At 35.0% G+C, this 288,358-nt stretch overlaps 2 protein-coding genes across 4 annotated transcripts; both read left to right on the plus strand.

Moving 5' to 3' along the window:
* Nucleotides 1–1,437: 1,437 nt before the first annotated feature.
* On the plus strand, nt 1,438–168,177 carry LOC148942759 (cuticlin-1-like). Its single transcript, XM_089102592.1, has 9 exons — nt 1,438–1,555; nt 56,959–57,000; nt 85,886–86,039; nt 100,637–100,851; nt 103,916–104,058; nt 145,094–145,324; nt 154,457–154,616; nt 164,344–164,559; nt 165,826–168,177. The coding sequence occupies exons 2-9, from the start codon at nt 56,980–56,982 to the stop codon at nt 166,033–166,035; spliced, it is 1,350 nt and encodes a 449-aa protein (XP_088958718.1). The 5' UTR covers nt 1,438–1,555; nt 56,959–56,979; the 3' UTR covers nt 166,036–168,177.
* A 31,581-nt stretch (nt 168,178–199,758) lies between these two features.
* Art4 (arginine methyltransferase 4) lies at nt 199,759–282,120 on the plus strand. 3 transcript variants are annotated; one of them, XM_089102594.1, is made up of 11 exons: nt 199,759–199,946; nt 233,798–233,923; nt 247,690–247,793; nt 249,681–249,896; nt 252,504–252,772; nt 254,395–254,567; nt 259,485–259,707; nt 261,632–261,819; nt 268,560–268,670; nt 275,133–275,227; nt 281,576–282,120. In XM_089102594.1, exons 1-11 carry the CDS (start codon nt 199,820–199,822, stop codon nt 281,690–281,692), a joined length of 1,749 nt encoding a protein of 582 aa, XP_088958720.1. In that variant the 5' UTR covers nt 199,759–199,819; the 3' UTR covers nt 281,693–282,120. The 3 variants fall into 3 exon arrangements, with proteins under 3 accessions (XP_088958720.1, XP_088958721.1, XP_088958722.1); XM_089102595.1 differs by having other exon boundaries at nt 261,632–261,807; XM_089102596.1 differs by having other exon boundaries at nt 261,632–261,807; nt 268,563–268,670.
* The last annotated feature ends 6,238 nt before the right edge of the window (nt 282,121–288,358 follow it).

Raw genomic sequence — 288,358 nt, forward strand, 5'->3', positions numbered from 1 at the left:
TATATATATATATATATATATATATATATATATATATATATATATATATATATATATATATATATATATATATATATATATATATATATATATATATATATATATATATATATATATATATGTATATATATAATATATATAGAGAGAGAGAGAGAGGAGGGGACCACTGCTCTAGAATCACGTGACTGACATGTATAGTTACGGATCCTGGGTCATTATTTTATTATAATGGAAGTCGGTCACCGTGGCTGTAACAAAAAGACAATAAAAATGTTTCACGATATATGAAATAGTAAAAAAAACTAAATATTGTTGGAAATGAAGCTCACAATAGATTGTTGTGAAGCACGGCTCTGTTAGAAACGTATTTGTTTTAATTGAGAACACTTTTTTACACAATTGTTTTTTTTCACATTTCGAATCAAATCAAAAGAAATTGCGACTACTGATTTGGAGCCCCTGATAAACTCAGGGGGGCTGAAGCCCCATCCAGCCCCCCCCCCCCCCAAAATGACGCCAGTAAACTCAGTTCAAATCACCCAGAACACCCTGTTGAAAATGAAGTTACGTTAGAAATTACAACGTGTATAATTGAAGGGCTCAATGTGGAGCTCTTGGGTCTCCACACCTTCCTGACCACCCCTCCCCGCTCTTAACTTCACTTATACAGTGGAGCTTTGGTGGCCAAGCAACTGTGAAGCCAGAATGCAGCAGCAGTCATCTTAGGAGCAGTCGTGCTAAGAATAGTCGAAGTCAAAGCAATGGTGGTCGGAATATCCTTCATAAGAAAAGTTATCATACGACAGGAGTAATGCTGGTTGAAGATGTAGTATTTTTGATAGCAGTTGGGTTGGACGCAATCTTGACACAAACTATTATATTAGGACAAATATGTCGTGGGACTGGTTGTGCTAGAAGTGGCCGTACGAAGGGGAGTAGTAGCACTAGTGATGCATGCTTTCTTCAAAGCTTTTTTTATTGGTATGATGCTTTCTGTAAAGCTATATTTTCAAGATTTCAAATGATTGTTCAATTGATCAGTGTTCTATCAATCAACTTTTCAGTGGCTAAAATTTAGTCATTTAGTACCCTCTTCTAAATGATGGCTGAATAATTATGAAGTCTCGATACAGATGAAAGTATCCCTTGTGATCCTATAATTATGCTGCTAAAAATGTATGCATGCTTCTGATTTCAAAAAGGTATGGAAAAGCGCCGTTAAAGGGCTACCTTTTATATGTACTATTTTAGAAAATTAGTACTTAAAAATAATGCAGATGCATTGGAGGTGGTAAATATAACCCGGAATAAACTTTTTTTTTTTAGATAAAGAGCCATCTGTTAAAGATTTTTCTTTCTAGTATAACTATACCCACAGGATAGTATCAGCATCCGCACAGCTGATTGTAACCCGCCAATCAACAACTAACTTCGCGAGGTAGGATGTAAATGTTTTTTTCAAGCATTTTTGTTTGGAAGTTACTTGCACTGCTTTTATTAGGATATATTTTTGAGTCTTAGAATGACCGGAACCTAATTTGGCCTGCAAGGAGAGGTAAGAGCAGGGCCTTATCTGGGATTTTGTTGGGGGGATACAAAAAAAAACCATCAAAAATGTGTTTTGTTTTTGCATTTTTATTATGTTTTTACGAGTCAGATAAACATTTTGGGGAGGGGGCTCAAACCTCTCCCTTAAATACGGCCTTTTGTGAGACTTTTGTCTAGACTTTTTTGTTGGTACTTGTGAGATTGCGCTTTTTTTGGGACTTATCGACCGTACAAAATCAAAACGCCTTAGCAAGTCTATTACCAAAAAAAGAAACAGAAAAAGGGAATTTTAAATATCGACGCGTTAAAGATCCTGTCCCAAAGAAGGCTATTAAAACTTTAATGTGTTTATGCAATATTAAGCATTTATGCAGAATTTTGCTTCGAGAGGAGGGTAAAACGGTAAATTTTTCAGTGTTCATATTATTGACTTATGAATAAAGAAAACATGCCACTGATTGTCTTTTTTTATGCTCTTTCCAAATATCTTAGTCATTTTTGTCAGAAATGAATTTTACCACCACCCCTATATATACCAATTCACGGTATATATTTCCACATTAGGGGGGGGGGGTGGTAAATTTTATTTCTGATGTAAATGAGAAGTAAGTTTAAACTTTTCCCCCACTCCCTAATGTGCAAATATATACCCTGAATCGATATATATTGGGATGGGGGTAAAATTTATTTTCGACAAAAATGATTATTATATTTAGAAAGAGCATAAAAAAGGGATGGAGTGGTATGTTTACTTTATTCATAATTCAATAGGTAAAGTTCTACCAAATCATATTATTGAGTTAGGAATAAAGTGAATACACCATTCGATGCCTTTTTTTTATGCTGATTACGAATATAATAATCATTTATATTGGAAATGAATTTCAGCCCCCCCCCCCTATATATGCCAATTCAGGGTATATATTTCTACAACCTAACCTAACCCTGAATTGGCATATATAGGGGGAGGGGCTGAAATTCATTTCCGATAGAAATGATTATTATATTCGTAATCAGCATAAAAAAAGGCATCGAATGGTGTATTCACATTATTCCTAACTCAATAATATGATTTGGTAGAACTTTACCTATTGAATTATGAATAAAGTAAACATACCACTCCATGCCTTTTTTATGCTCTTTCTAAATATAATAATCATTTTTGTCGAATATAAATTTTACCCCCACCCCAATATATATCGATTCAGGGTATATATTTGCACATTAGGGGGCGGGGGAAAAGTTTAAACTTACTTCTCATTAAACTTACTTCATTTCTGATAGAAATGATTATTATATTTGTAATCAGCATAAAAAAGGCATCGAATAGTGTATTCACTTTATTCCTAACTCAATAATATGATTTGGTAGAACTTTACCATTCAATAATATGAACAGTGAAAAATTTACCATTAAAACTTAGGAAAAGTAAAAACCTAGGAAATTTTCTGGAAATATGATGTGTACTGTACAAATATTGTATTTTGAGGTAAGGGGGTCATTGGGACCAAAATAAAGATGCTTTCTATTTATTTTAGTTAGAAAATCATAAGCATATGCCACTTATAATTATCTGAGCAAAAGTAGAGAAGAGGGTTATTTGTTCATCCAAAGAATTGTTGTCTTAGGTCAATAAAACCTTCATGAATAGATCTAAAGTTCAAATTAGGGCCAGAGAAGATACTTTTAAGTTCATATGTTCTGTATTAGCAGGGCTTTTAAGACATTTGCAGTAACTATCTTAGAACAATTGAACTTGAAGAATTGAAGTCCAGTTTGAATGCTTTTCTTGGATTACAGATTTTGGCTAGGTAATTCTCAGAGCAACACTCTTAGAGTACACCTAACGGTTTTTTTTTTCAGGGTTAAGACATGTTCACTGTAAAATTCTATGTGAATGGGACAATCGCTATCTTGAAATATGGTTTTGAACTATTTGAATAAACTTTCAGGAATGGACATAGGATCAAATTTATGCTTTGACGAGATGTTTTCAAGCTTCTATTTGCTTCTTCCTCTCTCATAAGGCTTAAAAGATTGCATAGAACAAAGAAGACAAGTCAACTAATCCTGTCTTTATTTTAGCAACAACAAGAACAAATATCCTTAATTGTGGTTGCGTCTATTTTTGTTTCACTCTAAATTATGGAGACATATTTCCAATGATCTGAGTAAATTTGTAAGCCATATTATAATTATCTCTAAATTCAAGATTCATTTTTACCTTGTGAATCCTTTAAAACCTTTCAACCATTCTCAGCTCAACCATTCTACATTGACCAAAGAAATCAAGGAGTTACTATTCCAAACATATTTTTGAATTTCTTTGCAACTTAAAAAAACTTCCTTAGGTGGGATTGATGACAAGAAAGAAACTTAAAGTCACCTGAACTTTTCTACTCTGTAGTTTAGGCTGTATCTTGACAAAGGCAGATCTAGAGCCAAATCTTGGGGGGGGGGGTGAATGTGACAGGGTGCTAATAATTGACCAAATTCACAAGTTTATTTTAAAAAAGGGTGCAAAAAATGAAAAAAACAAATGAGGGCACCAGAAAAATCTTGGGGGTGGTCCCCCTGCCGCCTCCCTGGATCTGCCCCTGACTTGAAACTAAAGTTAACTTACGGTAACTGTGGTATATTTATTTTATATCAAAACACGATAGAGGTCAATTGTCTTGAAATGAAACTGACTGTGTCGTATTTTTCTATCTTCAAATTTGATAGTTTTGAGAACCTGATTTTCAACAGGCTCTTTAAGGCCATGCTAACCCTTTGAAGTCCGGCGTGACTGATAAGTCATGAGCACTTCAAGAATCTTGCCATATCTTTACTGAAGTTTCGAAACTTCAGTAAACTAACAACTTAAATGCAGAAAATAATTGTTATATAAAAACGCTTGGGGAACAGAGGATTGAGAGACAAGTTGGCACTTGTTAAGAATCCAGTAAACACGCGGGAAAGACCGCATCGAAATCTCAAAGATACTTAATGAAAAACAGGTTTTCGCTTCATAGTGAGGCAATGCTCACTCTGTGACAAAGATTTAAACTTCAGTTTTTTGGGGTTGAAGGGGCAAAAAAAGGTACCTAGGTTAGGTTAGGTTACGTATATAATATATGCTATGTTTACCAACACCCCCCCCCCTAATCTGAAAATATGTAGCCCAAATTTGTTTCAGAACTATTATATTTGCATCCTATTTCGTTTTATTTTATTAGCATTAATGATAATTCACTTATCGCGCGTTTATTGGATTCTTAACAAGTACCGACAAGTTTTGACTAAGTGGAAAATCAAGAAGTAAATCGTAGTCCCATCCTAAAGCACCAAATGGAGGTTTTCGATGAGATGTCTAGTTTTAGGTATATTTTGATTTAGTATTTAGGTTTTTTATCTTGTTGAAATACCATTGGAATCACTGTTCATCTTTGAAGCTTGTCGAAAGAAAATTATCTAAACGTTTAAAACAACATAATTAAGCCATAATCAGCTTATGCTTATAAACTTACTGCCTAATCGACCAATTAAAACGCATTTTCGATACAATTTTCTGGTAAATTTAGTAAAATAGTTTTGCACATCTGTTGGCACGAACATATCGCACCAGTATTTTTACCGCATTAATAAAGATAGCCTCGCATTCTTTTTTTTTTTTTTTTTAATTGAGCTGTTTTCATCAATATTGGATAGAAATATTCCTAGAAAGGATATTCTGCTCCCCAGCATCTGTAACATACACATCATTTTATTTAAAACCGTTTACCATGATTCTCTGGTTTCTTTAATCTTAGGTCTGAGGGATAAAAGTTCTTTAGGTCAGAGAGAAAAATTAATATTCTATTTTTAAATGGATCTTCATTGATCGTTAGTGTCAGGAATTATAAATGACATCACTTGTTATCTTGGATTTAGGTGGGAGTCTACAGAGATAAAAATTCTATTTTTAAATACGGCTTCACTGAGCTTTAAGTCGGAGAGATAAATTGATATTCTAACGAAACCTTAATGGTTTAGCTAGGAAAATTAATGAGATGAAGAGATTAACGTAGGAAAGGGTTTCCTAGAAATTTGAAATGTGAAAGCACAGAGATGCCAAACAAAAGGAACACGCTGAAATTACTTTTAGGGGATTATTTGGGCGAAGCGGTTTTAGACAGCTTATGGAATTATTTCGGTGAAACCGTTAGAGACATTTTAAAAGATGATTTAAAAGATGATTTTAGAAGAGGTTTTGAGTGTGGTCGTTATAATACACAAGTTCCATTTGAACAGTGTTGTGAGGTCTCCTACCACAACCCTAAAGGGCTCCAATCCCCCCACCCCGATCCAAAGGGTTACAATCCCCATACCCCAATCCAGAAAGAACCCCCCGTGCCCCCCAACGTTACCAGGGCGCCCCCCCCGCCCCCCACACCCACAAAGGCCAACCCCGGGCCCCCCAAAGGACCATCGAGCTCCCAAAAGACCAACGGGGTCCCAAAGGCCCTCCACCGGTCCCCAAATGTCCCCCAGGCTCCCAACTGGCCCCCGGACCCCCAAAAGCCCTCCCCCGGTCCCCAAAGGTCCACCAGGCTCCTAAAGGACCAATCGGTCCTCAAGTGCCCCCCAGACCCCCAAAGGCCCTCCCTGTGCCCCCAAAGGCCCTCCCCCGGTCCCCAAAGGTCCCCCGGGCCAGAGAAGCGCCGCCGGGATGCGCCGGGGGCCAGGAAAACGCCGCAGGATGTGCCGCAGGGATGCGCCGCAGGTCAGGAAAGCGCCGCAGGGGGATGCGCCGCAGGGATGTTTCGCAGGAAAGGGCCGCAGGGATGCGCCGCAGGGATGCGCCGCAGGGATGCGCCGCAGGGATGCGCCGCTTTTTTGTTAGAGTTCTAGTTTACTTTAATTTTAGTTAAGAGTTTGATGTTTTACCTTTGAGTTTCAGTTAGAGTTCTTGTTTAGTTTTAGTTAAGAGTTTAGAGTTTTAGCTTAGAGTCTTAGCTTAGAGTTTTTGTTAGAGTTCTAGTTTAGTTTAATTTTAGTTAAGAGTTTGATGTTTTACCTTTGAGTTTCAGTTAGAGTTCTAGTTTAGTTTAGTTTTAGTTAAGAATTTAGAGTTTTTAGCTTAGAGTCTTAGCTTAGAGTTTTTGTTGAAGTTCTAGTTTAGTTTAGTTGTCTTTTTATATAATTTTTGAACGTTTTTGAATTAATACAGGTTTTGATTTTGGCTCACCGTACATGAATATATAAAACAAAATTTGCATATTAGCTTTACTTTTATTTGGTTAAATGGCTTTCTCAAAAGCTGGTTAATAGTTTAGAGTTTTAGCTTAGAGTCTTAGCTTAGAGTTTTTGTTAGAGTTCTAGTTTAGTTTAATTTTATTTTAGAGTTTAGAGTTTTAGCTTAGTCTTAGCTTAGAGTTTTTTTTGTTAGAGTTCTAGTTTAGTTTAATTTTAGTTAAGAGTTTGATTTTTTTAAATTTGAGTTTTAGTTAGAGTTTTAGTTTAGTTTTATTTAAGAGTTTGATGTTTTACCGTAGAGTTTCAGTTAGAGTTCTAGTTTAGTTTATTTTTAGTTAAGAATTTAGAGTTTTTAGCTTAGAGTCTTAGCTTAGAGTTTTTGTTGAAGTTCTAGTATAGTTTAGTTTTAGTTAGTAGTTTAGAGTTTTAGCTTAGAGTCTTAGCTTAGAGTTTTTGTTAGAGTTCTAGTTTATTTTAATTTTATTTTAGAGTTTAGAGTTTTAGCTTAGTCTTAGCTTAGAGTTTTTTTGTTAGAGTTCTAGTTTAGTTTAATTTTAGTTAAGAGTTTGATTTTTTTACCTTTGAGTTTCAGTTAGAGTTTTAGTTTAGTTGTAGTTAAGAGTTTGATGTTTTACCTTAGAGTCTTAGCTTAGAGTTTTAATTTGAGTTCTAGTTTAGTTTAGTTTTAGTTAAGGTTTTAGAATTTTAGCTTAGAGTTTTTTTGTTAGAGTTCTAGTTTAGTTTAATTTTAGCTAAGAGTTTGATTTTTTTACCTATGAGTTTCAGTTAGAGTTCTAGTTTAGTTTTAGTTTAGAGTTTAGATTTTTTAGCTTAGAGTTTTTATTGAAGTTCTAGTTTAGTTTAGTTTTAGTTAATAGTTTAGAGTTTTAGCTTAGAGTCTTAGCTTAGAGTTTTTGTTAGAGTTCTAGTTTAGTTTAATTTTAGTTAAGAGTTTGATGTTTTACCTTTGAGTTTCAGTTAGAGTTCTAGTTTAGTTTAGTTCTAGTTAAGAATTTAGAGTTTTTAGCTTAGAGTCTTAGCTTAGACTTTTTGTTGAAGTTCAAGTTTAGTTTATTTTTAGTTAATAGTTTAGAGTTTTAGCTTAGAGTCTTAGCTTAGAGTTTTTGTTAGAGTTTTTGTTTATTTTAATTTTATTTTAGAGTTTAGAGTTTTAGCTTAGTCTTAGCTTAGAGTTTTTTTGTTAGAGTTCTAGTTTAGTTTAATTTTAGTTAAGAGTTTGATTTTTTTACCTTTGAGTTTCAGTTAGAGTTTTAGTTTAGTTTTAGTTAAGAGTTTGGTGTTTTACCTTAGAGTCTTAGCTTAGAGTTTTAATTTGAGTTCTAGTTTAGTTTAGTTTTAGTTAAGATTTTAGAATTTTAGCTTAGAGTTTTTTTGTTAGAGTTCTAGTTTAGTTTAATTTTAGCTAAGAGTTTGATTTTTTTACCTATTAGTTTCAGTTAGAGTTCTAGTTTAGTTTTATTTAAGAGTTTGGTGTTTTACCTTAATGTCATAGCTTAGAGTTTTTAGTTAGAGTTCTAGTTTAGTTTAGTTTTGGTTAAGAATTTAGAATTTTAGCTTAGAGTCTTAGCTTAGAGTTTTTTTCTAGAGTTCTAGTTTATTTTAGTTTTAGTTAATAGTTTAGAGTTTTTGTTGAAGTTTTATTTTATTTTACTTTTAGTTAATAGATTAGAGTTTTATCTTAGAGTCTTAGATTAGACTTTTTGTTAGATCGTAAGTTATTTTTATTAATAGTTAATAGTTAAGAGTTTTAGCTTAGAGTATTAGATTATAGTTTTAGTTTGAGTCATAGGGTATTTTAAATTTAGTTAATAGTTTATACTTTTATCTTAGATAACTATCTGGGAGTCTTAGTTTAGTTTAGTTTAAGTTAAGATTTTAGTATTTTAGCTTAGAGTTTTTTTGTTAGAGTTCTAGCTTAGTTTTAATTTTAGCTAAGAGTTTGATTTTTTACCTCTGAGTTTCAGTTAGAGTTCTAGTTTAGTTTTAGTTAAGAGTTTAGAATTTTAGCTTAATGTCTTAGCTTAGATTTTTATGTTAGAGTTCGAGTTTATTTTGGTTTTGTTTAATATTTTAGAATTATAGCTTAGAGTTTTTTTTGTGAGAGTTCTAGTTTAGTTTAATTTTAGATATGAGTTTGATTTATTAACTCTGAGTTTCAGTTATAGTTCTGGTTTAGTTTTATTTAAGAGTTTGGTGTTTTAACTTAATGTCTTAGCTTAGAGTTTTTAGTTAGAGTTCTAGTTTATTTTAGTTTAAGTTAAGAGTTTGGAGTTTTACCTTAGAGACCTAGCTTATAATTTTAGTGGAAGATAGAAAAAGTAATACCATACTTGTGAATATTTTCCCGGGAGATAAAAAGTTCTAGTTCAATTTAAAATTTTCTCAACGAAGTGAAAAAGAATTCAAGTTCTCTTCTGAATTTTACCAAAGAACACAATTCATTCTAATTTCACCAGAGAAAATAAAAATCTTCCACTTCAGTTCTTTATTTCACAAAGACATAAAGAAATTTAAAGTTCAATTCTAAATTTTTCGGTGGAAGATAGAAAAAGTAATACCATACTTGTGAATATTTACACGAAACATAAAAAGTTCTAGTTCAATTTAAAATTTTCTCAACGAAGTGAAGAAAAGTTCAAGTTCTCTACTGAATTTTACCAAAGAATACAATTCAATTCTAATTTCTACAGAGAAAACAAAAATCTTCCACTTAATTTCTATATTTTACAAAAGTATAAAGAAATTTAAAGTTCAATTCTAAATTTTGTCGTTGGAAGATAGAAGGAGTAATACCATACTTGTGAATATTTTCCCGGAAGATAAAAAGTTCTAGTTCAATTCAAAACTTTCTCAACGAAGTGAAGAAGAATTCAAGATCTCTTCTGAATTTTACCAAAGAACACAATTCAATTCTAATTTCACCAGAGAAAAAAAAAATCTTCCACTTAAGTTCTTTATTTCACAAAGACATAAAGAAATTTAAAGTTCAATTCTAAATTTTTCGGTGGAAGATAGAAAAAGTAATACCATAATTATGAATATTTTCTCGAAGAGATGAAAAATTTAAAATACTGTTACAAATTTTTCACAGAAGATAAAAAAGTTCAAGTTCTCTTCGGAATTTTACCAAAGAACATAATTCAATTCTAATTTCTCCAGAGAAAACAAAAATCTTACACTTCAGTTCTTTATTTCACAAAGACATAAAGAAATTTAGAGTTCAATTCTAAATTTTTCAGTGGAAGATAGAAAAAGTAATACCATACATGTGAATATTTTCCAGGAAGATAAAAAGTTCTAGTTCAATTTAAAATTTTCTCAACGAAGTGAAGAAAAATTAAAGTTCTCTTCTGAATTTTACCAAAGAACACAATTCAATTCTAATTTCACCAGAGAAAATAAAAATCTTCCACTTAAGTTCTTTATTTCACAAAGATATAAAGAAATTTAAAGTTCAATTCTAAATTTTTCGGTGGAAACAATAAAAAGTAATACCATACTTGTGAATATTTTCCCGGAAGATGAAAAGTTCTAGTTCAATTTAAAAATTTCTCAACGAAGTGAAGAAAAATTCAAGTTCTCTTCTGAATTTTAGCAGAGAACACAATTCAATTCTAATTTCACCAGAGAAAATAAAAATCTTCCACTTCAGTTCTATGTTTCACAAAGACATAAAGAAATTTAAAGTTCAATTCTAAATTTTTCGGTGGAAGATAGAAAAAGTAATTTTCTCGGAAGATAAAAAGTTCTAGTTCAATTTAAAATTATCTCAACGAAGTGAAGAAAAATTTAAGTTCTCTTCTGAATTTTATCAAAGAACACAATTAAATTCTAATTTCACCAGAGAAAATCAAAATCTTCCGCTTAAGTTCTTTATTTCACAAAGACATAAAGAAATTTGAAGTTCAATTCTAAATTTTTCGGTGGAAACAAGAAAAATTAATACCATACTTGTGAATGTTTTCCCGGAAGATAAAAAGTTCTAGTTCAATTTAAAATTTTCGCAAAGAAGTGAAGAAAAATTCAAGTTTTCTTCTGAATTTTAGCAGAGAACACAATTAAATTCTAATTTCACCAGAGAAAATAAAAATCTTCCACTTCAGTTCTATATTTCACAAAGACATAAAGAAATTTAAAGTTCAATTCTAAATTTTTCGGTGGAAGATAGAAAAAGTAATACCATACCTGTGAATATTTTCTCGAAATGATGAAAAATTTAAAATACTGTTCCAAATTTTTCACATAAGATAGAACAGTTCAAGTTCTCTTCGGAATATTACTAAAGAACACAATTCAATTCTAATTTCACCAGAGAAAATAAAAATCTTCCACTCCAGTTCTTTATTTCACAAAGACATATAGAAATTTAAAGTTCAATTTTAAATTTTTCGGTGGAATATAGAAAAAGTAATACCATACTTGTGAATATATTCACGGAAGATAAAAAGTTCTAGTTCAATTTAAAATTTTCTCAACGAAGTGAAGAAAAGTTCAAGTTCTCTTCTCAATTTTACTAAAGAACACAATTCAATTCTAAGTTCTACGGATAAAATAAAAATCTTCCACTTCAGTTCTTTATTTTAGAAGGACAAAGAAATTTAGAGTTCAATTATAAATTTTTTTGTGGAAGATAGAAAAAGTAATACATTACTGGTGAATATTTTCACGTAAGATAAAATGTTCTAGTTAAATGTAAAATTTTCTCAATGAATTTAAGAAAAGTTCAAGCTCTCTTCTGAATTTTACTAAAGAACACACTTCAGATCTAATTTCTCCATAGAAAATAAAAATCTTCCACTTCAGTTTTAAGTTCCCTATAGAAATAAAGAAATTTAAAGTTCTATTCTAAATTTTTAGATGTAAGATGGAAAAAGTAACGCTATGACTGCGATTGTTTTCAATGAAGATCAAAAGTTTCACTTTAATTCTAATTTTCTTAAGTTCACTACCGATTTTTTGCAAAGAGATGAAAAATTTAAAGTTCTGTTCAAAATTTTTCATAGAAGATAGAAAAAGTTATACATTGATTTGAATATTCGACATGAAGATAAGGAGCATCACTTCAATTCTGAGTTTTCTCGAAGAAGTGCAAAATGTTCAAGTTCTCTTCTGAATTTTCTTAAAGAAGTGAAAAAAGTTAGCTCAATTCTGAATTTTACCAATGAATATGAAAAAAGCTTCCTCTTCAGTTCTTAATTCCTCAAAGACATAAAAAATTCAAAGTTCTCTTCTAATTTTTCCAAGAAAATAAAAAGGCTCCACTTCACTTCTGGTTTTTTCTCAAAGAGTTGAAAAATTTAAAGTTATTTTCTAATTTTAAATTAAATTTTAACTCCCTTTGTCATATGGATTTACCCATCAAATTTTTAAATTAGAAAATGAGTGACTCGTTCTATTATTAAAGACAATCTTTCAAACTCGTTCATCTAACCTTCAAAACAATAGGTTAGGTTAGGTATAAATAAATATTAATAAATAAATAGAAACATTTCTACATGTTTAAGTTAGGTTAGGTTAGGTTAACTTATCATGAGTGCTCATGATAAGTTAACCTAACCTTTTCCGGCGAGTATGGTTAGGTTAGACTAGATTAAGTTAGGTTAGATTAGGATAGGTTAGGTTAGCCTACGTACGCTTCACTTAGGTTAGCTTAGGTTAGGTGAGAGACATGCAAAAAGTTAGGTGTATGATTAGGTTAGATTAGGTTAGATTAAGTTAGGTTAGGTTAAGTTAGGTTAGGCTTGGTTTGCCTTAGGGCGCGCGCGGTCGTAGGCTAACCTAGCCTAACCTAACTTAACCTAACCTAACTTAATCTAACCTAATCTAACCTAATCATACACCTAACTTTTTGCATGTCTCTCACCTAACCTAAGCTAACCTAAGTGAAGCGTACGTAGGCTAACCTAACCTAACCTAGCCTAATCTAACCTAACTTAATCTAGTCTAACCTAACCTAACCATGTGATTATTTTCAATGAAGATCAAAAGTTTCACTTTAATTCTAATTTTCTTAAGTTCACTACCGATTTTTTGCAAAGAGATGAAAAATTTAAAGTTATGTTCCAAATTTTTCATAGAAGATAGAAAAAGTTATACAATTATTATAATATTTGACATGAAGATAAGGAGTATCATTATAATTCTGAGTTTTCTTGAAGAATTGCAAAAAGTGCAAGTTCACTTATAAATTTTCTTAAAGAAGTGAAAAAAATTAGCTCAACTCTGAATTTTAACAATGAAAATGAAAAAACCTTCCACTTCAGTTCTTAATTCCTCAAAGACATAAAAAATTCAAAGTTCTCTTCTAATTTTTCCAAGAAAATAAAAACATTTCTACATGTTTAAGTTAGGTTAGGTTAACTTATCATGAGTGCTCATGATAAGTTAACCTAACCTTTTCCGGTGAGTATGGTTAGGTTAGACTAGATTAAGTTAGGTTAGATTAGGATAGGTTAGGTTAGCCTACGTACGCTTCACTTAGGTTAGCTTAGGTTAGGTGAGAGACATGCAAAAAGTTAGGTGTATGATTAGGTTAGATTAGGTTAGATTAAGTTAGGTTGGGTTAAGTTAGGTTAGGCTAGGGTAGCCTAGGTACGCGCGCGTACGTAGGCTAACCTAGCCTAACCTAACTTAACCTAACCTAACTTAATCTAACCTAATCTAACCTAATCATACACCTAACTTTTTGCATGTCTCTCACCTAACCTAAGCTAACCTAAGTGAAGCGTACGTAGGCTAACCTAACCTATCCTAATCTAACCTAACTTAATCTAGTCTAACCTAACCATACTCGCCGGAAAAGGTTAGGTTAACCTATCATGAGCGCTCATGATAAGTTAACCTAACCTAACTTAAACATGTAGAAATGTTTCTATTTATTTATTAATATTTATTTATACCTAACCTATTGTTTTGGAGGTTAGATGAACGAGTTTGAAAGATTGTCTTTAATAATAGAACGAGTCACTCATTTTCTAATTTAAAAATTTGATGGGTAAATCCATATGACAAAGGGAGCTAAAATTTAATTTAAAATTAGAAAAGAACTTTAAATTTTTCAACTCTTTGAGAAAAAACCAGAACTGAAGTGGAGCCTTTTTATTTTCTTGGAAAAATTAGAAGAGAACTTTGAATTTTTTATGTCTTTGAGGAATTAAGAACTGAAGTGGAAGCTTTTTTCATTTTCATTGGTAAAATTCAGAATTGAGCTAACTTTTTCCACTTCTTTAAGAAAATTCAGAAGCGAACTTGAACATTTTGCACTTCTTCGAGAAAACTCAGAATTAAAGTGATGCTCCTTATCTTCATGTCGAATATTCAAATCAATGTATAACTTTTTCTATCTTCTATGAAAAATTTGGAACAGAACTTTAAATTTTTCATCTCTTTGCACAAAATCGGTAGTGAACTTAAGAAAATTAGAATTAAAGTGAAACTTTTGATCTTCATTGAAAATAATCACAATCATAGTATTACTTTTTCTATCTTTCATCTAAAAATTTAGAATAGAACTTTAAATTTCTTTATTTCATTGTGGAACTTAAAACTGAAGTGGAAGATTTTTATTTTCTATGGAGAAATTAGAACTGAAGTGTGTTCTTTGGTAAAATTCAGAAGAGAACTTGAACTTTTGTTCACTTCGTTGAGAAAATTTTAAATTGAACTAGAACTGTTTATCTTCCGGGAAAATATTCACAAGTATGGTCTTACTTTTTCTATCTTCCAACGAAAAATTTAGAATTGAACTTTAAATTTCTTTATGTCCATGTGAAATGAAGAACTGAAGTGGAAAATTTTTATTTTCTCTGGTGAAATTAGAATTGAATTGTGTTCTTTAGTAATATTCAGAAGAGAACTTGAACTTTTCTTCACTTCGTTGAGAAAATTTTAAATTGAACTAGAACTTTTTATCTTCCGGGAAAATATTCACAAGTATGGTATTACTTTTTCTATATTCCACCGAAAAATTTAGAATTGAACTATAAATTTCTTTATTTCTTTGTGAAATAAAGAACTTAAGTGTAAGATTTTTATTTTCTCTGGAAAAATTAGAATTGAATTGTGTTCTTTGGTAAAATTCTGAAGAGAACTTGAACTTTTTTATCTTCTGGGAAAAATTTGGAACAGTATTTTAAATCTTTCATCTTTTCAAGAAACTATTCACAGGTATGGTATTACTTTTTCTATCTTCCATCGAAAAACTTATAATTGAACTCTAAATTTCTTTATGTCTTTGAGAAATAAAGAACTGAAGTGGAAGCTTTGTATTTTCTCTGGTGAAATTAGAATTTAATTGTGTTCTCTGCTAAGATTCAGAAGAGAACTTGAATTTTTCTTCACGTTGTTGCCAAAATTTTCAATTGAACTAGAACTTTTTATCGTCCGGGAAAATATTCACAAGTATGGTATTACTTTTTATTGTTTCCACCGAAAAATTTAGAATTGAACTTTAAATTTCTTTATGTCTTTTGTGAAATAAAGAACTTAAGTGGAAGATTTTGATTTTCTCTGGGGAAATTAGAATTGAATTGTGTTCTTTGGTAAAATTCAGAAGAGAACTTGAATTTTTCTTCACTTCGTTGAGAAAATTTTAAATTGAACTAAAACTTTTTATCTTCCGGGAAAATTACTTTTTCTATCTTCCACCGAAAAATTTAGAATTGAACTTTAAATTTCTTTATGTCTTTGTGAAATATAGAACTGAAGTGGAAGATTTTTATTTTCTCTGGTGAAATTAGAATTGAATTGTGTTCTCTGCTAAAATTCAGAAGAGAATTTGAATTTTTTTTCACTTCGTTGATAAAATTGCCAATTGAACTAGAAACTTTCATCCTGCGTGAAAATATTCACAAGTATGGTATTACTTTTTCTTTTTTCCACCAAAAAATTTTGAATTAAACTGCAAATTTACTTATTTGCTTTTTCCATAATGAACTGAAGTGGTCGATTTTTATTGCATATGGTGAAGTTAGAATTTTATTGTGTTATTTGCTAAATTTCAGAAGAGAACTTAAATTTTTCTTTACTTCGTTGAGAAAATTTAAAATTGAACTAGAAATTTTTATCGTCCGAGACAATAATCACAAGTATGGTATTACTTTTTCTATCTTCCACCGAAAAATTTAGAATTAAACTCTAAATTTCTTTATGTATTTGTGAAATAAAGAACTGAAGTGTAAGATTTTTGTTTTCTCTGGAGAAATTAGAATTGAATTATGTTCTTTGGTAAAATTCCGAAGAGAACTTGAACTTTTTTATCTTCTGTGAAAAATTTGGAACAGTATTTTAAACTTTTCATCTCTTCGAGAAAATATTCACAAGTATGGTATTACTTTTTCTATCTTCCACCGAAAAATTTAGAATTGAACTATAAATTTCTTTATGTCTTTGTGAAATAAAGAACTGAAGTGGAAGATTTTTTTTTTCTCTGGTGAAATTAGAATTGAATTGTGTTCTTTGGTAAAATTCAGAAGAGATCTTGAATTCTTCTTCACTTCGTTGAGAAAATTTTGAATTGAACTAGAACTTTTTATCTTCCGGGAAAATATTCACAAGTATGGTATTACTTTTTCTATCTTCCAACGAAAAAATTTAGAATTAAACTCAAAATTTCTTTATGTCTTTGTAAAATATAGAACTTAAGTGGAAGATTTTTGTTTTCTCTGGAGAAATTAGAATTGAATTGTGTTCTTTGGTAAAATTCAGTAGAGAAGTTGACTTTTTCTTCACTTTTTTGAGAAAATTTTAAATTGAACTAGTACTTTTTACGTTCAGTGAAAATATTCACAAGTATGATATTACTTTTTATGTCTTCCACCGAAAAATTTTAGAATTGAACTCTAAATTTCTTTATGCCTTTGTGAAATAAATAACTTGAATTGTGTTCTTTGGTAAAATTCAGAAGAGAACTTGAATTCTTTTTCACTTCGTTGAGAAAATTTTAAATTGAACTAGAACTTTTTATCTCCCGGGAAAATATTCACAAGTATGGTATTACTTTTTCTATCTTCCACTAAAATTATAAGCTATGTCTCTAAGGTAAAACTCCAAACTCTTAACTTAAACTAAAATAAACTAGAACTCTAACTAAAAACTCTAAGCTAAGACATTAAGCTAAAACACCAAACTCTTAACTAAAACTAAACTAGAACTCTAACTGAAACTCATAGGTAAAAATCAAACTCTTAGCTAAAATTAAACTAAACTAGAACTCTAACAAAAAAAATCCAAGCTAAAATTCTAAAATCTTAACCAAAACTAAAATAAACTCGAACCATAACATAAAACTCTAAGCTAAGACATTAAGCTAAAATTCTAAACTCTTAACTAAAACTAAACTAGAACTCTAACTGAAACTCAGAGGTAAAAAATCAAACTCTTAGCTAAAATTAAAACTAAGCTAGAACTCTAACAAAAAAAACTCTAAGCTAAAATTCTAAAATCTTAACTAAAAATAAACTATACTAAAACTCTAAGCTAGGTCTCTAAGATAAAACTCTAAACTCTTAACTACATGTAAACTAAACTAGAACTCCAACAGAAACTATAAGCTAAGACTATGCTAAAACTCTAAACTCTTAACTATTAATAAACTAAACTTCAACTCTAACATAAACTCTAAGCTAAGACTCTAAGCTAAAACTCTAAACTATTAACTAAAAGTAAAATAAACTAAAACTTCAACAAAAACTCTAAACTCTTAACTAAAACTAAAATAAACTAGAACTCTAGAAAAAAACTAAGCTAAGACTCTAAGCTAAAATTCTAAACTCTTAACCAAAACTAAACTAAACTAGAACTCTAACTAAAAACTCTAAGCTATGACATTATGGTAAAACACCAAACTCTTAACTAAAACTAAACTAGAACTCTAACTGAAACTCATAGGTAAAAAAATCAAACTCTTAGCTAAAATTAAACTAAACTAGAACTCTAACAAAAAAACTCTAAGCTAAAATTCTAAAATCTTAACTAAAACTAAACTAAACTAGAACTCAAATTAAAACTCTAAGCTAAGACTCTAAGGTAAAACACCAAAACTCTTAACTAAAACTAAACTAAAACTCTAACTGAAACTCAAAGGTAAAAAAATCAAACTCTTAACTAAAATTAAACTAAAATATAACTCTAACAAAAAAACTTTAAGCTAAGACTACGCTAAAACTCTAAACTCTAAAATAAAATTAAAATAAACTAGAACTCTAACAAAAACTCTAAGCTACGACTCTAAGCTAAAACTCTCAACTATTAACTAAAACTAAACTAAACTTGAACTTCAACAAAAACTCTAAGCTAAGACTCTAAGCTAAAAACTCTAAATTCTTAACTAAATCTAAACTAAACTAGAACTCTAACTGAAACTCAAAGGTAAAACATCAAACTATTAACTAAAATTAAACTAAACTAGAACTCTAACAAAAACTCTAAGGTAAGACTCTAAGCTAAAACTATAAACTATTAACTAAAACTAAACTAAACTCGAACTTAAATAAAAACTCTAAGCTAAAAAATCTAAACTCTTAACTAAAACTAAACTAGAACTCTAACTGAAACTCATTGGTAAAAAAAATCAAACTCTTAGCTAAAATTAAACTAAACTAGAACTCTAACAAAAAAACTCTAAGCTAAAATTCTAAAATCTTAACTAAAACTAAACTAAACTAGAACTCAAATTAAAACTCTAAGCTAAGACTCTATGGTAAAACATCAAACTCTTAAATAAAACTAAACTAAAACTCTAACTGAAACTCAAAGGTAAAAAAATCAAACTCTTAACTAAAATTAAACTAAACTAGAACTCTAACAAAAAAACTCTAAGCTAAGACTAAGCTAAAACTCTAAACCCTAAAATAAAATTAAAATAAACTAGAACTCTAACAAAAACTCTAAGCTAAGACTCTAAGCTAAAACTCTGAACTACTAACTAAAACTAAACTATACTAGAACTTCAACAAAAACTCTAAGCTAAGACTCTAAGCTAAAACTCTAAATTCTTAACTAAAACTAAACTAAACTAGAACTCTAACTGAAACTCAAAGGTAAAACACCAAACTCTTAACTAAAACTAAACTAGAACTCTAACTGAAACTCATAGGTAAAACATCAAACTCTTAGCTAAAATTAAACTAAACTCGAACTCTAACAAAAAAAACTCTAAGCTAAGACTAAACTAAAACTCTAAACTCTAAAATAAAATTAAAATAAACTAGAACTCTAACAAAAACTCTAAGCTAAGACTCTAAGCTAAAATTCTAAACTCTTAACTATAAATAAAATATAACTTCAACAAAAACTCTAAGCTACGGCTCTAAGCTAAAAACTCTAAATTCTTAACTAAAACTAAACTAAACTAGAACTCTAACTGAAACTCAAAGGTAAAACATCAAACTCTTAACTAAAATTAAACTAAACTAGAACTCTAACAAAAACTCTAAGCTAAGACTCTAAGCTAAAACTCTGCTAAAAACTCTAAACTCTTAACTAAAACTAAACAAGAACTCTAACTGAAACTCAAAGGTAAAACATCAAACTCTTAACTAAAATTAAAGTAAACTAGAAATCTAACAAAAAGCGGCGCATCCCTGTGGCGCATTCCTGCGGCGCTTTCCTGCGGCGCATCCCTGCGGCGCATCCCCTGCGGCACTTTCCTGACCTGCGGCGCATCCCTGCGGCACATCCTGCGGCGTTTTCCTGGCCCAAGGCGCATCCCGGCGGCGCTTCTCTGGCCCGGGGGACCTTGGGGGACCGGGGGTGGGCCTTTGGGGGCACAGGGAGGGCCTTTGGGGGTCTGGGGGGCACTTGAGGACCGATTGGTCCTTTAGGAGCCTGGTGGACCTTTGGGGACCGGGGGAGGGCCTTTGGAGGTCCGGGGGGCCAGTTGGGAGCCTGGGGGACATTTGGGGACCGGTGGAGGGCCTTTGGGACCCCGTTGGTCTTTTGGGAGCTCGATGGTCCTTTGGGGGGCCCGGGGATGGCCTTTGAGGGTCTGGGGGACGAGGTGGGCTCCCGGGGACCCTTTGGGGGCACGGGGGGTTCCTTCTGGATGGGGGTATGGGGATGGTAACCCTTTGGATCGAGGTAGGGGGATTGAGACCCTTTGGGGTTGGGGTAGGGGACCTCACAACACTGTTCAAATGGAACTTGTGTATTATAACGACCACACTCAAAACCTCTTCTAAAATCATCTTTTAAATCATCTTTTAAAATGTCTCTAACGGTTTCGCCGAAATAACTCCATAAGCTGTCTAAAACCGCTTCGCCCAAATAATCCCCTAAAAGTAATTTCAGCGTGTTCCTTTTGTTTGGCATCTCTGTGCTTTCACATTTCAAATTTCTAGGAAACCGTTTCCTACGTTAATCTCTTCATCTCATAAATTTTCCTAGCTAAACTATTAAGATTTCGTTAGAATATCAATTTATCTCTCTGACTTAAAGCTCAGTGAAGCCCTATTTAAAAATAGAATATCTATCTCTTTAGACTCCCACATAATTCCAAGATAACAAGTGATGTCATTTATAATTCCTGACACTAACGATCAATGAAGCCCTATTTAAAAATAGAATATTAATTTTTCTCTCTGACCTAAAGAACGTTTATCCCTCAGACCTAAGATTAAAGAAACCAGAGAAGGAAACACGTGATCTAACTGTTTCCGGGAAACTCATAACATTTGCCTTGAGCAACAACAACAAATACTATTTCTGGATCATAACATTCGCTGAGAGCAACAACAAGAAGGAAGTGTCATTGACCTGCCCCCATTAGACTCAATAATCCATGAACGGGACAAAGTTTCTGTTTTTCAAATTCTCACTGAAAAAATCCATAAAAACATCAAATAAATCGATCAACACATATAACCATCCATGAAAACAGACATAAATGTGAGAAAATTCCTGTTTTTCCAAGTGAGAAAATTCCTGTTTTTTCATTCTCAGTGAGAAAACCATAAACCACGTGGTAATCGTCGGAGATATTATGGCACCTCTACTACCATGTAAAGTCTTTTGAAGTATTTACTTCCACCCCCTTCCCCAAGGCTGGTGCTAGAAATTTCAAGGGTGAATACAATTTCTATGTTTGCACCTCTTTGGGAAATTCAATGAACGTTTTTAAAAGTGGGTAATTTGAGATATAACATAGACTGTCTTTTCAGTTTTCAGAATTTCACTCTATTATGCCGTACTTGTTTATGGTTCTAGGTATTTGCCCCCCCCCCCAGAAAATACAACCCGCCGCGGAAAATCGCCCCCCCCCTACGGAAAATTTGGTTTTGCAAATTTGAGTTGTGTTTGTTGGTTTTTTTTTTCGTTGAGAAGTGCTAAGGAAACAGAAAAAGAGGAATATACACACCATAAGTATCTTAAAACTTCCCTTTTTGCTGAAAAGACCATATGAACTTCCGAAATTTTTGGCAGTAGCGGGCGCCAAATAAAAAAACAAGAAGAAAAAATGTGGGCGAAAAATCATCAATATTAACCTAAAAAGATATGGCACCAAAATGTTTAAAAAGGTTTATCTTTCGTTTGAAGCCATAGTTGGCTTTGGGAATCAACAAATTCTTATTGTTTAAGTTTTTACGATCTTACCTTCCAAGTGTAAAACTACCACAAATCACAATAATAAATAAATGAAACCCAAAACGAACAGAAATTACACTAGATAACCTAGTCAAACTCAAAACGAGCAAAAATTAAAAGGGGTAGGGCTGACAACCCCCGTGTCTTCTCAAGACCAGAACATAATTTGCACTTCACTAAAAAAAATAATAGCCGTGGATTGTCAGTTCAATATAAATATTCTGATATATATTCCTTAAAGTCTTAATACTTCTTTATTTATTAAAGTCAAAAAAGTGAAAACATTTAAAAATGTATTTTGTTTTCAGTAAAGTGCAAATTGTGTTCTGGTCTTGAGAAGGCGTCGGTGTTGTCAGCCCTACTCATGTTAATTTTTGTGGGTTTGAGTTTTACTCGGTTATTTATTGCAATTTCCGTTTGTTTTGGGTTTAATTCATTTATTGATGGTGATGTGTGGTAGTTTTAAGCTTGGAAAACTATTTGAATTTATTTCTACTCATTTTTGGCTTAATGGATCTCTTTTCTCTTCTTTGACAAACTTGACTTGTGGAATTTTTTTAATCAATTTTTGTTCGTTGTTTATTAGGCCTAGCATCATCTTTTTCATGGAAATTTTTTTTTACATCTTTTTGGTATTTTTCTATTAGGCTCCATCATTTTCTATTTTTCTGTATACTCCCCGGGGGGTATTTTTTTCTTTGGGGGGGGGGGGGGTAAACGCCAGCCACCCTTCTATATGTCCTTTATGAACACTACCAAATAATTATTTGTAATTGCTGTTTTTTACGCTTCCAATGCTGTGGAAAGCAGTCTCGACTCTTCTGTATCCAGAGTTCTAAGCAATTGTACTTTCAGTTGAAATCACTAAGCTATTGAATACGCCTTCAATCATTCTTGATCTAAATTTAAATCCTAGGTAATTTGGGTCTCAAGAAACTTATTTTGGCTGATGTCACTGGGACTTGCAATGTGAGCGAAATTCTAAATCTTGTTGGTGTATTTACATAAATTTCATTCTAATTATGTTTTGTAATGAAGCTTTAATATTCTTCTGTATCTGCACATTTGTTTAGTCGTGACGTCAGAGGTTATACTTCTAAGTAGAATTTTTCACCCGACGTATCGTCTTAATTTCAGTTTCTGATCAAACTATTTCTTTTGATTCGTGTCTTCCACTTTCAAACCTTCTTCTAATAAAAAGGAAATCTATTTAATATTGAATGAAAACTTAAAAGGGTCAATAAAGGTTTGGTATGCTTTAAATCGATTGTCCATGCCACTTTTAGCACAACTGAATATTTCATCAAAAACCTCTATTTGGTGCTTTAGGATTGGACCTCGGTCAAGGCCGTATCAATGGGGGAGGGGTTAAGGGGCATGAACCCCCCACCGAAATATTTGTCCGACTCGTAAAAACGTAAGAATTTTTATGCGTTTTTTAAAGTTTTTTTTTGTACCCCCCCTCCCCCGAAAAAAATCTTGGATACGGCCCTGACCACAATCTACTTCTTGATTCTCTACTTAATTAATCTCCTTCTATTTTGATTTCCACTTATTCCTGGATTCCTCATTGGTACAACAAAGTAGGCTATACAAAAGGGAATTTCAAATAAATGGAATTCTGACCCTATTAACAGAGATTAGAGACAGAAATCACAGCCAGTTGGGTAGTGTATTGAACCTTTACTCCAAAACCATAAACCAAAGGCCATTGAATTCAAGGGGCATACATTGATAGGATTAAACCTAATATATTTGGGTCAAATATACGGTTTAGGTACGTCAGTTATTAAGGACCTCTGCAACCAATGGGGCCAAACTTTGTTTTTGTACCTTTCTGTTTGGCTTTTGGCGGGATATGTAGATATATAGCTACTTTGTAGAAAATAAATAAGTGTTCTGGGGTACTCAGGAAAAACGCCTTGTCTTCAACGAATAATTGAAGTGGACATTCTAAATCTGAACCAAATCTGTTAAAGCGATCATTAAAATAGTCATTCCTCAAAAATTCTATACCAATTATGGTTGATCCATAGCTTCCTTTAGTTATAGGCCTGCTTTTAAAGTAGCCTACATCCTGAACCGTATATTTGTCCCAAATCTATTAGGTTTAATCCTATCGATTTATGCCCCAAGAATTCAATGGCTTTCGGCTTATGGTTCTAAAGGTTCAATAGAATGGCCAACTAGCTACGGTTTCTGTCTCTAATCTCTGATAATTGGGTCAGAATTCCATTTATTTGAAAATCCCCACGGTGATCTGTTGTATCAATGAGGACTCCAGGAATAAGTGGAAATTCAAAACACAAGATTTGAGGTATATAACGTAGCCTCTTGCTATTGAAAATAGCCTACACCGCAAATATTAATTTAGCCAGACTTTCAGGGAACTATTCTTTCCTTTTTTCTCGCCACTATAGCTCCCTGCATAAGTAAAGTCTCTGTAGCCAACAATTCTTTTCTGCAGCCGTACACCAATTATTGCTACGTCGTTTAAATGGGCTAGTTTCGTGATTAAATTAAAAAACAAGTTTTTTTTAACTGAAAGTAAGGAACGACGTTAAAACTTAAAACGAACAGAAATTATTCCGTATATAAAGGGGGCTGTCCCCTCCTCAACGCCTCGCTGTTTACGCTAAAGTTTTTTTATTGTTTAAAAAAAAACTAGAGTTGTGAGAAAGTCAAACTTTAGCGCAAAGAGCGAGGCGTTGAGGAGGGGACAGCCCCCTTCATATACGGAATAATTTCTGTTCGTTTTAAGTTTGAACGTCGTTCCTTACTTTCAGTTAAAAAAATTTGTTTTTTTTATTTAATTTTGAACGTTTTTGAATTAATGCAGGTTTTGATTTTGGCTCATCGTACATGAAGAATTAAAACAAAATTTGCATTTTAATTTTACTTTTATTTGGTTAATAGGGGGTTCGCCCCTTAGTCAATGCCTTGCTCTTTAAGCTAAAGTTCGATTTTTTTCCAATTCTTTAAAAAATGACTCCTTAATCACAATCAGTTGAAATCAGTTGAAAAACTTGTTGTTTGCTTTTATTTAATTTCTGATCTTTTTCTTTAATAATGCTGGGAAATCCGGTGCCCCCTTCATAGCAATGTCCCTTCCCCCATCAAAACTTCCTTCATGGAAAGATCCTCCCATAAAACCCCCGACCCCCCCCCCCCACCTAGCAGAAAAAATTCCCCCTGAAAACGTCTGTATACTTCCCAATAACCAATACTGTATGTTAACTTTGGTATAGTTCATAGCTTTCAGCCCTCCCCCCGGAGACTTCGGGGGATTAAGTCGTCCTGAAAGACATTTTTATCATTTTTTCAACCATGCTGAATAAAATGGCTATCTCAAAATTTTGATCGGGTGACTTTGGGAAAAAAATTCTAGGTTCTAGGTTCACTTGGTCGATACGATCACCCCTGGGAAAAAAATAAAAAAAAAAAACAAAAAACAAATACACACATCCGTGATCTTTCTTCTGGCAAAAAATGCAAAATTCCACATTTTTGTAGATAGGTGCTTGAAACCTCTACAGTAGGGTTCTCTGTTACGCTGAATATGATGGTGTAATTTTCATTAAGGTTCTATAATTTTTAGGGGGTCTTTCCCCCTTTTTTGAAAATCAGCCAAATTTTCTCAGGCTCGTAACTTCTGATGGGTAGGACTAAACTTGATGAAACTTATATATTTAAAATCAGCATTAAACTCTGATTCATTTGATGCATCTATTGGTATCAATATTCCGTTTTCTAGAGTTTCGGTTACCATTGAGCCGGGTCGCTCCTTACTTACAAGTTCGTTACCACGAACTGTTTGATCGATACTTCTCACTCGTTTTCATTCAAAGGATTTTAAAATCATGTTAGAAACCAATAATTGCTAGAAACCAGTTTAAAACCAAACACTGTTTCATAGCGTTTGTCTGCTAGTTTTTTTTAAAAATTCATTTGAAGCTCATTATTCCTCTGTTCTTTTTTCAAATTAATTCAAAAAACACGTTTCCAATAAAAAAAAAGTCCTTCTATGTTAGAAACCAATAATTGCTAGAAACCAGTTTAGAACCAAACACTGTTTCATAACGTTTGTCTGCTAGTTTTTTAAAATTCATTTGAAGCTCATTATTTTCTTCTGTTCTTTTTTCAAATTAATTCAAAAAAAACGTTTCCAATAAAAAAGTCCTTCAATAAAAAATAAATAGTTTTTTTTGAAAATTTGTATAGTATTTAAAATTCTTATAAATACGAATTTTAACTTAAAACAAATTTAATTTGACTTAAAACAAACGCAACTTACAATAAATTTACGATTGAAACCTAGAACAAAAATAACTGAAGTAAATAATTAAGTCAAGCTTGTAACGAACAAAAATCGCTATGGATGAATAACTTTTACCCAAAAAGAACAGAAGTTAAAATGAGCAGTCGATTCAAATTCAAAACGAACAGAAATTACCACAAATAAGAGTGGGGATGCCCCCTCCTCAAACCTTCTATAAGCAACATGGCCATTTTCAGTTTTTTTTTTTTCACCATAGTATTAAAAAAGCTAAATACTGCCAAAACTTTCATTTATGAATTTTTTTTAATGCATTAGCATATTTGAAATTAACACTTATTTCACTTTTCTGCGTAGCTTTTTTTTTTTCCTTTGGTTGATCATTTTGTTTTTGTATAGCTTATGTATTTTTTTCAACTATTTATCACCCTTTTTTATATATATGTTGCTTAAGCCAAGTATTTCTTAATAAAGGCTTCCTTACGTGAAGCCAAAATATTCGGACTTATATTATTATAGTGCAAAAAAAATATCACTGTCTTATTAAATTATTTTACTAGGGTTTTCGTATTTTTGTTTCATTTCATTTCATTTAGTTCACATCTATAGGGTTGCATAACTGCACAATAGGTATTAAAAAGCAGGGCCAGTTGGGCTTTGTGTAGGTAGGGTGAGTGTGCCTGAAGCCTCAAAAAGTGCATTTTTTATGTCACGATCTTTCATCCCTCCGCGAGCCTTTAGATAAATACAGAAGTAGGTTTGGGGATGGGGGATAGAAAATAATATTTCTTCATTCCTGGCAATATTTTTGGATTAAGCCTGTAATATAGTTAATGTGGGGTGACAGCTCCCCTCTTATTTCAGTAAAATGTTCTTTTCTTCAACATAAAATGCTACATTCATATGCTTACCAACACAAAACGAAACGAAGTGAGAGGGGGCACCATCAAGGACGCCAGCAAATTTCCGGGGGGAGTGCAAGTGCTACCAGAATCTCTGTTCTCACTCAGATTTAAATGTAACATTTTGCCTTTTATTTTATTTCTTTAATGTCTACTTCGACCCCGGAGGCATTGCCTCTGGTCCCCTGTAGGTGTCTGTGGGGCTATCCCTATGAAAATGATTTGTACGAATTACTCACGTAGAAACCGTAGAAATGGTGATCTTATATTTATTCTTTGATATTTCAGACCATCTCCCTAATACATATTTGGAAAATTTCACTTTTTCAGGGATGATTTTTCATTCTTGTAACATTACTAAACGAATGTTAAACTAATGTAAAAACATGGGTTGAAGGCAAATAGTTCTCAGAACTATTGGCCATTATAGATGAAATTATGTCAAAATTTTATTCCCGTTTTGAGGGGGGGGGGGGGTTAAAGGGGTGTCAAAAGGAAAAGATATTACAAAGGTAGGGTTTTTGTCAATCACTTTTGACTCTTAGTAAAAGTACTTTGAATTTAAATAACTTTTGGTACTGTTGCATTAGCTAGTACCCACGCAAGATAGATGATAAAAGAAACTAGTCAAACGAGTATCTTTCAATAGAGAAATGGATCGCAAACCATGGTTTGTCATTGCGTTTACAATATTTAAACTATTGTCCTAGGTTAGGTTAGGCTACGTATCTAATATATGCTATGCTTTACCCCTCACCCCCCTGATGTGCAAATATATAGCCCAAATTTGTTTCCAAAATAGTATATTTTCATCCTATTTTGTTTTATTTCATTAGCATTAACCAAACTTGACTTCTCGCATGGGTACCAGCTAATGCAACAGTACCTAAGTTCTGAATGAGCCCCGTCCGAAGTTTTTGTGACTACAAAGTAACTCAATAAAAAAAATACATAGGAGACATTTTACTAAGGTAACGCTACTGTGTCTGACTCTGATTAAATAAAAAAAAATAAGTTTTTTTAACTGAAAGTAAGGAGCAACATTAAAACTTAAAATGAACAGAAATTATTCCGTATATGAAAGGGGCTGTCCCCTCCTCAACGCCTCGCTCTTTACGCTAAAGTGTTTTATTGTTTTAAATAACAGAGTTGTGAGAAAGAGTCAAACTTTAGCGTACAGAGCGAGGCGTTGAGGAGGGGACAGCCCCTTTATAAGGAATATATTCTGTTCGTTTTATGTTTTAATGTCGGTCCTTACTTTCATTTAAAAACACTTGTTTTTTTATTTAATTTCTGAACGTTTTTGAATTAATTCAGGTTTTGATTTTGGCTCACCGTACATCAATAATTAAAACGAAATTTGTATATTAATTTAATTTTTTTTTTGGCTAAATGGCTGTCTCGAAAGTTGTTTAATTTTATTTACGAACGCTTTTACTAGTAATGAATATACGTAACTTACGAATTAACTTACGTAACGAACTTCTAGATTTGTGTTTTTTTTATTACGTATATTAGGGGGTTCGCCCTTTTCATATACGGAATAATTTCTGTTCGTTTTAAGTTTTAATGTCGGTCCTTACTTTCAGTTAAAAAAACTTGTTTTTTTATTTAATTTCTGAACGTTTTTGAATTAATACAGGTTTTTATTTTGGCTCACCGTAAATGAATAATTAAAACGAAATTTGCATATTAATTTTACTTTTTCTTGGCTAAATGGCTTTCTCGACATTTGTTTAATTTTATTTACGAACGCTTTTATTTGTAATGAATATGCGTAACTTACGAATTAACTTACGTAACGAACTTCTATATTCGTATTTTTTAATTAAGTATATTAGGGGGTTCGCCCCCTAGTCAAATACCTCGTTCTTTACGCTTAAGTTCGATTTTTTTTTCAAATTCTTTAAGAGTGACCTCTTAATCACAAAGGCCGTTAATCAGAATAGATAGCCCTTATGAAAGTACTAAAAAAAACTTTAGCGTAAAGAGCGAGGTATTGACTAGGGGGCGAACCAGATCGTATACATAATACTTTCTGTTTGTTTTAAGTTTTAATGTTAAAAAGGTTTCAGTTGAAAAATTTTTCAGTTTTTTTTTATTTAATTTCTGATCGTTTTTTTTAATATTATTGGGATATCTGGCGCCCCCTTCATAGCAATGTCCCTTCCCCCATGAAAACTTCCTCCATGGAAAGATCCTCCCACCTAACCTCCGACCCAAGCCCCCCCCCCTATCAGAAAAAATTCGCCCTGAAAATGTCTGTATACTTCCCAATAACCAATACTATATGTAAACGTTGGGCAAAGTTCATAACTTGCAGCCATTCCCCCGGGGACTGTGGTGGATTAAGTAACCCTCAAAGACATAGTTATTATATTTTTAGACCATGCTGAACAAAACGGCTATCTCAAAATTTTGATCGGGTGACTTTTGGAAAAATGAGCGTGGGAGGGGGCCTAGTGGCCCTCCATTTTTTTGGTCACTTAAAAAGGACGCTATAACATTTAATTTCCGTTCGAATGAACCTTCCCGCGATATTCTAGGACCACTGGGTAGATTCGATCATCCCTGGGGAAAAAAAACAAACAAATAAACACGATAGATCACATATCTGTGATCTATCTTCTGGTAAAAAATACAACATTCCGCATTTTTTCAGATAAGAGCTTGAAACCTCTACAGTAGGGTTCTCTGATACGCTGAATCTGACGGTGTGATTTTCATTCAGGTTCAATGATTTTAGGGGGTGTTTCGCCCTTTTTGAAAAGAAGGACAATTTTCTCAGTCTCGTAACTTTTGATTGGTAAGTCTAAATTTGATGAAACTTATAGATTTGAAATCAGCATAAAAATCTGATATTTTTGATGTAACTATTGGTATCAAGATTCCATTTTTTAGAGTTTCGGTTACTATTGAGCCGGGTCGCTCCTTACTTACAGTTTGTTACCACGAACTGTTTAATCTCTGACCACCTTCTGGTGAGATCTTAATCCTTTTCGTTTATGTATTAGAATCTGGAGTACTCTGCCAAGTAATATCACAGACATCGTCACTTCATTGGGATCTTGAAACGATTATCGAATATGCGTATAGCAACGGTTTAGTCTCTTATTTTCCTAATGTAAGAAAAATAATGAAATAGAAAAGATTAATATTCAAATTTAAGTATGAACAAAAATAATGAAAAACACGCACTAGTTAAAATATACAAACGTTTTGGAACAAGCATTTCTAGATGGATTTTTTAAAATGCGGGCCAAAATAGTTTTGTTTGTATCGAGAAGCAGATAAAACTTAAATGTTTAATAAATAATTCAAATAACTTATGTCAAGCAAATTCTTTTTGTTGTTTTCCATGGAGTCCGTTTAATCAACTTTGCAGAAAACGTGAATGGAAATATGGATTTGTCATTATTCTAAATAAGGAATTCAAGGTCTAGGTAAACGCCCAGCGTTATGCACATTTCAAAACTTGTTTTCAAGTTCACATTAAGTTTCGGCACCGATGCGGAAAAAATAACATATAAGAACAAATATTGGATTTGGAATTTTCAATTAGTTTTTTTTGCAAATATATACTATGTTAAGACACATCAAATAATGGTGAAATATTCATGAAGTTGACTGCATAATCAGAGTCAACGCACTAGGATTAAAAGTGATGTGTCTCCCATGCATTTTTATTTTGTACTGTTTTTTTCCCCTTCCTCGGGTAAAATATTTGATGTTATATTACCCTTTATATGTAGGCCCACTAAAAGTAATTGAATACCGATCCCCCTCCTGTGCAACCATATACCCTTTTAATCCATGGTATCAGTCAAATTTTTTCGAGACATTCATTCGCTAAAATTAATCGAAAGGTCTGAAAATTTGCCATTGGGAGAGGTGACGTAAGTGGTGTAGCCCTGAGTGGGAGAAACCCAAATTGTATAGTCTCCATGACCCGTTCTCCACGTGTTGATTTTATTAGAAAAGCATATTGCACCTTGTCAGAGTAAGGACTCTCAATCTCAGTGCGAAACCGAGCCAAGTTCAAGCTGTAGACTGATCTGGTGCAAAAATGATCTAATTCGTGGCTCAATGTCATAACGACCGAAGTTCTAAGTCAATGAAGAAACGGGCAATTTCTTGATATGATGCGAAGCCAAGCTAAATCCTTATTCGAGTCAGAATGAGATAAGCCCTGATTTGGTGCTCAGGAGCTAGGCTGAGTCCAACATACAAAATTCTAATGCCGTAATACAAAAACAACCTACGTCATGACTCAATACAAAAACGCGCAAAATGACACTTCCTTTTAGGGAGTTACTGGGGCGGTAAACCCTGTCTACATTTGTGTTGATTTCTACGCGTGTTAGGTTTTAACATTGCTCTTTACTTTCCTTTGACAACACTTTTTGAAATAATTAGTACAGCCTACATGTTTCAACAAAATTTCTGAGCTTTAAGAAAATCGTTGATTCTATTTTGTTAGGGTTGTACGATGCATACGAAACGGTTGTAAGTTCTTCTGTAATGGCTTTTTATTGTCGAAACAGGACAGGACCACTTTTCTGGATTTTATAGGAATTTAGAATAACATTTTTAAGCATTTTGCCGAAATATCTTTTTCAGAACTTATAAAATAAGAAGTTTGTAAAAGTGAAAGCAAGTAATAAACACCTACTTCAACCGTAGGTGATAGAAAATATCTCTTAAGATAGCTCTTTTTGAATGAAAATTGTTGCTTTCTTTATTCTGTTCTCTTGTAAAATTCAAAGTAAAAGGTAGGTTACATCGTCTCGATTGATATCAAGTTATCAACTAAATAATTGTTCTTATGATGGAAGACAGAGTTCGAACCACATGTGGATCTTAATTTTATCTCAAGGGTGTCACTGTATATCATATATAAACGCAATATGCATCATATAGCGATGCAATATTAAATGTGTAATTAATTTGACTATGGACAATGTCTTGTCTTCTCTTACCGTCAACATAGTTTTCAACTTTAAGGCCCCCTAGGAGTTAGCAGGGTGGTAAAAAAAAATCTGAAACTAGTACCAAAAGTGCAACTTTTGCTACGAGATGGCAGCCTGAGACGCTTAATATTGCATCTCTGACGCAAGTACTTCATTTTTAACAATAATGTTGATTATCAAGGTCACCCGGCCTTACCACCAGCTTGGACCATCAGCCTTAATACCGTCAGATTTGCACTAAAACTCGTTAATTGGTATCAAATGTATCGAAAACGATAAAAAAAAAAACTCAGTTATATCAAAAATCGTTGAAAAAAAAACTACAAAACAGCCTTCAAAACTAGCCAAATCACGTTGCTTATGTAAAAGAATAACCCTAGGGGATCATAAAGCCGGACAGATCCACCCCAAAAACCAACTGACTAGAGGTTGTCGAGGTGACGCCAACCGTAGAAAGCTTTTGCAACACCATTTCTACCTGGCTTGTGTAGACACAGCTTGTTTCTTCTGTTAGCACGAACTTGTAGCTCGAAGAAGCCACGCGCTTTGTCAATGTAGTTTCCAATTTGGTGTCGATTCCAGCGTTTCTATTTTGATCCTCGCTCCGATCCAAGTATCTGTCAACTCTGGCTACGTATTGTGATATGGACTTCTTTCCAGCCAAATCGATCACAACATAGTCCCCCTCCGTAGCGTGACCCTGTCTGTCACGGTCTTATGCAGGTCCCAAGCTGATATCAGAGTCCGAACCGTCTTCGAACTGAGGGTCCTCTGGTAAACTTTCAGAACTAACATCATCTTGAACAAACTATGGGAATTTTCTCTTCAAAGTCTTCGACTTCTTACTTCTGGCACTTTACTTTCGTCAGGTACAGTATCATCTAAATCAGAGCCGCCATTGTCTCTGGCTCTAGTAGTCTGCTTCCATTTCCTCCTCTTTCATTCCTCTTTTTCACTCCTCTTGGCTGTGGCATTTATAACGTCTTCAGGCGAGATCCAATTTCCAATCTTCGACGCCGACGTTGTGGAGCGATATCATCTTTCCCATAGCGCATACGCGCAAGCAGCTCTGTAACTGCCTGTCCTACAGTTTCGGCAGCGTCGCTTGTGGTTGAGTCTTCCCTGGGTATTTTTGCAATGATGGCATCTTTGTTTATGGAAAATACTGAACAAGCCTTGAATCTGTTTTTTATAGGCTCTGAAGATATTTCCCCCATCTCATCCCATAATCAAACGATTAGGGTATTAAAGTGCTCTTTGTAAATTGTGGACTTGTTTGGATAGCGCGTCTTACATTCTCTTAGGACATTCCACCATACGCGTTTCGTTTTGATAACTATCAAAGTCACCCCCGAAATACCCTTTCTCCAAGGAATGACTTTGACAATTCACCCTGATCATATTTACAAGCCTACTAATGACCCACAACAAAAAACAGTCACCTGTTCTTTTGTGGTAAGACAAATCTTCAGTGTCCCTAAACATGACGAAAAGTACTTACTTTACACAACCAGTTCACGAACAGACACTCTTTACGCGATGGAAGCCATTTCCACACTGACTGACGAAGATAATCTAAAGAGCCATCTATAATTTTCTCAAGTTTTTTCGTCACACCACCTGTCGTCAAAAGAAACATTTTTCTATGATTGTGTCAATGTCACCCATGATTATCAATCTCATCCCAGTTGACGGTACATGTTCTCTTAATTGACGCAAATCTTCATGGGTTGAATGCCTTACCTACGGCACGCACACAACAATCCTTCGGTTTAATAAAAAAAAGGTTCTACGTGAATGTTTTAAAGGCCAAGTCTATTCGCACTATCAATGTTTTTAGTTTGAAGTTGCTGTTAAATTAGACTATTATTTTTCTGATGCAAAAAGCAACGTTGCTAAAATGGCATTTTGCAGAAGCCTCTTGGCCAGCGTTGCCGAGGGTGACACTTTTGGCACTTATAAATTGGTACTTTTCGGGAAACGTGAAACTATTGTGACACTTTTTAGCAAAAGTGGTACTTTTTTTCAAAGTAGCACTTTTTTTATTATAAAGAACTGACAGGAGTATTTTTTTCAAAAACAAAAATGTGAAGACAAACTGTCAATGTTGAAAAGCATCGATATCCTTTTTTCTTTCATTTTCCATCCCTTTGTTTTCAGATTCAGAAACGCGCATTTCCGAATCGAGTTCTGAAAGAGTTCGTGTCTGATCGACTATTAGTTGTATTTATCATAGGGTTCACAATAGCTAAGACCTATGTTTGTGGCATTCTGTTCAGTATTTTCAGAGAAAAGAAAAGTTCCAAGTATCCGGACGCATTGTAATAATCCAGATAGCCCATTTTCTAGAAAACTGGATAAAAAAATCTCAATGTAGACAGTATTGCTGTTTCTTTTTTCGTTTTCTGAAAAGAAAAAAAAGTTCGGACGGCTTTTTCTTTTTTCTTTTTTCGTTTCTTTTTCGCGCTATGAGCAAAGACTACTCAGAAAAAAATGAGCAGAAAGTACTCTTTAGGACGAATTCCCATTTTATATAGTAAGCCCCATTTGCGTTTTAGCAGGTTTTAAAAGGGAGCTGAATGGGGGGGGGGGGCTGAAAAGTTGACAAGAGTGGAAGGGCTAGTCGAACGGGGGGTGCTACTCCCACCCCTCACCCCTGCTGCCACCTACAACTTTTTTTAACACCAAATATGTGCATAGAGTCATTAGGGAGAATACGTGGTTAATGGGGTCAATGACCTAAATTTCCAAGGTCGATGTTGTTGTTGTTGTTGTTTTGGCCATGTGCATAGAGTCATTAGGGAGAACACGTGGTTAATTAAAGCGATTGGGAATTTGGAACACCTGTGCTGTCAGTCATTAATCAAATTGTTTCCGGGTAAAGTTTAATAATATCTGACAGGTACTGTCAATCATTCATCAAATTGTTTCCAGGCGAAGTTTAATAATGTGTGACAGGTGATGTCAATATTGATTGATATGTCACGAAATGGGAATTAATTTGTTGTTTCTAAGGGGAATTATTGATTCAAGAAAGGGGAATTAATTTGTTGTTTCTAAGGGGAATTATTGATTCACGAAAGGGGAATTAATTTGATGTTTCTAAGGGGAAGGTGGGGAAGAGATATATTGATTGCGTAATCGAAGAGAGAGAATTCCCGAGAAATTGATTACATAATCGGTAGAACCCTATCAGGAGCTCGTGACGGGAATCCATTTATGTGCATAGAATGACGTAATCAACTAGGACAAATGGATTTCGGAGAAATTGATTACATAATCGTTAGAACACTATCAGAAGGTCATGACGGGAATCCATTTATGGGCATGGAATGACGTAATCAACTAGGACAAATGGATTTCTGAGAAATTGATTACATAATCGGTAGAACCCTATCAGAAGGTCATGACGGGAATTCATTTATGGGCATAGAATGATGTAATCGACTAAGACAATTAGATTTCTGAGAAATTGATTACATAATCGGTAGAACCACATCAGGAGGTCCTGACGGGAATCCATTTATGGGCATAGAATGACGTAATCAACTAGGACAAATTGATTTCTGAGAAACTCATTACAAAATCGGTAGAACCCTATCAGTAGCTCATGACGGGAATTCATTTATGGGCATAGAATGACGTAATCGACTAAGACGAGAAATTTCCTTTCATATTGTACCTTCTAACCATATTTTCCAACTTGTAGTACTTATCTATTTTACTCACAAGTATACTTCCTAGCATTTCGTTTAACTCAACAACACGAAATACTTTTCAAATACCATTTAAGAGCACGTAACTTTCTAAATTTCCCTTCTAAACCCATTTTCCAACTTGAAGTACTTATCTTTTTCACCCACAACTATACTTTACAGCTTTTTGGGTGTCCCAACACCAAGAAATACTTTTCAAAGACCATTTCAGAGCAAGTTGCTTTCTTAATGTTCCTCCTAAACCCATTTTTGCAACTTGAAGTACTTATCTTTTTCACCCACAACTATACTTTACAGCTTTTTGAGTGTCCCAACACCAAGAAATACTTTTCAAAGACCATTTCAGAGAAAGTTACTTTCTTAATGTCCCTTCTAAACCCTTTTTGCAACTTCAAGTACTTATCTTTTTCACCCACAACTATACTTTACAGCTTTTTGGATACCTCAACACCAAGAAATACTTTTCAAAGACCATTTCAGACCAAGTTACTTTCTTAATGTCCATCCTAAACCCATTTTGCAACTTGAAGTACTTATCTTTTTCACCCACAACTGTACTTTACAGCTTTTGGATACCTCAACATCAAGAAATACTTTTCAAAGACCATTTCAGAGCAAGTTACTTTCTTAATGTCCCTCCTAAACCCATTTTCCAACTTGAAGTACTTATCTTTTTCACCCACAACTATACTTTACAGCTTATTGGATACCTCAACACCAAGAAATACCTTTCAAAGACCATTTCAGAGCAAGTTACTTTCTTAATGTCCCTCCTAAACCCATTTTCCAACTTGAAGTACTTATCTTTATCACCCACAACTATACAATACAGCTATATGGATACATCAACACCAATATATACCTTTCAAAGACATTTCAGAGCAAGTTACTTTCTTAATGTCCCTCCTAACCCATTTTGCAGCTTGAAGTAATTTTCTTTTTCACTCACAACTATACTTTACAGCTTTTTGGATACCTCAACACCAAGAAATACTTTTCAAAACGCATTTCAGAGCAAGTTACTTTCTTAATGACCCTCCTAAACCTATTTTCCAACTTGAAGTACTTATCTTTTTCACACACAACTATACTTTACAGCTTTTTGGATACTTCAACACCAAGAACTACTTTTCAAAAGACATTTCAGAGCAAGTTACTTTCTTAATTTCCCTCTTAAACCCATTTTCGAAGTTGAAGTACTTATCTTTTTCATCCACAACTATACTTTACAGCTTTTTGGACACCTCAACACCAAGAAATACCTTTCAAAGACCATTTCAGAGCAATTTACTTTCTTAATGTCCCTCCTAAACCCATTTTGCAACTTGAAGTACTTATCTTTTTCACCCACAACTATACTTTACAGCTTTTTGAGTGTCCCAACACTAAGAAATACTTTTCAAAGATCATTTCAGAGCAAGTTACTTCCTTAATGTTCCTCCTAAACCCATTTTCCAACTTGAAGTACTTATCATTTTCACCCACAACTTTACTTTACAGCTTTTTGGATACCTCAACACCAAGAAATACCTTTCAAAGACCATTTCAGAGCAAGTTACTTTCTTACTGTATCTCCTAAACCCATTTTCCAACGGGGAGGACGTATATTTTTCACCCACAACTATACTGTACAGCTTTTTGGATACCTCAACACCAAGAAATACCTTTCAAAGACCATTTCAGAGCAAGTTACTTTCTTAATGTCCCTCCTAAACCCATTTTCCAACTTGAAGTACTTATCTTTTTCAGCCACAACTGTACTTTACAGCTTTTTGGATGCCTCAACACCTAGAAATACTTTTCAAAGACCATTTCACAATAAGTTCTTTTTTTATAATGTACCCCCTAAACCTATTATACAAATTGAAGAACCCATCCATTTCACCACAACTTTACATTACAGCTTTTTAGATACCTCAACACCAAGCAATACTTTTCAAAAGGCATTTCAGAGCAAGTTCTTTTCATAATGTTCATCCTAAACCAATTTTACAAGTTGAAGTACCCATCCTTTTCACCCACAACTTTACTATACTGCTTCTTGAGTGCACCAACACCCAGCAGTACTTTTCAATGCATTTCACAATAAGGTCCTTTCTTAATGTTCCTCCTAAACTAATTTTACAAATTGAAGTACCCATCCTTTTTACACACAACTTTACTTTACAGCTTTTTGAACGCTCCAACACCAAGCAATACTTTTCAAAAGGCATTTCAGGACAATTTCTTTTCTTAATGTCATTCCTAAACTAATTTTACAAGTTGAAGTACCCATCCTTTTCATCTACAACTTTACTATACTGCCTTTTTGATTGCTCCAACACCAACCAATACTTTTCAAAGGGCATTTCAGAACAAGTTATTTTCTTAATGTCATTCCTAAACCCATTTTAAAAGTTGAAGTACCCATCCTTTTCAACCACAACTTTACTTTACAGCTTTTTGAATGCTCCAACACCAAGCAGTACTTTTCAAAGACTTTATTATATCTTTTCAAAACAAGTTCTTTACGTAATGTCCTTCCTAAACCAATTTTACAAGTTGAAGTACTCATCTTTTCACCCACAACTTTACTATAAGGCTTTTCGAATACCTCAACATCAAGTAATACTTTTCAAAAGACATTTTTATATCTTTTCAGAAAAATTTCTTTACGTAATTTTCTTCCTAATCCCTTTTTACAAGTTTAAGTACTTATCTTTTTCCCCACAACTTTACTTTACGACTTTTTTGCACATCCAAACATCAAGCAATACTTTCCAAAAGACTTTATTATATCTTTCAGATTAAGTTTTTTTCTTAATGTCCTTCACAAACCAATTTTACAAGTTGAAGTAGTTATCTTTTTCACCACAACTTTACTTTACGACTTTTTGCACACCCAAAGATCAAGCAATACTTTTCAAAAGGTTTTATTATATCTTTTCAGAACAAGTTCTTTTCTTAATATGCTTCTTAAACCAATTTTAGAAATTCTAAATTTTTCCATAGTAGATAGAAATAGCTATATCATAGCTGTGAATATTTTCTCGAAAGATAAGCAGTTCTATTTCAATTTTAAATTTTCTCAATGAAGTGAAAAAATTTCAAGTTCTCTTCTGAATTTTCTCAATGAAAAAGAAATTAGTTTTTAATCAATTCTATTTTCCCAAATAATATAAAAATTTTCCACTTCGGTTCAGATTTTTCTCAAAGGGATGAAAAAATTTAAAATACTGTTCCAAATTTTTCATAGAAGATAGAAAAGTTCAAGTTATCATCTGAAATTTTACCAAAGAACACAATTCAATTCTAATTTCTCCAGAGAAAACAAAAATCTTCCACTTCAGTTCTTTATTTCAAAAAGACAAAAAGAAATTTAAAGTACAATTCTAAATTTTTCGGTGTAAGATAGAAAAAGTAATACCATACATTTGAATATTTTCACGGAAGATAAAAAGTTCTAGTTCAATTTAATATTTTCTCAACGAAGTGAAGAAAAGTTCAAGTTCTCTCCTGAATTTTACCAAAGAACACAATTCAATTCTAATTTCTCCAGAGAAAATAAAAATCTTCCACTTAAGTTCTTTATTTCACAAAGACAAAGAAATTTAAAGTTCAATTCTAAATTTTTCGGTGGAAGAAAGAAAAAGTAATACCATACTTGTGAATATTTTCCATGAAGATAAAAAGTTCTAGTTCAATTTAAAATTTTCTCAACGAAGTGCAGAAAAGTTCAAGTTCTCTTCTGAACTTTACCAAAGAACACAATTCAATTCTAATTTATCCAGATAAAATAAAAATCTTCCACTTAAGTTATTTATTTCACAATGACATAAAGAAATTTAAAGTACAATTCTAAATTTTTCGTTGGAAGATAGAAAAAGTAATACCATACTTGTGAATATTTTCCCGGAAGATAAAAAGTTCTAGTTCAATTTAATATTTTCTCAACGAAGCGAAGATAAGTTCAAGTTCTCTACTGAATTTTACCAAAGAACACAATTAAATTCTAATTTCTCCAGAGAAAATAAAAATCTTCCACTTAAGTTCTTTATTTCACAAAGACATAAAGAAATTTAAAGTTCAATTCTAAATTTTTCGGTGGAAGATAGAAAAAGTAATACCATACTTGTGAATATTTTCACGGAAGATGAAAAGGTCTACATCAATTTAAAATTTCCTAAACGAATTGAAGAAAAGTTTAAGTTCTCTTCTGAATTTTACCAAAGAACACACTTCAATTCTAATTTCTCCAGAGACAAACAAAACTCTTCCCCTTCACTTATTTATTTCACACACACATACAGAAATTTAAAGTTCAATTCTAAATGTTTCGGAGGAAGATAGAAAAAATACTACCATACTTGTGAATATTTTCCCGCAAGATGAAAAGTTCTAGTTCAATTTAAAATTTTCTCAACGAAGTGAAGAAAAGTTCAAGTTCTCTTCTAAACTTTACCAAAGAACACAATTCAATTCTAATTTCTCCAGAGAAAACAAAAATCTTCCCCTTCAGTTCTTTATTTCACAAACACATAAAGAAACTTAAAGTTCAATTTTAAATTTTTCGGTGAAAGATAGATAAAGTAATACCATACTTGTGAATATTTTCCCGCAAGATGAAAAGTTCTAGTTCAATTTAAAAAATTTTCAACGAAGTGAAGAAAAGTTCAAGTTCTCTTCTGAACCTTACCAAAGAACACACTTCAATTCTAATTCCTCCAGAGAATACAAAAATCTTCCACTTCAGTTCTTTATTTCACAAAGACGTAAAGAAATTTAAAGTTCAATTCTAAATTTTTCGGTGGTAGATAGAAAAAGTAATACCATACTTGTGAATATTTTCACGGAAGATAAAAACTTCTAGTTCAATTTAAAATTTTCTCAACGAAGTGAAGAAAAGTTAATGTTCTCTACTGAATTTTACCAAAGAATACAATTCAATTCTAATTTTTCCAGATAAAATAAAAATATTCCACTTAAGTTCTTTATTTCACAATGACATAAAATGAAAATGACAATGAAAATTAAAAAAGCTCCCACTTCAGTTCTTAATTTCTCAAAGACATAAAACATTCAAAGTTTTCTTCTAATTTTTCCAAGAAAATAAAAAAGGTTCCACATCAGTTCTGTTTTTTTCTCAAAGAGATGAAAAATTTAAAGCTCTATTCTAATTTTAAATTAAATTTTAGCTCCTTTGTCTTATGGATTTACCCCTCAAAATTTTAAATTAAAAAATGAGTGAATCGTTCTATTATTAAAGACAATCGTTCAAACTCGTTCATCTAACCTCCAAAACAATAGTTTAGGTTAGGTATAAATAAATATTAATAAATAAATAGAAAAATTTATACATTTTTAATTTAGGTTAAGTTAGTTTAACTTATCATGAGCGCTCATGATAAGTTAACCTAACCTTTTCCGGTGAGTATGGTTAGGTTAGGCTAGATTAAGTTAGCTTAGATTAGGTTAGGTTAAGTTAGGTTAGGTTAGCCTACGTACGCTTCACTTAGGTTAGCTTAGGTTAGGTGAGAGACAGGCAAAAAGTTAGGTGTATGATTAGGTTAGGTTAGGTTAGATTAAGTTAGGTTAGGTTAAGTTAGGCTAGGTTAGGCTAAGTTAGGTTAGACTAGGTTAGCCTACCTACGCGCGCGTACGTAGGCTAACCTAGTCTAACCTAACTTAGCCTAACCTAACCTAACTTAATCTAACCTAACCTAATCATACACCTAAATTTTCCCCGGACCCTCACCTAACCTAAGCTAACCTAAGTGAAGCGTACGTAGGCTAACCTAACCTAACTTAACCTAACCTAATCTAACCTAACTTAATCTAGCCTAACCTAACCTAACCTAACCATACTCGCCAGAAAAGGTTAGGTTAACGTATCATGAGCGCTCATGATAAGTTAACCTAACCTAACTTAAACATGTAGAAATGTTTCTATTTATTTATTAATATTTATTTATACCTAACCAAACCTATTGTTTTGGAGGTTAGATGAACGAGTTTGAACGATTGTCTTTAATAATAGAACGAGTCACACATTTTCTAATTTAAAAATTTATGGGGTAAATCCATAAGACAAAGGAGCTAAAATTTAATTTAAAATTTGAATAGAACTTTAAATTTTTCATCTCTTTGAGAAAAAACCAGAACTGAAGTGGAACCTTTTTATTTTCTTGGAAAAATTAGAAGAGAACTTTAAATTTTTTATGTCTTTGATAAATTAAGAACTGAAGTGGAAGGTTTTTTCATTTTCACTGGTAAAATTCAGAATTAAGCTATCTTTTTTTACTTCTTTAAGAAAATTCAGAAGAGAACTTGAACATTTTGCACTTCGTCGAGAAAACTCAGAATTATAGTGATACACCTTATCTTCATGTCGAATATTCACAATCAATGTATAACTGTTTCTATCTTCTATGAAAAATTTGGAACAGAACTTTAAATTTTTCATCTCTTTGCAAAAAATTGGAACTGAATTTAAGAAAATTAGAATTAAAGTGAAACTTTTTATCTTCAGTGGAAAATAATCACAATCATAGTATAACTTTTCCTATCTTCTACAGAAAAATTTAGAACTGAACTTTAAATTTTTCATGTCTTTGAGAAATTAAGAACTGAAGTGGAAGGTTTTTTCATTTTCATTGGTAAAATTCAGAATTGAGCTAACTTTTTTCTCTTCTTTAAGAAAATTCAGAAGAGAACTTGAAAATTTTGCACTTCTTCGAGAAAACTCAGAATTAAAGTGGAGTTCCTTATCTTCATGTTGAATATTCACAATCAATGTATAACTTTTTCAATCTTCTATGAAAAATTTGGAACAGAACTTTAAATTTTTCATCTCTTTGAGAAAAATCAGAACTGAATTAAAGAAAAATTATAAATAAAGTGAAACTTTTGATCTTCATGGAAAATAATAACAATCATAGTATTACTTTTTCTATCTTCCATCTAAAAATTTAGAATAGAACTTTAAATTTTTTTATTTCTTTGGGGAACTTAAAACTGAAGTGGAAGATTTTTATTTTCTCTGGAGAAATTAGAATTGAATTGTGTTCTTTGGTAAAATTCAGAAGAGTACTTGAATTTTTCTTCACTTCGTTGAGAAAATTTAAAATTGAACTAGAACTTTTTATCTTCTGGGAAAATATTCACAAGTTTGGTATTAATTTTTCTATCTTCCACCAAAAAATTTAGAATTGAACTTTAAATTTCTTTATGTCTTTGTGAAATAAAGAACTTAAGTGGAAGATGTTTATTTTCTCTGGTGAAATTAGAATTGAATTGTGTTCTTTAGTAAAATTCAGAATAGAACTTGAACTTTTCTTCACTTCGTTGAGGAAATTTTAAATTAAACTAGAACTTTTTATCTTCCGGGAAAATATTCACAAGTATGGTATTACTTTTTCTATCTTCCACCGAAAAATTTAGAATTGAACTTTAAATTTCTTTATGTCATTGTGAAATAAAGAACTTAAGTGGAAGATTTTTATTTTCTCTGGAGAAATTAGAATTGAATTGTATTCTTTGGTAAAATTCTGTAGAGAACATGAGCTTTTCTTCACTACGTTGAGAAAATTTTAAATTGAACTAGAAGTTTTTATCTTCCGTGAAAATAATCACAAGTATGGTATTAATTTTTCTATCTCCCAACTAAAAATTTAGAATTGAACTTTAAATTTCTGTATGTCTTTGTGAAATAAAGAACTGAAGTGGAACAGTTTTTTTTTCTCTGGATAAATTAGAATTGATGTTCGTTATCTGGTAAATTTCAGAAGAGAGCTTGAGCTTTTCTTCACTTCGTTGAGAAAATTTAAAATTTGAACTTAAACTTTTTATCTTCAGAGAAAATATTCAAAAGTATAGTTACTTTTTCTTTCTTCAACCGAAAAATTTAGAATTGAACTTTAAATTTCTTTATGTCTTTGTGAAATAAAGAACTGAAGTGGAAGATTTTTATTTTCTCTGGTGAAATTAGAATTGAATTGTGTTCTTTGGTAAAATTCAGAAGAGAACTCGAACTTTTCTTCACTTCGTTGAGAAAATTTGAAATTAAACTAGAACTTTTTATCTTCAGGGAAAATATTTACCAGTATGGTATTACTTTTTCTATCTTCCACCGAAAAATTTAGAATTGAACTTTAAATTTCTTTATGTCTTTGTGAAATAAAGAACTTAAGTGGAAGATTTTCATTTTCTCTGGAGAAATTAGAATTTAATTGTGTTCTTTGGTAAAATTCAGTAGAGAACTTGAAGTTTTCTTCACTTCGTTGAGAAAATTTTAAATTGAACTAGAACTTTTTATCTTCCGGGAAAATATTCACAAGTATGGTATTACTTTTTCTATCTTCCACCGACAAATTTAGAATTGAACTTTAAATTTCTTTATGTCATTGTGAAATAAAGAACTGATGTGGAAGATTCTTATTTTCTCTGGTGAAATTAGAATTTATTTGTGTTCTTTGGTAAAAATTCAGTAGAGAACTTGAACTATTCTTCACTTCGTTGAGAAAATTTTAAATTGAACTAGAACTTTTTATCTTCCGGGAAAATATTCACAAGTATGGTATTACTTTTTCCATCTTCCACCGAAAAATTTAGAATTGAACTTTATATTTCTTTATGTCTTTGTGAAATAAAGAACTGAAGTGGAAGATATTTATTTTCTCTGAAGAAATTAGAATTGAATTGTGTTCTTTGGTAAAATTCAGTAGAGAACTTGAACTTTTCTTCACTTCGCTGAGAAAATTTTAAATTGAACTAGAACTTTTTATCTTCCGTGAAAATATTCACAAGTATGGTATTACTTTTTCTATCTTCCACCGAAAAATTTAGAATTGAACTTTAAATTTCTTTATGTCTTTGTGAAATAAAGAACTGAAGTGGAAGATTTTTGTTTTCTCTGGAGAAATTAGAATTTAATTGTGTTATTTGGTAAAATTCAGATGAGAACTTGAACTTTTCTATCTTCTATGAAAAATTTGTAATAGTATTTTAATTTTTTTCATAACTTTGAGAAAAATTTGAACCGAAGTGGAAAATTTTTATATTATTTGGAAAAATAGAATTGATTAAAAACTAATTCCTTTTTCATTGAGAAAATTCAGAAGAGAACTTGAAATTTTCTTCACTTCATTGAGAAAATTAAAAATTGAAATAGAACTGCTTATCTTTCGAGAAAATATTCACAGCTATGATATAGCTATTTCTATCTACTATGGAAAAATTTAGAATTTGTAAAATAGGTTTAGGAAGCATATTAAGAAAAGAACTTGTTCTGAAAAGATATAATAAAACCTTTTGAAAAGTATTGCCTGATCTTTGGGTGTGCAAAAAGTCGTAAAGTAAAGTTGTGGTGAAAAAGATAACTACTTCAACTTGTAAAATTGGTTTATGATGGACATTAAGAAAAAAACTTATTCTGAAAAGATATAATAAAGTCTTTTGGAAAGTATTGCTTGATGTTTGGATGTGCAAAAAAGTCGTAAAGTAAAGTTGTGGGGGAAAAGATAAGTACTTAAACTTGTAAAATAGGATTAGGAAGAAAATTACGCAAAGAGATTTTGTTGGAAAAATATAATAATGTCTTTTGAAAAGTATTTATTCATGTTAGGTTACTTTAAAAGACGTAGAGTAAAGCTGGTGGGGGAAGTATGTGTCCTTCAACTTTTAAAATTGGCTTAGGAAGGACATTACGTAAAGAACTTGTTCTGAAAAGATATAATAAAGTCTTTGAAAAGTACTGCTTGGTGTTGGAGCATTCAAAAAGCTGTAAAGTAAAGTTGTGGTTGAAAAGGATGGGTACTTCAACTTTTAAAATGGGTTTAGGAATGACATTAAGAAAATAACTTGTTCTGAAATGCCCTTTGAAAAGTATTGGCTGGTGTTGGAGCATTCAAAATGGCAGTATAGTAAAGTTGTGGATGAAAAGGATGGGTACTTCAACTTGTAAAATGTGTTTAGGAAGGACATTAAGAAAAGAAATTGTCCTGAAATGCCTTTGGAAAAGTATTGCTTGGTGTTGGAGCATTCATAAAGCTGTAAAGTAAAGTTGTGTGTAAAAAGGATGGGTACTTCAATTTGTAAAATGGGTTTAGGATGGACATTATGAAAGGAACTTATTGTGAAATGCATTGAAAAGCATTGCTGGGTGTTGTTGCACTCAAGAAGCAGTATAGTAAAATTGTGTGTAAAAAGGATGGGTACTTCAACTTGTAAAATGGGTTTAGGATGGACATTAAGAAAATAAATTGTTCTGAAATGCCTTTCGAAAAGTATTGCTTGGTGTTGAGGTATCTAAAAAGCTGTAATGTAAAGTTGTGGTGAAATGGATGGGTTCTTCAATTTGTATAATAGGTCTAGGGGGTACATTATAAAAAAAGAACTTACTGTGAAATGCCATTTGAAAAGTATTGCTTGGTGTTGAGGTGTCCAAAAAGCTGTAAAGTACAGTTGTGGGTGGAAAAGATAAGTACTTCAAGTTGGAAAATGGGTTTAGGAGGGACATTAAGAAAGTAACTTGATCTGAAATAGTCTTTGAAAATTATTTCTTGGTGTTGAGCTATCCAAAAAACTGTAAAGTATGGCTGTGGGTAAAAAAATAAGTACTTCAAGTTGGAAAATGGGTTTGGGAGGGACATTAAGAAAGGAGCTTGCTCTGAAATCGTCTTTGAAAGGAATTTCTTGGTGTTGAGGTATCCAAAAAGCTGTAAAGTAAAGTTGTGGGTGAAAAAGATAAGTACTTCAAGTTGCAAATGGGTTTAGGAGGAACATTAAGAAAGTAACTTGCTCTGAAATGATCTTTGAAAAGTATTTCTTAGTGTTGGGACACTCAAAAAGCTGTAAAGTATAGTTGTGGGTGAAAAAGATAAGTACTTCAAGTTGCAAAATGGGTTTAAGAGGGATATTAAGAAAGTAACTTGCTCTGAAATGGTCTTTAAAAGGTATTTCTTGGTGTTGAGGTATCCAAAAAGCTGTAAAGTATAGTTGTGGTTGAAAAAGATAAGTACTTCAAGTTGGAAAATGGGTTTAAGAGGGACATTCAGAAAGTAACTTGCTCTGAAATGCCTTTTGAAATGTATTTCTTTGTGTTGTGGCATCCAAAAAGCTGTAAAGTATAGTTGTGGGTGAAAGAGATAAGTACTTCAAGTTGCAAAATGGGTGTAGGAGGGACATTAAGAAAGTAATTTGCTCTGAAATGACTTTTGAAAAGTATTTCTTGGTGTTGAGGTATCCAAAAAGCTGTAAAGTATAGTTGTGAGTGAAAAAGATAATTACTTCAAGTTGGAAAATGGGTTTAAGAGTTACATTAAGAAAGTAACTTGCTCTGAAATGGTCTTTTAAATGTATTTCTTGGTGTTGTGGTATCCAAAAAGCTGTAAAGTATAGTTTTTTATAAAAGAGATAAGTACTTCAAGTTGCAAAATGAGTTTAGAAGGGACATTAAGAAAGTAACTTGCTCTGAAAGGGTCTTTGAAACGTATTTCTTGGTGTTGAGGTAACCAAGAAGCTGTAAAGTATAGTTGTGGGTGAAAAAGATAAGTGCTTCAAGCTGGAAAATGGGTTTAGGAGGGACATTAAATAGTAACTTGCTCTGAAATGGTCTTTGAAAAGTATTTATTGGTGTTGAGGTATCCAAAAGCTGTAAAGTACAGTTTTGGGTGAAAAAGATAAGTACTTCAAGTTGCAAAATGGGTTTAGAATGAACATTAAGAAAGGAAGTTGCTCTGAAATGGTCTTTGAAAAGTATTTCTTTGTTTTGAGGTAACCTAAAAGCTGTAAAGTATAGTTTTGAGTGAAAAAGATAAGTATTTCAAGTTGGAAAATGGGTTTAGAAGGAGCATTAAGAAAGTAACTTGCTCTGAAATGGTCTTTGAAAGTTATTTCTTGGTGTTGGGACAATCAAAATGCTATATAGTATAGGTGTTGGTGAAAAAGATAAGTACTTCAAGTTGTAAAATGGGTTTAGGAGGAACATTAAGAACGTAACTTGCTCTGAAATGGTCTTTGAAAGGTATTTCTTGGTGTTGGGATACCCAAAAAGCTGTAAAGTATAGTTGTGGGTGAAAAAGATAAGTACTTCAAGTTGCAAAATGGGTTTAGGAGGGACATTAAGAAAGTAACTTGCTCTGAAATTGTCTTTGAAAAGTTTTTCTTGGTGTTGAGATAACCAAAAAGCTGTAAAGTATAGTTGTGGGTGAAAAAGATAAGTACTTCATGTTGGAAAATGGGTTTAGGAGGGACATTAAGAAAGTAACTTGCTTGTCTTAGTCGATTACGTCATTCTATGCCCATAAATGAATTCCCGTCATGACCTTCTGATAGGGTTCTACCGATTATGTAATCAATTTCTCAGAAATCCATTTGTCCTAGTTGATGACGTCATTCTATGCCCATAAATGGATTCCCGTCAGGACCTCCTGATAGGGTTCTACCGATTATGTAATCAATTTCTCAGAAATCCAATTGTCTTAGTCGATTACGCCATTGTATGCTCATAAATGGATTCCCGTCCTGAACTGTTGATAGGGTTATACCGATTATTTATTTAATTTCTCAGAAATCCATTTTTCTTAGTTGATTACGTCATTCTAGGTCCATAAATGGATTCCCGTCATGACTTTTTGATATGGTTCTACCGAGTATGTAATCAATTTCTCAGAAATCCATTTGTCCTAGTTGATTGCGTCAATCTATGCCCATAAATGGATTCCCGTCACGAGCTCCTTATAGGGTTCTACCGATTATGTAATCAATTTCTTGGGAATTCTCTCCCTTCGATTACGCAATCAATATATCTCTTCCCCACCTTCCCCTTAGAAACCACAAATTAATTCTCCTTTCGTGAATCAATAATTCCCCTTAGAAACAACAAATTAATTCCCATTTCGTGACATATCAATCAATCTTGACATCACCTGTCAGACATTATTAAACTTCGCCTGGAAACAATTTGATTAATGATTGACAGTAACTGTCAGACATTATTAAACTTTGCCCGGAAACAATTTGATTAATGACTGACAGCACAGGTGTTCCAAATTCCCAATCGCTTTAATTAACCACGTGTTCTCCCTAATGACTCTATGCACATGGCCAAAACAATAACAACAACAACAACATCGACACCTTTGGAAATTTAGGTCATTGACCCCATTAACCACGTGTTCTCCCTAATGACTCTATGCACATATTTGGTGTTAAAAAAGTTGTAGGTGGCAGCAGGGGTGAGGGGTGGGAGTAGCACCCCCCTTTCTACTAGGGCTGCACAGAGCGGAGAATCAGCACCACCTAAGTAAAATCAGTATTACTTTTATAGTTGATAGATTGGACTAGAGCCAACTTCTCATGTTGGAAAATTTGAAGATGTGGAAAACCGCGCGGAGGTAATCATAAACGGATTGGACAATATTTTCATGGTTCATTTACACATTGCGGAAATTCGTCCGTATATTTTCGAACAATAGCCCGAAAAACGCTACGTTTTAATGCAAAGTTTTCAAATAAACGCATCAGCGTGACCTAAGTTTTCAAGATGAGGACAAGTTCTAAAAGAAGAATATTGAAGATTGTTCTAAAAGAAGTTCTAAAAGTTCTAAAAGAAGAATAAAGAAGATTGGCTAAAAATTGATTAGAATTATTTGCAGTGCCTTTAGTTATCATCAAACCATCAAGAAGGATATGATTTTCTCACCCTCCTCTGAAAGCTGTTGAGCAATAGAGAGCCAAATGACACCATTTGTCTTGGTTTTCTTACAGCCTGTGTGAGCAGCATCATATATCTTCGGGTAGCCTTGAACCAATGTTATAAGATCGCAAAGTTTTTAAAGATGCATAGTCATGGTTTTATTCATTGACAAACCTTGCCAAGAATCCGTCCTAATTTGACCAAATCGTTGCAGAAAGCTAGAGAATTATTAAAGCACCAAAACTGCCAGAATATCCGTACGAATTGCTTTTCTGAACTGATTTCCGCAATGTGTAAATGCACTATCAATTTGAATAGCTTGTTTGGTACCAATGCGCGCGACGCAAAGTGTCGTGAGCGGCAAGATTTTGGAAAATGACACTTTCTATGTGAAAGTGACACTATTTTGCCACCCAAAGTGGTACCAAAAAACCTTCAGAGTGGCAACGCTGCTCTTGGCTTTTGTAGTGCTATTTGAATACCATGGGAGTACATCGAGCTAATTAAACCCGAAATATCCGGATTTTACAATTTTTATTTTATTTTTTATCGCCGGATTCTTGGTCAACCTTGATGAAGCTTTCATCACCGAATAAAGAGTAAACCTACTCAACAACTATAGCTATGGTTTTGTGTATGCATGTTCGATCCTTTTTTTTGCGAGAGTCAGATCAACCAAACTCTTGGTCTGGTTGTTGTTTCAAATTTGAAAGGCATTCCCCCTAATTTCAGATGGAGACTCGCACTGTATTCAGAAGCCATCTAATTTTGAAAATTTTTCTCAAATCCGCCGAGATTATTTAAGACTCCTAAGTATACATTGCCGTCATAGCAGATTTTTAAAGCATATAGCTAGTTACATTTCTATTGTGATAATATTGTAGATAATAAAATTATTAAAAATCATTTAACTTTTATTCATTAAAAATCAAATGATTTTTCATTTAATCATTTAATTTAATTTTTAGATACGTAAAAAAAATTGGGGTACCGTATAATTATAGATCATTCTTGTAAGCTCAAAGATGTTTTTTAAACGTCAGACCTTTATTTCATCGTTATAAATGTTCCGTTAAAATAGAATGTTCCGTTAAAATAGAAATGTAGTTTTAGACAGAGCTTAAGTTAAGTAATTCTAAAGTGTTCAGTGAATTTAAGGAACTAGTGCAACAAAAATATTTATGTCTAAGAAAATAACCTTGATTTTCTTTCTTAGAATATCTTACGAAAAAATACACTATCATTTACGTTAAATGAAGTAGCCGGAATTCAGACTAAAAAAAAGCTTAGTTTTCCGGATAGATTTTGAATCAGAATCCTTCTTTAACTTTGCTGAAGAGAAAAAAACAGATTAGTTATTGAAAACCTATGTCCAGGAGAGGAAAATCCTCATTCTATCAGAGGCAACGCAGTAGTGTTGTCTATAGTAAAGGCCATACGGCTCCAATGTTTTATTGTTTATTTATTATTATTTTTTCCCCAGAGGCACTTCATATGGAAGGGGTCGTCGTAGAAACTTCAAAAAAGGCTCATTCGATTGGAAATTCAAAGGGATAGTACCCTTTTTAATAGTCGAAAGTAATTGGAGTGCAACTAGCCCCCTCCCACGCCCATCATTTCCCCAAACACATCCAATCAAAATTTTGAGATAGCCATTTTGTTCAGCGTAGTTGATTTCCAGAAAGAAAATATGTTTTTGAGGAGGACAATCCCCCAAAACCCTCAGGGTAAGGGTTTTAAGTTATGCCCTGGGGGCATATAAGGTATTTATAGAAGGCGTTGTCGTAGGAACTTCAAAAAAGGCCCATTCGATTGGAAATTCAAAGGGCTAGTGCCCTTTTTAATAGTCAAAAGTGATTGGAGGGCAACTAGCCCTCCCCCACGCCCATCATTCCCCCAGACACATCCAATCAAAATTTTGAGATAGCCATATTATTCAACGTTGTTTTAGGTTCTGGAAATTAGGTCTTTGAGGATGACAACTCCCCCACAGCCCTCAGGCCGAGGGTTGTAAGTTATGCCCAGGGGGCATATAAGGTTTTGTATAGACAACGTTGTCGTAGAAACTTCAGAAAGGGCTCATTCAATTGGAAATTTAAATGGATAGTTCCCTTTGTAATAGTCTAAAGTGATTCGAAGGTAACTGACACCCCTTCCACGCCCACCATTTACCCAAACATATCCAATCAAAATTTTGATATAGCCATTTTGATCAAAATAGCTGAAAATTCTTGAAATTAAATGTTTGAGCAGAACACTCCCCCCACAGTCTTTAGGGTTAAGGGTTATAGGTTATAAGATATGCCTGGGGGCATATATGGTTCTTGTGGAAGGAATGCTCGTATAAACTTCAGAGAGGGCTCATTTGATTGGAAATTGAAAGTTCTAGTTCACTTTTTAAGCGTCAGGAGATATTGGAGGGTAAGCAGCGGCCCCCCCCCCAACCCTATTTTCCCAAATGCATGCAGTAAAAATTTTAAGATAGCTATTTTATTAAAATTAGTTCAAAGATCATAAAGCGAAAATTACGGTGTCGACACGACCCACCAGGGCCCAGGGACTGGCGCTGTAAGTTATGCCCTGGGGGCATATAGGGGTCTCATGAAAGGGATGCTCGTATTAACTTCAAAGAAGGCTCATTTGATTGGAAATTCAAAGTTCTAGTTCACTTTTTAAGAGTGAAAAGAGATTGGAGAGCACCTAGCCCCCCCCCCCCCCTCCACGCCCTTTTTCCTCAAACCCATCCGATAAGACCTTTGAGATAGCTGTTTTTTTAAATAGTTCAAAGACCATATAAAGAAAACTCAGGGGTCAACAAAGCCCCCCAGGGCCCGAGGGCAGGTGTTGTAAGTTATGCTTTGGGGGACTATATGGTTCTTATTGAAGGGATGCTCGTAAGAAATTCAGAGATGGCTCATTTGATTGGAAATTTAAAGTTCTAGTTCAGTTTTTTAGAGTCAAAAGAGATTGGTGGGCAACTAGGCCCCCCCCCCCCCCCCACACCTCTTTTTTCCCAAATGTATCCAATAAAAATTTTGAGATAACCATTGAGGTAAAAATTGCTCAAAAGTCAGATAACAAAAACTCAGGTGTCGTCACAATCTCCAAGGGCCCGGGGGCAGGCGTTGTAAGTTGTGCCCCGGGGCATATATTATTCGTATGAAAGGGATGCTCGTATAAACTTCTAAGAAGGCTCATTTGATTGGATATTGAAAGTTCGAGCTCACTTTTTAATTATCAAAAGAGATCCGAGGGCAGCTAGCCCCCCCCCCCCCCCGCCCCACGCCTTCTTTTTTAAAACACATCTTATGAAAATTTTGAGATAGACATTTTGTTAAAAATAGTTCAAAGGTCGGATAAGAAAAAATCTAGTGTCAATAGAACCCCCCAGGGCATAGGGGAAGGCGTTAAAGTTATGCCCTAAGGGCATGTGTGGTTCTTATGAAAGGGCTGCTCGTATAAACTTCATAGAGGGCTCATTTGATTGGAAATTGAAAGTTCTAGTTCACTTTTTAAGAGTCAAGAGAGTTAAACTATCCCTCCCCCCACGCTCTTTTTTGCCCAAACTTGTCCGCTACAAATTTTGAGATAGCCAGTGTTTTGGAAATTGTTCAAAAATTAGATAACAAAAATGCCCCCCAGAGCCCGGGGGATAGGCGTTGTAAGTGTTGTCCTGGGGGCTTATATGGTTCTTATGAAAGGGATGCTCGTATAAACTTCAGAGGGGGATCATTTGATTGGAAATTGAAAGTTCTAGTTCAATTTTTAAGAGTCAAAAGATATGCGACGGCAACTAGCCCCCCCCCCATGCACCCTTTTTTCCCCGGCCCCATCCGATAAAATTTGTATAATACCCATTTCATTAAAAATAGTTCAAAGGTAAGATAAGAAAAATTCCTGTGTCGCCGGAACCCGCCAGGACCCGGAGGCAGGCATTATGAGTAACGCTCTAGGGGAATATATGGTTGTTATGGAAGGCATGCTCGTATAATCTTCGGGGAGGGCTCATTTGATTGGAAATTGAAAGTTCTAGTTCACTTTTTAAGAGTCAAAAGCGATCGGAGGATACCTAGCCCCCCCTCCTCCACGCCCTAAATGCATCATATAAAAATTTTGAGATATAAATTTTGTTAAAAATAGTTCGAAGTTCTGATAATAAAAAATTCAGGTGTCAACACAGCCCCCCAGGGCCCGGAGGTAAGCGTTGTAAATTATGCCCCGGGGGCATATATAGTTGTTGTGGACGGGATGCTCGTATAAACTTCATAGAGGGCTCATTTGATTGGAAATTGAAAGTTGTAATTCACTTTTTAAGAGTCAAAACTGACCGAAGGTCAGCTAGTCTCAACCCACACTCCAATTATTTTTTCCCAGAGGCACTTCATATAGAAGGGGTCGTCGTATAAACTTCAAAGGGGGCTCATTCGATTGGAAATAGAGAGTTCTAGTGCCCTTTATAAGTGCCAAATGTGATCGGAGGGAAACTGCCCCCCCCCCCAATTTGAGGTAGCCATTTTGTTAAAAATAGTTCAAAGATCGTATAACGAAAACTCCTTTACGTGTGGTCATTTCGTTAAAAATAGTTCAAAGGTAAGATAAGAAAAACTCCTGTGTCGACACAGCCCCCCCCCCCCAGGGCCGGGGAAGGCGTTTTAGGTATTGCTCTGGGGGCATATATGATTCTTATGGAAGGTATGCTCGTATAAACTTCAGAGAGGGTTCATTTGAATGGAAATTAAACGTTGTAGTTCACTTTCTCAGAGTGAAAAAAGATCGGAGGGCAACTAACCCTTCCCACCCTCCACAACTTTGGGTGTATCGGATGGACAAACCCATCTGATAAAAATTTCATTTTGTTATAAAAAGTTCAACCATCAGATATTAAAACTCACTCAGGGGATATATATGGTTCTTATAGAAGGGATACTCATATAAACTTCAGAGAGGGCTCATTTGATTGAAAATAGAAAGTTCTAGTTCACTTTTAAAGAGTCAAAACAGACCGAAGCTTAATCTAGTCCCCCCACGCCCCTCTTCCCCAAACCCATCCGATAAAAATTTTGAGTTTTCTAATTTTGTGAAAAAATAGTTCAAACATCAGATAATAAAAAGTCCGAGGTTGACACAAACCCATTTTTTTCCTTTGATATTGTTACTTTGATATCAGTTTTGACACTTTGATGAATATTTGATTTTTTTTTAAAGTTTGATTTTGAAATAAAGAACTTTTTAAAAACGTGAAATTTTTTGCAATCAAAAACGAACAAAGATTAATTTTAAAAAAAAATTTCGAAAAATAAGTTTTTCAAAGAAAAGTAAAGGCCATTTTAAAATTAAGCTCAGCATATATAAATACATTTAAAATTCAAACTCAAAAGGACCAGAAATTACTATTAAAGAATAAATGAAACCCAAAACGATCAGAAATTAAATGAACAATCATAGCAAAAACATACAACAAGTAATAATATAATGAATAAATAAATCTTAAAGCGAGTAATGCTTAGATTGAATATGAAAATCAAGCTTAAAACGAAAAAAAATATTTTTCTATTGAAGTATAAATTAAACTTAAAACAAACAGAAATTAAATAAACAATCAATGCAAACAAACATAAGTTAGATATTAATGTAAATGAATAAATAAATCTTAAAACGAGTGAAACTTAAATTGAATGTGCAAATCAAGCTTGAAACGAACAAAAATCACTACAAACAAGAGTTTAGGTATTGCCTCCTTCTCTCACTGTAAAAGTCTAAAACCTACTGCGTCATTGGTGCTTTACTGAAAACCACATGTGTCTTGAACAGTCTTGGAAAGTATAAACACCATCAAATTGAACATTTGATATATAATGATATTAATTGTTGAATGATCCATCCGTTCAAGATTTTATTTCAGTCTAATTTATTTTTATTTTCAATTTCCACTAACCGTCAGAACGTCGACAGTCATAACATCGACGCGCCATAACACCTAAAATTTTTTCATAACATCTAAAATTTTAGAACTTTAGTTTTTCGGGGTTTAGGGGGAAAGGTACCTAGGTTAGGCTAGGTTACGTATTTAATATATGCTATGCTTTACCCCCACCCCCCTGATGTGCAAATATATAGCCCAAATTGTTCAACCATCAGATATTACCATCCATCCATCCATCCGAAATTAAACAAATCCAACAGAATTTAATCCAACAGAAATTAAATAAACAATCAATGCAAACAAACATACAATAGATATTAATGTAAATTAATAAATAAATCATAAAACGAATGAAACTTAAAATTTAATATGCAAATCAAGCTTGAAACGAACAAAAGTCACCACAAACAAGAGTTTGGGTATGACCTCCTTCTCTCACTGTAAAAGTCTAAAACCTACTGCGCCATTGGCGCTTTACTGAAAACCAACTATACGACAAATATTTTCTTTTGTGCTTAATATTGAAAACCAAAATTACAATTATAGTAAAATTTTAAACTGCTGAGCTTTCAGAAGTTAATATTATTATACATCAACTATTCAGTTTAATTCATAAGCTCTTTTTAAAGTTGTTAAAAACTAATATAGTTTCCCTACAAACAAGTGATTGGATAATGCCTCCTTTCCTAACTGTAAATAAAAACCAAAAGCCTACTGCGTCATTTGCGCTTAACTAAAAACGGTTTATATCACGAATATTTTCTTTTCCAGTTCTTACAGCATTGAAAATAAAAATACAATTACAGTGAAATAAATTCTTGAACTGATGGATCTTTCAAAAATTAATTTAATTATTCATCAAATATTCAATTTGATTTTGTTTATACTTTCCAAGATTGTTCAAGACGCATATAGTTTTCAGTAAAGCGCCAATGACGCAGTAGGTTTTAGACTTTTACAGTGAGAGAAGGAGGTCATGCCCAAACTCTTTGTGGTGATTTTTGTTCGTTTCAAGCTTGATTTGCGTATTCAATTTAAGTTTCACTCGTTTTAAGATTTATTTATTAATTTACACTAATATGTATTGTAAGTGTTTTTGCATGGATTGTTTATTTAATTTCTGTTCGTTTCAAGTTTCATTTATATTTAAATAGGAAAATATTTTTTTTCGTTTTAAGCTTGATTTTCATATTCAATCTAAGCACTACTCGCTTTAAAAGCTATTTACTCATTTATATTATTGCTTGTTGTATGGTTTTTGCTACGATTGCTTGATTAATTTCTGTTCGTTTTGGGTTTCATTTATTCTTTAATAGTAATTTCTGGTCCTTTTGAGTTTGAATTTTAAAAGGTATTTGCATCTGCTAAGCTTAAGTTTAAAATGACCTTTACTTTTCTTTGAAAAACTTATTTTTCGGAATTTTTTTTTAAAATTAATTTCTATAAAAGAAACTATGGTCGTGAACAGGTGATTGGAGGAATAAAAGCTAGGCTCTGGAGCCCTAGCCTTTTTCAGCATCCTACCCCAAAGTTTGCATGTATAGATACGGTGTATCACATTTGACTCATGTTCAATCAGGGACTATATATGGGGGTCCGAAAAAACATGTATCGAAAAACTTCCCCCGTGGGCAATTCCCCACGAAAAATTCTTCCCCTCGAAAAATCCCCCACCTGTGGACAATTCCCCTTGAAATCTACTCCAGCGGAAAGTCGCTCCTCGAAAAATTCTCCCTACGTGGAAAATTGCCTCGCACAGAAAACTCCCTCCAGAATTTTTTAATCAACATCTATTTTTCTCCCCCTGGAAAATTTCCCCCTACGGAAATTAAAAAAATAAAACTCAAATAAAATTTTCAAATTTGGAAAGCCTTATTTTCCACGTGGGGGTATTTTCCGGGGGGTATTTTCCCCCCGCTGAAAATATACAGGTACACTTTAAGCAATTGGTTACTTCATAGACTGAAGGAAGGAAGTTTGTACTTTGAGATAATCTACCATGGCGTCACTAAATACCTATATCACTCTGATTTCATTGAGTTGATTTAGATTTTGCGGTGATAGACATCCCTTAAGAATGTTAATTTGTGTCGTTAAACTCTGGAGTTTAAATTCTCTTCTCTTTTGCAGGTGCTTGACAGCTCATCGAGTATGATGCCGCTAAAACTGATTGTGAGTCATTTTTATTTATTTTTTTTAATTTTAACTTAATACCTTTATGGTAATATATGATGTTTCCGTGTACGGTGCGTTGAACTTTGTCAAGCTCTCCCGTTACGGTAATGTGTTAATGATCAAATAATACCTTGACGAATGCAGTGCCTTCATTCATTGTACTCTGATTTTGCTTTAAAAACTTAAAACCTTTCATAGGTAAGTCACCATGCGCAGATCCAAAAGCAGAATAATACCTTCTCGGTACAATAACAATTATTTTACATGCCTTAGTTGTCGTTAATGATCAAATAATACCTTGACGAATACAGTGCCTTCATTCATTGTACTCTGATTTTGTTTTTAAAACAAACCTTTCATAGGTAAGCCACCATGCACAGATCCGAAAGCAGAATAATACCTTCTCTGTACAATCAAAACTATTTTGCATGCCTTAGTTGTCGTTAATGATCAAATAATACCTTGACGAATGCAGTGCCTTTATTCATTGTACTCTGATTTTGTTTTAAAAACTTAAACCTTTCATAGGTAAGTCACTATGCGCAGATCCAAAAGCAGAATAATACCTTCTCGGTGCAATAAAAACTATTTTATATGCCTTCGTTGTCGTAAATGATCAAATAATACTTTGACGAATGCAGTGCCTTCATTCATTGTATTCTGATTTTGTTTTTAAAACAAACCTTTCATAGGTAAGCCACCACGCACAGATCCAAAAGCAGAAAAATACCTTCTCGGTACAATCAAAACTATTTTACATGCCTTAGTTGTCGTTAATGATCAAATAATACCTTGACGAATGCAGTGCCTTCATTCATTGTACTCTGATTTTGTTTTAAAAACTTAAACCTTTCATAGGTAAGTCACTATGCGCAGATCCAAAAGCAGAATAATACCTTCTCGGTGCAATAAAAACTATTTTATATGCCTTCGTTGTCGTAAATGATCAAATAATACTTTGACGAATGCAGTGCCTTCATTCATTGTAGTCTGATTTTGTTTTAAAAACTTAAACCTTTTTTAGGTAAGTCACCATGCGCAGATCCAAAAGCAGAATAATACCTTCTTGGTACAATAACAACTATTTTACATGCCTTAGTTGTCGTTAGTGATCAAATAATACTTTGACGAATGCAGTGCCTTCATTCATTGTATTCTGATTTTGTTTTAAAAACTTAAACCTTTCATAGGTAAGTCACTATGCGCAGATCCAAAAGCAGAATAATACCTTCTCGGTGCAATAAAAACTATTTTATATGCCTTCGTTGTCGTAAATGATCAAATAATACTTTGACGAATGCAGTGCCTTCATTCATTGTATTCTGATTTTGTTTTAAAAACTTAAACCTTTCATAGGTAAGTCACTATGCGCAGATCCAAAAGCAGAATAATACCTTCGCGGTGCAATAAAAACTATTTTATGTGCCTTCGTTGTCGTAAATGATCAAATAATACTTTGACGAATGCAGTGCCTTCATTCCTTGTACTCTGATTTTGTTTTAAAAACTTTAAAACCTTTCATAGGTAAGTCACCATGCTCAGATCCAAAAGCAGAATAATACCTTCTCGGTACAATAACAACTATTTTATATGCCTTCGTTGTCGTAAATGATCAAATAATACTTTGACAAATGCAGTGCCTTCATTCATTGTACTCTGATTTTGTTTTAAAACTTTAAAACCTTTCATAGGTAAGTCACCATGCTCAGATGCAAAAGCAGAATAATACCTTCTCGGTACAATAAAAACTATTTAGTACTTGTTAAGAAAGCGGTAAGTGCGCGAGAAGTGAAGTTTCGTTAATACTAATGAAATGAAACAAAATAGGATGAAAGTAAAATAGTTTAGAACCATATTTGGGCTATATATATGCACATTAGGGGGGTAGGGGTGAGTGTAAAGCATAGCATATATTAAATACGTAACCTAACTTAACCTAGCTACCTTTTAGTCCCCCCAAGCTAAAAACAAATAAAGTTTATATATAGTTCCCGGAGTGAGAAACCCTTTGTTTTATCACTATACACTGGAGACTACCCGGTTATTATCCTATCTGATCTTCAATACAATTGTCGCTTACTTACCGCTTTCTTAACAAGTAACAACTATTTTACATGCCTTCGTTGTCGTACCTAAAGGACGTATCTGACATTTTCTCACTTCTGTGGTAATTGCCAAAAACTGTTTGCCAAGCTGTTGCCAAAGGGAGAGTCGGCAGTGCAAGTGTAGATCAAGAGGATCAAATGGTGATTGAACATGAATTACCCTGCTGATACACACTTTAAGAAGAGCTTTGAACAAAAAATGGCTCTCTCAAAATTTTGATTGGATTTATTTGGGTAAATGGTGGGTGTGAGAGGGGGGTTAGTTGCTCTCCAATCACTTTTGACTATCAAAAAGGGCACCAGCCCTTTCAATTTATAATTAAATGAGCCCTTCTTGAAGTTTCTACGACAACGCTTTCTATAAAAACCTTATATGCACTCAGGGCATAACTTACAACCCTTGCCCTGAGGGCTCTGAGGGTGTTATCATCCTCAAAGACCTATTTTCCAGAATTTTCAACTACTTTGAACAAAATAGATATCTCAAAATCTTGATTGCAATCCAATCACTTTCCAATCATTTTCAACCATTGAAAAGGGCACTAGCCCTTGCAATTGCCAATAAAATGAGCCCTTGTTGAAGTTTCTACGACAACCCTTTCTATAGGGACCTTATATGCCCCCAAGGCATAACTTACACCCCTTATCCCGAGGGCTGGGGGGGGGGGGTGTCATCCTTAAGACTTAATTTCCAGAACTTTCAAATACGTTGAACAAAATGTCTATCTCAAGCTTTTGATTGGATGTGTTTGGGGAAATGGGGGGCGTGAGAGGGGGTTTAGTTTCCTTCCAATCACTTTTGATTATTAAAAACGTCACTAGCCCTTTCAATTTCCAATCGAATGAGCCTTGTTTGAGGTTTCTACAACAACACTTTTTATAAAAACCTTAAATGCTCCAGAACATAACTTACAACCCGTGCCCCAAGGGCTGTTGGGGGGTTGTCATCCTCAAAGACAATATTTCTAGAACTTTCAACTACCTTGAAAAAGGCCTATCTGAAAAATTTTAATTGTATGTGTTTGGGAAATGGTGGGCGTGAAAGGGGGTTAGTTGCCCTTCAATCACTTTCTACTATTAAAAGGGTACTAGCCCTTTCAATTTCCAATCGAATGAGCCCTTTTTGAAGTTTCTACGACAATCCTTTATATAAAAACCTTGTATGCCCCCAAGGCATAACTTACAACCCATACCCTGAAGGCTGTGGGCGGGTTGTCATCCCCAAAGAACTAATTTCCAGAACTTTTAACTAAGTTGAACAAAATGGCTATCTCAAAATGTCGATTGGATGAGTTTGGGGAAATGGATGGCGTGAGAGGGGGATTAGTTACCCTCCAATTACTTTCGACTATTAAAAAGGGCACTAGCCCTTTCAATTTCCAATTGGATGAGACTGTTTTGAAGTTTCTATGAGAACGCTATCTATAAAAGCCTTATATGCCCCCAGGGCATAACTTAAAACCCTTGCCCTGAGGAGTGTGGGGGGGGTTTGTCATCCTCAAAGATATAATTTCCAGAACTTTGAACTATGTTGAAGAAAATGGTTATCTCAAAATTTTGATTGGATTTGTTTGGGGAAATGGTGGGCGAGAGAAAGGGGGGGGGGGGTTTAGTTGCTCTCCAATCACTTTCGACTATTTCAATTTCTAATCAAAAGAGTGCCTTTTGAAGTTTCTATGACGACGCTTTCTATAAAAGCCTTATATGTACCCAGGGCATAACCTACAACCCTTGCCCCGAGGGCTCTGAGGGAGTTTTCATCCTCAAAGAACTAATTTCCAGCATTTTCAACTTCGTTGAACAATATGGATATCTCAAAATCTTCATTGCATGTGTTTGGGGAAATGGTGGGCGTGAGAGGGGGTTGGTTGCCCTGCAATCACTTTCAACCATTAAAAAGGGCACTAGCCCTTTCAATTGCCAATCAAATGAGCCCTTTTTGAAGTTTTTACGACAACCCTTTCTATAAAAACCTTATATGCCCTCGAGGCATAACTTACAACCCTTACCCTGAGGTCTCTGGGCGGGTTGTCATCCCCAAAGACCTAATTACAAGAACTTTCAACTACGTTGAAGAAAATGGCTATCTCAAAATTTTGATTGGATATATTTGGGAAAAATGTGGGCGTGAGAGGGGAATTAGTTACCCTCCAATTACTTTCGACTAAGCATGGGCACTGTTTCTGTTTTCTGTTTTTAAAGTATCACTGCCTATTACCCCAGGAATATGAAAAATAAGCAGAGGTTGCACCACTATCTTTCACATTTCAAGAGGCATAAGCATTCTGATACAACTACTAACATCCTTTCAGCAATCCAAGTTGCAATCAGGAAGTTTTCAATGATAGATAAGATGTTCCACATAGTGACTGATTCTGGGAACAATGTCACCGAAGCCTGTGTGATATGAGCCCTTTCCTGAACTTCATGTTTTTAACATTGTCTTCATTCATCTGTTGCACGCGTTCTTGGATTTTTAGCCACTCGAAGCTTAGCCAATGACATCCCTGAAGAAGATTGCTTGGAATCCTTTGATTAAGTCGAAGATGTCGATCCAACTGTTGAAAATGATTCAGACGGTTTTTCTGTTCCTTGTTCTGAAAACTCCGGAAATGAAGATACGCTTGCTGAAGAATGTGAATAAACTGATGCAGTGTCTAAAGAAGAGGGCGGTGAAAGTAATGGAGAAAAAGAGTAGGTATCTGGGAGTCTGTCAAAAGATGAGGTTGCATCACAGGCTATCCGATCCGAAGATACGTTACACTTGCTCAAACATTGATAGTCGAGGTTGTCACTACCCCTTTTCCTTTGGGAATGGACCATGAAAACGTACCTAAATAATCAAAAGCATGCCCACTCGTATTCTTAAAACAAAAGTTTGATAATGAAGCAAGTGTATGGGTTGGAGAAAGTATTTTCTGCCGTAAAGAGAAAGAAATTTTCTAAATAAGTTATCAAAAACTGCAAATGTTTTTATATTGCATCCCTTTGAAAACCTATTAAGAGAAGAGAATGCTTAAAGAAAGTATTGTGTAGCAAAGGGCCTAAGTTTCTTCGAAATTCAGAATTTGAGAAATTTCATTTTACATATTTACCTAAGAATGAATTCGGTGGAGGGCCTAAAACATTATTTTCTAGCGCAAAGCGCCATAAAAATATACAAAATACCCTTAAACCATGAATTTTTTTTTTGATTTGTCTCTCACACAAATTGGCTAGGAAATAATTAATCTTAAACAGATGTTTTAAGCTGCGAGCCAACGAAAATTTTTGACTTGGTATTAAGAAGTGTCATTTTCCCGTGCATTTTTCTTCTTTCATACATTGTTTCCGATGGCTTCCAAACATCAGGATGGGGGAAGGGGAAATCATAGTCTGGAGGAGGAGACTGTCCCCCGCCAAAGCAACTATGGGCTCCGCAAGAATGACTTTGAGCTGACTGCGCAATTTGACGACGAAAATTATTTTATTTTCAAAATGTATCAAATAATTAGTATGCATTTCCGGGAAATTCGAGGAGATTCTGTATAAACATAAAAGCCCATTTTTGGAAAAAAGGAACGGGAAAATGGAATAAAATAACCATAAAAAAGGATGTCGATGTTGTGCATAGACAGTTTTTCGCCCCTTTATTGAAAAGCTGTTCTTTTTAGCGGAAAAATGATGCAATAGTACTGATTATAAACCAAAACTTATCATTTACAATTTTTTTTTCTCCTTTAAGCTTTAGGTGTTCGAAAAACAGCTGTTTTTTAAACGAAAACAGCTGTTTTCTGTTTTTACCAAAAAAACAGAACAGAAACAGGTCTTCTGTTTTGTTGTTGACCTGTTCTGTTTCTGTTCTTTTTCATTCAAGCCCTGTTTTTTTTTCTCCTGTTTCTTCAAAAAAACAGAACAGTGCCCTTGCTCACTTTCGACTATTAAAAAGGGCACTAGCCCTTTCGATTTCCAAGGGAATGAGACCTTTTTGAAGTTTCTACGGGAATGCTACCTATAAAGACCTTATATGCCCCCAGAGCATAACTTATAACCCTTGCCCTGAGGAGTGTGGGGGGTTTGTCTTCCTCAAAGACATAATTTCAAGAACTTTCAACTACGTTGAACAAAAAATGGCTATCTCAAAATTTTTATTGGATTTATTTGGGTAAATGGTGGGTGTGAGAGGGGGGTTAGTTGCTCTCCAATCACTTTTGACTATTAAAAAGGGCACTAGTCCTTTCAATTTATAATCAAATGAGCCCTTTTTGAAGTTTCTACTACAACGCTTTCTATAAAACCTTATATGCACTCAGGGCATAACTTACAACCCTTGCCTGGAGGGATATGAGGGTGTTAAAGACATAATTTCCGGACTTTTCAACTACTTTGAACAAAATAGATAACTCAAAATCTTGATTGCAATCCAATAACTTTCCAATAATTTTCAACCATTAAAAAGGGCACTAGCCCTTTCAATTGCCAATCGAATGAGCCATTGTTGAAGTTTCTACGACAACCCTTTCTATAAAGACCTTATATGCCCCCAAAACATAACTTACAACCCTTATCCCGAGGGCTGTGGGGGGGGGGGGGCGTGTTATCCAGAACTTTCAACTACGTTGAACAAAATGTTGAACAAGATGTATTTGGGAAAAATGTGGGCGTGAGAGGGGAATTAGTTACCCTCCAATTACTTTCGACTATTAAAAAGGGCACTAGCCCTTTCAATTTCCAATTGAATGAGCCCTTTTTGAAGTTTCTGCGAGAACGTTATCTATAAAAAACCTTATATGCCCCCAGGGCATAACTTACAACCCTTGCCCTGAGGGCTCTGGGCGGGGGGGGGGTTACCATCCTCAAAGACCTAATTTCCTGAATTTTCAACTACGTTGAACAAAATGGGTATCTAAAAAGTTTGATTGCATGTGTTTGGAGGAAATGGTGGGCGTGAGAGGGGGGTTAGTTGCCCTCCAATCACTTTCGATCATTAAAGGGCACTAGCCCTTTCAATTGCCAATTGAATGAGTCCTTTTGGAAGATTTTACGACAATGCTTTCTATAAAAACCTTATATACCCCCAGGGCATAACTTAAAACCCTTGCCCTGAGGCCTAGGGGGAGGGGCTGTATTCCGTAAAGACTTAGTTTCTAGAACTTTGAACTACGTTGAACAAAATGTCTATCTCAAACTCTTGATTGGACGCGTTTTGGGAAATGGTCGGCGTGAGTGGGGGGTTAGTTGCGCTCCAATCACTTTCGACTATAAAAAAGGGCCCCAGTCCTTTGAATTTCCAATTGAATAAGCCCTTTTTGAAGTTTCTACGACAACAATTTCTATTAAAACCTTATCTGCACCCCAGGGCATAACTTACAACCCTTGCCCTGATGGCTGTGAGGTGAGTGTCTCAAAGGCATAATTTCCAGATCTTTCAACTACGTTGAACAAAATGGCAATCTCAAAATTTTGATTGGATGTGTTGGGGGAAATGGTGGGCGTGGGAGGGGGGTTAGTTGCCTTCCAATCACTTTCGACTATTAAAAAGACCACAAGCCCTTCCAATTTCCAATCGAATGAGCCCTTTTCGGGGTATAAACAAATAAGTAGAACAACAGGGAATTTTTTTTTATACAAGACAGTGGAACGCAACTTTAAATGAATATTTCGACCCTATATCCAAGGGCCGTCCTCAGCAAAACAGACGAAGAGAATAAAAACATTATAAAAGACACTTAAATTAAAATTCAATCATTAAAACTGTTTAAAAAAAGTTTTAAAACAGCCCTAATATCATTACTTCAATGAAGTTCAACCATGACTGGCACTCAAAACGAAATGGACAGAGAACAATTCATTCAGATGAAATTAAAATATTTAAAGACAAGCTTTTAAAGCTAGTCTCGCCTTCTTGGCAGCCAGCCTAGAAGGTCTATTCGTAATAGGTTGAGTGGAGTTATTTACTGGTTTTTTAATATAATTAGTCAAATCATTTTTAATTAAATTCGTGTATAGGGCATTAAGCGAATATTCCCACAGTAGTTATCTAAGTACCATTTTGCCAACGCCCCTGTACCAAACAGGTTTCTGGTGGGTATAGTCTGGTTTGGTGGGTACAATCTGGTTTGGTGGGTATAATCTGGTTTGGTAGGTATATTCTGGTTTGGTGGGTATAGTCAGGTTTGGTGGGTATAGTCTGGTTTGGTGGGTATAGTCTGGTTTGATGGGTATAGTCTGGTTTGGTTTTTTGGGGATTCCCCGCCTGTTCCTAAACATTGAAAAAAGGATAACAGTATGAACGGGGGATTCCCCGCGCAATTTTGTTTCAACTCCAAGTTTTTTTTTTCAACAAGAGTGGGTTTTTTTTCGAGAATAACACTTTTTTTTATGCCGCCAAACAGAGACCAAGGCGATATTTACTCCTCTCTCTCTCTCTCTCAGACAATTTTTTTTTGTTGCTAGCTAAGTTTCATTTTTGCAGTGAGAGTGTCAACACATGGCAAAATATACAATCCATGTCCCCTATGTATGCACACATTGGGCTTCTGGTCACGATAGGAGAATTGCACAATGGTTGACGTGGAGGATGAAAAGTGTAGATGATGCAACCCGTGTAAATTACATAAATGATATGCTCCACAAATATAAGGTCGTAATTCCTGTCTCGAAGAGGTGTGTGACTCTCATCCTAGAGGTCACCTATGCTCCAATTGCCATTATGATAAATGTAATCAGTGGGAGAATACATATCCCGGTATGATTGGAAAGAATCCTAAACGTGATTTTAGTTTATTGCTAAGAGATTGGTATCGTCGTGGTTTTAGATTGTTCTGGGAGGAGGAAACGGGTTGACGATTCAACTGCTGGAAGAACAAAAAAATTTGGTTTTTACATCATCGTTGTGAAGACAATAACTACTATGATTATAAGCCCAATGTTTTTTATTTGGCTGTGACGGAATGTGATTCGCCGCTTGAGGACACTATTTGTAACATTACTTCAAATAAACAAATTGAAACGTGTGAATTCTATAGAATAAATGAGAATAGTATCATTGACTATACAAAGAGATATGACAAGAGTGAAGTTACACTCTATTGTAGAAAATGCGGCCCTGACATTGCAGTACATCAGGATCAGTACACTGTGAATTCAGATAATCTACCTGCACTAGTTGTTGTCGCAAAATACCTAGTAGAAGATTAAATCTAAAGAGTAAAAAAGTCGTTTTATCATGTATATACATGTTTATTAATAAACAATTTCACATACATCTTTTGAACATTTTATTCTTAGGGCACTAAAATCAATATTAAATACACTTGTAAGTATATTTTCCACTAGAAAGTCGTTCAATCGAGGTAAGTCAACGTAGATGTTCAGAAACTGCTTGTAGGTGTAGCCACGACATCTGAACATGAAAAAGAGTAGTATATGAAAGCTACATGTCTTAGTTGTTAAATCTTGTACTCTTCGTTGATTTTGAATAATGGTTTTCCCACTGCTTTCAATGAAGTTGCTGATGTATGGTGTGTAGAATTTATACGATAGGCCAAGAGGATCAAAAAATTCAATTTTCTTCGCTGTTTGAAAGATGCATAGCCAATGACCGGTCTTCAAAGTCGATGGACTGCTATTAACAATGATAAGGCTATTGTTAACACTTTGAATTTTTTCAATGAAGTCCGAAGGTATGCATTAGGACTTGTACTGGGACATGTATTGATTCATACTAAATACGTTGATTATTTGGTTTGTGTTCATGGTGCTAAGTCTACTAGAACACTGCCGTCGGGTGTGATTTCCCAATAGGTTTCAAATTGACTCAGTGATATTAGCGTGATACTCTTAGTCAAAACATCAGCAAATGTACACTCTAAACGTACATTCCCTGTTCGTACTATGCTCATATCCTGTGTGCCAGACAAATTCAAAACAATAACCCCATGATTTTTTGAAAACATTGAATCGATTATACCATTTTCAAATAGTTGAGAGTCATGATCTAGGGATTGCATAGTCAACTTGTACAAAGTTCTATAGGATTTTTTGTCAAATGATAGAGTGTACAGTGGAATACCATTCACTTTGTACACAAGGCTTCCACTAGCTCAGTATTGGGATCTTAGTCCACCAGCCTGAATGGTGGAAATCCGCTAGCTCAGTATTGGGGTCTTAGTCCACCAGCCTGAATGGTGGAAATCCACAGCTTTACCATGTCACAGTTACATTCTCTTGATTTTTCGAAGTTCATTTTGAATTTCTGTCGTGAAGTGCAAGAGTTGGAATATTTCAGTAGTGTTTTGTTGTGCTTTTCTTGTCACAGTTACATTCTGTTGATTTTCATAGTTCATTTTGAATTTCTTTCATTGAAATGCAAGAGTTGGAATATTTCAGTAGTGTTTTGTTGTGCTTTACCTTGTCACAGGTACATTCTCTTAATTTTTCAAAGTTCATTTTGAATTTCTTTCGTGAAATGCAAGAATTGGAATATTTCAGTAGTGTCTTGTCGTGGTTTACCTTGTCACAGCTACATTCTCATGATTTTTCAAAGTTCATTTTTAATTTCTGTCGTGAAATGCAAGAGTTGGAATATTTCATTAGTGACTTGTTGTGCTTTACCTTGTCACACTTACATTCTCTTGATTTTTCGAAGTTCGTTTTGAATTTCCGTCGTAAAATACAAGAGTTGGAATATTTCAGTAGTGATTTGTTGTGCATTACCTTGTCACATTTACATTCTGTTGATTTTCATATTTCATTTTGAATTTCTTTCATTGAAATGCAAGAGTTGGAATATTTCAGTAGTGTTTTTTTGTGCTTTACCTTGTCACAGTTACATTCTGTTGATTTTCATAGTTAATTTTGAATTTTTTTAAATGAAATGCAATAGTTGGAATATTTCAGTAGTGTTTTGTTGTGCTTTAACTTGTCACAGTTACATTCTCTTAATTTTTCAAAGTTCATTTTTAATTTATTTCGTGAAATGCAAGAATTGGAATATTTCAGTAATGTCATGTCGTGGTTTACCTTGTCACAGCTACATTCTCATGATTTTTCAAAGTTCATTTTGAACTTCTGTCGTGAAATGCAAGAGTTGGAATATTTCAGCAGTGACTTGTTGTGCTTTACCTTGTCACAGTTACATTCTCTTGATTTTTCGAAGTTTATTTTGAATTTCTGTCGTGAAATGCAAGAGTTGGAATATTTCAGTAGTGTTTTGTTGTGCTTTACCTTGTCACAGTTACATTCTGTTGATTTTCATAGTTCATTTTGAATTTCTTTCATTGAAATGCAAGAGTTGGAATATTTCAGTAGTGTTTTGTTGTGCTTTACCTTGTCACAGTTACATTCTCTTAATTTTTCAAAGTTCATTTTGAATTTCTTTCGTGAAATGCAAGAATTGGAATATTTCAGTAGTGTCTTGTCGTGGTTTACCTTGTCACAGCTACATTCTCATGATTTTTCAAAGTTCATCTTGAATTTCTGTCGTGAAATGCAAGAGTTGGAATATTTCAGTAGTGACTTGTTGTGCATTACCTTGTCACAGTTACATTCTCTTGATTTCTCGAAGTTCATGTTGAATTTCTGTCGTGAAATGCAAGAGTTGGAATATTTCAGTAGTGTTTTGTTGTGCTTTATCTTGTCACAGTTACATTCTGTTGATTTTCATAGTTCATTTTGAATTTCTTTCATTGAAATGCAAGAGTTGGAATATTTCAGTAGTGTTTTGTTGTGCTTTACCTTGTCACAGTTACATTTTCTTAATTTTTCAAAGTTCATTTTAAATTTCTTTCGCGAAATGCAAGAATTGGAATATGTTAGTAGTGTCTTGTTGTGTTTTAACTTGTCACAGCTACATTCTCATTATTTTTATATGTTAATTTTTAATTTCTGTCGTGAAATGAAAGAGTTGGAATATTTCAGTAGTGAATTGTTGTGCTTTACCTTGTCACACTTACATTCTCTTGATTTTTCGAAGTTCATTTTGAATTTCTGTCGTAAAATGCAAGAGTTGGAATATTTCAGTAGTGCTTTGTTGTGCATTACCTTGGCACAGTTACATTCTGTTGATTTTCATAGTTCATTTTGAATTTCTTTCATTGAAATGCAAGAGTTGGAATATTTCAGTAGTGTGTTGTTGTGCTTTACCTTATCACAGTTACATTCTCTTAATTTTTCAAAGTTTATTTTGAATATCTTTTACGAAATGCAAGAAATCGAATATTTCAGTAGTGTCTTGTCGTGGTTTACCTTGTCAAAGCTACATTCTCATGATTTTTCAAAGATCATATTGTATTTCTTTTGTTGAAATGAAAGATTTGGAATATTTCAGTAGTGACTTGTTGTGCTTTACCTTGTCACAGTTACATTCTCTTGATTTTTCGAAGTTCATTTTGAATTTCTGTCGTGAAATGCAAGAGTTGGAATATTTCAGTAGTGTTTTGTTGTGCATTACCTTGTCACAGTTACATTCTGTTGATTTTCATAGTTGATTTTGAATTTCTTTCATTGAAATGCAAGAGTTGGAATAATTAAGTAGTGTTTTTTTGTGCTTTACCTTGTCACAGTTACATTCTCTTAATTTTTCAAAGTTAATTTTGAATTTCTTTCGTGAAATGAAAGAATTGGAATATTTCAGTAATGTCATGTCGTGGTTTACCTTGTCACAGCTACATTCTCATGATTTGTCAAAGTTCATTTTGAATTTCTGTCGTGAAATGCAAGAGTTGGAATATTTCAGCAGTGACTTGTTGTGCTTTACCTTGTCACAGTTACATTCTCTTGATTTTTCGAAGTTATTTTGAATTTCTGTCGTGAAATGCAAGAGTTGGAATATTTCAGTAGTGTTTTGTTATGCTTTACCTTGTCAGAGTTACATTCTCTTAATTTTTCAAAGTTCATTTTGAATTTCTTTCGCGAAATGCAAGAATTGGAATATTTCAGTAGTGTCTTGTCGTGGTTTACCTTCTCACAGCTACATTCTCATGATTTTTCTAAGTTCGTTTTGGATTTCTTTCGTTGAAATGCAAGACTTGGAATATTTCAGTAGTGACTTGTTGTGCTTTACCTTGTCACAGTTACATTCTCTTGATTTTTCGAAGTTCATTTTGAATTTCTGTCGTGAAATGCAAGAGTTGGAATATTTCAGTAGTGTTTTGTTGTTCTTTACCTTGTCACAGTTACATTATGTTGATTTTCATATTTTATTTTGAATTTTTTTCATTGAAATTCAAGAGTTGGAATATTTCAGTAGTGTTTTGTTGTGCTTTACCTTTTCACAGTTACATTCTCTTAATTTTTCAAAGTTCATTTTGAATTTCTTTCGTGAAATGCAAGAATTGGAATATTTCAGTAATGTCATGTCGTGGTTTACCTTGTCACAGCTACATTCTCATGATTTTTCAAAGTTCATTTTGAATTTCTGTCGTGAAATGCAAGAGTTGGAATATTTCAGTAGTGACTTGTTGTGCTTTACCTTGTCAAAGTTACATTCTCTTGATTTTTCGAAGTACATTTTGAATTACTGTCGTGAAATGCAAGATTTTAAACATTTCAGTAGTGGATTGCTGCGCTGTACCTTGTCACAGTTACGTTCTCTTGATTTTCATAGTTTATTTTGAATTTATTTCCTTGAAATGCAAGAGTTGGAATATTTCAGTAGTGTTTTGTTGTGCTTTACCTTGTCACAGTTACATTCTCTTAATTTTTCAAAGTTCATTTTGAATTTCTTTCGTGAAATGCAAGAATTGCAATATATCAGTAGTGCCTTGTGGTGGTTTACCTTGTCACAGCTACATTCTCATGATTTTTCAAAGTTCATCTTGAATTTCTGTCGTGAAATGCAAGAATTGGAATATATCAGTAGTGACTTGTTGTGCATTACCTTGTCACAGTTACATTCTCTTGATTTTTCGAAGTTCATTTTGAATTTCTGTCGTGAAATGCAAGAGTTGGAATATTTCAGTAGTGTTTTGTTGTGCTTTACCTTGTCACAGTTACATTTTGCTGATTTTCATAGTTCATTTTGAATTTCTTTCATTGAAATGCAAGAGTTGGAATATTTCAGTAGTGTTTTGTTGTGCTTTACCTTGTCACAGTTACATTCTCTTAATTTTTCAAAGTTCATTTTGAATTTCTTTCGTGAAATGCAAGAATTGGAATATTTCAGTAGTGTCTTGTCGTGGTTTACCTTGTCACAGCTGAATTCTCATGATTTTTCAAAGTTCATTTTGGATTTCTTTCGTTGAAATGCAAGAGTTGGAATATGTCAGTAGTGACTTGTTGTGCTTTACCTTGTCACACTTACATTCTCTTGATTTTTCGAAGTTCATTTTGAATTTCTGTCGTGAAATGCAAGAGTTGGAATATTTCAGTAGAGTTTTGTTGTGCTTTACCTTGTCACAGTTACATTCTCTTGATTTTCATAGCTCATTTTGAATTTCTTTCATTGAAATGCAAGAGTTGGAATATGTCAGTAGTGTTTTGTTGTGCTTTACCTTGTCACAGTTACATTCTCTTAATTTTTCAAAGTTCATTTTGAATTTCTTTCGTGAAATGCAAGAATTGGAATATTTCAGTAGTGTCTTGTCGTGGTTTACCTTGTCACAGCTACATTCTCATGATTTTTCAAAGTTCATTTTGAATTTCTGTCGTGAAATGCAAGAGTTGGAATATTTCAGTAGTGACTTGTTGGGCTTTACCTTGCCACAGCTACATTCTCATGATTTTTCAAAGTTCATTTTGAATTTCTGTCGTGAAATGCAAGAGTTGGAATATTTATGTAGTGACTTGTTGTGCTTTACCTTGTCACAGTTACATTCTCTTGATTGTTCGAAGTTCATTTAGAATTTCTGTCGTGAAATGCAAGAGTTGGAATATTTCAGTAGTGTTTTATTGTGCTTTACCTTGTCACAGTTACATTCTGTTGATTTTCATAATTCATTTTGAATTTCTTTCATTGAAATGCAAGAGTTGGAATATTTCAGTAGTGTTTTGTTGTGGTTTACCTTGTCAAAGCTACATTCTCTTAATTTTTAAAAGTTCATTTTGAATTTCTTTCGTGAAATGCAAGAATTGGAATATTTCAGTAGTGTCTTGTCGTGGTTTATCTTGTCACAGCTACATTCTCATGATTTTTCAAAGTTCATTTTGAATTTCTGTCGTGAAATGCAAGAGTTGGAATATTTCAGATGTGACTTGTTGTGCTTTACCTTGTCACAGTTACATTCTCCTGATTTTTCGAAGTTCATTTTGAATTTCTGTCGTGAAATGAAAGAGTTGGAATATTTCAGTAGTGTTTTGTTGTGTTTTACCTTGTCACAGTTACATTCTGTTGATTTTCATAGTTCATTTTGAATTTCTTTCATTTAAATGCAAGAGTTGGAATATTTCAGTAGTGTTTTGTTGTGCTACCTTGTCACAGTTAAATTCTCTTGATTTTTCGAAGTTCATTTTGAATTTATGTCGTGAAATGCAAGAGTTGGAATATTTCAGTAGTGTTTTGTTGTGCTTTACCTTGTCACAGTTACATTCTGTTGATTTTAATAGTTCATTTTTAATTTCTTTCATTGAAATGCAAGAGTTGGAATATTTCAATAGTGTTTTGTTGTGCTTTACCTTGTCACAGTTACATTCTCTTAATTTTTCAAAGTTCATTTTGAATTTCTTTCGTGAAATGCAAGAATTGGAATATTTCAGTAGTGTCATGTCTTGGTTTACCTTGTCACAAATACATTCTCATGATTTTTCAAAGTTCATTTTGAATTTCTGTCGTGAAATGCAAGAGTTGGAATATTTCAGTAGTGTCTTGTTGTGCTTTACCTTGTCACAGTTACATTCTCTTGATTTTTCGAACTTCATTTTGAATTTCTGTCTTGAAATGCAAGAGTTAGAATATTTCAGTAGTGTTTTGTTGTGCTTTACCTTGTCACAGTTACATTCTGTTGATTTTCATAGTTCATTTTGAATTTCTTTTATTGAAATGCAAGAGTTGGAATATTTCAGTAGTGTTTTGTTATGCTTTACCTTGTCACTGTTACATTCTCTTAATTTTTCAAAGTTCATTTTTAATTTCTTTCGTGAAATGCAAGAATTGGAATATTTCAGTAGCGTCTTGTCGTGGTTTACCTTGTCACAGCTACATTCTCATGATTTTTCAAAGTTCATCTTGAATTTCTGTCGTGAAATGCAAGATTTGGAATATTTCAGTAGTGACTTGTTATGCTTTACCTTGTCACAGTTACATTCTCTTGATTTTTCGAAGTTCATTTTGAATTTCTGTCGTGAAATGCAAGAATTGGAATATTTCAGTAGTGTCTTGTCGTGGTTTTACCTTGTCACAGCTACATTCTCATGATTTTTCAAAGTTCATTTTGGATTTCTTTCGTTGAAATGCAAGAGTTGGAATATTTCAGTAGTGATTTGTTGTGCTTTACTTTGTCACAGTTACATTCTGTTGATTTTCATAGTTCATTTTGAATTTCTTTCATTGAAATGCAAGAGTTGGAATATTTCAGTAGTGTTTTGTTGTGCTTTACCTTGTCACAGTTACATTCTCTTAATTTTTCAAAGTTCATTTTGAATTTCTTTCGTGAAATGCAAGAATTGGAATATTTCAGTAGTGTCTGGTCGTGGTTTTACCTTGTCACAGCTACATTCTCATGATTTTTCAAAGTTCATTTTGGATTTCTTTCGTTGAAATGCAAGAGTTGGAATATTTCAGTAGTGACTTGTTGTGCTTTACCTTGTCACAGTTACATTCTCTTGATTTTTCGAACTTCATTTTGAATTTCTGTCGTGAAATGCAAGAATTGGAATATTTCAGTAGTGTCTTGTCGTGGTTTACCTTGTCACAGCTACATTCTCATGATTTTTCAAAGTTCATCTTGAATTTCTGTCGTGAAATGCAAGATTTGGAATATTTCAGTAGTGACTTGTTATACTTTACCTTGTCACAGTTACATTCTCTTGATTTTTCGAAGTTCATTTTGAATTTCTGTCGTGAAATGCAAGAGTTGGAATATTTCAGTAGTGTTTTGTTGTGCTTTACCTTGTCACAGTTACATTCTGTTGATTTTCATAGTTCATTTTGAATTTCTTTCATTGAAATGCAAGAGTTGGAATATTTCAGTAGTGTTTTGTTGTACTTTACCTTGTCACAGTTACATTCTCTTAATTTTTCAAAGTTCATTTTGAATTTCTTTCGTGAAATGCAAGAATTGGAATATTTCAGTAGTGTGTTGTCGTGGTTTTACCTTGTCACAGCTACATTCTCATGATTTTTCACAGTTCATTTTGGATTTCTTTCGTTGAAATGCAAGAGTTGGAATATTTCAGTAGTGACTTGTTGTGCTTTACCTTGTCACAGTTACATTCTCTTGATTTTTCGAACTTCATTTTGAATTTCTGTCGTGAAATGCTAGAGTTGGAATATTTCAGTAGAGTTTTGTTGTGCTTTACCTTGTCACAGTTACATTCTGTTGATTTTCATAGTTCATTTTGAATTTCTTTCACTGAAATGCAAGAGTTGGAATATTTCAATAGTGTTTTGTTGTGCTTTACATTGCCACAATTACATTCTCTTAATTTTTCAAAGTTCATTTTGAATTTCTTTCGTGAAATGCAAGAATTGGAATATTTCAGTAGTGTCTTGTCGTGGTTTACCTTGTCACAGCTACATTGTCATGATTTTTCAAAGTTCATTTTGAATTTCTGTCGTGAAATGCAAGAGTTGGAATATTTCAGTAGTGACTCGTTGTGCTTTACCTTGTCACAGTTACATTCTCTTGATTTTTCGAAGTGCATTTTGAATTTCTGTCGTGAAATGCAAGAGTTGGAATATTTCAGTAGTGTTTTGCTGTGCTTTACCTTGTCACAGTTACTTTCTATTGATTTTCATAGTTCATTTTGAATTTCTTTCATTGAAATGCAAGAATTGGAATATTTCACTAGTGTTTTGTTGTGCTTTACCTTGTCACAGTTACATTCTCTTAATTTTTCAAATTTTATTTTGAATTTCTTTCGTGAAATGCAAGAATTGGAATATCGTTTCTTCAACTGAAAGTAAGGAGCAACATCAAAACTTAAACCTTGGATACACAATACAGATACTTTATTCAAGAAATTATGAAAAAATCGCAAGTAAGTAACAAACTTTCTTGAAGTCCCCATTTGGATGCACAATACAGAAATTTAATTCAAGAAATTATGGAAAAAAATGTAAGTAAGTAAGTAAGGTTACGTGCGTGCACGTAACCTAGTCTAAATTAACCCTAAAAAATGAAATAAAGCTATGTCGACTTTGCATATTTTATTCAACATATCCGACAATTGATGCAGAAAAAGCATAGAGTTTGTTACTTACTTACTTACATTTTTTTCCATAATTTCTTGAATTAAATTTCTGTATTGTGCATCCAAATGGGGAATTCAAGAAAGAGTTTGTTACTTACTTGCGATTTTTTCATAATTTCTTGAATAAAGTATCTGCATTGTGTATCCAAAGTTTAAGTTTTGATGTTGCTCCTTACTTTCAGTTGAAGAAACGATATTCCAATTCTTGCATTTCACGAAAGAAATTCAAAATGAACTTTGAAAAATTAAGAGAATGTAACTGTGACAAGGTAAAGCACAACAAAACACTAGTGAAATATTCCAACTCTTGCATTTCAATGAAAGAAATTCAAAATGAACTATGAAAATACAAAGAATGTAACTGTGACAAGGTAAAGCACAACAAAACACTACTGAAATATTCCAACTCTTGCATTTCACGACAGAAATTCAAAATGAACTTCGAAAAATCAAGAGAATGTAACTGTGACAAGGTAAAGCACAACAAGTCACTACTGAAATATTTCAAGTCTTGCATTTCACGACAGAAATTCAAAATGAACTTTGAAAAATCATGAGAATGTAGCTGTGACAAGGTAAACCACGACAAGACACTACTGAAATATTCCAATTCTTGCATTTCACGAAAGAAATTCAAATTGAACTTTGAAAAATTAAGAGAATGTAATTGTGGCAATGTAAAGCACAACAAAACACTATTGAAATATTCCAACTCTTGCATTTCAATGAAAGAAATTCAAAATGAACTATGAAAATCAACAGAATGTAACTGTGACAAGGTAAAGCACAACAAAACTCTACTGATATATTCCAACTCTTGCATTTTACGACAGAAATTCAAAATGAAGTTCGAAAAATCAAGAGAATGTAACTGTGACAAGGTAAAGCACAACAAGTCACTACTGAAATATTCCAACTCTTGCATTTCAACGAAAGAAATCCAAAATGAACTTCGAAAAATTAAGAGAATGTAATTGTGGCAAGGTAAAGCACAACAAAACACTATTGAAATATTCCAACTCTTGCATTTCAATGAAAGAAATTCAAAATGAACTATGAAAATCAACAGAATGTAACTGTGACAAGGTAAAGCACAACAAAACTCTACTGATATATTCCAACTCTTGCATTTTACGACAGAAATTCAAAATGAAGGTCGAAAAATCAACAGAATGTAACTGTGACAAGGTAAAGCACAACAAAACACTACTGAAATATTCCAACTCTTGCATTTCACGACAGAAATTCAAAATGAACTTCGAAAAATCAAGAGAATGTAACTGTGACAAGGTAAAGCACAACAAGTCACTACTGAAATATTTCAACTCTTGCATTTCATGACAGAAATTCAAAATGAACTTTGAAAAATCAGGAGAATGTAGCTGTGACAAGGTAAACCACGACAAGACACTACTGAAATATTCAAACTCTTGCATTTTACGACAGAAATTCAAAATGAACTTTGAAAAATTAAGAGAATGTAATTGTGGCAAGGTAAAGCACAACAAAACACTTGAAATATTCCAACTCTTGCATTTCAATGAAAGAAATTCAAAATGAACTATGAAAATCAACAGAATGTAACTGTGACAAGGTAAAGCACAACAAAACTCTACTGATATATTCCAACTCTTGCATTTTACGACAGAAATTTAAAATGAAGTTCGAAAAATCAAGATAATGTAACTGTGAGAAGGTAAAGCACAACATGTCACTACTGAAATATTCCAACTCTTGCATTTCAACGAAAGAAATCCAAAATGAACTTTGAAAAATCATGATAATGTAGCTGTGACAAGGTAAAACCACGACGAGACACTACTGAAATATTCCAATTCTTGCATTTCACGAAAGAAATTCAAAATGAACTTTTAAAAATTAAGAGAATGTAACTGTGACAAGGTAAAACACAACAAAACACTACTGAAATATTCCAACTCTTGCATTTCACGACAGAAATTCAAAATGAACTTCGAAAAATAAAGAGAATTTAACTGTGACAAGGTAAAGCACAACAAGTCACTACTGAAATATTCCAACTCTTGCATTTCACGACAGAAATTCAAAATGAACTTTGAAAAATCATGAGAATGTAGCTGTGACAAGGTAAACCACGACAAGACACTACTGAAATATTCCAATTCTTGCATTTCACGAAAGAAATTCAAAATGAACTTTGAAAAACTAAGAGAATGTAACTGTGACAAGGTAAAGCACAACAAAACACTACTGAAATATTCCAACTCTTGCATTTCAATGAAACAAATTCAAAATGAACTATGAAAATCAACAGAATGTAACTGTGACAAGGTAAAGCACAACAAAACACTACTGAAATATTCCAACTCTTGCATTTTACGACAGAAATTCAATATGAACTTAGAAAAATCAAGAGAATGTATCTGTGACAAGGTAAAGCACAACAAGTCACTACTGAAATATTCCAACTCTTGCATTTCACGACAGAAATTCAAAATGAACTTTGAAAAATCATGAGAATGTAGCTGTGACAAGGTAAACCACGACATGACACTACTGAAATATTTCAATTCTCGCACTTCACGACAGAAATTCAAAATGAAGTTCGAAAAATTAAGAGAATGTAACTGTGACAAGGTAAAGCACAACAAGTCACTACTGAAATATTCCAGCTCTTGCATTTCAACGAAAGAAATCCAAAATGAACTTTGAAAAATCATGAGAATGTAGCTGTGACAAGGTAAAACCACGACAAGACACTACTGAAATATTCCAATTCTTGCATTTCACGAAAGAAATTCAAAATGAACTTTGAAACATTAAGAGAATGTAACTGTGACAAGGTAAAGCACAACAAAACACTACTGAAATATTCCAATTCTTGCATTTCAATGAAAGAAATTCAAAATGAACTATGAAAATCAACAGAATTTAACTGTGACAAGGTAAAGCACAACAAAACACTGCTGAAATATTCCAACTCTTGCATTTCACGACAGAAATTCAAAATGAACTTCGAAAAATCAAGAGAATGTAACTGTGACAAGGAAAAGCACAACAAAACACTACTGAAATATTCCAACTCTTGCATTTCAATCAAAGAAATTCAAAATGAACTATGAAAATCAACAGAATGTAACTGTGACAAAGTAAAGCACAACAAATTACTACTGAAATAGTCCAACTCTTCCATTTCACGAAATAAATTCAAAATGAACATTGAAAAATCATGAGAATGTAGCTGTGACAAGGTAAACCACTACATGTCACTACTGAAATATTCCAATTCTTGAATTTCACGAAAGAAATTCAAAATGAACTTTGAAAATTTAAGAGAATGTAACTGTGACAAGGTAAAGCACAACAAAACACTACTGAAATATTCCAACTCTTGCATTTCAATGAAAGAAATTCAAAATGAACTATGAAAATCCACAGAATGTAACTGTGACAACGTAAAGCACAACAAAACACTACTGAAATATTCCAACTCTTGCATTTCACGACAGAAATTCAAAATGAACTTAGAAAACTCAAGAGAATGTAACTGTGACAAGGTAGCACAACAAAACACTACTGAAATATTCCAACTATTAAATTTCAATGAAAGAAATTCAAAATGAACTATGAAAATCCACAGAATGTAACTGTGACAATGTAAAGCACAACAAAACACTACTGAAATATTCCAACTCTCGCATTTCATGACAGAAATTCAAAATGAACTTCGAAAAATCAGGAGAATGTAATTTTGACAAGGTAAAGTACAACAAAACACTAATAAAATATTCCAACTCTCGCATTTCAATGAAAGAAATTCAAAATGAACTATGAAAATCAACAGAATGTAACTGTGACAAGGTAAAGCACAACAAAACACTACTGAAATATTCCAACTCTTGCATTTCACGACAGAAATTCAAAATGAACTTCGAAAAATCAAGAGAATGTAACTGTGACAAGGTAAAGCACAACAATTCACTACTGAAATATTCCAACTCTTGCATTTCACGACGGAAATTCAAAATGAACTTTGAAAAATCATGAGAATGTAGCTGTGACAAGGTAAACCACGACAAGACACTACTGAAATATTCCAATTCTTGCATTTCACGAAAGAAATTCAAAATGAACTTTGAAAAATTAAGAGATTGTAACTGTGACAAGGTAAAGCACAACAAAACACTACTGAAATATTCCAACTCTTGCATTTCAATGTAAGAAATTCAAAATGAACTATGAAAATCAATAGAATGTAACTGTGACAAGGTAAAGCACAACAACACACTACTGAAATATTCCATATCTTGCATTTCAGGAAATAAATTCAAAATGAACTTCGAAAAATCAAGAGAATGTAACTGTGACAAGGTAGCAAAACAAAACACAACAGACCTATTACAACTCTTGCATTTTAATGAAAGAAATTCAAAATGAAATATGAAAATCAACAGAATGTAACTGTGACAAGGTAAAGCACAACAAAACACTACTGAAATATTCCAACTCTTGCATTTCACGACAGAAATTCAAAATGAACTTTGAAAAATCAGGAGAATGTAACTGTGACAAGGTAAAGCACAAAAAAACACTACTGAAATATTACAACTCTTGCATTTCAATGAAAGAAATTCAAAATGAACTATGAAAATCAACAGAATGTAACTGTGACAAGGTAAAGCCCAACAAAACACTACTGAAATATTCCAACTCTCACATTTCACGACAGAAATTCAAAATGAACTTCGAAAAATCAGGAGAATGTAACTGTGACAAGGTAAAGCACTACAAAACACTAATGAAATATTCCAACTCTTGCATTTCAATGAAAGAAATTCAAAATGAACTATGGAAATCAACAGAATGTAACTGTGACAAGGTAAAGCACAACAAAACACTACTGAAATATTCCAACTCTTGCATTTCTCGACAGAAATTCAATATGAACTTTGAAAAATCATGAGAATGTAGCTGTGACAAGGTAAACCATGACATGACATTACTGAAATATTCCAATTCTTGCATTTCACGAAAGAAATTCAAAATGAACTTTGAAAAATTAAGAGAATGTAACTGTGACAAGGTAAAGCACAACAAAACACTACTGAAATATTCCAACTCTTGCATTTCAATGAAAGAAATTCAAAATTAACTATGAAAATCAACAGAATGTAACTGTGACAAGGTAAAGCACAACAAAACACTACTGAAATATTCCAACTCTTGCATTTCACGACAGAAATTCAAAATGAACTTCGAAAAATCAAGAGAATGTAACTGTGACAAGGTAAAGCACAACAAGTCACTACTGAAATATTCCAAATCTTGCATTTCAACGAAAGAAATCCAAAATGAACTTTGAAAAATCATGAGAATGTAGCTGTGACAAGGTAAACCACGACAAGACACTACAGAAATATTCCAATTCTAGCATATCGCGAAAGAAATTCAAAATGAACTTTGAAAAATTAAGAGAATGTAACTGTGACAAGGTAAAGCACAACAAAACACTAATGAAATATTCCAACTCTTGCATTTCAATGAAAGAAATTCAAAATGAACTATGAAAATCAACAGACTATAACTGTGACAAGGTAATGCACAGCAGAGCACTACTGAAATATTCCAACTCTTGCATTTTACGACAGAAATTCAAAATGAACTTCAAAAAATCAAGAGAATGTAACTGTGACAAGGTAAAGCACAACAAGTCACTACTCAAATATTCCAACTCTTGCATTTCACGACAGAAATTCAAAATGAACTTTGAAAAATCATGAGAATGTAGCTGTGACAAGGTAAACCACGACAAGACACTACTGAAATATTCCAATTCTTGCATTTCACGAAAGAAATTCAAAATGAACTTTGAAAAATTAAGAGAATGTAACTGTCAAAAGGTAAAGCACAACAGAACACTACTGAAATATTCCAACTCTTGCATTTCAATGAAAGAAATTCAAAATGAGCTATGAAAATCAACAGAATGTAACTGTGACAAGGTAAAGCACAACAAAACACTACTGAAATATTCCAACTTTTGCGTTTCACGACAGAAATTCAAAATGAACTTCGAAAAATCAAGAGAATGTAACTGTGACAAGGTAAAGCTGTGGATTTCCACTATTCAGGCTGGTGGACTAAGACCCCAATACTGAGCTAGCGGATTTCCACCATTCAGGCTGGTGGACTAAGATCCCAATACTGAGCTAGTGGAAACCTTGTGTGCAAAGTGAATGGTATTCCACTGTACACTCTATCACTTGACAAAAAATCCTATAGAACTCTGTACGAGTTGACAATGCAATCCCTAGATCATGACTCTCAACTATTTGAAAATGGAATAACCGATTCAATGTTTTCAAAAAATCATGGGGTTATTGTTTTGGATTTGTCTGGCACACAGGATATGAGCATAGTACGAACAGGGAATGTACGTTTAGAGTGTACATTTGCCGATGCTCTGACTGAGAGTATCACGCTAATATCACTGAGTCAATTTGAAACCTATTGGAAAATCACTCCCGATGGCAGTGTTCTACTAGACCTAGCACCATGAACACAAACCAAATAATCAACGTATTTAGTATGGATCCATACATGTCCCAGTACAAGTCCTATTGCATACCTTCGGACTTCATTGAAAAAATTCAAAGTGTTAACAATACCCTTATCATTGTTAATAGCAGTCCATCAACTTTGAAGACCGGTCATTGGCTATGCATCTTTCAAACAGCGAAGAAAATTGAATTTTTTGATCCTCTTGGCCTATCGTATAAATTCTACACACCATACATCAGCAACTTCATTGAAAGCAGTGGGAAAACCATTATTCAAAATCAACGAAGAGTACAAGATTTAACGACTAAGACATGCAGCTTTCATGCACTACTCTTTTTCATGTTCAGATGTCGTGGCTACACCTACAAGCAGTTTCTCGACATCTACGTTGACTTACCTCGATTGAACGACTTTCTAGTGGAAAATATACTTACAAGTGTATTTAATATTGATTTTAGTGCCCTACGAATAAAATGTTCTAAAGATGTATGTGAAATTGTTTATTAATAAACATTTATATACATCATAAAACGACTCTTCTACTCTTTAGATTTCATCTTCTACTAGGTATTTGTCGACAACAACTAGTGCAGGTAGATTATCTGAATTCACAGTGTACTGATCCTGATGTACTGCAATGTCAGGGCCGCATTTTCTACAATAGAGCGTAACTTCACTCTTGCCATATCTCTTTGTATAGTCAATGATACTATTCTCATTCATTCTATAGAATTAACATGTTTCAATTTGTTTATTTGAAGTAATGTCACAAATAGTGTCCTCAAGCGGCAAATCACATTCCGTCACAGCCAAATGAAAATCAATGGGCTTATAATCACAGTAGTCATTGTCTTCACAACGATGACGTAGAAACCAAATTCTTTTGTTGTTCCAGCAGATGAATCGTTGACCCGTTTCCTCCTCCCAGAACAGTCTAAAACCATGACGATACCAATCTCTTAGCAATAAACTAAAATCACGCTTAGGATTCATTTCAATTATACCGGGATATGTATTTTCCCACTGATTACATTTATCATAACGGCAATTGGAGCATAGGTGGCCTCAAGGAGGAGAGTCAAACATCTCTTCGAGAAAGGAATTACAACCTTTAATTTGTGCAGCATATCGTTTATGCAATTTACACGGGTTGCATAATCTACACTTTTACTCATCAATCATTGTGCAATTCTCACATGATGACCAGCTGCCCAGTGTGTACATACATAGGGGGCATGTATGGAACATTTTTTCATGTGTTAACACTCTCACTGTAACAATGAAACTTAGCTAGCGACAAAAAAAAATTGTCTGAGAGAGAGAGAGAGTGTATAAAATATCTGGGTTGTCTCTTTTTGACGGCATAAAAAACCGGTTTCTGTTCTAAAAAAAAACCCACTCTGGTTGAAAAAAAAAACTTGGAGTTGAAACAAATTTGTGCGGGGAATCCCCCGTTCATACTGCTATCTTTTTTGCAATGTTTAGGAACAGGCGGGGAATCCCCAAAAAAACAAACCAGACTATACCCATCAAACCAGACTATACCCATCAAACCAGACTATACCCACCAAACCAGACTGTACCCACCAAACCAGATTATACCCACCAAACCAGATTATACCCACCAAACCAGATTGTACCCACCAAACCAGACTATACCCACCAGAAACCTGTTTGGTACAGGGGCGTTGGCAAAATGGTACTTAGATAACTACTTCCCCCAAATCTCTATTTAAAGAAATATTACTATTTATTTTTATTTTAATTTCAATTGCCTCTCGAACAACCTGTTTTATGCCTAAATCATTGCTAATAAGGCAAGTTTCTTCAAAAAGCATTTTATGACTAGGGTTATCATATATGTGACTGCTTAAAGCAGAATCAAAGGAAATATTTGTATTATTAGAATTTAAAGCTTTAGTTTTGTTATCTTTGTGTTGTTACAGGCGTTTTTCTAAATTTTGATTGGTTCTACCAATATAAAAATTGCCACAGCCACATGGTATTTGATAAACACCTCTCTGGCGAGTAACTGGGGTTATATCTTTACCAGAATTTAAGAAATTCATGATTTTAAAATTATTTGTAAATACGACATAAAAATTATTTTGTGTGCAAACTTTTTTTAAACTTGTAGTGACTTTTGGAATATATGTGGAATACTATTTATTCCAAAGTGACTTCGGAATAAATAGTAATATTTCTTTAAATAGAGATTTGGGGGAATATTCGCTTAATGCCCTATACACAAATTTAATTAAAAATGATTTGACTAATTATATTAAAAAACCAGTAAATAACTCCACTCAACCTATTACGAATAGACCTTCTAGGCTGGCTGCCAAGAATGCGAGACTAGCTTTAAAAGCTTGTCTGTAAATATTTTATGTTCATCTGAATGAACTGTTCTCTGTCCATTTCGTTTGGAGTACCAGTCCTGGTTGAACTTCTTTGAAGTAATGATATTAGGGCTGTTTTAAAACTTTTTTTTAAACAGTTTTAATGATTGAATTTTAATGTAAGTTTCTTTTATAGGGTTTTTATTCTCTTCGTCTGTTTTGCTGAGGACGGCCCTTGGATATAGGGTCGAAATATTCATTTAAAGTTGCGTTCCACTGTCTTTTATAAAAAAAAAAAAAAAAAATTCTGTTGTTCTACTTATTTGTTTATGATGGAAAGGCAGTGTGGTCTTCGTCGCTATTTGCCTTTTCGAAGTTTCTACGACAATCCTTCTATAGGAAGTGTCCTGGCCTAAAACGAAGAAACTAAACAAAAAAAAATAAATAAATAAGACATTGTACCAACATCGTTCTTTACTTAGGCAGCGCTATTGCGCTGCCTATGATTGTCTATATTGATTATTTATTTTGTATGGTCTACATGACTCTTTAGGAACTTATTTGCCACTGCGCGGCATTACTGCTTCTGAAACTAGGAAGCCCAGTATATAGTTTTTCAATAAATTTAGATTAAGTCGCAATCTCAGAATTTCCAATCGATAGCAACTTGGCTCTCTTTGCGTCATAATTGTAGTTTTCTATCTACGAAATTGCAGAAAGTGCCACTTTGCTTTGGCACAGCCCCTTTGGGTACTTAAAAGGACCATGAAACTTTCAATTTTTGGTTGATGAGCCTTTTCCCGATTTTGTAGGACCCTAGAAAAAAAAACATATAAACGCTTATCCATAATCTTCCATCTAGAAAAAATGCAAAATCTTACATTTTTATAGATAGGAGCTTGAAACCTCTTCAATGGAGTTTTCTGATGTCTTAAATTTGGTTGCGTAATTTTCGTCAAAATCACTAGCCCTTTTGGTGGTGTTTTTCCCCGTTTTTGGAAATTAGGCTAATTTTCTCAGACTCAGAGCTTTCGGTGGGCAACTTTAAACTTAATCAAATTTACGTATTTGGAATCAGTAATAAAAAGCTGATTTTTATAATTTACGTATTGTTATCAAAATCCTTTTTTGAGAGTTTCTGTTATTATCAAGCCGAGCCGCTTCTCGCATTTAGTTCGTTACGACGAACCTTTTGAAACCTGAGAAGGTTCTTTTTATACTGTTTATGCTGAGTCACAGATTGGTTTCTTTTTGTCTTAACCAAAAATAAGACATAATTCCTCAATACTTTACATAGGGAAACCAATACACGGAAGGGGGCTGTCATCTGAAATCATCCTAAAGACCTCCCCCCTCCTTTGGAAATAATGAAAAATGGTGTTTTATAACAATTTTTTGATGCTTTCAACCTGCTCCCCATCCTCTAGAAACATTTTCAGATTTGCATTTTATTGATCAATCCTGTTCCCTTAAGTACAAATTTTCGATAGCTAGGTATTTTTAGCATCCATGAAGGCAAGCTCTTATGTTTTTTATTGTACTTAATTTTGAATAAGGCATTATTTTTAGACGTTTGTGCTATTCATAAGCATTGCTAGTGGAAATGAAATCAGAAGATCACCAAAAGAAGAGGTATTCAGATCGACAACTCGACACCCAGGGATCCTAATGAATGGAGTGGAAACCACAACTATAGCCGCTGTGGCAATCCAAAACGACATAGGCAAGGCTTATAGTTTTTTGTACTTACCTTTACTTTAGAATACAATTCTTTTTTTTTCATTTGACATGAATACTAAGTCCAAGCTTTAAGAAAACATACTTTCCTAACCAATTAGAAGGCAAATACGTGGGAAGGGGGCTTTGTTTATTGCCCATCCCCCAAAATGTTGAGTTTTCTACTTTATACCTATAAATTCTTTCAGTTTATTTTATCATTCATCAACTTGTGGCTTTCTTTCAAATCTCTGCCTTTCCTCCTTTCCGCCTTCCTATGTACGCCCATTCTGTACCTTCCTATTAGTTTTAAAATTTACTAAGAGGTTCACTTTATTGTAATTAGTTAAACACTTCGAGTAGACACGAACATAAAAAAATTACTAACCTTGAGTCACACTGTTTGTCTCATTTTTGAGTGAAACCTGGAAAACCAATGCACTTGCTAATGAGCCTTGCGCATTGTTATAAATATAGCCTTGATCAGAAATTTTAATGAAGTATATAAAGCTTTGTATTGTATTGTAATATAAATAAACTATCAAAGATTTCATTTTGGCAGTAGAGTCGTTGCCAGTAGCAGCATTTGGTTATATGCTAAAATTGTAAATTTTGAGAGTAAGAGAAAAAAAATACAAGCCCTGAATTTTACCAATTTTACTTTCATGTCAACCTTTATCAGTATGCTGACTAATTTTAGCATCAGGGTTTTTTTCTTAGCACTATTATAGTTTTTTGAAATACAAGTATCGGTTGTGAGAAAAATAAAAATTAAGGAGTTGTTTAGTTTGACAAGGTACAAAATATCCTAAAAAAGCTTGTAAAAATTGCAAAATGAAAAAAAGGGAAAGAGGATGCTATAAAAACTAAATAGTTAATTTAAGATCGGAGAGTTTTACCCACAGTTTATAGAATTAGCAGTATGATCATTCTCTATCTCTCCCATTATAAAAACCCGGACAGGGGTGCGACTGCTCCGGAGAACGTTTTTGCAGATAGAAACATAGGCGTTATCAGATCTTTTCGCGGGTAGACAAGTCAGATTTCTCTTGGACACGAAACAAGTGGAAACCCGCTATTACGAATAATGCACTTGGTAACCATTTCTCAGTGATTGACGATAACAGACTAATCTGCTAAGGCAGAAACAAGTGGGAGGAGCTTTTTGTTCGCACCGAGACTGAAGACCAGAAATTATCTGCGATAAGCTTACTGTCTATAAACTGTGGTTTTACCTGAATGTCAGCTTTCATGGCGTTGCTCGTTAATCGGGTTTTATTATTTGCTCCTCCCGTAATAGAAAATTCAAAATGATTTAAAACCTAAAAGTGACGATAAATTGAAAAAGAAGAAGAAAGGAAGATCTCATGGCGGTGTCATTTTTTCTCCGAGAGTCTCGGAGTTCAAACGGGATGCTACCATTTCATCTAACCGTCACAAGTAGTAAACGTCATTTCGTCGACAAGGAAAATCTGTCAGAACATCCACACGTCAGGACATCGACAGTCACAATCGCTACCCGTCACAACGTCGACAGTCATAACATCGACACGTCAGTTCATCGACAGTCGCAATCGCTACACGTCAGAACGTCGATAGTCATAACATCGACACGTCAGTTCATCGACAGTTACTATCGCTACCCGGCAGAACGACGACTGTCATAACATCGAAACGTAATAAAATCTAAAAAAAATTAGATGCCATGACTTGTCGATATTATGACTGTCGGCGTTCTGACGGTTAGAAATTTTGATGGATTTTCGTTATGTAAAAAAAAATATAAGTTTATATAAAAGTAATAAGTATATAATAGTTTAGAAACAAATTTGGGCTATATATTTGCACATCAGGGGGGTGGGGGTAAAGCATAGCATATATTAAATACGTAACCTAGGTACCTTTCCCCCCTAAACCCCGAAAAACTAAAGTTCTAAAATTTTAGATGTTATGAAAAAATGTTAGGTGTTATGACGTGTCGATGTTATGACTGTCGGCGTTCTGACGGTTAGTGGTTCTGACGGATTTTCGTTATGAAAAAGTTTTTTGATGTTATGACGTGTCGATGTTATGACTGTCGACGTTCTGACGGGTAGCGATTGTGACTGTCGATGAACTTACGTGTCGATGTTATGACTGGCGACGTTCTGACGGGTAGTGATTGTGACTGTCGATGAACTGAAGTTTCGATGTTATGACTTTCGATGTTCTGACGGGTAGCAATTGTGACTGTCGATATTATGATTGTCGATGTCCTGACGTGTCGATGTTATGACTGTTGACGTTATGACGGATTTTTTGTCGATGTTATGACGGATTTTATCGATGTCCTTACTGTAGTGGTCCTGACGTGTCGATGTCCTGACGCCTTCCCGTTCAAACAAGGTAAAACGTTTCCTGAAGCAACTTGTAAATTGTACAACTTATGATCTTCGCCACGGTCATAAACATACGACCGAGTAAGGCCAAATGTGTACCTTATTAAGGTGTATGATGTGCTTGAGAAGATTGTGTTTCTGTTGCAGAAATTACTAACATGAGAATGAACTCATTATAAACTAATAATTGGCTTAATAACTGAAACTGGACACCATGAATAGGATGGCTGCTACATAAGATTTTGTTACACGAAGTTGATGGGCTAAAAGATCACTAAAAATCACTTCAGCTATATTCTTGGTTTGGAACTGCGAATTATTCGCTGTTTATGCTGTTTTTTCCAATAAATAATCAAAAGTATAGTTTAAAAAAATAATGTTACGTCTCTTGGCTATCCATTCCCATCTATAGAGAGAAGTAGAGATTAACAACTACTTCCAAAGTAATGGTCTACTAAAAAATATAAAATATAAATAGTAAAATATAATATAATAATATATAAAATAATAAAATAATATATAAAATAATAAAACCAAAGACATAAATAGAAAATGTCTGCTAGAAAATATAAGCGAAATCCCCTGTCAGGAGCTGCTTCTACAGGAGTACTTTTATCAAGTAATTTTCGAACAATGAGCATATGCAATCAAGAGAAAATGGACCTGGCATTTTTTTTAGCAAAGGGCTACCAGGCCCAATACTGACCTAGTTTTAAGACAACTTTTACAATAGGAACAAGATGTCCTCATACAACCCATGTATCTTTATATATTATACAACTAGTATTTGCTTCTATATAATTTTTGTTTAAACAAGGTACTGAAAAAGAACACACTTCTCAAAAACTAACCAAGGGCAAATAATTGTCTCCCAGACAAATCATCTTTGGTATCTAAAGATAGTAGTAGGGCCAAGCAAATAAAACTCGAAAATTAGCCCAGATTGAATTTTTTGATAGCCTATGAAAGTTTCATTTACTTAGTTCGAATACTCTCTTTAAAATATTTAAAAAGAAATAATATGAAAAAGGATTGTTTAAATAATTTGAAAGTGGATAAATTCTAAAAATTAGCTGTTTATACATCTTTGCACACAGCCTAATGCTGCTTACTAGCCTAGAAGAGAAATGATATGCTAAATTAAATGAAATAAAAAGTTGTTTCAAAGTAACTAGGTGGAGAAAGGAATTGCTTGCCCAGGCTAACATTCAATTACCTACTAAAATTTTAAAATTAAATTTCTATATTTAGAGACTCTATATTCCCAAAATTGAAACAATTTAAAATAAGCCCCTGATTTCAACTTACACATAATTTACTGGCCTGGACCCATTGCTTTTTCGCATACAGATTGCTTAATCTATTTCAACATGCAAAAAGTTGGATTGATTTCAAAAGGCCAGAAGAAATTATCTGCTGAATTTTTTTCGTTAGTTCACTCACACTGATTAAAATAGCAGTTCTGAAACAATTATAATCTTTCTCAGTTGTTTCAAAGAAAATGGTTGACTTTGACAAATGAAGCTTATAAGAAGCAACACAAATATCAATTTTCTGAAAATCCCGGAAAGTTTTATCGGCCTAGATCACGTTCTTTCCTCTCATATACCAACGCAAACTTAGTCAGAAAGTAATTTTTTACCCTTTCATCCACCTCTACAGTTAAGTACCATCCAAATTTTTTGATTAATCCAACTTATCTAGACCAAAGTTTTATTCATCTAGATCAAGTATTTTCTTCATAAATATTAGCAAAAATGAGTTGAAAAGGGTTGAAAGAAGTCTCTGATGGGAAATCAAATGGTTTGTTCCTTTTTTCCCCATCTGATTTCTCTCCTATAAGTAAATTAATCATTGATTGCCTACCTTATTATCTGTCTTTACTGTGTAATTACCGCCGCAGATAATTTCTGGCTCTTCATTCTCGGTGCGAACAAACAGCTCCTCCCACTTATTCTTGCATTAGCGAGTATAAACAGCTCCTATCATTCGATCTGCCATCAGCGGTCCAATTACCCTGGAACACGTATTTTGGCAGAAACTTCTCAAAATGCCTTTGAAACCAACTTGAGACTTCGGAATCTACTTTTAATTCCTAAAAACATCTAATAATAACATTGCACTACTAGTTACCGATTTTCATATATGTATTGGAATAAATTAATTTAAAATTAGTTTCTTCAAAATTTAGTGTTCCAACGTTAAAGCCAAGTTTCGAGTTCAAGAGACATCTGACTTGTCTACCCGTGAAAAGATCTAATGTCGCTTATGTTTCTACGTTCTCTGGAGCACTCGCATCTCGGTCCGGGTTTTTATAATGGGTGATATAGGGAAAGATCATACTGCCTATAATTTATATACTGTGGTAATTACCTACCAAGATTTTGATTTCACTTACTTTGAAGCACAGTTCTGTTTATTAAGTCAAACACTTCTTTCTAGATATTCCATCTTCTGCTTACATATTTTACTCACTGCCTGCTTATTTTACGCATTCGAATTTCCAAATGACTGAATCTGTAGCCAAAATTACCGTTTGTTTAAAAGCCGTGCTTCATTCACGCTTTCTATATAAAAAAACATAAAGTGTGACAGAGAAAAGCAAGATAAACTATGCTTATTCCCCCCCCCCCCAAAAAAAAAAAAAAATTCTTTTAGCCCTAACCTATCTAAAAAAAGTTAGCTGGTTTTTTGTTTCCCCATTATTTTCGTGTGAAAAAAAAAAAAAAATCAGCAAATTGTTCCATCAGGCGCAGGGTTGGAACGCAATCGCAGTGATAATTATATTTGGAAGTATTGTTGCATTGGGGATCAAGCGGTATACATTTTTTTCTTTCTGATATATGTCTTATAAGCAAAATTAAGGAGTCATTACCTGTCTTATTATCCCCACTTAATACATAGTTAACTGTTGACATCTTGAACTAACTTAACCACACTGACATAAATCGCATCTCTTGAGCAGTTAAACCTAGAACTTACTTCTAGACATTCCATCTTCTTCTTACATATGCCTATGTCAGCTTATTCAGAGTATTCCAAGCTTCGGATGGCTAAAAGTATATCCAAAATTATTATCATAGGCAGCGCAATATCGCTGCCTAAGTAAAGAACGATTTTGGCACAATGTTTTTTTTTTTTTTTTCTTGGTTGTAGACCAGGGCACTTCGTATCGAAGGAGTTGTCGTAGAAACTTCGAAAAGGGCTCATTCGATTGGAAATTGGTGTGGCTAGTGCCCTTTTTAATAGTCAAAAGTGATTGGAAGGCATCTAGCCCCCCCCTCCCAGTCCATCATTCCCCCAAACACATCCAATCAAAAATTTGAGATAGCCATTTTGTTCAGCGTAGTTGATTTCCAGATATAAAATATGTTTTATAGGAGGTCACTCCCCCGCAACCCTCAGGACAAGGGTTTTGAGTTATGCCCTGGGGGGCATATAAGAACGATGTTGGCAAAATCTATTATTTATTATTTGTTTTCCTTTAAATCAGGGCACTTCGTATCGAAGAAATTGTCGAAGAAACTTCGAAAAGGGCTAGTTTAATTGGAAATTGGAGTGGCTTGTGTCCTTTTTAATATTGGAAAGTGATTGGAAGGCAACTAACACCCCTTCCACGTCCACCATTTCCCGAAACACATCCAATCAAAATTTTGAGACAGCTATTTTGCTCCGCGTAGTTGATTTCCAGATAGAAAATATGTTTTGAGGAGGTCACTCCCCCACCACCCTCAGGGCAAGGGTTTTAAGTTATGCCCTGGGGACATACAAGAATGATGTTGGCACAATGTATTATTTATTATTTTTTTCCTTTAGACCAGGGCACTTCGTATCGATGAAGTTGTCATAGAAGCTTCGAAAAGGGCTCATTCAATTGGAAATCGGAGTGGCTTGTGCCCGTTTTAATAGTGAAAAGTGATTGGAAGGCAACTAACACCCCTTCCACGTCCACCATTTCCCGAAACACATCCAATCAAAATTTTGAGATAGCCATTTTGCTCAGTGTAGTTGATTTCCAGATAGAAAATATGTTTTTGAGGAGGTCACTCCCCCACCACCCTCAGGGCAAGTGTTTTACGTTATGCCCTGGGGACATACAAGAATGATGATGGCATAATGTATTATTTATTATTTTTTTCCTTTAGACCAGGGCACTTCGTATCGATGAAGTTGTCATAGAAGCTTCGAAAAGGGCTCATTCAATTGGAAATCGGGGGGGGGGGGGGCTTGTGCCCTTTTTAATAGTGGAAAGTGATTGGAAGGCAACTAACACCCCTTCCACGTCCACCATTTCCCGAAACACATCCAATCAAAATTTTGAGACAGCTATTTTGCTCCGCGTAGTTGATTTCCAGATAGAAAATATGTTTTGAGGAGGTCACTCCCCCACCACCCTCAGGGCAAGGGTTTTAAGTTATGCCCTGGGGACATACAAGAACGATGTTGGCACAATGTATTATTTATTATTTTTTTCCTTTAGACCAGGGCACTTCGTATCGATGAAGTTGTCATAGAAGCTTCGAAAAGGGCTCATTCAATTGGAAATCGGAGTGGCTTGTGCCCTTTTTAATATTCGAAAGTGAATGAAAGGCAACTAACACCCCTTCCACGCCCACCATTTCCCGAAATACATCCAATCGAAATTTTGAGATAGTCATTTTGTTCAGCGTAGTTGATTTCCAGATAGAAATTATGTTTTTGAGGAGGACAATCCCCCATATCCCTCAGGGCAAGGGGTGTAAGTTATGCCCTGGGGGCATATTTTAGGTTTTTATAGAAAATGCTGTCGTAGAAACTTCAAAAAAGGCTCATTCGATTGGAAATTCAAAGGGCTAGTGCCCTTTTTAATAGTCAAAAGTGACTGGAGGGCAACTAACCCCCTCTCACGCCCACCTTTTCCCCAAACACATCCAATCAAAATTATAAGAGAGCCATTTTCTTTAACGTAGTGGAAAGTTCTGGAAATTAGATCTTTGAGGATGACAACACCCCCACAGACCTCAGGGAAAGGGTTATAAGTTATGCCCGGGGGGCATATAAGATTTGTATTGAACGCGTTGTCGTAGAAACTTCGAAAAGGGATCATTCGATTGGAAATTGAAATGGCTAGTGCCCTTTTTAATAGTCGAAAGTGATTGAAAGGCAACTCAGATCCCTTCCCTGCCCACCATTTCCCCAAACTCATCCAATCAAAATTTTGAGATAGCCTTTTTGTTCCATGAAGTTTAAAGTTCAGGAAATTATACCTTTGAGCAGGTCACTCCACCCACAGTCTTCAGGGCAAGGGTTATAAGTTATGCCCTGGGGGCATAACTTATAAATTCAAAGGAAATTCAAAGGTCTAGTGCCCTTTTTATTAGTCGAAAGTGATTTGAGGGCAACTAACCCCCCTCTCACGGCCACCTTTTCCCCAAATACATCCAATCCAAATTTTTAGATAGTCATTTTGATGAGCATGGTTGATTTCCAGATATAAATTATGTTTTTGAGGAGGACACTCCCCCACAGCCCTCAGGGTAAAGGTTGTAAGTTATGCCCCGGGGCATATAAGGTTTTTATAGAAGGGGTTGTCATAGAAACTTCAAAAAGGCTCATTCAATTGGAAATTCAAAGGGCTATTGCCCTTTTTAATAGTCGAAAGTGATTGGAGGGCAACTGACCCCACTCTCATGCCCACCTTTTCCCCAAACACAACCAATCAAAATTTTAAGATAGCCATTTTGTTCCACACAGTTTTAACTTCAGGAAGTTATACCTTTGATTAGGACACTCCCCCAAGAGTCTTCAGGGCAAGGGTTGTAAGTTATGCCCTGGGGGCATATAAGTTTTTGTTGAAATATTTGTCGTAGAAACTTGAAAAAGGGCTCATTCGATTGGAAATTCAAAGGGCTAGTGCCCTTTATAATAGTCTCGAAAGTGATTTGAGGGCAACTAACCTCCCTCTCACGCCCACCTTTTCCCCAACACATCCAATCAAAATTTTTAGATAGCCATTTTATTCAACGTAGTTGAAAGTTTTGGAGATGAGGTCTTTAAGGATGGCAACCCCTCCACCCCCACAGCCCTCCGGGCAAGAGTTGTAAGCTATGTCCTGGGGGTAAATAAGGTTTTTATAGAAAGCGATGTCGTAGAAACTTCAAAAAGGGCTCATTCAATTGGAAATTGAAAGGACTATTGCCCTTTTAATAGCCAAAAGTGATTGAAGTGCAACTAACCCCACTCTCACGCCCACCATTTCCCCAAACACATCCAATCAAAATTTTGAGATTTCCATTTTGTTCGACGTAGTCGAAAGTTCTGGAAATTAGGTCTTTTAGGATGATAACCCCATCAGAGCCCTCAGTGCAAGGGTTGTGAGTTATGCCCTGGGGGCATATAAGGTTTATATAGAAAGTTGTTGTAGAAATTTCAAAAAGGGCTCATTTTATTGGCAATTGAAATTGCCCTTTTTAATGGTCGAAAGTGAGTGGAGAGTAGTTAACCCCCCTCTCACGCCCACCATTTCTCCAAACACATTAAATCAAAGCTTAGAGATAGCCATTTTTTTCAGCGTAGTTGGAAGTTCTGGAAATTATGTATTTAAGGATAAGAAAAAACCCAGAGTCCCCAGGGCAAAGGTTGTAAGTTATGCCCTGGGGGCATATAAGGTGTTTATAGATAGAGTTGTCGTAAAAACTTCAAAGGGCGCTCATTCAATTGTAAATTGCGAAGGCTAGTGCCCTTTTTATTAGTTGAAAGGAATTGGAGGGTAACTAACCACCCTCTCATGCCCACCATTCCCCGAAACAAATTGAATGAAAATTTTCTGATGGCCATTGTGTTCAAGGTAGTACAAAGTTCTGGAAATTAGGTCTTTGAGGATGACACCCCCCCACCCCCCCACCCCCCCCCCAGCCCTCAGGGCAAGGATTTTAAGTTATACTCTGGAGTCATATAAGGTTTTAATAGAACGCTTTTTCGTAGAAACTTCAAATGTGCTTATTTGATTGGAAATTTAAAGGGCTAGTGCCTTTTTTTAATAGTTGGAAGTTATTGGAGATTAACTAACGCCCCTCTCATGCCCACCATTTTCCCAAACACATCCAATCAAAATTTTGAGATAGCCATTTTGTTTAACGTAGTTGAAAGTTCTGGAAATTAGGTCTTAGAGGATGACAACCACCCTCAAAGCCCTTAGGGTAAGGGTTGTAATTTATGCCCTGGGGGCATATAAGGTGTTTATACAAAGTGTTGTCATAGAAACTCAAAAAGGGCTCATTCGAGTGGAAATTGAAAGGTCGAGTGCCCTTTTTAATAGTCGAAAGTGATTGGAAGGCTTGACATTTTTACAGTAAAGATCGATATGGGTATAATGTGTTATTTATTTATTATGTTATTGTTGTTTAGACCAGGGCACTTCGTATCGAAGGAGTGGTCGTAGGAACTTCGAAAAGGGCTCATTCGATTGAAAATAGAAAGGGCTGATGCCCTTCCTAATAGTCGAAAGTGATTGGAGGGAAACTAATCCCCCTCCCAAGCCCACCTCCCATTTGCCTTTATGTTTAAAAACTAAATGTTGCCTTAAGATTAAATCAAAATGCTCTATATTAATGCTAATTCCCAACAATGCATCTCAGCAGTATCCCAAAAACGACTGAAGTTATTATGTTCAAACTTTTGGGGCTACTTCTGCTCTTAAAATTTAACCAAATCAAAATAGTGTAAATGCATCCAAGCTATCAAAGAAAGTAAACAGATTTTTTTGCGAATGGTATCAAGTCTTCCATTTCAGGTCAACTAGAGGAGGTATAAAACTAAATTAAACACCACTATTTGTGTCCAGATTTTTAAAAGGGTGTATGTTATTAAAAATTGCTGAAAATTTTTCTCGAGCATACAAATAGTTGGCCAAACTATAAATTCTTAAAAAAACGAAAAGATTTAAAGTATTATTTTCTTTTTCCCTGAAAAGACTATGTCAATATAAAACGAACAGAAATTAATTAAAAAACTTTTTCCACAAAATAAGTTTTTCAAAGAAAAGTGAAGAACTCCATTAAACAAAAAATGAGCAAAATAAAATCAAATAATCTACCAAGCGTGAAACTACCGCAAACCAGCATCGATAAATAAATGAAACCCAAAACGAACAGAAATTACAAAAAATAACCGAGTCAAACTCAAAACGAGCAGAAATTAACATAAGTTAGGCTCAAAACGCCTATGCCTTCCTAAGGCCAGGACACTTTACTGAAAAAAATACAAATTAGTGTGCATTGTCAGTTTAATATACATAAAATGATGTTTAGTAATCAAAATGTTAATATTATTTGATTTATTAAAGTATGTAAAAACATTTATATTTTTTCAGTAAAGTGTAAATTATGTTCTGGCCTTGGGAAGGCATAGGGGTAAATTTCTTGAAACTTGTGGTATAGTTTCTTGAACTAGTGGTCCCGGCTCCATTTCGCTGGGTCTAATGGTTCAAAATAGAAAGACCGGTGTTTTCCAATTTTAAGATAACCGTGACACTGGTAGACACTAGACACTGGTCGACGCTAGACACTCTGCTTGTGGTGGTGTGTTATGTTCTTCCTGTGAACATTCTATAATTTACCATAAACAAATTGAAAAGGGACAGAAATTAACTTTAAAAACAAGTTTTCTCATATGAAAGTAAAGAAAAATGGCCAAAAGCTTTAAATAAACTGTAATTACTTTACAAATGAGAGGGGCTACCACCCTTATTGTCTTCTAGCTCTTTACGCTTTGGTTTAACTTGTACTCTACTGAAAATATTAAAAACACAGGAAAAATTGGAACTGAAAATTTGACTGTGTTCAGCAAATAAACCTAAGCGATTGCATTCATTCTGGAAATATTCTTATAAATGAACAACTTATACTTTAGCATCAAGAGAGGGGGGTGGAAAATATGGTATACATTTCCGATTTAGCGTAATTTCTGTTCATTTCGTAAAACTTTATCGTAAAACTTTGTTTTTTAATAGTTTCTATAAAATCGTTGACAGTGACAATTCTCAATCATTATAAAAATTTTACCTTATGTTTGTTTTCTTTCACAGTATTCTAGAGAGTCATTATTGTCAATTGATCAATTATATGCATGCACATTTTCTTCTATTTGTATTCCTGACGGTTATTTGTAATGGGTGGTCGTTTTAAACTTCACTGTTAAGAGACCGCAGTAGATCCTATGTTTTATTATAATTTCTTGTTCTACATTTCTTTCTTGTAACTTATTCTCACGCTAGTAGAGGGTACCGTGACTATTCCGCTATCTCTAACCAAATTCCTCGTTTATAAGTGGAACAGCTAAAAAAAAAGAAGTTTAGGATAAATTCATGCAAGGCTTGTAGAGCTTTTATTATATTCAAGGATGAATAGAAAAACAAAAGTAAGGCAAAAACCGAAAAGTCGCCTGCAATGACAACGACGTTCTTAATGGCAGCTACAAAAAAAGAAAAAGAATAAAAGGCACTATACATGAAAGGAAATGGGGATATTAATCTTAAAACACACAGAAATTACTAAAAACATGAGGAGCTCCTGACCTTTCAAATATCTGCGCTCTATATCAAAGTTTAGCTTATGTTAACATAAAAATGAACTGAAAACCCATTGGAAAGCGCATAAATCCCTAGGAAAAGCACCTTGAAATATTTCAAGATGTGTATTCTATTCAGTTTAGTACTGCTTAAACTTTAACGTGAAGAGCCGACGGTAAAAGGAGATGGCAGCCCTCTTCTTATTCAGGGTAGTTTTTACTGGTTTTCAGGGTGTTCATAGTAATGAACGGTAAGTAAAGATAGACCTATTTCATATGAAACGGTAATCTTAAAAATTGGCTGCAATATGTACATTTAAAAACAACATATGCGCAAAAATACGTACTTTTAATAATGAATTAAACATGTAAAACAATTACATTCAAAGCTACATTAGTAAGAAATTTAGAAAAATTGCATAGATTTATAAAAGGGTGTTAAAAAAACCCAAAAATGAGCCAGTAAAGATTTTGGGAGTACATATTCCCCTAAAAGGAACTGGTGATCAGATATCTGAAGTAGTTACTCGAGATATAGACAAATTTGGCCATCGTGACGATAGTGTAGCCTGTCTGTTCTTACTACAGCATGCAATACAGAGCTGGTGCAAGGGGTATGTACCGAAATAAAAAGGAATTAGATTTGCAGAAGTTCCGAAGTCTGTGGGCTTAACTTGACAAGAAGTCATTTATGATAATGCAGACTAATGCAGACAACGAGTAAAATGCTCAAATTGATTCAAAATCTCCTCAAAGACGGAAACCATCCAAGAGAATAATGCAATAGTAATTGCAACTCTCAAACCTTTATCATTAAGGTTGGTTTCAAAATAACTTCAGTTTCACGGGCCCTACCTTACTCTGCAACAAGCTAACAAAGAGAACACATGCGCTATAGATGGTCCTATTGACCTAACAGCTGAATATTCTTCTGCGAAAACTTAAAGGAATGAAACAGATTGTACAATTATTCAGGGTTATATATGCTTCCGCCTTGGAATTTATTAGCAAACTTCTTTTTTTGGACGAACATACTACATAGGCTAACATGGAAAATATTATAAGAAAAATTAGAATCCAAACCTGCAAAGAAAATGGAAATACAACGATTGGAGATTAAAAGCCTATCTTCTGATCGTAATGACCTGAGTCATCATGGTTGTAGCAATAGCCGCAGACTAATAAAGAATGAACCACGGCCCATCGTAGCCGCAGTTTTAAAAATAGGTTAAAAACAATACGGGTTAAAAACGAATTGAATAATTTCGGTTGCTTTACTTGGTTGAATACTGCGATGACTTTGTGAAAAGCCAAGTGGATGCTCTTAAGGTGGTTAGTGAAAGCGCAGGGAGATGAATGATCTGGCAGAAAGAAACGATCCCTGGCTGCTGAGCATCAGAGGAGTTGTCTTCAACCAAACAAAAGAAAGAATTTCATCGTTCAAAGCTGTTTAATATAACACATATATTGTCTACTGCATTAATATAATTAGCCTAAATATGTATTTTAGTGTCATTTTAATGTTGGTTTCTTTGATAAAAAAAAAATTAATTTTTCACCTGCTTTTACAAAACTGACTAGGGGTCTAAGCAAAATCTACAAATATTTAACGTTCAGTTATTTGTTTTACGGAATGAAATATTTTACCCAAATACTGCAATGAATTCATTTTTGAATTGGTTATGCGAACTTCAGTGTAAAACAAAAACAAGTTAAAAACTGGAACTTAAAAGAAACATAAATCCCCCTATATATGATGTACTGTGATTTCTGTTTGTTTAAATATTTAATAACAGCTTCTATTTTCAAATATAGAAAAACTTGCTTTAAATTTAATAATTAATAGGTCTTAATGGCGACCTTTACTTTTTGTGTGAGCAAAAGTGTTTTTTTTTCAAATGTTGTTTTTATACACATTTTCTTTTATAACCAAAGTTCCTCCTGATAATTCAGGGGGTATTCCATCTGAGTAAACCCACAGCTGTAAAGGTGAAATTGTTATTTCATTGTAACTCAATTCATTATTGTTTTTCAAATCTTATTCTCACATTTATGTTATTCCAGAACTCTCAAAAAGTCCGTGAACCGTGTGGTAAAGTTCAAACATGAAAATATACAAACTAAATAATACTCTATGTATATAGCTAGCGATTGAGGGCTTGTAAGATAAATTGAAAATTAGAAGGAGCTTAAGTGAAAAAAAAAGAAAAAGAGAAACCTTTTGTAATAAATGACTACCCCGCTTCTAGTCAATAATTTCGCTTCCAACCCCAGTTGCAATGGAATCTTCTTATAAAATAAGTCTCTGGAATATTTGGCAGGCCTTTTCTGGAGCAAGAATTACGACTGCAGGATGTATGTCCTGTATTAGTAACACCAAACCCAATGATATAAACTGTAGTTTCAATTCAGCAGACCCAAGTTTGATTCAACATTTTTTTTCCTCAATTTTTGAAAAAGCTAAGTGCCCCTAGAGCTGGACAACTTTTCGCCTTGTCTTTTCATTTTGCTTGATAATAACTTGCATCTATCAAATGACGTGTTCTTTTGCACTTTCAGCAACGAAAACTTGTGTAAGTCAGCCGATCTGTGTTTTGGTGAAACTATCTTTAAATTTTACTGTTATCATTAATATCATTAATCAGTTTCAAATTAAAAAAACGTAAATAATTATCTTTAGGATCATCTGATAGCACAATTCAGGACTTAAAAGTTGACTGCACTGCAAATGAAATGATTGTTCGGCTCATAACGAATGGTCCCTTTCATGGCATGGTTTACCCAAAAGGACTCACTCAGCATTCCTCTTGTCTTGTTGATTTCGATGAACTATCACCAGAGCCGTTGGTTTACAGACTGCCTTTAAGAAGTTGCAATACAATGTTTGTCGATGTGGTAAGTAAGTTAGTACATTTGAAATAAATTTGTCTGGTTGAGACCTTACGGACTCCCTTTAAGAAGTTGCAATACATTTTTTTTCTATGCGGTAGGTAAGATCGCACATTTGAAAAATATTTATGTGGTTCGGTCCGGTGAAATAAAAATCAGTTTTTTTAAATTCTGATCATGTCTTCCATAATGTTGACGTTGCAATGCCATTCTTTTACCTCAAAACATTATGAAAATTCCTGTGATGGGCTTGAATTGGTTTTGATAACCATCTAAGCAGGTTAGCGAATCGATTTGGACGGTCCCTTTATACAACGACTGAAACTTTTGTATAGTCTATGGTAAACACGCCCTCTACAGCACAACAGCAGACCACCAGTTTTTTTTAAATTATAATGCAGGTCTCGTCATTATAATTTTTTTCTTGTTTTAGGGTCCACTTACATGTTGTTGTTATTTCCTTAATGCAAATTTTGCTTTGTTTATTTTTTATATTTCTTTATTATAATTTATTGCTCCGTCCTTTCTGTGAAAATCTTTTGAAAGCCTTACAATTTTTTGCAGCCATACCTGTGCAGAGAGGGAGGGGGAGATAATATCGTTCGGGGATCCTTTTGGAATAAGGCCACTTTTTAAGTTAAAATCAATAATACTTCATATAATTTCGTTTAATATACATATTTAAAATATAAACATAAAAAATAAGTAAAAATAAAATGTAAACAAATAAACTTATATCTACAATAGAAATTTATATTGTATTGTAGCCGTATGTAGCCAATTCTCTTGCCATTGAGTCAATCCTTTTTTTTTTTTTTTTTTTTTCTTTTTTTTTTTTTTTTTCGAATGTGATAGTCATTTGCTTTCTCTACACATATGTAAGGAATGGATTTTAAAACAAAAAAAAAAAAAGTAACGAAAGTAAGTTCTTTTTGAAAGAGTGAAACTAAAATTAATTGTCGCAGAATTTTCATCCACTGAAACTACACAACTCTTTCTGTCATGAGTGGAAAAAAGGTGCTACATACCTATTATAAGGGAAATCGCGTATAGAAAGGGCGTTGTTTGGGCCCAAGGGCCTCATTTTGGACCTTGCAGTCTGAAATATTGAAATTCCTTGAAAAACTCTGACTTTCAACAAGATCTTAAGACAATCTTAAATCCTTAAATAGCACTTCAGATGGATATTAGATACGATTTGCGAAACATGCACTTGGTTTGTTTTCGATTTCTATAATGTTTACAGGTAATTACTTGGCTAAAAAAAAAGGAGAGAGAGAGAAGAAGAAAAGAAATGTCATCCTAATCCAGCAATTGAGATAAATGTGCACTTGAACGAGGTTCTAACCTTACTCATCTGTCCAATTACCTAGGACAAAACAGTAGGCTATAATCGAACCGTCAACCAAATCGAAATGTCCAAATCCATGCAAAGCCGTCATCAATAAATATAAGCCGTTGCAAATTTACAAGCAAACGGATGCTGCAATATTGACCCTATAGTTATAGTTATAGTTATTAATATCAAAATATCATCAAATACTAGATTTGGGTGAGGCTTTGGTCAGTTTCAAGTAATCGGCCTTAGGATGCAGAAAGGCGGCATGATAGTAAAATATTGTACTGGTATGTTAATAAATTGAGAGGGAGTAGTCAATATGGACTTGTCCCAGTTAAACATAGGAACGGGGCCACAATTAGTGATAAAGAAAGAGTTAAAGAGAGATGAACAGAACATTTTGAGAATGTGCTAAACCGAGACAGAGTTGCAAGAAAAGATATAGAGGAACATGAAAAAGTGCGTATGGCACGGGAGAGAAGATTTGATGGCTATTTGGTAAAAGCAGTGTATCTTTTGGGATTCTCTAACTATCAAATGTGATCTCGAATAAAGAGAAGTGAAAACAGTACTTGGGAAGGAAGGATGAGGGGGGTTCGTAAAGTAAATAAAACAGAAAAAACGTAATATATATGCAAATGATGAATTACGGATAATCCATGAAATCATGAGATTTTTGGTAAATTGGACTTAGAACCGCCCTTCTCCCAGCAATATTTAATTTAAACCAACAATTTTACTCAGCCAAATGACAATAAAAAATAATACGAAAGGAATAACAAAATAACTAAGAACAACCAAAATGCAAAAATTAGCCTAGCGGAAAGCATAGCCAAGACATACGGCTTTTTTTCATATTGGAAATAAAAGGCGCGAAAGAGGAACACATAATGTCTCAAGCTCAGTAGCATTAACACAACGAGGCAGTTTATGCAGGAAATGTAGGAAATCATTGTACTCCACTTGGATTTCAAAAGACAACTAGAAAATTTTAGTGCAGTAAGCACGAAAAAGAAGCACCTTGACGTCTATGAATCTAATACAAAACTGCTGAAGTAGTAGATATTCTCTGGGGTACACTGGCCTCGAAGAATAGTGAATTCGAGCATCGTCAAGCAAATGCTTATTAAAGATGAATCCTAGGTACCTGAACTCCATCACAAATGTCTGGTTATTCTCGCAGAGTATAACAGCCTGAATTAGTGGCATCAAAGAGTGTAGCTGGCAGAAATATATACATTCAATCTTAGACGAATCATAGGAAACATCATGGATCGGGGAGCAGAACTCTCACAGATCTCAAGAAACACGTTAGAGAGAGAAGGATTTATTAAAAAAAAACAAAAAAACATATCAACAAAACTTATTGCTACTTCCCCTAAGAAGCGAAGCTTGTCCGTTAAGAGTAGTAGGGAAAGTACCCGATCTAACCAGGTCGTCAACATAATTCACATTGCTCATGCAGACTGAGGCGACAAAGACATCCTAGTCTAGCGGCATCCCTCCAAGTGATGTAATTATCTTATTACCAGGACTAGCAGCACATCATCAAAAAACTAAGTTGCCCTGAAGCTCACTATTAAGAAAAATAAATAGAAAGATTAAAGGTTTTCTAGAAAATAAGAATAACAGTCAATTTTTGGAAATCTTTTATCCCACTTGTTTTTTTATTGTTTTTACTTCTTTTTTTTATATCGATAATGTTAAAAAAACCTTTCTCTTTTTTAATAGGAAGATGGTATTGAATATCATAATATAATAGTAATTCAGCCACACAAGAAGATTGTAACAAATCAAGGACGAGATTACCAAATACGGTGTCGCTACCAAACCCGAGACAGAAATGCTTTATCCGACTTTAGATTCAATTTAAGGTAATGCTGAAAATTATTTATTTGTAAATCATATCTTATCGATGGTAGATCTTAATTTTAAAAATAATGACCACCCCTTACTCTGCCAGTAATGAGATTATTGAACGTTTAGCTACAAACTGGCTCAGATTCTTTCTACTCCAATTTAACTATGACGGCATTTATGGTGGAATAGCCATGACTTGTGCTCATGGAAATGCTTAATGCGAAAGTTTGTCCAAAGTAAATCTTTATTGTGAAACCAAAATGGTCTTCTTCGGTTTCCATTACTGGTGTGAATCTCACTTGCTCAGTAAAGCCTCTAAGCTCATCCAATCAAACATTTCGTGGTAACGAACTGTAAGCTAGGAGCATCTCGGCCCGTTAGTAAACGAAACTTTAAAAAATGGCATTTTGATAACAATAGATACATAAAAAAATTGGCTTTTTACTCTGATTCCAAATATATGAAATTCATTAAGTTTTGTGTTACCCATCAGAATATGTTACAGTGCCAAAATTGGCCTTGTAGCCTCCTGCTGAGCACAGGGTTAATAAGACAATATATTCGGATCGTCAGATTCGTCCTCGTCTTTAACTTCCATCTCTTTTAGTAAGCCCAATTAACTAATTGCAGTTTAAAAGGTAGACAAAGGATGAGAGGATGGTAAGAATAATATCAAATGAATGATGATGAAACATACAAGCCGTGTTAAAAAAAATGGACGGGTTTTTTATAGAAAGAAAGTCACTAAAAACTTATTCTAGTTAAAATTTGACTCCATTAAAACTCACCTTACTATGTCCAACACACTTTAGTCCAAAGTTCTTGCCACGGTCGGAATTACTTATGGTCCACAATTTTTGGTATAGAGTGGACATTCTGCTTCAAATTGTATTCTTTTTGCAGTAATTTCAATTTGCTAATAAAACAATCTGGGATCAAAAGAAGAGAAAGTATTCAAATCTTTTGCTGGCTAATAATGACATGTTTGTTGGTTGCCTTGGCATAGGCGCCCATAAGGGGGGCAGGGGGCAGCCCCCCGGGCTGAATGATGCTGCCTTATATTTGTATGTTTTTGTTTTGATATTTATATTATACAGCGTTGGAAATGCCGATTAGACCAGGTAAGCCCCCCTTAAAATTCAGCTTATGGGCGCCCATGTGCCTCAGTGATTGTCTAGGTTTTAGGAGGAAGTTTTGCGATATCTCGGTGAATTCCCAATGTTCTAGGTTTTCCCAGCAATTGTGTGAAATAAGCAATGATATTGATTTGTCTTTTACTCTTTGTGCCATTTTAAACATTAACTGAAAGACTCCTCATAGACTACTTGAGAATACTCCCCATATGAATCTTTGTTACTCTTATCAAGTAAATCTCATTCTTGGTCAGTATCCAAAATCACTATTGTTTGGAATGAAAATTAACAATAAACTAGCCAATATATGAGTCAGTTGGAGGTTGCTGTATAGTTCTACGCCTATTCCATATTAATTTAAAAAAAAACTTTTTCCGAGGGAAGTAAAGAGCGAAGTTAAAATTTAAAACTGACAAAAACTATTACTTCATACCCTATCTAATATATATATCAATAAAACTAGTACAGATAAACCAACTAATTATGTTTCAGTATACTTTTAAAATTATAAAAAACTAGCGCTTTACTGAAAACACAAAAGTCAAGCATAGAAAAAGGAATATTGATTTGGGAGTCAAAAGTGAGTATGTTGCCTGACAACAATAAACGAATCTATAAAAGTTTTTACAGTTTTACACCTTTTGTGACATCAGTTACTTTCAGTATACAATTAAAATTGTCTTAAAAATATAAGTGTAAAATTAAATAATTTTTTAATAACCGCGAAGTAATTGAACAGCATACAGAAATATTGGGTTGGTTTGTCAGGTGACATTTTAGTCTCGCCAGCTATAATACCAATAGTGAGAAATATACAGTCTTAAAGTGCAAGACATGTGCTTTTGTATTACTTGAAATGAAGATCAAATAAGACATAATATGAACTCTGGAAATCCGATTATTTCTCACTATACAACAGTGAATTTCAGGCTATGATACAAATTCTAAAGCTAGTATATATTCCTAATACTATCAATATGGCTTTACTTCGAACTTGTCTACAAACTAATCAAGACATGTCCTTTTAAGAACCAGAACTAGAGCCAGTCATTGAACTGAGCCATTGTGCAGAAGTGATACCAAATTAAACGTAAAAATAAATAAAATAAAGCAACAATCCTAAAATGGATTGTTGCTTTATCTTAAAAGGGATTGATTCTAAAAGGGATTGATAATATTTTTATTCTGTAAAAACTGTCCTTAATTGGTTTGCTTTTACTATACCAAAAGTCCTATATTATTTTGCATTATCAGTAAAGCGCTAGTTTTTTATAATCCTAAACGCACAGGGAAACACAATTAGTTTGTGCTAGTGGTTTATTTTTACTAGTTTTATTGATATATATATATATATATATATATATATATATATATATATATATATATATATATATATATATATATATATATATATATATATATATATATATATCAGATAGGCTGTGAATAATAATTTTTGTCTGTTGTAAGTTTCAACCTCGCTTTTTACGTCCCTCGGAGAAACTTTGTTTTTTTTTTAAATAATATTTGTTCGTTTTTGATTAAATTTAATGTAGAAACAACGCAGCCATTATATTTTTTATTTATACGGAATGATGTATGTTCGTTTAAAGTTTTAATGTCACTTCTTGGTTTCAGTTGAAAGCTTATTTTTAATATAATTTCTAATTATCACCGATCAAGGGGAGATAAGACATCTCTAAAAAATACTGAAGCAACCTTGACAGCTACGAAAAACTTTCAGTCTATAACATAAAGTTCATTATCCATACTTCACAAAACAGTACATGTTTTTCAGGAACGTTTGGTTTTTGATGAGCAAATAGCTGTTTTTACTCGGCCGACTTCGCCTGGAAAAGCCATAAATAAGACAGGGCCTTTTAAATGACCTACTGACTAGCAGAAACTAGAAGGTTACTATAACAAAAGAGAGCTGCTAAAGGGCTCATTTAATAGCTTATATTTATATCTTATCGCTTTTTATAGATTTGACTTAATAGCACATTCCCATATTGTTGCATTAACTACAAAGCATTTATTTTTTTGGGGTTTTTGATTTTTAAACTCTCTCTTTACTTTCATTAGAAAAACTTTGTTTCAAAAAAATGATATCGTTTCCTGAATTGCTTCTTTTCTTTTAGAGTTTCGGTTTCTATTCATAATGGTCGATTTTTATTAAGTATTCAGCACAATGAATGGTTTGATCTTGATCTATAGTTTAGAAAAAGAGTTCGTTTGCCGTTTTAATGAGTTATATAAATAAACGCAGTTAACACTGATTTAATGAAAAAAAAGAAAAAAAAGGTTTCGAGACAGAAAACACGCAACTACTGAGCTACTTGGTTGATTGCTTCCTAACAATTCCCTTCTAGCGATGAATCATTATTATACCGTTATAAAAGCTTGCTTGGGAAATTAAACAGGTTTCAATGACTTGTTTATGTTCGTGGAATTTTGTGATTAAAATTTTTTTTTTTTATAGTTCGTAGACAGATGCGGCCGAGGTTTTAAGGGGTATAGAAAATTTATTGTTTATTTTGGTTTCTTGTTTTGGGACGTTGGAAGGTATTTGGGGGACAGAATCTTCCCTCCTGCCCTCTGTACTCGTGTAAAAGTTGGTATGTTCTGAATTTCACTCGTTTTTTCCAGAGGAATGTTACTTCACTGCTAAAATTCGACGACTTTCCTTTTCTGATCTTCTGTTATGATCTTCCTTTTCCGATGCTTTTTAAACTTGGTTAGGATAAATAATCTATAACATAGGAGAGGTCGATAGAATTGCATAGTAAAAGTAAACGAACATAACAATAATGAATATGAAAAAGAATATGAAAAAAAAAATTGTTTCCAAAATGGACTAAAAAATAGAAAATATGTAATTTTTTGTCGAGAATCTATAAATATAAATGAAAATGAGGGGAGCAAAAACGAATTGGGGTTTGAATAAAATATATATCAAATTGATCAAGTTATAAATGTATACATAAAAAAGTCAGTGATTCGAGGAAAAAAAGTTAAAAAGATCGAATTATGTAAGGCCCAATCCGTTTTGCGCCCCCTGCTTTCACAAATATTCATAGATTCTTGACAGAAAAAAAATTCTAGTTTTTAGTCCATTTTAAAGGCGATTTTTTTGTATTTATTGTTTTTGACTTTCCAGTATTCTCTAAGGCTAAAAGGTCTTTAGTCTTCTCTAAGAAAAAAAAATTATATAATCTAAGATTCAAACCTAAGTCACCACGGACACAAGCAAATGTTTTTACCGCTGCACTATCAAGTCTGGTATAATAATATATGCAGAGACAGAGAGAGAGAGAGAGTCCTGAAAATTATTTCTTTGAGGATGATAACCACACCCCCCCCAAAAAAAAAACCTCACGGCAAGGGTGGTAGGTTATGCCCTGGGGGCATGTAAGGTTTTTATAGAAAGTGTCATAGCAAAAACTTCAAAATAAGCCCATTCGATTGGAAATTGAAAAGGCTAGTGCCCTTTCTAAAAGTCGAAAGTGATTGGGCGGCAACTAACCCCCCTCTCATGCCCACCATTTCCCTGAACTCATTCAATCAAAATTTTGAGATAGCCATTTTGAAAAGATAGCCATTAGTTGAAAGGTCCAGAAATTATGTCTTTGAGGATAACAAACCCCCCACAGCTCCCAGGGCAAAGGTTGTAAGTTATGCCCTGGGGCATATAAGGTTTTTTTTTTATAGAAACCGTTGTCGTAGAAACTTCAAAAAGGGCTCATTCAATTGGGAATTGAGAGGGCTAGTGACCTTACCAATAGTGATCTAAGTGATCGGAGGGCGAATGCCCCCCTCCCCTTGCCCATCATTTCCACAATCATTTCCCTAATCGCGTTTATTAATAAAGTAAAACACTTCCGATCAACATTTTGCTATAGCCATTTTGTTGAACGTAGTTGAAGGGTCTTGAAACTTTGTCCTTTAGTATGAAACCCCCCTCCCCCACAGCCGTCGGACGTAAGGTTGTGTGTTATGCCCTGGGGGTATGTAAGGTTTTTATAGAAAGTGTTGTCGCACTAACTTCAAAAAGGGCTAATTCAATTGGAAATTGACAAGGCTCTTGCCTTTTTTTAATAGTCGAAAGTAATCGGAGGAAGACTCCCCCCCCCCCCCCCTTGCCCATCATTTCCCCAAACATTTACGATCAAAATTTTGATATGGCAATTTTGTTCCGCGTAGTTGAAAAGTCTGGAAATTGTGTCTTGGAGGATGAAACCCTCCCCCATAGCCCTCAGGACAAGGGTCGTAAGTTATGCCCTTGGGGCATATAAGGTTTTTATAAAAAAAAAAGTGTCGTAGAAGCTTCAAAAAGGGCTCATTTGATTTGAAATTGAGAGAACTAGTGCTTTTTTTTTAGTCGAAACTGATAGAAGGGCAAATGCCCCCCCCCCTAACCCCATCATTTCCTTAGACACTTCCAATCAAAATTTTGAGATAGCCACGTATTTTACGTATTTGAAAGGTCTGGAAATTATGTCTTTGAGGATAAAAAAATCCCCCCAGCCCTCATGGCAAGGGTTGTAAGTTATGCCCTGGGGGCATATAAGGTTCTTATAGAAAGCGTGGTCATATAAACTTCGGAGGGGGCTTATTGGATTGGTAATCAGACGCTCTGGTGCTCTTTTTAAGAGGCAAAGTGATCGGAGGGTAGCTACCCCTCCCCCTCCCACACACACACGTCGTATTGTCCCAAAATGCATCTAAAAGAAATTTTTGATAGTCATTCTATTCAAAATAGTCTAAAGATCATGACAAGGCTTTTGGGGTTTAAACAAACCCCAGAGATTAGGGTCAAGGGTTGTAAGTTATACACAGGGGGTATTTAAGGTTTTTATGGAAGGGATGGTTGTTTAACTTTAGTAGAGAATAAAACGAACAGAAATTAATCAAAAAAAAGTTTCTCCACAATATATATTTTATAAAAAAAAAGTAAAGAACTCCGTTAAGCCAAAAATGAACAAAAATAGAATCAAATAAAATACCAAGCATACAATTATCACAAATCAGTATCAATAAATAAGTAAAACCCAAAACAAACATAAATTAAAATAAACAACAGAGAAATTAATACGAGTAGGGTTCTAAACCCCTATGCTTTCTAAAAGCCAGAATGTAATTTGTAGTTTACTGAAAAAATTCTTTTAAATGTTTTCATTTTTATAACTTCAAGAAATCAAAAATCAATTAAGATTTTAAGGAATAAATATCAGCATATGTATATTAAACTTACAATGCACATTTTTTTTCGGTAAATTCATTTGAATTTTTCTCAGTAAAGTACAAATTATGTTCTGGCTTTTGGAAAACATAGGGGTTTCGAACCCTACTCATATTAATTTCTGCTCGTTTTGAGTTTGACTCTTTTATTTATTTTAATTTCTGTTTGTTTTGGGGTTTATTTATTTATTGATACTGATGTGTCGTAGTTGCATGCTTGGTAGATTATTTGATTCGATGTTTGTTCATTTTTGGTTTAATGGAGTTCTTTACTTTTTTTTTGAAAAACTTATTTTGTGGAAAAAGTTTTTTTTAATTAATCTACGTAAAAGCACGCTGATGCGCTCAAGAGCTTTGAATTGACCTTTTAGACATCACTTTATTATGTTGCAGTTCCCTACTACTTATAGCGGTTTCAATTTGAGGCAGGGGACCTATTCCTCCTAGATCTTTTTCCCCTCTAGACTTTGAAAAATAAATTTTTGTTGCGTTTTCATTGGAAAATGGTCGTTTTTGGCATTAACATTGAAACTAGCCTAGGAACGCCACAAGCCTAGCCATTAAAACTAGCCTAGTTCTGTTAGTCAGCAGATGATTTGCAAAACTTATTAATTGGGCTTGTAAGGGGAGTATACATTGCAGGGAAGGTGAACCTCGGGCTTAGGGTTTTCGACCATGAAGATTATGATAGTACCCTTTTCCTGCTTACCGAACTTTCCGCTCCAGAAATGGCACTTTCTGATGGTATTATCAAGTCGATTGAAAAAAAAGAACCGGGTGGGTGCAAAAATAGTCTTTAGATGTTCTGGTGTCCCACTAGCGGCGGAGAAAAAAAGAGAGAAAAGGGGACACACCAGTGCTTTCCGTGCAAAAAGTGACTTTCCTTGTTGTTTAAGGTGGGGGAGGGGGTAAACTTCTTATCACGGGTTTTGGACAATGCTAATTTCAAAGTCATACTTTTCATTTCGATCTCTCTCATTTTCGGGGGCTTCATGCTCTTTTTCGAAATTCCTATAAATTTGTATTCAAAATAAAATTTACTGTTAAGATTAATCAAAATAATATCTGTTATTTCTAAGTCACAAATGACGATTTTTTCTAACTAGACAGTTTATTTCAAAACACATTTTTGAACTTTTGCTTACTATGGGCCTTGGTTGCATCTAGGGCCTCGCTCTATGGCCCTAGATGCAACCTATGGACCTCGCTCTTTACTAGGTTGCATCTGTTGCTACAACCATGAAAGATAATGCATGTAATAAGAATGTAAAACGTAGAATGACTAGAGTGTTAGGTGTTTCTTTGCAGTCGAATTTTTTTTGGAAGAATAGAAAGATAAGTCTACGAGCTAAGATTAGAATATTGGAAGTGACAGTGGTCAGGTATGGTTCTTAAACATTGGAGCTTCGACAGGCTGGGGAAGATTGGTTCAATATTTTCCAGAAGAATTGTCTAGGGATAATGGTACTCGTTTGATTGATAGCATATCAAACAACCAGCTATACGAAAAATATGGTTCAATTCCAATTTCTAGAAATAAAGTTAAAGTTAGCTAGATCATGTCTTACGGATGAAGGCAGATTGCCAAAGATTATGTTTTATGGTCGTCCGCCTGAGGCCAAACAAAATGCAGGTCTTCACCCAATCAAGTGGGAAGCATGAGAAAGGATTGAAAGGAAATTGGAACTTCATAGTATGGGATAAAGAGTAAAGTTTGAAATTAAATCTCTGGTGAGAAGCTGTATTGGTCTCAGGTAGCCTAGCGTGGCAGTAAGTTGTGGGAGAAGTATTATGATTAGACATTGCGATAGTTATCTGTTAGCCAGTACACACTCGAGAATTTGGATCTACAGGTACGGGGATGAAACATCTGAGACGGTTGGGAGATAGATAGGATGTATATAATTTGGGCTGTATATTTGCACGTTAGGGGAGGGAGTTTAAGTATAGCGGGGCTGCGTGCAAAATGTAACGTAACCTAACCTAAATACCAACTAAATATTTATTAAAATACAGTTACAATGTAGTTTTCCACTGAGCCGAAGCTAATTGTCTCCGTATACAAACAGCAATGAACTGGTTATTGTCTGATTTTATATATCCAAATTCTCGATTGTGTACTGGCTAACAGGTAAGTACCTACAATGAATTTTAAGAGTTATTGATTGTAAATTATTTAGTGGATGCATAGAAATTTGTAACCCCGAACTTCTAACTACTCTAAAATCACCCTAGAAATTTTTTTAATGCACCCCAATCGCCTCATCCCTGTTAATTCCTGAAGACCCAGAGTACTTGTTACCTGGTCATAAAGGAAAGCTGCCACATGCTAATTCAAAATGTCAAAAAGGCCATCAAAAGGCTATTCCTTATAGTTGTACTTTTTGAAGTCTTCAAAGCTTTTCATCCCATCTATTTACCAATTTTCAATATATGGAAAGGCAAGCTGCTTTCTAAGAACAACTGACACATCCTAAAAAGTGTTAAAGCAGTTAGAAAAATGTTGCCATTGAATTTCAAAGAGTCTGTTTTATGTCATAGCGTACTGGTTTTATTAACAGTTCACGTGGAACCTCTCTGCATTAGCCAATCCAACCTGTCATCTTTTCATAAGAAATTATTATTTAATCTTTTTAAGAACTTCTTCAATTGATTTTTCCGCCTTTGTCTATGAAAACAAGAAACACCTACACATGTTCCAACCCAAGGTCGTTAATTTTACCTGTCGGCGGAATTCGTAACTACCGCTGGTTATTGACCTTTCTATACCATAACTGCTTTATTACCATCGGAAAAACTGCAGTTGAAAAGAGCCATCTCGATTCCAAACCACGGGAAAGGAGCAGCAGAAACTATTTAACATATTTTTGGTATATTTGTGTTGAATAATGCCGCTATTTTGACCGATATTCTTCGTTATGTTTATTAAATAAAATGCAGCTAAACTAAGTCATTAAAGAAAAACAGCAGGTGTTCATTTTCGGATCTCCTATTTGCAAATTTGGACGGGTGGTAGATTTTAATTTTGAAAATAATTAGCCTTTTTCAAGAGCATACAACTGTTCAACTAGGAGAAATGTCAAGGGATAACGACTACTTCTCTAAATTAACAATTGAAATATAGAAAAACAGGTATAATATTTAAATAAGACAGTGGACAAAATAAAATAAAACTTTTAACAAGAAAAAAAATCGGACTACTCGGACCTCACGTCCGGAAGCTTTTATCAACGAGAAAAAAATGTATATAAAAAAACAACAACCAAAAAATAGCTGAAAGAAAAGTAAAAGGAAACAAAGGAAACGCAAACGCAATACAAAAAAAACAAAAACAAAGAGAAAGACGAAAGATTCGTGATTAGATTTTATTTTAAATGTGAGTTTCCTTTCGTCTTTCTCTTTGTTTTTGTATACCGTTTGTGTTATATATATATATATATATATATATATATATATATATATATATATATATATATATATATATATATATATATATATATATATATATATATATATATATATATATATATATATATATATATATATATATATATATATATATATATATATATATATATATATAGACTATATAGATTTCCGGATGTGAAGCCGAAATATTCTAATTTTTTTACAATTGAAAGTTTTCTTGTTTTTGCTTTATTTGTCCACTGTCTCATTTAAATATTATACCCATTTTTTATATTTTGACTTGTTTAAACTTGTAAATGGGAAGGTAGTGTGGTCCAAGAAAGTATTTCCTCAAAATTAACAAACCTCCGTTTTCATATGAGTTAATCCTTTGTTTTATGCTATTGACAAGATTATTCATACAAGCTTTGTCATTCACTTTTCTTAAACGGGAACTTCTCCCAGAACAAAACTCTCCTGTTATGGCCTGACCAAGAAACATTAAAATTTAAAACGCATAATCTCGTGCACGTAACCGAAATAACACCCCTCCTTCATACTGACTAGGTTGCACGTTGAGTAGTAACCTATACGATAGTATATAGTTCCCATGAAAGAACTTAATAGCTGAGTCTAGGAATTTAGAAGTGATTTTTTTTTCGTTGATGTAACAATATAATGGCAGCCACCCGCTCTGTGTAACCCAGGGCATTCTGAGACATGATCACCGCTAGAAGATGATGCTTCCTTGGGAAATAAGATGTAATCTAAAAGATGTATCTAAAGAGAAAATTTAGAAATATGCTTTAAATCTTAGTAAAAATCAAACTCCTGGTGGTACCCCCCCCCCTTCTGGCTAAATTATGTGGTGGTACTCTTTATTCTTGGCTTAATATGGCCTCGGATGGAAATTTATAGGTAACTATTTCAATCAGAACGGCCGGTATAGAAATTTGACTCGTAGCATGCATGATAATGATATCGAACTAAAACTGCTTTTGGCCTTATGCGGCAAAGGACAGAGCGGCTGATAAATCAGAGGCTTATAATACCTAATATTATAGAACCAGAATATTATAGAACCAGAATAAAGTATCATGGTAACGGTGTTAACAAACTGCTTTTGGCCTTATGCGGCAAAGGACAGAGCGGCTGATAAATCAGAGGCTTATAATACCTACTATAAAATTTGATCTTCTAGGAAAGTCATAGTATTAGTCACAATTGTCGAAACAAAATGCATAAAAACACGTTTTTGGCAACATTTGACTTTTGTTGATCGAACCAGAATAAAGTATCATGGTAACGGTGTTAATATTCTTTATAATAGGCAACCGACATGTCTTAAATTCAGAGCTCATTAACCACATGGAATTTCAAGGTAATCAAAAAAATATATCCTTGGCACTGTCTTAATAGTTGTTCTTTATGGTAATTCTTTTGTCACAGAAATGATTAACTGTTAATCGACTGGAGCCTCAACCTACTTCCTATGTGCTAGGTGTCAGTAAGGGTGTGACCATGTTGGGTCTTCTTTGGCAGTTACCCCGAAAAGCCCAAACTTAAGTTGAAGTTTAAAACAAACAAACATTGTTGCTTTGCAGATTGTGCAAGATATATCTGAAAATCCAGCCCTAATAAACTGGCTCGTGATTTTTTCCATTACCTGTTAAATTCTAAGAAGTATTGAATGTTATTCAAGGTTTCAATTTAGGGGAGGGGTATTTTTCTCCTCTAGATCTTTTTCTCTCCCTTCCAGATTTTGAAAAATTAACTTTTTTGGTATTTCCTGTGAAAATCCCTTTTTTAAATATTCGCATTCACAAATAAAAAAAAAATCGCTATTACATTCCCCTCCTCATCATTTTCATGAAACATTTTCATTCCAACTCTTTTCAAATATAATAACGGCTACCATAACAGTTGGGGCCTGACCAAGACCCAAATATAGCCCTAGGCTATTTACAAAATTTCATCGATTTTAGTAGTGTGTAGCCAATTTGCAATATCTTATCATCAATAACTGGTTCGTAACGCCAACTTGTAAAAATTTTAGCGTTGTGGTCAGGCATAATTTTGATGTTATCCACATATATCACTATGATTAGGTTTAAGCACTAATTACCATTATTTAAGAATATTTCCATTTTCGCCTAGCTTTGTTTTGGATAATATTGAAAAGTGGCTTTTAAAATATTTAAAGTGATATTCAAATTTCGTTTACTGTCTTTGTAAATCAGAGTGCAATCTTGTCATGGCGAGCCATAGTGTGATGCCTCATCCAATTCAAAGATGTCACTCGTATAAATTCTTCATTGTAATCCTTTTAATCCCCTTATTTTTTTTCTCTGAATTGTTTAAAATTTTATGATTTGCTTAATTGTATTCCCACTCGTTTATAGGCCAAGGAACCTTTGTGGGGATTAGTTACAATAACCTGTAGTTATTGTAGCTCTAATTCATCTTCAGTTTATATAAAAATCAATTGTATGTCTGTGTATGTATATCCTGTATATGTTACTACACTGTTCATCCGATCCCCACGAATATGTAAGATGTTGTTGAGCACACTCTTGCGAAGGGTTTGGGTGTGAAATTCCTCCTCCCCCCAAAGCTTCCTTAATACTTTTCGCACTGACTGAAATTAGAAACCCAGAAACACAAATACTTGACAGTTTCTTCTGTTCACATTATTCATTTTTAATATACTGTTAACGGGTTAGTTAATTTCCAATTCTATAATCTAATTCTGTCTATAATTTGACTTACGAAGTTACAAAATTTCTTTTTCAATAAATTCTCTGAATTTGGTATTCAACAGTTTCCATAATTTGTTATTCAGCCAAATTTTTTAAATACTTCTAAATTTAAAAATGTTATATTCCGAACAAGCGATAGCTTAAAGAGGGTTAAGTGTTTTTTTTAGTGAGCCACGTATTTAGTTCAATTTAATCTGTCGTTACTTTATATGAGGGGAAAATTTTCCAGGGAAGTTGTTGAAGGGAATTTCTTGGGAATTTTTTTTTGGGGGGGGGAGTCCTTGAATTTCCTTTCTTTTGAAATCGCAGCAACGCGCGACGGGTAAGCTAGTCTTATATATATATATATATATATATATATATATATATATATATATATATATATATATATATATATATATATATATATATATGTATATATATATATATATATGTATATATATAAGTAGTATGCGTCGTCTGGATTTGCTTAGACATATAGCAATCTCCATGTTTTTTGCGTAGACATATAGCAATTTCTACGTTATTCTATAGAAGCTCTACACCTTTTCAAAGAGATTCAGAGCTCCCTCACATGGCATATGGAATTCTATGGAAGCTATAGCAAGGACTGGTTTGGTGGGTATAGTCTGGTTTGGTGGATATAGTCTGGCTTAGTTTTTCAAAGAGAGTGAGTATTAGACATTTTTGCAAAAAGGGATTCGCAAATTGGACACTATGAACGATATTAATTAATGTTTTGAATAATAGGAGTTTGAATGATTTATAATTAGTGATTGGATTGTATGAAGGGGGAGAAAAAAAGGATTAAACTGATTAGCAGTTAAGGTAACCCCGAAGGAGTTGTTAACTCAGGTAATTTTTATAAATTTGAAACATCATCAGTATATTAAAACGGCTAACGACGATAGAATGACATTGTGACTTGACCTAGCTTTACCTTTCCGATGTGGTCTGTATAATACACAAGTGATGTTTGATAAGTATTGCCAATTTAAAATAGGATCTAACGTTCCCTTCGTTCCCCCATTTCTGAGGGCAGGGGAGGGGAAGGGTCAATTTTGGAGGGAAAACCAAAAATACTCAGAATCGAAAATAAACGAGATCTCCCTCAAGGGGAAGGCTCACAGACCCTTCGTTCCCCTATGTCTGAGGCCCAGGATGGGGGAGGGTGTGTCTATTTAAGAGGAAAAACCAAAAATACTCAGAATAGAAAATAAACGGGATCTGCCTCAAGGGAAAGGCTCAAAGACCCTTCGTTCCTCCATTTCTGAGGGGCAGGAGAAGGAGAGGGGGAGTCAATTTCAGAGGGAAAACCAAAAATACTCAGAATCGAAAATAAACAGGATCTGTCTCATGGGCAAAGCTCAGAGGTCCTTCGTTCCTCCATTTCTAAGGGGCAGGAGAGGGAGGGGGTCAATTTTGGCGGGAAAAATAAAAATAACTTGAATCGCAAATTATCTTGAATCGGCCTCAAAGAGATTGCTCAGAAGTAAATCGTCACCTCTTATCTATGGGGCCGGAGAGGTGGGGGGTCAATTTTGGAGGGAAAGCTAAAAATACTAAGAATCGAAAATAAATGAGATTGGCCTCAAGGGGAAGACTCAGAGGCCCTTCGTTCCCGCATTTCTGAGGGCAGGGGAGGGAGAGGGGGAGTCAATTTCAGAGGGAAAACCAAAAATACTCAGAATCGAAAATAAACGGGATCGTATTTTTTTTTTTTTTTTTTGTTGGGGGGGGGGGGGGGGGGTGGGAGGACAGAGTGGATGTCTCAGACTAGTGATAGTGCTGTACTGTGGTACGAATTGCTTGAGAAAAACCCGAATGAATTAGTTGAAAATAAAGTTTTAACAAGAAATGTCTGAAAAGAATTTTTTTTTGGATGGGGGGGGTTATGACGGATTGGATTTCTCAGACTAGTGATAGTGCTGTACTATGGTACGAATTGCTTGAGAAAAACCCAAATGAATTAGTTGAAAATAACGTTTTAACAAGAAATGCCTGAAAAGTATTTTTTTTGGGGGGGATGGAGCGATGACAGAGTGTTTTAGTTAAATGGCGTCGAGTTGCACGAGGGTTCAGTAGCACGAGGGGTCAGTAGCACGAGGGTTCAGTTGTATGGGGTTTCAGTTATACAGGGGTTCAGTTACATGGGGGGTTTAGTTGCACGGGGGTTTAGTTAAATGAGGCTGGAGTTGCGCGGGGGTTGAGTTGCACGATGGTTGAGTTGCATGAGGGTTCAGTTACATGCGGATTCAGTTACATGGGGATTAGTTAAATGCAGTTGAGTTGCATAGTCTCGTTGGAAAAAATTGGAGGTCATACTTAAACCGTTCTATTAAGAGCTATTGCTATGGAAATGACTCATTTTTGAATTGAAACTATGCTTTTCTGACTGAAGATACACATTTGAATCAGAAAATGTGAAAATGTACACAATTGAAACAGAGAAGTATGTTTTGACGATGTTTACTATAATTTCGTCTGAAAAATAGGAGTTCACGCTTAAAAAGTTCTATTAAGAGCTATTTTTATGGAAATGGTTATGTACACAATTGAAACAGAGAAGTGTGTTTTGACTGTATTTTCTATAATTTCGTCTGAAAAATAGAAGTTCACACTTAAAAAGTTCTATTATGAGCTATTTTTTACGGAAATGGTTCATTTTTGAACAAAAACTACGCTTTTCTGACTGAAAATATACATTATAATCAGAGAAATGTGTTTTGATAGTATTTTCTATAGTCTCATTGGAAAAAATTGGAGTTCATACTTAAACAGTTCTATTGAGAGCTATTGCTACGGAAATGATTCATTTTTTGAACCAAAACTACGCTTTTCTGATTGAAGATATACATTATAATCATAGAAATGTGTGGGACCATCAAGCACAGTGCTATGAGCTAGATTCCTATTGCGCATTTTCTTTTTAAATGTTATTACAGATCCGAGTAAAACCATTATCAGTATACCTCATTCGTTCATCCTAACTTAACTTGTAGGAATAGGACTTCATTCGAACAAGTAAATCAGTTTTATTCAATGTATAATAGTGTACAAAAAAGACTATTATTTTTCCTCATCCCCCCCCCCCCCATGACCAGGTGCTAATGTTTCTATCTCGCTCGCGCTTAGTTTTCTTCTTAATATACGGTAGAAATTAAGGCTACGCCATCTCCATATTTCGTAATAGCCATCATGCGTAATGTAGTGATAATCATCCAATCTAGGTTCCCGATCTAAAAAAAAATGAAAATTAAAAAGCTTAAAATATATGGAATTTGTCAGTTTGTAGTTTACGCACTAATATCAATATTTGTAACGATTCTATTTGAACTTTCTCCAAGTTGATCAAATTAATCTCAAAAGGGTTTTTGATAAAAAAAAAATGTTTGTAGTTTACACACTAATATCAATATTTGTAACGATTCTATTTGAACTTTCTCCAAGTTGATCAAATTGATCTCAAAAGGGTTCATGATAAAAAAAATACTAATCAGCATCTATAAATAAATGAAACCCAAACCGAAAAGAAATTACAATAAATAATCGAGTCAAACTCAAAACGAGCAGAAATTAACATAAGTTGGGGGCAAAACCCCTATGCCTTCCCAAGGCCAGTGTGGGGGTTGGGGGTTAGGTGGGAGGATCTTTCCAGGGGGGGGGGGCTTTGGATTTTCCAGCATTATTTAAAAAGCTTCCTATGCTAATTAAACAAAAGTTTAGGATATTTTTGTTAGTTGGTAGTTTACACACTAATATCAATATTTGTAACGATTCTATTTGAACTTTCTCCAAGTTGATCAAATTGATCTCAAAAGGGTTCATGATAAAAAAAAATACTAATCAGCATCTATAAATAAATGAAACCCAAACCGAAAAGAAATTACAATAAATAATCGAGACAAACTCAAAACGACCAGAAATTAACATAAGTTTGGGGCAAAACCCCTGTGCCTTTCCAAGGCCAGTGTGGGGGGTTAGGTGGGAGGATCTTTCCATGGAAGGGGCTATGGATTTCCCCCGCATTATTTAAAAAGCTTCCTATGCTAATTAAACAAAAGTTTTGGATATTTTTGTCAGTTTGTAGTTTACACACTAATATCAATATTTGTAACGATTCTATTTGAACTTTCTCTACGTAAGTGTGGGGGGTTGGGGGTTAGATGGAAGGATCTTTCCATGGAGGGGGCTATGGATTTCCCAGCATTATTCAAAAAGCTTCGTATGCTAATTAAACAAAAGTTTTGGATATTTTTGTCAGTTTGTAGTTTACACACTAATATCAATATTTGTAGCGATTCTATTTGAACTTTCTCCAAGTTGATCAAATTGATCTCAAAAGGGTTCATTATTTTATAAAAATACTACCCAGCATCTATAAATCAATGAAACCAAAACCGAAAAGAAATTACAATAAATAATCGATTCAAACTCAAAACGAGCAGAAATTAACATAAGTTGGGGGCGTAACCCCTAAGCCTTCCCAAGGCTAGTGTGGGGGGTGGGTTGGGGGTTTGGTGGGAGGATCTTTCCATGGGGGGGATATGGATTTCCCAGCATTATTTAAAAAGCTTCCTATGCTAATTAAACAAAAGTTTTGGATATTTTTGTCAGTTTGTAGTTTACACACTAATATCAATATTTGTAACGATTCTATTTGAACTTTCTCCAAAATGATCAAATTGATCTCAAAAGGGTTCATGATAAAAAAAATACTAAACAGCATCTTTAAATAAATCAAACCCAAACCTAAAATAAATTAGAATAAATAATCGAGTCACACTCAAAACGAGCAGAAATTAACCTAAGTTGGATACAAAACCCAAATGCCTTCCCAAGGCCAGTGTGGGGGGGTTGGCGGATAGATGAGAGGATCATTCCATGGAGGCGGCTCTGCATTTCCCAGCATTATTTAAAAAGCTGCTCACCAAGTTTAGCAAAATAAAATCGTCTATTTGCGTTCCACTTCATGCTCCAAATTGTAAGAAGGAACTGAACATACATAATCCCATTTTTAAGCCATTTTATAGATTAAATCTTGGAAATTAAGCCTCTTCTTATCAGTATACATTATACCTTGGAAATTAATCCTCTTCTTATCATTATACATTATACCATGGAAATTAAGCCTCTTATCATTATTCTGCAATTCAAACGCTTAATACCCCAAGCATATGCGAGTCAAATTTCACTTTAAAGTGCTGGCATATCTGATGAAATAATTTAAGTCGTATGATCAATTTAGTAAGGACATTCGATATCCTTAAAATGTCTGATTCAAATATGCCTTCCCAAGACCAGTGTGAGAAGGTTGGGGGTTAGGTGGGAGGATCTTTCCATGGAGGGGGATATGGATTTCCCAGCATTATTTAAAAAGCTTCCTATGCTAATTAAACAAAAGTTTTGGATATTTTTGTCAGTAAGTAGTTTTTGTATCTTTTAAAAGAGCTTTAAGGGGTTTGAGAGATTTTTTTTGTTCGGCATAGATGAAAGGTCCGATACCTCACTTAAACTAAGAGGTTACATTTTGATATTGTTTGACAATTTACTAAATTTTAAGGTTTTCTTTAGTTTCAAAATGTTTTTGTCAGTCACCATCTTTAATCATTAAGAAACAATAGTGAAGAAAACCAATTTCCCCTGTTTATCGACATTAAATTGTTAAGGACGATGTTATTTCGTTTTTAAAATTCCACGTTTTTGATATTATATCGATGAAGAATTAGACACAACTTCAAATAGTTATTTTTTTGTTTGGTATAGATGAAATGTCCAACACCTCAGTTAAACTAAGAGGCTACATTTTGATATTGTTTGACAATTTACTAAATTTTAAGGTTTTCTTTAGTTTCAAAATGTTTTTGTCAGTCACCATCTTTAATCATTCACAAACAATACTGAAGAAAACCGATTTCCACCGTTTATCGACATTAAGTTGTTAAGACGTCTATTATTTCATTTAAATATGCATTTAAGTTTTAAATTTTCATGTTTTTGATTTTATGTTGATGAAGAATTTAAACACATCTTCAACTAGTTATTTTTTTTTTGTTCGGCATAGATGAAAGGTCCAATACCTCAGTTAAACTAAGAGGTTACATTTTAACATCGTTTGACAATTTACTAAATTTTAAGGTTTTCTTATACAAGAGTCGGAACACACAAACACACACAGACACACACACAAACATACACACATGTTACCAAATTCCACATTATTGCACAGAAATACCAAAATCATAGGTTAGGTTAGCCTATGTACGCGCGCGTACATAGATTGGACGATTATCACTACATTACACATGATGGATATTACGAAATATGGAGATCGCGTAGCCTTAATTTCTACCGTATATTAAGAAGAAAACTAAGCGCGAGCGAGATGGAGACATTAGCACCTGGTCATGGGGGGGGGGGGGTGAGGAAAAATAATAGTCTTTTTTGTACACTATTATACATTGAATAAAACTGATTTAGTTGTTTGAATGAAGTCCTATTCCTACAAGTTAAGTTAGAATGAAAGAATGAGGTATACTGATAATGGTTTTACTCGGATCTGTAATAAAATTTAAAAAGAAAATGCGGACTAGGAGTCTAGCTCATAGCACTGTGCTTGATGGTCCCACACATTTCTCTGATTAGAATGTATATCTTCAGTCAGAAAAGCGTAGTTTTGGTTCAAAAAATGAATCATTTCCGTAGCAATAGCTCTCAATAGAACTGTTTAAGTATGAACTCCAATTTTTTCCAATGAGACTATAGAAAATACTATCAAAACACATTTCTCTGATTATAATGTATATCTTCAGTCAGAAAAGCTTAGTTTTTGTTCAAAAATGAACCATTTCCGTAAAAAATAGCTCTTAATAGAACTTTTTAAGTGTGAACTCCTATTTTTCAGACGAAATTATAGAAAATACAGTCAAAACACATTCCTCTGTTTCAATTGTGTACATAACCATTTCCATAAAAATAGCTCTTAATAGAACTTTTTAAGCGTGAACTCCTATTTTTCAGACGAAATTATAGAAAATATCGTCAAAACATACTTCTCTGTTTCAATTGTGTACATTTTCACATTTTTTGATTCAAATGTGTATCTTCAGTCAGAAAAGCATAGTTTCAATTCAAAAATGAGCCATTTCCATAGCAATAGCTCTTAATAGAACTGTTTAAGTATGACCTCCAATTTTTTCCAACGAGACTATGCAACTCAACCGCATTTAACTAATCCCCATGTAACTGAATCCGCATGTAACTGAACCCTCATGCAACTGAACCCTCGTGCAACTCAACCCCCGCGCAACTCAAGCCTCATTTAACTAAACCCCCGTGCAACTGAACCCCCCATGTAACTGAACCCCTGTATAACCGAAACCCCATACAACTGAGCCCTTGTGCTACTGAACCCTCGTGCAACTTGACTCCATTTAACTGAAACAATCTGTCATCGCTCCATCCCCCCCCCCCCAAAAAAATACTTTTCAGACATTTCTTGTTAAAACTTTATTTTCAACTAATTCATTTGAGTTTTTCTGAAGCAATTCGTACCATAGTACAGCACTATCACTAGCCTGAGACATCCAATCCGTCATCGCCCCCACCCTCCAAAAAAAAATACTTTTCAGACATTTCTTGTTAAAACTTTATTTTCAAATAATTCATCCGGGTTTTTCTCAAGCAATTCGTACCACAGTACAGCACTATCACTAGTCTGAGACATCCACTCTGTCATCGCCCCCACCCCCCCCCAAAAAAAAAAAAATACGATCCTGTTTATTTTCGATTCTGAGTATTTCTGGTTTTCCCTCTGAAATTGACTCCCGCTCTCCCTCTTCTGCCCTCAGAAATGTGGGAACGAAGGGCCTCTGAGTCTTCCCCTTGAGGCCGATCTCATTTATTTTCGATTCTGATTATTTTTGGTTTTCCCTCCAAAATTGACCCCCCCCCTCTCCGGCCCCTCAGAAAAGAGGGAACGAAGAGCTTCTGAGTCTTCCCCATGAGGCAGATTCGCGATTATATTCTAATCTGAGTATTTTTGGTTTTCCCTCCAAAATTGAACCCCACCCTCTCCTGCCCCTCAGAAATGGAGGAACGAAGGACTTCTGAGCTTTGCCCATGAGACAGATCCTGTTTATTTTCGATTCTGAGTATTTTTGATTTTCCCTCTGAAATCGACTCCCCCTCTCCCTCTCCTGCCCCTCAGAAATGGAGGAACGAAGGATCTTTGAGCCTTCCCCTTGAGGCAGATCCTGTTTATTTTCAATCCTTAGTTTTTTTGTTTGTCCTTCTTAAATTAACTCCCTATCTCCCTTCTTGGCCCTCAGACATGTTGGAAAGAAGGGACTCTTAGCCAGTCCATTGTGGCAGATCCCGTTTATTTTCTAGTATTAGTTATTTTTTTTTTCCCTGTAAACTTTACCCTTCCCCATTCTTGCCCTCAGACATGAGGGACCGAAGGGAACGTTAGATCCTATTTTAAATTGGCAATACTTATCAAACATCACTTGTGTATTATACAGACCACATCGGAAAGGTAAAGCTAGGTCAAGTCACAATGTCATTCCATCGTCGTTAGCCATTTTCATAGACTGATGATGCTTCAAATTTATAACAAATACCTGAGTTAAAAACTCCTTCAGGGTTACCTTAACTGCTAATCAGTTTAATCTTTTTTTTTCTCCCCCTTCATACAATCCAATCACTAATTAGAATCATTCAAACTCCTATTATTCAAAACATTAATTAATATCGTTCAAAGTGTCCAATTTGCGAATCCCTTTTTGCAAAAATGTCAAATACTCACTCTCTTTGAAAAACTAAACCAGACTACATCCACCAAACCAGACCATACCCACCAAACCAGTCCTTGCTATAGCTTCCATAGAATTCCATATGCCATGTGAGGGAGCTCTGAATCTCTTTGAAAAGGTGAAGAGCTTCTATAGAATAACGTAGAAATTGCTATATGTCTCCGCAAATAACATGGTGATTGCTATATGTCTACGCAAATCCAGACGACGCATACTATTTGTAATCTATTTGTAATTATATATATATATATATATATATATATATATATATATATATATATATATATATATATATATATATATATATATATATATATATATATATATATGTATGTATATATATATATATATATATACATATATATATATATATATATATATATATATATATATATATATATATATATATATATATATATATATATAATTACAAATAGATCTCATCTTATCTGAAAACACTTTTAGCAGTAATACAATGAACGTATTTTTTTTTAGCATCATCAAAATTAACAGTTTTCAGGGGTAAATGTTGTAATGAGTATCTTGTAGAGTTTACTCATTAAATCCAGTTATTTTCATGATAATTAAAAAGAAATAAATTATGTTTTTCATTAAGTTATTTCTTACTAAGGGGGTTGAGACGGAAAGTACACAAGACGGAAAATTGTAAATCTCCGGTAAAAGACTTTCGACCATGGCAATTACAATGGGAACTTCGTTTTGCTTCTTAGCTTTTCTTCGTTTTGCTTCTTAGCCTTTTCCAAAATGGCAAACTATATGGCACTCTACGATGGGGTTATTACGACGAATTTTTTAGAGACGGTAACTTTATTTGGGCTGTTAAACACTTCTCTGCGATTGTGACATTGTGGTTCTAGCAGAAAAATAGAAATAATTAAGAGTATACATCCTAACTTAACTGACCTATCTAACTGATTATGTAGTCCTAAGTTTTCAAATAGTTCATTACCATGAACTATTTGACACTTCATTAAATCCAGTAAAAACACCAATTTTGTCACCTGTTTTCAAATTTTGCCTTATCAAGTTTCCGCCTCATTATTCACCCTTTAGTGGTCCATAGTATCGAATTGATCATAACAGATAACAGTTAAAAAAGAACCTCTTTCCCTCGTTTTCAAGATGGGAGGTGGCTCAAAATCTCTAGTTGAGGATTTTACACCATGAAAACTCGATTGGTTATGTTAGAACTCGAATTTCCCGCCATTTTGCCCTCTCTGGGCAAAGAATTGATATTTTGTGGCACAAAATGGCAGAAAACATTGCTTTAATGTGGCAAGAACTCTTTTGTTTCTTAAAATAAGGGCTAGATATAGTGATCTCCATCCAATGAGCCCTCTTCCAACACGCTGTGACCGCTGGTTCGATACAATTTCTTCAGAAATAAAAAAAGGGGAAAAGACACATCGGTGCTACCTATGCAAAAAAGGCATTTTCGTAGTGGACTGTAATTCTCCTGTTAAGTGATTCCTACGATATACTTTTCATTTTAAGTCGACTCCATTTTCGTTGAGTTTCAGGCTTTTTTCTCAAAATTCCCGTAAATTTGTTTTTGCAATAATCTTTTATGATTAACCGACATAATTGTTACCATTCCTGTATCATTTTTAAATAGTAATTTCTTCTCACCATACTTTTTTCTTTTCTTTTTTTAACGCTAACCTTCTGGTCACTATAGGCCGTGTACCGGTTTTTACTAGCAGTGGTGTAATTTCGTCGAATTCCTGGGGGGGGGGGAGTTGGAAAATGTTTTACCAAATCAAGTGAAAATGACAGTGAAAACAAAAAAATTAGCCATATAGTACCATAAAGGCAAAGATATTGTAAAGAAAAGTGACCCGTTTCTGCGGATGCTTGAATTTTGAAGGCTTATCTTAGTTTTTGAACAAGTTAAATTTCAGCTGGGGGGGGATAACCTGGGGTTGGAGGGGACCAGGGTCCGGGAGGGGCAGTTGCCCCCTGCCCCAAAGCAAATTAAGCCATGGGTGACCTTATGGGGGAGGGGGCAGAGGGGAGATCCCGCCCCCCCCCCCTGGCTGAATGATGCTGTCTTATATTTTATATTTTTGTTTTAATATTTTTATTATACAGCATTGGAAGTGCCGATTAGACCAGTTAAGCCCCCCCTAAAATTCAGCTTATGGGCTCCAATGAATTACGCCCCTGTTTAGGCTACTAGGTTGCTGCTATCACCACAGCGTCCACAGCCATGATTTGGTTGTGAATAACCGTCTAAATAGGCTATTCTGGAGTTTTTAGCATAGTTTTCATCCAACAGCAGGGCCATAAACCAATAGTGTTGGTATGTTTGGGTTAAAGCAGTTACTAGTTTTTCTTACTTTTTTTTCTTTTTACATTAGTACGCATGGAATTCAAACAAAAATGTGATATTGACTGGGGAATCATCTCAAATCTGACCCGTTCAGTCAGAACAAAGTCTTGTATACACGGTAAAAAATCCGTTCGTACTTTTACGCTAAATTATGGTGCAACAAGTGGGCCTTATGCTAAAAAAGTGTACTTTTACTAACAGACGCTAATTCAGCGTGTTTCTGTCAGAGGGTTAAAAATAAGATATTGTAGCGTACATTGTGACTGATTTAACGTTATGGGCGGACCCACTGTATTCGTTACAGCCAATCCCTGCGATCCTGATATTAAAATTTTTCAACATAAAATAACCCTTTTCTGTTGCGAAACTACAGTCATTTAGCGTAATTTTTTGTTAGTTCGACGTGAGAGGCGTGGCCTTCCAGTTTCATTTCTACCTATCAAAGAAACCTCCGCGTCTTGATTTTTTGGCGTACAATTGCGCTCCTTTAGCTTAAATGGATAATGATTAGTCGTTAGGGGTGAGGCAACCCATACAAGTTTATATGGGAGGGGGGGGTCTGCACGTGATTTTTTGGGGTCAGGACTAAATAACTTTTTTGGAGCAGGGATGTACCCGGCTTGAAATTTTGGACGGCAGCTTTTGGAATTTGATTAATCACAAAATTAATATAGTGTAACTAATGTTGAAACCAAAATTATTGTTCAATAATTTTTAAAATTAATATATAATATAACAGCTGTATTACAATTAACTCGGTTCAAATTGCAAACAGTTTGTCAAACGACTGGAAAACAGTAGTTTGACTGGTGTACCACAATCGAATCCTATAGTATTAAACACAAAAAAACAGCTTTTTCAACTGAAAGTAAGGAGCAACATTAAAACTTGAAACGAAGCAACATTATTATCTATATGATGGGGTTCGCCCCTTAGTCAATACCTAGCTCTTTACGATTAAGTTCGAATTCCAATTCTTTAAGAATGACCCTTGAAGCACAAAGGCCGTTTAATTAAAATAGATAGCTCTTTTGAAAGTACTAAAACAAAGTTTAGCGTAAAGAGCGAGGTATTGACTAGGGGGTAAACCTCCTCATATACGTAATAATTTCTGATCGTTTTAAGTTTTAATGTTGCTCCTTACTTTAAGTTGAAAAAACTTATTTTTTTAGCTTAATTTCTGGTCGTTTTTTAAATAATGCTTGGAAATCCGGCGCTCCCTTCATAGAAATATCCCTTCCCCCCTGAAAATATCGTCCCACGTAATCCCCTTCCCCCGACCCCCCCTGATTAAAAAACCCCCAGAAAACGTCGGGATACTTCCAAATAATAAATACTATATGTAAACAATGGGCTAAGTTCATAACTTGCAGCCCTCCCCTGAGGGGCTTTGGGGGATTAAGTCATGTTTAAAGACTTAGTTATTGAATTTTCGACTATTCTGAACCAAATGGTTATTTTAAAATCTTGATCGTGTGACTGAGAAAAAAAGCATAGGGGATTCTAGTTGCCCTCCAGTTTCTTAGTAATTTAAAAAGACACTAAAATTTTTAATTTCCGTTCGAATGCGCCCTCACGCGATACTCTAGCACCACTGGATCGATACGATCACCCATGGAAAGAAAAAAAAAAAAAAAATAAACCCGCATCCGGGTTTTTTTTTTTGGCGAAACATACAAAAATACACATTTTTGCCGATAGAAGCTTAAAACCTCTAAAGAACAGTTTTCTGATACACTTGATCTGATGGTGTAATTTTATTAAGATTTTATCACTTTTAGGGGATGTTTCCCCCTTTTTTCGAAAATAAGGCAAACTTTTTCAGGCTCGTAACTTATATATTTTTAATCAGCAAAAAAAAAAACAATTATTTTGATGTCTCTATTGGTATCAAAATTTCATTTTTTATAGTTTCAGTGACTAATATGCCGGGTCGCTCCTTACTTACAGTTTGTCACCACGAACTGTTTGAAAGGCTGGATTTAAACACTGATCCAGATTTTAGGGGAAAATATCAAGTCAAATGGCAGTAGAAAAAAGTGTCAAACGATCTTGATCCATCGTACCATACAAAGCTTAAATTCAAAGGGAAACTTGCAAAGCAAAACCTCTACTATGTCCAGCGCAGTTGCTCCTGCCTTGTATACTAGAAACTACATACGGAAACCAACTACATGACGAAAAAAAAGCATAAACAGTCTTGGCCTATCACTCTTGACTAATTGGTATCAACTTGAAAACACGACCATCAGACCAAATACTACGGAAAAAGACAAACGAATCCAATTATTTCTTTATGATTCAATATAAATATATAACTCAATATAATCAATATCAAAAATATTTGACTAAGAAATTACAATAAAAACAAGAAAAATTATTTTTAAGTTTGCTTAAAAATTCCCTGACTCTTGCTGGTAGGAGAGCTTTCTTCACTGGTTCCATCTTGGCAACATACCTGCAAAGATAGTTCATAAGGCTACTACATTCAGGAAGGGTTCTTTGTAACAGAAAGTAATTATTCAGTGGGAAAATAATATCATTATTTAGAGTATTCATGATAGGTCGAACTGTGACTAACAATATCTCCAGCGACGGCATTAGCGAAGACAGGATGCTATTTTCAGAGGAAGTCCCAGAATATAAGAGAGGGATGACTCCTTGGTTATATCAAGTAAAAGCGATTTAAAATTATAGTAGGCTATGTTAGTTTTAGCAAGATGGAGGTAGAACAGGTTGCAAAATTAGTCCAGCAGAGTTTAAGGAGGCCAGGAAATACAGACATAATAGACACAAAAAGATAGCTCAGTTTCTCTGAAGTCTTATGCAGGAGTCAGGAAGGAGTGGGGTGAGAGTTTTTATTTTAAGCTGAGACTTACGAATGATTTATCCAAATTTTGGGGAGTTAAGGTCTTGTTACAAGCAAAGGATTGCATGCTCGAAGCAAAAGTTACAACTTGCAAAATTTGATGGAATCTAAAACTCATCAATAATATGTAAAAAAAAGCTTGCTTCTTAGTGAAAACAGTCAAACTTCGAAGTGAAAGCCCATCTTGTGGCTTTTAGTAGATTCAGAATTTAATTTTTAATTTTTAATGTTGGTTTAAGTTTTTATTTTGCTCACTACTTTAAGTAAGAATGAAACGCTTTTTTTAGTTAACCCCTCATAAAACAAGTCAATGATACCTTAAAACGTTCCATTTTCCTACATATTCAGGAAATACAAAGAATTTAATATTTTGTCAAAATATACCATAAGATCAGCCACGTCGCACTTGCCCTTAATAGCTAAATGAAAGTTGATAGATTTTTCTGCTTAAGTCGCAAGTTCAATTAAATCATCCCAAAATATAATACAAACTTCCTGCAAATCAAGCATGGAACAGAAGCATTGACAAATAAAATATAAAGCATTTTCACTAATGATTTCCAGTCAAGTAATATTCTAAATAAAATAAAACAAAAAAAAAATGTATCAATGCTATTTACAAGTTAAGGCTATTTCACTTAAGAATTTATTTACCCTTTGAAAAGAGCTCCTCCTAACCCATGGCTGAAATAACCCTTTTCTGTTGCTGATATTCCAATATCATAGTCTTTACTAACAAAAAATCCATTTTGAATAAACACTCCCAGATAAGACCACAAAGAATCTTGAACTATGCAAATATCAAACGAAGATGGGATAATTGTAAAATAGAGCGATGATGTCTTTGGGATGGATGCTCTGCTTACCGATATGTACATCTATTACACCTAGAAGAAGACAGCAGTTAGAGCAAGACGTAGATGGCACAGTAACCTTTCAAATTGAACAAGAAAGCATTGCTTCCCGAAACATCCAAAAGATTAAGGCGTTCTGAAATTCAAAGTTAATAACACAGATAACCAGAAAAAAGAAAAAATTCCTATTATAGAAGTATTCGATTTGCAAACGCAACCATCTCCTCCCATAAAAAGTCCAAGATGAGTTTAACAGGCAAAAAAGAGAAAGAATATTTCGGCTTTCTAAATTCGAAACACCTTGTCTTGAACTTGAAATTATGGATATGATGTGCTGACACATCATCCAATGACCATCTCTCTCATCCTGCCTCAAATACATTGTCTTGAGGCAGGACAGCTAGCATATAATTTTAACAATCATACACACCTTCAAAACAAAGCTCTAAACGACAGATAACACCTTCCACGAATGAGATAAGATGATGTAGGATCAAGAACAAAATCAGGTACTTCGATAATGTTCCAGCAAACAAGAGTGGAGCTCTCTTCAGAGTCGCAGTAAAGATACGCCAGCTCTTGATCATAGCTTAGCGATTTCCTTGACAGAATGAGAAAGAACTGTCGGAGCGACCTAACCACATCCACTATTTCAGCAGCTTCTACAGCTGAGTCTGTCAGATTACTAATCACATAAAGTCTTTTCTTATAGACGACACCCTTGAAAATGAGCTCCTGGACTAAGCTTTTGTCTTTCCCCATCCTATCGGAAAACCGTGTCAAGTAGCGAGTGTTTTTCAGCTTTCCATTCTTGGAAATTGTACAGCTAATTTATTGACACATAATATTTGAAAGAAACAGGTAATTTTGGAACTTTTGGTACGTCTGGGTCAGTGTCAGGGTCAAATTTCTAGTTGAGGATGCAATTTTAGCAACCGTTTTAGAATATATGTATCTTGATTCAAACTGAACAGTTGAATAGTGAATTTGGGGGCTCAGTGTTTGCACATACACAGGAAAAGATTGCACTGTATTGTCCTTGAACCTATTTTCATCATCCTCAAGTAATTTTGCTTTCAATTAAAGATACATTATTATTATAAAACCTAAATTTGCAATAAGCATGTCTGTAAACCTCCGAATTGACACAAGTAATACAATTTTCCTTATCAGCAACATTAGGGACCAACATTCGTTTTCAGCCTTTCTTGAAACTAAATGGCCAAGTATTAGAGGAAACTGGCGAGGAAATACCAAATTTTTGATTGTATTATCTTCACGGTCCTTTAAATGACTCGAGAAGTGAGGATGCTTGTCCTTAGTATCTATATTCCTGAAGTCCAAGCTGGCATCACGAGTACTAATCTCTGATTCTTTGAAAACACCATCAACGCATCAAGCGCTGCAAACATTTTCCAGTTTACCGCTTCATAACAGTTTCATATTAGTCATGGGCTATGCATACGAAAGTTGGGCAAGGCACTGAAATTAGAATTAAACTTCACGCCATTCACAAACTGTTTCCTAATATTTGGGTGTTGCAGCTTGTTTAAACACTTCTCATAAGATTCTTTACTTCTAAGAGGAAGCTGATATTTACAATAGTCTTTAGTTGCAGTTTTTCAAGAGAAAATGCAGATTCTGCAGGGATTCTGCACATTTCGGTTGAAGCATTTCACGAACCCCCCAATAAAATTCGAGCCCAAGTTGTCTCCACATATACAGAAAACTATAATTTTGAACCTTGTCCCATCAATCACAATGTCTTCAGTACAAAGAAACTCTAATTCATTCACAACCTTCTTGAAGACTTTTTCAGTACCAACGATCTTGAAGTTCGATGCTAGCACTAGCATAACTAACTGCACTAGATCTAGCCTTGCTCGAAGCCAAGGTGGGAAGTCAAGAACTCTCATATAAAAAGCTAGAGTGCTGTACTTTCCTGATGTAGACTTTTTAAGTGGGTTTTTTTTTTGTACCTCATCTTGGTAGAGCTGAAGAAATATCACATTTTCCTTCATGTCTGGATCAGAAGCATATAAAGAAGCGAAGCAGTTACTATCATAAAAGTCTCTATATTCACCTTTTGCTGAAGTATAATACCAATCCATCAGAAATCTAAGAAGTCCTCTATGTTTGAAAAGATTCTCCGAGGTGACTGCAACTGAAAATACTTGGATAAATCTTCTGTTTCCTTACTTATCAATTCCGATAATGACTTACTCAGGGACCACAGTACCGCAGCTTGTAAAAACTGGTCTCTCATGTACTGAGATCTCAGTGATCCAGTGGCTGGGTCTGTAACAAGCAGCAAAGAATCCTGCATATAATCACAGTCAATTTCATCACATATTTTATTAAACAAATCTGGCTGAAAAATAGAAGAGACGCATTTAGCAACACATTCTTTAAGTTCTTCTGCTACAATTTCATGAGACTCAGTGAAGAGAAGCCTAAGGGTCTCAATAATAATACTAACAGTTGAGGCAGCTACATGTTTCTCTGATTCTAATCGAAGGAGAAGCAAAGCAAGCCCATCTGCAAGTGCTTGCCTTCTAGGCTCCATATTCCGGATACTCGAGTCCCCTGAGGATGTTTGTCTCAACCCTGATATTTTATTTGTAGCTGCTTAATCAGCTGCCATTAATTCATCTTGGTCATGTCTATCATGTTTGATTAAAGACGCTTAGAAGATCCATTTTCTTCAATCCAATCTTTATTAGGGCCAGGAGAAGTGTTCACAATGTTTAAAGCCACATTGTTTTCTTCAAAACACTATTTATCATGGTCAGGGGGAGTGCTCAGGTAGTTTAAAGCCTTATTATTTTTTAGTTCTCTGCAAATGTGAGACCGCAGGGAGCTCTGTCCTTGGAACTTCTTACTACAACCTCTAAAAGGACATGATACTTCATCTGAATCTTTTATATTGGAGTAGAGGTGGCTAAACAGGAGGTCTCTCCTCACAAACTCTGATTGACAGCAACTTATACTGCAGGGAAATCTGATTGCAGTCTCAATAGGCACTAGTTTAATAGCAGCCTTTTCCGTTTCTGAGTGGGAATCTAGATGAGTAGCAAGTATGTTGTGCCAACCGAATGCCTGATAGGAGTTGGGTATGGCACAACGAGATGCCAACAGAATGGCATGCAGTTTAACATAAACTGTATATTCTCGCAGGCTGTAAGTTCCAATGAACAAAATGAACAAACTAGGATTTGCCATGAAGTTTTGCAATTTGATTCCATCAAGATGATATTTGCAATGAAGTTAGAAAATATACAAAACTGAAAAATATAGCTTTATCAACTTCTCGGTGCGCACCCCCCCCCCTTTTCCATAGAGAATCACGTCCTTTATTTGTAACTTGATATTCCTATCATGTTCTGTTGAGTAGAAAGTTAAACAGGAATGAAAAAGTAATAAAGCAAATAGAAAAAATGCTTATATTTTTGCAGCAGATCATGGTTTGATAATCTATGTTCATCAAGAGTATGACAAAATATTGTAATGCACATCCAAAATATTCATAACCATACAGAGCATGTTCTATGAATAAAGGGTTTCTGAAAGAAACATCGTTAGTTTATTTCTGTATGGTGACTTGTGGCCCAACCTGTTAAACTAAGCTAAAGCTCATTCTAAAAAAAAAAAAAGAAGTCAACAAAGCAATGTATTTAAGCCATTTTATTGGAAGGTAGGCTAAAACAGAAAGACAGAACAGCTCCCATTAGTACTGTAGAAGCCAAAACACCTTTCATATGTTTCAAATTTGACATACAGATGAAGGTGCAGAAAAAACTTTTAGTGAACAAGAATTTCTGAAATTTGACTCTACTAGAATACTTCTAATATACTAAAGTATGTGAAAACTTTTGCAATTTCGTGGTTTAGTGTGGGATGCAATGTGGAAATTCCGGAATTTTCTAATTTCCTGACTGGAGCTTCCAGGGGAAGTGGCTGATACGCTCAAATGGAGGATTGAATTCTGAATCACATGATTTTTTTTTAGAGAATAAAAATAAGACAATTCCATTATGTTACACTTCTTTATGAAGATAAGGCGCCACCCGTAAAATATTGGATTTGATTATCATATAATATCACATTGGAAGGAGCCGGGACCCGAAGGCCAATGCTCCTTTGTGTATGACTTCTATCCCGTACCTCCTCATGAAGCTACCGCGAAACTCAAATGTCAATTAATTTGCTTAATTTATATTAGTACAATCCTACAATCTATTTGAAGTCGTATAAATATATTATCTAATTACTATTTGACAACATGTATAAAAATGGAAAGAAACACGAAAATCTTTTCTATAGAATTTTTATGTATATTAATAGTGTAATATAAAAATGTTTTCTGATAAGAATCCCCTTTCCCTTTTGATTTCAAAATTTGACGCCACTGTACTGGGGGTGATCCCTAGCGTTTACCCCCCCCCCCCCGGAAAAAACCCCCCGTTGAATATTACACACCGCTGGATATTTTATAGGAAGGGGTAAACGCCTAGAAACTCTGAGAGCATTGTTTATTTCTATTGGTAAAATGCTACTTTAGCTACATTTGGCTATTTTGGAAAGGGCTTAAGCTAGAAAAAAGAAACTTTCAGGGATAGGTCTACAGGCTAGAGTATGTCCCGGGAAAGTATTTTGAAGTACCTACCTCCACTCTTTTTGTCTCTAGAGGCTTCTAAAATTTTACAGCATGACAGGTAGCAATTCATGTTATTTTAGTAGAATGTTGAGCAGTATCAATGTTTTTTTTTTACTTAGGTATTATATTTGGATATATTTAAAACTTTATAAATTGGGATTGAGCAAAGTTGTGAAGCTGAAAAGAATTTTGTTGTACTTTATTTAAGCAGAAGATTTATTTAAATAGGTTTCACTTTTATAACACACAGATTTTTAAAGGTCATCAAAAGTTAGGATCCTCTAGAGGGCGGAGTGGAGGTAAATACTTCAAAACACCTTCCCGGTACATTCTTTAGCCTGTAGACGCATCCCTGAAACTTTCATTTTCCTAACCTAACCTCTTTCCAAGATAGCCAAAAGAAGCACCATTCTATCTGCAAAGTGCATAAGACTTGTATAAAAGTAAAAAAAAAAATCAAAAGAACTTACCTTTCAGAAATAAGTCCACAACAACAAGTGAAAGGTCTTCGTTTGTTTAGCTTTTAATCTCAATAGATCAAAAACCCGCAGGACCCCCTTTCTTAATATTTTTGCATCGGTAATGCCCCGTGGTATGACCCATTTTCTCAAGAGTTGATAAGCGCAAGAGTTGATTGTCATTAGCTCCTCCCAGTACACTGAACGAGTTTAAACATATATTCGATGAATGTAAAAATACGGCAAAAGTACCTATACACTCAAAAATTGTATTTTCACGCTAATCCAACAACTAGAAAGTACGCTGATCAAACGTGAAATAATGCTGTCAACGTCAAAGTACGTTTTTTTTTTTCGTGTATAATTGTAAACCTAAACAACTTTCCGTAGAAGAATTTGAACGATTTTGTCATGTAAAAACGTATCTCTCGGTTTAACTACCGATCTCTTTGCTATATACAAGACTAAATTTAATGCAATCAAACAGTTCGTGGTAACGAACTGTAAGTAAGGAGCGACCCGGCTCAATAGTAACCGCAACTCTAAAAAACGGAATTTTGATATCAATAGATACACCAGAAGAATTAAATTTTTATGCTGAGTTTCAGTATATAAATTTCATCAAGTTTAGTCTTACCTGTCAAAAGTTACACGCCTGAGAATAGTTGTCTTATCTTCGAAAAAGGAGAGAAACAACCTCTAAAAGTCATAGAACTTTATTGAAAACCACAACATCAGATTCAGCGTATCAGAGAACCCTACTATAGAAGTTTCAAGCTCCTATCTGCAAAAATGTGGAATTTTGTATTTTTTGCCAGAAGAAAGATCACGGATGCGTGTTTATTTGTTTTTTTTTTCCTAGGGATGATCGTATCGACCCAGTAGTCCTAGAATATCGTGAGAAGGCTCACTCGAACAGAATTTAAAATCTCTAGTGCTCTTTTTAAGTGACCAAAATAACTGGAGGGAAACTTGGCGTACTTGGCCCCCTTCCCCGCTCATTTTTTTCCCAAAGTCACCCAATAAAATTTCGAGATTGCCATTTTGTTCAGCATAGTCAAAAATCTAATAAATATGTATTTGAGGATGACTTAATCCCCCACTGTTCCCGGGGGAAGGGTTGGAAGTTATAAACTTTGCCCATTGTTTATATATAGTATTGGTTATTGGGAAGTATACAGGCGTTTTCAGGAGGAATTTTTTTCTAGTGGGGGGTCGGGGTCAGAGTAGGGGTTACGGGGGAGGATCTTTCCATAGAGGATATTTTCTTGGAAGTATACAGGCGTTTTAAAGAGGAATTTTTTTCTAGTTGGGGGTCGGGGTCAGAGTAGGGGTTATGGGGGAGGATCTATCCATGGAGGATATTTCCTTGGGGTAAGGGACGTTTCTATGAAGAGATTTCCCAACATTATTTAAAAAACGATCAGAAACTAAATGAAAAAACAAGTTTTTTTCAACAAGGAGCAGCATTAAAGTTTCAAACAAACAGAAATAATTACGTATATGAGAGGATTCACCCCCTCGTCATTACCTCGCTCTTTTAGATAAAGTTTTTTTTATTACTTTCAAAAGAGTTATTTATTATAATTAACCGACCTTTGTGATTCAGGGTTTTGTGAGTCGAAAAAAATTCTAACTTTAACGCAAAGAGCGTGGTATTGACAAGGGAGCGAACTCCCTAGTATACGTAATAAAAACATACGAATATAAAAATTCGTTACATAAGTTAATTCGTAAGTTACGTCAGAACAAAATTTCGAGAAAGCCAATTAGCCAAAAAAGGAAAATTAATATGCGAATTTCGTTTTAATTATTCATGTACGGTGAGCCAAAAACAAAGTTGCATTAAATCAAAAGCGTTCAGAAATTAACTAAAAAAAAAACAAGTTTTTTTTAACTGAAAGTAGGGAGCGACATTAAAACTTAAAACGAACAGAAATTATTCCGTATATGAAAGGGGCTGTCACCTCCTCAACGCCTCGCTCTTTACGCTAAAGTTTGACTCTGTCTCACAACTTAATTTTTTAGAACAATAAAAAACTTTAGCGTAAAGAGCGAGGCGTTGAGGAGAGGACAGCCCCTTTCATATACGGAATAATTTCTGTTCGTTTTAAGTTTTAATGTCGCTCCTTACTTTCAGTTAAAAAAAACTTGTTTTTTTTAGTTAATATCACTAAAGAAGTGACTCTTCTTCAGGTAAAATTCCCTTTTTCATAGAGCCAGCTAAAAGTAGCACCAAAAAAGTACTCCGTTTCGGTCAAGAAGTACCATAAGAAAAAAAATTAGAAGTACCATAAGAAAAAAAGAGCCACCCATTTTACGTTATTTGCATAGGCTTGCAACGGTACTGCTTGACGGAGAGGGAATCAGCCAAATAATCTAAATTCCCCACTAAATTTGGCTCTGGAGACGTCAGTAATAAATATATAATAAACTTTTTTCAAACAAGGTCTGTAGAGACGAATAGCGATTATTATCTGGCGCTTTGAATTAACAAGAGGGTAGCAGAACCAATAGTACACGCCAATCCCCTCTTTTTTTTATATCAACAGGCAGCTCTGATTGGATGATGCTCCCATTCCAGCCAGCTCCAAATGAATATGCGGCAGCAAACAAACAAAAAATTAAGTACGCTTTCCTTGGTGTTTACCCCATCGGGTAAACTTAACTAGCTGTTTAAACCATTTGGTAAACATAGCTAGCTGTATACCTACGTTTTTGCCTTGATACTTTTGGCAGATATTGACACAAAGAAAAGGAAGCTCTGCAGAAGAAGTTGAGTGGATGCACATATGAAACTCAGTCATTTGTCCCAGATCAAACCATGTCTTTAAAGGTTATTGGTGATCTTAGGTGTTGCTACAACAAACCTTATTAGTTCTCTTGTGAATCCTTTGGATCATTTCCAAGGAGCTGTGAAAACCTGAACATAAAGTGGGCAACCATGCTTGCCTACGGGTCTAACGAAGAACTTTAAGTAGGTGATTGAGCTAGGTGGAGAAGCCACCCAAGGGTCAAGTTTGGCTACTTTTGGTTCCCTGTCAAATCCGTGCTTTGTTTGTATTAAATAAAAAAAAACAAGTTTTTTTAACTGAAAGTAAGGAGCAACATTAAAATTTAAAACGAACAGAAATTAGTACGTATATGAAATAGCTGTCCCCTCCTCAACGCCTCGCTCTTTACGCTAAAGTTTTTCTTGTTTAAAAAATAGCGTTGTCAGAAAGAGTCGAACTTAAGCGTAAAGAGTGAGGCGTTGAGAAGGGGACAGCCCCTTTCATATACGGGATAATTTCTGTTTGTTTTAAGTTTTAATATTGCTCCTTACTTTCAGTTAAAAAAAACTTGTTTTTTCTTATTTAATTTTTGAACATTTTTTAATTAATGCAGGTTTTGATTTTGGCTCACCGGACATGAATAATTAAAACAAAATTTGCCTCTTTGGAAAGATCTTACCACATAACCCCTGACCCCCCCCCCCCCACTACCAGAAAAAATCCCCCTGAAAACGTCGGTATACTTCCCAATAACCAATACTATATGTAAACATTGAGTAAAGTTCATAACTTTCAGCCCACCCCTCGGAGGCTTTAGGGAGGTTAAGTCGTTCTAAAAGACATATTTATCATATTTTCGACCATGTTGAACAAAATGGCTATCTCAAAATTTTGATCAGGTGACTTTGGGAAAAAAATGAGCGTGGGAGGGGGCCTAGTTGCCCTCCATTTTTTGGTCACTTAAAAAGGACACTAGAACTTTTAATTTCCGTTTGAATGAGCCCTCCCACGATATTCTAGGACCACTTGGTTGATACGATCACCCTTGGAGAAAAAAAACAAACAAACAAAAAACAAATAAACACGCATCGGTGATCTTTCTTCTGGCAAAAAATACAAAATTCCACATTTTTGCAGATAGGAGCTTGAAACCTCTACAGTAGGGTTATCCGATGCACTGAATCTGATGGTGTGATTTTCATTAAGGTTCTATAACTTTTAGGGGCTGTTTCCCTCTTTTTTCAAAAATCAGGCTAATTTTCTCAGGCGCGTAACTTTTGATTGGTAAGACTAAACTTGATGAAATTATAGTCTTTTATATTTCAAATCAGCATTAAAATCTGATTCTTTTGATGTATCTATTGGTATCAAAATTTTGTTTTTTAGAGTTTTGGTTAGCCTACTATTGAGCCGAGTCGCTCCTTACTTACAGTTCGTTACCACGAACTGTTTGATATTTCTGTAAACTTAAACATAAATGTGTGTGTAAAACACCCTTAAAAAAGACAAATTAATTTGTAGACTGACAAACTTCAAATGAATAAAAAATTATCCCCTTGATAAAATCAGCTGCTTTGAAATACTATATCGATAGAGACAAAGTTATTAATTTGATGGACTAGGGATGCAGGAGTCGTTCCTTCCAATTAAAAATTAAATAAAAAAAACAAGTTTTTTAAACTGAAAGTAAGGAGCGACATTAAAACTTAAAACGAACAGAAATTATTCTGTATATGAAAGGGGCTGTGCCCTCCTCAACGCCTCGCTCTTCACGCTAATGTTTGACTTTTTCACAACTCTTTTTTTTAAACAATAAAAACTTTAGCGTAAAGAGCGAGGCGTTGAGGAGGGCACAGCCCCTTTCATATACGGAATAATTTCTGTTCGTTTTAAGTTTTAATTTCGCTCCTTACTTTCAGTTTAAAAAACTTGTCTTTTTTATTTAATTTCTGACCTTTTTTCAGTTAATGCAGCTTTTATTTTGGCTCGCCGGCATTGAATAAGTAAACAAAATTTTCATAAAAAATGTACTTTTCTTTTGCTAAATGGCTGTCTCTAAATTTGGTTCTGACGTAATTTACAAATTAACTTACGTAACGAACTTCTATATTCGTATATTTTTCTTCTGGCAAAAAATACACAGTTGCAGATTTTTGCAGATATGAGCTTGAAACCTATGTTATAGGGTTTTCTGATACGCTGTATCTGACGGTGTGATTTTCATTAAAATTTTTTCACTTTTAGGGGATATTTCCCCCCTCTTTAAAAAATCAGGTAAATTTTCTCAGGCTCGTAGCCTTTGATGAGTAATACTAAACTTAATAAAATTCATATATTTAGAATCAGCATTATAAGCCCATTCTTTTGATACATTTATTGACATTATAGTTCCGTTTTTAAAAGTTTCGATTAGGCTACTATTGAACCGTAGGCTATCGCTTGTTTTTTTTATTGTTTTTTTTTATTACGTATATGTTGTTACTTGTATGCGGAGGATTTACCCTTATTCAATAACATGCACGTAATGTTAGAAGTAAAAAAAAATATTTATTAAAAAAAACCATAATCAAAAAGGCCGTTTAATTATAATAGATAGCTCTTTTGAAAGCACTAAAAAAAACTGTAGCGTAAAGAGCGAGGTATTGACTTGGGGGAGAACCCCCTCATATACGTAATAATTTATGTTCATTTTAAGTTCTAATGTTGCTTCTTACTTTCAGTTGAAAAAACTGGTTTTTTTTAATTTAATTTCTGATCGTTTTTTAAATAATGCATGGAAATCTGGCACCCCCTTCATAGAAATGTCCCTTGCCCCAAAGAAACATCCTCCACGGAAAGATTCTCCCGAGTAATCCCCTCCTCCAGCCCCCCCCCACCAGAAAAAAAATCTTCCTGAAAATGTCTGTATACTTCCCAAAAAACAATAAAAAATGTGGTCAATGGGCAAAGTTCATAACTTTCAGCCTTTACCCTGGGAACTGTGGAGGATTAAGTCATCGTAAAAGACATATTTATTAGATTTTCGACTATGCTGAACAAAATGGATATCTCAAAATTTTAATTGGGTGACTTTGAGAAAAAAATGAGCGTGGGAGGGGGCCTAGTTGCCCTCCATTTTTTTTGGTCACTTAAAAAGGGCACTAGAACTTTTAATTTCCGTTCCAATGAGCCCTCTTTCAATATTCTAGGACCACTCGGTGAATATGATTACCCCTGGGGAAAAAAAAAAACAAAAAAAACAAATAAACACGCACCCGTGATCTTTCTTCTGGCAAAAAATGCAAAATTCCACATTTTTGTAGATAGGAGCTTGAAACCTCTACAGTATGGTTCTCTGATACGCTGAATATGATGGTGTAATTTTCATTAAAGTTCTATAACTTTTAGGGGGTCTTTCCCCCTTTTTTCGAAAATCAGCCAAATTTTCTCAGGCGCATAACTTTTGATTGGTAATATTAAACTTGATGAAACTTATATATTTAAAATCAGAATTAAAATCTGATTCTTTTGATGTATCTATTGGTACCAAAATTCCGTTTTTTAGAGTTTCGGTTACCATTGAGCCGGGTCGCTCCTTACTTACAGTTCGTTACCACGAACTGTTTGATACTGGTTTTTGAAATGTCACGCCAATTTTCAATTCTTGAAAAATTATAATTTGTGACGAAAAGAAGATACCTAAAGTTGAGGAATTAAGAACCAGTTCATCGATCTGATTACTGAAGAAGCAACTGCAAAGCTGGGAAAAGGCTTGAATTCCGTGTTAATAAACTCTTAATTTTTCCAATTTTTTCTCATGTGGCTATTTCCAGAGGGTATAAGAAATAATTATTTACTCGTCATTTTTCAAGTTTTTTTTTCTCTCAATCTTGGAAAACCACAAATATTGGCATGAGCATAAAACTTTGGCATCAAATGCGGTTTGTCAAGGCCGCAGTTCTCTTTCGCCGATCATACTAATGGCTTCGACTTTTAACCATAAGGTCATTCTCTATCTTGAGATGGTTAGATAACGTAATAGTACTATTTATTCGACCTTTTTAAGAACTGGTGTCTTAAATTTGTTTTTTTACATATGAAATGAACATTTTAATTTGTTTGCATTTATTTGAATTTTATGCATCCCGTCTTCCTTCATTTTATTTTCTTTCGTCGAGCTTCTAAAATTGAGAAAAGCCGAGAAAGGTTCCAAAATGTAAGTTTTTTAAAGCTTGAAAATTGAGTATTCAAAATAACTACAAATTTTTTGCTTACCTTTATTCAAAAAATAGCGTCGGGTCTAATTAAGAGTTTCCGGTAGATGGAACATATCGTCCCTGTTAATGTTGTGCCAGATTCAGTGCTTGAAACTCTTGGCTCCGGGCTTAAGAGCCCTAACTAACTATACGAGAAAGCAAAAAAAAAAATTGGGAGCGCCATCTAACGACTTTCATTTCGTTAATGGCAATATTGATATTGCCTCAGGTTTAACTCTAGACAAAATCAGGGCCACTATTGGGTTATTTTGGATTCCCTGGCATCGTTAGCAACCGCCACGGTTTCACCCCACAACTTGAGGCTGTATGGTAAGTCATGAAAAGATAGTTAAATTCACCTAAGAAAGAAAGATTTCACAGTCAACGCAGTAGCATTGACTAAGTAAAGAACGATCTGTTTCCCATGTATTGTTATTCATCAACAGCTCTTCAGATATTGTAAGTATCTTCTCTACCTTCCCCTGTTGATCAAGAAAACATCGACAAGAAATACAGGTTTTTTTTGTATCACTGTGAAAATGGACTCATCAGAGGTGTGTCATTTTATTAATTCTTATGCTGTAGTTTTGTTGAATTATGTGTAAATTCTTTTTCTACTTCCTATGTTATAGTTTTGTTTGTGTTTTGCCTTTTCTTTTTTTCTTTATTTACTTCTCTATTACAGTATTTTGATGTTTTATAAAGGGGATAGAAATAAATTGTTATTATTATTATTAATGTTGTGTTGTTCACTAGACTGTAAGTTCAGCAATTGGTATCACCCTTCAAGGCAACCCTGCAGTGCTAACAATGACAGTTCTAGCAACTCTTACCCCTTGGCAAAATCCTGATCAGCGCCCTCTTGTAATCCAAAAATTTCCTGCCCAATTTTAACAAATTTTCATTAATTATAAAATTTTGTCAACAATTCCCTCTACTTTATTTTAATAAAAATAAATTACAAAACGATTATAACCGTTAAATTATTTATTGAAAATTCTGCGCCCCTAAAATTTCTGCAATCGGGACAAGTGGCCCCTCTGTCCCCCCTCAAAACCGCCTTTGAGTGCTATTTACTGTCCAACCGTGTTTGAATGCTGTTCTAACGATGCGGGAACGATCGTGTATGATTAATTTATAGTACGCTCTGTTTCCCTTTTTTGTTGTTGATACACTGTCAGTTATTTCAGAGTAGGGTGAAAAGCACACACACACACAAATTAAGCAAATTATAAGAAGATCGTAAAGAATCCCCAATTCCCCGTTGACGGATATTCTTCCTTCATGCGAATATTTCTCTTGAAATATTGGCAAATATTCTGTTTTGCGATCTTCAACGATATGGAATCAGTACTTATTGTTCAGTATGATGACTTGTGGAAATATTATCGAATTCAACATTTTTAATTCCATTTACTCCGCCCAATAAACTTCTAATCAAATTATTTCATTTAAGCAATTTCACGTGTGCAATAAAGTAATTTTGTTTTAGTGTTATTGGCACCCCAGCACCCGATTCGGTAACAGCTATACCCCCATCTACCATGAGAATTTTTCTTGGTAATCCAGATGAAGACTTCGTAGCAGAAAAGGTCAAGATAGGTGATCCATTGACCCTAGTGGTAGCTTTAGAAGAACAAGATGTTTATGGAATGAAAATCACAGACTGTTCTGTCAAAGATGGTATTGGATGGGGTGAACAAATGCTATACAACAGCCAAGGGTAAGTTTCATTGAGGTATCAACTTTCTACAGTTTGAATTTTGTCCCAATTCTATAAGAACGACTCCCGAAACTCAAGGGTCGTTTAATTAGAATAATAAGAAGCTTTTTCAAAAGTACTAAAAACTTGAGCGTGAAGAGCGAGTATTGAGGAGAGGGCAACGTCCCTCATATACGTAATAGTTTCTGACCTAAGCCTACAGTTTTTATATACACAAGCTAAACCTTGATTTAGTTTATAAATTAGCTAAGGGATGACTCAATGGAAAAACTAGTTAAGTTTTGATTAGGTACCAAAGCAAGCTAAGCCGTGGCTCAGTGTAAAATCCTGCTCAAACCTGATTCAGTGCAAGAACTAGCGAAGTGATGACTTGATGCAAAAATAATCGAAGTTTTGACTCGCCGTAAAAACGAGCTAAGCCCTGACTCAGTCTTGATTCATTGCAAAAACGGGCTAAGTTGACGCTTCGCATAAAACAAAATGATAGTACAATCTAAATCTGAAGTGAGCGGCGGAATTTTGTTGACACTTTACGAAAACGAGTTTTGTCCTGATTCAGTACAAGAAAGAGGAAGTCATCTCTTTGTTCAGAAAAGAGCTTAGTTTCGATTTGATATAAAAAGAACAAAATTCTGACCCAGTGTGAATTTGAGCTAAGCCTTGATTTGGTAAAAAATGAGCTAAGCAATGACTTGGTGCAAAAATTTGTCGGTCACCTCCCTGGTAAAATACCACAGAAGTTAATAATCTTAGATAATCGGTCGTTTAAAGTTTAACTTGCCTGTCCATTCTAATTTTTGTTCATTTTGAGTTTCAATTTTCCTTTGTAGTAACTTCTATCCGTTTTAAGTTCGACTTACTGTAGGACTTTATTTCCGCTCATTCTAGATTTTGATGTCACTCTTTACTTTTCTTTGTCAGCTTCTTTTGGAAAATGCTTTTCTTTAATCAACACTATTTAGAGCCTACCAATGCTATGGCTTTGACTGTGACTTCTGAAGTTATCTCCAAGTTTAAATCAAAATCTATCTTATAGCGCTAATTCAGAGTTGGTGCGATTCAAAGCTTATCCCAAGAAACAAAACATATAAGAAATGCTGTCTCATGATACTTAATAAAAATCCTTCCAGGAAGCATGCTGCCTAATGGCACTTCCTGCACCAATTTATATATTTAAAAAAATAAAATGTCTCTTACCTACAGATATATGATAATAATTAGCAAGTAAAAAAAAAATTATGGAAGCGTTGCATGATGATGTCACAGTTGAACCCTAAAGGTTATTATCTCACTTTGAATAACTGTGTAACATAATTTAATGAAAGAAATTACTTTCACACGAACATTAGGGAAAGAAAAATCAGAAAAAAGCACTGATTTGTATAGTTCAACATAACGGAATGGGAGGTGGTGGTAACTATGAGAAAGAGCAAAATCTACTATAAAAATATAATTTGTAATATCAGTATAACGACCAACATGAGAAGCAAAGAACTTGCCCAAGGGGGTAGTAAATTGCATACACTGCTACAATGAAAAGATAGCAGCCAAACGGGTCACATTTCCATCATATCTTACAAATAAATGATCACATCAGTATTTGAGAGCTCAACCCAAAAAATAACATTCCACAAAAAAAAAAACAGATATAAAAATCGTGCTCGTAAAAAAAATTAGGCCTACTTTAATTACTTTCTTAAAGGAGTAAATATCACCAATATTTTTTATGTTCTTATCGAAATGGTTCCAACTTCAGTTGGAAGAACTGTCGACAGTGTTTAAGCGACCAACCGGATTTTAAACTCTATAGAGGACTGATTGTCATAACCGTGATTAGGCCTAATCTAGATTAGGGCTACTTTAATTAATTTCTTAAAGGAGTAAATATCACCAATATTTTTTATGTTCTTATCGAAATGGTTCCAACTTCAGTTGGAAGTACCGGCGACAGTGTTTAAGTGACCAACGGGATTTTAAACTCTATAGAGGACTGAGTGTCATAACCGTAAAAACAGGATCTCAAGCATACTCAGCTATTTAAACGTGCTATGTGTATACTTTGTTGCAGGCTAGATATGAACAAAAGCCTAAAAAGCGCCCGGAAACAGGCAGTATTCTTAAACGCTCTTATGTGTTTGTTACTGAATCCCAGGCTCTAAGACAATCTAACAACCAATACCATTGCTTTACAAGACACGCACCAGACTAACAAAGGAAGGAAAATTCCCAAGATACATGCTTTTATACTAAACTACACATGGATGGATAAAGAAAAAATGAAGAAGGCATCTGATTTAAAAAGGAAAAGACGTTTTTTTTTTTTTTCTCATTATTCCGCGATTACGGGCTGCAAACATACTCCATATGAATCCTGAATGACGTCATTTCATCAATATAAACTCGCCGGTACTTATAGGAAGAAACAAGTTCAAAAGTACCAGATCGTGTTATAACTTCATGAACCCAGGGATTTTTTGAATCCTGGATTCAATGATTTAAATTCCTGTATGTAGGAGACAATGAAAAAGTTGCAAAATTCAATTTACTAAATAAATCTTGAGTCTTTTCACCCTTAATCAAGAATGTAAATTGTCAACTGTGTGCTTCATCGATGTCTGAAAGTACCCCACCAGTACCTTCTTGTAAGTACCCCACGTATTTATGAGAAAATCGATTTCAGAATCTTTAAAATCGCTAAGGCACTGTCGGACGCACTATTTTTCATGCTGCTTGTGGTAACCTCTAGTTCATCCGAGGTGACCTTCCTTAAATTATGTAATACATCTCTAGGTGCCGGTGGTGTGGATGCAAAAGATGGGTTTTCTTGACTTGGAAAATCGTATTGCACTAAGCTATTTCAATTTTTCATTTCGAATAGTAAATACTGTTTGAAACTTAAAGTTGTCAGATGACTTATAATTGAGAAAATTATATTCGAATAAATTCAATTTCGGTTAAGACACTTTAAACTTTACTTTGGCTCAATTTGTGATTCTATGAGTAAATTAACAATTTATGATTTATGAGTAATTTATTATCTCTTGAGCGATAACTGATGATCTTAAGCGGTAAATATAAGCACCTTTAATAATATATAATCAATTCTGAACAGGAGGCATACTCCTTCTTTCACCTTATTAATTAAAAAAAAAATTTTCTGATCGAAGTGAAGAGTGAAGGTGTGACACTTAAAACGAACAAAAATTGTTGCCTCGTAGTTTATGCAACATATATATGCAGAACTGGCCCCAGTAAACGGACTCGCTTTATTTTCCTATATTTGTAGAACAGTGAAAAAATAGCGCTTTACTGGAAATACAAAACCAACGCAACAAAACATGATCAGAACCAGAAAAGTCCTCGAGTAGCCTGCAGAAAATAAAACACTAATTTATAAAGCTCTCACCAGGTTTTCACCGGTCATAAAATAAGTAAATTTTAGCATATAATTTTAGTTCTCTGAAAACTCAAGCAAGTTCAGTTTCAAGCAAGCACATAGATCTGATCGATATTTTTGGAATGAGCCGTTAAACATCTCTACGATGGTTCATTAGCCTACTAGTCTTGCTAATCAGCAGACGATTCATGAATAAAACAAGGAACTCACTACATCAGATCATTTTTCACTTTTTCCACATGGGGGGTGGGTTCTGAACGCAGAGTGAAGGGTTTTGACCATGCTGATTCTAATGGTGCACTTGGCTCATTTTAATCTGCCGCCATTTTTGAGGGGTTTCAGGCCCATTTTCTAAATCCCCATAAAGTTGTCTTTGCAATAAAGTCTTACTATTAAGATTAACTGAAATAATAGTTGCCATTCCTGAATCACCTTCAAATTGCAATCTTTCTCACTAACCTAGTGCAAATGCTGTGTTGTTTATTAGGCTATAATTTTCTCGAGGGGCACCAATTCTCAAGTTCATTCTGAAGCGCTGTTAGCGGTCACAGTTTTGGCTAAGAAAACTAATAAAAGGTCCACTATGAGGCCACTCAAGCAATAAGTTTCATGTCGGAGATAGGTACGGAGAAGGAAGTTTCTCCGGAGGAGAGACCCCAAACCATCTCACAACACCCGAATCCAACCTTTTAGCCGCAGTCCATCCTCGTCAGGACATTCATCAGGTATAATTGTGCATCAGCTATCATGAAGAAGGGGTGGTTGGGTTATTTTGAAGGTGTTTTTCAATGCCCAAAGAGTCTGACTCTCCATGAGCCTTGAGATAAATATAGAAAGGAGTTTGTGTGTGGGGAGGGGGTAGGAATCAATCTCTCATCTCACTTAATTTAGACTAAGCCTGAATAATGGTGCTTCGGGGTGACAGCTCGTTTCTTATTGCAGAAAAATGTTTCTAACATTTATTTTAAATCTTCATTAGCTAAATTAATTCTGTGATGTTTCATAGAATTACATAAAGTGTTGTATAAGTGCGCATCAGCTATTATGAAGGAAGGACAGCGGGACACTGTGTAGGTAGGAGGAGGGTGCTAGATGTCTTACATAGTAAATTTTAATGCCCAAATTTCCTAAAGTCTTATTGAGCTTTCAGATAAATATAGAATGAGTCTTGGGGAAGGGGGTAGAAATTAATGTCTAGTCCCTCTTGATTCTCGGGAATATTTTGGGTTTTTGGTCTACGCCTTTATTGTTGGTGTATCGGTATCGGCCAGGTATCGGCCGAGCAACGATTTGCTATTCTACGCCTTCTATTACCGGAGGGAGTCCAACACCAAACATCATGAGGGAGCCTACCATTGTTCATACGGACCATATGGCGCCGCCATCTATACTTCGAATTTTTTCAATTATCAATGGTTGCTTTGTTTTTCATATATGAAGGTGTTCGAAATCCTATCAGACCAGTGGATACCCATATTGCGTCAGGGGCAACTATTTTTGAGACCTTGTATTTGTTTTTCAAGCATTATTGACAGTGGCCATGTCGTTGAGGCAATCTTTTCTATGTAGCATAAAAGATTACATTCAAATGCCTACCGACACATTGATGGAAAAGAGGGGATGAGGCATCAAAATCCTTACTAGAAAATTTTCTTGGGCTGAAAAGTGCTACCAGGACCTTTATTTCAGCGTCTTTAACAGTAATATTTCCCATTTTATATTTCAGTATAATGCCAGCGTCTTATTTTTTACCTGTACGCGCCACTCCCTGCTGGCATCCTACGGGGAGCATCCCTATAAAAATGTTTTTTTTTTTCGAATAACGTACCTTCAAACCCGTTGAAAAGATGAGCCTATAAGCAACATTTGGTATTCTAACCCCCAATTTAAAAGCAATATTTGATATTCTAACGCCACTCTCATATTAAATACTCGAGGGGGGCATTTTTTTCAGGGATGAAAATCATTCTTGAAGCATTGTTTTACGAATATTAATCCTGAATGTAAAAAATGGGATTTAAAAGAGGGAGTAGTAGCCCTTCTTCACATCTAAGAGAGCTACTACTTTCCGCAGAAGGTAGTGTCATCTGGAGGGAAACTATACAATGAAATTTAGCATGTATGAAAGACCTAAAGGTGGTATTGGCAAAATGTGAAAATCATTTATTTTCTTATGAAGCGATTAGCACTATTGGCAAAATGTGAAGTTTCTGTTTTTTTCTTCTTATGCACTATGAAACCGAAAGCTACCCTTATCAAACAGTTCGTGGTAACGAACTGTAAGTAAGGAGCGACCCGGCTCAATGGTAACCGAAACTCTAAAAAACGGGATTTTGATACCAATAGATACACCAAAAGAATCAGATTTTAATTCTGATTTCAAATATATAAGTTTCATTAAGTTTAATCTTACCCATCAAAAGTTACGTGCCTGAGAAAATTTGGCTGATTTTTGAAAAAAGGGGGAAAGACCCCCTAAAAGTTATAGAACCTTAATGTAAATCACACCCTCATATTCAGCGTATCAGAGAACCCTACTGTAGAGGTTTCAAGGTCCTATCTACAAAAATGTGGAATTTTACATTTTTTGCCAGAAGAAAGATCACGGATGCGTGTTTATTTGTTTGTTTGTTTGTTTTTTTTTTTGTGTTTTTACCCATGGGTGATAGTATAGACCCATTGGTACTATAATATAGTGGGAGGGCCCATTGGAAAAGAAACCAAAAGTTCTAGTACCATTTATAAGTGACCAAAAATATTCGAGGGCAGCTAGGACCTCTTAAACGCTCATTGTTACCCCATAGTGCTCCGATCAAAATTTTGAGATGACCATTTTGTTTAGCATAGTCGAAAATATGATAAACATGTCTTTTAGGATGACTTGATCCCCCAAAGTCCCCAGGGGGAGGGCTGAAAGTTATGAACTTTACTCAATGTTAACATATAGTATTGGTTATTGGGAAGTATACAGACTTTTTCAGAGGAGATTTTTTCTGGTAGGTGGGGGAAGGAGAGGGGCGGGGGCTATATGGAAGGATCTTTCCATGAAGGAAGTCTTCAGGGGGGAAGGGACATGGCTCGGAAGGGGGCGCCAGATTTCCCAGCATTATTAAAGAAAAAGATCAGGAATTAAATAAAAAAGAACAAGTTTTTCAACTGATCAACTGATTGTGATTAAGAGGTCATTTTTAAAGAACTGGAAGAAAAATTCGAACTATAGTTTAAAGAGCAGGGTATTGACTAGGGGGCGAACCCCCTAATATACGTGTTAAAAATTTATGAATATAGAAGTTCGTTACGTAAGTTAATTCTAAGTTACGTATATTTATTACTAATAAAAACGTTCGTAAATAAAATTAAACAAGTTTCGAAAAAGCCATTTAACCAAATATAATATGCAAATTTTGTTTTAATTATTCATGTACGGTGAGCCAAAATCAAAACCTGCATTAATTCAAAAACGTTCAAAAATTAAATAAAAAAAACAAGTTTTTTTAACTGAAAGTAAGGAACGACGTTAAAACTTAAAACGAACAGAAATTATTCCGTATATGAAGGGGCTGTCCCCTCCTCAACGCCTCGCTCTTTACGCTAAAGTTTGACTTTCTCACAACTCTATTTTTTTAAACAATAAAAAAACTTTAGCGTAAAGAGCAAGGCGTTGAGGAGGGGGACAGCCCCCTTCATATACGGAATAATTTCTGTTCGTTTTAAGTTTTAACGTCGTTCCTTACTTTCAGTTAAAAAAACTTGTTTTTTTTATTTAATATTAAGAGGCGATAGTCTAATTTGGATAGTTTCACTTTATTTCGAAAAGCAAATCCACTAAATGAGATATTTTTTCTTGGAGCATTACTGTGCGAAAGTTAAATTTTGGGGTAAAGATTCCAGTTTGTGGGGTGATAGCCCTCCTCGCGTGTAGGGTAACTCCGGGTATGCTATGAAAAATTAACAGAAATTAAAAAATAAAACAGGTTGTCTCAAATGAAAGTACAGAGCCACACATTTAAAGTAAAACACCTACTCTTCAACCCCTTGTTCTTTGCGTTAAAGTTTCATAGTGCTTTAAAAAAACTTTTCATTCTTATTCAACGGTCCTTGTGTTTGCGTAGTTGTTCATGAAGAATTGGACAAATATCCTACCTTTAGCGAAAAGAATGGGGAATTGAGGAGGGAGCAGGCCTCATCATGTACGAAATAATTTCTGTTCCTTTGAAGTTTTAATGTCGCTCTTTCCTTTCATTTGAAAAAAACCTGTGTTTAATTCAATCATCAGTGTAGATCAAGTATAAACAATACTTATTTTGGTAGATGGCGTAATCCTAGATAAAGTAATGGTCCACCTTCAGCTCTGTTAGGTACGAATGTTAAAAGTGACAAAATTCGTCAGTCAGTATCATCAGGTTTCAGTGAATAGTAAGGTACACGACGTTTGATGTCTGATAGAAACGTTTGATAGACGACGTTTGATAGAAAGGTAGCCTACGCTCTTCATTTCACAACGATTTATCATAAATTTCTGGCTTGCATGGACTGGACGTCAGACCAGCCAAAAATATATGGAATTAGTTCGGGGTTCTGATATTTTCATTTTTGTGTGATATTTGCCATCCATAAAGATTTAAAAGGTATGAAAGAAAACCAAAAGTTGACCTTCAGGTGGTAGAGACGGCTTTGGGACCGGAGTGATGTTTTTTGCAATCAGCAGACTATCAATGTGGTGTACTGCCGTGAGATTTCATGATAGGCTAGACGAGAATATCGTCACAAAATATTCTACTGGTCAATATGAGAAGTCATTCTTCTCCATTAGAATACAAGGCCTTACACCGGAACAGTCACACACGAGAAATTGAAGCAAAACCGCTGAACACTCTTCTGATAGTCTGGACCTATTCCCTTTTAAATCCCATCTCTTTAAACTGCTAAAAAAAGATGTAAAAACCCAACAATTCGGAATGGATGACGAAGTGGAGGAATGTGTGATTAATTACCTACTGACAAAACCCAGTTCTTTTATGATGATGAGCTAAAAAATCAGGTTTTGTTTTTACGAAAAAAAATATGTATATTAAAATGTTTGGTTTGTCAATATGAGAAGTCATTTCTCTCAATTTGAATGCAAGGCCTCGTACTGGAATAATCACTCGCGAAACATTGAAGTACAAGTGCTGAACGCTCTTCTGACATCCTGGATTAATCCCCTTCTAATTTTGATCTCTTTGAACCACTATAAGAAGCACTAGAAGGCTAAAATTTTGAGCGGAACGGTGGAGAGGAGTGATTTACGTCCCATTATCAGTTGATGGAACGCATTTCTTTTGCAAAAATAAGGTTAAAAAGATAGGAATCTGACAGAAAAAAAAGATCTAAAGCCGTAGACTATGCAAGTAATGATTCTCAAATGCTTATTTTTTTTGCAAAAAAAGGAAGGAATTCAACAGTGTTATTTATTTTTCATCCGTCCTTAGTTAATTCATACGGTATACTTGTTATTTTGCTTGTGTGTCGTTACTGATACCAATGTCACTTGTTGTATCGTGACCAGACAATCTGAATGACAGTGGTTGTGAGGCTTTTACTTTCGAATTTTTGCAATATAGTTAAGTGGCATAGTTTCTTCCTATTCTTCCATAGTATTATCCCTTAAAGCTGGGCTCGGAAAAACTAATGTTTTAAGATTTCCAGAAATGGTAAAATTATCAAATCTAGCTTATTTTACAACTATTTTTCAGGTGTCCTGTTGACCCAGAAATAATGGGCCCATTGACTTACAGTCGTTCTAAGACCATTGCAAAGGTCAATTTCCAGGCCCATAAATTTCCTTACACACCATCTGTATACTACCAGTGTCAAGTTAGCATTTGCAAGCGGAAAAATGGTTGCGAGGATGTGGTGAGTCTTTTATATACATATAGACACAAGCGCGCTCCAAGGGTTTGTCACTGCCTCACTTCGATCGCTAGGAAAGGTAGCTTGGGGGTTATCGCAAATGTAACCTCACTTCGCTCAACCGCTAGTCAAGCCCTCAGCCCGGGCAAGATCATTATTATAATGTTACATTTGTAATTTTTTTTATTATTAATAGTCTGTAGCTTCTTGTTTTATATAATCTTTTCTCAGGATTCCAAGATTATTCTACATAAAATTTAACGCTTATAACTTGATTAGTTTAGCTGTTTTTTCAGTGTACACATATAGCATTCCTTTTGTAATGTACACATGAACGAACGAACAGACATTTGATTGTGTGTATAGTAACCAAAGTGATAGCATATATAATAACTTACCTTATATATATATATATATATATATATATATATATATATATATATATATATATATATATATATATATATATATATATATATATATATATATATATATATATATATATATATATATATATATATATATATATATATATATATAAAGGTTTATATATCTAAATACACCTACTGTTGCCCAAAGGGGGTTGAAGATGGAAGATACGCAATTTTGACAAAAAAAATTTGAGACAAAGTGTAGGCTCTGCTGACCAAAGAGAATCGGACATGGAACGTCTGCATTTTGGCCCAAAGGGGACAAGGACGGAGCGTACTCCCTGTTGAATAAAATGGATTCGAAATGGAATGCACGCATTGCTGAAATAGAAGGTCAGAGACAGAGCGCTCGTACTGTTGACCAAAGGGGGTTAAAGTCGGAGAGTACTCACTGCTTACAGATGCGAGTTGAAGAGGGACCATACTCGCTATATACAAAACGTTTTAGAAGAGGAAACAGATGTACTTTTATCCAAAGGGATCGGACTTGACCAAAGGTGCCGACCACAAGGGGTCAGTGATAGAGCTTACGCATTACTCACAAGTATGAGTGGGACCTAGATCTTGCCCCTAGCTCATCAAAGGGACTAGGAGATATTGCATGCACACTGGCAGTCAAAGGCTGTCAGAGATAAAATGTATGCAATGTCTCCTAAAGAGTTCGGAGACAGGTATACACCCAGAGTGATCGCATTTGGGACTAGGTTGAAAAATGTTTCTTTTTGTGAATATGGAGATTAGAAATTCGGAGGTGACACGGACCTTCCATTGGAGGGTCTTTTGGAGCCATGTCGGAGCCTTTTAATGTCGAAGCAACATGTCTAATTTTGCATTAAGAAAACATCTATGGAGTCTGCACGTATCAGCTTCCTTTCGGGGGCAAATCTTCTTTTTAATCTTTTGGCCGTTAAAATTAAAATGACACCTCAAAATTTTGCGAAACTGAAATTTTTAAGGGGAAAACCGTCGCTTCCTCGTGGAAGTTAGTTTAACAATTGAACTACTTCATTGAGGCTCTTTGACTTGGAATTTTGGTTGGGTAGACCCACTTGCCGGTTATTCAGATGATTTACATTTTATTTTTGCATATGCCACTTCACAGAATGTTTCAGCATGAACTCCGAAATATACTATTGGAGCAGATCAACTTTTAGCGTATCATATTTTGTGTAATTTTAGAATCGCCGACATGTAAATACCACAAGCAAAGGCATTTTTTTCAAAATTGACGTTATTCATTTGGAAATTACTATTGGAAATGTTTTTTTTTTCGGCTCGAGAGTTGTACTTTGGGACAAACGTGGATTCTTCTAGTGTCAGGTAACAGCTAAAAGTAACCTTGATCCTAGTGTATCAAATTACATTCCCTAAGAAATCCTATATCCTAAAGTCGGGACAAACCCGGATCCAAAGGTCTTAAGATCCTGCTAAAACTCTCACTTTCGTATTAGTTGAAAGAATGGTCGCTATTAGAATTCAAATCCATGAAATTTGTGTGAAGAAGCATTACCCACAGAAGGGGAAAAAAACAGACGCCAAATTCTGCAAGATTTCGCTGTTATGGCAGAGCCAGGCTGAATTTTGGAAGGAAACTTTTATAATAAAAGAATGGAATAAAAAAAAGCACCATCTAACAAGAATAGTAATTTTTTTCTTTATCTTCATGGTCTTAAACAGTGCTGGTTAGCACCTCCTATAAATTTTACTCTGCCAACGCTTCTCGTTTCTTGCATTTTTCACACTTATGTCGCTGATATTAAAGCGAAAACGTGTATTTGAAATTTTCGTATTTTTTCAGAGAAGCAAACAAAAAGACTGGGGAATACCATGAGAAAATAATAATCAGGAATAATTACAGTATGTCACAGGCACTACTCTCTGGGGTGGTTATTTCACAAGAAGGAAGTTCATGTTTTAAGTCAGACGGAAAATTGGTGTTTTACTTTCCGATATTTTGTTAGTTAGTGCTTGTTAAATTTTAGAAAATTGATCGATGAATTTTTAATGACTATGGTCGTGTTCAAACCTTCTTACTTTCCTTACTACAGTAAACTTTGTAGTAGTGAAAAAATAAAGCTAAAAGCTTCTGAGGATGACTTCTAGCATTTAGTGCCAAAATTTGCAACTATCCTTCAAACAAGAAAAACTAATGGCATGTGTTTTTCTTAGAAAGAGTAATAAATTGTAAAACTACAACTAAGATACTTTTTCAAACAAAGTTTTTGATTAAAATTTGGACAAATAGCTACAGTACTATAGAAGGGAAGCCATGTCAACATCCCCTTCATCTGGAAGAAAAACAATATTTTCCCCCTCCATTGGTCATCAATACCAGAAAGGGACCAATTCTTAGGATTGGTCCCAACTCGGATGGAAGCAATGTTTCTAGGGTGTAAATTTTGAGCCTTTTTTGGTTCTAAGATCTTTACTTTACCATATACATAATCAGTGAAAACAAATCTGTAATGGATCCACCTTACTGCTTCCTTGTAAAGTTGCAGGGTGAGTTATAAATTTTTAAAGTTCTGTATCTGATGTATCTGAGTTACAAGATATGAGTTCTAGACTCAGCAAAAACTTCGAGATAGACTTGATTAAATCAGAGGCATATTCATAGGTAGTACTTTGACATTAATCTTCAGAATGACAAAAGACTTCAGATATTGTATGCTTGTAATTTTAGATATTTTTTTTTTTGGTTTCCTCCTTCAGTCAATGAAATAAAAGTAATTTATTTTGAAAAAGCATATTATAAAACGTCATTATACCCAAAATGTGGCTCAGAAACTCAAGTCCCACCTTTGTATACCTATCGTTTAGGTAGTCAAGGACGAGAGGTTGTTTGCTGAAGACAGGTTTTCTAAAGCATGCACTGTAAAATAAAGCTATACGGAATCCACCGCTCAAGTACTCTTCAGTACACTATTTGACAGTGAACTAGCTTAGGGCTCAGTTAGGCTTGCTCGACTATCTGAATGAAAGCCTGATTCATGTTTTATATATAGGTCTGTCTAACTCAATGAGAAAATAGGATAATTATTGTTGTATCTTAGCATAAGCTTACCACCATTTCTGTTCTAATTATCTATTATTTGAAATAGGCAAATCCTATAGATCATGTTTTGTTACTTCAATTTCGGCGGTCTTTAGAAGATTGAAGCTCACAAGATGTCACGAGAAGAAGTACAGACTGGGCACAAAGAAATTGAACTGACATTGATTTTGCGTTATAATAACTGATTTTCAGTTATTTTTCCCTAAATCCCTTACCAGAGCCCCTTATATTTTCACAAATCACAACGGTTTTTTAACAAATCACAATTTATTTCTTAATATGTTGCTATGGATTTTTCTTTTTTTTTTGTCCACATATCCATTTTAGAAACTGCACGCGTTGTCTAAGAAATTGAAGGAGTTGAAAATGGAGAAAAAGAATAAAAAAAGGAAAATTCCTTGCCTTAAAAAAGTCCCCCGGAGGTGCTTATATACCAACTAAAGTATATCATAGTCGGGTGTAACTGAAGATTAGATCAGCTTTCTTCAAGTATCTGAAGTTTCTCCTCCGACTCCCTCTTTACACCAGAATACATACCTGGAGAAATAGTATAAAGTATAATATAGTTCAAATCAGGTGCCCGAACTCGGATATCCTGTTCGCGTAAAAGCTCCAACCCCAAGTGGTCTTCCTGAATGTGTATCTACATACTTGATCTACAATGCCGTTTGCTGAATGTTCAGTTTCTTGTGTTTTGTATATACAGTAATATGAAGTTTTCTTGTTAGTTTTTTTTTCTTTTTTCTCGTGGTACATTTACTCCGCCCATTCTTCTTTTGTTGTAAGGTGGGCTACAAATAAAATTGATTCATTAATTCATTCATAATATCAATATTTGTACCAAATAATACTAATATATCAAAGGCCTTTCTAAAATTTTGAAAAACTGTAAGTACCGACGTCTGCAGGGGTGGTGATAATGGAGCAGATTGTTTGAATTCTATACACATCATCTAGATTCCTCCCCTCCTCCTTGCAATTTTGCAAAATTACACACGAATTTATGAAAATCCAAGAGATTACGTGCTCTGTGCTTGTTTTTGTACTTAACAAAGTTGTATTATTAATGATTTTTTTTTCTATTTTGATTTTTTTTTCAAAAACCTCCCATTGGAAGAAAAACGCCAAATTATCCCTTAAAAATATCCTTTGTTTACGGATAATGTTCTTGTGGGCTACTAAGTATACCTTATTTATTGTGCTTATATTTAGACTTCTACAAAACTGAGTTCTGTATTTTCAAAATAATAAGTCGCCTTAATCTTTGAATTATTCTTATAATCTGGAATCTAAACATTTACGGACTGTGAATGAGATTGAAAAGGTGTTTCAGCAAACAATTTGGGATTAATTTCAATCGCTTATAATTGAAAATGAAATTTTGCAACAGAGAAAAACTAATAAAAAACCGTGCGTAGCAAATTGAATAAAAAAAATTAGGCCAATCCTTATTCGAGTATTTCTAAATTCATTTAATTACTTATAAGCTATTTGGAAATAATAAGATAAATGAGGATTAAACTGGATAAAACAAGATTATAAATGTGCCTTGAATAAAACTTCGTGGTTATACACCCTCGAAGCCTATAATCCCATTTGTATTTTCAAAATAGTTTCTTGTGAACATTGGAATTTTCTATGCTAAGATTCCAAGTTTGATGACTATGGTAACACCTCTTTTTGGAGCCCATAATATAAAGATGGGGAGGGGTTAGAACAAATTTGATGGCCGTCTCATGGATTTTAAAGAGAACATCTGGAGGTTGCTACGCCCTGATATTAACTGACATGTCCAGAAAGAGCTAGTAGTTTTAGTTTCCAAAATAAACACGACATTTTCTTGCAAAACTTCGATTTCTATCTTGACCCCTCCCCTCAAACGGAAAAATATTTAGCAGATTCCTCCTTCTTCAGTAGATAAGGTCATATGGTTGCCCTTGGTTTGGCTAAATAGTTTTGATTGCTGTTTTTTGGTTTCAATGGTTATATACTACACGTTACTTCGGGAATAGGCGTGGATAGAATCCCGGAAGAGAGACCCCAAGAGTGCTAAGCAATGACTCCTAAATGCAGCTACAATGGTCGTCGCTTTGCTACAGTGATTAATTCGAAAAAAAAAGTTTAAAAAAAGAAGTTTTTCATGAAAAATAAAGACTTACATTAAAATCAAAGTCATAATACACTTACATTAAAATCAATATAATACGAGTAATTCCAACAAGACAGACGGATATTACTATCAAAGAACAAAGGAGATCCGAAACGAACATAAATTAAAATGAATAATCATATCAAATTTAAAACGAACAGAAATTGCCACAAACTGGAGTAGGTCTAACTCTCCCTAATTCTTCTAAAGGCCAGAGCGTCATTTATGCTTTACAAAAATGATTCTCAATTTGGAACGTATTTCGAGCAGTGGCAAACGAAAAAAAATACATTTCAAGGCTATTCAACGTTTACAAATACGAATGGTGTTACCTGTCCCCTTCCTCCCTCTGAAAGACTATAAACCTCTGGAAAGGAGTTTGCGTTTCATTTTTGAAGAGTGTGGTTTTTGATTGTCAAAACATCCACAGCGACAACAAGGGCAAGAAAGAAAATCACCACTTTAGCAAAGAATGCTGAAGAGAACTAATGAAAGTAAACCGATTTTCTAATATATAGTGATAGTAATTCCTCAAAGTGTCAGGAATTTTTCATTTAATATCATAAAAAGAAAATATCTAAAATATATTTTGTGTTCATTAAAGCGCGGATGGCGCTCTTGCCGTTAGAAGACTTATGGAATGTTTGCCCTTCTTTTATTTATGGTAATTTCTATCCATTTTAAGGTTGACTTGATTACTCATTCTGTTCCTTTTGGGTCTCATTTATTCATTGATAGTAATTTTCTATTCGTTTTGATTTTGAATTATTATATCACTTTGTTTTAGCTCGTCTTTGGTTTTAACGTAGCTCTATACTTTTATTTTGAAGATGTTTTTGTGACAGTAATTTTGCTGACGACATACTCCTCTTGTCTCACCTAAGAGAGGAACTACTGCTGAAAGTCACTGAGCTCTCAAACAGTGGAACCACTCGGGGTGTCAATTAGTACAATCAGGACACATCATGTGAAACAATGGTAGAGCTTTTGATAAACTTGAAACGTGTAAAAAATACAGCCTACTGTATGTCACTAAAGCTTCGGATCTGGTTTAGTAATACTTTCTCAGTATCAATATACGGATGTGAATCTTGGCTGCTAACTAAACAGCTCGAAAAACGAACTCAAAGGTTTGAGAATAAAAAAAAATAGAACATTCAGTTAAAATTTGTGAACGATAATTTTGTGCAAAACATTTTGACAATGATTTTACTATAGAATTAGGCGGATTGGGTGCATAATATTTTTAGGCAATCCCATTCCCCAAAACAAGAATTTGAAAACCCTTATCCCTCTCTTCTCTCTTCTTCTCTTATAGTGCCTGAAAATTTTAACTCCATCCCCAGCTCTGTCTCTAAGATATTGCAGATATAGAATTTTGATACCTGGATGCACATACTATCTTTAGTTTTTGTTCTACCTTCCCCCATTTCTCTTTTTATTTTCCATTTGCCCATTTGCCATTTTGTCTTTTTATTTAGTCCTACAATTTCCCCCAAGTCATAATTCAACGTCCACGTCCGCTTCACGCCACGTCCACGTCCGCTTGTCTTGCTTCTTAACTGTACATAAATTCCAAATTCCATAGGAGCTTATAGTATAAACCGTTACTTTTGCCTAGATTGGAGACAAAAATTGTTTAAATGCTTCCCTCTCCTCCAACACTGAATTTGAATTCCCCCCCCCCCATTCACCGTTATTTCGTTTCTTTGATAGTACCTGAAATTTTGATATTATCCACCAAGCTGTGCCCCCCTTCCTCTTCACTATAAAACCTATAGTTAAACAATAGGTAATTTGCATACTTTACGGCGCTTGCCCCAGAGGCAAGAAAGGCTCAAGAACTTTACTTTCCAGTTGAAAGAGACCGCTCCGAAGTTTCTACGACTGCCCCTTGATGCTCACATATGTGTCTAACTAAACCTTTTCATATGTGTCTAACTAGACCTTTTCATAGAACCATAAGATAGTCTTAAATAATAATCAAAGTTTCAGGTATAATCTCCTTATCTTTTATAAGTAAGCATAAAAACGCTAAAAATACGGTTTAATCTGGAAAGAAATCCCAGTTCGTATGCAATCGCAAATTACGGCCGTTTTTAGCTTGAGAATTGCTATATCTATCCAGCCCTTTGGCATCAAGGCAGTTCTTCGTCACTCATTGAATTTGGTGCTGGGATTGTCACAATTTACTGCCATACATCTCGTTCTAGAGCCCAGTAATTTTGTTCAAGAGATGTACTTTTTTTTCAGGGGGTGATTATCATTTTCCAAGCATTTTTGTAAAAGATATAAGTTTTATTGTAAATAAGGGTGAGGCCGAGAAAGGTGACAGTATCCCTCATTTTTAGCTATACATTATACTTAAGTAAAATCATAAGTTGCGCAAGAAAGACAAATTTTTCAAATGAAACTAAGGAGTAACGTTAAAACTAAAAATTACAATAAATCACCCAACATTTATGGGGACTAGCGCCCCTTAAGCCCAACACTCTTTGCGCTAAAGTTTTAATGTGCTATAGTTATCAATCATGCTTTCAATTAAGCATTAGTTAACTTTAGTGTAAAGAGTGGAGTTCGAGGATCAGCAGCCCACTTCATAATATGATAATTTTCCTCCGTCTTTAAAGGATGTTGAATATGTTTTTGCTATCTCTTAGATGACATTGACAGTGCTGCGTTTGTGAAATATCAGTAGTGACGCATCTGCGAGGCAGCAGTACACGTAAGCTTGAATTTTAGTCAGTGGTAGTTTATTATTATGTGAATAAGTCTTTTTTTTATTGGTTTTGATAGGTTTAGTTTTGTGTCAAATATGGTGTGTTGTGGGAAATTTTATTGCGCTGTTTTATTCCAAAAGAAATCTGCAGTTGACGCACATAGAATTCTTGTTGAGATTAACGATGAGGCTTTTAATGCAGAGAGAGGCTTTAAAGCTTCAAAACTAATTGATCTCAAGGTGTTCTGGCACACCAGAAAACTTTAAAAACAAAGAATTGCTTTATCAAGACCCACAGCAAATGCTAGCAGAAGCAGAGGTAAACATTACAAGTAGACGAGTCAGGAGTTTCTAAGGTTCTCAAGCGTTAGGAGTGATCCAGAAGCATGGAAATTGGCTTCTTGCATCTATTTTGTATTTTTGTTATAAAAAAAAAACTTCCTGAGCTTGTTCATTGTCCTTTGGAGTTTGACAAAACTTGTGTTTCCCGCTTTAATTTTGATATAACAGGGATAAAACTGAGCCATCCAAGATGGAAACACATTATTTTCGCTTGTAATTTTGAGCTACCTGCATAATTGTTTCCGCCCAACCCCTTGAATTCGATTGATCAATTCTGAGTAGCTTCTGGGTGTTTTTATTTGGAGTGATTTGTACAAATTTCACAGTATGTACTATCATTATCCGCATAACTTAGTTAACTTGGCACTACAATGAAACGAATAAAGACAAATTTAGATGCAAAATTTTAGATTATTCTCTTTTTGAACTTCTATAGTGTGTCTTATGAACTACTAAACATTCACATAAGAGCAAAGAGCAACGTTGAGATTTAAAACGAACAAAATTCTTCTCAAATGTCAAAGTTCCTCAGCTCTTCATGTTCTTTACGGTAAAACTTCCCTTGTTCTTTCAAGAAAAGTATACATATTTTCACTCGTGTAGCATGAATTGAGAGGGAGTAGTCAATTAGGACTAGTCCCAGTTAAAGATAGGAACGGGGCCACAATTACTGACAAGGAAAAGGAAAAGTTATGCCAACCTTGCCTTTCACAGAGACCATCTGTCTTGGCTTTACTTTATTTAGCCATAGCTCTCAAATCCTTCGTCTCTTCTACCAAGTTGATAATTATGAAAGACATTATACACATGGATCACCCTTCCAAATTGACTTTTGTCAAGAAGAGAAAAAATTTGGTATTTTCGTATTTCAACTGATAAACTTGAAGTCGAGCTGCGACTCGTTGAAAATTTTATTCCCTAGTGGCACATCAAGCTCTGATTCTTATTTGGGTTCACTTACCCTCGTAAATTTTGTAAAAAAATAAATTTGCATGAATTAATAGAATTAAATATAAAGGCTTCAATTTTTTTAGCCACCAATATGTGACGTTGCTGGGAATAATCTCCGCCGGAAGCGCCGAATTCAAAGAAATACACAAGAAGATTTTATTGTTCCTCAATATTATGTTGGTGATTCGAAATTTGCTCAGAATGCAACAATAGAGGTGTTTGGTGGCTTTTATGTAACAGATACAACAGATAGTCGAAGTTCCAATCCTTTAGGAACGGAAGAAAGGGATTCTCCAGAAGTAAGTACCGTGAGGCCTATTTAGTTGTTAGTTTTGCCTTCGTTAATCCCAGTGTCCCAGATTTATTGTGTCTCTTCCAAGATCATAGTTGACGCATTACTGTTGTTTTAGTGAAGTGCGACGCGTCTCCCATGCACATTTTTAATCAATGGTCTCACTATACACAATGGATGGTTCTAAAAGTATGGGAGACGGTTGATTCAACCGCCTTTCAGTGCCCTTTTTGCACCTGGATGCTTTCACAGCTCCAAGAGTGATAGGATCAAATTTCAAGACAGTAATCAAAACTTCCGGAAGATACAAAAAATACCTCAAGGGTTGACATTTTTTTTTTATTATTATTATTTATTTATTTTTTTTTTTACTGGTCAGAGGCGTATGAATGAAAGTTAAAACTGCACTCAGGCCATGGTAGGGTGAAGTGGTGGCCTCCTGGGTCAACAGACGCTTTAAGTTGTCTTCGAACAGGGAGATAACGTGGAAATTCCTTCTAAGATCCCCAAGGAGTTTTTAGACCCTCCGAAAGAGCCCCCGGAGAACATAATTTTTGACGCTACGACACAGCGAACTTTTTTGACATTTTAGTTACCGTGTTACAGACCATCGTTGCTGTACTACACAAATAAAGTTTTTTTTACAACTTGGTTTAAGGGCTAAGTGTATCTATTTTGCTCTTCTTTTCTGAAATTCTTCGTAAATTCTAAGTGTACTTATTGCTGTCTTTTATTATTTCTGTTGTTGAATGTCAAACTAAATTCTTTTTTAATTTTACAAGCTTTAGAACCTCAACAATTACTCACTCGAATGAACAGTGGCCAAATTTAGGTTCCTTAAATAATTAGCCACGCCCACTTACAAAATTAGGACTTTTTGACCGGTTAAGATTTTTTTTTTTTTTGTGTGATAACACTGGTGAAGTCTTAGCCTTACGAATTCTCAAGAAAATTGTCTCAGAGTTCAAATAAATCCATCATTAGAGTTAAAGATAAATCCATCATTACAGTTAAAGTAAGAAAAGGGGCAATTAAAAACTATAAATTTATTAAACCTAATAAAATATCAATGATGAAAATCTCTACTAAAATTCGAACGTTCAAAGACAAAATCTTTAGTTCACAAGTGACTTTTTTTCAATCTCTCTCTCTTTCTTTTTTCCCTGCTCCTTCTCTCTCTTTTTCTGTTTCTTCCCCTTTTTTTCTTGGGAAACATTTTAAAGTAATGTCACTTTCTATGTCAAACCTCATGTCCTTATTTATTTCATTTCAGATCGTTCGTGATCCCGACACATTGTGCATATCTCCTCGCCACTTTGCAATCGGGATAGCTATTGCTGGTCTAATACTAATTTTTGCAGTAGTCGCCGTTATACTAATTTTGGTGTCTAGAAGAAGGAGACGGAAGGCAATTAGCACAACTGGAAGTTCCATATATTCTGGCCAGTACTCAAACACGGCTTATAGTAGCCATTCGAGTTAGTTTTTTTTAGGATTTGCGGCCAATTACTTATGTTGTGTATAGTTTTAAGTGCCATATGTGATATAATGTGTTTTTTGTGGCTCATTTGTCTGCGCTTGCCCTGTGAATTTAAGTTGTCGTTTCTAGCTGTGCTTGTACAATATTGTCATGTTCTTTGTGGTAGGTAGGGAAATAACTATCGTAAATAGCACCTAGACAACGCGGCTAACTTGGCAAGTCTTGAGTGTAGCATACACCCAGTTACCGGAAAGGTAGTTGTTCAAGGCGGTCCTTCTGACAGAGTTACGAAACACACTACCTTTAAGAAGGGAGGGTGGGGGGGATCAGATCCACGGAAGGCTAATCAAAAAGCCTTCTAGCTAAATTTGCACCAAGGTTAAGTTTTTTTCGGAGGAGAGGGCTCTAGCAAAGTTTTGTAGATGATCCATGCTTTCAGATGCATGAAAATCAGTCATTTTTTATGTTTTTGAATTTTACAAGGGTATACTCCCTCATCATTATCCTTGGTGCAGTTTACTTCCATGCTGTTTGAACTTCATACAAATCTTTCAAGCGACAAAAAAAGTATTCGTCAAAATTCTAGCCTACAAATCTGGCGAAGCGAAACATATTAAAAATGGGGCATAAAAAAAATGCCATGAATGTACCCTGATGGCTATTTTCAAAGATGGCTACATCACCTTTAAAACTGAGTCACACTCAAGACTTACAAAACTAATCTAGCGAAGTATAATTGGGCCCAAAGAATGTACTAATAATTAAAAATTGTTGGGGTTGCGGTGATGGATTTTAATTGTACTAATAATAAAAGGGGCTCAGCCCTATAAATGCCCTTGTTTTGGCAGCTATCCGTCCATACATTGACATTCCAAGTTGGTAGTTTAATAGAAAATCACTAGATAATGCTAGATTTACTTATTTGTTAGTTTTAATGAGTGCTTTCTCTTAAGATAGTTCTTCCAAACCTTAGCTGTATACTTGTATGTATTTGGTTTGCCAAATACAGATTTCGTGAGCCCAATCCAATCTATTGCGCGTCGAATTTACTGTTTTACCAAGTAAGTGAACATTGAGGAGTAAAACCCTTGAGGAGCATTCATAGCCCAGTTTCTTAGCGGGAGATTCAGGAGAATACTATTGATCAAGTTCTAAAACCTCAAAATTAGTGTTTAACTCAGGCCAAAATGCAGTGAGCCTTCAATATCCATATACTTCGCCCATTTTTTTTACGTTTTAGCTCTCTAGATCCTTCTCACAAAGAGATTTAATTTAGAGCAAAATTAAATTGATAATATAGCACAATTGACACTAGAATAAATTTGACCTACTTTAGCGATAATCATAGACTGATTTCGGATTTTGGAGTATGCTTATCAGACTGATAAATATTGAATAGGTGGTTCTTAAATACGGTATCACCTCTTTAAATTCAATGCCTATCAATACTTTGTCTGGGCTAGGTTTAGTTCCAGCCATAACTATTTCCAAAAGCCATTCCGATTTTGAATCAGAGTTATTTACTAAAAATATCATTGAGCGCTTCTTTCTTTGTCTTATTCATGATTACCAAGGCTGCTACATGCCACACGGCTGTCAAAGTATGAAAAACCCTTCTGACCCAGAAATTGAGATTAGAGCAAAATCAAATTGATAATATAGCACAACTGACACCAGTGTAAATTTGACTTACTTTAGAACTAATCAAAGACTGAATTTGGACTTTGGAGTATGCTTATCAGACTCCAAAGACTTCAGACTTGAATAGGGTATCACCCTTTTAAATTCAATGCCTATCAATACTTTATCTGGGGTAGGCTTAGTTCCAGCCATAGATATTTTCAAAAGTAATTCAGATTTGGAATCAAAGTTATTCACTAGAAATATCGTTGAATACTTCTTTCTCTCAGGATTACCAAAGCTGCTAAATGCCACACGATACCGTGAATTTTCACTCATATTTTGGCTTTCAAATCTAGAATGCGCCTATTTTCTTTTACTTCAGACTTTAAACTTCGTTAAAAATTGATGAAAAAAAAAATCTGATCAAAAAACTACTTTCTTTTTGGGTCAAAAGTCTTGCCACAAATCTCTGAAATTATGCTAAAATCGTAATCTTCAAATCTTCAAAAAAAAAAATAATAATTAATGGTCAACTTCAGCTTTACAACTTGGACTACACGTCAATAATCCTTGAAGGAAACTGGAAAACTAAGAATACAGGTAGCACGTAAAGTAGATCAAACGGAGTGTATAGGATACCGGAATACATTGTTCTGTCGCACATTGAATAAAGTTTGAAGTAAGATTAAAACTATAAAATATTAGTAAGTCTGTAAGTAGCAGAGCATAATGATATAGGCTGCAATTAATACTTTCGACCACAGAGCCTACTATAATGAATTTTAATGATCTTTTGTCCTCCTCTTCTCTATGCTCTGCTTTTTCACTGACCCACTGAAAATGGAGACGTGCTAAATGAGAATATAAAATTGAGTTGCACAAAAGTTTAGTCGGTAAGTTGCGGAACATTTTGTGTCTTTAATTTTGTCAATCTCAGGATATATTTATGGTTCATAATGTTAATATGGTTTATATGGTTCATAATTTCCCGTTTTTTCTACCATCTTACTAAACTATAAAGGCGAATAGTAGAAAGTCTGGGATTCTCTTTCAAAGCACAATAAAAGGTAAAGGAAGCTCTTATCTCGCTTAGAATTAAATTTAAAATCCAGAATTATGTATCTTATTGAAATAATATAGCCAACTTAGAATGCTGGTTACCCAAATAACTGGTTTCGCTTTAAGAGATAAATCTTTACATAAAGCATGGCAGCATACATTTTATTTTATAATTTAAATTTACAAATTAGTAATAAGCTGAACTTAGACTGAAGTAAGGACAAGATTAGTATTGTTTTTGCCAGTTCCTTGTAAACCTACAATAGTAGGTTTTAAAAGAGAATCATATAGATGGTTTTTTATGCATAATATGCACAAGTAGACAGGATGTGCGCAGAGATGGAGAGTTTTTTGACCCATGCTCTTCCTTTCTTTGCTGTTTAATTTTTTTTTATTTTTTTAGCATGTAGTATTTACCTAATTTTTCAATTTTCACGAGCTTATGACCCATCTCTCCCCTCCAAATGTCATCTCCCCTCCTTTGGGTAAAAATTCTGCACACAATTTCAAAGTATGCATGTAGTGGGCCTAAAATTGAGTCCTATTGTTGAGGCTAGTTTAAATGAAATACTTTCGATGTCAAGTTCGGTAATTTTATATTGCAATATTGGAAATGAGTATCGGATTGTTCAAAATAATGTGAACTTTTGTGAAGTATTTTTTTTACGAACTATTTGTTTAGATGTGATAAGGCATTATCTAGTGTGAATATATATCTTTCAAGTGTAACATTTGATGCATTTTTGGAGTATGATATTTAGTTTTTAGGTTATATGTTAAGTTTTATTTTAATGAAGCGTTCGTATTTCGTCTTTCTTCCTTTGCTTTTCTAGAAAATTTAAATTTGTTTTTCAATAAAATAGTGACTTTGGTACAAAAGATTCAATATTTATCTATGATTCTTTCATTTTAGAATATTTTTCAATTATTTACGACGACATCATTAGAACCCAGTTTTGGGAGGTATATTTTGAGATGACTCAAATATGGAACTTTTGTATGCAAATGAAGCGTACCCTTTTTACACGTGAATCCAAGGGAAGTCTCAAACCCACACAACCTCATCCCATGCTACACCTCTGCTCATCTGCTTTTGTGCTTCTACTTTCAATTTTTGAAATTCAGGGAAAAGGGATTGATTTTTGGGGCGATGAAGTAAGATTTTGGCGAAAAAATATCTGAAATGCAAAGTTGAAATTTTCTTAGCCAGGGACGTAAAAAGGTCGTTTGAATATCGGGAAAACGTAGACCTAACATTTCATGTGGTCTGGCAAGATTTTCCAACTATTTAGATAATCATAAAACACCGTTAGGAGATGCTGAGAATGGAAAAGAAGAGGATTTTTCTCTTTAAAAAATATATAATTGCAACAAAATATCTTTTTTCACTACAAAAATGTTAAATTTTATTTTAAACAAATTAAACTTCAATATCATACTCAGTGATGCTTGTAAACAAGACAGGATTTTGGAGCTAAAATCGGAAATATAAAGTACAACTACCCTGCTGATCTTTTCACAAGAGACACATTTTCTCTGGAGTTTTTGTTAGCTTTTTGCATATGAGTTACAAAGGATAATGGAGTAACAGTCAGTTGTGTCACTAACTCAATTATTTTGGGGGTAGGGTAAGAATTCCGAGTAATTATTTTTTGTAGACTTGGTCTGGTACCGACCAGAGGTGTAATTAGTGAAATGTTGGGGCGGGGGGGCAATGTATTTTACCGACTGGCTGGTAATTTTAGTGACTAATTTGGGTGGTATTGCTATTGATATTACTTCATTTTTTTTTTATCGACTGAGACTGATCTTCATTCATTTACTTTACCCCATATATTTCCATCAGCCCATTTGTTCTAATAAAAAATTTATTCATTAAAACAGTGGCACTTTGTATCGCTATTTTACCACCCCAAATGTTTTATGTGACTGGTTGAAAACATGGGGGTGAAGTGTCTCCTCATACATAACACACCTGCCGATAGCTGTGGTACATGATGCCACTTTACCCCTGAATATGATCAAGAACACGTTGACTAGGAGTACATCACAAGGTTTTCCAGTCTGAATTACCCTTAGGAGCATGTTTTTCAATTTAGTTTAAATGACAAGTAATGAAATTGTAAGTCAGAGCTAAGAAAACTTAATATTGACAAAGCTACTTTCTCCAAATAAGCAAAAAAATTGTTTAAATAATAAAGGTTTTCAAAAATTTTATCAAGCCGTATACACAAAAAGGTGCTGGGTATTGTCCACCAGGCGCGCATTTTGAAGTTTTTTTTTAGTCTGAAGTGCCTTTACTTGAATGAACTGTGTGAGTTTTATGGAACGAAGGGGCATCACTTCCTAAGCAGCTCGGAAGCGCAACCGTGCGGTATTACTTCTTCCCCCACTTAGAAGCGCAACCGTGCGGCATTACTTACTCCATAGCTCGGAAGCGCAACCGTGCGGCATTACTTCTTCCGCAACTCGGAAGCGCAACCAATGTGGCATTACTTCCTCCGCAGTTCAGAAGCGCAACCGTGCAGGAGTTCTTCTTCCGCAATTGGGAAGTGCAGCCGTGTGGCATTGCTTCCTCCGTAGCTTGGAAGCACAAGCGTATGGCATTACTTCTTCTGCAGCTCGGAAGCGCAATCGTGCGGCATTACTTCCTCCGCAGCTCGGAAGCACAACCGTGCAGCATTACTTCTTCCGTAACTCGAAAGCGCAACCGTATGGCCTTACTTTCTCCACAGGTTGGAAGTGCAACCGTGCAGCATTACTTCTTCCGAAACTTGGAAGCGCAACCATGCGGCACTACTTCCTCCGCAGCTCGTAAGCACAACTATGTGACATTACTTCTTCCACAACTCGGAGGCGCAACCGTGCGCCATTACTTCCTCCGCAGCTCAGAAGCGCAACCTGCGGCATTACTTCTGCCGCAACTCGGAAACGCAACCATGTGGCATTACCTCCTCCGCGGCTCGAAAACGCAACCGTGCGGCATTGCTTCCTCCTCGGCTCGGAAGCGCAACCGTGCGGCATTACTTCTTCCGCAACTCGGAAGCGCAACCGTGCGGCATTACTTACTCCACATCTCGGAACCGCAACCGTGCGGCATTACTTCTTCCGCAACTCGGAAGCGCAACTGTACGGCATTACTTCTTGCGCAACTCGGAAGCGCAACCGTGCGGCATTACTTCCTCTGCATCTCGGAAGCGAAACCGTTCGGCATTACTTCTTCCGTACCTCGTAAGTGCAACCGTGCGTCATTAATTCCTCCGCAGCTCGGAGGCGCAACTGTGCGGCATTACTTCTTCCACAACTCAAAAGCGTGACCATGCAGCATTACTTCCTCAGGATCCCGAAAACGCAACCGTGTGGCATTACTTCTTCTGCAACTGGGAGACTCAATCTGTAGTTTTCTTTTTATGTTTCTAAATCGATTGGCTATCTCAGAATTTGTAATTGATAGTAACTTGTTCCTCCGTGGGGCAAAACCGTAGTTAAAAAAAATTACTTTGTCAGCATCTCGGAAGCGCAACCGTGCGGGATTACGTTTTCCACAACTCGGAAGCGCAATCCTGCAGCATTAAATCCTTCGCAGCTCGAAAGTGCAACCGTGCGGCATTACTGTTCTGCAACTCGGAAGCGTAACCGTGTGGCATTACTTCTTCTGCAACTGGGAAACTCAATGAGTAGTTTTTTTAAGTTTCTAAATTAATTGGCTATCTCAGAATTTGTAATTGATAGTAACTTGTTCCTCTGCGGGGCAAATGGGGCAAAACCGAAGCAGAAAACGTCATTACCCCGTGACAAAATCTTTTCAACATTTTACAAGGTCTGGAACGGTGAAATCCTAGACAAGCTACTTTTCGCTATATTTGAAAGGGGCTAGTTTAGGAAAATAAAACTTTCAGTAGTGAATCCCGGAAAGGTATTGCTAAGATAATATGTAAATCCTCTTCTGATTTCCAAATCTTAGTAAGTTGCCTACTTGATAGGTTGACAGGTGACACCTCAATTTCAATGACACCTGAATTTTGAAAAAACAGCAATATACATTAACTTTCAGTTTCCTTTTCTCTGATTTTAGTTTTGAAAATGCTATTCCTGTAACATGAGTAGAATTTCAAACCATATCAGTGGTTTTTTTTCTAAATTTAGGAAATGTATTTGTCAATCTTTGAAACCTCATAAACTAGGATACCTCACACTTCCAGAAGATCTATTTTACAAGGTTTCACTTTTGAAAGACAAAGATTTTTATATGTCATCAAAGGTCAGTGTCTTTTAGAGGGAGAAAAAGTGGAGGTAGGTACTTCAAAATACCTTCCCAGGACATATTTTAGTCTGTTGATCCATACCTGAAAGTTTCATTTTTCCACCTAATCCATTTCCAAGATAGCAAAACGTAGCTTTTTTAGAATTTGAGTCTAGAATTTTCAATTGTTAATTTTCCTATGCTATGAAAAGAGATCTGGCTCTCTGACCCGGCATGTCAGCAAAATAAATCTTTCCACAAGGGATCATTGAAAAAGGATCTAAAATTTGGCCGTTTTGCTTTTTCTGATTCAATTCCCAGGAAATAGAAAAAAAAAATCTAAAGTGAAACTTGGTAGTTTTTTTTCAAAAAGGCCTGGAGCGTAAAAAAAGTAAAATTGGAAAAAATTGAAAGTACCATAAATTAAAAAAAAACTTTTAAAATTAATTGGCCAATTTGAAAATTCTATTTTTTTTTAAATTTATTCCTCCACGATTGTTTCTACGTTTTCACAATTTAGACTCTTGTAGGGCATGTATAAAAGCGACGAAGTCGAACTCAACTTCAAACTCGACTCTTTTTTTATTTAGTATATTCCAAGATTCTCAGCTTTTTAATCCGAGTGGTTAGTTTTATATCTATTTATGAAAAAAATTAGATTTTACTTTATTTCTCCTGTTTTACATAACCCCCCTTTTCACCCCCTGGATGAAAACATACCAGAGGCTAAGACGGGTCAGAAACATTTTCAATTTGAGTTTGACTGCTGAGAGAATCGCATGAAAATGACTAGGAGAAAAAAGATCAACGAAGGATGGCTTAATCTAAAACATGTGCGGTAAGTACATAAATTATACGTAATTTATTGTTTGGATTAAGAATTTGGTTTTTTATTTGATAAGTAGCCTAGCGGTTTTAGGCCTCGTAATCAAGGGGGAGGTACACCACAATAGCGTAAAAATATAGAATACATGTACTGTCCCCTTCCTATCAAGGCCTAAAACCGACAATAGATTTGATCAAAAGAATGGAGGGGAACCATAGCGTAAGTAAAAAAAAAAAAAAAAAAAAAAAAAAAAAAAAAAAAAAAACTATGATCCTTTACGAAAATGAGGTAGGCTACTGGTCTATTATATAAAACACAATCGAGAAGTCAAGTTTGGTGACAATAAAAAATGATGAAAATAGAATAGGCTAATTTATTAGCAAAATTGTGAAGGTCATTTGTAAATTACTAAATTGGGAGTTTAGGCGTCGGCTGACCGTCTCAAGGACAAAGAAAAGTTCATTATTAACGTGATCCTTGACCTAGTTCATTTTAATTCATTATTGAGGCGGTTCTCGAGGACACTGGTTTGTTTGCGTTGATTAAGGATAGAATATAGTGTCTCACCATGAATGTTCAAGAACCATTTCAGATTGTTGGAAGGACTACAACACAACTGGCTGGAACAAACAGGTTTCACTCATTTGAAAGTGAACCACAAAAATATTTTTGTCGACCCTGAAACCGGCGCCTCTACCCAAAAAGTAGAGAGAATCTAAGGTTCCGCAGAGAAGTGGAGCAACAAACGGCACCAAGGTACATCCTGCCATCATTTACATTCATACTTAGTAGAGTACATCTGGAGGCCTTTTTTTGCGTTTTGGGAGCATATTTCCAAGTTGCAGTTTTCACTATTTTGCTAATAAAGTATTCTATTTTCATCATATTTTTTTCATTAGGCTAAAAAGGTTTGGTTAGGTTAAAATAGGTTTGGTTAGGTTATGCATTTAATATATGGTAGGCTTCACCCCCCCCCCCCATAATTTGCAAATATATAGCCCAAATTTGTTTATAAACTATTACATTTTCATCATAATTTGGTTTTATTTCATTAGCATTCACCAAACTTCACTTCTCGAGTGTGTTTTATATAATAGACATTCATAGACAAGTACTGAAAATGGTCTTATTTGCCTTACTTTTTCCTTGCCAACTCAATTTTACATGTGGAGTTGTTTTGGGGATAATTTTCGGAGAAATTTTCAGCCGGGTCGGAACTGTCTGGAATATTTTTCCATGGGAGGGGAGAATTTCCGTGAGAAAAATTCTTCATGGTGAAATTATCCATGGAAGCATTTTTCAACTGGAAAGGGGGGATTCTTTTTTGGTTTGATTAAGAATTTTGTTTAGTATTTGATTATTAGTGGCCTTAGACCTCTTAATCTGGGAGGGGGGGGGGGGGCAAGGTAAGCCACAGAAGTATACAAATATAAAATACAAGCGCTGCCCTTTCCCTGCCTGCCCTCTCCCTCCCTTTTTTACGCATAAATGATTCTTGATAATTACACTATTCTAAATATATTTTACGCGCCAAAAAGTTTAGCTTGAGTGGTACTCCTTTAAATATGGTTTTCGGAAAAACATAGCATAATTAATGTCTTTTAAAATTGCTTGTTCTCTCACTGCCTGCTTCGATTACTAACTTACTTTTCCTATTTCAGGTCCTTCCTTCCAAGGGAAACTTCTATTGCAAATCAATCTACAGATGATACGAGGGATTCAGTATCAGATGCAGGACCAACTCTCATTGAGAAACAGAAGAAAATTCCTGAGGGTGTTGATTTAGGGAACATTCCGAATCTCAGCTGCATAGTGAACCTTCCATTTTTCGTCCAAGAGCTCGCAGAATTTTTACTACACATATTTCAACGTAGAGAAGAAAGCCCCGAAATCCGCATCGTTCGTGTATATAATGTTGGCTTAAAAATCACACTAGTGACAGAAAGTACTGCCTGTAAGTGGAAAAAACTAGTGAAAAATGCACCTGAACCACCAGTGATGAAGATCAAAGATTATTAAACATCTTTTTCTGAAGAAAAGCCCAAAGAATCAATTGAACGTTACACAAATGTGCATGGAGACCTCAACTTGAAGGCTACGTGGGGTGTCATGGGCTCAGGAGAAGGCTACGCAACACTTTGTGATATTCTAGGTGTACTGGGTGTGCAAGGCATGTCACAAAATTTATTTTTGAAAACTCAACTTTCTGTAGGGAAAGTATGGATGGATAAAAATAGCGACGAAGACCACACTGCCTTTCCATAACAAACAACAATAGTACGAAGATCAAAACGGAAATCTTTTTGTAAGACAGTGGAGATAATTTGAATGAATATTTTGGCCCTATGTCCAAGGGCCGTCCTCAGCAAGACAAAAATATATAAAAGAAAAAAGACTCACAACAACATGCGACCAATAAAACCAAAAAAGTGGAAATTCTTTCAAAACAATCCTAGCATCATTACTTCAGCGAAGTTCAACCAGGACTGATAAAAAGTAAGGTAAAACAAGACGATTCAATGAAATGAAAGAAAATAAATTAAAAACATGTTCTTATTGCTAATCCAGCCTTTTTGGCAGCTAACCTCAAAGGTCTTTTTGTCACCGGTTCTGTGTTAATGTCAATCGGTTTTTTAAAATATTTTGTAAGATCATTTTTAATTAAATTTGTGTATAGAGCATTTAGTGTATATTCCCCCAAGTCCCTATTTAAGGAAATATTATTATTAATCTTAAGTCTGATTTCAATTGATTCTCGTACTACCTGCTTTATGCCTAGGTCATTGCTAATAAGGGCAGATTCATCAAAAAGTATAATGTGGTTAGGATTTTCAAAAATATGGCTGCCTAATGCAGAATCAGATGAAACAGTGGAAATATTAGAATTTAAAGCTTTGACAATATCATCTTTATGCTGTTGTATGCGCTTTTCTAAATTCTGGTGTGTTCTACCTATATAATATTTGCCACAATCGCATGGTATTTGATAGACCCCTCTTTGGCGAGTAACTGGGGTTTTATCTTTACCAGAATTTAGAAAATTTATGATTCTAAAATTATTTGTGAATACTACATGCAGATTATTTTTTGTGCAAACTTTTTTAAGATTTGTAGTGATTTTTGGGATATAGGGGAGGTAGATTATATTTAAGGGCTTGTCAGACATCTCACTTGGTAAGCTATCATTAATTTTACGGCAATGTCTTTTCAGTCTACAGTTAATTACATTATTAATAAATATCATAGGATACCCATTTCCAAAAAGTATGTCCTTGATAAAGTTTAATTCTGCTGTGATGTGGGAATCAGAACAAATATTTAGGGCGCGATCGACGAGGGATATTACGACTGCTCTTTTAACTTGAGGGGGTGGTTTGATGTAAAATGCAAATATCTATTATTTTGTGTTGGTTTTCTATAAATAGTAAAATTGAGTTTATCAAAGCTACGAATAACTAACACATCCAGGAATGGGATTTTATTTGCGATTTCAATTTCTAAGGTAAACTGTAAATTTCTATCATATGTATTAAGGTGATCTAAAAAACCCTTAAGCTCACTTTCCCCATAGTTCCAGAGTGAAATTACTTCATCCATGTACCGTCCCCAAAAAATATGTTTCAAAAAATACGAATCTAATGCCCAATTTTCAATATGTTCCACATAAATATTCGCCAGTAACCCAGAGAGGGAGCGCCCATCGCTAAGCCCTTAATTTGCTGGTAAAAAGAATTGCGGAATTGGAAATACATTGAGTATTTGTTACAAAGTTTAACCAAGGTCATTAAGACATCACAATCTATTCCTGCTGCTGAAGCTTCTATTAAGTGACAATTTTCTTTGATTTTATTTTATAATAAATGTTCAGATGATGTGACATCAATATTTGTATACATTGAAACAATGTCAAAGCTACTTATAATTGTATTTTCTGAGATATTTACGTTTTTGAGTTTTTCAACTAAATCTACCAAATTACATATATATGATTTTTGAGAGTAAATCAAAGGTTTAAAGGCTTTACATAACCATTTCCCAATAGTGGATTTGGGGGCTTTCGTACATGCTACTATGGGCCTTAAAGGAATGCCTTGCTTATGTAATTTTGGTAGACCATAAAACTTTGGGCAAAAGCTACCACGGGGAAAAATTTATTGTATAGCTGCGGAGTAACTTTACCATTTTGTTTTAAACTTTTTAATTCATTTATAATTTTGTTTGCAAATTGATCAGTATGATCGTGGGTTGTAGTTCTATATGTTGTCTCGTCATTTAAATGAGAATAAATTTTTGTATAGTAATCTGTCGTATCCATGACAAACAGAGAAGTGCTTTTATCTGCTTTAGTTATAATAATGGATGAATCTTTACGGAGATTAGATAGTATTTTTAGGTCATAAAAAGTATCTGGTTTTTTATTGGCGGGACAATTAATCTTTTTTTGAGTATTGTAAAGGGTATCTATAAGACTAGCCTAACTTCATCTGGGTTGGGTATAGATGTATAAAATTTGTGTACAGAGGATTCTAGAGAAGAAATTAAATCTGCCACAGGGACATGTCTTGGAAGAAAAGAGAATTTTGGACCTTTTTCGAGAACTTGAATTTCCTTTGGTTCTATCCTCTAGAACGCTTGAACCAAAGGAAATTCAAATTCTCGAAAAAGGTCCAAAAGTCTCTTTTCTTCCAAGACATGTCCCTGTGGCAGATTTAATTTCCTCTCTAGAATCCTCTGTACACAAATTTTATACATCTATACCCAACCCAGATGAAGTTAGGGCTAGTCTTATAGATACCCTTTACAATAATCAAATAAAGATTAATTTTCCCGCCAATAAAAAACCAAATAATTTGTATGACCTAAAAATACTATCTAATTTCCGTAAAGATTCATCCATTATTATAACTAAAGCAGATAAAAGAAATTCTCTGGTTGTCATAGATACGACAGATTACGATACAAAAATTTATTCTCATTTAAATGACGAGACAACATATAGAACTACAACCCACGATCATACTGATCAATTTGCAAACAAAATTATAAATGAATTAAAAAGTTTAAAACAAAATGGTAAAATTACTCCGCAGCTATACAATAAATTTTTCCCCGTGGTAGCTTTTGCCCAAAGTTTTATGGTCTACCAAAATTACATAAGCAAGGCATTCCTTTAAGACCCATAGTAGCTTGTACGAAAGCCCCCACATCCAATATTGGGAAATGGTTATGTACAGCCTTCAAGCCTTTGCTTTACTCTCAAAAATCATATATATGTAATTCGGTAGATTTAGTTTAAAAAATCAAAAACGTAAATATCTCCGAAAATACAATTATAAGTAGCTTTGACATTGTTTCAATGTATACAAATATTGATGTCACAGTATCTGAACATTTATTATAAAATAATATCAATGAAAATTGTCACTTAATAGAAGCTTCAGCAGCAGGAATAGATTGTGATGTCTTAATGACCTTGGTTAAACTCTGTAACAAATACTCAATGTATTTCCAATTCCGCAATTCTTTTTACCAGCAAATTAAGGGCTTAGCGATGGGCGCTCCCTCTCCGGGTTACTGGCGAATATTTATGTGGAACATATTGAAAATTGGGCATTAGATTCGTATTTTTTGAAACATATCTTTTGGGGAGGGTACATGGATGACGTAATTTTACTCTGGAATTTTGGGGAAAATGAACTTAGGGTTTTTTTATATCACCTTAATACATCTTATAGAAATTTACAGTTTAAATTAGAAATTGAAATCGCAAATAAAATCCCATTCCTGGATGTGTTAGTTATTCGTAGCTTTGATAAACTCAATTTTACTATTTATAGAAAACCAACACAAAATAATAGATATTTGCATTTTACATCAAACCACCCCCTCAAGTTAAAAGAGCAGTCGTAATATCCCTCGTCGATCGCGCCCTAAATATTTGTTCTGATTCCCACATCACAGCAGAATTAAACTTTATCAAGGACATACTTTTTGGAAATGGGTATCCTATGATATTTATTAATAATGTAATTAACTGTAGACTGAAAAGACATTCCCGTAAAATTAATGATAGCTTACCAAGTGAGATGTCTGACAAGCCCTTAAATATAATTTACCTCCCCTATATCCCAAAAATCACTACAAATCTTAAAAAAGTTTGCACGAAAAATAATCTGCATGTAGTATTCACAAATAATTTTAGAATCATAAATTTTCTAAATTCTGGTAAAGATAAAACCCCAGTTACTCGCCAAAGAGGGGTCTATCAAATACCATGCGATTGTGGCAAATATTATATAGGTAGAACACACCAGAATTTAGAAAAGCGCATACAACAGCATAAAGATGATATTTTTCAAAGCTTTAAATTCTAATATTTCCACTGTTTCATCTGATTCTTCATTAGGCAGCCATATTTTTGAAAATCCTAACCACAATATAATTTTTGATGAATCTGCCCTTATTAGCAATGACCTAGGCATAAAGCAGGTAGTACGAGAATCAATTGAAATCAGACTTAAGATTAATAATAATATTTCCTTAAATAGGGACTTGGGTGAATATACACTAAATGCTCTATACACACATTTAATTAAAAATGATCTTACAAAATATTTTAAAAAACCGATTGACATTAACACAGAACCGGTTACAAAAAGACCTTTGAGGTTAGCTGCCAAAAAGGCTGGATTAGCAATAAGAACATGTTTTTAATTTATTTTCTTTCATTTCATTGAATCGTCTTGTTTTACCTTACTTTTTATCAGTCCTGGTTGAACTTCGCTGAAGTAATGATGCTAGGATTGTTTTGAAAGAATTTCCACTTTTTTGGTTTTATTGGTCGCATGTTGTTGTGAGTCTTTTTTCTTTTATATATTTTTGTCTTGCTGAGGACGGCCCTTGGACATAGGGCCGAAATATTCATTCAAATTATCTCCACTGTCTTACAAAAAGATTTCCCTTTTGTTCTTCGTACTTTTGTTGTTTGTGATGGATGGATACTTTGACAGATGTTTTAATGGAGAATGGAAAGGAATCCCTACAACGTGCAATTCACGAAGATCGATATGTCGATGATACATACTGGACCAAAGTGGTTTTTGATGGTGGGTGGAACAAACAAAGTAAGGGGCATTATTATACAGCTAAGGGTTGTGTGGCTGTAATCATTGACGCTTACACAAAAAAATTGCTGTACCTGGGCATAAAAAATAAATATTGCTATGTTTGTTTTCGGGCGAAAAAAACGGTAAAAACTCCTCTACAACGTGTGTGTTTTATGAATTATGATGGCCCGTCAAAAAGTATGGAGACGGATATTCTCATTGAAGGTTTTAGAGTGAGCGATGAAATGCATGGACTGCAGTACCGTCGTTTTATTGGAGATGGAGACTCGAGTGTTTTATACAAATTGAAACAGAACATCTCATACTATCCTCTAATTGAAAAAAAAAATTTACGAAAAATAAGTTTTTCAAAGAAAAGTAAAGGCCATTTTAAACTTAAGCTCAGGATATAAAAATACGTGTTAAAGTTAAAACTCAAAACGACCAGAAATTACTATTAAAGAATAAATGAAACCCAAAACGAACAGAAATTAAATAAACAATCATAGCAAAAAACATTAACCAATTAATAATATAAATGAGTAAATATATATTAAAGCGATTAATTATTATATTTAATATGAAAATCAATATGAAAATGAAAAAAATATTTTGCAATTAAAGTATAAATGAAACTTAAAACGAACAGAAATTAAATAAACAATCAATGCGAAAAAACATACAATATATATTAATGTAAATGAATAAATAAACCTTAAAACAAGTGAAACTTAAACTGAATATGCAAAACAAGTTTGAATCGAATAAAAATAACTTCAAACAAGAGTTTGGGTATCGCCTTACTGCAAAAATCTAAAACCTACTGCGTCATTGGCGCTTTACTGAAAACAAATTATACTACAACTATTTTCGTTTGTACTTAATATTGATGATAAATATTAAAATTACAGTAAAATTTTGAACTGATGAGCGTTCAGTAATTAATATCGTTATACATAAAATATTTAGTTTAATTTATTAGTTTTTTCCAAGATTGGTCAAGACAAATATAGTTTCACTACAAACAAAATTTGGATACTACCCCCTTCTTTAACTGTAAAAACCTAAAGCCTTCTGCGTCATTGGCGCTTCACTGAAAACGAATTACTCGTATATTACAAATTTATTCTTTTCCAGTACTAACAGCATTGAAAATGAAAATAAAAATTACAGTGAAAACAAAATCTTGAACCTGATGGATCTTTCAACAATTAATATCATTATATATCTAATATTCAATTTGATTTTGTTTCTACTTTCCAAGACTGTTCAAGACTCATATAGTTTTCAGTAAGGCGTCAATGACGCAGTAGGTTTTAGGCTTCTGCAGTGAGGCGATACCCAAACTCTTGTTTGTAGTTATTTTTATTCGATTCAAACTTGATTTGCATATTCAATTTAAGTCTTTTCTTAACTTTGAAAAACTTATTTTTCTGAAAGTTTTTTTTAATTAATCTGTTAGAAGTAACAAGTTTTCTGTCAAAGGCACCAAATTGTTCTTAGAAGTAACATGTATCTCGTAAGTGATAAAACGTTATATGTTAAAAGTAACAGGTTTTCTGTCATAGATACCAATTTTTTTCTTAGAAATAACAATGTTATCGTTATAATAATAAGTTTTCTGCCAAAAGTCGCAAGATTTCCTTAACACTAAAAAAATTTATCTTCAAAGTATCAACAGCTTCCCTTCATACTAACAAACTTTTATTTAACACACTCAAATTTTTTCTTAGAAGTAACAGTTTTTTTCGTAACAGTAACAAATCTCTTGTAATAGCGCCAAGTTTCCCGTCAAAGATACCAAATTTTTCATAGAAGTAACAATTTTTTCGTTTATGATAACAAGTTTTCCGTCAGAAGTAGCAAGTTTTTCTTAACACTAACAAATTTTTTCATCGAAGTAACAACTTTTCCTTAATATTAACGAACTTTTATTTAACACACTGAAAGTTCTCTTAGAAGTAATAGGTATTTCCTTAACAGTAACAAATATTTTTTAATAGCACAAACCTTTCCGTCAATAATAATACATTTCTCGTAAAAGTAACAATTTTTTGTCAATGATAACAAGTTATCAGTTAGAAGTAACAAGTTTTCTTTCAATGATACCAAATTTTTCATAGAAGTAACAAATTTTTCGTTATGATAATAAGTTTTCTGACAGAAGTAGCAAGATTTCCTTAACACTAAAAAATTTTCTCTTTGAAGTATCAATATTTTCCCTTAATACTAACAAATGTTTTCTTAACACACTCAAATTTCTCTTAGAAGTAACAGGTATTTTATTAACAGTAACAAATCCTTTCTAATAGCACCAAGTTTTCCATCAGAGATAACAAATTTCTCATAGAAGTAAAAAATTTTCGTCAGTGATAACAAGTTATCTGTTAGAAGTAACAAGTTTTCTGTCAAAGATAGCAAATTTTGCCTAGAAGCAACAATTTTTTTGCTATGATAACAAGTTTTCTGTCAGAAGTATAAACAAATTTCCCTTATCACTAACAAATTTTCTCATCGAAATGACAACATATTCCTTAATAGTAGGTCCACCGCCGAGCGGCGCCGTGCCTGCCGCAGTAGTCCGCACTACAGTGGCACGGGGCGGGGACGGCCTTTGTGGCGGTAAATCACACCTTATGTCGAACATGCTGCCTCAGACCGCTGAGCGGTATTCTCTAAAATATATATTTCCTCGCAAAAGATATCTCAATAATATAGGATTCACCTATGCCAAACTACCTTAACAACTCACTGAAACAACCTAGTTGAGAAAAATAGCAAGCTTATGCCCAACAAGCTGCCTCAGACCTCTGAACTGTATTCTCTAAAATATATATTTCCTCGCTAAAGATATGTCCTGAAACCAAAGAACTTTTATAACCTTATACCCACCATACTGCCTCAAATCTCTGGGCTGTATTAACTAAAATATATATTTCCTCGCTAAAGATATCTCAATAATGTATGAATCACCTATGCCAAAATTCCATAACAACTCTCTGAAAGTATACCTAGTGGAGTAAAATAGTACCCTTATTTTTATTATTATTAAGCACTTTAAATCAAATCAATGGGGATATTCAAAAAAAGAAGCGTGGCAAACAAGTCTACGAAACTATATCTAGTTGAAAAAAATAGCAGTTTTATCCTCAATATATAGCCGTAGATATCTGAACTGTATTCTATAAAATATATTTTTTCTTGCTAAAAATATCTCAATAATACAACTCACTGGAACTATACCTAGTTGAGAAAAATAGCAAGCTTGTGCCCAACATGCTGCCTCATATCTCTGAACTGCATTCTTTAAAATATATATTTCCTCGTTAGAAATATCTCAATAACATTGGATTAATCTATGTCAAACTTCCTTAACAACTCTCTGAAATTACACCTAGTGGAGGAAAATAGTAGCGTGCCCTTATTTTTATTTTTATTAAACAGTTTCAATCAAATAAACGAGAATATTAAAAAAAAGAAGTCATTTAACAGAAATCTCCTGAAAGCTAGAACTTTTATAATCTTATACCCACCATACTGCCTCAGATCTCTGGGCTGTATTTTCTAAAATATTTATTTCATATGCCAAACTTTCAACGATTTACGGACGTTTTCAGCCTGTATTGCATTTTCTACCCATAAAGAATTAATCTATGCCAAACTTCCTTAACAACTCTCTGAAGTTATACCTAGTGGAGGAAAATAGTGCCCTTATTTTTATTATTATTAAACAGTTCCAATCAAATAAACGGGAATATTAAAAAAAAGAAGTCATTTAACAGAAATCTCCTGAAAGCTAGAACTTTTATAATCTTATACCCACCATACTGCCTCAGATCTCTGGGCTGTATTTTCTAAAATATTTATTTCATCGCTAAATACATCTCAATAATATAGAATTCACCTATGCATAACTTTCAACGTTTTACGGACGTTTTCAGCCTGTATTGTATTTTCTACCCATTTTAATTAGTGGGTCAATAAAAGTGTTCGGAAATAGATGTATTGATGAACATAATTTTTAAAAGGGTGATAATTCTTTAAAGACTTGTCCCAGTTAACGATAGGGACAGGGTCACAGTTAGTAATAAGGAAAAAGTTAAAGAGAGATGGGGAGAATATTTTGAGAATTTGCGAAGCCGAGATAGAGTTGCAGGAAAAGAAAAAGAGGAAAATGAAAAAGTTTGTGATACCTTGGATGTGAAGGAGTATTTGTTTTGTGAGGGTGAATTAGCGACAGCGCCAAAAGGATTAAAAATAATAAGGCTCTAGGTGCTGATAGATTGGTAAATGAGTTTCATAAACATGGTGGCTCTGAGGTTAGAAATAAGCTACTAAAGATTATGAATATGATTTTTGAAAAAAGGGAAGTACGTAGCGATTTTAGGAAAACCTTAATTAAGCCACTTTATAAGAAAGGTGATAAGAGTGAGTGTGGTAATTACTGAGGCATTAGTCTGGTCTCTGTAGGTAGCAAATCACTTAGTAGTATGATACTTTTTAGACTGAGAGATGCTGTAGACACAGTTTTAAGAGAAGAACATTGTGGTTTTAGAAAAGGTAGAGGATGTGTTGACCAAATTTTTACTCTTATGTTGATAATTGAGAAGTGCCTGAGATGACAAACACCTTAGATCTTCAGTTTAATAGATTATGAGCAAGCTTTCGATTCTTTTGATATAAGAGCTTTTGAAAGGTTTTATCCTTGTATGGTATACCAGACAAATACATTAAAGGGATTAGTATTATGTACGAGAACAACACTACTGCGGTTAAGGTAGGAAATTAGGTTAGCAGCTGGTTTTCTATTAAATCAGGAGTTAAGCAGGGTAGTGTTCTATCCCGCTTTATATGGATTATTTAATGGACTTTGTCTTAAGGAGCACAGGAAAGACAATGGGAGACCACGAATCAAATGGGGAGGAAAAGTCTCCTTTACTTAGATTATGCTGATGATTTCAGCATCCTAGAGGAAAGTGTGAATAAAATAAATGAACTTTCAGAGGTTTTGCGAGTTTAGGGTGCTAGAATGGGTTTGAAAATTAATGTTAGAAGACTAAGTCATTAAGGTTAGGAATAAGTGAAGATGAACATGTGACGTTGGGTAACGAAATGATTGATCGGGTGGGAGGCTTCACTTACTTTGGTATTATTATTAGTAAAGATGGTGGGAGCAGTGAAGATGGTTAAAGTAGAATATCCAAGGCTCAGGGTGTTCTTTCACAGTTAAAAAAAAAGTTTGGAAGAATAGGAAGATAGGTCTACAAACCAAGATTAGAATATTGGAAGCTACAGTGATGACAGTGGCCAGATATGGCTCTGAAGCATGGACGCTCCGAAAAGCGGAAGACGATTTGCTAGTTGTTTTCCAGAGAAATTGCTTACGGATTGTTCTGGCTACCCGGCTGACAGACCATATTTCAAACAGTAGGCTGTACGAAAAATGTGGTTCAATCCCGCTTTCTAGGGCTATAATAAAAGAAAAGTTGATGTGGCTAGGGCACGTTGCGTGGATGAAGGATGGCAGATTGCCGAAGATTGTCCCATAAAGAAAAAAAACGAGAAAAAATGGGGTTTTTATAGGCCAAATGAAGATACTGAAAAAAACAAACCGAATATTTCGAGAGGAAAAACGCCTCTCTTCTTCAGCGCGAAACGAAATGATGTATCAATAAAAGCCAAAAATAAAAAGAATTAAAAACAAAGACCTAACAACCATAAAAGCGAGTTATTTACCAATATCTATAATTTGCACAAAATCCCAAAGAAAAGTTGACCCGTCCTCGACGGATACTAGCGAACAACTAACCGAAAAAAGGACCCAATTAATTAACTCGAAAAACAAAACGAACCAACAATCAAATAAGTTGGAGAACTATGCAATTTGATTTCGGATTTTAATTAATGCATTTCTTGCAGACACCCTTTGAGACCTAAGGGGTTGTTCACATGTTTGATTATATGACTGGGAAAGTGGTTCAAGGTTTATTTCAGGGATTACTAAAGTATCGGCTTCTCTTTTGAGAGAACCGAAATATGACTCGTTTATTCTGAAATCACCGGAATCTCTGTTTAAAGCTAGACCTAAATGTTAGTATTTATAAATTTCAACAGCTTCTCTGTAGTGCTGAACAATACCTTTGTCTTGCGAAATTAGGCTGGCTTGATTAAACAAAATAGTATGGCGTGGGTTTTCAAAAATGTACTTAGCAACGGCAGAGTGGAAGTTTTCTATTTTTTCCGCATTTTAAGCGTATTATTAATTGAACTATAGTGCTGAGTTAATCTATCCGTGAGTCGCTGATCAGTTCTTCCAATATACCAAAGACCACACGAACAAGGAATTCTGTAGACACCGGAGTTTTCACCTATCGGGATCGGGATACGGGATAGGTTTACCTTGATAAATTTGGGACCTGATAGTTTATCTGGGTCTATAATAAGTGTAAATGTTATTTTTCCTTAGATTTTTTGAAATGTGGTCTGGAACCCCTTTAACGTATGGAAGACCAAGGTAAACTGAATTTTCCCTTTGATTTGTGTTTTCTGTATAACTATCTGATAATCTTTTAATGCGTTTTGCAATTACAGAATTTATTAAACTAATTGGATAACCATTCCCAAATAAAATATCTCTAAGGTGGTTGAGCTCTAAATCCAAGAAACGTGTTGAACAAACTTTCAATGCTCTATCAACTAGAGAAGTGACAACTCCTCTTTTCACAGCAGGAGAATGATTTGAGGAATAACTTAAGTAACAGTCATTATGTCTGGGCTTTCTATAGACACTAAACTCGAAACATGAATCATTTCGGTGCACCAGAACATCTAAGAAAGGAAGACGCCTCTCTATCTCTGATTCCTGAGTAAATTTCAGTTTTGGATCCAAGGAGTTGAGCAAGTGAAGAAAAGAACCCAGAGACTGGTCACCATGCTCTCATAAATAAAAAATGTCATCTTTAAAACAAACCCAAAATTCAGGTTTACAAGAACTTTGCAAAATAGCCCTTTCTTCAAGGTCTTCCATGAAAATATCAGCCTGTATTGGAGAAAGGGGGGCACCCATGGAGAGCCCATATTTCTGTCTATAAAAAATGCCTCTATAATGGAAGTAAAAGGAAGTTCTGTTACAAAGGGCTGTAAGCGAAAAAAGTGTCTGATTCGAAAGAGTAGATTTTTCTGATATAGATGGGTTCGAATTAAGTTTTTGCTCCAAGAACAGTTCGGCCTTTTGAGGATCACAGTTGGTATACATTAAATCTGCATCAAAGCTACTAATTTTTGCGTTTGGTTTAACCGAAACTTTCTTTTCCTTTGAAACAAAATCAGCGAAATTTTTAAAATAGGATTTCTGAACTTGAATTAGTGGACAAAATATAACCGATTAAGATTTCTCAATTTTTGTTGTAGGATAATTAAAAGAAGAAACAATGGGTCGAAGTGGATTACAAGGCTTATGAACTTTAGGAAGACCATAAAAGCGAGGGGACGTGCATCCGCGAGGGTAAAACCTTTCTTACAACTGATCTGTAATTTCACCTATTCCTTTTAGATAAGAAAGCTCTTTTCGGACTTCCTGTACAAATTTTTCTGTGGGATCGGTAGCTAATTGTTCATATGTGTTAGAATCATTTAAAATTTCTCTGACTTTTTTGTCGTAATCATCTGAATCTAATACAACAGTATTGCCTTTATCGGCTTTCGTAATAATCCTGGAATGATCTTTATGTAGTGCGTGTAAGACCAATCGTTCATTTTTGCTAAAATATTTTTAATTTGGATTATTAACAAAAGGCAAATCCAGCAAAGTTTCAACAAATTGGGCTCTAACCTCAGTAATCTGTTCAATATCTAAACGAGAGTCATGAAAAGCCCCCTCTGTGTTTGCGATAATTTCACTATATGGTATTTTCGAAGGGGTTATCGAAAATTTTAATCCTATAGACAGAACCTGATTTTGCTCTGTTGTAAGGGGCATTGAGCTGAGATTTATCACATCAGGACCAGGATACGCATTTGGGACAAAAGGTGGATTATTAGAGAGTTTGTCCAACTTCAAACGGTGTAATTTCTCGTAAAGTCTTTGTCTAGAAATCCTAAAATCTTGCTGAAAAGAATTTTCAGCAATAGCCTCAATTTGATGAAAATCAGCATGAGAATGCGTACATAATATTTCCTGCTCTAGCCTGAAAATATCCCGTTTTAACCGGTAGCGCTTGCTATTGCAGTTGCTAATAACATGATCTAAAATACTAAACTCTATACGTTCTGTAAATTGCCTATCGTTACGTGTGTTTAAGTTAAGTGAAGGTCGCATTGACTTGGGTAAAATACGATTCATTTTACAATTATGAAGAAGATACTGTTGATTAATCAAATTAGCTTTTTTTCTCACAACAGATATGAATGTAGTGACAACATCGGTTGAATGCTCCCCATAAGCATGAGGAAGATAATTTCTTAAACCACATTGGCCTGACATCACATAAAAAAAAAAAAACGAGCAAAAACGGGGTTTTTATAGGCAAAATGAAAATACTGAAAAAACAAAAGCGAATATTTCGAGAGGACAAACGCCTCTCTTCTTCAGCGCGAAACGAAACAATGTATCAATAAAAGCCAAAAATTAAAAGAATTAAAACCAACTACCTAACAACCATAAAAGCGGGTTATTCGCCAATATCCGCGATTTGCACAAAATCCAAAAAAATAAGAACGGCCATCGACGGATACTAGCGAACAACTGACAAAGACACGGAAACAATTCATTCACTCAAAAATCAAAGCGAACCAGCAATCAAATAAGTTGGAGAACTATGTAATTTGATTTCAGATTCTAATTAATACATTTCTTGCAGACACCCTTTGAAACCTAAGGGGTTGTTCACGTGTTTGATTAGATGACTGGGAAAGTGGTTCAAGGTTTATTTCAGGGATTACTAAAGTATCGGCTTCTCTTTTGAGAAAACCGAAATATGACTCATTTATTCTTAAATCACCGGAATCTCTGTTTAAAGCTAGACCTAAATGTTGGCATTTATAAATTTCAACAGCTTCTCTGTAGTGCTGGATAATACCTTTGTCATGCGAAATAAGACCAGCTTGATTAAACAAAATAGTATGGTCTGGTTTTACAAAAATGTGCTCTGCAAGGGCAGAGTCAAAATTTTCTGGTTTTTTCCGCTTTTTAAGTGTATTATTAATTGAACTAGAATGCTGAGTTAATCTATCCGTTACTCGCTGATCAGTTCTTCCGATATACCAAAGACCACACGAACAAGGAATTCTGTAGACACCGGAGTTGTCTACGGGTGAGGGGACGTCATAAAGAAAGATTTAAAGGAAATGGGAACTTCCTGGGAGTGGGTAAAAAGGGAGGCTTTGAATAGATTGGGATGGAGGAGGTTCATGTGTAGCTGCGTTGGCCTCAGGTTGCTTGGTACTGTGGTAAGTTGTTAGTAGTAGTAGTACTACTAGTATTAGTAGTAGTACTCAGGTATTTTAATGCACGGTTTTGATGCACGGGTCAGTAGAAATAGGTTTAGATGATTTCCTATGGTAAGGCAACTAATCATATCCATTATGCAATTGTAATCGTAAGACTGATAGGATCCACTCGCAGGGTACGTAGGAGTGCTGTAATTGATATTAATAGCAAAGATCAATAAATAGTAGTGTCTAGGATTAATGCAGAGTTGAAACTTAGGAAGAGTAACTACCTCCTGGGATATTATGACGTTGATAAATTCCTGAATGATGATTTAGAAGAAAATTTCCAGTAACAGTTGAATACTAAACTGGAGAGTTTAAAATTTGATAATGTAGAATATGGATGGAGAATTTTCGCAAATAGTTAGTGATGTCACTGATGGTGTCTTAAGAAACAAAATTAGAAACACAGCTAGGACTATAAGTGAAAATGTATTATTGTCAAACCGTTCGTTGTAACAAAGTCTAAGGACTGATCCGGCTCAATAGTAACCGAAAATCTAAAAAACGAAATTTGATGCCAATACATGTATCAAAAGAATCGAATTCTGATGTTTATTTCAAATATGTAAGTTTCATTATCTTTAGTCCTACCCATTAAAGGTTACGAGCCTGAAAAAATTTATCCTGTTTTTGACAAAGAGGAAAACACCCCTTAAAAGTCAAGGAACCTTAATGAAAATAACACCATTAGATTAAGCGTAGCAGAGAACCCGACTGTACAGGTTTCAAGGTGCTATCACCAGAAATGTAGAATTTTGAATTTTTTGCCAGAAAAAAAATCACGGATCCGTGTTTATCATTTTTTTCCATGGGTGATCGTATCAACCCAGTAGTCCTAGAATATCGGGAGAGGGCTCGTTCAATCAGAAATTCAATGTTCTAGTGCCACTTTTAAGTTACCTAAAAATGGAGGACAACTAGGCCCCCTCCTACGCCCCTTTTCTCTCAAAATCGTCCGATCAAAATTTTGTGACAGCCATCTTGTGCAGCATAGCTGAAAGGCAGAATAACTATGCCTTTGCAGATATTGTGACCCCCCACAGCCCCTGAGGAAAGGTTTTTAAGTTACAAAATTTGCCCGTTGTTTAAGTATAAAATTTGTTATTGGGAAGTATGCATACATTTTTTGGGTGGTTTGCAGATTTTCTGGCGGTGGGATTTTCTACGGGGATAATTTTCAATGGGGAACGAACTTTTCTGAAAGTGAATTTTTTATGGGAAATTTTACAATGAGAAATTTCCCTGGATTCCTATACGAAAATCCTCTTATGTCTTGCTTTCTGCTTGCCAACTCAATTTTACGCGTCGAGAGGTTGAAGGAATTGTCCGGGGTAAATTTTCACCGGGATTGAATTGTTTAGAGAATAAATCCATGGAGAGGAAGGATTTTTCCGTGGAAGGTTAGCCAGTTTTCCTGGCATTATTTAAAAAACGATCAGAAATTAAATAAAAAAACAAGTTTTTTCAACTGAAAGCAGGGAGCGACAATAAAACTTAAAACGAACTGAAATTATTACGTATATGAGAGGGTCGCTCTGCCTCAACACTTCGCTCTTTACGCTAAAGTTTGAATGATGTCCCAATTCTCAAAGAACGACTCCTGAAACATTATGTTCGTTCAACTAGAACAATAACAAGCAGTTTTTTTGAAGAACTTTTACTTAAAGAGCGAGGTGCTGAGGAAGAGCAACCCCCTCATGTACTTAATAATTTCTATTCGTTCCTAATTTTAATGCTGCTCCTTACTTTCAGTTGAAAAAACTTGTTTTTCAAAATCTAATTTATGGAAAGGCGGAGGGATCTAAACAATAACTATCTGAGTGATAGGTCATATGAAAATAATAGGAATCTAAAGAAAGTGAAGAAAGAGAAGATGCAGCCAGACGGTATAATAGTAAAATTATGTACTGGCATGTTAATAAATTGAGAGGAAATACTATATCTGAACTTGTCCTAGTTAAATATAGAAACGGGGCCACAATTAGTGAGAAAGAAAGAATTAAAAAGAGACAGGTATAACATTATAAAAATGTGCTCAACCGTGATAGAGCTACAGGAAAAGACAGAGAAAATAATAAAAAAAAAAATACAATACTTAGGATGCGGAGTAGATTAATTTTGTCAGGAAGGATTTGAGTCAGTACTAAAATGACTGAAAAGTAATAAGGTCCTAGGTGCTGAAATGCGGTAAATGAGTTTTTTTTGTTTTTTTTTAATGGTGGTTGTGAGGCTAGAGATAAGTTACTGAAGATCATGAACATGATTTTTGAAAAACGGGAAGTACCTTGCGATTTTAGAAAAACTCTTATTAAACCATCGTAGGCAGTGCAATAGCGCTGTCTAAGTAAAGAACGATCTTGTCATAATGTATTTTCGGTTGGTGCTATACCAGGGCACTTCGTATCGAAAGAGTTGTCGTAGAAACTTCGAAAAAGGGCTCATTCAATCGGAAATTGGCAGGGCTTATGCCCTTTTTGATAGCCATAAGTGATTGGAAGGCAACTAACAGCTCTTCCAGGACCACCATTTGCTCAAATACATCCAATCAAAATTTTGAGATAGCCATTTCATTCAACGTAATTGAAAGAACTGGAAAATATGTCTTTGAGGATGACAACCCCCTTCCCTACCCCCACAGCCCTCAGGGAAAGGGTTGTACCTTATGCCCAGGTGGCATATAAGGTTTTTATAGAAAGTATTGTCACAGAAACTTCAAAAAGGGCTTATTCGATTGGAAATTCAAAGGGCTAGTGCCCTTTAACAGTCTAAAGTGATTGGAGGGCAACTAACAATCCTCTCAAGCCCACCTTTTCCCCAATCACATCCAATGAGTACTTTGAGATAGTCATTTTGTTCAACATAGTTGAAAATTCCGGAAATTTAGTTCTTTGAGCATAAGAGCCCTCTCAGAACCATAAGGGCAAGGGTTGTAAGTTATGCCCAGGGGCATATAAAGTTTTTATAGTCAGTCTTTTTGTAGAAATTTCAAAAAGGGCTCATTTGATTGAAAATTGAAAGGGCTAGTGCATTTTTTAATAGTCGAAAGTAATTGGAGGGCAACTAATCCACCTCTTATGCCCACCATTTCCCCAAACACAGACAATCAAAATTTTAAGATATCCATGTTGTTCAACGTAGTTGAATGTTCTGGAAATTAAGTTTTTGAGGATGATACCCCCCCCCCCTCGCCCCTCGGCACAAGGGTTGTAATTTATGCCCTGGGGGGTGTATAAGGGTTTTATAGAAAGGATTGTCGTAGAAACTTCAAAAGGGGCTTATTCGATTGGAAATTGAAAGGGCTAGTGCCCTTTTTAATATTAGAAAGTGATTGGAGGGCAATAATCCCCCTCCTCTTATACCCACCATTTCCCCAAACGTATTCAATCAAAATTTTGAGATAGCTGTTTTTTCAACGTAGTTGAAAGTTCTGAAAATTAAGTCTTTGAGGCTGACGACCCCCCCCCCCACAGCTCTCAGGGCAAAGGTTGTAAGTTATGCCCTGGGCGCATATAAGGTTCTTATAGAAAGCATTATTGTACAAACTTCAAAAAGGGCTTATTCAATTGGCAATTGAAAGGGCTAGTACTCTTTTTAATAGTCAAAAGTGATTGGTGAGCAACTAACCCCTCTCTTACGCCCACCAATTCCCCAAACCCATCCAATGAAAATTGTGAGATAGCCATTTTTTTTAACGTAGTCTATGAAATTAAGTCTTTGAGGATGAAACCCCCCCCCCCGCCCCACAACCCTCAGGGGAAGGGCTGTAAGTTTTGCCCTGGGGGCATATATTGTTTTTATATAAAGTGTTGTCGTAGAAACTTCCGAAAAGGGCTCTATCAATTGGAAATTGAAAGGACTAGTGCCATTTTTAATATTCTAAAGTGATTGGAGGTCAACTAAACCCCCTCTCACGCCCACCATTTCCACAAACACATCCAATCAAAATTTTGAAATAACCATTTTGTTCAACGCAGTTGAATGTTCTGGACATTATGTCTCTGAGGATGACAAACCCCCCACACCTCCCAGGGCAAGGGTTGCAAGTTATGCCCTGGGAGATACGAAGTTTTTATAGATAGTGTTGTCGTAAAAACTTAAATAGGGCTCATTCAATCGGAAATTGAAAGGACCAGTGCCCTTTTTAAAAGTCGAAAGTAATTGGAGGGCAATTAACCCCCTTGTCATGGCCACCATTTCCCTGAACACATCCAATCAAAATTTTGAGATAGCCATTTTGTTCAAAATACTTGAAATTTCTGGAAATGAGGTCTTTGAGGATGACACCCACCCACAGCCCTAAGGGCTAGGGTTGTAAGTTATAAAGTTTAAGGGACGTATAAGGTTTTTTATAGAAAGTGTTGTCGTAGAAAATTCAAAAAGGGTCTAATAATTAATAGTCAAAAGTGACTGAAGGGCTAACCCCCTCTCACGCCCACCATTTCCCCAAATACATCCATTCAAAATTTTGAGATAATCATTTTGTTCAGCGTAGTTAAAGGTCTAGAGATTAGGTCTTAGAGAATGACAACCCCCCACAACCCTAAAGGCAAGGGTTGTAAGTTATGCCCTGGGGGCATATAAGGTTTTTATAGACAGTGTTGTCGTAGAAACTTCAGAAAGGGCCCATTCGATTGGAAATTGAAAGGGCTAGTGCCCTTTTTAATAGTCGAAAGTGATTGGAGTGATTGACCCACCTCTCACGCCCACCATTTCCCCGAACAAATTCAATCAAAACTTTTAGAAATTTGTCAAAAGCGACCAGAGGACGAATGCCCCCCCACGCCCATCATTTCCCCAAAAACTTCCTATTTTTTTCAACGTATTTGAAAGATCTGGAAATTATATCTTTGAGGATAACAAACCTATCCAGCCTCAAGGCAAGGGTTGTAAGTTACGCCCTGGGGGCATCTAAGGTTTTATAGAAAGGGTGGTTATATAAGCTTTGGAGGGGGCTCGTCGGATTGGTAATCAGATGCTCTAGAGATCTTTTTAAGAGTCTAAATGATCGGAGGGCAGCTATCCCCTGTCCACACACACTCGTTGTATTGTCCCAAAATGCATCTAACATAAATTTTGATAAAGCCATTCTATTCAAAGTAGTATAAATATCATGTAACAAGGCTTTTGGGGTTGACACAAATCCCAGATATCAGGAGCAAGGGTTGTACGATATACCCAAGGGGCATTGAAGGTTTTTATGGAAGGGATAGTTTTCTAACTTTAGAAGAGGCTTATTCTTTTTCCCCGAAAAAGACTATGTCAATATAAAACGAACAGAAATTAATTAAAAAACTTTTTCAACAAAATAAATTTTTCGAAAAAGAGTAAAGAAATTCATTGAACCAAAAATTAACAAAAATAGCATCAAATATTCGACAAAGCATACAACTACCACAGATCAGTATCAATAAATAAATGAAACCCAAACGAACAGAAATTAAAATAAAAAACAGAGTCAAACTCAAAACGAGCAGAAAATAATATGAGTAGAGTTCTAAACATCAATGCTTTCTAAGTGCCAAAATATAATTTGTATTTTGCTGAAAAAATTCTTTCAAATGTTTTCATGTTTATAACTTTAATAAATCAAAAGTTAATTAAAATTTTAAGGAATAAATATCAGCGTATGTATATTAAACTGACAATGCACATTTTATTCAGTAAATTCATTAGAATTTTTTTCAGTAAAGCACAAATTATATACTAGATTTTAAAAGGCATAGGGGTATAAAACCGTACTCATATTAATTTCTACTCAATTTGAGTCTGACTTTGTTATTTATTGTAATTTCTGTTCTCTTTGGCTTTCATTTATTTATTGATACTGATTTGTGGTAGTTGTATCCTTGGTAGAATATTTGATTCTATTTTTGTGCTTTTCCGGTTTAATGAAATTCTTTACTTTCTTTTGAAAATTAATTTTGTGGAATTTTTTTTTTAATTAATTCCATAAAAAGGGGAATAAATGCAAAATTTAGTTACAATTTTAAGAGAAGAACAGTTTGATTTTAGCGTTGACTAAATTTCCTCTCTTAGACTAAGAATTTTGAAGTGCCTGAGTCATCAAACGCCTTAGCCCTCAGTTTTATAGATTATGAGCATGCGTTTGACTTACCTGATTGAAGAGCTTTAGCGAAGGTTCTTTCCTTGTAAAGTATTACAGATAAATACACTAAAGTAATTATAGTTATGCATGAGAATAATATTGTTGCGGTTAAAGTAGTAATTGAGGTTAGAGACTGGTTTCGTATTGAATCAGGAGTTAAGCAGCGTTGTGTTCTATCCCTGTTTATATGAATTAAATAAAAAAAGAAACTAGTTTTTTTTTAACTGAAAGTAAGGAACGACGTTAAAACTCAAAACGAACAGAAATTATTCCGTACATGAAAGGGGTTATCCCCTCCTCAACGCCTCGCTCTTTACGCTAAAGTTTTTTATCGTTTAACAAAAATAAGAGTTGTGAGAAAGTCAAACTTTAGCGTAAAGAGCGAGGAGTTGAGGAGGGGACAGCCCCTTTCATATACGTAATAATTTCTGTTCGTTTAAAACTTTAACGTCGTTCCTTACTTTCAGTTAAAAAAACTTGTTTTTTTTTATTTAATTTTTGAACGTTTTTTGAATTGATGCAGGTTTTGATTTTGGCTCACCGTACATGAATTATTAAAACAAAATTTGTATATTAATTTTACTTTAATTTGGTTAAATGGCTTTCTCAAAACTTGTTTAATTTTATTTACGAACGTTTCTATTAGTAATAAATATACGTAACTTACGAATTAACTTACTTAACGAACTTATATATTCATATATTTTTAATATGTATATTAGGGGGCACGCCTACTAGTCAATACCTCGCTCTTTAAGCTAAAGTTCGAATTTTGTTCCAATTCTTTAAAAATGACCTATTAATCACAAAGGCCGTTATTTAGAATAAATAGCTCTTATGAAAGTACTAAAAAATCTTTGGCTTAAAGAGCGAAGTAATGACTAGAGGGTGAACCCAATCATACACGTAAAATTTTCTGTTCTTTTTAAGTTTTGATGTTACTCCTTATTTTCAGTTGGAAAACTTGTTTTTTTATATTCAATTTCTGATCTTTTTTTTAAATAATGCTGGGAAATCCGGCGTCCCCTTCATAGCAATGTTCCTTCCCCCATTAAAACTTCCTTCGTGGAAAGATCCTCCCACATAACCCCCAACCCACCCACCCTCCTACTACCAGAAAAAATCCCCCCTGAAAACGTCTGTATACTTCCTAATAACCAATACTATATGATATCATTGGGCAAAGTTCATAAATTTCAGCCCTACCCCCGGGGACTTCGGGGGATTGAGTCATCCTAAAGGACATATTTATCATATTTTCAACCATGCTGAACAAAATGGCTATCTCAAAATTTTGATCAGGTAACTTTGGGGAAAAAATGAGCGTGGTTGGGGGCCTAGTTGCCCTCCATTTTTTTTGGTCACTTAAAAAGGGCACTAGAACTTTTAATTTCCGATCCAATGATTCCTCCCATGGTATTCTAGGACCACTGGGGCGATACGATCACCTCTGGGAAAAAAAAAACAAATAAACACGCATCCATGGTATTTCTTCTGGCAAAAAATGCAAAATTCCACATTTTTGTAGATAGGAGCTTGAAACCTCTACAGTAGGGTCTCTGATAAGCTGAATATATTGGTGTGATTTTCATCAAGGTTCTGTAGCTTTTAGGGGGTCTTTCCCCCTTTTTTCAAAAATCAGCCGAATTTTCTCAGGCGCGTAACTTTCGATGGGTAGGACTAAACTTGATGAAAGTTATATATTTGAATTCAGCATTGAAATTTGATTCTTTTGATGTATCTATTGGTATCAAAAACCCGTTTTCTAGAGTTTCGGTTCCCATTGAGCCGGGTCGCTCCTTACTTAAAGTTCGTTACACGAACTGTTTGATTATTTTGGAATAAGTGAAGGTGAAGAGCTGATGTTGGGTACCGAGAAGATTGATCAAGTAGACAGCTTCCCTTAGCTCAACATTATTATTAGTGAAGACGTTCGGTGCAGTGAAGATGTTAATAGTAGAATAGTCAAGGTCCAGGGTATTTTTTTCACAGTTGAAAAAAGTTTGGATGAATAGGAAGATAAGTCTGCGAACCGAGATTAGGATTTTGGAAGCTACAGTGATGACAGTGATCATGTATGGTTTTGAATCATGGGCGCTTCGAAAATCAAAAGAGGAGTTGCTAGATGTTTTTCTGAAAAATTGGCTACGGATTATTTTGGATACCCAACTGACTTACCAAATCTATCCCACTTTTTAGGGCTATAATTAGAGATAGAATAAAATTGTTAGGACAAGTTCTATGGATTAAAGATGACAGTTGACCAAAAATATTCTTTGTCGGCCAACCACCAAAGGCCAAACGAAATGCAGGTCATCCCCGAATGGGGCGGGAAGATTTCGTAAGGAAAGATTTAAGGAAATAGAAATTTCTTGGGAGGGTGTAAAGAGTGAGGCTTGAATAGACTGGGATAGAGGAGAAGTGTTTGTAGCTGTGTTGGACTAAAACGGCTTGATTTTGCAGTTAGCTAGGCTATAAGTAGTAGCAGTAGTTGAAATAAATTAAAGCTCTTTTGTCTACATACCCTGAGATTTTCAAAACGGTTGGAGAAAAAGTGAGAAAATGATTTTAAAAAAGGCCAATTATGGAGCATCACAAATGAAACAATACAAGTTTTTCATCAAAATTTGTTGTTGTCTTGTTTTGAACAAGCACGAGATTTTGTTGCTACTTTCAATATGAAATTTATTAAAGAAATCATATGTGGTTTGTTCTGGAGTTACAAGCCTGTAACAACGTTCTAAAAGAGGTGCTGAAAACGTTTAAGGCTTTTGTAGTAGCTTTATTGAAAATCTTAAATAAACTTCATGTTGAAAAAGTGGTAAATAATTTTGTCAAAACCTTGTAGGTTAAAACCATGTTTACTATAAAGTGCAAATTCGGCTAATTTCGGCTTATGATTACCATTTTTCTGGAAAAAATCCTATTTTAACTGCGAATTATATCCGTTTTGCCCAGGTAATTGTTAACCAATCTTACTTCATTGTTGCGCCTGGTCAGTCAATATTTATGACTGTTTTCATATTCATTTAAGACTTAGTCTGTTTCTGCAGCGATTGCATCTGTGGCATGGACTCGGCTCTTTGTTGCACATAATCAGGACTCAAATTATTCGGCGCTCATATTCAGGACTCAGATTTGCACTATGACCTGATATTCTGCAATTTTTATCTTGCGCTGCTGTATTCCTAGTAAATTTTGTTTCTATCAACGATTTGGCCTAGCGAAAACTCCTTTTGTAGTAATGTTAACTCAACATAACCAAAATGCATTCGAGAAGAACAGAAGAATCCCTCACTTTTGAGAGCAAACCTACATAAACAAAACAAATAATGGAAATAGTGGGGGTTAAAGTATCAATATTGAATGATGATGGATCTTCATACACTAAATATAATCATGAAGTAAAACTAATACTTGGATATGATCCACATGGCTTAAGCATCACAGTGAAATCAAGTAAGTTTCTTAGGTTTTGAGACTGGCCATGTGACTTATTAGGCTAGTATACCTTTCTCAGCCTTATAAATGCTGTTATTACTTGATGATTAAAGGACAGCCACCACATGGCTAATATGGGAGTAAAGTTTTGTGATGCAAATGGATGTTAGGCCTATATTTAGATTGAGGATGCAATTCTGGTAAATTTCTACCAAATCATATTATTGAGTTAGGACTAAAGTGAATACACCATTCAATGCCTTTTTGTGCTGATAACAAATATAATAATCATTTCTATCGGAAATGAATTTCAGCCCCCCCCCCTATATATGCCAATTCAGGGTTCGGTTAGGTTGTAGAAATATATAGGCTACCCTGAATTGGCATATATAGGGGGGGGGCTGAAAGTCACATCCAATAGAAATGATTACTATATTCATAATCAGCATAAAAAAGGCATCAAGTAGTATATTCACTTTATGCATAAGTCAATAATTTGATTTGGTAGAAATTTACCACAATTCTAGGCCTAAGTATATATTTGTGCATTAGGGGGGTGGGGTTATAGGTAGGGTTATTTACCAAATCATATTATTGAGTTTCAAATAAAGTGAATACACCATTTGATGCCTTTTTTTATGCTGATTATAAATATAATAAGCTTTTCTATCGGAAATTAATTTCAGCCCCCCCGCCTATATAGGCTACACCTAACCTAACCCTGAATTGGCCTATAAAGGGGGGGGGGACGGAAATTCATTTCCGATAGAAATGCTTATTATATTTGTAATCAGCATAAAAAATGGCATCAAATGGTGTATTCACTTTAGTCCTAACTCAATAATATGATTTGGTATATATTGACTGGGTTATATATTCTGTGAATATATAGGTTCTATGAAATCCATGAATTTCTTAGAAAAACTGGGAAAACAAGGAAAGAAGTGAAGATAAAGGCTCTTTTTACAGCAATACATCAAGAAAAGAAGCTCATTTAATGTATTAACTTTTCAACGCAAAGAATAATTATCAAAGATAAAAAAAATTGTCTCTCTAAGGGGACTTTTGTCCCCTGAGCACTCACGACGATTCACACTCAGCAGACTCACGACGATTTACACTAATGTCGCTCCTAAATTTGGCTAACTTTATGAGTTGCTACTATTGAACGTACACCATTATAATCCGCTACACTAGAGGATTTAAATTCTGTGATGAAGTTCAGAAAATCTAAAAATGAACAGATGAAAGTTTTATAGACTCATCTTTGGACAAAACTCAAAATTTTAGCCACTTTTTCTATGATTTTGTTAAAACAAAATTTGCATATTAATTTTACTTTTATTTGGTTAAATGGCTTGCTTGGAACTTGTTTAATTTTATTTACAAACATATTTATTAGTAATAAATATATGTAACTTATGAATTAACTTACGTAATGAACTTCTATATTCATAATTTTTTAACACATATATTAGGGGGTTCACCCCCTAGTCAATACCCTGCTCTTTAAGCTAAAGTTTGAATTTTTTTCCAATCTTTAAAAATGACCCCTTAATCACAATCAGTTGAAAAACTTGTTTGTTTTTTTTATTTAATTTCATAGCAATGTCCCTTCCCCCATAAAAACTTCCTTCATGGAAAGATCCTCCCATATAACCCCTGACCCACCCCCTCCCCCCACTTACCAGAAAAAATCCCCCCTAAAAATGTCTGTATACTTCCCAATAACCAATACTATATGTTAACATTGAGTAAAGTTCCTAACTTTCAGCCCTCCCCCTGGGGATGTTGGTGGATTAAGTCATCCTAAAAGACATTTTTATCATTTTTTCAACCATGTTGAACAAAATGGGTATCTCAAAATTTTGACCAGTGACTTTGGGGAAAAAATGAACGTGGGAGAGGGCCTTTTTGCCCTCCATTTCTTTTTGGTCACTTAAAAAGGGCACTAGAACTTTTAATTTTTGTTCCAATGAGCCCTCCCATGATATTCTAGGACCACTTGGTTGATATGATCCCCCCTGGGGAAAAGAAAAAAAAAACAACAAAAAAACAAATAAACACGCATCTATGATCTTTCTTCTGGCAAAAAATGGAAAATTCCACATTTTTGTAGATAGGAGCTTGAAACCTCTACATTATGGTTCTCTGATATGCTGAATATGATGGTGTGATTTTCATAAGGTTCTATAACTTTTAGAGGGTCTTTCCCCCTTTTTTCAAAAATCAGCCAAATTTTCTCAGGCATGTAACTTTTGATGGGTAAGATTAAACTTGACAAAACTTATATCTTTGAAATCAGAATTAAAATCTGATTCTTTTGATGTATCTATTGGTATCAAAATTCCGTTTTTTAGAATTTCAGTTACCATTGAGCCGGGTTGCTCCTTACTTACAGTTTGTTACCACGAACTGTTTGAAAAGATCCAAAATGTTGGTGAGTCATATAAAGTAATAACTGCATGTTCAGTGATTGAAAAGCTATTTGAGAAGTTCATCTATAATGAAATTGGCACAAAGTGTGATCACGGCAATAACCAATTTACATTTGAAACAGTAATCTCTACATTTGAAACAATCCAAGTTGGTCCAGCTACATTCTGATCTTCCACCTCACTTAGGTATTTAGGCCTTCCATTTGGAAAGGCAATTAGATCTGCAAGACAGCTTACAATTGATTATTTGAAAGACAAACTAAGAAAATTTTATAAGCTTTTTGCCTGTCTTTAGCCTATGTCTTAGTTGAATGACTTTGCAGTCATTTATCTATAGCGGTCTCTTGCAAATAGCCTATTTGACAGGTTTTTCGTGACCGGTTTCCTTGTACAGTAGCAAATTTGCTCCCTTGGGCAAGGCAGTACCCAGGGGGGGGTTAGGGGTTTGAGCCCCCTAAACCCCCAGAAAAAAAACCCAGAAATCCCATCCTTTATGGAAGTTTCCCAAAAAATAACCAGCCCCCTAGTACCCATTTGCTCCCAGTTTGAACCCCCCCCCCTGCACCCATCATTTCCCCAAACGCTTCGAGTCAAAATCACAAGAGAGTTATTTTGTTTGACGTAGTTTAAAAGTTCAGAAAATATGTCATTGAGGATGAGAGCCCCCTCATGGTCCGGAGGGCAAGGGTTGTAAGGTATCCCCGAAGGGCATTAAAGGTTTTTATGGAAACGGAGTATATACTTTAGAGGGGACTCAATGGATTGGAAATCAAAAGTTGAAGTGTCATTTTTAAGAGTCAAATTTATTGGAGGGTAGCTATACAACAACCCCACCCCCTGCCCCCACATTATATTTTCACCCAATCCAATAGAAATTCTAAGATAGCCATTTGTAAAGAAAAATAGCCCAAAGATCTCATAACACGGCCTTTGGGATTGACTCAATCCCCCAAAGTATGGGGATAAGAGTTTTAGGTTATGCCCCTGGGGGATGTTTTCATTGGATGCCCTTGGGGAATTTTTGCTTGTTTCCAGTTTGACTTTTCAATTTATAATAATTTCTGTTCATTTTGAGTTTTGTTTAATTTTTGATAGTGATTTGTGGTAGTTTTATGCTTGGAAGATTATTTGACTTTATTTGTGCCCATTTTTGAATTAAAAGAGATCTTTACTTTTCTTTGAAAACTTATTCTGTGTAAAGTTTTTTTAAATTAATACAAATATATGACACCGTCATTCAGCCCGGGATGGGCAACCACCCCCTTGCCCCCCCCCCCGCCCCTTTTGGGTGACCATGTAACAAGATAATATATAACAAGTGCCAAAAATAATTTATTGTTATTGTTATGTTATATTACAAAACAGAGATCAGGACTGCTGGATGGGCCCTAAGGGTCTAGTGCCGTCATACTTACATATACTTACTTATTTTCATTTTGGACTTGTTCTCATTATTGCTTCCACTTGTCCTCTAAAGGTGCAAACTTGGCTGTTCAATTTCATATCCGACATTTTCTGATACTCAATTTTGCATGCCTGTTAACCAGAAAATCGTTTTCTCTTTCCTTTTATATTTAACACGTTCTGTTTCTTCTTGTCGCTTGAAATTCTCGCTGTTGCTTACCTTCTACCACATTATTTATGCATTCTGTAATTTTGATTCCTTTTAAACCAACAAGTTGAAGTAAAGCCATCTTGATAGTATTAGGACTATAGACTAGCTTTAGAATTTGTATTGTAGCTTTGAAATTCACTGTTGTATAGAGAGAAATAATCAGATTTCCAGAGTTCATATTATGTCTTATTTGATCTTCATTTCAAGTAATACTAAAGCATATTTCTTAAAATTTAAGACTGTATATTACACAGTATTAGTATTATAGCTGGCAAGACCAAAATGCTGCTTGATAAATCAATTCAATATTTCTGTATGCTGTTCAATTACTTCGCGGTTATTAAAAAAATATTTAGTTTTACGCTTATGTTCTTAAGATAATTTTAATTGTATACTGAAAGTTACTGATGTCACAACTGGTGTAAGACTATGAAACGCCTTATTGATTTGTGTTGTTAGGCTACATGCTCACTTTTGATTCTTAAATCAATAATCCTGTTTTTTATGCGTGACTTTTGTGTTTTCAGTAAAGCACTAGTTTTGCATAATCCTAAAAGCATAGGGAAACATAATTAGTTGGTTTATTTGTACTAGTTTTATTGATATATGTTAGATAACCTATGAAGTAATAATTTTGTTCGTTTTAATTTTCAACTTTGCTTTTTACTTCCTTTGGAAAAACTTTGTTTTTTAAATTAATTTTCTTAAGAATACACTTTACTTGACCTTCAAGTAGCGCATCAAGAATATGATATGCTACTTTAGACTTTGCTAGGGGGCACGCGCCCCCCTCACCACTCCCTCCCTGGATCCGCCACCATTAGCTGTTATCCGTTAGCTTATGGGTTTTGCAAAAGGGAGTGACAAATCTAGGGGGCAAGTCCCCCACCCAAATTGTATAGGACGAATGTAAAATAAAACAGGATGAATGTATAATAATTTAGAAACAAACTTGGGCTATAAATTTGCACATTAGGGGGAAGGGAATCATAGCATATATTAAATTAAACCTAACCTAGGTACCTTTTCCCCCCTTAAACCCCAAAAATCAATTGTGTAAATATTGACACTCATTGAGAAACCACGGCTTTGCAGTCATTTATCAATAGCAATCTCTTGCAAATAGCCTATTTGACAGGTTTTGTGACTGGTTTCCTTGTACAATAGCAAATTTGTTCCCTTGGCCAAGGCAGTACCCAGGGGAGGGGGTTAGGGTTTTAACCCCCCCCCCCCTTTCGTTTGAGAAGTTGCATATTGATTCCTTTTTTTTTCTTTATTTTTGCAGTTTAGTAAATTGATGTGAGACATGTCATGTATTGAAGTGACATGTTTGACCAATATTGATGGGGCATGTGCACTTAATTTCGATTGAATTCCGACAATAAAAATGAATTTAAGCTAAATTAAGACATCAGGACAAAGGATTACTGAGTATTCTTTTCTATAAGGGGCTATATATCAGTCAAGTATATACAAGATTGAAAGCAAAGAAATAATAAAAGGCGCCTTTTCTTGGTAGAAAGCTCAATATTTGTCTTGAAGAATGCCAAAGCAAAAAAAAAACAAAGCAAAACAAGTATATTTTGGGTGCAGCTGCTGACGAGGAGGGGGATTAACGAATTTTTTATTGTTTAACAAAAATAAGAGTTGTGAGAAAGTCAAACTTTAGAGTAAAGAACGATGCATTGAGGAGGGGACAGCCCCTTTCATATACAGAATAATTTCTGTTTAAGTTTTAATGTTGTTCCTTACTTTCAGTTAAAAAAACTTGTTTTTTTTATTTAATTTTTACATTTGTTTTCGTTTTAAGCTTGATTTTGATATTCAATCTAATCAATACTCATTTTAAGTTCTATTTAGTCATTTATAATATTGCTTGTCGTATGTTATTTCCTATGATTGTTAATTTAATTTCTATTCGTTTTGGGTTTCATCTATTATTTAATAGTAATTTCTGGTCGTTTTGAGTTTGAATTTTAACAGGTTTTTGTATTTCCTGATCTTAAGTTTAAAATGGCGTTTACTTTTCTTTGAAAAACTTATTTTTTGGAAAGTTTTTTTAAATTAATTTTTGTTTGTTTTTGATTGCAAAAAGTTTCAACTTTTTATGGCATGGAGGGGGGGGGGGGGTACTTACTATGGAAAGTGAGCTACAACAAAGAATAAATTATTTGGGCTATATGTGGTTCTATTGGGAGGGGGGGAGAGAGTAGGCTAAATTGTCAGTGTAATGACTATTATACATTGAAAAAGAGCATTCAATAAGGAATCTGATGGTATGATGGTAAATTTTTACCAAATCATATTATTGACTTATGAATAAAGTAAACATACCACTTGATGCCTTTTTTATGCTCTTTCCAAATATAATAATCATTTTTGTTGGAAATGAATTTTACCCCACCACTCAATGCCTTTTTTTATGCTCTTTACAAATATAATAATCATTTTTGTTGGAAATGAATTTTATTATTAATTTTTTATTTTTCCATATCAGGGCACTTCGTATCAAAGGAGTTGTCCTAAAAACTTCGAAAAGTGCTCATTCGATTGGAAATTGGAGTGGCTTTTGCCCTTTTAATAGTTGAAAGTGACTAGAAGGCAACTAACACTCCTTTCACGCCCACCAATTCCCCAAACACATCCAATCAAAATTACGAGATAGCTATTTTGTTCAGTATAGTTGATTTCCAGATAGAAAATATGTTTTCTTGGAGGACACTCCCCCACAACTCTCAGGGCCAGGGTTTTAAGTTGTGCCCTGGGGTCATATAAGAATGATGTTGGTTCAGGTTCTTTTATTTATAAACTAAATACAACTACAATATGGGTATGCCCGGCTGAGAGTCTAGCTCGTATTGCCAGGCAACCAATAACAAATAAAAACAACAAAAACATAATATATAACTGCATTTGTACATAATCACACATTTGTAAATAGATAAAAAAGAAAGAAAAATGTAAGACTTACCAAGCATCACCCCAAGCCAGCAGCCCAATGGAGAACAAACTAATACAAAACACCAAAAATAGTGATGTGAAGCCGTGGGGAAACCCTACCAATAGAATGTGCCAGCGGGAAGACCATAACTGAATTTAAAAAAAAAAAAAAAAAATGAAATTAAATAAAATGATCAAAGGGTTAGTAAAAGATTTTTTAAATGACCCCGCAGTGTACCAACAGAAAGACTAATATTAAGACCCGACCCATGCACATTCCAAAGTTTGGTTAAAAGATCCCCTCGTTCCATAATTGTGCTCACATTGGTTAAATAGATCCATAGCATAGAAAATTTTCGGTAGAATTTGAGCAAAATACTTAACACAAAACATCAATCCATGAAAAGATAATAATACTTCCACTGGTAATATATTAAGGAAAGAAAATATACTTTTATTTGGCGATTTTGATGGTAGGGATATTGGGGAGGGAATGACAATTTTCAGAATACGCAGTGCTTTATTTTGCTGCCTTTGAAGTGTTTTTATATGGGTTTTAAATGTATTCAGAAAAATCAGGGGACAATAACTCAGATAAAAATGGACTAGGGCAAAATATACCGATCTCATTGCATGAAAAGGTAGAATAAATTTCAAATGCCGCAATATTCCAACATTCCTTCCCAACTTTATCTGCAATTTAGCAATGTGTTCCTTCCAACTCATATTCTGATCAACTAGCACTCCTAAATATCTCATAGTAGATACATGCTCCAAATAAGTATATTCATCAATGGGTAGTCTACTAAGTTCAGGTAATGACTGGTCAGTACGAGAGAAAATCATGAACTTGGTTTTTGACATATTAACAGATAATTTATTTGCACTAAACCAAGTTTCTATCCTCTCGAAAGCTGCCAACAAATTCTTCTTAAGCAATCTTTCATCAGTACCGCTCACTGTGCAGGCTGTATCATCAGCAAATAGGACATTTAGCCTGAGATCATCCAGCGCCCTGTTGATGTCGTTAACATAAATAAGAAAGAGTAGAGGTCCAAGTATGGATCCTTGAGGAATGCCGACTTTACCAGTAATACCAAGTAGTGAAGAGGTAGCATTTCCACCATCCACAAACTGACTGCGCCCAGTTAAATATGAGTCAATCAGAGAATTTGTTGGTCCACGTATACCATAATTTTCCAGTTTACGAAGCAAAATTGTATGACAAATAGTATCAAACGCTTTTTTTATATCTATAAATATAGTAGCTGGAATTTCTTTTTTATCCAAAGTGCCATGTATAAACTGTGTGAGTGTCAGAATCGCATGTTCAGAGCTATGACCCTTCCTAAACCCAAACTGAAGGTCATTAAAACATCCCCTCTTATCAAAAAACTTCACTATACGGTTGTAAAGACATCGTTCAATTACTTTTGCAAATGAAGATAGGATCGAGATTGGCCTGTAGTTTGTTGGATCTTTCACGTCATCACCCTTATGCAGGGCTAAAACACATGCAGACTTTAAGCAAGCTGGGAAACGTCCACTTGAAAAACATAAGTTGATAACATGAACTAAAAATTCTGTAACATCAGGCATTATCTGTTTTAATAGGCTTGTTGACGAGCCATCCGTACCTTCCGACCACCCATTCTTCAGTTGGTATATAACTTGCAGTAATTCATCTGCTGAGACCAGCGTTAGGAAAAGAGAGCAATCCGATGGAGGCGGCATGTAAGCAGAATATGCTGAATCGGGTAAACTTCGAGTTGGTGCCTCAAGTGATGTTACGTGACCAATATTTGCGAAGTGCTCATTTAGGACACCAACAACATTTCGCTTTCCTTTAACAATTTTCTTGTCTTTTGGTGATAATATCTCTTCCGGAAGGTTTTTCATTTTCTTTTTCCCAAGGCATTCATTAATAATCAACCAAGTCTTTTTTGGGGACCCTTCAGCATTTTGAAATTCATGAAGATATTATGACTGCTTTGCTTGTCGCAGTAACTTTGTCAGACAATTTCTGTACTGCCGAAATTTGGCCTGATTTTCATGTGTAGGATCTGCCATGAATTTCCTGAAGAGGTTATTTTTGGTATGTATAGAGGACAGAACAGCAGCTGTAATCCATGGTTTCTTTGGTTTAATATAACGCCTAGCTTGCCTGCTTGATAAAGGACATGCCTTATTAAGTACTATTTCAAACTGATTGATGAAGTATTCTGTAGCTTTGTCCACGTCGTCACATTCTAAGCAGGAGACCGGTCGACTTGGGACAGTAAACTTTTCAGTTTATCAATCGAAGCAGCGTCCAGTCTTCTTGACCTCAATGAAGAGGGTTTAGGGGAGGGACCCGTTTCAAGGTTGCAGAGGATCGTAAAATGGTCAGAAGTATCATCAACTATAACGTTACAGCCCAGTGTCTCTAAATTTGTGAAAATATTGTCAATTAACGACGCTGACGACTCCATGATTCTCGTCGGGATCCGGCATGTTGGAAGCAAACCCGCGGACCTACAAATCGTTACAAAGTCAACGGCAACATTATTCAAAAGCATTGAATTCACATCCCTATGTACATTACTAATATCAATATTAAAGTCACCCAACATCATTAACTTACATTTTCTTTGGGTCGTCAGCGAGCTAAGTTCATCGAACTTCTCTATAAATTGTTTAGCAGCCGAACTCGGCGGCCTATATAGGACGCAACATAATACTTTCGAAGGACTTAAATCTAGCTCAATAGCAAAAAATTCAAATGACATTTCTTCATAAAGGTAATCATAATCATTCACTTCTCTTACAGGTATACTATCATTTACAAAAAAAGCCAACCCTCCTCTCTGTCTACCTATTCTATGTTTAAATAACGACTTATACCCATTTATATGAGCTAGCTCAGAAGATTGCTCATTTAAAAATGTTTCACATGCACCAAAAACATCAATCTTATGGTCGGGAAGCAATAGTGAAATATTTTCTAAACTACTCATAATTCCACAACAATTTAGAAATGAAATGAATTTAGAAATGAATTTAGAATTTAGAAATCTTAGACTGTTCTCAGACACTTCTTTGTTGGTTTACTCATAATCATTCCTAGAGAAAGGTATTTGTTCATGGGTAAATTATTAATAAAATAATCATAAGTATTTTCATCCTCTCTATCAATGCATGAAAGAATCTGTGATAAATTCAAGGGTCTCTCCTCCAACTCACTCAACCTATCGCGAGTTCCACCACAGCCACCACTATTCAAATTAGAAGAAAAAATAACTCACCCATATTCTCCACTTGGCGGTGGGCTGGGGCGACACAGTGGAAAAAAGTCAACGGCAGTACGTTCCTGTAGAATTTCTGCAACAAAAGATATACGGCAAGAAAACTGAACCAATTTTAATGGATTTAGGCCTAGGAGCTCAGAGATAGATGAGCAGGGATTTGGAAATAAGTGAAAAATACGGAAAAAAAGAAAGCACATAGGAACGAAAAGAGCAAAAAGAAAGGAAACAAAAATAAAGAAGAACATAGACAACGAGATTAATACACTTTTTTTTAAGTGGGACACTTATCGATCTTCAGATTCCTAAGCAGCATAGACTATATACTGAATAATAAAAAACAAAAACATAATCAATCTGACAAATCATTATATAGATATATATACAACCAATATTAGCATTCGTCATGTGTTACCCATGGGCCAGTAATATCGTTTCTAGTTTGCAGTTTCTAGTTAGTCTGGCCCCGGATTGTTTCACTCGCATGAACTTGGATATTTGCTGAGCTTTAAGATCACGTGCCTTGGCCAAAAGCTCATTACGTAGGGCATTTAGTGAAGGAGGCAAATCAGTACATATTCTCATACCGCTTCCTTTAAGTTTGCCTACATTGCCCAATAACATTTGCAAGTCCAAATTGTTTGCACAAGAAATAAGAACAGGTGATACTCCAGCTTGTTTGTTGTTTCTAACTGTAATGGGGCTAACACTCTTTATGCGGTACACTTTTTTAAGAGGAATGTCTTTTCAATCTCTAATTTCTCTTTGAATAAAGTCTCAATATTTTCGGTAAGAGATTGGCCTGATTTCTCTTGGCACAATGTATTATTTGTTGTTTTTTGTTTAGACCAGGGCACTTTGTATCAAAGAAGTTGTAGAAACTTCAAAAAAGGGCTCATTCAATTCGAAATTGGAGTGGCTTGTGCCCTTTTTAATAGTCAAAAGTGATTGGAAGGCAACTAACACCCCTTCCACAGCCACCATTTCCCATAACACATCTAATCAAAATTTTGAGATAGCCATTTTGTTCAGCATAGTTGATTTCCAGATATAAATTACGTTTTTGAGGAGGACACTCCCCCACAGCCCTCAGCAAGGGTTGTAAGTTATGCCCTGGTTGCATATAAGACTTTTATAGAAAGCATTGTTGTAAAAAATTAAAAAAAGGCTCATTCGATTGAAAATTGACAGTGATAGTAGCCCTTTTTAATAGTCAAAAGTGATTGGAGGGCAACTAACCCCCCTCTCACGCCCATATTTTTCCCAAACACATCCAATCACAATTTTAAGATAGCCATTTTATTCAACGTAGTTGAAAGTTCTGGAAATTAGGCCTTTGAGGATGACAACCCCCCAACAGCCCTCATGGCAAGTGTTGTAAGTAATGTCCTGGGGGCATATAAGGTTTTTATATAACGCGTTGTCATAGAAACTTCAAAAAGGACTCATTTGATTGGAAATTGAAATGGCTAGTGCCCTTTTTAATAGTCAAAAGTGATTGGAAGGCAACTAAAACCCCTTCCATGTCATTTCCCCAAACATATCCAATCAAAATTTTGAGAAAGCAATTTTGTTCCATGCAGTTTAAAGTTCAGGAAATTATACTTTTGAGCAGGACACTCTGCCCACAGTCTTCAAGGCAAGAGTTATAAGTTATTTCCTGGGGGCATAGAAGGTTTTTATTGAAATCTTTGTCATAGAAACTTGAAAAAGGGTTCATTCAATTGGAAATTCAAAGGCTAGTGCCCTTTTAATAGTCAAAAGTGATTTGAGGGCACCTCTCACGCCCATCTTTTCCCTGAACACATACAATCAATATTTTTAGATTGCCATTTTTTTCTACATAGTTGAAAGTTTTGAAATTAGGTCTTTGAGGATGACAACCCCCTCCCCCCACAGCCATCAGGGTAAGGGTTGTAAGTTATGCCCTGGGGGCATATAAGGTTTGTATAGAAAGCAATGTTGTAGAAACTTCAAAATGGGCTCATTGAATTGGAAATTGAAAGGGCTTGTGCCCTTTTTAATAGTTGAAAGTGATTGAAGGGCAACTAACTCTGCTATCACGCTCACCATTTTCCCAAATACATCCAATCAAAATTTTGAGATATCCATTTTGTTCAACATAGTTGAAAGTTCTGGAAATTAGGGCTTTTAGGATGATAACCCCCTCAGAGCCCTCATTGCAAGGGTTGTAAGTTATGTCCTGGGGGCATATAAGGTTTATAGAGACTATTGTAGAAATTTCAAAAAGGGCTCATATGATTGGAAGTTGAAATTGCCCTTTTTAATAGTCAAAAGTGAGTGGAGAGTAATTAACCCCCCTCTCACACCCTCCATTTCCCCAGAAACATTCAATCAAAGTTTAGAGATAGCTATTTTGTTCAACGTTGTTGAAAGTTCTGGAAATTATGGATTTAAGGATGGCAAACCCCCCCCGAGCCCCCAGGGCAAAGGTTGAAAGTTATGCCCTGGGGGCATATAGGGTTTTATAGACAGAGTTGCTATAAAAACTTATAAAGGGGCTCATTCAATTGGAAACTGAGAGGGCTAGTGCCCTTTTTAATAGTTGAAAGTGATTGGAGGGCAACTAACCCCCCTCTCACACCCACCATTCTCCCAAACACATCCCATCAAAATTTTCAGATAGCCATTTTGTTCAAAATTGTAGAAAGTTCTGGAAATTAGGTCTTTGAGGATGACAACCGTCCCCCCCTGCCCTCAGGGCAAGGGTTGTAAGTTATGCCCTGGGGGTTTATAAGGTTTTTATTGAAAGCGTTGTTGCAGTAACTTCAAAAGGGCTCATTTGATTGGAATTGACAGGGCCAGTGGCTTTTTTAATAGTTGAAAGTGATTGGAGAGTGACTAACACCCCTCTCTTGCCCACCATTTCCCCAAACATATCCAATCAAAATTTTGAGATAGCCATTGTGTTTAACATAGTTGAAAGCTTTGGAAATTAGGTCTTAGAGGATGACAACCACCCTAACAGCCCTTAGGGTAAGGGTTTTAATTTATGCCCTGAGGGCATATAAGGCGTTTATAGAAAGCATTGTCATAGAAACTCAAAAAGGGCTAATTTGACTGGAAATCAAAAGGCCTAGTGCCCTTTTTAATAGTTGAAAGTGATTGGAAGGCTTGACATTTTTATAATGTCAAGGTATAATGGTATAATGTATTTTTTGTTGTTGTTGTTGTTGTTTAGACCAGGGCACTTTGTATCAAAGGAGTTGTTGTAGGAACTTCGAAAAGGGCTCATTCAATTGAAAACAGGAAAGGCGGTTGCACTTTTTAATAGTCGAAATTGATTGGAAGGCAACTTATTCCCCTCCCACACCCACCCTCTCATTTGCCCATTATGTTTAAAAACTAAATGTTGCCTTAAGGTTAAATCAAAATGCAGCAGTATCCCAAAAACGCCTTAGCGTGTTATGTTCAAACTTTCGGGGCTATTTCTGCTCCTAAAATTTAACCAAATCAAAATAGCGTAAGTGTATCCAAGCTATCAAAGAAAGTGAACAGATTTTTTTGTGAGTGGTATCATAACACTTTGATTACTAAATATCAGTATATGTATATTAAACTGACAATGTACATTCATTTCTATTTTTTTAGTAAAGTGCAGATTGTGTTCTGGCCTTGGGAAGGTATAGGGGGTTTTGAGCCGAACTTATGTTAATTTCTGCTCGTTTTGAATTTGACTTGGTTATTTATTGTAATTTCTGTTCATTTTGGATTTCATTTATTTATCAATGCTAATCTGTGGTAGTTTCACGCTTGGTAGATTATTTAATTTTATTTTTGCTCATTTTTGTTTAATGGAGTTCTTTACTTTTCTTTGAAAAACTTATTTTGTGGAAAAAGTTTTTTTTAGTTAATAATTGAAGAAAGAGATACATTACTGCTTCCCATGAAAATGGAATTTTACTTGTTGGTCAAGAATTGGAACTGTAATTCTCCTGAATTATTTTTTTTTTTTTTGACATGACCATTCCAAATATATTGTTTTCATTTTGACCTGGCACCATTTTTGTGGGTTTTCTGTTTTTGGAAATTCCTGTAAATTGGCTTCACAACAAAATATTGTCGTTATGATTATTGAAATAATAGTTACCATTCCAAAATCAGGTTCAAACAGTGATTCTTCCTCAGTTGACTGTTTTTATTTTCAAAACGGATTTCAAATTTTCAGTTACTATGGGCTAGGGTTTGTTCTTTACTAGGTGGCCTCCTAGGGGGCAACCATGATCATCAATTATTAAGGAACATGTTGGTTCCACATCCCAACCAATTGGGTGACCAAGGTACTTTAAACTTGTACCTTGGTCACCCTTGATAGTCTTCAAGTATTGCCAAAGTTCAAATTTATAATGGGAACATTGCTCTTATAATTAAAAACATCAACCTTGTTCTTACTATCATTAAATGATAGTAGATCAATATATGCATAAACCTTAACAAGGGCTGAAAATTTTTTCTATTGCAGCAAAAGAGCAACTTATATTTAAAGTATTGTTTGCATAATTCAAAATTGATACATAAGTACCTAAATTACATTAATCTTGGCTATATTATTCTTTGGGCCATAATTACACTTCTATTTTTAACAGTTGTTGAATAGATAGCTCTGTTAATATTCCTTTCTGGTAGGAAACACGACCCTAAAATTTTTTTCTACATGACATGAATTTTTTTTTTTTTATCTTCAGTTTCCCATACAAATTACAGAGAGGTGGCATAATAGCCTTATCAAGGCCATGATTAGCTAAGCAAAACTGACTGAACACTAGAGTTAAGGGCCCTTTCAACATCTAAAGCTGCAGCTGACATCACATCACAAATACTGCCAGACTCAAGCAAAATACTACACACTAGGTGGTGCTACTTAAATTAAATGTATTACATGCATAGTTCAAAATTGACACATCAGCCCCTAAATATATTAAACTTGAATGTATTACTCTTTGGGCTGTAATAACCTTATTTCTTATAAAGGAGGTGAAGAGATAGTTCCTAGTGAATGACCTGTCTTGCAGGAATAAGAGCCATATAAATTTTCGTTTGATGTGGCATTGAGACTTTAACTTTGAATCTCTTGTACAAATTACAGAAAGGTATGATAACAGACTTATAAAGGCCTTTATATAAGTGCTATGTAACAGCTGGTTATTTATGCCAGAATCAGATGTCCATCTAATATATAAAGCTGTAGCAATCAATAATCATCAGACAAGCAAAATACTACACAATACATGGTGCATATGTTCTCTGCTACTGCTCTTGGTAATCGTTTCAGGCTGGATAGTTTCAGTCAGCATCATGTATAGTTAGAATTTATTTCTTCATCAACTGCTCATGCTATAGGGTGATTCAGGACACACAAGGGAAGCCAAGAAGCATCTCTATAACCTGTATTTTTTATCAGAAATTTATTTTTTAATTTGATATTTGTTTGGTAGTTCTAATGTTAACATCCTTTTTATAAAATAACCCTCTGCAAGTGATATTGGCATAGCCCCTTAATACAATTAATTTAAAAAATAAAGTTTTTCTGAGGGAAGTAAAAAGCAAAGTTGAAACTTAAAACAGACAAAAGTTATACTTGACAGCCTATCTAATATATATAAATAAAACTAGTACAAATAAACCAACTAATTATGTTTCCCTATGCTTTTAGGATTATTGAAAACTAGCACTTTACTGAAAACATAAAAGTCAAGCATAAAAATCAGGAATATTGATTTGGAAGTCAAAAGTGAGTATTTAGCCTGACAACAATAAACAAATCTATAAAGCTTTTCAAAGTCTTACATCAGTTCCGACATCAGTAACTTTCAGTATATAATTAAAATCATCTTAAAAAACATAAGTGTAAATTACATATTTTTTAATTACCATGAAGTAATTGAACAGCATCCAGAAATAATGGATTGATTTTTTAGGTAGCATATTTGTCTTGTCAGCTATAATACCAATAGTGAGTAATATATAATCTTAAATTGTAAGAAATATGCTTTAGTATTACTTGAAATGAAGATCAAATATGACATAATATAAACTCTGGAAATTGGATTATTTCTCTCTGTACAGTAGTGAATTTCAAGTTATGATATAAATTCTAAGGCTAGTCTATAGTCCTAGTACTATCAAGATGGCTTTACTTCGAAGTTGTCTACAAACTAATCTGAGGGGTTCTTATAAACCTCCAGTTAAGGGCTTTGGAGAATAATTATTGCAATGGTACTGTTTATACTGCCAAACTCTTCCACTTAAGAAGGTGCACCAAAAGCATGGGCGCCCATAAGGGGGGCAAGGGGGGGGGGCAAGCCCCCACCCCCGCTGGATGAATGACGGTGTCATATATTTGTATTAATTTAAAAAAACTTTCCACAAAATAAGTTTTCAAATAAAAGTAAAGAGCTCTATTAAGCCAAAAATGGGCAGAAATAACGTAAAATAATCTTCCAAGCATAAAACTACCACAAATAACTATCAACAAATAAATGAAACCCAAAACGAACAGAAATTACAATAAATAGCTGAGTCAAAGTCGAAACGAGCAAAAATTAACATGAGTAGGGCTGATAGCCCCCATGCCTTCTCAAGACCAGAACATAATTAGGCTTTACTGAAAAAAAAATAAAAAAATGACCGTGGATTGTCAGTTTAATTTACCTATACTGATATTTATTCCTTAAAATAAAAAATGGGTAAAAAAGTGAGTAAAAAAATTTTTTTCACCTATTTAACTAAAAAAAAGTGAAAACATTTAAACATGTTTTGTTTTCAGTAAAGCGCAAATTATGTTCTGGTCTTGAGAAGGCATCGGGGTTATCAGCCCTACAAATGTTAATTTTTGCTTGTTTCGAGTTTGACTCCGCTATTTATTCTAATTTCTGTTCATTTTGAGTTTCATTTATTTATTGATAGTGATTTGTGGTAGTTTTACGCTTGGGTGATTACTTGACTTCATTTCTGTCCATTTTTGGATTAATGGAGCTCTTTACTATTCTTTGAAAAGCTTGTTTTGTGGAAAAAGTTTTTTTAGATGAATTTCTGTTCGTTTGTTATTGACAAAGTCTCTTCATAAAAAAAAATAATATTTCATATCTTTTCGGTTTTTTTCTATAAGAATCTATAGTGTTGCATAATTGTGGGGGTTTGACATGCCCAATTAATATTCCTAAAGACATATCTGCTAGACCGGTCTACTATGTTGAACAAAATAGTTGTCTCAAAATTTTGTCTATATGTGTTTGGGAAATAAATCGGCTTGAGAGATGTGCTGATTACCCTCCAATCTCTTTTTACTCTTAGAAAGGACCCTAGAACTTTTAATTTTGAATCGAATTAGTTCTTTGAATGCTTCAATGATATTTCTAGCTATAATAGAGTGGTGCTGCCTAGGATATTGCTATAATATGCCTTTTGAAAACCTGCATGTATACAGTTTTTTTGTTTAATTGGAACGCCCCCTAAACGCTTCCTAGAAGTTTCACCTTAATACTCTAAGCCTCGTTAGTTATAGTAACTAGTTATAGTACTAAAAGTATATACATAGTGCCTTCTGGCTAGTTCAAAATCCCCTCCAACTTACTCTTAAAGATCTAACTTAATAATATAAATTGTTCTTGAGATATTGCTTTGTCACCTTTTTGAAAGTTTACATGCTCATAGTTTGCTTTGATTTAGTTCAACGTCCGCCTAAATATTTCTTATATTTGATTACTGAAGACATTGTTATATTCTCTTTGGACTTTTGACTACAAAATGGCTGTCTCACAATTTTGATTGATTGTGTTTGGGGAAAAGAGGATATCAGGGAGAGGGGGGCTATTTTGTCTCCATCATGCTTGACTCTTAAAATGGAACTAGAAGTATGTATTTCCGATCAAATGAGCCTTCTCTAAAGTTCACAAGACCGCCTCTTCATAATAACCTTACACCCCCAGGGCATAACTTAAAACCCTTATCCCCATACTTTGGGGGGTTGTGACAACCCCAAAGGCCGTGTTATGAGATCTTTGGACTATTTTTGAACAAATGGCCATCTTAAAACTTCTATCAGATGCGTTTCTGGAAAATACGACGTGTGTATGTGTGTGTGGGGGGGGGGGAGGGGCTATTTGCCTTCTGATCACTTTGAATCTTAAAAAGAGCACTATAACTTCTGATTTCCAACCCAATGAGCCCTCTTTGAAGTTTATACGACCACCATTTATATAAAAAAAATCGTTATATGTCCCCAATGCATAGCACAAAATCCTTGGCCTGAGGGCTATATGGGGAGGGGGGAGTTATCCTCAAAGAAGGACTTTCTGGACCTTTCAACTACACTCAACAAAATTGTTCTCTAAAAAATTATTATTGAATATGTTTGGGGAAATAATCGGTGTATTTTGGGGGGGGGGGGGGCTGCATGACCTCCAATCACTTTTGGCTGTTAAAAAGGCCAGTAGAGCTTCTCATTACCAATCAAATGAGCCCCTTCTGAGGTTTATACGACCACCCTTTCTTTCAAAAACCTTATATCCCCACAGGGCATAACTTACAACCCTTGCTCTGAGGGTTGTGGGGGGGTTGTCATTCTCAAAGTCATAACTTCCAGACCTTAAAACTACATTGAACGAAATGACTATCTCAAAATTTTGATTGGATGTGTTTGGGAGAATGATTGACGTGGGGGTGGGGGAGCTGGTTGCCCTACATGAGCTCTTTTGAAGTTCCTATGACATTTCTTTCTATAAGAAGTGCCCTGGTCTAAAAAGAAGAATATATTGTGCCCACATTGCTCTTTACTTAGGCTCTTTTCTTGCTTTTACATAGGCAGCGCTAGCGCTGCCTATGTAATATCTTGTCTTGAGATTTTAATTATACAGCCCTGGAAGTGCTGATTAGACCAGGTAAGCCCCACCCCCACCCCCCAAAAATTCAGCCTATGGGCGCCCATAACCAAAAGTGCGGTTTTTAGTGCTATATGGCACTTATGGATAGTAAAATTGATAAAAAGCATGTAGATATGGGTAATAGGTTTAAAATGAGCCCTCCTGGGGATATGCTTTAAAAAATAAGTGCATTACATATGAAAAAATAGTGGATTATCTGAAAAGTAATCATAAGAAGGGACAAACCATGATTGAAAAAAATCCAATCTGGAATCAAACCTATGATAATCTAATTTGAAGTCCAGTGCTGTACTAACAGAACCACACCTCTAATAATGTAATTTAGTATATTGGTGTTTGTAGGACTTTAATTGCATAGCTTATTAAGGGGGTGTGGAGGAGAAACATGCCGGAGGTGTTCTTGCAAACCTTCAGTTAAGAGCTTTGTACCATAATTATTACAATGGTATTGTTTTATACTTCCAAGATTTTCCACTTAAGAAGCAGCATTAAAAGTGTTGTTTTCAGTACTATATCTCACTTACGAATGTTAGAATTGATAAAAAGTACGTAGATAAGAGGAAAAGTTTTCAAATGAGCCATTAAACGTCATTCTAAAAAGTTCTGGTAGCCCACTGGCCCCAGCTTTCCCACTTGAGACATGGCACCAAAAGTGCTGTTTTTAGTGCCATTTGAAACTCGCAAATGGTGGAATTTATAGGAAGAACGTAGATATGAGCAATATTTTTTATTTGAGCTATCAAAAATCTATCTAAGATGTTCTGGTAGCCTGCTCGCCCCACCCCTTGAGAAACGACATAAAAAGTGCCTTTTTTGTGCCATATGGTACTTGCAGATGGCTGAATTTGTATAAACCAGATGCACATGAGAAATAACTTTTGAATGAGCTCTTAAGCATCTCTCTATGATGTTCTAGTAACCAGGGATGCCACAAAGTCCCTAAAATCGAATGAAGGTCCCTATTGGTCCCTTAAATTGATAAGTCACCAAAGTCCCTTTTTGTGCTTTGGTTTTAAGCTCCTTTATCCTGAAGGCTACCAATACCTGTGAGTATATGGTTTGGAGTATTTTTGTTTTGATCAAGATTCTTGGAACGTGTTTTGGCTTGTCTAAGAAATACAAAATTTGTTGTTACATACCCTACAGTGTTACTCTTTGGATAGAGCAAACAGGCGAGTAACGGAAAGGAGTGACCCCCTTTGCCTCTGTAGTCAATAGGCAAGGAGGTGGCAGGGTTTGGTTGGCTTTGTTAGTTATTTAGAAAACTCTTTTCTGGGTGTCACTGTTGCATACAGAGGAAAAGAAAAAAAATAAATAAGAGAATGGGTCCAAGCACAAATACAAAGGAGGCAGTGTTAATCAGATTTCTTGCACGATTTGGAGCTTACATACATTTCTTGAACTACTAGACTACTTCGTAGCTCCTTTTTTATTTGAATGCATTTCTGGTAGTGGCCTATATATTTTTCTACTATCTTCTTTTCTTTTTTAATGTTTAGGGTTTGAAGTTTCAGTTTGAATAAGAATTGGAAAGTGCAAATTTAAGGAGACTTGGTTGGAAGAGAAAAATATGACAGGACACCAAATGAAAGAATGGTGCAGAGGCATTCTGGGAGATCTGTTATCTTTCTACTGTTCTATCCTCAATACATCGCTTGTCTGCCACAAGGGCTCCTATGCTTTACTGCCACACACCAGATCTGCCAAACATAAGAAGAATGTTACCATAAAGCTAACACTGAATCAGCTTTGTCTCTCAGTAGCATCTTCCATGGAGAGGGGCAAACTGGCAAAACTGCCAATGCACTTGGGTGCTTATCTAGTGCGGGATGAAACAACAGTTGCAGAAATTACATGGGCTCTGAAGATGATTGAGTCTGACTATTCTGAGAAATCCGCAGACGGAATAGCAGATGTATTTTGAAAAATGTTCAGAGATACTAGCACTTTTTTTCACTCATCAATGTGTTAAGATCTTGCATCTCTTGTCAGAAAAAGCTTAAAAGTGAATTCTTTGAACTAAGATCTTACATCTTTTTTCGTTTTTATGTAAGCGTCTTTCATCATTCTGCTCTGGTCAGCAGTCAGAGAACAATGATGAGTATATCATCAAAGTTCTCTCATCATGTTCTATATGGCAGAAAAATGGCGTTTTTCACACTTTTTGCTAACATCAGTGAGCTGTAAGATCTTAGATGTAAGATCTTAGAACTTAAAAACGGCCCTACTGTGGTCAAAAACTTCCTCTTTGGGCAAACTAAGTTTGCTTTTTTTTTAACCAAAGCTCTTGGACCCCAGTTCTGGAAGATGACCCTTGATGAAGTCAGCAACAGTTATTATATTGTTGAGTTTAACAAAACCACAAACTCAGAAAGTAAGAAAGAGCTTCAAATGAGGATCCGATTCTGGTCAAAAGTATGAAATGAGTGGTAGAAAGACATCTGAAAACTGCATTTATTGGGCATGCCACGGCTGAGATCAGAAATAGCCAGAACAATCAATGAAAGTGGTTTTTATATCTCTAAAATGCTAGTGTTAATTTGTGCCAGTCCAAACATGAACAAAAACTTCTCCAACTGATTGACAGTGAAAAAAGTGAATTGACAGGTAGCAAAAGTCTCCTTCGTATTGGTACCTGCAAGATACATTTGGTACCCAATGCTTTTTTGAAGGATTTGCAGGAAATCGACGAAATTGTTCCGATCTGATCATCAAAGGGTAGTAGTTTTTTTAGTGGCTGACTGGCTAGACATGAAGACTACGGGAAGATACAAGAGAAAACTGGCGTTCCTAAGTCTTGGTTTTTGAATGACTTACCCACCAGATAGTTAACAGCAGGACCTGCCAATCTGAGGCTAAGGTAACAGATGCCAGCTCTGGCTGAGTACTTCTTTGTCTATATTCCAAAGAAAAACTCTAGTCTTAAGAAATAAAATGCGTACAAAGAGATCATCTGGCCGATCAAACAACCGACCATGAAAGCAGAGTTAGTTTGTTGTTGATAGTTTGAACCTCTTCATACGCTTCACCAAAAGGTTTCAACGAGAAGAGCCCCTAGTGCATGAATCTATACGGATTTTAATCTGCTGGTCTTGACATTGGCTGGACGAGTTTTAAAACCCAAAGCAACAGAAGAGCTTAGGGATGAACTAACGTTTCAGCCATTCGAAGATGAAAAGAACTTTGTGCCACTGCTACAGACAGTTGTGGGTGACGAGATTGTCGACTGTCTCTAGTGAGTAGGCGAGCTTCCAAAACGCTGGTTCATTCAGCGTGTTCAGAAGCATTATTCTGCAGCCACAAGATATGTCCTCAAGCAAACACTCGGCAGCGATTTTTGCAGTTGTTGAAAGCGTCAACTTTTCTGCATCCCAATGAAGTTTCAAAGCCTGTTTCTGCTCAGGGTTTAATATATGTTGTCAGGAAGTTATCCATTGCAACGCAGAAGGACATGCTAGTTGACGAGTTTAAGCTAGTCCAGTTATCCGGAGTTCCACCGGAGCTGGAAAGGATTGACAACAAGTGGAACAACGTGATTCAGGGATGGAAATATCCAGACTTGTCTGAAGTCGTAAAAAATGCTTTGACCATTACACAAGGGTCTGCCAATTTTGAGCGGGGTTTCTGCCTTTCCGGGTGAGTTCTCAGCAAAGAAAGAGCTTTGATGAATGAACAAACTTTGAGTACAAAACTCTTTGTTATAGATGGGTGGGGCAGATTGGGAGGAAGTGCGCAAAATGTTGCTATCACAGAAGACTTGATAAAACTATCCAAATGTGCTAGAAAGAACCATGATTTGTACTTACTATGGTACGCATACATACGTACAGTAGGTACAAAGCTATAATTTGTACCTACTTCAGGAAAAAGTAAAAAAAAACAACTGAGAAGTAGCAACAGGATTTGGAGGCAAGAGAAAAGACAGACAATAGAGACTGTCGAACAATCTTTCAAAGAAAAAAAGAAGAAGCGTTTGTTTAAAAGGAATAGGCCGCAGACGAGTTGCTGAAAGAAGCTCATAACTGGCTGGAGAAAAGTAATGAAAAAAAAAGACACGGTCGAGATACAGCTAGCACAGGCCATGACTCTGTCAATGCGTAATGAACTAAAAAAGGTAGGCTAGCTGCTACTTTTGAAATCGTCCAGCAGCAGTTAGAGTCAAAGATACAGTTGCTGATGACATCTCTCTTTCAGCAGAAGGCAGTGCAGAAAAAGGGAAACAAATAGGTTGCGTGTTCTAGTTACCCTTATCTCTTTTATCATAATTTTGAATCTGATTTTTTGTATTCGAAAGTAATGTGTTCAGAAAAAGAAGAAGAAAAAAGCTCCTTCCATGACGTAATGAATCTCATGTGGTCTGGATCTCAATTATCACTTTGCCTCTGATCATAGAGAGATATCTGCAAATGATCATTCCCATTTTGTTCTCTTAGTCATGTGTCATTTGGTATTGTGTCACTGGTTTTTCTTTCAAGCGGTTTCTCAAAACTGACTTTTGAGGTCCACTTTGCATCCAGAATGGTCCCTAGAGAGGTCCCTTTTTCGACTAAAAAGAGGTCCCTATTTTTTATCACTTGAACCTGTGGCAGCCCTGAGTACCCACTAGGCCTGGAAAAAAGAAGAAAAAAAAGGACCGTTTTAATGTTTTTTAACTTTTAGTTACTATGGGCTGTGGTTTTGTTCTTTGCTAGATTGCAGCTAATGCTTCAACCATGACAAAGAGTTGATTGCAAATTCTCCCCAGAAACTAGTTAATGTTGAAATCTAATAGATGGTACAATTTGCAAAAACCTAGTAAATATAAGCAATAGCTTTTAATTGAAACATTGAACATCTATCTACAATGGTGTGATAGCCTACCAATGTTTCAGTAGCTTACTGATGAACCGACAATTTTTGAAACTTACTAAGGGGGCTGGAGGGGGGGGGGGGAGTGTGCGGAAGGGGTTCTTGTAAACCCTCAGTTAAGAGTTCTGGAACATAATTATTACAATAGTGTCCGTTTTGTATTTCAGAGCTTTTCCACTTAGGAAGTGGCAACAAAAGTGTTGTTTTCAGTGCTATATCGCACTTACGACTGATGAAATTGAAAAATATGCACGTTTATATGAGCAATAGCTTTCAAATGAGCCATTAAACATCACTCTTATAAGTTCTTCTAGCCCAGTAGCCCCACCTTTTCTACTTGAGACGCGGCACCACAAGTGCCGTTTTTAGCGCCATTTGGAACTTGCATATGGTGGAATTTATAAGAAGGACGTAGATATGAGCAATATCTTTTATATGAGCTATAAAAGATCTGTGTATGATGTTCTGGTAGCCTGCTAGTGCCACCCCTTGAAAAATGGCACAAAAAGTGCAATTTTAAAGCCATATGGCACTTGCAGATGGGGGAATTTATAAAAAGCACGTAGATAGTAGAAATAGCTTTTGAATAGCCATTAAGCATCTCTCTCATGTTCTGGTAACCAACCCACTAGGCCTGAAAAAAAAAGTGCAACCAATGCAAAAAAGGGATTTTCCTTATTGTTCAAGTAGGGGTACTGTAATTTTCTTGTGTAAGATACCGACCATGCTGATTCTCATGGTATACTTTTCATTTTGGTCGACGTCATTTTCGAGGGGTTTCAGGCTTTTTTTTCAAAATCACCATACATTTCTTTTTCCAATAAACTTTTACTTTTAAGACAAACCAAAATAATAGTTACCATTCCTGAATCAATGTCCAATGACAATTTTTTTCACTAGTCCGTTTCTAAAAAAATACGTCTTTTAACTTACGGTTAGTATGGGCTGTTGTTCACTCTTTACTAGGTTGCAGCTTTTGCTGCAACCATGATAAAGGTAAGAGACCCTTCATTTGGGTTTCTTTATTAACACATTATAGATGATCTAAGGAGTCCTGTGATATGCTTTCTTTGTCTCTGATGCAATCATCAGCTTTTTGCACTCTTTCAAAATCAAGGTTCCATGTTGCACCATTAGGCAAAAGTACAAGAATCAAACAGTTATTTCCCACATGTACAAGTCTCATCCTTTTGCTAGCTTTAGTATAAAGTCTTTCTCTGTATATCTATTCATTCTCTCCTGCATTTTGTTTCTTTCTTAAAAAAAGAAAAAATATGTAGAAGTTAATATCTTGGCCAAAATTGCTTGCTCAGAATTGTTCAATATTGTTTCAGTCAATTTCAGGACATCCTCATTTCAACAATGATTCTAAATAACCTCCAGCAAGCTACCCATCCCATAAAAAAACTTACAGAGCTTGACTGGTTATCAAAGTTTTCATAAGAAAACCTCAAAGAATTCCTCAGGAACATAGTCAGTGAACAGACAAACAGATTATTCTCACTAAAGCTAGCATTTGATTAAGACAATACTACCCAAGAAGCCACAAAAGTTGGGTTGTGAGCTATTCTCGCCAGCTGGAGAAAGAAGTTTCATCTTCAGTATCTATAGGCAAGGGTTCAGCTGAAAGCTCTAGCCTTGGATTTTATGGTAGGACTTATTAAGCTTATCCCAAAATATCAGAAATAGAAGCAGTATAACATGGACTGTTTTTCTTACTTGGCTGTGGCTCAGTTGTTAAAGGATGAGGTTAGTCAGACGCTACCAACTCTAAACACTATCAAGCTGAAAGGTTTTTTGCTATAAGTCTCCAAAGCACCATCATCCAGGGTTATGTGAGTGGTAGGTGGAAACTGAGTAAAACTGAATAGCAATAAAATGGTTTGACAGTAAGGAAGTCCAAACAAACGAATATTTCAAGGCCCTTTGCAATGAAAGAATACAACAAGCTTATGCGTTGAGAAGACTTGTGCAATATGCCCCAGGAACTATAAAGGATTGACTTTGAAATGAAAAAGGGGTATATGCTGAACTTCTTCTGCATTCTGATCACTAGCATTGGGAAAGCCCACTATAATGGTATGTTTGTAGTCAGACCAGGACACCATAGGTTCCAAGTTAGCTCCAGTTCAAGCTTACCTTGTCTAGTGAACAGTCCATTGGTACCTATGCCACAAAACATTGTAGCTTTACTTTTAAGAAAACAACAGTTCCTCCAGCCTCTAAGAATCAAAGATTGGATTTTCTACCTTCTGTTTGTGTCAGATCTGATGACTCGAGCCATTACCCTCTCTGATAAGTGAAGAAGTCACTGCCAACAGTATGTGTGCTCGATTAAATGTTCATTGGCACAAACTTGTGTAGCTGAAGAATTTTATCTTTATAACCTTGATATTCTGTGCGTTTCTGAGATGAGACTAAACGGACGTAACATCTTGACCCTTGAATCCTCGGCTGGGAAGGCGGTCTCTTTTTACAACTCGGGGCCATTAGATGGATCTGCCCGAGCAGGAGTTGGTATCCTGTTGTCCCCCAAAGCAGTCACTGGGCTCATCGAATATGAGCCTGTATCTGAGAGAATCGTACGGGCAAGAATTAAAGGTTGCATGAACAATCTGACTATCCTTAGCGTTTACGCCCCAATAAGGGATGCCACTGAACTGCAAAAAGATCAGTTTTACAGTGACCTGCAGACAGTCATTGATAAGATTCCCCGGAAAGATATCCTCCTAATTGAAGATGACTTCAATGCCAGAATCGGCGGAAAGCTGAATAACTCGGAACAGGCGATCGGAAAGCACAGCCTCGCAGACAGGTTCACAAATGGAAACAGGCATTTGCTGTTCGCAATGCAGAACAATCTCGCTGTGGCTAACACCTGGTTTAGGCACAAGCCGTGTCATACGTATACATGGGAATCCCGCGATGGAAGAGTAAAGGCTCAAATAGATTATCTCCTTGTATCCCGACGATGGAAATCCATGGTTTTGGACTCGAGAGTGCACAGAGGTGCTGAAACTGGATTGAAAAATGGATCTGACCACTTCTTGCTGAAGACAAGGCTAAAGTACAGACTTAGATCAAGGAAGACTACTATGCCGAACCAGAAAATAGACGTGTCGAAGCTGAAAGTAGATGAGTACAGAGGAGGATTTGTCCTTGAACTCTCAAACCGCTTCGCTGTCCTTCAAGATGGCACCGAGGAGGCAAACCCGACTGATCAGTGCACCAACTGCCCCAAGATAAAGATTGAGAAGAAATGAAGCAAATTTGAGGACCACATCAATGAAGCTGCCTCAAACATACTTGGGTTTGTAAAGCATAAAACCAACAGATGGATCTAACAAAAGCCACTCAAACTCTCTGTTAAGAAAAAAGAAATACCCAAAAAGAAGTCCCCCACACACAAAGCGCTACGACAAGATTGTCACAAATCAGCAAGAGCTGACAAAAAAGCCTACTGGCCTAATGTTGCCAGTGATATGGAAAGAGCTGCGTCACGGAACGATACACGAAAACTCTATCAGATGCTTGGAGAATGCACTGGGAAGAAAAAGCAAACTATCATCCCCTTGCTTAAGGCGAAGCATGGGAAAATACTCAAAAGCAGCGAGGAGCGCATCGAAAGATGGCGAGTTCACTTCCAAGAGCTATTGAGACCAGAAAAAAATAGTAATCAAAAGCAACCACTTACAGCACCGGAGAACCCCCCGCACAACAAGGCTTATAAAAATGCATGTACAGACCCACCCTCAAGGGATGAAGTAATTAAGGCGATCCAAGTTTTGAAAAACCATAAAAGCCTAGGAATAGACGAGATTCCTGCCGAGCTACTGAAAGGTCTCCCCGAGGTGGCGGTGGCTGAACTTCATAGCGTGATAACCGAAGGCTGGGACAATGAAATCATCCCAGATGACTGGAAGACCTCAATAATTGTCCCTATCTTCAAAAAAGGAGACCGAATGGACTGCAAAAACTACCGAGGTATATCCCTTATCCCGATTGCTGCCAAGCTGTTTGCAGTCATACTTTTAAATAGATTCAGAGACACCAGAAACAGCCAAACGCGAACCAACCAAGCAGGATTCAGGCCGGGAATGGGTTGCTGTGACCAGATTTTTAGCCTGCAGGCTAAAGCAGGAAACAATACAAATCTTCATAGACTTCATTACCGCGTTTGATTCGGTCCATTATGATGCAATATGGGAAGCAATGGGAGAGGACAGTTTGCCTGAGACGATCATCAATCTGCTCAAGGCATACTATGCTGAAACAAAGACCCGGGTAAAAGTCGATGGCGATCTTTCAGATCTGGTCCTGATTGAGGAAGGTGTACGTCAAGACTGTGTCCTTTCACCAACTCTGTTCAACTTCGTCATCGATTGGATCCTCAGGGTCCTGGACAATTATAAAGGCGTTGCAGTGAGCCCGTCCTTCTCTGTCACAGATCTTGACTATGGTGACGATGTGGATACGCTTGCTGAATCTGATACAGAAGCCCATGCTATGATAAATGACGTTGGAGTCAAGGCACTTTCTACTGGTCTCCAAATAAGCCAACTAAAAACCATGAGAACCGATGGGATTGATGAAATCCCTGTGACCCTGAATGGTAATCAGATAGAGGACGTTCAGTCGTTCAAATACTTCGGATCGATGGTAAACCCTGCCGGCGAATCTTCAGAAGAAATCCAGAGCCGCATATCGTCAGCCTGGAGTGTCTTCCTTCAATTACGGAAGTATCTCTGGAAGCGGAGTGAAATATCGCTACGCACAAAGCTCCGAGTGTATGAAGCTATGGTTCTCTCTGTCCTCTTCTATGGATGTGAAACGCGGTCACTTAAAGCAGCCGAAGCGTTGAGCTTGAATATATTCAACCACAAATGCCTGCGCTATATCCTGGGTATCCGCCTCTCAGATAGAATCTCGAATGACGAAGTACGGAGAAGATGTGGGGATCGCCCACTTGTCTCTGACATTGTTAAGCACAGGACATTGAGATGGTTTGGCCACACAATGCGCAGACCAGATGACCATATAAGCAAAAATGTCTCAAATGTCTACCACTACCGGCATGGAAGAAGAGGGCAGGAGGCCAAAAGAAGACCTGGCTAGCAACGGTTAAGTCTGATCTGGAGCCAATCGGAGGATTCCGAAAATACGACCGTCGCTGGGATCGCCAGTGGCTGGAAATGGTGGAGCCTGCCACCCTCGAGCGAAACCTATGGAAGGAGACATGTCGTCATCTGCTGGGCGCCACAATGAGTCTGGATGCAGCTTGAACGTGCAACAAGTACAAGTAAGTTCATACCCATACCATGGGAAAATTTCACATGCATTTCTTTTTTTATTTAATTGTGAAAGAAACATCTTCATAGTGTGGCATAGTAAAGCACCAAGCATTTCTGCCAGATTGTTCCACATGACACCATAGTGCCATTTCGTTTCTAAAGTTTTTTTTTCTTCCATGTTTTTATATTATTTTAATCATAAGATAGTGTTCTGAAAATGTGTATGATTTTTATCAACCCTGTTTCATAGTTTAGGTATTAAAGCTTAAATCTTAACGGATTATCAGGAGTGTAAAAAACCCATAAATTTCACATGTAACTATATTAAAAAAAAGTATATAACAGATGAGCAATGGTGATTGGTCAGTGGGAACCCCCCTGCAAGGGCTCTTTGCACTTCTTAAGAACAGATTTAATGAGCTCAACAGTAAAAGAATCTGGCACTAGACTAGCAGCAATATTGTGTGATAAAATAAAGTTAAATACTATATCGGATGTAGGCTACTATTAACCAAAGGCATATTATCATCATCTTAAGAATATTCTTTTCTAAGTTTCCGGATTCTGTGCTTTTATTTGATTATTTGTGCTTATTTTTCATCAAAAGTTGGTTCATAATGCCAATAAAGCTAAATAGTCTAGGGCCATACCTGGCCCCATGAAGGAGGAGGAGTGACTGGGATGCAACTACAAAAGCAGCAACCATTATATTTGGGAAGAACATCAAATGGAGAATTGTATATATTTCTTTTTTTAATCCTACTTCTGTCCTATACTGTAATTTGCCATATTTTTATAATCAAATAAATAAACTTCACTCTTTATGTTCACTCTTGTGTAACCATATTTTTTAACATTGTTAGGTATGAAAATACCTGAATAAAGTATGAAAATAAACAGATGAAGAAAATAAAAAAAAGTGAGCAAAATAATAAAAAGGCACATACATTAATTTTTTTGTATTCCTGAATTTAAAGTTCCAGGACTTTTAAGTAAATGATATGCTGCTATTCATTTATGGCTTTCCATCAGGAGGTTGTAAATTTCTGTTGGACCATCTCTTCAACAGGTAAACAGAGAAACTCTTAGGGAAAACATTCTCAGGGAGATTATTCCAAATTGAGGTGCACCATTGGACAACGCTGTTCTTCAAGTACTCAGATGATGCAATTACAGATCTTCAGAGACTCAAACCAACCAGAGCTCCTCCACGTCCAAATCTAATTCTGCTCATTAGATAACTTCAGCCTCCACAATTTTGTAAGCCAATGGTTCTGAGCTAAGTAGGAGGGGAGGGGGTTAGGGTAAAGCTTTGAGGCCTGGACAAAAAAAAGGCAAAGATGCTCTTTAGGTCTATACTCACAAGGATGCGGAATGTACTGCTTCAGATATATATTCTTTATCTCTAACCTCTTTCAGGTTTTTTTTTTCTCTAAAGAATGCTGCATATACAGGTTTTTATTTCTCCAAAGGATGACAAAGCCTCTCAATACACTGGGTATGGGCGTCTGCATTTTCAGGGTCGACAAAATTCTTAGAGTAGCTTATCAAGTGATGAGTGTTACCTAAGAATTTTGTCCAACGTTTGTACAATCTTAGTGCAAGTGTGGAAACTATGAGTATTTGCGAAAAGTTCCTCAAATCATTTGTGAGCGAATTTTTTATTCTGATGAAACATGGTACCCAAAAATTTTTAAGTGCCAGAAGATTACAATGTCCGAAAAAGATGTTGGTAAATGGGATGTCACAGCTTAAGATCCAAGCTGTATAGCAGGTCTGCATGCCTAATGTGTTAGGTATAATTATTCTGCATATTATGAAGTAAGAATTTTTTTCTAACTTTGCACTGTCAAAATACTTTACCCCCCCCCCCCTAATGTGCAAACATATAGCCCAAATTATGTATTTTCCATCTATTTTGTCAGTTCTCTTTGTTTTGTCTCACGCTAAGCTGGAAGAAACTAACGAAAAAAAAAAACAGTTCTATAATGTGTCAATGGATGAACAACTTGAATGGTAAGGTGTTTATCATGCAAGTACCTTAATTTTAATTAAAACTATGTTTTTTCTAAATCAACGAGCAGGTAATAAGGTTGTTATAAAATGCATATTTTTTTTTGGGGGGGGGGGAGGCTCACTGTGCTCATTTGGGCCTATCCTAGATCATGGAAAACTAAGTGGGACCTTTAGATATGCATGACATTTTTTTGTCTAGGTGTATTATATTTGTATTAATTCTTTTAATCAACTTCGAGAATTGATATATGCTTCAAAATTTTAGATTTTGTTCTAGAAGTCCAAGCTATAAAGTAATTTGCAAAGCTTACGCATCAGAAAGACGGTTGAGATTTGCTTCCTAGCTCACAGTTTCTGATTACCACACTGGGAGAAAAAAGAAGACAATCTAAAACTGACAACATTTTAGTTTTTAGGGATAGTCTTCAAAGAAAAAAGCTGAAATCTGGTCTTTTGGCTTTGCTACAGAAAACCAGCCATTTATGAAATACAAATTTCTTACTCCTATATAATTATTTGAATAAAGCTAAATTTACATTTGGGGTAACCCCTCACATTAGTCCTGACTAAATCTGGTGAAAATTTGTTTGCAAATTGTCAAATATTTCTTTTCTGATATTTATTTCATATGGTAAGTTTTTCGAAACAACGAAAGTTTTATATTTTAAATCGATCTGACTTACAACACCAGTTGTAAATTAATTTGGAAAAATACAACCTTTTCTCACAAAAATACATGAAGTGACTGCCATAAAGTCTAAAAAATGGTATTTGCTAAAGCTCGTTGAGAAACTTATTGTGGATGCATATTTTACACATTTTGAGAACCAAAGATCATTAAATCCAATGCTGATTTGCATACAAAGGATAAAAATTATTTTCCATTAGGGATGCTGCTGTTTGTAGGAAACAGAGTTCCTTATTTTGTAAGCCAACTGTGGTGAAATTTTTACAATTTTACAATCATTGTGGTAAAATTCTGTAAGATTTTGTGATTGCAATTTCATGGAGACCAGAAGCAAATTTTTGTTCTAACTTCGTTTTGTCAGTGAAACATGCTTTAAAGGCAAAGATAATTTTATATAATCTAAGACAACTGCAATGAATGTTCAATTAAAAACAATTTATGAAAGTTTATTTAAAGAAATTTATTGTGGATGCATGTTTTACACATTTTGAGAATCAAAGATCATTAAATCCAATGCTGATTTGCATACAAATGGTAAAAATTGTTTTTCAATGCTGTTGTTTGAAAGAAACAGTTTTTTATTTTGTAAGCCAATTGTTATGAAATTTTACAATCTATTTTTTTTAATACCCCTTTTTACCCCTTCCATATAAATGACATCCAGCTCGAAAATATTTTACTTCATAGAAGCAGCAATTACTACTACTACTACTAACAACTCACCGCAGCACCAAGCCGCCTGAGGCCAACACAGCTACGCACGCTTCTCCTCCACCCCAATCTATTCAAAGCCTCCCTTTTTACACCCGCCCACGAAGTTCCGATTTCAATTAAATCTTTCTTTATGACGTCCTCCCACTCCAGACGAGGACGACCTACTTTCCGTTTAGCCCTAGACGGATGGCCGAAAAGGACATTCTTCGGCAATCTCTCATCTTTCATCTGCACAACGTGTCCTAGCCCCCTCAAAATTTCTTTCATTATAGCCCTAGAAAGCGGTATTGAACCACATTTGTCGTACAGCCTACTGTTTGAAATGCGATCAGCCGAGTAACAAGAACAATCCTTAAGCAATTTCTCTGGAAAACATATAGCAAATCTTCATCCGCTTTTCAGAGCGTCCATGCTTCAGAGCCATATTTGGCCACTGACATCACTGTAGCTTCTAATATTCTAATCTTGGTTTGCAGACTTATCTTCCTATTCTTCCAACCTTTTTTAAACTGTGAAAAAACACCCTGAGCCCTGGCTATTCTACTTTTAACATCTTCACTGCTCCCACTATCATTACTAATAATATTACCAAGGTAAGTGAAGCTGCCCACCTGATCAATCTTTTCATTACCCAACGTCATCTTTTCATCTTCACTTATTCCTAGCCTTAGTGACTTAGTCTTCTTAACATTAATTTTCAAGCCTATTCTAGCACCTGTACTTGCAAAATATCTAAAACTTTATTCATTTTGCTCATACATTCATCTAGGATGCTTAAATCATGAGCATAATCTAAGTCCAGGAGACTTTTTCAGCCCGATTTGATTCCGTGGTCTCCCACTGCCTTTCCTGTGCTCCTTAAGACAAAGTCCATCAAAATAATCCATATAAGGGGGGATAGAACACAACCCTGCTTAACTCCTGATTTAATACAAAACCAGCTGCTAACCTCATTTCCTACCTTAACCGCAGCAGTGTTATTCTCGTACATAGCAGCAATTTGTGGGTTATTATTCAAATATTCCAGTGTTATCAGAATACAAACAATTTTAATTACTTCGAACTTAATTTTGGGTTTGTGCACCAATGTCATTTGTATATTTGTTTTATACTTATTAAATACGTGTTATAGGTGGCAATGAAGAGCTATTGGAATTCCCAGTGGATACTAGCACAGACGTGTGTAGGATTGGAAAACGTGGACATTGTTTTAAATTGGATTATGAAACCCTGCTATTTACCCTCAAGGATGAATTTGGTAACTATTGCTAACATTCTTGTTTTCAGCTGAATTATATATATATATATATATATATATTTCAGCTGAATTATATATATAGTGTGTGTGTAAATATATGAAGCTTACTCTGAAGATTTGATGCCTGCAGCTCAGGGCTAAAACAACCAACCTATGCTAAGAATCCATTTTAAAACAGAGGTGTCATTGATGAATTTGAATAAAAAGGTGTAGGTTTTATAGCTTTTAAAATCAGAATCATGAAAGGATTTTAGTTTGTGTAATTGGAGGCCCCTAAGTCAGAGTGACTTGGAGATGATCCTGATCCCAAACCCCCTTTTCCCTTAACCACGTATATTCAAATATGTAAAAGCTGTTTGAAACTAGGATGATTTAGGAAAGGTTTTGGAAATTCAAATTTAAAATTATCTGAAATAAATGAAATGCGAATTTAGTTATTGTCTATCTCAATTTAATCTATTTAGTGTTATTAAGGATAAAATAAATGACTAAATTATATATTAATTTTAACTATAATTATAACCAGCTATTGAATTTATTAAAAGTCAAACAATCTTCTATCTTGTTGAACTGAAGGATCAGAGATAAGGTTCCAAGTCTTCTTTCTTCACACAGCCATTTTCAAATGGGCTGTTAGGGTCAATAGGACTACTAATAGTGCTAATAGTAATATTAGCACTACTAATGGTGCTGTTAATAGCACTACTATTATTGGTAATAGTGCTATTAGCACTAATAATGCTATTAGCACTAATAAATTCCTATGGATGTATGCAATACATCCATATGGATACCATCCTAGACGAGGGGTTAGCGCACTGGAACTGAAATCCTGAGAACAGGGGTTTGACTCCTGATCTTGCTTGTTATTTGGTCTGTCACTGGTTGTGGTGTGACTCTGTAAACTCAGCCAGTGTCGACCCAGCTCTAAGTGGATACCTGGACAAATCTGGGGGGAAAACACGGGAAGCGTCTGATTATTTGCCCCCAACCACGCACTGCACTCCCTGCCGAAGGCAGGGAATCAGGAGATCGGTATCTGCGCAACGCAGACCATTGGTCAGCAAGAGAAAGGAGTTTTGTTTTTAAGATGTATACAACATACATCCATGCATATGAATGTATATTGCCATACATCCATACATATGGTCACATCGATTATAAATCACATAATCCACATAAGGCGATTTTCCATTTAATCACATTTCAGTTAGTAAGGATCAAACCAATGGAGGTGGAGGAGAAGTTTAGAAAGCAAGGTACTTGTGGTAGTGGAGGTATTGAATCTTTAGTAGTAGGGGGTTGACAGAAGATTATGGCAACATAGGGGGTAGTTGTGAATATTGAATTGGTGCATGGAAAGGTGGGGAAGACAACAATGTAATTGGCGGAACTGAGGGGAATGCTACTGATTTTGGGAATACTGTTGATACCACAATTAATGCTGCTGCTCCAAAGAATATTAGAATTGATATTACCAATACGTAATACAACTCTATCAACTAAAACAAGTTTTCTATGAGGAAAATCAACATTAAAACTGAAACAAGGAGAAATTAACTCCTACAAGAAAGCCCAACTTAAAATGAAGAGAAATTACTATGAGTGGAGAAATCAAATCTGAAACTAACAGAATACCAGAGGTCTCATATATATATATATATATATATATATATATATATATATATATATATATATATATATATATATATATATATATATATATATATATATATACCGGGTCCTGGCACGTCTACGTGGCACGCTTTTATATATGGATACTCATTGTCACCTCTTCTAACCATAGACAATATGAGCCTCTTCTTGATGTCTTAGCGTCAGGACAGGTTCAGTACAACCACCCTTGGAAAAATGCAAGTTATTCTTTATATTTCTCACCTATTTAAATCGTTTTTTTTTTGGCCAGAAATGTCAATATGCCAGTTTTATATATATATAAAAAAAACAGATAGCCGATTTCAAAGTCGGGCCCTGGCACTAGACAGACTTATATATTGTCGTTGTCGCTTGTCTTCTAACCACAGATAATGTGAGCTTCTTCTTTATGTAATGGCTTCAGGTTAAGTTTGATGCCCCTGGGAAAAATACTAACAAGCCATACAATTCGTTTGTTTTTTAAAGGGAGTGTATATATTCGTTTGTTTTAAGTCATGAGGTGTCAAATAAACAATAACAATTGAGTTAAGAAAGTGTGGAGTGAATTCAATTACTCCTTCCTGTTAATGCATGATGGAATCATTCATTTCATAGGATTTGTTATCTTCTGGAACTCATAACTATGACGTCAGTCATATGCATTTTTTCCAAAATTAAGGCTATAAACGAATTTGGCATAATCATGGCGTTATTCTTTAGTTTTAAGTCATGAGGTGTAAAATCAGTAATTTCAATTGAATTAAGAAATTTTGGCGCGAATATATGATTTGTACTCTTCTGGGATTCGCTGTGATTTTCACAGTTTCTTCTCTTCTAAGCAGAAACTTCGCTTGTGATTCGATGTGATCCCTGCTGTCACTTGTCTTCCAACCGTAAATTTTGTTGTTCATTTTCATTCATCATTACCTGAGATATTTTTTCCATGCCTTTTGCTTTTGCCGTTTAGATTCATGCATTATCTTATATAATTTCTTAAGACGTCATGGATACCAAAAAATGTCTTTTCCAGTTTTTAAACAGATCGCTGTTCAAAATTTTCGTTTGCAATTCAATGTAATTCTCGTTGTCGTTTTTTCCATACTCTTGGCTTTAGCTTTTGGATACGTCTTGTCACAAAAATTTCTTCTTTTTGTTCAAATGATGTATACTTTCCAACCATTGAAAGTTAATTCATATCATGTTGCTTTAACTCGCTTTAAGCAAATCGGACTTAAATTAGAAGTAGTGCCTTTGTAAAATTACAACTTTGCAATTCGGTTACTTCGTGTTTCGGTTACAGTTGGCCCGATCTCTACGTCTTTTAATCCTGGATGTAACTATACTACTTTCTGCTCCAGACTTATTTATTTTGTTTTTGTGGCCAGAAATGTCAATATGCCAGTTAAAAAAACAAAAGCGTAGCGGATTTCCAGGCCTGGCTCCGGCACTCGGCATGCGGCAGGCTTGTATATATTGATTCTCGTTGTAAGCAGCAACCACCAAATGAGTCACCTTGGCTTTATACTCTTTCCTCGGAAAAACGGAGGGCTTCAAAGGGAATTTATACGTTGAAGGGTCCCAATGATTTTTAATTAGCAGTTGCGTTGTTTATGGTAGCTTTGTAGTTTGTGCAGTGTTTTGCGCCACATTTTTTTGCCGTTGAATTTCTTATTAATGTATATAGGAGTTTGAAACCTCTTCAGCTGGGTTTTCTAATATGCTGAATCTGGTGGTGTGATTTTCATTAAGATTGCTTTATGTTTGGGGATGTTCCTTCCCTTTTTGAAAAATTGAGTAAATATCCTCAGGCTCGTAACTTTTGATGGGTAACATCAAACTTAATAAATTTCATATATTTTGAATCAGAATGAAAATTTGGCTCTTTAGATACATCTGTTGTTATTAAAGCTCAGTTTCCTAGAGTTTTCGTTACTATTGAACCGCGTCGCTCCTTACAGCCTGTTACCAGAATTGTTTCATAAACTTTTCCCCAAATCTGCTTGCTAGAAATCTTGATAGTATTAATTTGTTTTTCTTCGGTTATTTTATAACTTTTTTATATTTTGATTGATTTACTATTTGTATCAGGTTCGAAGACACTTATGAACAGTAATTATTAACACTGAAACCGCAAGGTGATTTTGATTTTTTTTTTTTTTTTTTTTTTTTTAATGCTGCAAGAGATTTCGTCACACATTCACCATGTTCTTTGCGCAATATGACAGTATTAAACAAGTTAGGTATTTTGTTTCGACATAAAGAATCTTTGATTTTACCCGTTTCTCAATTTTGGAATTTGACTTTATATCTGTACACAAGAGGGAACAACACTCCATCGTACAATTCTTTCAAACAGTCATGATCGAAAAACCTCAATGATTTTGTCCATAATGAGCCTACACACTGACCGATGACATTATTATTCATTATTGTCTGAAGACGTTTCTGGCTGATTTTCAGAGGACTAAGAACTATCATAAAAGTTACGTAGTAATTGCAAAGGTAGAAAACCAAGTAGAAAACAATGTGCCTCAAAGCCTTTTTTTTCACGACAGGTTGTCTTCAAGAACGATTTTTTTTAGAAGTTCGGGGAAGGGCTCATTCGATTGCCAGTTCATCACATTTCATTGGACAAAACCATCTGATTGACAGTCTTCTTTTTTTCTGCTCTCAACAGGGTTCCCTCCAATAACGCTTTATGATCATGTGTACCCCCTACACCAAGGTATTCTTCAATACATATTAACAGAAATTGACAGGAATTCACGCACACAACCCCTCATGTTTCAACCATTACGATTTATAAACGAAAAAAATGGGACAAGACATAGAATAATTTTTGGCGTTTGTAGAAGGACCTATATAGAAATAAAGAATCCCAAGATACATTATGGAATAGCTTATCCTACATACAAAAATCAAAATTTCGGTAATAACCACTTATTCACTTTTTTGCCTAGTTTGTCAGTAAAAAAGATTAAATCGTTAATCATATAGTTGCCAGGGGCGCGTCTACTTAACGTATCCCTAGATGTCTTAAAATGATTCTCTGTTTCCAATCTTGTGTTTACGGTTTTGCTAGTCTCGACGTTGCCATTAATGTCTCCATTGTCATGTAGTTCACCACTGCTGACAAGAAATGTTACTGAATAAAATGAATATTTTAATACCAAATTAATACAATTAAATTGCATTGCTTTGCCAGGGAGCTTAAGGATGCAAGTTTCAAACCATTCTAAGAAAGTTCTAGCACTTTTTCGGGTCCTGTCTTTGGGAGAACCAATGTATATATATTTTTTTTTTTTTTTTACATTGTGTCCTTTGACTGAAGGATTTAAATTTTAAGCCAACTGGAAAAAAAAAATCGTCCTTGTTCGAGTTCCATTTTGGGGGCCCGTGCCCCTGCCTGTTTTGTTGTGCATTGAGTTCACCCTATACCACAGACTAACATGAAAGTTTCAGATACAAAAATTGCTGGGTCTATTTTTGTCAAGGACCTCTGCAACTTTATCTTTATCTGGCAAATAGCAAATTACCATATAAAAATAAAGTCTAAACAGGGGGTTTAGACTACCAAGAGCAGAAAGATAAGTACTACAGCTCTTCAATGAAATATAATGGAAGAATAAGAAACCTATCACCATGTGACGAAGTAGTGGATCAGACACAGGCGTTTGATTTGAAGGTACTCAGGTTCAACGCCGACCGTCGCAAGGAAATAATATATAATTTTCTGGTAATTAAATATTTTTTTTTTTGTATCGGTTGAACAGGATTCTTACTAAACAAATAAAAGGCATATGGTGTTTATTTTGAATATTTGCTAGATATAAGACACGTGATTTAAAACCAACCTAGTTTGAACAAAAATACAAATAAACCGTTTTTGATTTGCTCTTTTTTTGTACTAAAATAGGAGAAATTTTTGTACAGGGCAATATAAAAGAAATTTTATTTGGGAAAATTTTGAAGTGCTTTTTAAAGAACTAAAAATCACACAAACAATTTTGGGTACCAATTGGCGGCAACAATATCATACTGGATTTCAAAGATATTTTCTTAAAGTAATTATTTCAAAAACTTTTCAATGTAGTTTCAGAACGGAGAACAGGCTGCTATGTCGAGGGAAGAGCCCTTCCGGAAAAAATGTAGATCAGATATTTTCAAAGTTCGGTTGCAAATAACGCCTCTCGATTTACTTAGGTACGTGTATCGTTTTGGGAACATGCCGTTGAGAAACTCTGGGGAATCTTGGTAAGCTATGTGGCACACGTGGCTTTCTGAGATGCACACCAGGTGGCGGAAAGTGGGTACCCCCTCGCCGTTGATGTGAGTGATTGATGATTGGCGTCCCGTTTAAAAAGAATAAAAATGTACTTAATCTTGGGCTTTGTGCAGGCGGTGCAAAATGTGTACAGTAGTGTGATATAGTGTAATGTAGTGTGATAGGAGTGTACTATAATTTCCCTAGAATTGAATTTCTCATTTTGTATTACCATGGCCCTAGGGCTTCTTGAGTAATAACTGTTATTATTATCATTATAACTTTGTGGGATAATATTTTGCAACTCATTTTTGAACCTGATATATTTTAAAGTATTCTTCTTCAGTATTTTGTTTAATACTTTGGTAAATTTAATATATAAGTTTTTTTAATCTTTTTAGAATTGAGAAGAAATACAAACCAATTTGGGCCTGCCAAGGCACTGATTCATACAGCCAGCGATTTATAAATCTCAATATTTATCCTTATTTAAACTTGAATACCAATTTTCAGACACTTTAACGCCATAATAGGGAAATATTTCCATACAAATCACCTATTTTTGGATTTGTGTCCTTTGGATCTTTCTGGCCTAAGCCTCAACTCATTTTTGGTACTCTATCAAAACGCTAATAATAATAGCGCATTATATGAGGGCCTTGTCCTTTGTAGGTATGTGGTTTGTGTCCAGCCAGGACACAAACTGTTATTCATTTCTATAAACTATAGAGAAAGCAAATTTTCATTAGTTTCATAAAGGATAGACGTGTCATACCTCGTTTAAACCGAGCAAGTATAAGTACAAATTTGTAAAATAATCGAAATTTTATATATATTTTCCTCCTTTGAAATTTAATTTTGATTTATTAGTCATTTTCAAGCTAGTAATTGTAATTTAAGTCAAAAAGTATAAAAATGTCCATCTGGGGCCAACGTGATGAGTACTGCCCAGGGATAAGTCCTCAGAGTGATCCAAATATCGAATGCAAAGCATTTATCTCAGTTCATTAAAAGGTTAACAGGTTTCACGTGTTGATCTCAAAATTAGTGCAGCGGTTGTTTAAACTGTGCAATTTAAGGGTTTACCCCTAGATTCACAATGTAAGCATGGTGTGACTATTTTTAGGTGGATTTGGGGATTGTTTGGGAGTGGTTGTAAATAATTAAAAGTTATTGTTAAAAAATACATCCTAAGTCAAAACACAGACTAAACACATATTTTGCAAGGGATGTCTAATTCCTACCAAAGCGGATGTTCTAATACTTTTGAGCCTGCTGACTGTAAAGCTGGTTGTAATATTTCCGCATATACGTCCAACATTAAAATACGCCGAGTACATATTTTGTTAATGTGTGTGTGAAAGAGGGGGGGAGGCTGGTCTGAGCCACCAAAATTGGTGGTTGGGTCATGGTTTCATAATTTTCATTAGTCTGGGATGGGCGGAGGGGGGTTAAAAGACATATTATGTTCTTGAGAGCTCCCTCTCCTTTCCACCTCTGTCCAGGTAAGTGTATGAATCTATTCTTATTTCGTGCTCGAAGTATTTCCACAATAGGAGGGGAGCTGTCATTTCTTCAGTATCCATATCACTTGTAAGTCTAAATGTATTAATCCAAATCTACCGAAGTGAAGGGAAAATTCCCTTAACAGTAACCCGAGGGACCTGTTACGAAAACTTCTGAAATTTGGACAAATAAATACATTTTTAGTCTCTTGGTACCCCTTCCTCATCAAAAATATCCACTGACCTTCTCTGTAATAACTGGCATGCAATTATAAAATGCTGTATAATCGGTTGTGCTACTATACAGACAATGCGTAGTCTTAATAACTCCTCATTCTGACTTTAAGTCAGAATGAGAGCTAGCTTTAAGCTTGATGTTCGTTGATGATTTATCCGTACTAGAGCTGATTGAAAATAGTGTTTCAAGCGAAGCAGACAGAATAATGGTGAGTTTATCACGCCAAGCGGAGGAGGGCAAAATGATCTTCAATCGTGGAAAATCGCTCATTAATTTTTTTCTTTTCTGAGGGACAGCTCATCCTTACGTACAGAATGTTTCAGGTTGCAGAATCACCGATATCAAACTCTTAGGAATATATCTCACACATTACCTGAAGTGGGAAAAACAGACACAGGAGATGATCAAACGGGCAAACCTGGGTATCCTTTCTTTAAAACTACTTGCTCATCATGGTGTCCTAACCCCCAACCTATTGCATATTTTTCTTACGTTCATCAGACCGCTGGTAGAATATGCTTGTTACGTTGGGCATTTCGGCCTGACTTTGGACCAGAAGGATCGCCTGGAAAGGATCCAATACCGAGCTCTTCTGGTAGTGTCTAAATCTCACAAAGTCCCTTATTTCTCCCTTTTAAAGCAATTTTCCCTTACAACTCTTTCGACACGCCGTGATGAATTGTGTTTCAAATTTGGTGTTGGTATTTTGGCAAATCTGTGGCTTCGTGCAACAGTATGACTTCTGAAATCAAGAGGTTCTAAGCATGAACTTCGATAAATGCAGCACGAAAAAAGACGGAATTTCATAAATAGTGGGAGAGGGATCCACGAAAGAGTTTTTTTTTTAAATCGGACTTTTTACCGCCCCGCCGTATCAGTAAAGGTGCATAGAATGATATTGCGACGTACACATTGGGAGGTGAAACATACGGTCGGTTTATTTAACGCCAATGGTAGCAATGTAGAAGCCCACTGTCACTACAAAAGAGTGTGTTTGCAGACAGCATATCATTATAAAAAAAAAACTAAATTGGAAGTCATCAATGAATTTCTTTTTCTGGGAAGCGAGAGGGCAATTAAAAAAAACTAAATAATTTGATTAGGAAGTACCCAGAAATTCAAGGAAGTTTTAAGTGTAAGGGGGTCGGGCCCAAATTAGCCCCGACTTTCCCTAAACAAATCATAGCCTATTTGTCATAAATAAAAAATGAGTTCTAATATAATTTATGTGTTCTAAACTAAATACTATTTTAACAAAATTTGATTTCACTTACATTAAGAAAATTTTTACCTATTGGTTTTCAGAATAGCTTCTGGTATAACTGCCCCCCCGATTCAATGCCTGAACGTATGGTCAATTCACACCAATTTAGGGAAGGGGGGGCACACAATGTATTTATCATGGGGCAATTGTAGGCAATGTGTAGGGGGCAATTTTGTCGTTTTTCAGTTATTTTAGATGAAAATAGTAAAAGTACCGAGAAAAGTGGGTCGACCCAGATAAAATTGCAACAAAAGGTTTTTTGGCACCAAAATGTTCAGAAAAAATCGCTGAACAACATATGCAAAATCCACCAAAATCGCCCGCCGGGAAAACCTTCTGGGGCTGCTTAAAGGGGGTGGAAGGGGGCGAAAAATAGGTTTTTTCATTTTTGACATTTAGGTAGCTTTTTTGCACTAAAATTTTCAAAAAAAATTGCTGGACAACATATCCAAAATCTGCTAAAAATCGCCGCCGTGAAAACCTTCTGGGGCTGCTTAAAGGGGGTGAAGGGCGAAAAAATAGTTTTTTTTCAATTTTGACATTCAGGAAGCTTTTTTTAAACTAAATTGTTCGGAAAAAAATCTCTGAACAACATATCCATAATCTGCTAAAATCGCCCGCCGGGAAAATCTTCTGGGGCTGCGTAAAGGGGGTGAAAAATCCTTTTTTCGATTTTTCTTATTTCGGTACGTTCGGAGACTCGATTCTGGTATAAATTATTTGAAAAAAACTACGTTTTCTAAAGAGTTAAAGAGGCTGAGTCACAAGTTCGAACCTTAAAACGTACAGATATTAGGAGGTGCAGTTGGGGGGCCGCCACCCCCCAAACCCCCGCTTCCGTATATGAAAGGGGCTGTGCCCTCCTCAACGCCTCGCTCTTTACGCTAAAGTTTTTATTGTTTAAAAAAAAGAGTTGTAAGAAAGTCAAACTTTAGCGTAAAGAGCGAGGCGTTGAGGAGGTCACAGCCCCTTTTATATACGGAAGCGGGGGTTTGGGGGCGGCAGCCCCCCAACTGCACCTCCTAATCCCTGTACGTTTTAAGGTTTGAACTTGTGACTCAGCCTCTTTAACTCTTTAGAAAACGTAGTTTTTTTTCAAATAATTTCTGCACGTTTTTGTAAAGTTTATTACTTATTATTGCTTGACTAACTGTTAGCTGATCTTTTCAGGAGTTAAAGTTGGGGGGCTGCCCCCTCCCAAACCTCCTGCTTTTGAAGATTCTTGTGTTAAGGTTTTTAATTCCTGAATACTCAAATCAAATGCACAGTAAGATTTTCTTTTTTCAACTTTTCTTCGAGCATGCGAGTATACGGCATGGTATCAAAGCAGTGGAGACTTACCTGTAACCTGAAGGCCGACTGTGATATTCTTCTGGAGACGCCTGTTGAGCCGAAGGATTTAATAGATTGGATTTAAAAAAGAAACTGAGTTTCTTTTTTAAACTTTAAATTCAGTATATAAAAAATTTTCTCTGACAGGGAATCGAACCTGGATCTTCCGCCTGATAGTGAGGAACAGCGACCATTGTACCACAGAGAAACTTGTTATATTATTTTAGTCTCTCGTATCTATTTTTGACGCAAGCAAATCCCCACAAAACTTGATATTTGGTTTTTGGAAAATAGGGAAGGAAGGATCGGATTTAGCTGAAATTTTGAGGATAAGCTCCCAGGCCCCAGGAAAGCTTATCCTCTCAATTTCAGCCCGATCGGACAACGTAAAGGGGGGGGGGCGGTGGCGGGGAAAATTAACATGGGCTCTTATAGGAAAACGAGGTTTTTCGTAAATGTAATTTCGGAGGATACTTTTTTTGGTCTGAAAATATCAGGAGGCCCTAACAGGTCGAATTCCGCTTCGAATGACTCCTCATTCCCCCGGATCCGTTGCCGACTGTGGCCTGTAGGCGTGGCTGAAAAAAAAAAAAGAGAAATGAACATTAAGTGGCTATGTTTGTTTTTTGGAAAACAGGAAAGTAGTGATCGGATTGAGCTGAAATTTCGAGAATAAGCTCCCGGGTCTTAGGAATACTTAACTTCTAAATTTCAGCCCAATCGGACAACGTTAAAGGGGGGGGGCTGTGGTCGGAGGGTCGAAACTTTCGGCCCACTTTTACCCATGAAGATAAAGTCGGAGGGGGGGGGGGTGAAATTTTGCACGTTTCTTAGTTGGAGCGTGGGCTACAAAAAGCGATCACCGCTGTCTCTCTGCGACCGCTAGGACCGGAAATCGCTTAACATTGTGGTGGGTCGCCTCTTTATAGAGGCACAAGTGTGCCTCCTTGATCAACTCGCTGAAACCGAAAATGATATCACTTTTATTGTAACACTTCTCTAACTTATATTAAACTACAAAAAAAAAAAAAAAAGATTTTAATAACTCCATTGCCAAAATAAAGGAAGTAGCTTTTCTTCTGAGGTTTTACAGAAAGATCAGATCAATGGACGCCTGAAATGCTTCGAACAGCCTGCGAAAAGCAATACAGGAAAATCTCGAACTTAAAGGAGCAGAGAAGTACCTCACTCTTTTTTGCTTCGCTAGTCGTCGGGAACCTGATTATCTGACGAGAACCAAACTTGTGAAAACTAGACTTTAGAAAAAGAGAGACTAAGAATAGACGCATAGAAACTTGAATGTTCTAGTCTATACGGCCCATTAAAGACTAGGTACAGTTAGGTTGCGAAAGTTACGTCAAGTATGTCGCCACTAGATTTGAAAAAGCTTTGGTAGTTTTTGATGGATATGACAATGGTCTATCGACGAAAGGTATGGCTCACCTCAAACGTTCAAGGGGTAAACGGCGCCCAGTGGTAGAATTCACTGGTACAACAAAGTTAACTAGAAAGAAGTTCTTGCAAAAAATGCACAAACAAGCAGCGGATAATTCTAGCAATAGGAGAAAAATTGTCCTCAGCAGGTTGTTCGGTATAACATGCCTCTGCTGACGCAGATGTCCTGATTGCGACCACAGCCATTCATAGTGCAAGAACTCAGTTGACGTGTCTCATCGGTAACAACACTGACCTCCTTATCCTTCTCCTCTATCATGTCACTGCCAGCCACAAAGGCCTGTATTTCAGATCCGAGACGAAAGCTTCAAAGGAACACAAGCTATGGAATATTTGCTCCATCAAAGAAAAACTAGGGGACATGTGTGGTGCAATTCTATTGCTGCACGCGTTCCTAGGCTGTGACACCACTTCGAGGTTACAAGGAATTGGTAAATCTGTCGGACTGTCATTGTACCGGTCCGATCTGTCTTTCCGTGAGGCCGCTAAGGTCTTTGTAGACTCGAAGGGTACGAAAGACGAGCTCGTTGTAGCTGGTGAACAAGCTCTTTTGAGAATTTATAAAGGAAAGCCTGAAGAAACTCTCGTGTCCTTGAGACATCGTCTGTTCTTGGCCAAGCTCGCTTCCTCTTCCGCATTTGTCTGCCCTGATCGGATGCCTCCCATACCCTGAGCTGCGAAGTTCCATTCTTTTCGCGTGTATTTGCAGGTAATGGAATGGAAAAGCGAGGCGGCTGTGATGAAACCGGAGAAACGGGGATGGCGACTCTCTGCTGATAGTTACATCCCAGTAATGACGGAGAAGAAATGTTGTTCAGCGATTTCTTCTTAGCGTTTTGGTGTAAAAAAAACCTTTTATTGCAATTTTGTCCCGGTCAAACCGTACTTTTACTGGACCATGAAGAATTACATCAATTGACGGAGCAAAGCCTGTTTTTGTGACACGGGAGGTTGCAAAGTGATTCCAGCTTGCTTCAGACGCGTCCTGCTTCCTTAGATAAATGCCTTGTCTTCATTTAAGTTACTAAGGGAATTAATTGCAAAGGAGATTCAGAATTATTAAATTTGACATATTTTTATAGCCCAGCCCCGACAGAAGGATTTTTCTCATTGTTCAACCATTGATTAACATTAATTGTTAATTAATATTAATTGTTAGGTCAGATATGTGATTAACTGATATGGCGTCGTTAGAGTGTTTTTACAACCAGTGTTTATAAGCTACATTATTTTAGAGTGGCAGCAGTAAAAAATACGGTCGATGAAAAATGTCAAGTGTGTTTAGGGGGGAAAAATTAAAGTTTAGCCTTAAGGGTGGTTTGAGGGATGGCAATCCATTCTTATGTGTGGTAATTCATGTTCGTTGTAAGCTTGGATGTAATATTAAAGGGGATGCAACTCAATAGATTGCTTCGAATGTTGCCAATTGATCCAACTGAAAGGGACGTATCGAAATTATTATATGTTTGAAAGGTAGGAATTGAAACGAGAAAAATATCGTCGATGAGAACTATTGCTGTATTAAAAATGGTCACACTAGAATTATTTTTCCAAGATAATTTATCTTTGGAACTTCTTTTTCTTTCGTGAAATTTAACCAGTTTGAACAATCTTTATGATTGCTATGAGAAGTTAGTGAAGATAGAACGGATCGTCTTTTTAGTTGTGAGAACCCATCACATTTCAGGGAGCAATATTTTGATTGTGGATAGGGAAAGAAGACTTCTTGATATTTTGATGTCGTTAACCAGGAATAGAATCGTTGCCAAGGTTGACTTCATTGGTTGAGATTATTGAAGTGATACAGGGGCAAATTAAGGAGTACAGGCGAGTAGAGTGTAAATACAGTGACAACTATACCCTGGAATAATATATAAGGATTTTGATTAACAGAAATGCCACTATTATTTTCATGTTTTCTTTTTTAACAAGTTTAGCGAAACTTTTACTTTACATATTTAATAACTCATCTGAACGTATATCCCTTTTCTGTTTCCTTTGAGTTTTCCTTTATAACTTGTGTGATTTTATCTGAAATGCTTTTATTTGTAGATTCACGGAAGTTTACATCACTGCTAGCGAAAGTCAAGTCCGGAAAAGATCTATCAGTTTTTACAGAAAGGACGGATGATTCTTCTGCAATTCAATATTTCCAGGTATTTTATTTTAGAATGACAAGAACCCTAAAATAATATATTTTCATACAGGCACGTACCCAAGATTCTTTTCTTGGGATGGGGGATATAGAACGATTCGGGGGGCGGGACAATAATGATCAAAATAACAAATTTAATGTGATAATTTGAAGAAGCAGTAACCAGAATTTCAAGAACATTTGGGAGGACGGTCCAGGTCCTAAATTTCCTTATAAGTCGAATAAAACCATACAATAAAGTATTCTGTAATAAACGTCACAGTATCATTACATCAATATTAATTATTGCTTCCCTCTAAAGAAACAAAACAAACAACAAAAAAAAGCAAACTTAAATTATTCTCCTTTCTTTACCACATCATTAATATATTTACAAACTTGAAAAATTTTCGTTTATATCATCATCTACGGTGTCCCTCGAAACTCAAGGGATATCACCCTCAGAAAGTGTATTTCTTAAATGAGAGAAATACTGGCACCCTGCAAGAATTTTTGCCACATCTTCCATTCCTAAATTGTATCTGAATCGAGAATAGGATGAATTTCATTTCTTCATTCGTGTTTTTGTTTGGAGTTTAGCCAAACCCCTCACCGAGATCAATTGCTGTGCTCATGTCTGCTGAGAATGCAATTGTTGGGCTAAAAAAAAAGTTTATTCGTAGTTTTAGTAATAATAATAATAATAAAAAAAACTTCAGAGGAATTCGCAATCTGAACTAATCTATCATCCCCGTTTTCATCCAAGATTGAGTTATTTATGCTAAACAGTGAAGAAACAATGGAAGTGAATAAATATAACCGTAAGGAATTGTAGTTTGACCGCCCCTAATATCCCCATAATGACCGAGAGTATGATGACCGTTCAGTTAAAATTCATTTCAACAAAAAAAAGTTTTCGTTTCACCGAGACTAAGCTAATATATCGATTGAGGGTCATATAAACTTTAGCTGCTCTGTTTCGCAGACCATGTCCATGAAACTATACAGTGTCACAAAAAAGGGGTCATATTATGCTCTTTTCTGTCCAGTTAATCAAAACGATCCAGGCACATATGCAAGATTTATTTTGGCGTGGCTGACGCTTTGGGACTTTAGAGGGGAAGCTATACATATAAAGAATACGAAAAGATGAATTATTTTGAAAATATATGAAATTATTGAATGAATGTTAAAATGTCGAGACTGTAGGAGGGTCGTGAAGCCCTCCACACTGTGTACATGACTGCATGCATTGAACAAACTCTGGAGTTAAATAGAAAAAAAATACCGTCAATCTATGTCTCACCTCGTTTCCCTGCCTAGATTAGAAACCAATTATCCATTAAAACTAAAAAAAAAAAAAAAATGTGCGCATTACAAAGAAAATAAAACAAAAAGACAATGTTCTCTCATCTTTCTTTAAGCGTTTTAGGTTGAGTGGACTTGTTTCTTGCAAAAGTTCTCACTTTGGTGCACGGTTTTGTACCCTTTTCTCATTCTTTTCCCCAAATACATATATCCCTTTCGAACAATTTCATTATTCACATTTCCAACCCCCCCCCCCCCTCCCCTTAGAAAATGGAGCTCTGATGTAAGTTTTGTTCACATTCGTGGCTAGTTAGACTTACATGTCTTGATACAAATTTGGTGCTTGAGTGGAAAATTTGGTACTTGGAGTGCTTGAGTGATTTTGACCCCCTTCCCCTGAAATTTTTGTCTGACCCGTTAAAAAGTAGCAAAAATGCATTTCAACTTATTTTTGATGTGTTTTGTAAAGATTTTTTTTTTATTTTGTCTGGTGGTTGAATTCTGCCTGATGGTACTTGCACTCTTTTTTTTTATATTTATTATCTGTTCTGATTATATCAAACAATTGTTGCCAATGGCTATAACTATTTGTCTTTTTTAGTTTTATGGATATTTGTCACAGCAGCAAAATATGATGCAAGATTATATAAGGACAGCTACCTACCAAAGAGCTGTATTAGCCAACTTGCCAGATTTTAAGGACAAAATAGTGTTGGATGTTGGTGCTGGCTCAGGAATTTTGTCTTTTTTTGCTGCCCAGGCTGGAGCCAAGAAGGTGTACGCTGTGGAAGCCAGTTCCATGGCCCAGCATGCTGATGTAATCATTTTATTTAATTTTTTTTTTTCTCGTATACCACTGTGTACATATCTGCCAGGAGGTAGATGTGTGCAATTCTTTCCAAATTCTGTCCAGATATAGAATAATTCTTAATATCCTTTTGTAATTTTTACTTTTACTAAACAAAGTAGCCAAATTATGTTGGTGTATCTATAACTAGGAATAGGCATCTCTTTTGTTTCTTACTGGTTTCCTCAGATATTACGAACTGGCTTCACTGTTAACAGTGTTAGGTATTTAAATATTCATCTTATGCATATTTCCGTTTTAATGTTTTAACATATAGTAACAAAATTTCCAGTATCTAGGATCCCTCTCCTCTCTTCTTCTTTTTAATCTTCTTCTTCTTCTTCCAAGTGTAGGTTTATAGCCGCTCAGATGTGCCTGTATGAAAGAAGCAGACTAGAGACCCTTCTCACCTCTTCGCGATATATCTTGGGGCCTCCCCCTACCCCATGCTATTCTAAAGTGTTGATAAAATGTGATTGGTTTTGCTGTTATAATGGATTTCAGCACTCAGAAATGCCTCCCTCCAAATTGATTCCTGCATATGCACTTTGGAATTTTAAAATTAACTGTACCAGTTTAAATTTAAAGCAGATAGGCCCTAAAAAAAGAAAAAATGTAAATGGAAGGAGGATGAAAATTAGACGATACAAAAATGTTGCAAATTCTGATTCCACTTCATATTCCTGATTCTGATTACTAGCACACTCAAGTTTACTATATTTTAAATATATTTTGTCTAAAAAATGATTGTGTTTGAGATTACTTGCCCAAAATCATACGTTTGTCAATTATTTATCTGACTCCCTAATTATAAATTCCCCTACCCCATGTAACTTCCCTCATCTGCTTCTACTATTTCTATACCCCTTACCAACCATTCCTCCCTACCATCCCCCAACCAACCGTTCCTCCCTACCAACCAACGAAAATACACGATTCAACCATTATTTAATACGTATTCTATTAAATTTCTTTTAAACTCTAAAAGATGTTCAGCTGTCCTAATGCTCATTGGTAGAGAATTCCAAACTGAACATCTCGTTCCGAGAAACTGCAGTTGAAATCTTGATCTTCTGCTATTCCTAAGTTTAACCGCCGGTTTTTACTATTCCTCGTATCACATTCGTGAATATCACTGTTAGCACTGTAAGTATCACAATAAATATTTAGGACTAGGTTATGCATACACTGGAAAACGAAAAATGCCGCTTGATAATCATGTAGTTGACCCAAGTTGAGCGAACTTAAAGACTTCAAAAAAGTAGTTGTATCATTCACATGTTTGACATACTTGCCTTTTATCTTCACAGCTTTGTTCTGAAGGATCTGGACTCTTATGAAACTGCTGCTCCATATCAGAGAGCCATATGTGAGTAAACAATTGAGTGATAAGTCATTCGTAGAATCCGTTTTAGAAATTGCTTAGAAATAAATCATTTGTAGAATCAGATGTTTAAAATTGGAATAAAATAATATACAGCAATACCTATACTCAGGTAGATTTTTAGGTACAAAAGAACAAATTTTATCTATGATATTTAATTTTTCATGTTGAGTTATTCTAAGTTGCAACAGGAAATCTTGTAAATGTACGGTTTGCAGAAGTATTTAACCCACAGTTTGTATTGCTATTACTATTTTTTATCTACTATAACTATTTTTATATCACTATTAGTTACAAAAGAAATACAGCTGTAAATAATGAAGATTAATTGTTGTCTGTTTGAGATATTGGGAATTTCGAGGAAATGTTTTCAATATTTTCGGTAGGGGTCGTATGCTCCTGTCCTAGTGATTCGGATATAGCTGGGAAATGGAATAATCTAGGATAGCGGAAATGTTGAGACATAATTAGGTAGGAACATAATAAAATTCAACAATTGATTGGATTTGGAGCACGATGGCCAGATTGATTTAGTAATTTGAAATTAAGAAAAAGAAAAGAAAAACAATTGAAGTTAAAACTGTTGTGTCACTGAAGTATCATGTGACACAAAGTATCATGGCTGTCTCTGACATATTTACCTATATAATGGCGAAAATAAAAATTCTAGGCATATAGGATAGTCAATGTTCTCCTTTATTTTCATATGGTGTTGGTTGTTGGAAGAAAAATTTGATTAAATTAAAGTAAATTTTTAATTTACAAGTAAATTACCCAATGGGATACAACACTGCCCTTTCATCTTGCAAGAAGAAAATAATAAAAACACAATGACTTTAAGTAGTAAACAGTAAACCAATCGGTGCAAATAATTTGGTTACGTAATTAATAGTCTTAGTGAAAGAGATAAAAAAAAAATTAACATAAAAATGTTTCACATTAAAAATTATGGTAACTTGAAGTCTTAATTTGATTTGTATCGAGGAGTTTTTAATTACAAGTTATCTGTGTGTTTTTTTTATAGATTTTTTCTGTTTTGCTGAGAACGGGTATTAGTTATATAGCACAAACATTCGTATTAATTTGTTTTTCTACCCTACAACAAGTCATCATTTTTTGGAATTGTTTTTTCTGACTTTGACCATAATGTCTTTATCAACAAACAGTTTGAAGATGTTGTTTTTTATTTTTAGACTTTGGTGAAAGCCAACGGATTAGGAGAGAAAGTTCGAGTAATTGCTGGCAAAATTGAAGAAATAGACATTCCAGAGCCGATTGATTTAATAATATCAGAACCAATGGGCTATATGCTCTTTAATGAAAGGATGTTGGAAACGTTTTTGCATGCCAAAAAGTGGCTAAAATCCGATGGCAAAATGTTTCCGACAAGAGGAGATTTACATGTGGCACCCTTCACAGATGAATCTCTTTATATGGAACAATTTAATAAGGCCAACTTTTGGTAAGCTGTAGCCTTTTTGAATGGAAACTCAGATTTGAAATGTGTAGTCAAGTTATAACGCTATTCTTTAAAAATTTTAAGAAATGCGATTTTCTTACATCTCAAAGGGCTGAAGTATTCTTGGCGTAATACTTTAAATTAGGTAGCCTATGCTTTTGTCAGACCACACTGCCTTTGTATGACGAACAAATAAACGTTCAAACGGGGATAAGTCCATTTATTTAGACAGTAAAAACAGGTACGAAAGTCTGGATATTTCGATCACTTATACAGCAATCGTCATCAATAGAAATACTAAAGTGTTAAAATAAAAACTGACATATTAATACAAAACATCATAATTAACTTCCGGGTCATTCACTAGATTTTTCTGAGAGAGTTCAAAAACAGGGTTCATTCAAGTCTTGAGATGCTGAAGGACTTGGCTTAATATCCTAATCGTACTCTATTTAATTGCTGTATCAATATTAGTATAAAAAGAAATATTCTCAAATAATTTCTATGACCACACTGGCTGTTCAAGACAAAGTGAAGCAAATCGTGAAGAACAAAAAAACTCTAATATTTCCAGCGACTGACAAAAGGATGTATAAATATGTGGATTATTCAGTCGAGACCTCCGCTCGATCGTCCCCAGTGCACAAAAGTAAATAAAGACTAAAAAAAATATACAGATAAGACCTCGATTAACCTCGATTAGCAAACACTAAATTAGAATATTTTGTTTTTTTTAGGTTTGTTTTGTTCTTATTCTGTCCTTAAGACTTGTATCTGTATAGATGTTGTTCTTTATTTACTTTTATGCACTGAGGACGGTCGAGTGGAGGTCTTGCACATTTATCCTTCTATTTTTCACTGGCTGGAAACATTCTCGTTTTTTCTTTTTTATTATTCACCTCATTAAAAAAAAAAATAATATTGTGTTCTTCCTCTTTTTCTTTTACGTTTTGACGATTCCTTTGGAATTGGGAAAGGACAGTGGAAGTTCATTGCTGTTATGCTTCGACACTTCCTTTGGAAAACACCTAACGTATCCTCCTCAAGTTTCCAAAGCACATGATGCATGATGAGATATCCATGAAGTGGTTAGGACGTTCAAGGACAAAATATTTATTGATATATATCCATTTTCAGTTTATATACACATCGTTTCTGACTTGGTAGCATTCTTCGTACTGAGTTTGTATTTTAGGCACGTCTTTGGTGAGAAATGGTCAGGTCCAGTTTTCGACCCTGTATCAGCATCACCGGACATTGCATTGTATCAGTGCAATTTAACTGAAAAAAAAATCAGAAAAGATCTACCTCTTGTTTAAATTTTATCATTCTCCAGATTTTTGTCATTTCCCAATATTATTACCAAGTTCTGTTGCCCGAAATGGCACCAAAGAATGAACCTATTGGGAATATTCCCTCACTTTCTGCAATTTCCCCCCCCCCCCCCCAGAAAATCTGATCTGAAACAGAAATGATATGATTTGGACGTTTTTTGTTTTGTTTGTTCGTTTGGCCACGAGAAATAATCTATCGTGGTGTTTTAACTCCTTTCATCTCCTAGCACTGGGGAAGCTGAATAGTTGTTTCAAAGATTTGTTCTTGAACCTAATATAAAGTCTTTTAAGGTACCAACAAAATTTTCATGGTGTGGATTTAAGCAGTTTACGCCATGCTGCATTGAAAGAGTACTTTCGACAACCAATTGTCGATACATTCGACATCAGAATATGTTTAGCCAAATCTGTTAGACATGTGGTCGATTTCTTGACTGCACCCGAATCGGACTTGCACAGAATAGGTAAGACAAAAACGTTTTTTTGCTTTTGTACTTCAACAATAACTTGAATGTCTATCAAAGAAAAATTACCTAGTTAATTTTAGAAACCATGTATTAATCGGATAAAACTGTGTTGTTACAACATTGAAATGACAGAATAAAGAAAAACAAGGCATAGAAGAGACTTTTGATTAGGTTCCTGAACCAATCCTTAATAGTAATGGTTCATAAATGCAAATGTTGGATTCCTTACGCTAGTTTTTGTCTGGAGGCTAAACTTGAGGGATGTAAGTAGTGTCCTTCTAATTTTAGCATTATTATCGACTTGCTATGAATTGTGCTAGAATGCGGTTCAAGCCAATGCCCTTTCAGAGTATAATTCAACCCGATAAACTTATTTGCAAACATACACACACCTTTCCTTAGAACTATTGAATTTAGCTTTGTTTGTTTGGCAAATAAGGGGGACACGTGTTTTATATAGAGATACACTGACCATGGAAGTCAGTTGGGGTTATAGCTTTGGTCAAGCTTCTTGTACGCATATAGAATGTTCCTTTCTATTTCTTAATTTTATTATGTTAAATCCTAATAAAGGGGTGTATAACCCAGTTCTTTAATAATATTATTAGATTTTTCAAAGCAGGAACATGTTAGTCTTAACACATTAGTTAGAATGCCTGCTTTTATTTTAAATGATAAATTTCACTTCTAACCAATACAAGAACAAGAATAGATCTTTGATTGCTAAAACTGTCAGGAATAAATGTTGAATTTTGAATTATAATGAAATAACAAAGTATTTAACTAAAATTTTCTTCTTTAATAATAAAATCTTACTTTTCTTCTATACCTGTGTTATCTTGTTTATTTTGATCACGATGTTAGGTTTTTTTTCAAGATACCTGGGTCATTTCTTTCATTCGAGGCTTAATTAGGGGTATTGTGGTCTCATGGCTGAGTTTGGACTTGAGTCATCGCCATGAACCCCCCCCCCCCCTTACAGGGAAAACTATCGAGTTAACATTATAGGGAATGTAAGTTTGTTGTGACGGCTGTCAGGTTTTTTTTTTATTATTCTTTATTTCTAAAAGCTGCTGCATTTTTTTTGGGGGGGGGGGGTCCTAAACAAGCTCTCTTCTAGGATCTTTATTGTTATTGATGTTTGTGTTATGTTTTTATTCGAATAATAAATTGAATTGAATTGAATATCCATAAAATTCAGAAAACCTGCATAGCTAGATTAGATTTTAAAAATATAGGCTCAGTATGAAAATACATGGTATCGCACCAATTTTAAAACACCCCGGTAAGTCTCTGCTACGTAAGGAGATTTTGTTCCATTAAGAAGTAGAAGAAATCCTCAAAATTTGCAAAATGTTTATATTAGCACTATGGGATTCTTGAAGAATTAAGTCATGTTGTTGTTTGGTTTTATTCGTTGAAGTTGTCAACTAGTTTTAGATTTAAGAAAGCCTTGTGAGTTTGTTTTGCTTTTGCAAATTTTTTATTTATCCTGTTGGAGCTACATCAGAATTAACTCTTTCTCATCAAAAATTCAAGGAAGAACTAGAAATTACAGTCAAATAACAACTAGACAGTAGCGAAAAAAAAACTGAAGTCGTCGGATCATTATTTACAATTAATTAAAATTAATAGCCAAAAAGAGTTGTTTTTCAAAGAACAGTAAAGAACCATGTTAAAACCAAAGAGGAGCAGAAATAAAGACATATAATAATAATTAAAATTTAGAAAGAACAGAAGTCACTATTAATGAATAAATGAGGCCCAAGAGGAATAGAAAGCGCAGTGAATAGTCAAGTCAAACTTAAAAATGGACAGAAATTGCCACAAACGGGACTAACACCCTCTACCATTTTAAAGGCTGTCACTTTTGCTTTACTGAAAATAAAAATATTTTAATTATTTTTCTTTTATAAAGTTAATAAATTCCAGAATTGCTGAGACTTCCTGGAACGAATATTATTGTATAGTCAACGGTCAGTCCACTTTCATTATTTTCAATAATATTGGTTATTATGGTTATAACCGTGTCTGCTTATTGCAGTCTGGTTATAACCAAACCTGGTCAAAACATTCTTGTTATAAACAGTTTGGTCATAACCAAAGAATCAATAAAAACAACAGTTTTCGCGCAACATATCGTTTTTAGTGAGAAGTAAATGACAATCTCGTCGTTCACAGGTTTTGAGATGGTGGTTAAAGAACAGGTAGTATCACTGTTATTTGAACACCTTGAGTAGCCTTGAGATATGCTTTTTGTTGTTGTGTTGTTGATCTTATAACAAATAACAAACACATTGCTCGCAATCAAATTGTTTTCAATAAAACGCAAATGACGCTATAGAATAGCCCTTCTGCTGTTTTTAATAATATCTGGTCGTTTCAGTTGACATTGTTCTTCTTTTGTCAGTTAAAAAAATAAATACTTGTGAAGTTTCCTCCAATTTTTTTTTTAAGAATTTCGATTTTGCATTGCATTATCCGCATTGTATTTTGCATTTTACATTATATTCTGGACAACATTTTGCAACAAATTTAAATAATAGTTTTACCATGTAATTTTCAAATAATGGGGAGAGGGTATATTATTCAAATGGAAAATCAGCATTATCTTTGGCCTTCTGTAGGGTTGAAGCCATCCTGACCCTCGTCCTATTACAACCTTGAATATGACGAATATTGATTAATTTTTTTATATAAAAATTCTATTGTATAGCATTTTGTTTTAACTAGTTTTTGTTTAAATAAATGCATATGGAGCTCATTTATTAACGAGACTTCTATTTCCTTTTTGTTTGTTTAAAAAAAAAAAAAAAAAAAAACTAGGACGTCTAGGATCAATGCAACCAGATTTGTTTCCTGATTGAGGTTCCATTGCATCTGAAATTTTAATAAGGTTGTCTTTATGCCCTAAAGTTTTAAAGTATATCAACATGAAAAACAGAGTATTTCGCAATAAGAATGAATATAACCATATTTTCTTCAAAAATGTATTGTCCTTGATCAGGTGCCCTTGGTCCCCAAAGTCAAAAATTAATTTTTTTATTTTGGACCCCTCCCTCCTTCCAATATTCCCTTAAAGTTTCAACTGAGTCCCTTAAGCCGTTGATTTTCGCTCCTGAGATATTGTAAATATAATATTATAATAATCTAGATGCATGTAGTGTCTTATCAATGTAGCTCTACCCTTGCCCCCAAGCCACAACTCAGTGTCCACTTACCGCCCCCCCCCCCAAGTATAAACCCACTTGACCCTTGAATACTTTGTCAAAGTTTCAGCTTGGTTCCTTAGGCCATTCCTAAAATATTGCCAAATGTACACCTGTCGTTCCATAGGACATTTTTGGAAAGGTCTAGTCATCTTGACCCTGCGAAAGACTGGTAAAAGCTCATTCATAATAGGATTTATTTTGGACCTAGAGTTTTTGGCCTATTTTAATACTCACCCCTTCTCCACTCCCATCAAAATTGCCTATTCTTTCTTTCAATTTAATGTATTATACCCTTCAATATTCTCTGAAAGTTTCAACTTATTACGCTTAGACGTTCCTAAGATACTGCAGATACAAAATTATGCCAACCTGGATGTGCATAGTGTTTTTTGATTTGGTTCAACGTCCCTCTCAATATTCCATGAAATTTTGACTTAATACCCGTAACCATTCCCGAGGTATCGCAGATAAGCCCTTTTGAAAACTTGGATGCACATGGTATATTTTGATGTAGTCCAACATTCCGTGAAATTTTCAACTTAATAGGCCTACTCTTGTTGCAGGTACGCCCTTTTGACAACTTGAATATGCGTATTAACTTTGGATTTTGTTCAGCATCCTCGGAAACTTTCAACTTAATACCCATATTTTTTCTTGAGAAACTGCAGATACATAATTTTTCCTGGATCCACATATTGTCTTTTGATTGAGATCAATGCCCCCCCCCCCCCTAATATTCGCTGAAAGTTTCCAGCTTAAAGCCCTTAGCCGTTCCTCAGATATTGTTGATACGCCGTATTGACAACCTGGATACAGATAGTTTCATATGATTGACATCAACATCCCCTGAAAGTTTCAATATCCTTAGCCGTTCGTGTGATATTTCAAATATGCCCATTTGAAAACCTGGATGCCAATAGTGTCTTTAGAATTAGTTAAATGTAACCCTGCTTAAAATAACCCAATAGTTATGCTAATGCACATAGAAATGCACCTTTTTGCAATATCCAGCAACATTCCTCTGTAAAGTGCCGCATTTTTCTGGGCCGTGAACACATGTAAGTTATATATGAATAATCCTACTCAGCGGAATAAACGTAGCCAATAGAGCTACTAAAATGGAATGACAATGGATGCTTGAAAATTTAACATTAGCTATTCTATTTGAAAATCATTTAAGACCTTTTCATCTTTTATTCTGTTTTATGTTTCGGGTTTTTAATATTGTCATACATTTGTGGGTATTTAATGTGCAGGCAAATCGGATCTCTCGTTTGTTCTTGACGCATCAATTCGCCGCACCCGTACCTGCAGTCAAATCCTTGATAAACCAGTGTGCTTCTAGGGTAAGGCTTTATTTATGTACGAAGGATTACATTTTTTTTTTTTTTTTTTTTTTTTTTTTTTTTTTTTTTTTTTTTTGTGATATAGTGATATATTTAATTAACTTTAACAAAAATTTTAAATACAAAAATCAATATGATTCACCCAAAACCAAACGGTTGACGTGGGGTGAATCAGGTAAAAAAAAACACATATAACATCTTTTAAATTTACTATAAGAAAGAAAGAAAAAAAAAGATAGAAAAGAAAAAGGGGAAGTTAGGATAAGTTAGATTAAAAACCTTTGTGTCGCGGAAACGTAACTAGTATTTAGATCAGTGAAATTCGTCACATTTTTTAAATGATCTTTTGCTTCTAGAAATCCCACTTGAATTTCACATGCTCCAAACAGCAATGGTTCATGGTTTGGCATTTTGGTTTGACGTCGCCTTCTTAGGTTCTGTAACTACTGTTTGGCTATCGACAGCTCCAACCGAGCCGCTGACTCATTGGTACCAAGTTAGATGCCTCTTAGAGCAACCATTTTTGGCTAGACAAGGGCAGCTTCTTGTTGGAAAAGTCTTGCTTGTTGCTAATAAAAGGTAATTTATTTTTGTACTTTGATTTCTCATACGTTAGTCTATGGATTTCCCCATCCTTCAAGTCTCTTTTTACTTTTTTTTCTCCTTGGCAGTATTTTTTTTTTCTGTAGTAGTTATAATTGGGGTTTTATTGTTAGCCAGGATTTTTATTTTTTTTTAGCTTCCAAAATTTCAAAAAATTAAAATTAGCAATTCGATTAAGTTTTAATTCAGATTCTGGCTCCAAAACAATTGACTTAAAGTACCAAGAAAGTCAAAGTTAAAACACTTCCGTTCTCCTCCCACTTCAGATCTATTCATAGCGGAAAACTGAGACTTTTTAAGGTTTTTTCTTTTGATTGTTTTAATTTATCAGGTTTTTAGGTCAGTATTACATTTTTGTCAGTGTCGCCACGTTGAACCATTGAAATAAACAAGCAAAACTAATAAGTTAAATTTTGCAACGCCTTTTGTCAGCAAATATTCAAATATTAACAATTAATTGATTCCCAAATTTCAACCTCACCTTCAAAGGAAAACTACATCTTCGTCTTTCGGTGCCATACGTTTTAGCTTTTTTTTTTTTTGCTGATTTTTCACCCACGTTTCATTTTTTAACTTGACACCATCTACTACCAAACGCAACGTAGATATGTATAGAGATCTCTTCCATTAAAGATTGAATTTTCAGCTTTTCATTCCTAATTTTTAAGACAGATATGTTTTTTTTAATTTCCGCTTTACCGTTACATTTCATTTTCATTGTCCATGGTACTTAAAATTTAGGTGGTCCGTAACAAGATCTGACGTATGTATTGTTGTTATAGGGAAGAGCAAACTGCAGAATTATTATTTTTTCCAATATTTGACAAGTGAATACCTCATGAGCGTTTAGCTCACCTTGACAACTCTGCCATCAATTATCAGACTCGGGAGAATGAAAGCAGATAGAAAGGAAGAACTTATGAACAAATTTATCACCAGTCAGGCTTTGCGAATATCTTCTTCATTTTCAAAAAGTGTTGTTGACTAATAAAAGGATTTAGCCTTCCAATACAATGAACTAGCAATATTTCTATAAAAATTGAATCCCTGAACATTAGCAGTTCTCGCTGGAAGCGTAGAAGAATTGCAAATATTATTTCCTATTTGGCTTCTGAGAAGATCAGAATACATTTAATTATAGTAATTAATTTAATAGTCATTTTATATAATAGTCATTATTGTCATTTTAGGCGATATTCTAGGACCCCTGAATCGATAAGATCACCCCTGGGAGAAAAAACAACAACAAATACGCATCCGTGATCTGTCTTCTGGCAAAGAATACAAAATTCCACATTTTCGCCGATAGGAGCTTGAAACCTCTTCAATAGGGTTTTCTGGTACGCTGAATCTGATGGTGTGATTTTCATTAACAGTCTATCACTTTCAGGGGATGTTTCCCCCTTTTTTCGAAAATAAGGCAAATTTTTTTCAGGCTTGTAACTTTTGATTAGTAAAATTAAACTTGATGAAACTTATATTTCTGAAATCGGCATAAAAATACAATTCTTTTGGTGTATCTACTGGTATCAAAATTCTGGCTACTGTTGAGCCGGGTTGCTCCTTATTTACAGCTCGTTACCACGAACTGTTTGATAAGCAGGAGACGCAGTACTTGCATCGAGTATAGCCCGTTTACTGACTCGTAAAAAGAATCACATTTGAATAAAACCGAGATTTTTTTTTTCTTTTTTGTGGAAAGAGGGGGGCCTCTATCTAATGTATATGAAAAATTATTTTTGAAGACCAATTTCACGAAATTTTGCGTACACTCAAGTGCTCTTGCTTTGAATGCAACAAGAGTGGAAAACTTCGGCTTACCAAAGCTGGAGTTGACACTTTTGATCTGTAATTTATAAATCACATTAAAATATGTGTTTGTTTGATTTTTCCTTTACAGGCAAAGCTATGATGTTACAATTGACGTGAGGATTGAGGGAACTAATATTTCATCAGTAAATACTCTAGATTTAAAGAATCCTTATTTCCGATATACAGGACAAGCCCCATCAGCCCCACCAGGGCAGTCGACTACATCACCGGCTGAAGCTTATTGGTCACAATTGGATGCACAAGGTGCGAGGCAAGGTATGTGTGTGGTTGTCCTGCTTTGGCTCAGTGCGGTTGCCTGAACGTAAAAAAAAGTTCATTGTCCCTTTCTTTTGAATATCGTTACAAGTTTGAAGCTGAAAAATGCCTTATAGCTAAAGTGTAAAAAACCTTTTATCAGATAGACTCGTTTGTTGAAACTAAAATAAAACTCACAATGAAACTTATCTATCAACAAGTGAAATGACATCATTTTTATACAATCCTAAAAAGGGCCTATGCCAGATTTACTTCTCACCTGGACTATCTGTCTTGGCTTTTTACAATTAGCCATGGCTTGATGCCCGCAACTACTTGATTTTAATTATTTTGCAAAAAACATCCCTTAACTTTTATGTTTTTTATTCTTCTTTGAAGTATCATTCTCTAAAATTATGGACTTACGAGTTAAGAGGTAAGGAATGTGTTTCCTTGCCCTACTTTGGATCAATATCTATTTTTTTGGGTGGGGGGGGGGTGATCTCTTCATCGGGACTCATTTTCAGGGATCTCTCCATAAACAAGCTATTTGTTCCTGTTTTGGTTCAAAATTGAATCCAGATCAAAAGTCTGTCTCGTGGTTAAAAAAGCCAAAAAAGGAAACAGAATCTCTTTTGAGTTTAAATAGTTTTATAGTTTTATCAATAGGTTTGTTAAGCTAATGTTAATATTAAACTTTTCAAATTTGTTGAATTATGTCAATTCACTGAAAAGGGTATTTTAAATAGAAAGAGAGAGCGAAATCTTTAATGTGTAATTTTCAACTATCAGTACTTCCATTTACTTAAATGCATAACTTTTGAAGAAGTTCGAAACGCAACATCAGCAACATCTATATTTTTATGCTTTTGCTCTTGCCACTTGTAGTCTGGACATATTCTTTTCTTCTTCTTTTTCTGATAGATGTTTGTGTTCAACGGACGAATGTAATGTTTGTAACGGAAAGGATGAAAAAGTTTTGTGTCTTCAGTTTGGTTTGTATGTAGTCAATCATGTGAATTTTTTTATGTCACTTATGTTTTTTGGAAGTAAATATTTGGGCCAGGCCGATATGGATTTTGGGTGTCCGATACCGATACTGATATATCAGTATCATACCGATACGATACCGATATAATTTGCCGATAAATTCCTCTCCGAAAAAAAAACCTGATCTAAAGTTTTTAAAAACAATTAAAGCAAATAAAGTTCTAGTCTGAAGAGTAACATTATTTTAAGCCGGTTTAATTACATAAACACAAATACGTGAAAATCTAAATTTGGGTTATTCAAAACCCAAATTTCAATAGCGGAAATTTGTATTTTAATCATTCGCATATTAATGTGAAGATTTTACTTAGCATTCATATGTATGGTCTCTTAATAACGAATACATGTTAGATATACTGGATATAGGGGTGAAGCTAGGGTTTAAAGTTTGAAGGAAGAATTTAAAGAATGTGTTGACAAAATCGTTCAGTATGCCGATAGATGTGGACCCATAAGCCAAGTTTCCAAGCTGCACCTCTGACTGGATATCATGGTTTTAATCGATTGAATCGTGGATCTTTCATTCACGCAAGTGAACATTCATTAAACAGAAATGTATGGTTTATTATAATCTTTTTAGTTGTTTTGGTAGATGTTGCACGTTCCTGAACTCATTATACATTTCGAACATTCCTGCACCAGGTGTGTATTGACAAGAATTGACAGTAAATGTACTTTGACTTCATTTGACTCACCTCCGGTGCTCTCTCCACCATGGCTAGAATCAGTTGATGGCTCCGCCCCCAGACTGAACAAGCGAAAATTACCTGAGGAAATCGGGCACCATCTTCTGGATAAGTTGTGTAAAAAATAGACCGATATCCTATATTTTTCCCCCATATCTGATAATGACACTGACCCCCATATCGGCCACCCGAAATATCGGTCGCGCCTCAGTAAAAAAAAACGACAAATAAACATGCATCCGTGATCTTTCTTCTGGCAAAAAATACAAAATCCCACATTATTGAATATAAGAGATTGAAATCTCTGCAGTAAGAATCTCTAATACGCTTTATTTGATAGTGTGAGTTCCATTAAGATTCAATGACTTTTAGGGGGTGTTTTCCTCTTTTTTTCGAAAGTCATGCAAATATTTTCAGGCGCGTAGCCTTTGATAGGTAAGATTAAACTTGATGAAATTTGCATATTTAAAATCATCATAAAAATCCGATTCTTTTGATGTATCTATTGGTATCAAAATTCCGTTTATATATATATATATATATATATATATATATATATATATATATATATATATATATATATATATATATATATATATATATATATATATATATATATATATTAAAATATCGTGATACATTTACGACATATGACGGGATTTATTTGCAATGGTCGATGTTCTTAACTGCCACCCGATCAAAGTGAGATGGCAAAATGAAATTAATGGAAAATTATTAATGATCTTCTTGTAATCATTAGTTTATGCAAAGAAAAGTCCCAATCACTGCTTCTTTCTATCAGTCTTGTATTTAAATAGTTCAATGCTGTCATACGATTCTTTTGGGTGTTTTCTTTTACTAGTTATGCTCATACTGACAACTAGTCACAGCACTAAGCTACCTAAAGCCAGCACTACTACGCACGGTTCTCCTGCTCCCCACTTTATTTATAACTCTTTACCTCACTCTTTACTCCCTTCATTGAAGTTTCTGCTTCCTTTAAATATTTTCTTATAATCTCTCCCCAACCCGTTTAAAGACACTAATTTGTAGGTTTGTGTGAATATGATTACACGCAACAACGCAACTCAGTCTAGTTCAACCATATGAGGGCGCATTTGTTATTTTAATTACTCGTTGAATTCTCGCTATTTCTAGATTTGGATATTCAGGATTTCGCATTATTGCCATCACTTTTCCTAACCTGTATTAAGATAATTGACTTTCGTCTGATTCCTTTAGAAACTTGGCCTTCTAAGTTAAAGTATTTCTTTTCTATTCCATCTTTTTTACTCTTTCTTATTTCTCTACTTCGTTTTCTTTTCATTTTTAGAGAAATACCAATCCTTGTCATTAGTGCATTTCAATTTCACTAGAAAATATCGAACTAACCTAAATTTCAAACACTTCGTGGTAACAAAATGTTAGTAAGTAGCGACAGGGGCAAAAAGTAAGCGAAAACCTAAAATAAACCGTTTTGATAACATGTAACACGTCAAAAGAATTGGCTTTTTATGTTTATTTCAAATATATAAAATTCATTAAGTTTTATGATACCCATCAAGGGTTAAGAGCCTAACAAAATGAAATCACACGATGAGATACAGATCATAAGAGGAACCTATTGTACAAGTTTTAAGCTCCTCTTTGAAAAATGGTGAACTTTTCTGTTTTGCAGTTTTTCCAGAAGAAAGATCATGAATACTTTTTTTTTCCTGGGGTTATCGTACCAAACCAATGGGCCTAGAAAGTTTAGGTGAGGTTTTATTAGAACGTAAATTAAAATTTTAGTGCTATCTTTGAGTAGCCAAAAACATTGTGCCACAGGAAAGTGGCGTTCTAATTTACGCCCCTCAGTTTTGTGGGAAAAACTGTGTTATTGTTGTTGTTGATACCGCAGGGTTGCTGCCCACTGCACACGAGGCATAAACAATGTATCGAAGCACATAGCTCTTCAACATTTTCACAACAATATCAAAATCTGAGATTCGTAGAGGACTTTCTTAAATGTGACTAGGGTGGATTCAACTGAAATTCAACCAACATTGTAGATACAATTAAAATTCACGTCAACTATACAATGCATGACAATAACTCAAATACAATACAACAAAATAATAAAGGTCAAATAAAATTATTCAAATTGATCATCTTTATACAATTCCCACTATTTTCTGGCTCAGCAAGAAGTGTCAGCAGAGCCTAAAATACACCTTAAAGAAAAAGTTTTAAAATACTTAATACAAACCTCCTTCAAATATATACGCTGTCTCTCAAGTTTCTTTTTCATATTGAGATGTGACGTACATCAGTATATGAGCAGCAAACATCACAAAATGGGGAATTCACATAACCCCATCTAAATAAGACATTCCTAGACCGAGCATGACCTGTTCTCAGCCTCAAAATTGCGACTGTTGTACTGCGTGTTGGGTGTATCAATTCCACTGGTGGCGGTTTAAAATCTTATAAATTCAAAAAGGGGTTTTAGGACTGGTTAGCAAATTTATCACTGTCTTTCTTAGCTAGACACTATTTAAAAAAATTCAAATGCTCTTCAACTGTATAGCATCACTGGATTATACAACCAGTAGTAGCTCTAATCTTTGCTAATCTATCTGCATGCTCATTACTAGGTACCAACATGGGCTGGTACTCAAGTCAACACAATAACGTTGCCGTGCAGTTTAAGCTCCTGAATAATAGCCTCAACTTGCAAAGCATTTTTGCGGGCATGGGAATGGCTAGCATACAAATTATTCAGCACTGAGAGAGAACAAGTTAATGGGCAAAGTCTTTTTAATATAATCAATAGACTTTGCAATTGTAACCAACTCAGTTGAAAAATAGACAGTTTTCCCGTCATTTTAAAATTACAAGCATGTTAAAGGCACACCCAGAGTCAATATCAGTCTTAGAACAGTAAAAATGTCAGTACCTCAAGTTTTTTTTTATTTATTTATTTACAGCATACGTAACAATATAATACTCTTCTGCGGTTCTGGGCTGCCTAGTCCAGTAAACATAGAAAAACAAATATATCCTCGTCCAAATTTGATTCTATCCAAATTCCCTAATCAACTTATCAACCATCAGTAGAGTCGCCCAATTACCTACAACATAAACAACCAATTACCAATCCATCATCCTCCAATTCCCCAACAACATATATATATATATATATATATATATATATATATATATATATATATATATATATATATATATATATAGCCTTACAAATGTTTATAATTTTGTTCTTTTTTACAATTTCAAAACTATATTTAACCTATAATTTATCCTTTAAGCAATAAAACTATTCAAAGCCTCATTATTCTTAACTTCACTATCGATTAACTTAATTGGTCAGCCCAGCTAAAGCAGAAAACTGTGTTACTTATCCTGATAGAAAAATACACCAAAATTATCTAGAACAGAATTGATTGCAGATTATTGAGCTCTGATGACAATAAGCAAACAAATAATTCAAACAATAGATTTCAATAAGCGCAACTGAACGTCATTCAATAATTAGAATTGCCTTTTAAACGCCAAAAATTACAAAATTAATTGCGATAAGGTTATTGCACTTGAGGTTTATGAAAGTAGAATAGAGGTTGACTCGGTCTACGTTCAACGGGGCTTATTGCAATTAATTGTTATAACTTATTGAATAAGCCTAATTATTGTCCTCTATTAAAAGCTGTTTGGACATTAACATGAATTTCTTTTAAAAGAAATCAAAACAAAAATCTATAGCTGGAAACTGGATACTCGATAACTCGAAATTATGATTAATTTCTTTTGCCGGTTATGAAAATACAGTTGTTTGTGAAAGAACTATTTTTGAAGTATCACAGATGTGTCAATAAAAATTTTTATCCTTAATACTCCAGTTTCTGAATAATTGTACGGGTTTTTTTTTGTACGTAATTAATTTTTGAAAATAATTAATATTTTAGAATTCTCACTGTAGAAAAAAAAACTACTCGCAATACTTTTACTTGTGTTGTATGATTACTCATAATGAATTGACTTGAGGTGAGAAGATGTAAATAAAGTTGTACAAAAATCGTCACATACCACCTTTTTTAACATCCATCGAAATTGTGTCTGCCATTATCGTTATTATTTTAGGGTGCGATGTCTTTATTCATTTTAAAATCAGCATCCTAGCTTATTTTGTGCCGTTATTATTATATATTTTTTTGAATGCATTCAATCGATTTGGTCACTTTTTACTATGTATAAGAAATTAGGTGTCAGATAAATTGAAATTTTTACACTACCAATCTAGGACGCTACCAATCAATTTACAGCTATTAGTATATACAATTTAACAGCAAAGCGTTTTGGGTTTATGAGGGCGGTAGCCCACATTCTATCTTAGCATGATTTGAAAAAGCGATCTTAAATTAAATTAAAAAATCATTTGTTTTTTCAGCTGAAAGTAATGAGCAACATTAAACTTAAAATGTACAGAATTGGGACAAAATTTAAGCTGGTGTAAAAAATGAAGGGTTGAGGAGGGGGCAGTATCCTTTACATACTGAATAATTTTTGTTCGTTTTGTTTTAATGTAGCTCCTTACTTTCAGTAAAACAAACTAGTTTTTTAAAATTCAATTTCATTTTTTAATCTGTGTTTCAATATAGTTCCTAAATGGTATTGCTATTAATGATTAGGAGAAGTGTTGATGCACTGAGAGTAAACTTGCGTTTGCTCACCGCATTTGCAAATGTTGAAAGAAACGCACTCCTAGCAGAAGTGACCTCAAGCCCATAATTGGACATGTTTAAAGGAACTTCAACTGTTGCTCGTGTTACAAAATAATTAGTTTTCAATCTTGGTGAAATCATTCTTTAAGTTTGATTTTTCCTTTTCTTTCATTCTCGTGCTTCCCTTTTTAATTTAACTTGTTCTATAAAATTACTCCTTTGTCTTAAAATCGATCTTTGCTCATTTGCTTGTAAAGCGTTAAATAAGTTTCTTTCCCAATAAAATAACTTGTTTTTAATCTTTTAGCAGTCAACATGGTAAATGGTATTGCCGTTAATGGCGTTGGTGACGTTCAGATGGAGGCCTTGACAGTGAATGGCAGCTCTACACCATCTGGAACCGCTTTACTTGGTCTTGGTAACCAATTTATGCTTATTTTTCATATTTTTGATAATTTTGCAAGTATGTTAGTCAATTTAAGGCTCTACATTTTGTGGAGGTCATTTTGTTGTTTTATGTTAGCCATTTTGTTGGAGAAGAAGCTGGAAAAATAGACAAGTTCAAACGGCAACACGTGAGATAAATAATAATCCCCAGCAGCTTTGTAGGAGAGTTTCATAGCTGACATCAAGATCCTCCTGACATCAAGTGCAATCTAACCCTATCGATGTCGCTTCGCGGGAAAGACATTTTTTTTCGCTTTTCCCTTATGATCCTCCTCCGGTTGAAGCTACCTATAAAAATGATCTTCTCCACTATGTGTCAAAACTTGACCACCGTAGGAATCTTGTCATTGGTACACCTTCAGCTGTCTAGACTCAGATTCATCTAATGAAACCTGGTAAAACCCCAGGATACGGCAAACTGAGCACCTCATATACGCTACCCCACTTCTTATACAGTATTTGTCACTATTATTTCAGGCTTGTATTTCTCAGCAATATATTCCAGCTGGTCTTTTGGAAGGTCTCGCTACCTTTGTCTTAAAGAAGGGGAAAAACCCAAAGGTTTGTTAATCGTACAGACCAATTACTATTTGCTCCACAATTGGTAAGCTTTTTTAAAAGCTGATCTTATAAGAAATAAACACAAAGTGCGACCATGGGGACAACCAGTTTGGTTTTCGCGAAGGCTTGGGTGTTTAAAATGCACACGCAATTTTTTCGGCTATTTTAGACCGCTATAGGCTGCTGAGAAAGAACCTGTATGTGGGTGCAATTGACAATTCAAAAGCGTTCAATTCAGTTATCCATTCACATGCTATTCTTTCTCTATTTAGAAGTGGAATAAACCCTTTTCTCTGCCGTCTCTTATGGAATTGGTATGGTAATGCGTCTATACGGATGCGGCTAGGTAGCCAGCTGAGCAAATCCATCACTGCTCGGAAAGATGTGAAACAAGGCTCTGTGCTTAATCCAGCTCTTTTGAATAATGCCATCAGAACAATTACTAAAAATATTCCTCTATTTCCAATTGAGCCCCATATTGATGTCAGCCACCTCTGTTACGCAGACGATATCCTTCTTTTATCAGATTATCTCTAGGTTCTCCAATATACAGTTCATATAGTTTGCTTTGGTCTCAATAAGATTGGACTTCAAGTCGCCTTCTCTGAAACTGAGATTCTCATCTACGGTTCGTCTCAACCACCTTTCGTTACTCTCAATGTTGGCCCAGAACTATTTCTGCATCGTCCTCTCTGAATTATTTAGGTCTCCCGTTTCGATCAAATTTGAAAAATACTAAAACACATGTTATCTCAAAAAACCTTAGAAAATCGTACGGGCTGCTTACTCAAGTTAAAAGCCATTTTAAAAAAAATAACCCTGGGCAGACTTTACAACGATTTTTTGCGCCTCATGTCTTCTTCTTGGTCCCTTTGTGGAGTTTTTTCACAATATCTGAGCGGAAGATAATTAGATCTTTATTCTTCCGTTTTGCAAATATCTTCTGTAATTGCCGCTCTGGACTGGCAACCGGTACATTTCGAGTTCATATGGCGTTTTCGATATTTCCTCCAAAATGCACCAGAGTGTGTACAGGTTCCACAAGCGTCGAGAAAATATTGTCGACTTTTCACTTCATTGTTTAGCTTAATTGTCTTGCTTAAATAGCTTAGATGCTGTTGTTTTTTTTTTTTTTGTTTTTTTTTTCTTGTTTATTGTTTCCATTTTTATTTTATTTGACTTTATTTTTGTACTCCTCTAAGTGCATTTTATGTATGTAAAGAGGGTTTAAATAAATTATTATAGTGACTATACCTCATTGAATAACGTCCTCTTGAAAGAGTACTCTCTGCGTGACGTTCTCTGAAGAAAGATTAGTGCGGACCCGTTTATTTTGAGTTACTCCTTTGTGAATTTGTTTGACTGACAAACACCTTTTACTGCTCTTTGCGTAGGCGAATAAAAAGACATCTAGCTATATACCAGTGGATGACGTTCTTAAGCTATATATTAAAGGAATCAGCACTTTACTCATAAAAGAGCAGTATCAGTGAAGATAAGTAGACACTTTCTATAGAGTCCCCAGACAAAGAAGGATTTAAACCCTTTTTCTTGAGCATATAATTGTCAAAGCTAACGTAATGAAGCATAAGAATGGAAAGGTAAAAGTTTTTGGGGAAGGGCTCTTGACCTGAGGCAGCCAAAATACTTCTATGGGAGCTGAGCGCCAACGTAAGGTTTTCTGGAAGATTCAAAGCTATTCAATTCTAGCATATCAGAGTGTGCAGCCATTATCCTTTTCTCCCAAACGAACTTCAAAAAATGTTGTCAGAACTTGAAATTAAGCATGAATTAATGGTAACTGATTTGGACTATCCCATAATCCGATTTTACTAAGAAAAATATCGTGACGCTGCATGTATACCTTGTATTATTGGAAGATCAAGCTGTACAAGGGGCTCTAGAAACTTTTTAGTCATATTTCCATTGAGGTGATGTGGCTATACTTGCATATTGTTTTGTCACAGAACTATTTTAGTTTGTGTTTTTATTAGCACTGTATCGAATGCACATATAGAGACCAGTATCGGCAATTTTAATTGATCTGTATGAAGCTTGAGAGGATAGCTTGGTCAAACACCATAGCACACCAAGGTATTTCCACTGGTTGATTTTAGTGATATAGGGGAAGATCTTACTTAGTCCCACCCCTACCTTCAGAGGTACCCAGGGCATCAAGAAAGAGTCAGTAATCATTATTCCAATTTCTGCTCCGGCGATGTCTCCCCATTGAGGCTGAAAGGTGATGTTGAGGTTTCGCAAATTGTTATATTGGGTGCGCATGAGGGAGTTTTTTGGTCTAAATCTGTGACTAGAACCCTGTGGTTGCCGATATTGTGCTGGATTTGGGGTTTTGTTGTCATCCATTCTTAGAACATGACTCAAGTACTTTCAGTAGCTGAATCTTACGAATTTTTTTTATGAGAGGTTGGCCTATCTGTACACGGGTTGTTTAATTTCTCCCCCTCTACAGCCAATGGATATTCAGGTTTCTTAATAGGCAATTGTTTTCGAATGATAGTATTCTCCTTTCCATGTTTGGTTCAAATGCCAAGTTTCGACTGCTTAGAGTAGAACCAGTACAACGTAGGTGTTGAAAAGTTGGAGTCTCAATCAAAATAAGAAACCCTGTGGTTTCTAGACTCTACGGAATCAATTGAAAGCTTCATCTCAGTGACTGATTTTTTTTTAGTACATCTTTTGATGTAAACCCAGTATTCTCAATGATGCTGCCAAGCAAATTTTTTGCTTTCTGCAATTGTTCTTGCATATTTAATTTATAGGTGAACCTGTTGCTGGCATGCATTTCATTTTATCTCTTTATGTTCAGCGTAATTGGTGGGCTCTTAAACTGTCAAGCAGGTCGTACAGATACTCTTTTATTCGATTCGAGGACTAATCTCGTAGGGAAAGGCAAGTCGCTGAGCTACAATTCAGGGACCAAGCGAATGCCCTATGGAGGAGGGGGTGCGTTGGAGAACATAATCTGTGATTATAACGAATGGCAATGACAATAGAAATCACCTTAGTTTTACACCTGGTAGGATTCGAAAATAACAGTTTTTAGCTATCTGATATTATGACACAGCATTCACTGTCTTCATGCTTCGTCACGGTTGTTGAGACAAGCTTTTCTTGGAATCCACTGAGCCAGAGAATCTCCCAGAGAGGTCGAGTGGTGTTTCCTACTTTCGATAGTTGGCATTTGGAGAGTGAATGGCATTTCGATAGTTGACATTTGGAGTATATGCATCAGCGATTTGATCTGAACTTCCGTTTCTCATCTTAAAGATGTTTGTTTAGTTTTGAGATAATTCTCTGGAGATTAACATGATACAACAGTTTATTGGATTTTGAAAGTAGGCATATGCCAATTTCAAGTGGTAGGTTCCTTTTTTAAGGCTCCCTTCCATGGAAGAGGCGAAACATTTTGTGGTAAAAAAAACAACAAAAAACTGTAACTAAGAAGTAGTCATTGTCAATAGAAGTCGAAATCCAAAAAACCAAAGTGTTTCTTATGTTATATGTACCATTAAAATCTATTATTTACTCTGTTTCTAAATATAAGAAGTTTATTAATTTTAAGTTTCTCATCAAAAGCTACTCGCAAATTAAATGTTGCATAATCTTTGAAATCGGGATTTAAGCTCCTCTAAAAGGGGGTGCAGTCTTGATTTAAATTTTAAGTGAAATTCAATGTGTATTAGAACCTCAAAGCTACTATCTATAAAATGTGAAAATTCTTATTTTCCTAGCAGGGATTGTCACACATGCGTGTTTTTTTCCCAAGGTGATCATACCAAAGCAGTTGTCGTAGCGTATTGAAAGAGGGTTCATACAAATGAACATCTAAAGATCTAGTGTCTTTTTAAGTGACAAAAAGGATCACGCCACATAAATGTCACCTTCTACCATTTTGTCTCAAATTGGGCTGAGTTTATATATAATGAAAATAAACAAAAAGTTTTTTTTCAAAAAACAGGGGGTTTGAATGTAGGACGAAGTGTGTTGGTATGGTTTCTAAAGGGACGAAAGCTTCGCTCTTATTGTTGAAATGACAGTTTATTTCGAAAAGTTATGGTTTTTATTGAAAGGCAAATGCACTAATTGAGCCAATTTTCTCCAAGCACTGTTATGTAAAAGTTAAACTTTGCATTATACAATGGGTGATGAGGGATCAGTAGTCCTCTTTATGTTCAGGGTTGGCCTAATCCCCGAACGTTAATAATCCCCGAACCCCGAAAATTAATAAAACGAATTAGGTTGATATATCGGACATAAATTAAATTTTTTAAAATGTATTTCAAATGAAAATTCTATTCATATTCTGTACTTAATTGGGACTGCCCCCTCTTTAATCCTGCGCTCTTTAAGCTAAAACACTAGTTCTTATGTTTAGTTTTTATCTTCAATGCATTTAAGAACGCTTGCTCAAAGACAAGGTCATTTGGAGTGGGAAAACAAATATTTTTCCTGATGCCCCAAGAATGGAAGACCTTATTGACGCGCATTTGCTTTAAGCAATATAATTTTCAATTGGAATATATTAAAAGGCTATCGGTAAATAAAACACATGCGATCACCCATTAACCACATTTATTGCACTGGAAAATGCTTTCAATTAAGCACCTTGGAACTTTGCGTTAAGAGTGAGGTGTTGAGGTGGAGGCAGCCCCATCCATGTTCGAATTAATTTCTGTTTAAATTTGTTTTTTATGTCTCTCTTTTTTAATTCATGAAAAGCTTGTTCTTTTATTTAGTATGAAAGAAGTGGAAACAAATTTTTTGCTCTTTCTCTAAGTTATTTGTATTCTGCTTTAATGACTCTTCTTTCTATTTGTTAAAGAATGTTCCATACAAGAAAAATAAATGCATAGCGGCTCGAAAGTATGAAACAGGAGAAAGTGCTAAAGAATGAACCAGTCAAATGGCATCAAGAAGATGAATTTTAAATAAATTTAAAGGACAGTTAATCTAGAAATCATTTTGGAAAATTGAATCGTAGAGGAGGTAGAGGTATTGAACAGAGGACGTAGAGGTACAAGCTATACGCGTTTATCTATCTACCTCGTCTATCCAAGACGATTGAGGAGGTAAAAGCATTGTAGAGAAATAAAAACAAAGTCTATCGAATATTTGCATGATTGCTTTGACACTGTAGTCTAAAAACGACAGTGAAATTTTTGGATTTTCTCGTGAAAGGGCCATAAGTTTATCAAGAGCCCAGTCAAATAGGCTCACCTTCTAGAGTAGTTATTCTCTGTAATACCGAAACACTTGACCGATTCTTAAGCCTATTAGATTTGCAAAGATGTGTCGCAAATTGAGAATTTTCGCCGTTAATGGGAAAAAAGTCCTGTAGAGTTTTCTGTTGAATTTCATTAATTTTTTCAAGTCAATCTGAGCCGGGCCATGTAAAAATGTGTCAAAGTGCATTCTCAATGTCAAAGCATTGAAAACCCTGCTCCGATCCACAAAGTGAATAATATATTGAGTGCAAAACCAATGGTAGATTGCTTCAGTATCGGTGAAAGTTTATCACTTTGAATTTTTAGCATATTTTTTATGCGCATGATCCTCTTGGCTTCTGAATTGCTCCTATGCATCTTATGTACGAAATAATCGTTTTCTTACTTATATCTGAGCAGGGTTTTCGGAAAAAACCCCTCCCCCTCCCCTTTAAGATTACACTCACTATAAGGGTTTTTTGAAAGAGCATAGCTAAAATACATGAAGATCCGAATACTTCGTTCGGAAAGCGTACCTTTGTCAAGAATCAGATTAAACCCCTTTTGGGTATATTTTCTAAACCACCTGTTTAAAATTATGGCTCTGTCCGCCTTGGCTTCCATATAAACCTGTTTATTTGCAGATGTTCAAAGTGGAGGAAGCGGAAGACAGGCATCCCGAAATGTGCAACTCGTAACACCACTTATATATGGTGCTGGAAGCTCTACTGCCCAAATAGTAAGTAAAATTCGTATGACAGATGAAAAGAATATCAATATGCTTTTAATATTTTACTTTAATGCTATTCATGACTGCTGTCTTTATAAGGACTCCCCCACCCTGAAATTGATGTTCGTTAAAACCTAATTGCACGTTTACGCTTGCGACTATTTTACTAGATGTTTAAAAAAAATAATTGTAGTTGAGATCGGAGTTAAAACTGAAAACGGACAAAATTTTTGCTTTGAAGTTTGTGCAAGAAATGTCTAGATAACTAGCTCAAATAAGATGACCTGTGATATTTCCCCTGAATTTGTAAAATTTTGAAAAATTAGCGCTTGAAAACAGAAAACTTGCGCAAAGAAACGAGATTTTGGCTTAGTAGGAGTAAAGTCCTTAAGCTACCTAATAAAGTAGAAGATTATTTTATAAGGATCTCAACTGTCTTTCACCAGCCATGGTATCGATAACCTTTAGTATATTCCAGAAGTTAAGTTAAAAAAAAATATATCAAACTAAATGAATAGCAATTAACCTGCATACAAAATGACACACTTATGAGGTAATTCATTGGTCTCACCGGCTGTAATATGATTAGCTAGTAATACATATTTTAAACTGTGGAAATGCACTTTAATATTATTCAAAATGAAAATAAATAGAACTCGTGACTGTTGTTTATGGACAGTTGTTTACTGTTGATTAATGGTCTTATTCTTGCTGTTGTTTTGTACATGACATGATAATTTCATTCCCCACTCTGGTCAAATGGGAAAGAAAAATTTCATAACTTTCTTATATAGCCCTAGGTCTAGTGACAAGCTTGAAAAGAGATTAATTAAGCTTGATATTTCAGTTTCCTTCAGAAATTAATTGAAAGTTGAACTATTTTTTTATTCCTGGGAAGACGAGCAGATGTTATTATTCCTAAGGGCGGAATTTGAGTCTTGTGTTCCCGTGGGAAATTTTACATTGGCGCAGCCCCGTCAGTAGTTGGGCAAAAGGGTATACGGACACAAACTTTCAATAGATAAATCTCCAAAGTCTAAAAGTGAAAAAAAAAGATATTATTTTAACTCTGCTTTGGCCCTCCACGATTTTAAATACCCAGGCCATCTAATTCTTTTGATGAGGCAAACTTAGTGTTGACAGTAAATGGTTTGTAACAGTCTTATAGGGGAGCAATTGAAATAAAATATACGCGCATAAAGAAACGTTTTCCAAAAAATGATGCTGTAGCCCTTAGAAGGCTTAGGGGATGGCAGCCTTAATTCTGTTTTGAGGTAATTTCTGTTCATCTTAAGGTGTCTTGATGATCTGTTACAGTTTCAGGATTCATCCATAGCAATATCGGTTAGCTTTATGTTTGATGGGATTATTCGTTTTAATTTCCTGTTCTTTTTTGGTTCATTCAGTCATTGGTAGTTATTTCAGCTCGTCTTATGGTTTATTATGGATCTACTTTTCGAAGTAGAGGTATAACATAATAACATAACTCCCTTAACATAATATTTGAAGTCCCTTGTCCTCCCCAAACACCCTCTAGTCGTTCAGATATATTTTATATACAGTATTTTGACAGTCTTGGTGGACATTCTGTTTCTTGATTGACCCCACTCCCTCACTATGAACGGATCAAAAGTTTTACTGGAGCCTATAGTATCAAAATTTCTATGTGGATCAGGAACACACAGTTTCTGGCCCCCACATCCCTTCACTGTAAATACTAATTATGAATTCCTTTTGCCTCTTCCTCTCCAACACTTCGAAAAATTTTGTTCTATCCCCACCAGTCATAACCAAGATGTTGCAGACGCTCCATTTTGATAACCTAGATACATAGTGTCTTTCAATTTTTCTCTGCCTCTTCTCAAAAATCAAAATTCGAGGTTCATTCCTCCCCCCCCCCAACATCCCTGAAAACTTGAACTCAGATGGTACAAATGCGCTATTTTTATAGTCTGGGTACACATGGTTTCATTCGGTCTACATTGCTACTTCACTAGGAATAGATTCTACAACAAAGACTCCTAGTACCAACAGATTGGCAACCAATCTTTAGACCTATTCCCTCCATCTCCTACCCCCAAGTCAAGATTCAAAATTAAGTCACGTAAACTTTAGGTCATATTAAGTTCTTTTTGACCCAAGGACTAGTGCCTGTGCCTTTCAAACTGACCAGGACCAAAAAGTTCTGCAGGCGATTCTTCTCTGCAAGTAATAATTAATCTCTATTTTTTTTTAGAATAATTTTGTCATACTCTAATCTGCTCAAAGTAGCCATAGACTAGCTCAAGATGTTCCTGGCAGGTTTAGTTGGCTAGTTGGCTTTGCGTAGGGTCTATTGGTAACTAATTTCTTTATAAAGAAAGCAGGAAAAATAAAACTAAATGCAAGATGGTGCTGGTTATTTTTCTTTTTGACTCTAGCACTAGGTTCTACTCTCTTTCCTCAAGATTCCCATACTCTTTAAACTTTTTTTTTTACTGTCTGAAACGCGATTGAGAACCATTGCCTAAAATGTGTATAGAAGGTGTAATAGTTATTTAATTATTATTCCTCCTATTTGCTTTTTCCCTTTTTTATATGTCCTGGTTTGCGGCTAATCAGTTTGCTAAGATCTTACTTTCCTGATCTTACATCGTTCTGATCAGACTTTCAATTTGGGATTTAATCTTCGATTCTGCCGAACTCAGATCTTGCCGAGCTCTTACTTATATCTTCCGTCCACTGGGATATTGAACAGAGGACTTTGACGATATTTTCACCAAAATTTTTTGACCGCTGGCCAGAGCAGAATGATCTTATATTTTCTGAAAAAAAAAAACGGCTTGAGCAGTAATATTTTTCGCAGATTTCCTAAAAGAATGTAAAAAATTTAAATATTTAAATGAATTAATTTGCCAAAAAACTGCTCTTCAGCTAGCTAGCATTCCTTTGGCAACAATTATCTTATATTTTCTGGAAAAAAAAAACAAGCTTGGGCAGTAATGTTTTCTCAGATTTCCTAAAAAATTATCGAAAGTTTAAATTTTTGAATGAATTAATTTCCCAAAAAACTGCCCTTTAGCTCGCTAGCATTCCTTTGCCATCAAATGTGTTAGCTTAAAATTCGAGCGAGACAAAAAAAAAGGCTGAAAAAAAGAAGAAGAATGTAACTGAGGAATACTGACTGTCATCGATACTCTATGAGGGTTTATAGCCTAGAAACTAGTCATCCGGCTTTGCTGCATTTCACCTTTTGAATATTGGTATGTTTTGGAATTTTAACTCTGACGTTTGACACCTTTTTGGCCTAATTTTTTTTTTTTTTTTTTTTTTTTTTTTTTTTTTTTTTTTTTTTCTGGCAAAAAGTACCATTTTGTTGTAATTTGGTCTGTTTTGTGGCTTATACAGGCGCTAGAACTTTAAATTTCCTTTCAAATGAGCCCTTTTGTGATAATCTACTACATGTATTTACGTTACAATTACCCCTGGGAAGAAATGCTAAATTACCATTTTCCTCTGGTTTTAAGACAAGGGACTTAACCTTCAGTGAAAGGTTCTAGACCGTGAAATATTTACTGGCTCTCTCAGAATTTAGACTCTTTGTCTTTTTGGGCAAAATTAATGTTTGGCGGTGCGAAATGACATAAAATGCCACTTTGTTGATTTATTTCTTTTTAAATGGGTACTACTACTAACAACTCACTGCAGCACTAAGCCACTTCAGGCCAACAAAGCTGCGCTCGCTCTTCCTCCATCCCAATCATTAAAAGCCTCCCGGGAAGTTCAAATTTCCCTTAAATCTATCTTTACGACATCTTTCCATCCCATTTAGGGACAACCTGCTTTTCGTTTGGCCCTAGAGGGTTGGCCGACAAGGACAATCTGTCATCCTTCATCCGCAGAACGTGTCCTAGCCATCTCATCTTTTCTCTTATTATAGCCCTAAAATGCGGGATTGAACTACATTTTTCATACAATTGGTGTTAGAGATGCGGTCAGTCAGTCGGGTACCCAAAACGATCCGTAGTCAATTTTTCTGGAAAACATCTAGCAAATACTCCTCCGATTCTCGTAGCGCTAACGCTTCAGAACCACAATTGACCACTGTCAAATGAGTCCTCTCTTCATATTATAAGACTACTGGTTGGATGCAATCATCCCTGGGGAAAAGGGGAGGAAAAAATGGGACATCAATGCCATCCATCAAAAAGGGAATTGTCCTTGCTTTGTTCAAGATGGGGGACTGTAAACCTTCAGCTAAGGGTTTCAACAATGGTAATTTATATGCTGCACTTCTTATTTCTATTGATCATATTTGTGGTGTTTCAGGCTCTTCTTCGAAATTCTTAAGAACTTGTTTTTTTTATTATATAGTACTGTTGACTATTATGTAATAACTAATAGTATTTCCAAATAACTGACAATTGTGAAAACCTTCTGTTACTATGAGCTGCGATCCGCTCTTTATTAGGATGCAGCAGTTACTGGACAAGATCAGTACCACGTACGGATTGTTTTAGATAAGCCCCCTCCCTATATTTTCGCCATCATCAATCATAAAATGAGCTGTGCATTTGAAAAAAAGTAGTTTTTTTTTCAAGAAGAGTTTATTATAATTTTTTTATATATAATATTTTTCAGATTACACAAAACAATAATAAATGATACGGTACCCCTCTGATACGGCCAGAAGGGGGACTAATAGGAATGAATCTAGACAATAGTGGTGATTAACCTGTAGTTGTTCATTTAATTGTGGTTTTATTTTATTGAAATGAACTTTAGGTAAATGTTGGCTCACTTGCGCATTTTATTACTGCTTTGGCAAATCCAGTTTGAACACTTTAGCAAAGAAAACCAGATGCTTAGATTCTCAGAATGGACTTTGAAGATTCCTTTTAGGTTCCAAGGGTGATAAAGCACTATTGTAAAATATCGCTCTCCGAATTGCAAACTTTTAATTTTATTACTTTATACTACTTAGTATTGATATTATTATGCATAATATGTTATAGACGCGTTAGCCTATATAGTACTAAAACGCATCAAGAAGAAGTTATACAGGCTCGCGGTAAAAAGTACGCAGACAATTTTTTTCACGAGACAGGGGAGAAATAAAAATTTTAGTGGGGGTGGAGGTTCAGGGCTGCTGCCTCCTCCTCTCCGTAGTTTTCTGCTCCTTGTATCTGCTTTAGAAGATACCTTCTAAGAACTATTAAGACACAGGACTTTATAAAGGTTCTTAACTTACAAAATTTGGATTTTGTAAGAAAGATACAATGAATCCCAGCCTCAAGGTTTATGATAAATATCTCCAAAATTCGTCCCTCCCCCCGCCCACGTAACAAGCTCATTTCGTTTGACTTGAACATTTGTCCAAGTTGCTTGTGGAAATTCAGGTTGTAGAGGATTTCTACGATATAGAATGGCTCCTCTCCTCTCCCTCCCTTTACAAATTAGGCAACGCAGATAATGATATTTTGTTTCCACCTCTAAACGATCACCGTTCTTTTTAAGTATAAATCATAACTGCGCTGTCAATCGGAATATGTATTGACTTGAATTCCATTTCCTCGTGTAATATATGTGACGAAATTGGGCGTAAGTGCGCTGCTGAAAAGAAAATCAGAGCGTTATATTTGATTTTTGCACAGAGCGTCTTACATCTCATCGAGCCATTTTTTAACGGCTGATTTCATCTTCAATATAATCATTGATACATAACCCGAAATGCCAGAGTATAAACCTCATTAGTATGTGCATTAAGTGACTTTAAAAGGGCTGAATTAAAGTAATGTGGCTTATAGATTAAAACTTTTGAAACCGGATTTATTTTCTTACGTTCAAATTGCTGGATCATTTTCTGGCTCAAAACAGCTCACGCATGAGACACGTATGCTGTATTACACTCATTATCCGCAGTTTTTTTTTTTTTTGCATTACACGCATGCTGTAAAATGCAAAACTATTCATGCCTTTGGTTTGGTTGCGTCCGGTAAAAAGTAAATAAAGACCTACTCGAACGAGAATAATAATTAGTAAAAGTCTTTTGTGCGCTTAATGTGTTGCCACAAATAAACTAAACACGATAGTTGCTCACAAATCATATCTATCGGTCTGCATTTTTATTTGCTAATGATAATCCCAAAGAGAAATTAAGGTTTCCAATGTTTTCGTCTAAGGTTTCCAATTAAGGTTTCCAATGTTTTCGTCTGAAATTGTCACTGGCAAAATGAATTAGAAAAGGATCTTGCCATTATACCTCTTAATTTTAGTCATTTGTCACATCAAAGAAATTTCTCACAGAAGAAATCATAGTTTGACCACTAAAAGAGTTTATCTTTCTTAAACGTAGTAAAAATTATTATTTCTTTTTAGCCTCAACAGTTGGTACTGGGTAGCAGCTACCCCGTAAGTAGCAACCTAATGATTGGAGACTATGTCACACCTGGCAATGTCATTCTACCGCAAGGAATGGATGCATACCGCTCTTGAGACTGCACCCTTGCCATGGCATGCCAGAGTATTATACTTATCCTCGGCCTTTTTTTTTTCTTTTTTTGTCTTCTTCTTTTTAACATCTGACAAGAGGCGTGTCCAATTCAGTAATGCTATGTCTTGTATGCTTGTGGTTGTAATTTGATAATGTTTCATTAATTGCGTACAGGACAAAAAAAATGTATGTTTTATAATCAGTACGCTTTTACATTGCGTATAGACATATATACATACGGTATACATATATGTATCGTACCAAGGTTATATAGCCCTTGGGCGTTTGTATAAAGGATTGTGAGGCAGAATTGCCCTTATTAATAGGAATTTATTGTTTAGATTACGAATTTGTAACATTGCTACCATTTAAGGAAATAAGGATCGTCAACATTCAAATGAATAAATAAATTAAAATGTTGCTCTTTTAATTGTGTTTTCTTCTAATTCTGTTAGCATTTTATTACTTAGCTTTTGATGCGCTCGTCCTTTGGTTATGCTCTCTCTCTCTCTCTCTCTCTCTCTCTCTCTCTCTCTCTCTCTCTCTCTCTCTCTCTCTCTCTCTCTCTCTCTCTCTCTCTCTCTCTCTCTCTTCCTGATGGGTTTAAAAAAAACAGTAAAGCCGGACAAAAAAAGGAAAGGAAGATATAAGTGTTTAAGAACGGAATGTACTCCTCTCCTCCCCTCTAAATTATTATATTGTGTCCAAATTAGAATTTAATATCTCCTCGCTGGCGCAACCAGAGGCATAACTAGGGTCATCAGTGCCCGGGGAAAATGTCAGGTTTGACTGTTTTAAACGTCGACGAGTTTAAAACATCTACATGAAAAAGAAACTTGATGAATATCTGCCTAGATATTTGTAGGGAAGTAAGTCCTCTTCCTTGTTAATGTGAAATAGCTTCTCTTCTCAAAATAAAACGGACGTTGATCCTAATTTAGTTAAAAATGAGTTAGATTCGGATTTCATATGCTTTATAAATACAACTAGAGTCAGGTTGTACCTATCCCTTTCCACACATCATCTTCACTCTGTTGCAGAATCAAAATCAAGGCTTTTTACCACGACAAAAAGTTTCTTATCATCTAAAATCGTTGTGTATTAAACCGAATGGCCTATTACGGATATGAAAAATCGTCACATGACGGAATATAAGGTCTTTTGCTTTCGGCCTTTGTATTTTTCTAACACAATGACATCATGGTTCATCTGATATCAGAAGCATCACTCTAGAGCTTTACCTACGGTTAAGCGGCATTTGCCTTCAATATATTTTTCTTTAGGGTTTTTTCACCCGGCCGTTTATTTTGGAAGAAAAGATTATAGGAACCTCGAAGGGGGCTTATTCGATTCGAACTTGAAAGTTCTGCCGATGTTTAAGAGTCAAAATTGGTTGGAGGGCAATCATCTCGCCCCTTCCTGTGCTTTTTTTTGCTACTTGACCCCTTGTAACCTCTCAAGACATACGATAAAATTTTGAAATAGATATTTTTTCAAAATAGTTGAAAGGTATAATAAGTATGCATCTGGGGTCTACATCACCCCTGGAACATCAGGTGGCAAAGGTCCTTAGTTATTAAATTACCAAGTGTTGTTCACTGATAGGTTTTAGTAGGAAAGGTGGCCATGCTTAGTCTTGGTTGTCTGATAATCTTGGAGCTTATAGGGATCGTTCTCTGGGACAAGGATTGAAGGGCTTCTCGAGATTATATTCTAGAAACAGCGCACATATCTGAGTAAGTCAGTAGACGCTATATGCACCGGAGAATTCAAACTTTCAGAAAGGTTAGGGGGAGATCATTTGTACCTCACATTTTGACTTTAGTAGGGGGAGAGGTAGATCCAGCGACGGATCTAGGCTTGTCAGCGTCCTGGGCAAGAATGATATTTGATGCCCCCTGGCGGAACAAACTCATTATAGATATCAGGTTATGGGTATTTTACTTCTTTAAAGAATATGTTTGTTTATTGTACATTTACTTAATTATTTTACTATAATAAATGTAATTTTTATGCAAATTTTATATATACAATAAGGTACAATAAGATTCCATGTTACAACACAACAGATTAAATGTTAACCAAACATGCTTTGTTCGAAGCAAATGCCTTTATATTGTCTTCATATGAAAGGTTCGAAGCCATATGGTGTTCCATGTGAATGGTACTCAAGTTTATCAACCGCTGCTTGGCTGTCCTGTTTCTAAGATAGTTTTTAATTACCCTTAATTTTGCTGAGACTTCTTTCAATAGAAGGAACTGACATAGGCATAGTTAAATGCATTTTCAAGGCAATCGTTGGCGCGTTTCAGAGCTGGGGAATAAGTGCTCGAATTTTATTACATCAAATCAAATATTGTTTTGCAATCTACCTGCCCCCCCCCCCCCACGAACCAGCACCCATAGTAGGCTGCTCCCCTAGATCCGTCCTGGTTAAATTGAAAAATGCTCTATTTATCTGGGTCGTCAAAATATTATGTCTGTATTGTCTCGGGAATAGCGTAGAGGATGAACTGAAAACTTTCGGCTACTGTTTGGGGAAGGAAGACGGGTTGGACGAGAGAACTTAAATTTTGTGTTAGTGAAGGGAGTCTGAAGAATCTGTGTCTCGTTCACCAAACAAATTTGTATTAGAAGCTCCTGGGCCTCTAATCCGTTCTTAGGTAAGCAGTGTGATAAATCAAAAGATACTGATTTGCCAGGTTATCGAGGTGTGTGAATAACATTTCAGAAAAGAATTGAAGTTTCAAGTTGAAACTTCCCGAGAGGGCTGAAGAGGGGGGAACCGGTAGATATTGAACCCATCGATTGGGTGAGATCGTAAAACTAAATTAAAATATACTATGTGTATCCATGTTATCAATATACCATATCTGCAAAATCTCAGGATCAGATGGAGATGGAGTTGAAATTTTCAGGTAGTACAGGAGAAGGAAAGGAGAGAGACAGGCAAACCTCAAATTTTGTGTTGGGATGGGGTGGCCAGAACTGTTTTCTTTCTGATTCACCTAAACGTTTTTGTACTGTAAGTTCTTACGGGAATTCAAATTCGTTTACATTTAATTAGCGAGGTTAATTGAAAGACAATATGTTGTATGAGGTTGTCAAAACGGTTTTATGTGCAATATTTATGGAATGGCTGCGGATTTGCGAAATTTTGCAGGGTATTGGGGGACAAGTGGACCTTGATTTTGATTTCAAGGGAGACTAGAGAGGGGTAGGCATATTTTTATCTGATCCACCTGAACATTATAGTACAATAAACCTCTTTGGGACCTGTAATCTATTCATAGTATAGTAGAAAGATATGTCAAACGACGCTTTATCTTGCCAGTGGATCAAAACAGCAGATCTGCAATGTCTTGGAACTTCTTTTTGTGGGGGTTGGGAGTGAACCTCAAATCTTGACTGGGGGCAGAGGCAAGGCTTCAGTGATTTGACTCAATCTAATTAAAATTTTGGCTTCATGATTCTTTGTTGGGCTAGAATCTATTCCCTGTGAATTAGCGGTTTTGGTCCCAAAAACTATGATGCCCAGGTTATACAGATAATGGAGCTGCATTACTTCAGGAACAGCTTAGGGTAGCAATTTCAATTTCTAGGGGTGTTTGGAGTCTATGTCAATCTATAATTGGGATTTGAGGGAGGGTTAGAGGTAAGAAGCTATGTATCCAGTTTATCTAAATAGTTTATCTGCAACATTTTGGGAGCGACAGGTTGATGATAGAACTGAAGCTATTGGAGATTTTATCTGAGCGGGGGCAAGGGGGCTTCACCTTTTGTGTTCCGAGAGAGGGGATGTGGGTTCCAAAACGTGCGTCCCCAATCCCTCTAAAAGCTTTTGCGCTATTAGCTCCTGTAGAACTTTGAAGTTCATTCGCGGTGAATTTATTCACTGTAGCGTAAATCAGAAGACAGTATATTCACCCAGGCTTTCAAAATAGCGTATCTGTAATATCTCGGGAGAGACTGAGGGAGCGATTTAGAATTTTAAAGAGTATTTCGTGAGGGTAAGGGGGAATTCAAATATTATGTTTAAATTGTGGATAAGAAGGACAAATCATTTTTGTCTGCTTAATATTGGTTCATCTGAAAAAGACATAAATATTTTGTTGAAAGCTTAAAACTTATATCCATGAGTGTTTGGGGTCATGGGAACCCATTTGCGCACTAAAAATCTTGCAATAAATTTGTTACGCCTGAAAATGGGCCCAAAGTTGTTTTTTTTTTCTGACCAGCTAGGACTCGAAACACTTCTGTTCAGCCCAGTTACTTGACTTTGAATATTTGTTGTCATTTCCAGACCAAAAGACAAAGATATGGCGGTGCGCATTAAAGGTCTATTAAAATTCCATCTCTCCAATCAGCTTGAAAATAGCATTCTTAAGTTAGGAAGGCGTCATAACATCTAACCGTCAGGACATCGGCAAAATCCGTCATAACATCGACAAAAAAAAATCCGTCAGAACCACTAACCGTCATAACATCTAAAATTTTAAAACTTTAGTTTTTTGGAGTTTAGAGGGGGGAAAGGTACCTACGTTAGGTTGCGTATTTAATATATGCTATGCTTTAACCCACCCCCCTGATGTGCAAATATATAGCCGAAATTTGTTTCTAAAATATTATATACTTATTACTATTATATAAACTTATAAATTTTTGTCGATGTTATGACGGTTAGTGGTTCTGACGGTTAGATGTTATGACGTTTAGTGCTTGTGACGGTTAGTTGAAATGGCAGCACCCCTCTTAAGCTTCATGGCCAGATGAATCCCTGTGCAGAAAACTAATTTTGACTGTATTCGGCTGTGGTGTCCAAAATTTGTGTCGTCTCGTATACGCTTGAAACTTACAGGTCAATGAAAACAAAAATATTTATTATGTTGGTCGTATCTGACATATGAAACTGCACCGACAAATTTTGTTGTCACAGGGTATGTGGACAGACACAAGGGAATCGAAGAATAATTTCTGGGTACGTAGACTCTACCAGTGGGACCTTAACAAGAACAGTAAAAATTGGGAAGAAAGTGTGTTTTTGTTGATTATTAGCGCATAACTCTTTCTTTAACGCTAGTTTGCTTTAAAACTTCAGGCCACGTAAAAATCTCCGTTAGAATTTCAGTAACAAAACATACTTAAATCAAATTTGGTCATATTGGATTGAGACGTCCCTTTTTTTTCTTTTTTTTAAGACAACAAAACAGAGTTCTTGCTGGTAAATGACATAGCCATACATTTAGCAAAAAAAGTTACAGCCAAATTTAACATATAAAGGTCCTTTTATCAAAATGGTTGATTAATATATGTGCATATCTACAGGAGGGGATCTGGATGGTTTCAACCTTAAAAAAGACGAATAATTAATCTGCTTTTTAATTCATATGAATAATTATGGGATAAAACCAGTATTAAAAATCTATTCCATAAAACTAAATTTCACCGCTGGTCGAATTTTATGCTGCGGTTGGATTATAAACAAACATTTGAATTCCTAAGCAGAAAAAAATGAAAAACTTTACCAGTATTCCTAATACAAAGCAATTAATAAAATTCACTAATGTGACCAATAATAAAACATTTTAAAGTAAAAACGAGCCAAAATTGATTTTAAAAAACATTCTTCTTGGAAAGAAATTTTTTGAAAAAAAAAAGAATGAACCATTTAAAACCTAAGATGAACAGATATTACTGTCAATCAATAAATGAAACCTAAAACATTTAGAAACTCTAATGAAAAATCACACGAAATATAAAGGTTACAGATACTACTGTAGATGAATTAATGAATTCTAAACCGAACAGCAATTACCAAAGAACAGAATTAGGACTCCCACCCCCTAAACTTTCAAAGGGCCAGACATCCATTTATGCTTTACTGAAAACAAGTATAATTTAAAATTTTCACTTGCATAATTATAACAGAAAAATCCGCAGAATTGCTGTGACTTCCAGTAATGAGTATTATTATATATAGAACAGTCAGTCAGCTTTCATTGGGTATTACCAGTAACCTTGATCATTATGGAGATTCTCTGTTTTGTTTTGATATTCTGACAAATAAAGACCACGCTGCTCAAAATAAATATTGTTTTCAGTAAGATGCAAGTTGTACTCGTTTCGTTTATTGCCTTCAAATGGCTCATAGAAACTCGTAGACTACTTGAAATACCCTTATTCCCATGGGCGTACGGAAGGGGAGGGGGGAAAAAAGGGGGCTGTTGCCCCCCCCCCTAAAACTTCAAATTTACACTAGATATGGCTGGAAAAGTAGATGGTTGAAAAAGTTCGAGATAAACAGCCGAAATGACAAAATAAAAGTCAAACAAGAAGCAAATATCCATAATTTCTTGGAAAGATTTAGCTCTAATATAAGAAGATTAATGCTGAAGCTTATTGATAATTTTTGGTGATTATTTATTAATAAAGATTTCATAGGTATGATAGAACTTGCTGGCAATGTAAGGTTTTGTGAACTGACAGTATAACTTCAGCTTCACCCCCGCCCTTCATCACAGTATTGGCTGCTCTCCCCCCTAAACAAGAAGCTACGTACGTCCATGCTTGTTCCATGACTATCTACATTAGTTCTGCCTCAAGAGGGGTCTATATCTGGACAATCAAAGGGCATGGAATGTATAATATTTTTTTCTCCACATTATTGG

This window comes from Artemia sp. Qi Xiang Cuo, chromosome 16, assembly GCF_049724085.1.
Source record: "Artemia sp. Qi Xiang Cuo chromosome 16, ASM4972408v1, whole genome shotgun sequence".
NCBI lineage: Eukaryota > Metazoa > Arthropoda > Branchiopoda > Anostraca > Artemiidae > Artemia > Artemia sp. Qi Xiang Cuo.

What these genes read in the sequence shown, in the direction of transcription:
- LOC148942759 (XM_089102592.1), top strand. Translation starts at nt 56,980, where the DNA reads ATGATGCCGCTAAAACTGATT. An exon ending in ATACAATGTTTGTCGATGTG is followed by an intron (nt 100,852 to 103,915) that starts GTAAGTAAGTTA and finishes CTTTTTTAATAG; the next exon opens with GAAGATGGTATTGAATATCA. An exon ending in AAAATGGTTGCGAGGATGTG is followed by an intron (nt 154,617 to 164,343) that starts GTGAGTCTTTTA and finishes CAATTTTTTTAG; the next exon opens with CCACCAATATGTGACGTTGC.
- Art4 (XM_089102594.1), top strand. Translation starts at nt 199,820, where the DNA reads ATGGAAATAGTGGGGGTTAAAGTATCAATATTGAATGATGATGGATCT. An exon ending in ATCGGACTTGCACAGAATAG is followed by an intron (nt 254,568 to 259,484) that starts GTAAGACAAAAA and finishes TTTTGCTTCTAG; the next exon opens with AAATCCCACTTGAATTTCAC. An exon ending in GAAGCTCTACTGCCCAAATA is followed by an intron (nt 275,228 to 281,575) that starts GTAAGTAAAATT and finishes ATTTCTTTTTAG; the next exon opens with CCTCAACAGTTGGTACTGGG.